This window comes from Dipodomys merriami, unplaced genomic scaffold, assembly GCF_024711535.1.
Source record: "Dipodomys merriami isolate MVZ:Mamm:240054 unplaced genomic scaffold, mDipMer1.0.p SCAF_10, whole genome shotgun sequence".
In the NCBI taxonomy this organism is placed as follows: Eukaryota; Metazoa; Chordata; class Mammalia; order Rodentia; family Heteromyidae; genus Dipodomys; species Dipodomys merriami.
The window spans coordinates 13788722-14071301 of NW_027202271.1; the positions used below are offsets into that span (position 1 = coordinate 13788722).

Here is a 282580-nt window from a genome sequence, read left to right on the forward strand (position 1 = left end):
TCCTGTTTTCCTCAGCCTTGTCCTGAGAGCTCAGCCATCACAGGTCCCATGTTCTGCCACTACTGCAGTGTCACTGTGGGGTTTGCAGTCTCAAAGAGCTGGGCTCAAGTCCCAATTTAGTTTTCCTACTGGCCATGTGACTTTGGCAAGGTCCTGAACCTCTCTGAGCTGAGAGCAGATCCCTGCCTTCCTAGATGGACTCTAGGACCATGGGTTATGGCAGTGAAACTGTATTGGAGACCAGGCATTGCTACCAGTGTGTCATTTGTAGCTACTACAATGTGGTTATATCCTACCACAGTGTCTCCTGCTGCTGTAGGAAAAGCGCTCAGGAGATCCAAACCTTTGTGAGCAAAGAAAAACCAACACTCCACACAGGTGAAGGAGTAAGGCTGGCCCCTTATTTCCTGCTACCCTGACATCTCCCAGCTCTATCCACCTGTCTGGGTGAGCAAGGAAATTTGTATTCCTCCTCCTCCACCCTTCTTCCTCCTCCTGTTTCTTTCTTCATCTGGTTGTAGTGGTGTAGGGATTTGTACTTATTAAGCAGGTGCTCTACTACTTGACCCATGCCCCCAGTCCTCCCTTTTGTCCAGATAAAGGCTCATGTGTTTGTCAAGCTGGCCTCTGACTTTGATCCTGCTATTTACCACCTCCCATGTAGCTGGGATGGCAGGCATTTGTCTCTACCTCAACTAATTCGTGTCCCATTTTGGAACCAAGTTCCCACATGTACATTGAAGCTTGGGTCTTCCCATCCAGATGCATCCTCAGTTACTGCATGCCCAAGCCCTTCCTCTATAAAATAGTCTGTGGCCCCCAGCAGTGGTACTCCAGCTGGACCTGGACCATGACAGGTGCAGTTGCCCTTTCTTTCAGAATTTGCATTCCCGCTGGGCACTGGTGGCTCACATCTGTAATCCTAGCTAGTCAGAAGGCTAAGATCTGAGGATCACGGTTCGAAGCCAGCCCAGGCAAGAAAGTCTGTGAGACTCTTATCTCTAATAAACTACTTGGAAAAACCTGGAAGTAGAGCTGTGGCTCAAATGGTAGAATACTGGCCTTAAACACAAAGAGTTCAGGGACATGCCCTGAGTTCAATCCCCAGAACAGGCAAATTAAAAAAATAAAATAAGATAAAGAATCGGCATTCTAGAGGTGTTTTTCTTCTCCAGCTGGATGGCTCCAGAATCACCTCTTCCAGGAAACCCACTCATCCCGAAGGCCAACTTAGATATCCTTGTTCTGTAGTTTCAAAAGGCCCTGTCACATGTCACTGGTGGAAATTATCTTTCTCCTCATTAGACCCTAATGATCCCATCTGTAGTAGGTTTTGTGTTGCAGGACTGATTACCATGCCAGGCATGTGAAAGCCTCCCAATAAATTGTAGTTATTAATATTTCCCATTCATGGCATTACACAGACCCTGACTTTATGTGGGTCTCAGCATGTTCCTGCTTCCCAGGCCCACCTGTTCCTTTTCCCTCATGCACTGCCTCCTGAGTAGCTACTATTGCAGGCATGAACCACCAGCTCCCAGCTGCCCTATCCGAATATTTGAGGACAACCCTGGAGAGTGAGGCCAAGGGAAGAGGGAGAGCAAGCTAGAGAAGCAGCTAGGGAAGGAGACCAAAGAAATTCCCCTCCTCATCTCCAACAGCTCCTCTAGGTGACAGAAACTACTCTCAAGGTATATTCAGGGCTTTCCCCAGGGAACAGGTGAGCCCCAGTCATTTCCTTTCTTCTCCTTTCATGCTCACACCGTGGCAGCCCATCCTACTCCTATTTCTGCTCAAGCTGTCAACTAGCTGTGTCTGGAGCCAGCGCCAGAGAGGAGAGGTGGACGAAGGTGCGGACAGAGTAGTCCACTTCTCACTTTACGAACGTGGAAGTCCAAAGCCAAGAGGTGAGTGATGAATGCAAAGTTCCCTGACATACTGGGGATCACACCAAGGTGAAGAGTACATTCCACCCAGCTCAGGGACACTCAGCCCAAGAGGGATTCAGGGACCTTGTATTTGGGGCAGCATGTCTGCAGTTCTAACTGTAGAACTATCCAGTCCTCCCTGCCTCCCATCCATATCACTCTGCTGAGTGTGGATGAAGACAGAGCCTGTGCCTTTAAAGCTGGCGATGGGGCAGCAGAGGGGAGGCCCAGCCCAATTTGCTCACAGCTGCAAGTTTCCCAGGCTAGGAAGTAGAGGAAGCAGAGCTGTCTCAAGTGGTAGGGAGCCAGCAAAAAGTCAAACACAAGGCTCTCAGTTCAAGCCCCAGTAACAGGCACCAAAACAAAACAATAACTTCTCTGAGCTTCAATTTTATCCATAAAATGGATAATCACTAATTCACTGATAGTAATGACCACCTCAAACAGAAACCCCTGCTGATGAAACTTCCTTCTTAATAGACTGTTCATGCCCTTGACAGAGTGACTGGGAGTGACAGGAAGGTAACCTGGGACAGGGCTATATGTCTCCAATATCAGTTTGCACTGGCTGAGAAACCTCCTAAACTCCTCCCCTCTCTGCTATAAGTCCTTTGTGCTTCCTCCTCAGCAACCCCAGCAATAAAGAACATTCCTGTGGTGCTGGTGAGACCCGCCTTGTAATCCTAACTACTCAGGAGACTGACTAGTCAGGAACCCTTAGATCAGGGTTCAAAGGCAGCCCAGCAGAAAAGTTTGTGAGACTCTTACCCCAGGTAACTACAAAAAAACAGAAGTGGAGTTGTGGCTCAAGTGCCAGAGTGCTAGTCTAGTCTTGATTTAAAAAGGTTAGGGAGAGGAAAAAACTGGGAGAGACTGAGGGAAGGGTTGACATTGTCCAAAAAGAAATGTATTCTTTGCTTGACTTAGATAACTGTAACCCCTCTGATGTACAGAGGGATTATAGTTTATAATAACAATTAAAAAATTAAAAATAAGACAAAAAAAGGGAAGGGAGGGTGTCTAAATCCTGAGTTTAAGCCCCAGTATCAGCACACAAGAAAGAAAGGAAGGGGCTGGGAATGTGGCTTAGTGGTATAGTGCTTATCTAGCATGCATGAAGCCCTCAGTACCACACAAACAGAAAAAGCCACAAGAGGTGCTGTGGCTCAAGTGGTAGAGTGTTAGCCTTGAGCAAGAGAAGCTTAGGGACAGTGCCCAGGCCCTGAGTTCAAGTCCCAAGACTGGTTAACAAAAAAAGAAAGAAAAAGAAGAAGAAAGGAAGGAAGGAAAGAAGGAAGATAAGGAGGGAAGGAAGGAAGGAGGGAAGGAGGACTCTAGTGCTGTTTAGCTATAGCTTGGTTGCATAGTTACGTTCTACTGGATGTCCTTTCCTGCCTCCCATCCCTCATCCCAAGACATACTATGCCTGGAAGTGGCGCTGTGGTTCAAGTGATAGAGCACTCTTCTGGAGCTGAAGAGCTCAGGGACATGGTCCAAGCCTGGAGTTCAAGCCCCACAACCAACTCCCCCCCAAAAAAAAAATTCTCCCCCAGGACATACTATGTCTGCCCAGATGAGTTCTCTAAAACATGGGAAACAAACCCTGGCCTTGGTAATCTGCAATAACCTGAACTTCCTCTTTGCCACTTCAGGGATTGATTGATGCATCCCCCCACTTTCTTTCTGTTCCCCAAACCTGTTTTTTTTTCCCCCCAGAGCTAGGTAGGGGGAGTGAGCCAGCCATTGCTGAGGCTGAGGCAGGTCTCACTGAGTCATGATCTTCAGGTTCCTTGTGTCTGGCCTTGTATAACATGTGCTGTACGACTTAGGCAGCACCCATTCATTCTTTCCTAAACCTAATCCCTTATTGAGTAGAATAAAGGAAAAAAGTCCGAGTTTTGTAGAAACTGATATCCTAGCTTAACCAATCACTGGCAAGAAGCCCTTAGAAGTTGTTTGGTCTCCTAGGTCTTCTTCTTCTTCTTCTTTTTTTAATGTTTTTTATTGTGAAAATAATGTACAGAGGGGTTACAGTTACATGAGCAAGGTAATGAGTACATTTCTTATCAAGCATTGTTGTCTTCTCCTTTGTTTTTCCCCTACCATCCCTTCTCTCCCATCTCCTCAACTACACTCCCCAACCCCCACCCTGTCTCCTGGGTCTTGATGTCTTGCCTTGCCCAGTTCCTGGTATGGTCACAGGTTCCATTACCATCACACATGCTGTTGTGTGCGTGAATTTCTGCTTGTCCACTAGAAAGAAACTCTTAAAGCCACAGGCTGTGCATCCCTATCTTCCAGTCCCCACCCTATCTACCCCTTCTACCTGGTGGAGTTCAGGGGTGAAGAATATGCCCTTTGGAATCAGTGTGGTTGTCACGTGGGTACAAATTCTGGTTTGCAGAATTTGCAAGTCAATGACCTGAGGCAAGTCATTAAACACCTCTGAGCTTCCATGTTTCTAATCTATAAAGTAGACCTTTATTAATCAGTTCACCTATCCAGTGATTATTTGTTGAGGGCCTGGTGCATGTCAATCAAGTGAGGTATAAATAGCTGTGACCACAGCTATCCCTGCGGGAAGTGATTGTGAGGGGACCTATACACAGGGCTCCACAGTGTCAGTAGGCCTGAAGATAGAGCTGATGTTGAAAACATCCAGTGAAGACCATTTATACACAGGCACCATGCTAGGTCCCAGGGAGGCAAGGATATGGAAAGCCCCATTCAACTTTCCAGGAGCTCCCAGTTGACCATATCTACTCTGCATTGAATAGGCACCATCTTCATCATGGCTCAGAAGCTTATAACCAGTACCTGCTTGCATGCTGGAATCAACTAGAAAATTCTAGAAGCCAAGTAGTCCCTTACTTCATTTCAGATAGAACTTTAGTGTGATCAATGATTATCTGAATTGTGCTTTTGGGAGATTCAGACAAAGGAGAGCTTGTAGCTGGTTGGGAGTTCAGAAAGGACTTGGTTTGTATCTTAAAAAAGAAAAGAGAGTAGCAGCAGCGCCGGGTCCCGTGCGGAGGTTCTCTCGGCGGCGGTGTTTCTCGAACAGCTGCAGTTCTCACTACAGCGCCAGGACGAGTCCGGTTCGTGTTCGTCCGCGGAGATCTCTCTCATCTCGCTCGGCTGCGGGAAATCGGGCTGAAGCGACTGAGTCTGCGATGGAGAGAGAAAAGGAACAGTTCCGTAAGCTGTTTATTGGTGGCTTAAGCTTTGAAACCACAGAAGAAAGTTTGAGAAACTACTATGAGCAATGGGGAAAACTCACAGACTGTGTGGTTATGAGGGATCCTGCAAGCAAAAGATCAAGAGGATTTGGTTTTGTGACTTTCTCCTCCATGGCTGAGGTTGATGCTGCCATGGCTGCCAGGCCTCATTCAATTGATGGGAGAGTGGTTGAGCCAAAACGTGCTGTAGCAAGAGAGGAGTCTGGAAAACCAGGGGCTCATGTGACTGTGAAGAAGCTGTTTGTTGGTGGAATCAAAGAAGATACTGAGGAACATCACCTTCGGGATTACTTTGAAGAATATGGAAAAATTGATACCATCGAGATAATTACTGATAGGCAGTCTGGAAAGAAAAGAGGCTTTGGCTTTGTTACTTTTGATGACCATGATCCTGTGGATAAAATTGTATTACAAAAGTACCACACTATCAATGGTCATAATGCAGAAGTAAGAAAGGCATTGTCTAGACAAGAAATGCAGGAGGTCCAAAGTTCTAGGAGTGGAAGAGGAGGGAACTTTGGTTTTGGGGATTCTCGTGGTGGAGGTGGAAATTTTGGACCTGGACCAGGAAGTAACTTTAGAGGTGGATCTGATGGATATGGAAGTGGACGCGGATTTGGGGATGGCTATAATGGGTATGGAGGAGGACCTGGAGGTGGCAATTTTGGAGGTAGCCCTGGTTATGGAGGAGGAAGAGGAGGATATGGTGGTGGAGGACCTGGATATGGCAACCAGGGTGGGGGCTACGGAGGTGGTTATGACAACTATGGAGGAGGAAATTATGGAAGTGGAAATTACAATGATTTTGGAAATTATAACCAGCAACCTTCTAACTATGGTCCAATGAAGAGTGGAAACTTTGGTGGTAGCAGGAACATGGGGGGACCATATGGTGGAGGAAATTATGGTCCAGGAGGCAGTGGTGGAAGTGGTGGTTATGGAGGGAGGAGCCGATACTGAGCTTCTTCCTATTTTCCATGGGCTTCACTGTATAAATAGGAGAGGATGAGAGCCCAGAGGTAACAGAACAGCTTCAGGTTATCGAAATAACAATGTTAAGGAAACTCTTATCTCAGTCATGCATAAATATGCAGTGATATGGCAGAAGACACCAGAGCAGATGCAGAGAGCCATTTTGTGAATGGATTGGATTATTTAATAACCTTACTGTGGAGGAAGGATTGTAAAAAAAAAAAAAATATGCCTTTGAGACAGTTTCTTAGCTTTTTAATTGTTGTTTCTTTCTAGTGGTCTTTGTAAGAGTGTAGAAGCATTCCTTCTTTGATAATGTTAAATTTGTAAGTTTCAGGTGACATATGAAACCTTTTTTAAGATTTTTCTCAAAAGTTTTGAAAAGCTATTAGCCAGGATCATGGTGTAATAAGACATAACGTTTTTCCTTTAAAAATTTAAGTGCGTGTGTAGAGTTAAGAAGCTGTTGTACATTTATGATTTAATAAAATAATTCTAAAGGAAAAAAAAAAAAGAAAAGAAAAAGCTGGGCGCTGGTGGCTCACGCCTGTAATCCTAGCTACTCAGGAGGCTGAGATCTGAGGATTGTGGTTCAAAGCCAGCCTGGGCAGGAGAGACCGTGAGACTCCTATCTCCAATAAACCACCAGAAAACCGGAAGTGGCGCTGTAGCTCAAGTGGTAGAGTGCTCGCCTTGAGTTGAAGAGCTGAGGGACAGTGCCCAGGCCCAGAGTTCAAGCCCCATGACCTACCAAAAAAAAAAGAAAAAAAGAAAAGAAAAGAAAAGAAAAAGGATGGGAGGGCCAGGCACTGGTAGCTCACACTTATAATCCTAGTTACTCAGGAGGCTGAGATCTGAGGATTGTAGTTTAAAGCCAGCCTCGGCAAGAAAATTTGTGAGACTCTTACCCCCTATGAACCACCAGAAAACTGGAAGTGGTGCTATGGTTCAAGTAGTAGAGTGCTAGCCTTGAGCAAAAGAGCTCAGGGACGGCACTTAGGCCCTGAGTTCAAGTCCTCACAACAGACCAAGAAAACAGCACATCATCATGCCTTCAAGGGAGAGATGTCCATGGCCTGGACCTAAGCTCAAGAGGGATAGGAGAGATGGGGAAAATTTGCAGATGCATAAATTATTGGGAAGAAAATGATCAGGATTTGTAAAGGACTACCTGGCAGTAGAAGGTGACAGAGGGGGAGAGGTAGACAGAGGAGGTGTCATGGTCTGCTGCTGGATCATGGAGTCCTCCATTCAAACCCCAGGCCCCTCTACTCTGCAGCAGTGGGGTAACAATAGCTGCTATTTATTGGGCTTTCCACATGGGCCAGGCCCTGTGCTGAGTGGGCAACAGGCAGGCCTCCTAGTAGTGGGACAACTCTTACCATCTCCCATTTGTGGTTTGTGTGTGTGTGTGTGTGTGTGTGTGTGTGTGTGTGTGTGTGTGTGTGTGTGTGTGTACATGTGTGTGCTGGTTTTGGGGGGCTTGAACTCATGACCTGGGTACTATCCCTGAACTTTGTCATTCAAATCCTGCACTTTGCTCTACTTCCTGAGCCACAGCTCCACTTTCAGCTGTTTCATGGTTCATTGGAGATTAAGAGTCTCATAGACTTTCTTGACCAGGTTGGCTTTGAGCTACGATCCTCAGATCTCTCAGCTCCCTGAGTAGCTAAGATGACAGGTGTGAGCCACTGGCTCCTAACTACCATCTTTCTTTTTGCAGACAGGAGACTGAGCCTTTAAAGAAGTTCAGAAACTTGACCCAGGCCACCCACAGCAGACAGGAGGGGAGAGAATCCACTTTTCAGACTTAGCTGAGCACCAGAGCCCAGCTCTCAGCCATGCACAGTCATGCTTCTGGGGTTCAGTGTCTACGTGGTTAAGTAGGGTTAATGACAGCTCCTACATTGAGCCAGGAGACTCCCTGAACCGTGTGACATGTCACAGGCACTGAGCAAGTACGCTGTCTCCTTCCTTTCTTCTGAACCGAGAGACCCAGGAGCCTCGTAAATATTTCAGTGGTGTTCTCTATAGTGGAGGACGAGAAGCTTGTTCTTCACAGCACTTGAACTGTGAAGACATCTCAGAGCCTGCTGCAAATGTTTGATCAGTGCATTTGAGAAAAAAAAAAAAAGGCTTGCTGCAGAACAGCTGACAGTTGCTCGTGTGAGACAGATTTGTAGACATTTTCTGGTGTGAGGCTAGGCATGAGTCCTCCTCCCAGGATCCCATTTCCCAAATGAAGCCACAGCCAATGTCTAACAGACTTCCAGGGGTTTCTTCACCTATACATGCACACACAACCTGTACTCTGTATCTAGCAACCTCTCATACTGTGGATCTCAAAAGTCTCTGGAATGCCCAGAAAAGAAAACTGAGTGCTGGGCATCAGTAGCTCACACATATAATCCTAGTTTACTCAGGAGGCTGAGATCTGAGGATCACAGTTCAAAGTCAGCCCTGGACTGGAAAGTCTCAGTTAAACACTTATCTCTACTAAACTACAAAAAAAAAAAAAAAAGTCAGAAATAGAGCTGTGGCTCAACTGGTAGCATGTTAAACCTTAAGCACAAAAGCTCAGGGATAGTGCCCAGGGCCTGAGTTCAAGTCCCAGGATTGGTGTGCACACATATGCATGCATACACATACACATACACACACACACACACACACACGCACACACAGGAAAATGAAAAAAAAAAAACAGTAGAAACAGGCTATGTACCAATCGAGGGCAAGTTGACCTGCTTTTCATGTCCAACCATCTTTGAACATTCTTTGGCCTCAGATTATATCCAAGTGAACACAACCTACCTAGAGCAGGGAGGGGCAAGACAGAAGGAGAGTGCTGGAGCCTGGACAGTGTGGGCTCTCCAGATAGCCTCGGGCTTGAGGGCTTTGTGATTTACAGGAGGTGGGCAACTTGACTGGGTCAGCATGGAGAGGGAACATTTGCTTGGTAATAAATAATTTAAGACTAAGCTGGGCACTGTTGGCTCACGCCTGTAATCTTAGCTAGTAAGGATGCTAAGATCTGAGGATCATGGTTCAAAACCAACCCAGGCAGAAAGTCCATGAGATGTTTATCTCCTATTAGCCAATGAACAGTTTATCTCCAGTTTACTTCTGGCTTTGTTGCCGGAAGTGGAGGTGTAGGCACAAGTGGGAGAAGGCCACTCTTGAGCAAAAAAAAGCCAAGCAAGAATGCAAGACCCTGAGCTCAAGCCCCAGTACTGACACCAAAATAATAATAATAATAATAATAATAATAATAATAATAATAATAATAATAATAGATTGAGAAGGAGGAGGAAAAACAGCAGAACTGGAGAGTCCTGAGAGCTTTTGGGCTATAGTTTGCCTCAGGCATGTGGACCACAAATGAGTCCCTATTGGGTGACGGACACTGTACTAGGCCCAAGAAGATGTTGAAATGCAGATACCACCTCTCCACATACTCCTAAGACACTGGAGAGGAGGTATAAAGGACCTGGTCAAACTCAGCCCTGAGCAGGCTGCAGTAAAGCCCAAAGCACTGCACAGCAATGCAAGCAAGAGCCCCCCCCCCCCACAGCCCTCCAGGGAGCTGGTAAATTAACTGATCTCTGAAGAACAGGTGGGATTTAAAATATATCTGCATCTCTAGTAATATGGATTACCTTTTCCAATTACAGAAGTGATGAAGTGCATTTATAATTTTAGGATGTTTAAAGAAGCTGGTGATGTAGCTCAGGAGTAGAACATTGGCATAGCATGTGAAAAACCCTGGGTTCAATCTATGGCACCCAGTAAAAAAAAAAATTAAAAGAACACAGAAAAGGAGAAAGAAAAGCTCAGCATGGTGGTACACACTTGTAATTCTAGCACTCAAAAGTCTGAGGCAGGAAGATTGTGAGTTTGGGGTATAGCCAGAGTTACCTAGTAAGTTACAGGATAGCCTGGGCTGCAGAGAGAAACGTTGCTTCAAGATGAGAATGAGAGAGAAAGAAAGGAAGGAAGGAAGGAAGAAAGAAAGAAAGAAAGAAAGAAAGAAAGAAAGAAAGAAAGAAAGAAAGAAAAAAAGAAAGAAAGAAAGAAAAGAAAGAAAGAAAGAAAGAGGGGCAGGGAGGGAAGAAGGAAGGGAGGGGAGGGAGGAAGGGAAGAAAGAGGGAAGGAGGGAAGATAGTTATTCAGTTCCAAGACCCAGGAAAAAGCATAGTTAAAACCCAGGAGAAAGCATAAAGTACAGGTGTGTTTTCTTCTGGTCTTTTGTTTATGTGGCGCTGCCTTCTTTGTTCACTGAGTTTTGTAGCAAAAACATTTTGCAAGGTAGCCCTTTGGCAGACTCAGTTGAAGGAGGGTGAAGAAAGGCACTCTAAATGAAGGTGACTGAAGAGCAAGGTGAAGGTCTCTGGGCTCTATGTGTGCCCACATCAGAGGTGGCTAAGCCTACAGGCAGAAGGGGACCCTTGAACTCCCTGGGCTTTCAGCCCTTCAACTCTGATTGGTCGGTGGTCCTCAGCTTTAAGTGTCAGTGAGCCTTTGACTGATTAATGGGCCATATACTTAATTGTGCATTATGTGGCTAGTCCAAAGAAAGCCTGGTCCTAGTGGTTCATGCCTGTAATTCTAGCTACTTCTGCAGCATGGGGAAGAAGAAAGCATTCAGCTTGACACCCTCTGCCCCTACTTCAAGCCTGGGCCCCACCCATGCTCAGTTCATGGGTCAGCAACTCTCAAGAACACCCCCCTCATACACACCTTGGTTCTTGAGGTGGGGTCCCCTGACAAGTTCTCACAGGCCCCACGTTCAACACCCTTCTTCTGGCCCAGTATCAGGGCAAGGCAGTGATGCAGCAAGATCAGGGAGGGCCCGTGAATACAGAAAGGATGCCAAAATGGCTCAGATGGGTGGATGGCCAGCTCTGCACACCAACAAGCAATATGGAAGTAATATGGAAATACCCAACAATATGGAAGACCAAATACCTGCATTCAAATCTCAGCTCTTGCCAGGCACTGATGGCACACAACTGTAATCCTAGTTATTGAGGAGGCTAAGCCAGCCTAGGCAGACAAATCCAAGAGATTCTTACCTCTCATTAACCTCCAAAACAAGCCAGAAGTTGCCAGGTATTATTGACTCATACCTGTAATTCTAGGTACTCAAGAGGCTGAGATTTGAGGAGCACAATTTGAAGCTAGCCCAGGCAAGAAACTCCATGAAACATTTATCTTCAATTAACCACCAAAAAGCCAGAAGTAGAGATGTGGCGCAAGTGGCAGAGCATTAGCCTTCAGCAAAAATGCTTAGGGACAGTGTGCAGGCCCTGAGTTCAGGCCCAGGACTGGTACACACATACGCACACAAAAAAGCCAGAACTAGAGTTGTAGCTCAAGTGATAGAGTGCTAGCCTTGAGTGAAAAAAGCTAAGAGACAGTTACCTGACCCTAAGTTCAAGCCCAAATACTGGCCCAAAAAGAAAAAGTAAAACCAAACACAAAAATTCAATAAATTAATCATGCCAAGTGCAATGGCTCAAGTTTGTAATTCTAGCAACTTAGAATGCCAGTATAAATGTTAGTGAGACTCCATCTTGACCAATGTCTGGATACAGTGGTGCTTACCTGTCATTCCATAACAAAAGTAGGCATAAATAGGAGGATTGAAGTCCAGGTCAACCAGGCATAAAATGAGACCCTAACTTGGAAATATCCAATGGATTGATAGGATGGTTCAAGTGGTAGAACACTTGCTTAGCAAACACAAGGCTCTGAGTTCAATCCCCAGTGACACCGAAAAATAAAGTTATACTTATCATTATTATACCCTCCAAATGAACAATTCTTTCTTAGTATCAAAATACCTAGTCACTGTCCCAATACTCACATTTTCTCATTTCTAAAATTATTTGTTTAAATTGGAGTCCAAATAAAGTCCATAGGTTGATAAGACTGATGTCTCTTAAGTCTTTAATTTTCCTTTTTGTGCCAGTTCTGGCACTTGAACTCAGGGCCTGGGCACTGTCCCTGAGCTTGTTTGCTCAAAGTTAGCATTCTACCACTTGAACCACAGCTCCACTTTGGGCTTTTTCATGAGATAAGAGTCTCATAGACTTTCCTGCCAGGGCTGGCTTTGAACCATGATCCTCAGAACTCAGTCTCCTAAATTTTTTTTTTTTTTTTTTTTTGGTCAGTCATGGGGCTTGAACTCTGGGCTTGGGCACCATCCCTAGGCTCCTCAGCTCAAGGCAAGCGCTCTACTGCTTGAACTACAGCACCACTTCCGGTTTTCTAGTGGTTTATTGGAGATAAGAGTCTTATGGAGTTTCTTGCCCGGGCTGGCTTGAACCATGATCCTCAGATCTCAGCCTCCTGAGTAGCTAGGATCATAGGCGTGAGCCACTGGTGCTTGGCTTAGTACTCAGTCTCCTGAGATATGAGCCACTAGCATCCAGCTTCTTTAAGTCTTTCTAACACAAGTTTCTATTTTTTTTCTCATTTCTTTGCCCCTTGTATTTAAAGAAAGCAGGTCATTTTTCCTGTAGTTTCCCTCAGCCTGGAGTCTAATTTGGTACCTGGATGCTGCCTTTGGGGTGAGCCCTCTACAGGGGAGTGGTGCTCTTCTGTCACAAAACATTTGTAAGCAGTGTTTGAGGCTGGATGAGGGTGTCCATCACTTCCTTAGATTCTACCACTCCCCTGAGTATGGTAATCAAGAGAAACTTCCTCTCTCACCAATTTCATTTGTGTGAATTAACATTCTAAAGTTATACAAGAAAAGGCCAAATCAACACTCCTCCTTTATTTAGTTTTCTGATTAATGAGTCATTTTGCTGGCTAATTGGAAATGGAATCTCAAGAGTTTTTCTGCCTAGGTTGGCTTCACACCTCAATCCTTCCATTCTTAGCCTCCTATCTGCCTGGCAGATAGAATGTTGTTTTGTTGTTGTTGTTGTTTAATGGCTCACGCCCATAACCCTAGCTACTCAGGAGGCTGAGATCTGCTGACAATCATGGTTTAAAGCTAGCCTGGGCAGGGAAGTCTGTAAAACCATTATCTCCAATTAACCACCAAAAAAGTTGGAAGTAGGGCTATGGTTCAGGTGGTAGAATGCTAGTTTTGAGCAAAAAAAGCTCAGGAACAGTGGCCAGGTCCCGAGTTTAAGCCCCAAGATTGGTGTGCCCCACAACCAATAGAAAGGACGAAAGAGAGAGAGAAAGAAAGGAAGGGAGGGAGGGAGGAAGGAAGGAAGGAAGCAAGCAAGCAAGAAAGGAAGGAAGGAAGAAAGAAGAGAGAGAGGGAGGGAGGGAGAGAGAGAGAAAGGGAGGGAGGGAGAGAGAGAGAAAGGGAGGGAGGGAGAGAGTGCACACGCGCGCGCACACACACACACACACATACACACCAATTTCTCTGGGTTTACATTTAGGGAACAAAGTAATAAAAATAAGGAGCACAGGCTGTGAATGTGGCTTAGTGGTAGAGTGCTTGCCTAGCATGTGTGAAGCTCTGGGTTCAGTTCCTCAGTACCACATAAACAGAAAAGGCCAGAAGTGGCCCTGTGGCTCAAGTGGTAGAGTGCTAGCCTTGAGCAAAAGAAGCTCAGGGACAGTTGCCAGGCTCTGAGTTGAAGCCCCAGGACTGGCAAAAATAAATAAATATATAATAAAAATAATAAATAAATCATAAATAATAAAAATAAAAAATAAGGAGCAGTAGCAAGAAGCTAGGAGAACTCTGACGTTGCATTGGTCTAGTCCAGGATGGAAACCCAACTGTCTCTACAAACTGGGTAACCTAGGTCAACTAACTTCTATTTCCTTCTATATCCTTATCTCTCAAGTACAGAAATAGTTTATAATAACTAATGTCTTAAAGATATGATGGCATTTAATCAGCTCAATGAAGAAGGCACTATTATTAATTTTTTTTTTCTGGTCATGGGGCTTGAACTCAGGGCCCGGGAGCTGTCCATGAGCTCTTCTGCTCAAGGCTGAATGCTCTGTCACTTTGAGTCACAGCTCCACTTCTGGTTTTCTGGTAGTTAACTGGAGATAAGAGTCTCCTGGGGACTTTTCTGCCTCCTGACTTCGAACCCTGATCCTCAGATGTGAGCCTCTTGAGTAATTAGGATTATAGGCCTTTTACATTTCTTATGAGTGCTGGAGCAGGGACTTGAACCCTCGGTGGTTTCATTCCAAGGCCCATGGTTCTCATGAGGTGACTGTGATTCAAGAGTCATGATGATCACTTGTCATGTGCCTGCTGGGTACTTTGCCAGGCCTATGGCCATATGCTTCACCAATACCAGATGAACACAGCATCAGCCCAAAGCTGGTGCACAATTAGTGCTCTCCCTGGTTGTAGAGGAAGTACTATGCAAGTGAGGGCTGGGACAAATGGACTGACTGAACGGATGACCAGAGCAGGGCCCAGAGCCTCTCAGGAATAGACTACGGTTAGACCAGGCTACTACAGTTAGACCCATGGCATGTATAAGTCTATAAAATGCAGCCTCCTGCCCTCCCCACACAACTCTTTCAACTGCTATGACCCTGTCTCACCTGTCATAGATACCTGTTTCTACAGAGATTTATGGCCATTTCCATTATTGTTCCATCCTAGTAGCCCTAGCCCAGTAGGGCAGGCTGATTAGAACAAAGTTCCTCTGCTTTCCTAGTTAGTTGGGGAGGGGTATTTGGCTGGTTTTACAAGGCAGAGATCCTGGTACACAGGGGGGTGGGGCGGGTATTGATAGGAATCCCTAGAGCAGCAGAGCAGCCATCATGTCTCCCAGCCCTTCCCCGGGTCCCCAGCAGCAAAGCCGTTCCTTCCTCCCTCCCTCTCTCCCTCCCTCTTTCTCTCTCTCTCTCCTTCCTTTCTTCCTTCCTTCCTTCCTTCCTTCCCTCCCTCCCTCCTTCCTTCCTTTCTTCCTTCCTTCCTTCCTTCCTTCCTTCCTTCCTTCCTTCCTTCCTTCCTTACTTCCTTCCTTTCTCTCTTTCTTTCGTCCTTTCTATTGGTTGTGGGGCTTGAACTCAGAGCCCGGGCACTATCTCTGAGCTCTTTTGCTCAAAGCTAGTGCTCTACCACTTTGAGCCACAGCCACATTTCCAGTTTTCTGGTAATTAATTGGAGATAAGAGTTTCACAGACTTTCCTGCCCAGGCTGGTTTTGAACCACAATCCTCAGATCTCAACCTCTTGAGTAGCTAGGATTACAGGTATGAGCTACCAGCATCTGGCTAGCCAGTTTTTTTTTTTAATCTGTCTTTATCCTCTCTACACTCCTAAGAAGTGAGCTTTATCATGTTAGTTCTTCCAGTTGCAGATGAGAAAACAGACTTAAGAGAGGTTGAGCAAATGTGCCTGATTCACTCAACCAGGAGGTGGCAGGCCGGGGTCTAAAGCAGCTGACCAATTTCATATCAAATACTGACAAGAGTAGAGTGGTGGTAGCTCACACCTGTAATCTTAGCTATTCAAGAGGTTGAGATATGAGAATTGAAGTTCAAAACCAGCCAGGGCAGGAAAGTTTGTGAGACTCATCTTTCAATTTGTTACCAAAAAAGCCAGAAGTGGAAGTGTGGCTCAAGTGATAGAGCACTAGCCCTAGCAAAAGAGCCCAGAGATAGTGCCCAGCCCCTGAGTTCAAGCTCTAGAACTGGTATGTGTGCCCACACACCAAGTACAGACAAGAAAGCAAGATCGTGGGCTGGGAAGGTGGCTCAGTGGTAGAGCACTTGCCTTGCATGCCTGAGGCCCTGGGTTCGATTCCCCAGCACCACATAAGCAAAAAGAAAAAAGCCAGAAGTGGCGCTGTGGCTTAAGTGGTAGAGCGCTAGCCTTGAGCTGAAGAGCTGAGGGACAGCGCTCAGGCCTAGAGTTCAGGCCCTACGATCAGACACCTCCCCCCCCCTCCAAAAAAAAGAAAGCAAGATCTGTGGATGTGGTAAGGCTGGGTTCTTCGGGCAGCAGGCAGGAGGATGATCTCTGGCCCCTGCAGAGGGAACGGTTTGTGCAAAGGTATAAGGTGTGGGTGGTGACTAACTGCAGCTGCAAGGAAGGGTGTGGGCAGAGGAGTGGCACCAGATTCAAAGAGTAGCTGGGGCCAAGGAGGAAGAACCTGGGGTTCCAGGACCAAGAACCAGAGCTTTGTCCTTGGGTAGAGGGTGCCACAGGAGGCATTAGGTAAGTGGTCAGCTGACAGTGATATGGTTTACAGAGAACATCCAGAGCTACACCACCCACCTGTCCACCCATTTCACAGGTTACCAAACAGATTCCCAGTGGTCATGAGACTTGTTTGGCTCACAAAGCAATATATAGGTTTAGCCACGGCGGGGCATTGCTTCAGAACTCAGGGCAGCATCTTTTAGTAATTTCTCCAACCCTGCTCAGGCCCAGCCTTAAGAAGGGGAGGGGAATTGACTCTAAAGAAAATTCTGGAAACACACTGATTAGAAACAACTAGATTACCTAGGTCCTTTTACATTGACTCCAACGAGTTCAATATACAATCAGCAAACAAACAAGAGGATTAATAAAGTTTCTATGGCTAGAGGTAGTATGGAAAAAGGAAAGTGGTATGGGATCAGGTGATTCTAAGTGCAGGGTAGGGACAGCTCCATATTCAGGTGGCTGGGCAGGGCCAGCCCCACTGAGAAGGGTAGTAGAAGGGAGGTGGACATGAGGGGAGAAATGTTCCAAGCAGTCAAGGACAGGGACAGAAAGGTCCTAACAGAGAAACATCCACGGTAAGTGGCCCAGAGTTGGGGTGGGTTAAGAGGAAGGGGCAGCCTGGAAATGCGAGCAACACACTTAAGTTTGAAACTCTTTTATTATTATTATTTTTAAATCTGAGACCGGGAGTCAACATGATATCTGATGCTGGCTTTTCTTCATTGGCTAGCATTCTAAGACCTGAGCCACTCCTCCAATCCCTGCCGTGAAAATCGCTGAATGTGACTCCTTTCCTGTGCTTACCCCTCTTCTGTCCCCTCCTCCATTCAGCTTTAATATTAAGGACCCACCCGTCCCTGTAAATGTCAGAACAGCCTATGTCAAAACAATGTTTGTAAAGGTATGTCTGTTACCTCCTTAATCCTTGGAGTCTTCTACCTGTCTTAGTCTTCTGACCCACCCAAGTATCTGCCCTGCCCTTCCTGGTTCCTTCAAAGGGGGGTGGGGGACAGGTACTTGTGACCTGGAGGAAGAGGAGCAAGCAGCCAGAGAACAGGTGGTTTGTATCCCTTGCTTTATCTCAGGATGGCAGTGCCTCATGGTGTAACATGGAGCAAAGTAGGGTTGCCTGTCCATAACTCTTCCTCTTGGTGCATCTCCCTGGAAATCCCAAGGTGAGTAAGACTGTCCTTGTTCCCTGGGGCTTCTGGCCGAAGATGAAGGTGGGAGGGTAGAACTAGGTAGGGAAGGAGGTAAACATACATCCAAAAATTCTAACATACATCCAATGTGTAGGACTCTTGAGTGTTGATTTGGTGGAGTATGTAACACACACACACACACACACACACACACACACACACACACACACACACACACACACACACACACACACACACACACACACACACACACACACACACACACACACACACACACACACACACACACACACACACACACACCCCTGCCTAGAGTTGTTGAAGAGTTCAGCTGGACCTCTCTACGTTTTGCTGGGCCTTATTGGGATCAGTGGACAGTAAGACCTTGAAATCACTGACTCAATACACATTTACTAAATGTGTATTGAATGGGTATTAAATGTGTATTAAATGATGCACTAAAGCATCTTTGCCTGTCAAACAGGAATCATGATCACGATAATGTCATATGCTGGTGGCTCATACTGTAATCCTGGCTACTCAAAAGGCTGAGCTCAGGCTGGGAAGGTTGCTCAGTGGTAGAGTACTTGCCTTCCATGCACGAGGCCGTGGGTTTGATTCCTCAGTACCACATAAGCAGAAAAAGCCAAAAGTGACACTGTGACTCTAGGTAGAGTGCTAGCCTTGAGCTGAAGAGCTGAGGGACAGTGCCCAGGCCCAGAGTACAGGCCCCACGACCAACAACAACAACAAAAAAGGCTGAGATCTGAGGATCACCAGCCCAGGCAGAAAAGTCCATGAGACTCTTGTCTCCAATTAACCAGCCAAAAAAAAAAAAAAAAAAGCTGGAAGTAGCTCAAATGGACCTAAGGGACAGATCCCAGGCCTTGAGTTCAAGCCTCAGTACTGGCACACATAAACACTCCCACAACACACACACACAAATAATAAAATAATGATAATGCTGAGTACGGGATCCTCAGAGTCTGCCCCATCCCTCCCATCCTCCGATGCCCCTCCAGCAATGCTCTCATGCATCCCATCCCCGCTTGCCATGGTGCCAAGTATGCTGCCAGGCCACACCTGTTGAAGAAGCTTCATGCCAGCTAGAGGATATGACCTTGCCTGAAAAGGACACACAGCTGATGTAATGACCAGTTAAGTGTTCCATAAATGTCCTCCCTTAATTTGTGATGGATAATCGATGGTTAGGGCTGCCAGCTTGAACAAATAAATACAAAGACTCGGTTACATTTGAATTTCAGACATACAGCAGATAACTTTTAGGGTGTGTTCTGTGCAATATTTGGGACATACTTTTGCTACCAAAGTACTCAGCGTATATCTGAAATTCAGATATAACTATGTCCTAGATTTCATCTAGCAACCTATTGATGAGATTGTATTGATTGGCTAGGGGATGACAGGGCTGAGCTGCCAGAAATGGCTCTACTAAGGCTAACTGTCTGGAACTGAATCGAATGTGAGGGTAAATCAGGGTCAAAACTCCACTGGGAGCCAAGCACTGGTGGCTTATACCTGTAATCCTAACTACACAGGAGGCTGAGATCTGAGGATCATGGTTCTTTGCCAGCCAAGGTAGAAAAACCCACCAGATGCCGGGCGCTGGTGGCTCACGTCTGTAATCCTAGCTACTCAGGAGGCTGAGATCTGAGGATCGCGGTTCAAAGCCAGCCCGGGCAGGAGAGACTGTGAGACTCTTATCTCCAATAAACCACCAGAAAACCGGAAGTGGCACTGTAGCTCAAGTGGTAGAGCACTCGCCTTGAGCTGAAGAGCTGAGGGACAGCACCCAGGCCCAGAGTTCAAGCCCCACGACCGACAAAAAAAAAAAGAAAAGAAAAGAAAAGAAAAACCCACCAGACTCTTATCTTCAATTAACCAGCAAAAAAAAAAAGACAACCCCCCAAAAAAACTAGAAGTGGAGGTGTGGCTCAAGAGCACCACCCTTAAGCAGAAAAGCTAACAGAGAGGACCCTAGCCCTGAGTTCAAGCCCCAGTACCAACATATAAAATTAACAAATCATCTACTAGGGCCATGGAATTGTTACTACTTATGCTAAGGTTTAATGTATGAACACTCACACTTGGATCTTTCTCCATCTAGTTCTGAACAGTTTCTCCATGCTGTCCATAGTGAGATCTCAGTCAAATCAAGAATGTACACAGGGGCGCTGGTGGCTCACGCCTGTCATCCTAGCTACTCAGGAGGCTGAGATCTGAGGATCACAGTTCAAAGCCAGCCCGGCAGGAAAGTCCGTGATATTCTTTTTTTTTTTTTTTTTTTTTTTTTTTGGTCATGGGGCCTGAACTCTGGGCCTGGGCACTGTCCCTTGGCTCTTCAGCTCAAGGTTAGTCACAGCTCCACTTCTGGCTTTTTCTGCTTATGTGGTGCTGAGGAATCGAACCCAGGGCCTCATGCATGCAAGGCAAGCACTCTACCACTGAGCCACCTTCCCAGCCCCAAGTCCGTGATATTCTTAACTCCAATAAACTACTAGAAAACTGGAAGTGGCGCTGTGGCTCAAGCAGTAGGGTGCTCACCTTGAGCTGAAGAGCTGAGGGATGCACCCAAGCCCAGAGTTCAAGCCCCACGACCAAAAAAAAAAAAAAAAAGAATGGGCTGGGAAGGTGGCTCAGCGGTAGAGTGCTTGCCTTGCATGCATAAGGCCCTGGGTTCGATTCCTCAGCACCACATAAGCAAAAAGAAAAAAGCCAGAAGTGGCACTATGGCTCAAGTGGTAGACTGCTAGCCTTGAGCTGAAGAGCTGAGGGACAGCGCCCAGGCCCAGAGTTCAGGCCCCACGACCGGACCCCCCCCCCCAAAAAAGAATGTACTGAGTGGTGACAGTCACACCATTACTTGTGTGTCCACCATTAGCACCAAAAGACTAATACAGGTGGGTGTGACCCCAAAGCCAAGATCTCTTTCCATCACTTAATTTCCACTGTTGCTCAGGCTAGAATGCACTTGACAGGTTTTACTCAGCCTCCCGAGTAGCTAGGATTACAGGCATGAGCCACCAGTGTCCAGCTGTACTACTTTTCAGATAGGATCTTGCTAATTTTTTTTTTCCAGACTGGCCAGGAACCATGAACCACAATCCTCCTGATCTCCACCACCCTACTATCTGGGATCATAGATGTGAGATATCAGACTGGTCTATTTGATAAGATATTTCAAAAGTGCTGTTTTGCCAGGTGCTGGTGGCTCATACCTGTAATCTTAGCTACTCAGGAAGCGTTGGTTCAAAGCCAGCTTGAATAGGAAATCTGTAAGAATTTTATTTCCAATTAACCACCGAAAAGACAGAAGTAGAGTTATGGCTCAAGTGGTAGAGTGCCTGTCTTGAATGAAAAAGCTCAGGGACAGCCTGCAGTGCCTGAGTTCAAGCCCTAGGCATCCCCCCCTCCAAAAAAAAAAAAAAGTGGTGTCTAGAACTCCATAGGGTGTCTACTTATCATGATTGCTTTTCTCTCCTGAAGACATGTTTAGCTTTTCCACATTATGATACTTATATATAGCATTCTGTTTTTCTTTTTTCCCTTGGCTGTCAGGAAGCTCACAACCATATTTGGTGGTCCTCTACAGTAACACATAACTAGAATAGATAGCATCTGATTTCTTAACCCAATATAACTTCATCTTCGCTCTCTGGTTGTTTTTTTCTCTTTTCTCTTCCCCTCCTCAGTATTTTCTTTCCTTCCATTTATTTATATGTTTGTTGTGCTGGTACTGGGATTGGAACTCAGATCCTGGGCACAGTCCCTTAGCTTTTTCTGCTCAAGACTGGGGTTCTACCACATGAGCCATTCCTCCACTTCTGGCTTTTTGATGGTTAATTAGAGATGAAATTCTCAAGAACTTTCCTGCCCAAGCTGGCTTCAAACCATGATCCTCAGCTATCAGCCTCCTGAATAGCTAGGGTTACAGTGTGAGCTACAAACGTACAGCTTCGACTAGCTTTGTAGCGTTCTAGTTCTTATCAAACAAAATTATTGGCAATGTGTGTTTTATGGAAACTCTTTCAAAAGAGTTTTGAAGCAGTGAAGGTAGAAGTCATATAGACAGTCAACTCCCCTTATTTTGAGAAAACTCAAGTCCTCTAGAAGTTAATAATTTACTCCCATCTGTTAATTAGTACTTAATCTGTGTGCACACGTCACTCTCAGACTCTCTTTTAAGCTACTTAGAGTCATATTTATCTCTGAGACTGGCAGTCAGCTCTGAGTGAGGTATGCAGTAGATGCTCAATAAAGGTACAGTAGTTGAAAACATTGTAAAAACTAGTGGGAGAGAGAAACTTTTGTGGGATGGGACAAGGTCAGCATGAGAATCAAATTAGCAGCTGGACCTGACTTCATTCAGCTTCTGGCCTCTTCCTACCACACCCTGGGCCTCCATCACTCAGAACTGACAGGGGCAGGCCCAGCCCAGCCACTCTGCCTTTGTCTCTGCCCTTCTACCCCAGCCTTCTTGCCTGGTCCAATGAGTTCCTAACTATTTTGGAATTTAATGCTGGGTAGGTCCAATGCTGAGATTCCTGGAGGTCAGGCAATGGCCTCACCTTTTGACTCCAGTACAGCACACAGTGAGGGCTGCTCTAGAGTGATGAAGATGAGGATGAGGATGAGGATGATGGGAATGATGGTAGGAAGAGGAGAAGCAGTAGTCTTGGCGTTCTCTATCCTGTGACTTTCTAGTGCAAGTTCCCATCAAGAAATGGATAGATGGCTCTTGTCTCCACTTTCCTGTCTGGCCTCCTAGGATGGGAGGAGAAAGAGGAAGACCTAGTCAGAGAGAGGTCAGGCTGGACACAGAGAAGGAGGTGGGGCTTCCTCTGTAAGCCTTTTCCTACCACGCCAGACATTAAAGTGCCTTTCTATTGGCTTCATCTTCCCTCTCCATCCTAGCTCTCCTCTTGTTCTTCTAGGCAGCTTCTAAAAGGAAAACTAAAGCCCAGGCAAAGCCTTCTGACCCAGATTTCCTCGGCTTTTGGGCAACCAGGGTTGGGAAATTGACTAGGCAAAGCAAGTGTGGTAGCCACACCTGCCAACCTCAGGCTCCAGATGTCTCCCGAGCTAGACATGGCCTGGAACATTAGCCTCTTGACTGGGATCAGCCACTTCCAAGATGATCCTGCCCAAGAGAGATGCTCTGCTGGTCTCTTGCATGCTGGACTTCAGGTTTACCTTTGCAACCTCAGGTGATGTGGTTGGATAAGAAGATGATCCTGGTGCTGGCAGGCTTCTGGGATAGACAAGATAAGGCTCATGCCTGTAACCTAGTTATTCAGGAGGCTGAGATTTGAGGGCCATGATTCAAAACCAGCATAGGAAGGAAAGTCCATGAGACTCTTATCTCCAATTAACTATCAAAAAGTTGGTAGTGGAGCTGTGGCTCAAGTGGTAGAGTACCAGTCTTGAGAGAAAAAGCTCTGACTGCCCAGTCCCTGAGTTCAAGCCCCAGTATTGGCACAAAAAAAGAAAGAATAAGAAAGAAATGATGATTGTGGCCACAGGTCTAGGCCCAGCCTTAATTCCTGTGGGATTCCAGGCAAGTCTCATACATGTGATTGAATATTGAAAGGTTATTGATCACCAAGGTTTATATATATATATCCTATGTAACTACCTTTGCTTGTGTCCTTGTTTGTTTGTCAGCAGAGTCTCACTAGGTATCCCGGGCTGATTTCAAACTCATAGCCTTCCTACCTCTACCTCATGAGTGCTCAGATTACCTAATGTACCACCATGCTCACTTCTATCTGCCTACTTTATCAATATATTATTATTGTTTTTCTTTAGTGGTACAAAGGGGTTCCAATTAAACAAATCAGTTTATAAGTACAATGCATTTTGATCATTGTCACCCCTTCCTTTGTTTCCCACCCCCTGTATTTCCCATTCCCAATAGTGTCCTCAAGTTTCTTGGCCCCATTTTCACATATGTACATTGAATATAATGACTATATTCACCCACCCTTTCTCTGTCCATTTGTCTGCCCTTCTTTTCTTCAATCTTGCCCCTACTCTGACAAAACATGTTTCAACTTCCTGGTATTCATTTTGTTAAACTGTTCCTTAGTTGTTCAGAGGAGTTACACAATAGGAATCCTCCCCTGAGTAAATCATCCTTTAGTCAATTTGTTTGTGCATATGTGTATATGACCATGTATATGTTTATAATTTAGATCTGACTTCCACATAATGAGAGAAAATATGCACTTTTGTCTCTTTGCACCTGACTTATTTTTTCTTAATATTTTTTCCAGGTTGATCCATTTTCCTGCAAAAGACATAATATTAATGGTTTTGTTGTATGTGTATGCCAGTCCTGAGGCTTGAGCTTGGGGCCTGGTCTCTGTCAATGAGCTTCTTTGCTCAAACTAGTGTTCTTCCACTTGAGCCAAGGCTCTACTTCTTGCTAATTTGGTAGTTAATTGGACATAAGAGTCTCATGGACTTTCTTGCCTAGATGACTTTGAACCACAATCCTCAGATCTCAGCCTCCTGAGTAGCTAGGATTACAGGGATGAGCCACCAGTACCTGGCCCCAGATGTTTTTGGTTACTGTTTTTTCTCTTTGGGAGTGCTGAGGGAATTGAATCCAGCCCTTGTTTTTTGTTTTGTTTTGTTTGTTTTTGAGACAAGGTCTCAGTGGTCTTGAACTCTCTGTCATCCTGGGAGGCAGAGGCCTCCCAAGTACATCATTATGACTGGCATCCACTATATATTCTTGAGAGAATCAGTATGAAAAGGGCAAAAGATGTCTTTGAAAATGGCTTTGACTTTCAGACCCCATGGAAGTGCTCAGGAGCCCCCAGGAATTCTCACACTATACTTAGAGCACCGCAGAGGACTGGCACAGTTCTCTTGTAATGTCCAGACTATAGACACACAAATATAAGAATGATAAGAATTCATCTTATGAAACATTCCCCAACTGCCACCACACAACTTTTGTGAATACTACACTACAATTCGTGAATACAGCCAGGAGCATGAATCTGAACAAGAGAAAAATATGGACATTTGGCATCTCTGAAAAATGGTATTTAACCAGGAAGAAGTCTATGGAATTCATGGCTGTGGGAGGAAGGCTTGGACCGATGTGGTAGTTCAAGGCCCTGGGTTCCAGCCACGGCAATGGAAACAATTAAACGACAATAAACTTGTGTTTCAAAGAACACCATCCAAACCAGGAAGAGCTAGTCTTATTGACTAACTAGGCTATCCCCAGAGCCCCAAACTCTTGGAGCTCAAGTAACTCTACTGCCTCAGCCTGAGAAGCTTATTTTCAATTTCTTTAAAAGAGCTCCCCTCAACTTCAAGAAGTGTCAGCACCCTTCTTACCTGGCCCTCTGTTATAGAGTCTGAGCAGTAGAGTCTCCTCTGCCCACATTCTGGAAGGAACATTGGACTTGGAGCCATAAAAACTGAGTTTGAAAACGATTATTTCTGTTTGTTTGGTTGGTTTGGTTGTTGTTGCTGTGGTTGTTGTTGTTGTTGTGTGTGTGTGTGTGTGTGTGTGTGTGCGCGCGCACAAGCGCACAAGCGCACATGCACACACACGCGTGCATGTGCCAGTGGTGGGGCTTGAACTCAAGGCCTCATGCTTTCCCTTGGCTTTTCTGGTCAAAGCTGGGGGTCTACCACTTGAGTCACACCTTTACTTGTGGCTTTCTTGTGTATGCCTGTGTGTGCTGGTCCTGAGACTTGAACTCAGGGCCTGGTTGCTGTCCCTGTTTTTTTTTGTTTTTTTTTTTGCTCAAGGCTAGTGTTCTGCCACTTGAGCCATAGTTCTACTTTTGGCTTTTGGGGGGTAGTTTCTTGGAAGTAAGAGCCTCATGGACTTCCTTCGTTGGCTTTGAACCATTATTCTCAAATTTCAGCCTCCTGAGTAGCTAGCTAGCTCCAGGCTTTGAGCTCCAATGTACTAAGCTAGTCATGCAATCTCAGACATCATAACAGCCGCTAGCATTGACCCACTTTCCCACAGATTAGGCACTGTTGTAGGCTCTGACATGCTTTATCCTGTAGAAAATTCAAGATTGCCTCTCGGCCAATTCAAGTTTTCTCTCTTGTGCAGCTAAGGGTGACATCCAGCTCCTCTTCCTACCTGGATTCTGTACCTGCTGGAGGGCAGGCCTGGCTTAGTCATCTGTGTCCAAAGCACCCAGCCCATTGCCTGGCCCACAGCTCCCCAAGTGTGGAGTAGGTAAGCGTGGGGCTGACGTGCACGTTGGAGGTCAGCAGTAATGCAAATGCCACCACTTCCAAATCCAGAAGCAATGGCACTCCCAGCATGGTTCTGAGGATTCAATAGGCTCATTTAAGTGAAGCAGCTAACACAAAGCACACAGAGAGTGTTTACTAGATGTTAACTATTACTCACAGTACTGGGCATGCAGCTTTGCTTATGGACAGATAGATTTATTACAAATCAAGTCCTGGCTTGGCCAGGGCAAGGACTGTGCCTTGCTTCCATCCTCCCCATAGTGGCCTTCATCTAAAGCCAGAGCTCATCACAGCCTTCTTGTCCTCTGTGTGGCCTCAGATGGCCTTTGGGCCCTTATAGGTCTGCTGTCATCCCCAAACTGGCAACCTGTACCCCATCCTTCCGCGGTCTATAATATCCTTCCACTGCTTTCTCATCTTGAGAAAGGCTTGAATTGAACTGAGGCTTGAATTCAAGGTCTGGGTGCTGTCCCTGAGCTTTTTCTGCCCAAGGCGGATGTTCTACCATTTAAGCCACGCCTCTAGGGAGAGAACTCCTCTAGGGAATTTCCCTGACTTTCCATTCAGGCTCTGCCTTTTCTCTGGACATCTGGTTAGTAGTTTGTTGTTGTTGCTGTTGTTTATAAGATGTTGTATTCAAGGGAGGCTGCTGGGATTGCCAGTCTCAGCAAAAGATAAACTCTGAGCTCTGGGATTACATCTTACTAGAAAGTATTTCCCATAGCCCAGGGCATGGAGCCTGGAGCTGTGACACAGTGGCGTATACACTGAATGAATGACTGAGTGGATAAATAAATGAATGCCATTGAGTCATTCATACAGTTCATATTCTGATCAGAACCTGGGCAGACGTCCTTAACAAAGAAAGACTTGGGAAACACACTCATTAAACTCATGGTTACACCTTTATTGACAAATACTAATCATAGGTTGTTTTGCCTTAGGTTTCTTTAGTTTATTGTCATCATTATGCTCATCAATATAGGAAAAAACTGTGTACAAATTACTTGAGGAATTATGTATGAATTGCAAGTCAGGCATTCTACGGGCAGGGCCTCACTTCAATCAATACTGTAACCCAATGACAGTACTCATCCAAGCATTGGATCTTGCTTAAGCTGAAAGATTACTTGCCTTCAATTTAGCACTCCAAACAGAACCCCCAATTAATCTGCTAATGATTTTCTTTGTTTTAAGGGCTAGTCACAATGCTAGCACATGTTCCCATAGCTAGATGCATACATTTGTCCCTTAAACAATTCTGAATAGAGGGCTGGGGAGACAACATGCATACTCTAGTAAGACAGAGCCCACATTTAACCACCCTTCAGAGTCATGGAGCTGAGTGCTTGCTTACATCTCCATTGTGGCCTAGGGGAAGAGGGGGATTTGCCTGACCTGGGGAGGGGGCAGGGAGGTGTCAGTTACATCATACCTTTAAAACTGAGTCTTCAAGTAGGTCCAGGATTTTGCCTAGAGTCTAGGACTGGAGACAGTGACAGAAGGAACACCCAGGTCAAGGGTGAGCTATGAGAACAAAATGATACCAACACACTCCACACACCCAGGAACTTCTGCCGAGAACTGGACCAGTCTGTCAAAAGAAAGATGTCAGTGTCCACCCCAGCAGCTCACAGGCCCATCAGCCCTGGGTTCCAGAGGTCTTTTTCTTAGAAGGAAAAGAGCCTGGACTCTCTCCCAGGTTCCAGCCCAGAAATTCCCCTTGGTGTCCTTCCACACTGCAGACTCACCTGGGCTCCAATCCCAGATGCCCCAAGTGAACTGAGCCAGAGCTTACTGGCCCTGATGAAGCCTGGCTCATGACACAGGCAGAATTTTCTGTCAGCTTTTGGCTGACAGGGCAAGCCCCAAGGAAACAGAGGTCCCACCCAGACCACTGACTGTGACACCACTGTGTGCAGTATTTAATTCTTTGCTTACCAACAGCCCCAAGGCCAGGTGCCAGTGGCTCACACCTGTAATCCTAGCTGCTCAGGAGGCTGAGATCTGAGGATCTCAGTTCAGTTCAAAGCCAGCCCAGGCAGGAGAGTCTATGAGACTCTTATCTCCAATGAATCACCAAAAATCCAGAAGTGAAGTTGTGACTCAATTGGTAGAGCACCAGTCTTGAGCGGAAAAAGCTCAGACTGCCCTGTCCCTAAGTTCAAGTCTCAGTATTGGCACAAAAAAAAAGAAAGGAAAAGAAAGGAAAGGGAAGAGAAGGGAAGGAAAGGGAAGGGAAGGGAAAGGGAAGAGAAAGAAAAAGGGAAAGAGAAAGGGAAAGGGAAAGAAAAAACCCTAAGGTACTTTCTTCCATCAATAATGTATTGACCACTTCAACTTAGAATTTAAACTTGGGTGTGTTTTTTCTTTGCAAGTACTGATTGCTAAGCAAATCTCTTATCATTTGACCCATGGCCCCAGTTTAGAAATATAAGGTTGTTTTTTGTTTTTGTTTTTGTTTTTTGGGGGGAGTTGAGAGGTTTTTTTTGGCAGTAATGGGGTTTGAATTATAGGATCTTGTGCTTTTTCAGTCAAGTTCTCTATGACTTGAGCCATATCCTAAGTCAGGAATTGTGTGTGTGTGTGTGTGTGTGAGAGAGAGAGAGAGAGAGAGAGAGAGAGAGAGACAGACAGACAGACAGACAGACAGACAGACAGACAGACAGACAGAGACAGAGAAGAGACACAGAGAGAGACAGAGACAGAGACACAGAGAGAGACAGAGAGAGAGTTGGTATTGGGGTTTGAACTCAGGGCCCTGGATGCTGTCCCTTAGCATTTTTTGCTCAAAGCTAGTGCTCTACTACTTGAGCCACAGCTCCACTTCCAGCTTTTTGGTGGTTAATTGGAGTTAAGAGTCTCATGGATCTTCCCGGCCAGGCTGGCTTCAAATCTCGATCCTCAGATCTCAACATCCCCAGTAGCTAGGATTACAGGTATGAGTCACTGGTATCCAACTAAGCATCTATATTGAACCGTGTCCACAGCAGGAAAGCAGGGGAGCAGAGATGAGCACAGTGCTGGTACAGCATTGTGATAAACAAGTAGAGAGCACATCAGGATATGATAGATTATATTAGGCATTCACACACAGTGAGACCAAGGGAGGATACTCTTAGGAGAGGAACACAGACACAATGCCTATGTGCATCTGATCATATAAAATAATATTTATCAAAATGAACTCCAGGAAATGGAAATGGAAATAAAAGATTTTTTCCTTTGTTGTTGTTTTTGTTTTCTTTCTTTCTGTGTTGTTTGTTTGTTCATCTATCTTTGGGAGGGAAATGGAGGCATAGAAATGGAGGGACAAAGGCTGAACAAATGTAGCAGTGGTGCTCACTAGATATTATGTTGAAAATGAACTATATGGGCTGGGAATGTGGCTTAGTGGTGGAGTGCTTGCCTTGCATGCATGAAGCCCTGGGTTCGATTCCTCAATACTACATAAGCAGAAAAAGCCAGAAGTGGCGCTGTGGCTCAAGTGTTAGAGTGCTAGCCTTGAGCACAGACAGGCTCAGGGACAATGCCCAGGCCCTGAGTTTAAGCTCCAGGACTGGAAAGAAAAGAAAAGGAAAAGAAACGAAAAGAAACTGTATAACTTATGTGTGGGGATGGAAGAGAAAAACTGGGAGAAAGGGAGGGAATAAGTAATGTTACCCAAAAATAAATGTACTCATTACTTGACCTAAGTAACTATAATCCCTGTGTCTATCACCTTGACAATAACAATAAAAAAATTACAAAACGAAAGAAAGAAGAAGAAGAAGAGGAAGAGGAAGAAGAGGAGGAGGAGGAGGAGGAAGAGGAGGAGAAGGAGGTGGAGAGCACTCTAGGAACACCCAGGAGGGACTAACTTGACTCAACAGGGGAGGCTTCCTGGAGGAAGAGTAGGTGAGGGCCAGGAGCTAGCCAGAGGGTGGAGCCAGCCTTTCAGGAAGGAGCAGTCACCCATGAGCAGCTTGGGTGCAGGAGATAGCAGGAACCCAAGGTGGGGAGTGAAAGAGGAGGCTGAGAGGAAGGACAAGAGCCTGGAGAATAGAGGTTGGCTTATTTGGGCACCTGTCATTCTAGGTGCTAAGGAGGTTGAGATGTGAGGCTTGTGGTTCAAAGCTAGCCCCAAGCAGGATAGTCCATGAGACTCTCATCTCCAATTAACTACCAAAAAGCCCCAAGTGGAGGTATGGCTTAAGTGATGGATTAGTCTTGATTGAAAAAGCTAAGGGACAGGGTCCAGGTCCTGAGTTCAAGCCCCACTACTGGCACAGAAACAAAACCAAAAAATACATAGTGAAGAAAAGAGAGACATCCCCTTGCATTTGGGTCTGTGGAGGAGATTGTTATGACAACCTTAGGTCCAGTTAACACCACTCAACTTGTGGGCCTGTGACCACCAGCTTTTCCTGTTCTGTTTCCTGTTAGAGAGGCCTGCGACCAGCCCTCCTTCTCCTCCTTGTCACAGAACTTCCTCTCCACTTCCTGGCTATGCATAAAACCTTGCTGTTCACCTGCTGGGGAGCTTCCAGAGTTTTCTCCATTCTAATGGCTGACTCTTGGCCACCCCAGTCAGGGCCTCCATGTTTTTTGTCCTGGAGCTCCTCTTGTCTAAAAAGCCTATACAAAACTCAAACTTTCTAGCCACGACCTTCTGCTTCCTCCTCCTGCCCACTGCCAGCCCGCCAGTCCCATTCTGTAACATCTGCAGGCCATGGCCACTTTCTCTTTGCCCCAAATCCCTTCTGCCCGCCCGCCCTTCGCGGCGGGCCACCCCTTGTCCAGCTGCCCATTCTTCACCAGTGGTTCTCTGAGCCCAAGGAGCCAGCTGCTTTCCCAGCTCACCCCTGCCCAGGCACAGCAAGATACTCTGCAGGTCCTGGCCGCTGACCCCCAGCAGATCCTTTCCACGGTCCCCCCCTCACTATGTCCCCATGCTTCTCGTTGTTTTCATCTGCAGCTTTCCCACCTTCCCTAGGAAGGCCTGTCCCAGCCTCGCTCTGACATGACAGCTGGTCGACCCTCTTCCTCATCCACAAAGAAAACAGAAGCCCAAATGTGGGAAGTTCCCTCTATGTCCTGCCACCCCACATTCTCATTTCACCATCACACATACACACACACCTGTTTTTCCTCGTTCCTCCCCAGACACAGGCCTCCCTCGTCTTGCCTAGGACAAGCCTGGGGTAAGGAGCTGTCAGTTCCTGTATCTTCCCTCTCTCCTCTTTACTGCTAGCATCCTTTTCCTGTTGCCCCTCCTCTGCCTCCTCTCTCTCTCTCTCTCTCTCTCTCTCTCTCTCTCTCTCTCTCTCTCTCTCTCTCTCTCTCTCTCTCTCTCTCTCTCTCTCTCTCTCTCTCTCTGGTGCCAGTACTAGGACTTGAACTCAGGTCCTGGGTGGTATCCCTGAGCTTTTTCACTCAAGGCTAGTGCTCTACCACTTGAGCCACAGCTCCACTTCTGGCTTTTTTTGGTAGTCAATTGGAGATAAGAGGCTCACGGACTTTCCTATCCAGGTTGGCATTGAACCATGATCCTCATATCTCAGCCTTCGGCGTAGCCAGGATTACAGGCATAAGCCACTAGAGCCTGGCTTAGAGTCTTCTCTTGCCCGTCCCAAAACCACACCAACATCAGACCATCTAGAATTTGTCTCCTTATTTCTCCTCTATGCCTCTCCCAGTATTTCCATCTCATCCAGTGTTCCTCACTCTCCCTTCAGCTCAGTCTAAATGCCCTGCAGGTTCCCCCTCTCCCCCTGGCATTCTTCTCTTTGTTGTCCCCAGAATCCATTGCTGTGCTTCTGGTGTGATCCAGGCCTTACCCCATGTCATGCTCGGTACTGATTCCTGTATTCACCCAGCAGGCATTCACTGGACAGCTGGCCTGGGTAGTGCTGACGTATGCACCATCACAGTTCTGGCTCACACCTTTGCTCTACTTGGTACTTGATGTCCTTCATTCTGATTCCCCTCGTTTGCCCTGGATTTCACCCTTCAACTCTGTGTCAACTCCTAAACCACTCCTCTTTGTTGCCATCTCTGATCTCTCAAGTGAGGTTTATGGTGAATTTGTGGTGTGTGTGTGTGTGTGTGTGTGTGTGTGTGTGTGTGTGTGTGTGTGTGTGTGTGTGTGTGTGTGTGTGTGTGATGTATGCCAATACTGGGGCTTGAACCCAAAGCCTGCTGTCCCTTAGCTTTTTTGCTCAAGTCTGGTACTCTACCACTTGAGCCACAGCTCTACTTCTAGCTTTTTGGTGGTTAATTGGCTGGCCTCAAACTGTGATCCTCAGATCTCAGCCTCTTGAGTAGCTAGGAGCTAGCATCTGGCTTGATGGCTTCACCATAATGAGGAGTCACAGTGAAGGATCCATGGCCACAGTGGTGGTGGGAGAAGCCATCTGGGAAGAGCCTAGGGATAAGAAGGAAGTCTATTAAAATTCCTTCAGAGACTGCAATTTGTAAGATCAGGAGGAGCTGTTTATTGAGCACCTACAATGTTACCAGATGCTGAGTTAGACCTCAGAGATACATTAGGGAGCAAAGCATGCACAGGTTTGTCCTTGAGCTTACAGTGTAGGGAGGGGACATGCATCACATAAATACCATAATCATGACCGTGTTCTGCTGGGTGCTACATGGTGCTCTGAGTATAAGACCAGAACGTGGTCCTCCCTGAGGAAGTGAAGGTCACGTTCAGGTCTGACTAAGAGATGAAATGAAGGACAAATGCCCCAGGGAGAGGCACCAGCATGTGCAAAGGCCCTTGGGAGAAGCAGAAGCAAATTCACAGGGCAGGAAATACAGTGTGGGCAGAGCCAACATTGCATACACTTAAAAAAACAATAATAATACTAGAGCTTGAACTCAGGGCCTCACACTTGCTAGACAAGTACTCTATCCTTACCTGACACCCCCAACCTTTATTGTTTTAGTTATTTTTCAGATAGGGTCTCCCATTTTGCCCAAGGCTGGTTTCAGACCATGATCCTCCTACCTCTAACTTCCTGCACAGCTGGGAAGAAAAGCAGATACCACAATATCCCACTTGTTGGTTGAGATGGGGGTCTCATTAAGTTTTTGCGTGGGCTGACCTCAACCTGCCATCCTCAAGGTTATGCCTCCTGAGTAGCTGTGATTACAGGCACAAGCCACTGTACAGCTTCTTCTTCATCATGACTGCCGTCCTCTTCCTCTTCCTCTTCTTCTATTTCTCTCTAAGGCTAACATAACACAATTTTCACCATGTCGACTACCTCAAAGTACACCACTTAATGAGATTCAATAAATTCACAATTTGTGCAATCATCCTCCCTAGTTAGATCAGTACTCCAAAAGGAAGTCTTGTGCCAGGTGCTGGTGGCTCACATATGTAATCCTAGCTACTCAGGAGGCTGAGATCTAAAGATAGAGGTTCAAAGCCAGCCTGGAGAGGAAAGTCTGTGAAATGCTTATCTTCAATTAACCACCAAAAAGCCAGAAGTAGAAGTGTGGCTCCAGTTGTAGAATACCAGCCTTGGGCAAAAAAGCCATGCAAAGGTGTGAGATCCTGAGTTCAAGCCCCCATGACCAGCACAAAAATAAAGAATAAAAAAGGCCTGTGAAACACTCACCACCATTCATCTATTTTATACTTCTGTGGATTTACCTATTCTGAACTCTTCATCATATAAATCTGGCTTCTTTCACCCAACATAATTTTTTAAGGTTCCTCCATGTTGCAGCCTGTATTAGTACTTCATTCTTTTTTTTTTAGCTGAATAATATTCTGTTGTGTGGAGCTAGCATGCATGTACCATGGGCATTTGGACATACCTACCTTTGATTGTTGTGAATAGTGTTGCTGTGACTGTGTGTGTATACAAGTTATTGTTTGAATACTTGATTTCAAATCTTTTCCATATCTACCTAGGAATGGAAATATGGACTTGCATATTAACTCTATGATTATCTTGTGTGTATGTGTGTGGGTGTGTGTGTGCACTACTCTTAGATCTTGAACTCAGGGCCTGGGCACTTCCTTTGAGCTTTTTTGCTCAAGGCTAATACTCTACCACTTGAGCCACAATTCTATTTCCAGCTTTATGGTGGTTAAGTAGAGCTAGGAGTCTCACAGACTTTCCTGGCCAGGCAGGCTCCAAACCTCAGTCTTCAGATCTCAACCTCCTGCTTAGCTAGGTTTACAGGCGTGAACCACTGGCACTCAGCTTTGTGATTAGCTTTTCAAAGTGCAACACCCTCTTTGAATTAGATTACTTGAATTCAAGCAGCAATTGTAAGGCAGGAGTGAAGGTTAGCAATGCCTGAGAATAAACACAGTTATTTTCCAATATTTCCAATTCTTTTCCATCTATTTTTCACTCTGGCTGTTCAAAGGGAAAAAGAAGAGGCCAGGAAGAGTCATTCGAACATCTGCTCCATACACTGAATACATACTTACTGTACCAACACACGGCCCAATACCCTGAATATGTACCTACTATAAAGTGCCACTAAGCCAGAGAGCTGTCAATTTTGTTCCCTGATGGATCTCAGCCTAGAATAGTTCTTGGCATATGACTGGTGTGCAGTAACTATTTGTCGCATGGGTAAATAAACACAATGAACTGTTTTATTGCCCTAAACCCCAGGAAAACAGGCATCCACTAACTAGAAACAGTGAGAATGAGCTAACACTACTACCCCAGGTTGGTGGTTAGATATGTTGAAGGACTTAGGAAAGCCTCAACTCAATTTTTTTGTTTTTTGTTGTTGTTGTTGTTTTCTTTCTTTGGTTATTGTTATTTGCTTTCCCCCCCCCCTTTTGTTTGTCTTTGAGACAGGATCTCTCAATGTAGCCCAGGATGGTTTAGAATTCTCAATCCTCTTGCCTCAGCCTCCAGAGTGCTAGATTATAGGTATGTACTGCCACACCCAGTTCAACTTGCATTTTTTAGCACCTGCCATGTGGGAACTTTGTCATCTATTTACACAGAAGCTGGCAGAGCCTGAGTGGCGTTGGGTCCCACAGCCAGGCAGTCTAGGACGTGGGACCAGAACTCACCCCAGGCTCAGGGATGGCCAGGCTTTGCCCTGATGGGGGAGGTCAGTGATCACTGCATCCTGAGGCCAGGACTCAACCCTGAGCAAGCCTGGGGGCTGAAGGTAGCCTGGAGAGATGCCTCACTGTTGCTATGGAAACACAAAGCTTCCCAGCCCCCAGTAAACAGGAAGAGCAGCAGCAGAGCGTGAAATTTGGAGGCTGATATTGAATTTCCGAAAAAGGTGCAAAGGATTACAGAGGCCCCACCTGGACATAATCTGAGAGAGCACCAAGGGCTGGGCTGGTTCTCCCTGGGGAGAGCTGGCGGGCCAGTACCCAGTGAAACCATGACTAGCCGAGTGAGGACAGGCAGGGTGAGGAGGGGGCTCACAAGTAGGGTTCACCATTAGTGTGTCTGAAGCTTTCCTTTCCCAGGTCTCCTCAGCCTCCTGCCCCATCATTGCAGAGTTGGCGGTAGTCAGAGCCAAGTAGTCAGAGCTCAGGGTTGTGAGGGGCGGGGAAGGGATGCTATATTAAGTCAAGAATGGCTTCCTGGAAGAGCGTGAAGGGATGAGGTTGGGCTTGGATCCAGGAAGATCTAAGTTTGAATTACAGCTACTTCCTAGCTATTTGACCCTGGGAAAACATGTCATCCATTCTTGAGGCATCAGGGTGTGGTGGCATACACCTGTAATCTCAGCACTAGAGAGACAGAGGCAGGAGTTCAAGTTCAATCAGGACTATGTAGTGAGATCCTATCTCAAAACAAAAGTATGTAACTGTAACCCCTCTGTACATAGCCTTTATAGTAATAATTTTTTAAAAAAAGAAAAACTGCTGGGTGCCATGGCTCATGCCTATAACCCAAATTACTTAGTAAAAGGAGAGATTCTGAGGCCATCTGGGGCAAAAGAAAAAAAAAAGCTTGAAAGACCTCCATCTTAACCATTTAAAAAGAGCTGGGTGCAGTGTTGTGTGCCTGTATACCTGTCATCCCAAGTCTGTGGGAAAGGTAAATAGGAGGATCACAGTCCAGGCCAATCCCAGCATAAACATGAGACTGGTTATATGAAAACTAACCAAAGCAAAAAAGTGGACATGGTTCAAGTGGTGCAGTACCTGTCTGGCAAGTGTATATATATTAGACAGTCCATTTCATGCTAGTCATGTGTGACATCTTAGGTGAATTTGATATGGCTCCTGTCCTTAGAGCTCAGAGCAGGAGGTTCTCACTATGGCAGAAGGTGGACAGGGTGTTGGGGTCAATGCAGTGGAGGAGCCAGTTTCCTCAGCCCCCCTTACCCTAATCCATAAAGTGGCATTTGTACTCACTTCATCCTAAATTGAGGGGATAGAGTGAGCAGAGCTCAGTGCCTTACTTAAGAAAGGGTGAATCAGGCCCAGGCAGGGTGAGGCTGTGGGGGCTGAGGCCAGGTGGGAAGGGAGGCTGGGGCTGTGGTCTGGGGCTGGAAGAGGAATCTGGAGTGGCACAATGGGTAGAGGGGCCCTGGTTGAGGCCCTTGAATCCACAGATGCTAGAGTGAGGCACTGGGGGGAGAGGGGACCCAGCCACAGCTGTCCTGAGGGTGACTTTTGTACACAAGGTCATTGTATATTGCTGGTTACCAACCCCTGTTTGGGCCATGGTGCAGCCTGGCTTTGAAATTCACAACTCCCTTCTTCCTCTATCTAGCCAATGCTGGTGAAGCCCCCCTTCTCACTCTCACCTGGAGAGGAGGAACCCCACCAGACACATGGAAGATTACAAACAGAGACTACCTCAGCCCATTGGGGTTCCCAGCCAGTCCAGTCTGCCCAGAGTCAAGATAGAAGGAAGTAAGGGACTAGGAAGACTTTCAACAGTCCAGGAAGGAAGAGGACTAGGAAACAGGCCCTCCTGTAGCTGCCTCCTTCCAGCGGGTCTCCCCTCCTGCTAGCGTTCACCATGGCTCCCAGCGGCCTTCCCGTAAAGAAGCTTGATTAGCCTGCGCGCTGAGATGCCTGTATATTGCTTGTCCAGCCCTCCTCTGAATTTGCTCAGCCTGTCTAGACTACTCCAAGCAAACAAGAAGTCACTACTTCACAAGGCAGGGGTATTTCCCCTCCCCCCCCAAAAGTCGCTCTGTCCCAGCCCCTTACTCATACCTAATCTTTGTCACCTGTGAGCAAACTTGTTCCTGGTCCTCCCCCACCCCACCAAAACACATGTGTGTGCGCGCATGTGCATGCATGCGCACACACGTACGTGCGCACGCATGCACACATGCTCTCTCTCTAGCTCAAGTGCTAAGAATCAACTTCCTCCTCTGAATGAGATCCCTGAGGACCGCCACAAGGTGTCTACATAGAGAGCATGGGTCTTGGTGGGAGGGAGTTGATGGAGGAAAAGACTGTTAGTTTGTTCATTCACTCGCTCACTCATTTATTCATTCCACCAGGCCCTGTGCTAGGCAGGGAGGAAGAGTGGTGAGCAAATGAGATATAGTCCCCACTGTCTAGGAAGACAGTGCAGAGGGGAAGCCAGAGGCTGGACAAATCTCTGAGATCACAGAGGGGCAGGATGGACTGACCACTGGGCAGGGGTATGTGTGGTGTGTGTGTGTGTGTGTGTGTGTGTGTGTGTGTGTGTGTGTGTGTGTGTGTGTGTGTGTGTGTGTGTGTGTGTGTGTGTGTGTGTGTGTGTGTGTGTGTGTGTGTGTGTGGTGTGTGATTGAGGCTACAGGTCATCCCACCTCCACCCCCAGGGAGAACGCGCTTTTTCAGCCAGGATGTTGAGCAACATTTTCAAGCTCTGAGTGACAACCCGTCAGTGGGTCATTAAATCAATTTAGTCATGACCTTTTCAGTGAAATAGAATTTAAAATAGGACACTTAGGAAATACTCTTTGGTGAAATGTTAGTTTAACATCTATCCACCTACCTACCTTGTCTGAGGATTGTGCTTATGGGTTAGGGTACTTAATGTATTTCTTATGACAGGTCTCAATCAAAATGGTATGAGCTAGGTGCTGGTGGCTCACACCTGTAGTCCTGGCTACATAAGAGGCTGAGATCAGAAGATCAAGGTTCAAAGCTAGCCCGAGTAGAATAGCCCATGAGATGCTTATATCCAATTAAGCAGCCAAAAGTTCAAGTGGTAGAGCACCAGTCTTGAGCAAAAAGGGCCAAGTGAGAGCATGAGGCCTTGAGTTCAAGTCCTAGTACTGAAACACACACACACACACACACACACACACACACACACACACACACACACACACACACACACACACACAATGTGAAAGTCCCTGTTGAGGAAGATTCTGCCATAAGAAGATGGTAAAGACACATGCTCTAGGCTTGAAGATGACGAGTCTCTCTTAAAAGGAGGTGGACACACTGGGTCTAAGGTCGAAGACTCACATGTTTAAAAAGGAAAAATCACTTGCTGGTTCAACAAAATGAATACCAAGAAGCTGGAACTTGAGTGGGAGCAGAGGAAGGTCAAGGGGAGGGGGAGGGGAGATGGATGGAGAGAGGGAGGGAGGACGAATATGGTCATAATATCCAGTGTACATATGTGAGCATAGAATCAGGTAACTGGAGGGGAGGAGTAGGGTTGGGGAAAATGGGGGAGAACAATGAAAGGGGTGGGTGATATTGATTAAGATAACACTGTACTCACTAACTGACATAGTGTATTAAGACCCCTCCGTATAATTACTTAAAATGGTATTATCATTCGTTGTTCACCTGAAATTCAAATGAACCTGGATGCCCTCCTGTATTTTATCTGGAAACCTGCCACAGACATCAAATGGATTATATCCTGTCCCAGAACTGCACAGGATCCCTCTGTCTACAATAGATCTGAAGCTTCCTGTAATCCTAGCTCTTCAGGACACTGCAATCCGGAGGATCTGGGGTTTGAGGCCAGGCTAGGCAGAAAAGTCTGAGGGACTCCCTGGCCAAAATAATCAGCAAAAAGCTAAGCTTGAGGGGCTGGGAAGTTGGCTCAGTGGTAGAGCGCTTGCTTTGCATGCCTGAGGCCCTGGGTTCGATTCCTCAGCATCACATAAGCAAAAAGAAAAAAGCCAGAAGTGGCGCTGTGGCCCAAGTGGTAGAGCGCTATTCTTGAGCTGAAGAGCTGAGAGACAGCGCCCAGGCCCAGAGTTCAGGCCCCACAACCGGACCCCCCCAAAAAAAAGCTAATCTTGAGGTATAACTCAAATGGTAGAGTGCCAGCTGAGAAAGCAAGCCCTGAAAGAAACCCTGCATTCAAATTCAGACACCAGAAAATAAAAAACAAACAAAAATTAGTGATATTACATCGATAATCCTAGAAAGAAAAGTATTGCAAATTTCAGGCCAGCTTGGGCTACATAGTGCAACTCTGTAGAAACAAAGAAACAAACAAGCCAGGCAGGCACTAGTGGCTCATGCCTGTAATCCTAGTTACTCAAGGGGTTGAGATCTGAAGATGAATGTTTGAAGCCAGCCTGGACAAAAAAGTCTGTGAGTCTTTTATCTACAATTAATCAGTAAGAAGCCAAAAGTAAAGGTATGGTTCAAGCAGTACAGTGCCAGCCTTGAACAAAATAGCTAAATAAGAGCACAAGGCTGTAAATTCAAGCCCCAATACCAGCTTAAACATAAATTCAATAAATACATAAAAATCTTAAACTGAGATGATAACTTCTGGTTTGTAGGAAGGCTATAGATCTTACCGGAATGTTTACAACAGTGTATGTTTAATATAGTACCTGCTGTACTCCATCATTCTTAAGGTGTATCTGTTTTCTTATTATAATGTCTCTTACAATTATGGCATCCTCTAACAGCTGGGAGTGGCTGCTATGGCCTGTGCAAACTTAAACTTGCTCAGGTGAGTTTCAAGTGCCTTCTCTTTCCTGTGTAGCTTCAGTTTAATTGCCATTTCAAGTGTCTTCAAGCTGGGTGTGGCAATGCATGCCTGTAATCCCTGCAGTAAGGAGGCTGAGGCAGAAAGATGGAGAGTTCAAGGCTAGCTTGGACCATAGATAGATAAATAGATAGATAGATAGATAGATAGATAGATAGATAGATAGATAGATAGATAGATAGATAGATAGATAGATAGATAGATGATAGATAGATAGCTGATAGAGATATAGTGAGACTCTTTCAAAAATGAAGTAAAACCAATGAAATATCTTCAAAAAGGTTACATTTGGCTTAGTATCTAAACAGAGATATTGTGTTTCCAGGAAGGTGGGAAACAGAGCAGAGAAGGAATTTGAGATTAGTGAAGCAAGACTTTGTCATTAAACGAAACTAACAATTCCATATCTTCTTGCAAAACAGCAGCCAAGTGTTTCTGGAAGTTATAAAAGGAGGAACCCACAGAGTGATGAAATGGATGTGCTGTGTTTTATTACGGGAAAAAAAAATGAACACTGATCACACATGATATGGGAAGATACCTGCAAAAAAACCTTACAGGAGGCCAGGCACTGGTGGCTCACGTCTATAATCCTAGCTACTCAGGAGGCTGAGATCTGAGGATCATGGTTCAAAGACAGCCTGGGCAGGAAAGTCTGTGAAACTTATCTCCAGTTAACTGCCAGAAAACCAGAACTGGCATTGTGGCTCAAGTGGTAGTGCACTCACCTTGAGCTGAAGAGCTGAGAGACAGCACCTAGGCCCAGAGTTCAAGCCCCACAACTGACCAAAAAACTTACAGGATCTGACACTGAGAAAGAATAGTGGGAAATACTTTAAAACTAGTACCTCAACAGGGCACTGGTGGCTCACACTCCTAGCTGAGATCTGAGGATCCAGGTCAAAGCCAGACAAATCAGAGAGACTTCTCTCCAACTAACAGGCAAAAATCTGGAACTAGATCTATGGTTCAAGTGGTAGAGTATTAGTGTGAGGGGAAAAAGCCAACTGAGGGCATGAGGCTTTGAGTTCAAGTCCCAGTACCAACACACACACACACACACACACACACACACACACACACACACACACACACACACACACACACACACACACACACACGTGGTGGGGGGGATGGCAGGGGATTTGGGTCTTGCACAAGATGGAGCCACCTCAAGAATTGCTCCCAGCCCTTCCAAAACTAAGTGCAAGTCTGAGGTATTTGCCGATACTGTGGAGGAATGTATCATCTATGAAGACTATGAAATACAGAAGAAGAATGCACCTTTTCTGTATGACCTGGTTATGACCTTCGCTCTTTAATTTTACCATTCAGTGGCTTCCTTAAGTGATGAATGGAAGGAGAGGACTGGGCCCTTCATTGGCCCTTCATGGTTGCTCCAGTTCAATTCCCAATTATGATGCACAGTTTGATGGTTTGTGGCAATGACATGGGTGGGTTCTGGTTCTGTAACAGAAAAGATTGAATGTGAAATTACAATGAATCATGAAGAATGAAGTCATGTCTGTTAAATGCTTTGGAATTCTTACATTATTGCTACAAAGCCACCATCTTCTGGTGTGTTTGGTTTGGAATACACAAAACATCTTGCTAAACCAGAATGGAATCTCAATCTTAGGTTAAGAGATCACCAAGAAGAAGGCTCTGGTCTTCCTGATTTTTCTCTTCGTACTCCTCTTCCTCCTCCTCCTCCTCTTCCTCTTCCTCCTCCTCCTCCTTTTCCTTCTCTTCCTCCTCCTCCTCTTCCTTTTCCTCCTCCTCCTTTTCCTCCTCTTCCTATGTCATTCCATCTGTCTTTTTTCTTTCTTTTTTTAATTGTTCCAAGACCAGGACTCAAACTTGGTACCTGATACTTTGTTCATTGGCTAGCATTTTACCAACTGAACCATGTGCCTTTAACCCCTTTTTTGTGCTGGTCCCAGGGTTTGAACTCAGGGCCTGGGTACTGTCCTTGAGCTTTTGTGCTCAAGGTTAGTACTCTACTACTTGAGCCACAGCTCAACTTCTAGCTTTGTGGTAGTTAACTGAAGATAGGAGTTTGACAGACTTTCCTGACAAGGTGAGGTTTAAACCCTGATCCTCAGATCTTAGCCTCCTGAGTAGCTAGAATTATAGGCATGAGCCACCAGTGCCCAGGCTGTGCTGAGAACTTTATAATCTTTGTTTCATTTGATCCTCCAGCAGCCTTCTACTATTTTCTTTTAACTATCAACCTCATTTAATAAGGAAATGGAGGTTCAGAGGAGTTAAGTTGCCCAACACACAAGTCATGAGTGGTGAAAGAAGATCTTGAACCAGGGCACCTGGCTTCCTTCTCTGATTTTAAACATATATATATGTTTTGTTTTTTTTTTTTTGGTTCGGACGTGGGGCCTGAACTCTGGGCCTGGGCGTTGTCCCTCAGCTCTTCAGCTCAAGGCTAGCGCTCTACCACTTGAGCCACAGCGCCACTTCCGGCTTTTTTCTTTTTGTTTATGTGGTGCTGAGGAATCAAACCCAGGGCCTCAGGCATGCAAGGCAAGCACTCTACCACTGAGCCATCTTCCCAGCCCCATATATATATATATATGTTTATTTTATTTTATTTTTTATCAGTCATGGAGCTTGAACTCAGAGCCTGGGTGCCATCTCAGAGGCTTTTCACTCAAGGCCATTTTGAGCCACGGAACTACTTCTGGTTCCTTAGTAGTTAATTGGAGAGAAGAGTCTCATGGACTTTCTTGCCCGGGTTGGATTTGAACCACAATCTTCAGATCTCAGCCTCCTGAGTAGCTAGGATTAAAAGAATGAGCCACCAGTGTCCAGTGAAATCTTATTTTACTTATAGTAAAATATACATCACATAAAACTTATTATCACAGCCATTTTTAAAAGCACAGTTGAGTGCTTTGCTGTTGGTATGAATCCATGTCCAATACAATGTTCTTTTTATTAGCAGTACTGGGGTTTGAACCCAAGATCTGGGGCTTGCTAGGCCATCTGCCACTTGAACCATGTCCCCAGCCTTTTTTGGCTCTGATCACTTTTTAGATAGTTTCTCACTTTTTTCTTGGGCCTGCCTAGATCACAATTTCCTATTTTCCTTTCCCACTGTAGCCAGAATGACAAGTGAACGCCACTCTACCCAATTTATCTATTAACGTGGAATTTCTTGAACTTTTTACTCAGGCTGTTCTGAAACCATGATCCTCCCAATTTTAGCCTTCCTCCTAGCTGGGATGACAGTTATAAATCACTGCGTCCGGCTCCCAGTAAAATATTTCTGTCATATTCTAATTAGCAGTACAGCATAGATAAGTAGTTGGCACCTTAGATTTCCTAAGACCTGAGCAGTAGTGGGTGTAGACAAAATGCAGCCATCCCTTCAGGGAAGGGCTGCTGCCCACCCAGACGCACAGCCGGTGCCCTGGAGACTGAGACAGGAACACCTTCTTCCTTCTTGGCACAAAGAGAACACCAAGTGGAAGGTCCAAGCATGAGTGGGATGCAGTCATGGTTGGCCTGCACCTCCTTTCCTGGCTCAGAGCAGGGCCAGAAATGACTTAAATGCCACTGTCAAGTGGTGTGACCCTGAAAATCATAGTCTTTGGATATCATTTCTTGTCTGTAAACTGGGACACACCACTGGATGATTTTAAGATCCCATCAGACCCTTCCCTTCCCTTTTTCTCTTCTCCTCTCCTCTCCTCTCCTTCCCTTCTCCCTTCCCCTCTCCTTCCCTCCCTTTCCCCTCCTCTCTTCTCTTCTCTCCTCTCCTTTCCTTTCTCCTCCTCCTCTCCTTTTCCTCCTCGTTCTCCTTCTCTTCCTTCTCTTCCTTCTCCTTCCTTCTCCTTAATCTTCTTCTATTTTTGGTGGATTTGGTATGGAATCCAGACCTTCATGTGTGTTAGGCAAATGCTCTGCCACTTAGTTATCCTACACACACACACACACACACACACACACACACACACACACACACACACACACACACACACACACACACACACACACACGCCTTGGTTTGGGGCTAGAAAGAAAAGCCATAACACCTCTTCTGAGTTTACTAGAATAGTTGACTGGTTGAGGAACAATTATACCCAGAATCAGAGGCCAGGGAGCCTTTGACTTTTCTCAAGATCACAAAACCGGAACCAAAGGGGCAATGACCATCCAAGAGCACACATCAACTCTGCAAGGGAGAAGGAACCATTGTCCCAGCTTCATTCATGGAAGGCCTGATGGGAATGTCCTCTAAGGATTTCTGAGGCTCAGGATAGAACTGGTATGTTGGTGTGGATAGCACAGGCAAAGCAGAGAGGTGACACATGGACCACTAATGGAGGGAGTGGGAAAAACATGTTCTCTGGGTGGGGGCAGAGACATAGCCTAACTGGACACTTTTGAGTCCTTGTTCCTTGCTTGGTTGGAACCCCAAATACTGGCACAAACCCACAGGAATCTCTGCTCTACTTTGTGTTGTTCATTTTTATGCCAGTCCTGGGACTTGACCTCACAGCCTAGGCACTGTCTGTGAGCATATTGCTCAAGGCTAGCTCTCTATCACTTGAACCACAGCTCCACGTCCAGCTTTTTGGTGATTAACTGGAGATAAGAGTCTCATAGACTTTCCTGCTTGGGCTGTCTTTGAACTATGATCTTCAAATTTCACCCTCCTGAGTAGCTAGTATTATAGATGTGAGCCACTAGTGCCTGGCTCTTCTTCTTCTTTTTTTTTTTTTTTTCTTCCTCTACATTCTCTTTTACAGCTAGAACTTAAGTCTGTGTGTATACATGTGCATGTGTATGTGTGATGCATTCTTAGTTGAACAATAGTTTCTCATCCATTATCCTACTGCATTGTGACAATAGTTTTGTGGAGAAGCCATTATTACTACTATTGTCCAGAATAGAGGCCATCAAAAACTCTACAGGGTTTACCTTAACTAAGTCACTCACCCTACATGGGTTTCTCTGTTTCCCCTTACAACACAAACATGTGGGAACTCTATTCCATAGTCTCCAACCCTTCTCAGAATTCCATTGTTGGGACTGTGACCTGCTTTAGGGTTGTACTAGCCAAAGCCCCTCCTTCCTTCTGACCCCTAATGAACCTCAGCAGCTACAGCAACACTGCAAGCAGGGGAGGGGGTGGCATTGCCTGGACATCGGCCAGTCTATGGCACGAAGGCTAGAGAATTACTTATCTGGCATCACAGCCTTTCCGAATCTACACAGCTCACTGCCCCACAGAAATGTGTTCCCCCTGTGGCGGGGTGGCTCCAAGCCCCAGGGGGGTGCCTTAAAGCCTGTTGAAGTTTCTAGAACCCTGATGTGTGTGTATTTGGAGAACTGTTCTCCTCAGAGCACAAGCAGTACTGTGCGTAGTGGCTGATGAAAGTGACCGCTTCCTGTGGGCCAGGGGCTGCTCTGAGGGCTTTAGGACACCATTTTATGTCATCCAAACCCCAAGCCTATGAGGTAAGTTCTGTTACCGCCGTTTACAGAGATGGACACAAAGGGTTACATCTCTGCGGTGGAACAGGAAAGGGGGATGCTAAATGGAAGAAGCCCTCAGTTTCCTCTTTGACCCCAGTGACTCCATCACCCAGTGCTATGAAAGCCACCCCTGGCTCTAATATATGGAAGCTGCTATCTGGCCAGGGTTCCAGAGAGGAGGGGAAACTTAATGACTTATGGGTGATTAACTGCAATAAAAACAAGCATGGAACACAAGATCTTTATGCCTTGGAAATTTGTTATAAGCCAACCAGTTGTTTTCCATTCCCCTTCAAGAAAGAACATGGCAGATCAGACCGCAGAAAGAACTTCCCAGTCACTGAAAAGAGACTCTGACATCTCCTCTCATGGTCAATTGTAGGTGAGGTGTTACCCCTTTATTCACCAGCAGTTTGAGTCAGAGAGAGAGAGGGGGGCTCTGGATGCTGTCCCCTTATTCACCATGGAGGTTGGGGGAGACCCTGGGGAGGCTGCCTGGGGCGGAGGGGGGGAGGGGAACTGGGGGAAAAAACACGTCAATCCTTATCTGGAGCTCATTAATGGGGAACATTAGTCAGCTGTGAACGCTAAGATGGGGTGATAGGCATGCAGGTGGGCAGGGAAGACAGGGAGGGGAGGAGAGGGAAGGCAAGGCCGCCATGGGGAGAAGAGGTATTGGTGGTATTGGTTAAAACTCCACCTCTAACCCACGTGCCTAAATCCATTTGGGACCCTATAAGTATCCATGACCCAACCTCCCCAGAGGTGCAGAAAAGAGGGAGAGAGAGAGAGAGAGAAAGAGAGCGACAGGAAGCCTCAGCCTCCTGGCCCTAGACGGCTGGGCCAGGGCACCAGGACTGCGCAGCATGTGGGAGCTCCGCTCTATAGCTTTCTCCAGGGCTGTGTTTGCAGAGTTCCTGGCCACTCTCCTCTTCGTCTTCTTCGGCCTGGGCTCAGCTCTCAACTGGACTCAGGCCCAGCCCTCTGTGCTACAGATTGCCATGGCCTTTGGCCTGGGCATCGGCACCTTGGTGCAAGCTCTGGGCCATGTCAGCGGGGCCCACATCAACCCTGCCGTGACGGTGGCTTGCCTGGTGGGCTGCCATGTCTCCTTCCTTCGAGCCATCTTTTACGTGGCTGCCCAGCTGCTGGGGGCTGTGGCCGGGGCCGCTTTGCTCCATGAGATCACCCCAGCAGAAATCCGAGGGGATCTGGCCGTCAATGCCGTAAGTAATCAGAGCGTCTCCCTTCTGTGGGAGTGGAGATCCCATGGAAGTCCTCCTCCTGGAGGATGAGATGGTTGGAGGACTGGACCTAGGTGAGAGTCTAGGCAGAGTCAGGGATAAAGATAAAGAGAGATTGGAGCCAGAAATATGGGAGAATCGGGGTAGAGGGGCCGTGATGCCAAAGGAGGAGCAAGACAAGAACAGAGCTGCCGCGTCTCCCAGCCTCACGAGAGAAGTAGAGTCAGATTTCTGTTGAACTCACTGCCAGTGTCACAGTGCTAGACCTCAGCAAGGGACAGCTCTTCAGGGCTGGGGGCCTCAGATCACAGTCACAAGAGTCTTTTGCAGGAAGAGAGACCAGACTCTGTGTGTGTGTGTGTGTGTGTGTGTGTGTGTGTGTGTGTGTGTGTGTGTGTGTGTGTGTGTGTGTGTGTGTGTGTGTGTGTGTGTGTATCAGAGACAGAGAATGTTGGTACTGGGGCTTGAATTCAGAGCCTGGGCACTGTCCTTGAGCTTTTTTGCTCAAAGCTGACACTCTACCACTTCAGCCACAGCTTTTTGTTTCTAGCTTTTTGCTGGTTAATTAGAGATAAGGGTCTCACAGACTTTCCTGCCTGAGCTGGTTTTGAACCTTGATCCTCAGATCTCAGATCTTCTAAGCAGATAGGATTTCAGGTATGTGACACCAGCATCATGGACACACATTTCTTCAGCATCTATTGTATGGGGACCCATGACAGTTGCTTCTCCCAAGCCCTGTGAGGGATGCGAGGGTGAGCCTGGCTCCTTTCTTCAGAATGTGAGAACTGAGGCTCCGAGAAGGAAGTGCCCAATCCTGAAACCCAGGCTTGACTATGAAACCCACCGACCTTCCTCTTGACCAAGGGTCCCTAGCCACCATTTAAGCTTTGTCTTATAAATCAAGAGCCGGGGGTGGGGAGTGGGGGCAGTGGGGGGCAGGGAGAGATGGTTAAAAAGTTCTACAGTTTGTTGACAGCAGAGAAAGGACCAGTACCTAGAAGGCTACAAGAGCAAGTCTCCAGACCTGAAGGTGTTCTCAGGGCAAATGCTAATTTCATAATATGATTGGCTAGCTGAACTCCTAGGCCACTTTGAGACTTGTGCTATCATGGCTCTTCCCCTCTCTAGATCGGTACAGACCTGGGGATGAAGAGGTATGAGTGGGGCATGTCTTCTCTAACATTTACATTCTGCTATTATTGTTATTATTATTATTTGGTGGTACTGAGTGTTTGAACTCAGTTGCAGGGCCTCACCACTTGCTCAGCTTGCTTGCTAAGCTAGCAATCTATCACTTGAGCCACACCTCCAGCCTACAATTTGCACTCTGTACTGCCAGATGATCATCTCTGGTCCTCCTACAGTCCTCCAGAGTCTGCCTCGTCATCCCCATTTTCCAGAAGGAAAAACTGAGATCAGAATAAACAGGGATCCCCAGCAAAACAGAGGCCTCCAAAGTGTCTGCCCACTGGAGACTGTAGCTAGGTAGCTGCAGCAAAGACTGATGCTCAAGCCTAGAAAGGCATGGGGATGCCAGCTGGCTGTGCAGGACCCAGGGCTGGGGGATTCGGGGCCTGGAGAAGTGTGGGAGTTGAGAGCTATCGCAGGTCCACCCAGCATAGCTCAGTCCCAGAGGGCAGGGTGTAAGGTACAGGATGACAAAACCTGGAGAGAAATCCAGTCCTAGGTGTGGCCCAGTTGTGAAACTGCTTCTTTGCTCAGCCTCAAGTTCTCTCCTTACCCAGGGCAGGTTCTAGAGGGTCTAAGGGCACCCCATAGGGGTATGGAGGAATTACGCTCCCATGCTCCTATGCCCTTACCCCAGACTTTACATAATATGCAGGTTGCAACCCACAGGGCAGAACAGAGGCTGGTAATGCAGAACAAGCAGGCAAAGGGGAAGACAGCTGCCACAGGCTGGCCGCCCAAGAGAGGAGCACTATAAGATCATCCTTAAACCCAAGTGTCTAGACTCCATCCCTGGGAGCCATTTACTAAAAGGAAAGACAGACACCCAACTTCTTGTTGTATCAGTAGCATGCGAACGAGAGAGAAAAGGGCCTTCTGGTCAACCAGCTCAAAGCCTCCTGGCTGCAGTTGGGACCTGTTTTCATAGGTGCTCCCAGGACCGAAATTCTGGACCTCAGCATCCCTATGTAACAAGCTATGGATTCCATTCCTATCTCTGGCTCAGGGCCATGGGCAGTCCTGAGGTCAGGCTCTGGGGCCAGGCTCAGAAAGAAAGTGGCAGTACTTTCAGCTAGGGTATCAGATGAGCCCAGGTGTTCTGGCTCCTGGCCCAGAGGTCTCCCTGAAGCCAACTGCAGGTGGGCAGAAAGGTGGAGCCAAAGAGGGGAGTGCAATCAATATTCCCCTTCACTCATTCTCTCCCTGTTTCTAGCTGCACAACAACGCAACGGCTGGCCAGGCGGTGACTGTGGAGCTCTTCCTGACCCTGCAGCTGGTCCTCTGTATCTTTGCCTCCACTGATGAGCGCCGTGGAGACTGCTTGGGTAGCCCTGCCCTCTCCATTGGCTTCTCTGTGACCCTGGGCCACCTTCTTGGGGTAGGTTATGTCTACAAGTTCTGCTCTCCTAGAGGAATCAACCAACACTTAGACTTTCCCCCAAAGAAACATATACACAGATCACTCTACCTCCTCAAAACATGATAGACACAAAACTCCATAGAGACAGATACACAGATATACAGCACCCAAGAGGGGGACACACAACCCAGAGACTTTGGCTCCCAGATACCCCAGAGGGAAAAACCCATCATGCCAGTCCCAAGAGAATACAAAACCCAGCAATGAAAGCACGAAGACATGCTTCCATTATATGAATCTCTTGAGGATGAGCATTGGAGGGGGGGGGGGACAAGGACTCCCTGTCCCTCCTTACCTCCTCTTTCCTTACTACTCCCCCCCCCATACCCTTCTTATGCAGATCTATTACACTGGCTGCTCCATGAATCCTGCCCGGTCCCTGGCTCCAGCTGTCGTCGTGGGCAAATTTGATGATCATTGGGTAATGGCTGAGCCACCCCCATCCATCCTTCTCCTTCTTCCCCTTCCCCAGAAACCACCTCAGAGGCAGAAAAGGGGCTAAAATAGACTCAGGTGGGGCCTAAACAGTGTTGCCCTAAACCATTCCAATTCTCTTCCCGAGGCCTGGGGTTCCACCCCTTTAGAGTTTGTATAAACGACTCCTTGTAAATAAAGCTAACAACAGTTCTTACCTTCTTGGGTTAGCTGTTTAAGACAAGTAATAGAATTCTGGCACTTAGAACTCAGTAAATGGCAATATTGATACCAACTAACACATATTTTTATTATTTAATGATGATATAGGGCTTGATATGTAAGGCTAGGATTACATTTTATTCTGACTGCTTCACAAATATTAATTCATTTAGTTTCCACAATAACCTGTTGAAGTAGGCATTTTTGTGTGTGTAATGTGTATGTGTGCTGGTCCTGGGGTTTGAACTCAAAGCCTGAATGCTGTCCTTGAGTTGTTTTTGTTTTTGTTTTTGTTTTTTGCTCAAGGCTTAATACTCTACCACTTGAACCACAGCTCCACTTCTGGCTCTTTTTTTTTTTTTTTGGTGGTGGTTAATTGTAGATAAGAGTCTCACAGACTTTACCTACTTGCTCTGGTTTTTGAACCATGATCCTCAGATCTCAGCCTCCTGTATAGTGAGGATTACAGATGTGAGCCACCACCTGGCTGTGATAGGCTTTGTGTGTGTGTGTGTGTGTGTGTGTGTGTGTGTGTGTGTGTGTGTGTGTGTGTGTGCTGGTCCAGGGGCTTGAACTCAGGGCCCAGGCACTGTCCCTGAGCTTTTTTGCTCAAGGTTAGCACTCTACCACATGAACCATAGCTCCATTTCCAGCTTTTGGTTAGTTAATCTGGAGATAAAAATCTTACAGACTTTCCTGCTTGGGCTGGCTTCAAACTGATCCTCAGATTTCAGCCTCCTGAGTAGTTAGGATTACAACTGTGAGTCATTTGGCACCCAGCTATGGGTAGGCATGTTTACAGTGAAAGGAAACCCAGGCCTAGAGAAGGTAAGCAACTTGTGTAAGTTCACACAGCCAGTGAATGGATTTGCAACCAGATGATCGATTTGCCCACCCCCACCCCCCACATACCCACTAACAAGTGATGCCTAATTGCATGCATTAGTGTGTGAGGTGCCAGCCAGCGTTCTCTCCCCTCACCCCCCAGGTCTTTTGGATCGGACCCCTGGTCGGCGCCATCCTGGGCTCCCTCATCTACAACTACGTGCTGTTCCCCTCGGCTAAGAGCCTGTCTGAGCGCCTGGCGGTGCTGAAGGGCCTGGAGCCCGACACCGACTGGGAGGAGCGTGAGGTGCGGCGGAGACAGTCGGTGGAGCTCCATTCCCCGCAGAGCCTGCCGCGGGGCAGCAAGGCCTGAGCGCCATAGCGCTCCTCCGTTGCACCACCAACCCCGTGGGACCCCCGCCCCAGCGGAAAGCCCACCTTGACCCTCCTTTCCCCAGGCCCCAAGTTGGCCCCCCCGTACAGAGTAGCTGCTTCAAGAACCAGCGCTGTGAGCGGCAGGATGGGGGTCACAAGAGGGTGGCCCCCCACCCCCACAATCCTGGTAGATATCCCCCCATCCGCCCCCCTCCCCCGTCCTGAGGTTGGGGACCCAGCAATCCACGACGCCCTGGTTCCTCGCAGGACACTGGCGACCCAGGGGGAGGGCAGGGCTGGTGGGCGGGAAGTGGAGAGAGCTCTGGAGAGCCTGCCCCAGGGTACGTGGGTAATGTACATGGGCATCCCCCCCCAATTTGGGCATGGTACACCCCGGTTCTGCTCCTATGCACCTGTGTATTCATCCCCAAGTGCAGGGGCTGCCCGTGTCTGCGACTAAGCAGGTTCATCTGGGGTGGTGTACCACTGGGGACTTCTCTCGCTTCCTCTTACACCTGCAATAAATCCACTTCTCTACAGCAGACGAGTCCACGGCAGCCAGCCCCAAGAGAAGGGGCACCCCTTCTCCACACACCCCCTACCTTGTCCTTCCTGGAAAATCTTCCCCCTAAACTGGCGCCACCAGGCCCCTAAGACTTGCCAGGACCCATTGCTGGAAGCAGAGAGGTGTCAGCCAGAGGACAGCTCCCTTAAAAATGCCCTCAGGGGGCGCTGGGAAGGTGGCTCAGTGGTAGAGCGCTTGCCTTGCATGCATGAGGCCCTGGGTTCCATTCCTCAGCACCACATAAGCAGAAAAAGCTGGAAGTGGTGCTATGGCTCAAGTGGTAGAGCTGAAGAGCTGAGGGACAGCGCCCAGGCCCAGAGTTCCTTTGTACCTTGAGAGAGGATCTTCAAAGGCGGTAGTAGGCATATGTAGGCACATGCGCATATATGTATGTGCACATGAACCTCCTTGGGGGGGCGGGGTAAGGGGGTGGCAGACCCAGAGATTAACCTTCTGCTTGAGAAAACAAAAACCCTTTATGGGCCCCCAGCTTTTGTTTTGGGAAAAGGGGGAGATTTGCAACTAGACACTTCTTGAAAGGAGACACTCAGTTTCGCAAGTGAGCCCTCTCACCCAAGCACACACCTATGGCTGGCTGGGCAAGGCACTCAGGCATGCAGTCATGGACACCAGGCAACACCCCTCCATCACCTGTCCCCCCCTCCTCCCCAGCGCATTCCTCCCCCTGGCTCTGCCCCGGTCAGCACCCACCCGCCAGAGTCATTGAGGACTTTGCAATCTGCTGCTTGTCAGGACCAGAAAAGGGAAATGGCTTGTCCAGGCAGAAGCAGATCCTAGTCGAGAACCCAGGCTCCGAAATTTCCAGCCTAGCGCAATGATTCTCAAGTGAGATTAACTCAAGTGAGTTGAAACCATGCATATAAAGATGCTGTCATTCTTAATGCCATTATCATGCATCACTAAGATTTTGTTTTTTCATTAATTCTGCTTCCTTGGGGCTTGGGAAAGGCAGCCTTTTCTACTTCCTGTAGTTGGTGGTCAAAGTAAAGGAGATTTCCCTGAGAGTCTCAAGGTCCAGGCAGTAGGAGATAGATTTTGAGGATGGCCCCATCCTGGTCTAGGTTCTAAACTTCTGACCCTAAATACAAACTGGAAATTCTATTTCCTTTTCCCCCACCACCCAGACCCATCCATTCCCTCCCTCCTCCAGCCTGCTGTATAACTAAGCTAGGGCTCATGAGCCCTCTTTTCCATGTTTTCTGATGTCATCTGGCTTTCAAGTCTTCTGTCTGTGTCTGTCCTCTACTATCCCAAGCTCCCAAGATATCAGGAACCAGGTCTCTAGCCTTTCCATCGGCCACTCCCCCACCATGCCCTATGGGCAGAATATCTTTGTTAGACTGCTCCTTTCTTTGTCCTCAATCAAAACTCTCTTTAGAAGCAGAATAAAGCTGTTGGTGCTGTGGAGAGAATTCTCCCCAAACCCAACAGCTGGTAACAGGTCTCACTGTTGAGGGAAAGATAGAGTCACCGACCCCAGTGAAGCTATCCTTTTCTGGTAGCTGAGTGCTTTTGCTCTAGAAATTCAAAAGCAGCAAGGCACTACATCCTCATTCCACTTTACCCCCAACACATGGCTCTTGGAAGGTGCCAATATTTCTGCTTGTGTCTGGGCCACTTCCTGGATTACATCTTCTCCAAAACCAAATGAGAGATTCTCATCACTTCTATCCTCTATTTCCCAGATTGGGGCCAGAGGTCGAAGCAAAAGAGATGGGGTAGAGGGAAGTGGACAGTTTCTGGACAACCCTGGATATCAGCCACTGAGCTGGTTGCCTTACATGCACTAGCTTATCTATTCCAAAAACTTCACAGACTCAGGAAAGAGATGGCTTCCAGTTGGGCAGTTTTACTATTTCCAAAGCACTCCCTTAGCATTCCTGTGACGGACCTCCCAATCTTTTTTTTTTTGGGTCCGGTCGTGGGGCCTGAACTCTGGGCCTGAGCGCTTGTCCCTCAGCTCTTCAGCTCAAAGCCAGCGCTCTACCACTTGAGTCACAGCGCCACTTCCAGCTTTTTTCTTTTTGCTTATATGGTGCTGAGGAATCGAACCCAGGGCCTCATGCATGCAAGGCAAGCGCTCTACCACTGAGCCAACTTCCCAGCCCTGACCTCCCAATCTTGTGACATAGAGCAAATATTAGTCTTCCCATCTTACAGATTCGGAAAGTGAGGCTGAGAGATGGCCTAAAGTCACATAGCTTATATACAGTGGAGCCAGCTCCTAAACTCAGGTCTTCTTATGTTAAATCCATGATCTTTCCACTGTGGCAGGATCTCAGCTCCTCCTTGAAGTCCCTGGTAGAAATAGGGACAGTCAGCTGGGCTTGTCCAGTCCAGTCCAGTGGTCACAGAACCTTGGAAAGGGTGGTGGCAGGGTAGGAAGGAAATGACAAAGAACTCGGGGCTGGTTTCTGCCCTTGAAGAGCACCCAGTCTGGAAGAAGGTGGAGATCAGACACACCCAGACCAGCATGGGGGCAAGGTGGGGCCACAGAAGGCTCTGAGCTGAGAGGAAGAGGTGACTGATCACCAAGATCCAGCAGCATCCACGTTCATATCCCTTTGTGTCAGGTGATTTCATATTTGCAAAAGTTGCTTGGATATTGTCATGTGTCTTTAAGCTGTGACTTATTGTATATACTCACAATGCCTCCTGGCTAAATTGTAAGCCCTTTGGGAATAGTGCTCTTTATAGTTCTTGGATGGTATCTCTTATCTTACCTTCCCTCACTAGTCTTAGCTAACACAATACTCTCCATATAGTAAGCACTCAATAAATGTTCATTTGTCAGTAAATGCTGTTTCTTCCATAACTTGAGATGGTCAATTCAGTCCAAGTGTCAGGGACAGGCCAGCCCCCCTGTATTTCTAGCCCAACTCTCAGCTTCCCTCAGAAAATCCAGAGGCCCTGAATCAAGAGAGAAGAAGCTCTCTTCCAAGAGAATCTGCCTGCCATAAGACCTATCTTCTAGCCCAAAACATCCCATGGATGTGAAGCTGGCAGGGTAGGATCTTGAATATGCAGGGAAATGATATTCCTGAATATCGTGTCTCTGGTAGTTCACTGTAACAACCTGGAGACAAAGTGATTCTGGTAGTTAAGAGAAATGGAAGTATTCCAGTCATGGGCTTGAGAAACAGAAGCAACTGTCCTTGTGAGTGTCCTTGACAGATAAGGCTTCCTTTGGTCTTATCCAACCCATTATCTGGATCTCATCTCTGGTCACTGGGTGATCCTGAACTGGTAACCTCTGAGTCTGTTTCCTCACAAGGTTACTTGGAATGAAATCAGACAGTGGAGGCTAATTGTAGTTGATAGTTTTATAGACTATATTCTGAACCCATAAAATGGCAAGCACAAGTTCTTGAACTGTAGTCCTTTGTTAGCTGGGAGGAACTAAACTCAAATCTACAAGCAGGAGCTTCCTCTGGTGGCTCAGCCTCCTGTGAGCACTTGAGTCCTGCTCTGTCCTCAAAGATGGAGTATGAGACCTATGGATTCATGAAGACTAAATCTAGGGAGGGACTAAATCTAGGGAAAGAAAGTAGAAGGGTACAGCATAAAGCAAGTACAGAGTGAAGGTGTCCGGCCTCGATGTCTCTAAGGTCATCAGGGTCATTGTCCAGTCAGTTCCAGGCCCTGCAGAAAATCCTGCCTATGGCTGCCATAGGAGAAAGAACTCTTGCTTTAAAGGAGTCAGGGGGAGGAGCTGCTCCAGCAGGAAATGCCAGAGCAGAGCAGGGAACAAAGGTGGGGTTTCTTTGGCCCCTGTTTTCTTTGGCCTCTTAGCTGCCAGGGAGCCCAGAGCCTGCCCCTTCAGATCTAAGATTTCCTGTGGGCTCCTCCTCTCAGTCCTTGCTGGACAGACTAGCTGGAGACACCTGTTCTCTCCCTCTGCTTATCACCCCGCCCCCCCCCCCATACACACACAGGTCTCCAATCCTCAGGGGGCATTAAGTTAATCACAGCATGAGGGGACTTAGCCCAACACTGTGCTTCTCAAGCGAATGTTTGATGGGGCTGGAGGGGAGGTGCAGGATCCTGAGGGTGGGGGTCTGCCCTCTACCCTCAAGCCCTAGAGAGAGCCATCCAGTTTCATTCCCCACATGCCAAAGTGGGGAGGGGGAAATGGAGGAGTGGGACCAGCAGCAGAGAGAGGCTGGGAGCTGGGAGGTAAAGAGACAAGGCAGGGTAGGAACTGGAAGAGAATATCACCCAGTTCAACTTTGAGCGGTGGGGGGAGGGGCAATGGGGACCCTGATGGCTCACACCTGTAATCCCAACGACTAAGGAGGCTGAGCTCTGAGGATTAGGGTTTGAAGCCATCCTGGGCAGAAAAGTCCTTGAGATTCTTTTTTTTTTCTTTCTTTCTTTCTTTCTTTTGTCGGTTGTGGGGCCTGAACTCTGGGCCTGGGCGCTGTCCCTCAGCTCTTCAGCTCAAGGCTGGCACTCTACCACTTGAGCCAAGTACCACTTCCGGCTTTTTCTGTTTATGGGGTGCTGAGGAATCGAACCCAGGGCCTCATGGATGCAAGGCAAGCGCTCTACCACTGAGCCACCTTCCCAGCCCCAGTCCTTGAGATTCTTATCTCCAATTAACTACCAAAAAGCCAGATATAAAGCTGTGGCTCAAGTGGTAGATTGCTAGCCTTGAGCATAAAAAAGCTCAGGGACAGTTCCCAGTCCCTGAGTACAAGCCCCAGGATCAACACCAAAAACAAACAGGCAAAGAAATGACCATACAGAAAGACAGAAACAGATCAGAAAGTAAGAGGCTGAGGAAAGGTGAAGTAGGAGAAACAGGTTAATATAAAGACAGACTAAGACTAAGGAAGAAGGGAATGTAAGGTAGATGGAGACATAGAAAGTGACTGGACTGATTTTTTGGGGGGGCGAGGGGGCTTGAACTCTGGGCCTGGGCGCTGTCCCTCAGCTCTTCAGCTCAAGGCTAGCGCTCTACCACTTGAGCCACAGCGCCACTTCCAGTTTTCTGGTGGTTCATTGGAATTAGGAGTCTCACGACTTTCCTGTGGAGGCTGGCTTTGAACTTCGATTCTCAGATCTCAGCTTCCTGAGTAGCTAGGATTATGGGCAAGAGGCACTGTCGCCCGTCTTGATTTTTTTTTTTTAAAGAACAATAAAGAGACTGCTGTAAGGAGAGGCTGAGATGACCAGTCCCACAAAGAGACATGAGGGTTGGTTGATGGAGTCTGGAAAAGGGATAAGAAGCAAACAGATGGCTACAGGGGGGAGAAACAAAGACAGAACAAGGGTTTAAGGGAAGAGACTTAGGAGGCTGGGGGGTGGGGGCGAGGGGGAGAGGGTATAAGGAGGGAAGGACGAGAAGGAGAAGGGAAAGGTTAAGATCTAACGTGGTGGACTTGTAGCCGAGAAGAAGCCAAGGCCTAGCATCGGGACCCCCAATCTCAAGACCTAGCAAACACGAATTGGGTATTCCTCCCAATACACAAGGGTAACTCCAACCACCACCACCACCACTCCCACCCCGCCGCCCTCCACTTCCTGCTGAGATTGGGGCTGCACCCTGGGACGGCTACCCTGGAAGGTACCCCCTACCCGGGGGGGGGGGGTGCCCAGTCTAACTGCCAGGTCTGGGTACATGGTATGAAGTCGAGGATGGCTAAAAGCCGGGCCTGGCTGGCACCGTGCCTCGGATCCCAAACGCCCCCGCTCCAGCTGGGGCTGGACTGGGAGAGGCCCAGGACGGGACCGCGCCCGTGCACCACCGGCGGCGGACGGGGAGGCTAAGAGGTGCGCTGTCCCCGAAGAAATCGCATCACTCGGGGCCCAGCCGCCGAGGGAGGCCGGGCCAGGATGCTCGGGTGGCGGGAAGAAAAGGAGGAGGAGGAGGAGCTGGAACGAAGATCGGAGGAGGAAAGCAGCCAAGAGCACCGACGGAGGTGAAGGCGCCGCGGTAGAGGTCGATCTAGCTCCCCGTCGGACTGGAGAACCCGGACCTCGCCACGTCTCGCCGGGAGACCGGGACGCACGGCGCCGCCTCCGCCTAGGCGAGCTCCGGAGCCGCCGCCGGGAGCGCACGATGCGCGGGGCTCCAGCTGCGGGCCCCGTCTACACCGCTGCCTCCTGGGTCACGTGGCCCGGGCGGGTCCGCCGGTGCGGGGCCCGCGGCGGCGGCGGCGGCGGCGGCGGCGGGGGAGCGGCCGCCAGGAGGGGGGCGCGCGCGGCCGGGGGCCGGGGCGAAGCGCCCGAGGCTACCAGATTCATTCCGTGTGCGCTGCCCTGGGCCCCGGGCTCGGGAGCCGCCCACTGCCCCCCCGCCATCGCCCCGCCGCGGGGCGCCCGCCCTCTATATAGCGCGCCCCTGCCCGGCCTGCGCCAGGCCGCCAGCCGCGGAGTGGGCGCTGGACAGCCGACGGCGCCCCGCCACCACTGCCCCGCCGCCCCCGACGACGACGCCGCCGCCCCCGACGCCCACACGGCCACCCCACGCCGCGGCCGCAGCCGCCGGGCCCCCAAGGCCACCATGAAGAAGGAGGTGTGCTCCGTGGCCTTCCTCAAGGCCGTTTTCGCTGAGTTCCTGGCCACCCTCATCTTCGTCTTCTTCGGCCTGGGTTCGGCTCTCAAGTGGCCATCGGCGCTGCCCTCCATCCTGCAGATCGCCATGGCCTTTGGCCTGGCTATAGGTACTCTGGCCCAGGCCCTCGGGCCTGTCAGTGGTGGTCACATCAACCCGGCCATCACCCTGGCCCTCCTCGTTGGCAACCAGATCTCGCTGCTCAGGGCTCTCTTCTACGTGGCAGCCCAGCTGGTGGGCGCCATTGCTGGGGCAGGCATCCTCTACGGGCTGGCACCACTCAATGCCCGGGGCAACCTGGCCGTCAACGCGGTGAGTGCCCACGCGGTGGAGGAGGGGTGGTCAGCGGCGCTGGGGGGTTCACTCGGGACCAGAACTGTCCTTTGTCACGTCTTGAGAGTGGGTGTAACCGAGTGCGCCAGGCACATCCCGGTGGTCATGAAGACCAGGACAACGAACTCTCCTAGCAACCTGTCTTCCTTCCTGCTGGCCACCCTTGTGCATTTCTTCTGCCTGTTCCCTACCAGCTGCTCCACTTGGCCCCTTCCTGGTGCTTACTGCCCCTTCTTCCTGCCTCTTCTGTCTCGCCTTTGAGTTCTTGTTCCCTTGGGCCCCTCACCTCTCTGGCTGTACCTCAGTGGAGCAGTTGGAATGGAAGCACTTGAGAAATGAGTTGGAACCCCTGTTTGGGATGACCCTGGCTTCTCCATACTTCTTTTTTTTTATTTATCCCCATCCATTACACCGAGATGGCCGTACCATCTGGAGATGGCCATGACACCCAGGTGCCGTGGGATTACATTTAGAAACCATTCTGTGACCCCTCTGGTGTAGTAGCCTCTGTGGAATATGGCGCCCCCCTCTCCTCACCCCTGCTCCTGCCCCCTGCTGCCTTCCTGCTTCTGCAGCCCCAGAATCATCCCCCTGTCCCATGCAAACTGGGTTCATTAATCAAACACAGAGGAGGATTTTCGTGGCCATTGTCAAGCTGTGAGTCAGCCACACTGGAGAGACGGGTTTGAGGTTGGCACCAGCCAGCGGGTCAGGCACGGGTAGGAGGCCGGGGGCAGTTTGCAATAAGCAAACTGGGCAGCTGCCCACAGGAGGGAGGGTAAATGCCAGCTCGTGGAGGCTGGGGGTTGGGCAGAGCCGTTGACAGGACAGTGTCCAGGAAAAAGCTCCTTTGACGTTCTGTTCTGCCCTTTGGCTTCAGGCCTGTGCTTCAAGTGTGTGTGTGTGTGTGTGTGTGTGTGTGTGTGTGTGTGCTCGTGGGCTTGTAAGCACAGTCTGTTCAGTAAATAATCTCACAGAGGTGGCTTGGCTGGCTTCGAGATTCACTGGAGTTCTAGGTGTCCCTGGAGAAGGAAAGCTCTGCCCCCCCCCACCCCCAGCTCCCAGCCCCAGCCATCAAGTCTAAAAGCAACAGGGTCCTGACTCACTTTCTCCTTGCAGCTCAACAACAACACATCAGCAGGCCAGGCCGTGGTGGTCGAGCTGATTCTGACCTTCCAGCTAGCCCTCTGCATCTTCTCCTCCACGGACTCGCGCCGCACCAGCCCTGTGGGCTCTCCAGCCCTGTCCATTGGCCTGTCTGTCACGCTGGGCCACCTCGTGGGGGTGAGTGGTGCTGTCATTTAGGTGGGACACTCTGTGGCGGAGCCACTCGAATAAATGGAGTCCCTGGAACAGTGTCCCTTCCAATCTGATGAGATCCACTATTGTTTGAAACTTGGTCTTGGGGTTGCTGATGTCTGGCTTTACTTAGCCCCCAGATTTGATCCCCTAACATTTTCAAAGGATGGGAGTAAGGGAAAGACGGGGTGAGGTCAGGGAATAAAGCCTGTGAAGAAGATGGAGAAGAGAGGAGGGCAGGGGTAGGGGCCCATGATTAAGTGGACAGCCAGCATCCAAGAAGGCAAAGGTCATCAGCCTCGGATTCAGGAGTCTTGAGTTGGCGAGCTGGCTGACCAATAGGCTACTGTATGTCCCTGGGAGTCTTGGTTCTATGGGCATCTACGGGGACATATTGCCCTCCTCACTGCTGTCCCTATCTGTCCAGATCTACTTCACCGGCTGCTCCATGAACCCAGCCCGCTCTTTCGGTCCCGCAGTGGTCATGAAGCGGTTCAGCCCCTCGCACTGGGTGAGTCTAGATCCTCCCCTGGCTTCCATGAGAGCCTGGAAACTTAGCAGTGGCAGAGAACAGAGACTAGACTTCCTGGATGATATGGGCCCAGAGTTGGTGAGCCTGGGATCTGGAGAAAGAAAGGAACACAGAAAGGAAATGCAGCCAGAAAAGGGGGAAGTTATATGGCCTGAGATCCTGGGGACAAGGAACCCCAGGGCAGAAGGCACTATCTACTACTCTAGGGAAGGGGATCTGGACTGTCTCTAGAAGTACGGAAGAGATCTTTGCTGAACTCCGCATTTTTTTCCTGTCCTTCTGTGCATCTGTGTGTCTGTCTTCTCCGTGATTTATCTATCTGTCCCTGTAGAGGGGTTGGAAGAATGTTCCTGTGAGTCTGTCCCTCTGGACAGCCCTCCTTTGAGAGGAGCTATCCTGAAGTGGAGGGGAGAGTTTGCTCCATCTCCATCTGTCCCCTTCTGAAAGTTCACTGCTTCTCTTTAGGTTGGTATTGGAGGGGCCTATCAGCCCTGGACTCTGCCTCCCTGAGAGGTCTGCATGTCAGGGATTCAGCAATGGCAGTGGGCCATCGGTGGTTCTATTAGAGAGTCTTTCCCTCTGAAGGCCTGGAAGTCTGTATGTCTGTCACCTCTTAGAATCCCATGAGTCTGTCGTCTGGTGGGGAAGGCTGTGGTGGGCCTGGGGCTCAGCCTTTGACCTCTTTGGTTCTGTTCCCTCAGGTCTTCTGGGTGGGGCCCATCGTGGGAGCCATCCTGGCTGCCATCCTTTACTTCTACCTGCTCTTCCCCACCTCCCTGAGCCTCAGCGAGCGTGTGGCCGTCATCAAGGGCACCTATGAACCTGAAGAGGACTGGGAGGAGCATCGGGAGGAGAGGAAAAAGACCATAGAGCTCACTGCCCACTGACCAGCATCCGACAGGGGCCGGCCCCTCAGCCCCTGAACCACAGGAGAAAGAGAAGAAAGCTGACAGCAACATGTCCTCCCCTCACCGTTGGTCTTCTTGGCTGGGGAAGGGGTGCTGGCTTCCCAGACTCCACAGCTGGAAATGGAAGCCCAACCACAATGGGACACTTGGGTGAGGGCCAGGGGCTGGGGGCTGGTGGGGACAGGGTCTCTCTGGGACAGGGCAGACTGTGCTGCCATATGGTCAGAGATTGTGAGCACCGGGCCAAGCTTGCAGGCCGCCCAGGGCCAGTTGGGAAAGAGATGGCTGCCGTCTTCTTCCCTGGCACCCAACCTGGCACCTTAAGATCTGGGCAGGCACAGGGGGACCCTCCTCCCTCTTCAATGGGAGACAGACTGGTTCATTGAATGCCACTTTATTTATTTCTGGTCAAGGATATGAGGGGTGGGGCTGCTAATATTTGGCTTGGGGAGCTTCCCAATAAACTGCTGCTCTTTATATTCTGCCTTCGCCTCTCTCTAGAAGCCTCTGGGGACACTCTGGCCTGATACTTCTCCCCTTTGGGATCCCATACTGATGCCCCGACACACAATGATCTTCTCCATAGGGTACAAAAGCCCTCCAAGAAGAGAGGGAGGCTGAGGCTAGAAGAGGCAACAGTGGGGAGAGAGAAGAGCAAATACAGAAAGAGGAGAGACCAGGAAGGAAGGGTCACCCAAGTCACTCCTCCCTCCTCAGCAATGTCAAGTCCCACCACTTGAGGAGGTGTGGCAGACAAGGTGTAGGAGAGGGGAACCAACTGCAACCCCTCGAGATGCCAAGGAGGTGACCAGGCAGGATCCACCACACACACTTGTGACAGGGGCACAGTCCTGAGCTCGCGTCTCTGCATCTCAGGATTTCACAAAGGTGACATTCGAGCCACGCACTAGCGGCTCACACCTGTAATCCCAGCAACTTGGGAGGCTGAGATCTGAGGATCATAGTTCGAAGCCAGCTTGGATTAGAAGGTCTGTGAGATTTTTTATGTCCAATTGACCAGCAGAAAGCTGGAGCTGTGGCTCACGTGGTAAAACACTAGCCTTGAGCAGCAAAAGCTTAAGGACAGTGCCTAGCGCACGAGCACGTGTGACACGTTGGGAGACTGTATCTTGAAGTTGCAGCTCCTGTCTTCCCACAAAAGCCACTTCTGGCACCATCCTGCTGCAAGTCTCCTCTCTCCTGACTCTGCCCTCAGTGTCCCTTGTCCCACCAGTCTCTCCTCTGCCCTTGCCTGCTCTTGGCTCGTTGTCACCAAAACTTCTCAGAAAGCCTCGTTAACCTCTCTGAGCCACTGTCTCTTCATGGGAATCAGATGAGGTAAGGAGTGAGGTACCTGGCACTTGCTGGCTCTTGATGGGGAAAAGTGCACAGGCCACCCAAATGAGCAGCTCAGGCCACAGCTAAGGGTCATTTACAGTCTGAAGGAGAGGCAGGTGATCCATGGCCAAATCTAGCTGACAAGGTTGGGTCACAAGCTCTTTGGGCTTTACTTACACCCTCTGTATAGCAGGAATACTTTTTACCTACCTCATGGGTTGCTGTGGGGAGAAAACGAGACCGTGGCAGGGGGCAAGAAGGGAGGGTACTTGTGATGTGCTCATTGCATGATGTTGAACGAAATCAGCAGAGCCCTGCGTTCAAACCCCAGGACCAGTTGGAGATGCAACTCAAGTGGCAGACCGACAGCTAAGCAAGCAAAATGAGCAAATGTGAGACCCTGAGTTCTAAGCTCAGTACTTCTGAGAGACAGAGACAGAGACAGAGAAACAGAGACAGAGAGACCAGCCTGGGCTTGTGGCCACAGCTGCTCAGGTACCTCTGTAATGCAAACCTCTCCTTTGCTCTTCAGTTTTGCTCCAACAGGGCAGAGAGATGTCCTGAGGAAGGACTTGAAAAAGTGCAGACATAGGCTAGCCAGTCCAGACCACCCTGTCCTCCAAACCGTAGTCTAGGGTCTGTGAGCAGAAGCTTCAACCTCCCTCCCCCCACCCCCCAGTCTGCCAGCCTGGGGCTTCCTATGAGTGCCAAAGGAGGGCCCCTTACCCTCTGTGATCTTACCTTCACCTCTAGATTTCCAGCAGCTGCTCCAGCCTGGGGAGCCTGGTTGCAAGCACCAGTTTTGGCCAGCAGGGGGAGGCCTACCCCACCAAATCCACAGCATGTGTTCTCTCTTCCTGAGTCCTGGGGCTGGGCTCTTGCCAAGTGGGGGTGGCGCTGGGTGCTGAGGGTCTTGAGGACCATAGTAGGGTTGCAGGTGCTGTCAAGTTTGGACTTGCCATAGTCTCTCAGACTTGGGTCCCCTGGGGCTACCAGGAAGCAATAGGTTCTTAGTCCAGCCTATCAGGGCAAACAGAAGGGAACCCTCGCCCCTCAAATCTTCAAAGGCTCAGGTTAAGGGCATAGTGGTGACTGGCCTCTGTCTTCTGCTCAGCAACGTATATTCCTATGACAGGTTTCAGGAAGGGAGACGTGATAGGGTGAACAGTTGGCCAATAAGAAATAAACCCTCCAGATGGGTGGGGCATCCAGGCACAAGGAGTTACCAGCCTTGAACTTCCTGCTGTTGACTTTGCCGCTGCCACTGGCTGAGTCCAAAGAGGACAAAGTCCTGGTCATTGGGGCTGTTTAGCCAGCAGGGGGCACTGTGCTTCCATGCCTGATCTTCCATGAGCCAACAAAGACCTGAGCACACGAGCACACTGCACACTAACTCTGTCTGCTTCATCTCTTGGGCTCCTGCTCCTAGCCACACACTGACCTTTAGTTATGCCCAAGGGGCTGCATCTTCCGGCTGTGTCCCTTCCCTTGGCATAATCATGGCAGGACCACAGGGAACCATACCTATAGACCTAGCTTCACATGTCCTCAGGCACACGCACGTGCAGTCATGCCCCAGCATGCACAAGCTAAGACCCTTCTCTGACTTTCTGAACTTCCTCAAGACAGAGTCCAAAAAGAGCCTAGATGCTCCCTTTGGAGGCATCTGACACCCTTCAATCCAAGGTGAATGAGGAAGACAGGAGAACTAGGGGGAGCCAGTTTCTATGAGGGACAAGTGGACCTGGTAACATGATACAGAGATGGAAGAGGAAAATAGACACAGGGTAGCTGTTTTGATGGACGGACAGGAGAAGAGATTGCTGGGAGAATTAAGTATCTCAGCTCTGGCTCCCTTCTCTGTTAAGTTCAACCTTTCTACTTTGTAGAGATCAGAGAGATCATGGATAGGAAGCCACCTCAAGCTCTTTCCCTTATCATATTTTGTTTGTTTTGGATTTTTTCTTTTTGGTCAGTCAAGGGGCTTGAACTCAGGGCTTGAGTGCTGTCCTTGAGACTTTTTTTTTTTGTCTTTTCTTTTTTGGTACTGGGGATCGAACCCAGAATGCTGTACTTGCTAGGCAAGCGCTTTGCCACTGAGCTACATCCCAGCCCTGTCCTTGAGCTTTTTAATTCAAGGCTAGTGTTCTACCACTTTGAGCCACAAAGCCACTTCCAGTTTTCTGGTGGCTAATGGAGGATTAGAATCTCATCGACTTTCCTTCTCCAGGCTGGCTTTGAACCATGATCCTCAGATCTCAGCTTCCTGAGTATCTAGGATTACAGGCATGAACCACAGATGCCTGGCTCTTGTCATTTATTATTTTCTCCTTCTTTCCCTCCCTCTAACTTCTCAAGCCCTGTGAGGGTCCTAGTCAGAGTTCACACTGACTGGCAGCCACCACAGGCAGCCGGGCATGGGGCCTTGGCTAAATGCCATGAGTAAGTTCATAGTTTGGCATTGGAATCCAGGAATGGCTGGGTCCAGAAAAGTGTTGGCTGAGACAAGCAAAACCAGGCTGGTGCAAGTCCTGATCAGTGCCCACCTGCCCTCAGGGGCTAAAGGACCTTGTCTCAGGCCAAATAGGGGTCATGTCTAGCTGGGGCAAAGAGCTATCCCTGAGCTTAATGCTCTGGGACTCTAGGGACAGTGCAGGGCTATAGTTACTGTGAGTCCTGGGCCTGCCTTAGCAACCAGGACCTTATCCTGCCGTCTCTCACAGCAGTCTCCTTAGAGGGAGAAGAGAGTTACAATCCAAATGGTGAACATTGTGCTCCTGGAAGCACTTTCCTGGCATGAGCACATTTACCACCATCGTGCAAACAGGTGGTAGTTGTCCCCATTTTATAAGCAAAGATACTGAAGTCACAGCCATTAAGCAAGTCAGGAGCACAATCTACATGGCCCTCTAGCCAGCATGGTCTTAGGGGCAGTGAAGATATATAGTGTAGGAAAACAGGAATGTTGTGTGATCTGAGAACCCAGTAGGAAAGTTAATGGACACAGTTATTCTGGGAGAAATGGTGAAGAACTGGACTGGGCCTGTGGCAAATTGGGACAGGAAGAGGTGTCAAATGTGAGAGATAATATCCAGGAACCTGGCCACATATTGGGAGGAGGTGGAAGGAAAGGGAAGCATGAGGATCGTCCCTTTAACAGCCACAGGAACAGTGAAGATACTGTATGGGGCTGGAGTCCTGGAAAGAGGCCCAGAGCCTGTGGAAGATATGGAGGCCACAGGCGCAGGTAGTTTCATGGCGAGTGAGCAGAGTAATGGGCCAGAAGCAGACAGAAGCTGAGCTTAAGGGTGAGCTAGTGGGAGACATCCTGAGTCTCGAGTCTGGGTGGAAAGAACCTCCAAATGGGTCATGCCTCATAAGTAGGCCAGGAGAAACTTCAAGAATCTAAAGACAGTCAGAAGCACACACGGAAGCCACAGTGGGCCAAGATCTTACCCATGATTACCCAGGCAAGGTCCTGGGAAGAAATTGGAGGGAGTGGGGGAGAGAGGGAGGGAGACAGAAAGAGCCAAGAACAGATTCCAGTCTCTCAACAGTCAAGGGAGGCAAGGCACAGGACCCCAGGAAAAAAATGCCTCTTCTTCAAAGATACGGGCAGCCTGGGAGGCCCAGGCAAGTTGTGTGGGGAGGAAAGGTAGGAGAAGCCTTACTGGTAACCTGGCTTCCTGGTAGGATGAGAGGCCTAGTTGGTGTGATACTGCAAGAAAGCCAGAGGTGCTGGATGCTGGTGGCTCATGCCTGTAATCCTAGCTACTCAGCCAGAGGAACAGGGTGCTAAAGGAAAGAGGGGAAAGCTTGAAGAACATCATGGGAAAGAGGTGACTGGAGACCGTGGAAGGATTGCTGAGCGGGGCTGCGGCCTCTGCTGAGGACAGAGACCTTACACTGAGGCGGCAGCCTGCATGGCTGGCCAGTTTCTCCAGCAGGGCCCAGCAGCGCAGATGGGGTCGAGAGGTGTGGAGGAGAATGTGAATGGAGTCATAATGAGAAGAGAGCCAGAAGCCAAGAACTGGTAACAATGTGTACTGGGTGAGATGCCAGGGGTCCTCTGGGGGAGGGCAGGGCAAAGCCAGGACAGCTGGAAGAATGGATGTGGGAAGGTAAGATGGTTTGGTTTGGGGGTTTTCTTTATATTGGGCATTTTGTTTTATCTTTGGGTGTGTATGCTGGTCCTGGGGCTTGAACTCAGGGCCTAAGCACTTGTTCCTGAAATTTTTTAGTCAAGGCCAGTGCTCTGTCACTGAGTCACTGCTTCACTTCTGGCTTCTTTTGGGGGGGGAGGTGGGAGAGGGGTACCAAATTGGAGATAAGGGTCTCATGCCTTTCCTGTCCAGGCTGGCTTTGAACCATGATCTTTAGCTCTCAGCCTCCTGAGTAACTAGGATTATAGATAGGAGCTCCTGGGACCCAGCTTGGGTTTGAGACAAAGTATTGCCTTGTAGTTCAGGCTGGTCTTGAACTCTTAATCCTCTTACCCCTGCCTCCTGAATGCTGGGATTAAAGGCATGAGCCAATGTGCTTGGCTAGGTGAGGGTAATTTTACTGGGACTTAAATGAGGGAAGAATTAAGTAGGAGTCATCCAAAGTAAATGGCAGATGCTCTTGAAGGAGAGGTGAAAGTCTGCTCCTGCTAGGTGGGCCAGAAGGCAAAGGACAAGACAAGGAAAAGGACCAAGGGTGGGAGGAGGAGCAGGATCACAGAGGACCTGGTTGAGCCAAGCGAGGAAGTTCCAGAGGGATGGGGGGACTGGCAGGGATTTTAGCAGGGAGCGGCAGGATTCGCTTTGTGTTTTGGAAAGATCACACCAGCTGCAGTGTGGAGAATTGATTGGAGCAGTGCATGGGGGTAAAGAGACTGCTAAGGGCATAGCCAAGACATGTGCAGGACTCAAAATCAGCAGGGTGGGGGAAGGAGGGAGGTAGGAAAGGAGCCATGGACCACCAACTGAGTGCAAGACAAGAGGGTGTCTACCTTAAGAGAGACCACAGTTGGGGAGCCTGAAGACAGCCCAGTGACACGGAGTAGGTACGGCTTGGGAGGAGGTCAGGGTCTTCCCCCCCCCCCCCTACCATGTGGACATGATTTTATTGGCTCTGAAGCTCTCCTCCTCCTTCTCCTCCTCCCCCTCCTCCTCCTTCCCCTCCTCCTCCTCCCCCTTCTCCCCCTCCTCCCCCTCCTCTTCCTCTTCCTCCCCCTCCTCCTCCTCCTCCCCCTCCTCTTCCTCTTCCTCCCCCTCCTCCTCCTCCTCCCCCTCCTTCTCCTTCTTCTTCTCTTCTTTCTTCTTCTATCTGATTTTTATTGTCTTTAAGTAGTTTTACAAAGGAGTTGTCATTCAACAAAGCAGTTTATGAATACAGTGTATCTTGGTTGCAGCTTCTGAAAGGGAACACCTTTGTGAAAATGCCTTCCTATACTGTTGGGAGTATAAGTGGAAAGCCTAGGCATAGATAACCTTAGGGCCAGCATAGCTACAAAAATGGATAACGGTGTGTATGTGCATGTGCACACTCGTGCACATGTGTGCATGTACTAGGGCTTAAACTCAGGGCCTGGGTGCCACCCCTGAGCTTTTATATTCAAGTCTAGTATTCTACCACTTGAGCCACAGCTCTCCTTTCTAGTTTTTTTTGTTGTTGTTTTTTGTTTTGGTGGTTAATTGGAGATGAGTCTCACAAGCCTTCCTGCTCAGGTTGGCTTTGAACTGTGACCCCTCCAGATTTTAGCCTCCTGAGTAGCTAGAATTATAGGCATGAGCCACAGGTGCCCACCTTAAAAATGGATAAGCTTTGAGGGAAGGCAGACAGAGGCAGAAGAGGTGAGGGAAAGGAATGGAAATTTCCACCAGGACACAGTAGAGTTACCCACTGCCACATTGGCAGCTGGCACAGTTTAAATTACTGTGGAATGAACCCCTCCTTTATTGTCCCTTTCTGTACTCGCTCCCCCCATGCAAATCCATGTCCTTAGTGAAGTTGGTTCTATTCACATCCACAATCAGCAAGTGGGGTTGTAAGGGGGAATAAGAGAGCGCTTAATTTCACATCTGGGTTTCAAGGATGCAGAATCTGCTCAGCTCACTGAGAGGCAAAACCTGGAGCATATGGGGGGAGGGGAAAGGAGGCTTTAGTTAAGTGAGCAGGAGTCCCTGTAGAGGCTCCAGCCTTGGACTTCGGGAACTGTATGAACTTGCTCTCCCTAAGCAGACAGGGACCAGTGACTAGTCTACAACCCACTGCCTGTCCCTCTCTTGCAGCTTGAGTTTGGTCCATCTTGGGAAGTTCCAGGTCAGTGCTCTGGCCCCGTCCTGTCAGGTGAGCTCAGGGTGGAGCAGACATGTGAGCACCCCTCCTCCTACCCCCACTTATTCATAACCCCATCCCATCCACAACCCCCTGCCAATCGGAGCAGGTGGGTGGAGGAGCTGCACGCAGGACCAGCAAAGTCTCCTCAGACAGTGACAGCCAGGAGTCTTGCAGAGACTCAGGAAAAACAGAGGATCAGAGCTGAGAGGCGCAGAGGCTAGGCCCCTCAAGAAACCAAGGTGACAGCCAAGGTACAAGGTGTGGGGACATGGAGCCACTGCGCAGCAGGATTTGCATGTTGGTGAGCAGGCTTTGGACTGTCATCAGCAAGGCTCTGTTTGCAGAGTTCCTGGCCACGGGGCTGTACGTGTTCTTTGGCGTGGGTTCAGTCCTGCGGTGGCCCTCAGCACTTCCCTCTGTGCTGCAAATTGCCATCACCTTCAACCTGGCCACTGCCACAGCCGTGCAGGTCTCTTGGAAGACAAGCGGGGCCCATGCCAACCCTGCTGTGACACTGGCCTTCCTCGTGGGCTCCTATATCTCTCTGCCCCGGGCTATGGCCTACGTAGCCGCCCAGCTCACAGGGGCTACAGTGGGGGCTGCTCTGCTCTATGGGCTCACACCCGGAAACGTCCGAGGGACCCTGGGGATCAATGTGGTAAGTACTGGAAGGATGTGTGCAGGCAAGTACACAGGGGCATGTGACATTGTCCACAGGAGGAAAAGCCACATGGGTGTTAAGACCCAGGCCAGAGAAGAGGGAATGAATGGAGAAGCCAACAATTCAGCCACATGCTCGATGCTCTAAGCTGAGCACTGGACCCCAGAGGAATCATACTTTAGCTCTCTTCTAGGCTGAATGGGAGAGAATTGTGGTGTAAGGAACAGATAGAGAAGGGAGAAGCCATGGGAAGGGGAAATCGAAGGACTAGTCATCTCAAAACAGGTGTGGCTGAAGGAGGGCTGGCACTGGGGGGGTCACAGAAGTGGCCTCTGCCTTCATTTGGTTTCCCCCTGCAGTTCTACCTCATAGCTCTGCTCCTCCATCTTCCCTGGCCTTGCTCCCTTTCTCCCTACTCACTTAATCGGGCCTGTCCTCTCCTAGTCTGAAGCTCCTACCTCCCCTCTGATGGGATGGAACAGATACTGCTCACTCCCTGTTCAGGAGCTACATGAATCTATTACACAGATCTCCCTAGGTCTTAGAGCTGGGCTCTGGGAGGTATTACATGATTGCTGTTGAGGAAACCAGGCTCGTGGGATTCACCACACTGTGGACAGAGCTCTTATCCACTCCAGTGTAACTTCCTCTGCCAAGGTCCATAACAGCACCTCCACTGGCCAGGCGGTGGCAGTAGAGCTGATTCTGACCCTGCAGCTAGTGCTCTGTGTCTTTGCTTCTACGGACAATCGTCATGCAAGAGGCTCTCCAGCCGCCATGATCGGGACCTCTGTGGCATTGGGCCACCTCATTGGGGTAAGGGGCTAAGGGACATGAATACATGGGAGGGTCCTGCTTGGGTGAACTAGTGGGCGCAGACACAGAAAGTGTCTCGTCCTGAGTCCCTCAATGCCTTGAGACCACAGCAGTGTCTGGATCTCCAGCTCCTGGATACAGTGAGGTAGGGAGGGGCCTCTGAGGCAGGGCAAGGGAACTGTCTTCTCCCAGGATGCCTCAAGTCTCTCCACATGCTGCTCCTGCACTTGCTCTCCAGATCTACTTCACTGGCTGCTCTATGAACCCAGCGCGCTCCTTTGGTCCTGCTGTCATCGTGGGAAAGTTCACAGTGCACTGGGTGAGACTCTCGGCCATGGGAAACGGGGAAGAAAGAGATTAACAGAAATAATAATAGTTAATGGAGATAAGAATGTCAGGGAAGCTGGGTTCTGGTTGTTCATACCTGTAATCCTAGCTACTCAGGAGGCTGAAATCTGAGGATCATAGTTCAAAGCTAACTCAGACAGAAAAGTCCATGCGACTCTTATCTCCAATTAATCACCCAAAAAAAGACCCCCAAAACAAAACAGAGATGGAACTATGGTTCAAGTGGTAGAGTACTAGTCTTGAATGCAAAAGCTCTGGGACAGTGCCCAGGGTCTGAATTCAAGCCTCAGGATGAAGGAAGGAAGGAAGGAAGGAAGGAAGAAAGGAAGGAAGGAAGGAAGGGAGGGAGGGAGGGAGGGAGGGAGGGAGGGAGGGAGGGATAGAGGGGCTGGGAATGTGGCTTAGTGGTAGAGTGCTTGCCTAGCATGCATGAAGCCCTGGATTCCATTCCTCAGTACCACATAAATAGAAAAAAATGCAAGTAGTGTTGTAGCTCAAGTGGTATAGAGTGCTAGCCTTGAGCAAAAGAAGCTCAGGGACAGAACCCATGCCTTGAGTTCAAGCCCTAGGACTGGCAAAACAGAAAAGAAAAAGGGAGGGAGGGAGGAAAGGAGAAAGGAGAGAGAAGTGGAGCTGTGTCTCAAAATGATAGAGCACTAACCTTGAACAAAAAGAGCTCAGGGACAGTGGCCAGGCCTTCACTTCAAGCCTCACAGCTGACCAAAACAAAAAAATTAAATTAAATTAAAAATGTGAAGGGAGTGAAAGAAGGAAGAGGAAAAAAGGAATTAGAGATGGCAGGTTTACCAGTAAGTGTCCAGAGACTTGGGAAGATAAACCCCTGGCTTGACCATTTAGACCTGGAAATGGAAGTTTCCTAATTGAGGAAGGCCAGAGTGAATATCCTGGTTTATATATTACATCCTTTCCAGCTCTGATCGCATGTGGCACCCAGTGGACTGACAAGAAATAGGACATGGCAGGAGCTGCAGCCTTGTCCCAGCCTTTATATTCTGTTTCCTTCTGCACTTTCTCCAGCTGGACCAATTTTCAAACTTGAATAAAGAAAGAGACGAACAGAAATAGACACACACACACACACACACACACACACACACACACACACACACACACACACACACACACACACACACACACACACACACACACACACACACACACACACACACACACACACACACACACCAGCAGCAGCAGAGATAGAAATGGCAAGAGCTAGAACTTGGCTGAAACAAGGGAGGGGAGAGGAAAGAAGCAGGCGTGAGTATGAGAGTAACCTCAGGTCTCCTAGTCCAGGCCATGCCTGAATAGCTGGGCCCCACTCCACAGAATTCAAGCCTCTCATATCGGGCCCCAGAATCAAGATTCATGGCTTTCAAATGTTCACCTTTAAAGCCAGGCCCCTATGGCTCGTGCCTGTAATCTTAGCTACTCAGGGGGCTGAGATCTGAGGAACACAGTTTGAAGTCAGCCCAGGCAGCAAAGTCTGTGATATTCTTATTGCCAATTAATCAACAAAATGCCAGAGATGGCGTTGTGGCTCAAGTGGTAGAGTGTGACCTTGAGCATACAAGTCTAGGGACAGCACCCAGACCCTGAATTCAAGTCCTAAGACTAGCACCGAAAATAACAAAACAAAACCCATCACCTTTGAGAGTTCCTGGGAGACTATGTCAACACTAGGAAAGTAGGCAGGCAGGATCCCCAAACCACTCGGATTTGGATAGCTCATGGGAGGGGTATCTACTTGTGTCTCCTCAGATCTTCTGGGTGGGACCCTTGACAGGGGCTGTTCTGGCTTCATTGATCTACAACTTCATCCTGTTCCCTGACACCAAGACCGTGGCCCAGCGACTGGCCATCCTCATGGGTACCACAGCAGAGGAGAAAGTTGTAGAGGTGCAGCCTGAGAAGAAAGACTCCCAGTGTAATTCAGAGGACATCGAAGTGAGCGTGTGACCCAGCATAGCCCTTGGCACCTCAGGCACCATTGTATCACCTGACTTGAGATTTTCCTAGTGGGCAAATTACAAGGAGGAATTACAAGGGGGAATACAGAAGCTTGGGACTCTTAGGGTGGGCAGTGGGAAAGAATGTGCCAGCTTCATTGCCTGGCATTACATCCCTGGCCCTCCCTTCCTCCCTCCCTTCCTTGTCTCCTTCCCTCCCTTCATTTTTTTTCTCTTCCTTCCTTGCTTATGTCCATTTTTTCCAGTCCTGGGGCTTAAACTCAGGGCCCAGCCACTGTCCCTGAGCTTCTTTTGCTCAAGGCTAGCACTCTACCACTTGAGCCACAGCACCATTTCCAGCTTTTTCTGTTTATGTGGTATTGAGGAATCGAACCCAAGGCTTCATGCATGCTAGGCACTCTACCAGTAAGCCACCTTCCCAGCCCCCCTCCATTTTGTTTCCTGAGATGGGCCTTGATGCATCCTCCAGACTGTGGGCTCCAGAATGGCTGGGACTACCGGCACACCACTATGCCCAGCTTCTACATTGGTATAGTGAGAGCATGTGGGATCAAATATACCCAGTTCACTCTCCCTAAGCCTTCCCTTTACTAGGGTTCAAAGCAAGAGAGCCAGAGGATGATGATGTCCCCCTTTTTCACGCTCAGCTAAACTCCAGTGGAACCCCTGGGCCTCCAAATCCTCATCTTGGGAGAAGATAAATTGGAACCTAGCCAGTCATTCTGTTCCCACTCTGACTAGGGACTCAAGGAATCCCACTTTACCCATCAAGGGAGACCTTGGGGAGCAGGACACAGTTATCTTAGAACTGGGCCCTGGGACATCCTCTGAGTTCCTCAGTTATGTCTGCCCAGGGGGATGGTTTTAGGGATGTGATTCTCCTGTCAGGCTAGGGGCTTTCTGAACCCTGAGACTGCCCCTCCCAAGAGATCTATGTCCCTCATTTTCCCCACCCCGTTGGGAAAAGCCGACCTAAGGAACCTTTTCTTGGGCTGGCAAAAGAAAGGAGCTTTGGACCAGATGGGCCTTGTCCCAGGTCTGGCTTTCCCTAAGAGTTCATCTGCTCAGACCCAGCGACAGAAACCATCCTGAGGGAGAAACCTCCATCTCCCTCTCTCAGTTCATCATAGGACCCGTAAAAGAATGGATAATTAAGTTCTGAGGATGGTAGGATCATGAGAATGACCCAAGAAACCAATATCAAGGGTTAAGTACCTCTGAAAGATTCCAGGCATTCAAACTGGTTTGTTATTAAAGGATGCTGGGGCTGGGAAGGTGGCTCAGTGGTAGAGCGCTTGCCTTGCACGCATGAGGCCCTGGGTTCGATTCCTCAGCATCACATAAGCAAAAAAGAAAAAAGCCAGAAAATGGCGCTGTGGCTCAAGTGGTAGAGCGCCACCCTTGAGCTGAAGTGCTGAGGGACAGCGCCCAGGCCCAGAGTTCAGGACCCATGACCGGACCCCCCCCCCAAAAAAAATTTAAAGGATGCTGTAAATCTATTCTACCTATGATTTGAAGTCCTGTCTGGATTTCCACTTTCCCAGCTGTAAAATGGGTGTAATCTTTCCCTCAGGGACAGCTATGAAAATAATGTGATTAAAAAGTACTTTAGGAAGTTAAAATGCTGGTAAAACCACCCGCAATAAATGATGATGATTGTTGCGGTTACCGTAATTATTGGGTTTGAGTACAATTACTGTTGGTAATGGGAGGGTGGAGGGAAGAAGGGAGAGAGGGAGGGAAGATTGCAGGTTTTCATCTACTCAGTAGGGACTCTCCCTTCTCTCTTGGGGCTGCTGACCTGGGAGCTTTGTGACTGTGGGGGTTTGGGGGAGGGACCCTGGAATGAAGAGACAAGCCAATAAAAGTCAGTTCTTCTCATCTCTATGGAGCTCATCACCATGGTACCCTGAGATGCAGCAACCAAATCCATTAAAAAAAAAAAAAAAAAAAAAAAGCTAGGTCCTTTTCCATGATGTTTCCCAAGGGGCTGGAGATGGGGGAAGGGCTGCCAAAATCTTCCAAGGACAGAACAGGCCTAGCCTGTGACCACTGCAGTAGCTGAGTCTCCAGTGTCTATGGCTCCAGCTGCTGTGCTAGGCATTCTGTACTATTGTCAGTGCTATTCGTCAGTGCTATTCACGTCTCTCCAAGCAGGGTTCCACTCATCCATTTTTGCAATCTTTCAGAGCCCAGGGCTTCCTGTGCCCTTTTATGAGCAGGGACAGCTGGGTATGTGTATGTACATTGTGTGTGCATAAGTGTGTGAAGAGGACATGATTGACGTGCTAAAGGTCACTCATCTCAGTTGCATAGACTCCCAAGGTCTCTAACTCCCAGCTTAGAATTTTCCAAAATAGAGCGGTAGGGGGGCTTATGCAAGCTTCAGCCTCAGGAAGGTAGGAGGCAGGAGCTAGAGAGTTGCAGGGGGTGGGGTTCTACCCTAGACTCTTGAGCTTCTTGACAAATTATCTCTGCATCTCCAGAGTCAAGCACACACCGGGTGCTCAATAAAAGTTTGATGAATGAATGACTGAGGCTGGGTGGCTGGGGAAGGAGAGGATGCAGTAATTGATCAAGAGGAGGAAATGCAGGAGTTACAGCTGCAAATGAGCCAAAATGACAGCAGCTGGGAAGCCTCTGCTTCCAGGCAGGGGCTGGAAGAGGACAGTAGCCAGACATTTGAGTGTCTACTTACCACCCCAGAGCAGCCAGGTCAACCTGGTCCCAGAATTTACAGGACTAAAGGGCAAGGGTAGTTGCCTGAGGGGAAAGTAGGGACTATGTTCACTGATGGTTCTTTAGCATTTGTCTTGTCAGGTCAGACTAGAGGAAGAAATTAGCTTCTTGAGAAGTAAGGAATTAGGTTAGAAGCTGAAGAGCATCGAAGGTTAGATGCAGAAGCAACCACGGGTTAGTTTCTCCTTCTCTCGAGCCCTTTAATAGGACAGCAGGCCATCTGTTAGGATGAGGGAAGAGCTGGCCTTTGGCGAGCTCAATCTCAGCGGCCCCAGCTGGGAAAGCAGGCTTCACTGCCAAGGACTCTGGGCCTGGTTGGGAGAGGGGGCCTGGAGAGAACAGAGACCCAACCAGAGGACCCTTGGTGTGCACTCCCTGCCTCCCATTTGTCAGGGGAAGTTTTTAATTAATGGTGTGTAATCTGATCTGGCCCTTCTCCCTGCTGAGCACTGCCTTCAATCAGTGGAGCCATCTGCAATTGCAATTCATAATTCTCCCGAAAGGGAGGGGGACCCGGGATGGGTGCCTTGGTGATTAATACAATTAGCCTTTTATGTTGATGATTGTCTTAGCAGGAGCAGATGATGGGAGCATGGAGCCTAGGTGGTAGCTTCCGATTGGCTGACAGGAAGCCCCTCACCACTGCCCATCCCCACTGCTGGTTTTTAACCCGCTACCAGCAGCCCTCATTGGGAACCAAAACGTGCAAGAGGGAAAGGTCCAAGAAGGGGCCAGGTTCTGGGACACAATTAGCCCCCCCAGGACTGACAGAAAAAAATCAGCAGCACCACTTCCCAAAGAAAACTCACCTGGACCAGGAAGGTTCTATGCAACAAGGTTGAAAGGAGTAGAGTAAGTGTAGGAATATAAACTGACAGTTTTAAGTAGGGGTGTGTGTGCTGATACTAGGGCTTGAACTTGGAGCCCTGAATGCTGTCCCTTAGCTTTTTTGCTCAAGGCTGAGCACTTGAGCCACAGTTCTACTTCTGGCATTTTTCTAGTTAATTGGAGATGTGTTTCCTGATTTGTCTGCTCAGGCTGGCTCTGAACCAAGATCCTCAGATCTCAACCTCTTGAGTAGCTAGGCTTACAGGCATGTGTCCAACAGTATTGACCATTTAAATACAGGTTCCAGCACTTACCAGCAGAGGAACTTAAGTTAAGGATCCTAAGCCTCAATTTCCTCTACTGGAAAATGAGGCAGTTAAAAAGAGCCAGCTGGGCACCTGTAGCTCATGCTTGTAATCCTAGCTACTCAGGAGGCTGAGCTCTGTGGATCGAGGTTCAAAGCCAGCTGGAGCAGGAAAGTCCATGAGACTCTTATCTCCAATAAACCACTCAGAAAACCGGAAGTGGTGCTGTGGTTCAGGAGGTAGAGCTCCTGCCTTGAGCTGAAGAGCTGAGGGACAATGTCCAGGCCCAGAGTTCAAGCCCCACAACCGACAAAGAAAGAAAGAAAGAAAGAAAGAAAGAAAGAAAGAAAGAAAGAAAGAAAGAAAGAAAGAAAGAAAGAAAGAAAGAAAGAAAGAAAGACATGAGCCATGTTTATTTAGCAAGCTCAGTCACTTAATCACTCCATCAATTACCATCATTACCACAGTGGATTCCATTTCAACCACCATGAGTATGGAAGGCCACTTCCCTTACAGTTTCTACACAGGCCAAGACTGTTACTAGGCATTGCATCCTTACCATACACCAGGCTTAGTAGATTCTCAGTGCACACAAGCAAATGTGTTCAACAAGAAGCAGGGATGGAATCTCAGGGACAAAGAAGAGTCAAAAGTCAAATCTAAGAAAAGAATTAAGAGCCTTCTCATAAAGAAGCAAAGTCCTGAGGTGATTGTAGATGGGAAAGGTAGTTTGGAGAGTTTAGGAAATAAGGGTAAGGAGGCTGAATGGGGTAGTAAGTAAATAAAAAGAAGCATGGCTTTGAGGATTTGCAGTTTCATAGGAAAGTAAATAAAAGTGAGCTAACATCAGAGCTGAGGTTTTAGGTGTAGCTTAGACCAAAGATCACTGTGATCTAAGAGGTCAGGAGATGTGGAAGCAGCTGTTTGGGGTTTTGATGGGAGATTCTTACCAGGTCAGGAGAGGGCCTCACCCCACATTGGCCCTACAACACTGCTCTCAATGACTTACAATAGCATGGGAGAATGCAGGGAACAAGTCCACAGAGAAAAGAGCTTGAGATGAAAAGAAAAACAGAGCTGGCCAACAGTGGCTCATATCTATAATCCTAGCTACTCAGGCTAACATCTGAAGATCACAGTTCAAAGCCAGCCCGGGCAGGAAAGTCCATGGCCCTTTTTTTTTTTTTTTGGAGGGTCCGGTCATGGGGCCCGAACTCTGGGCCTGGGCACTATCCCTCAGCTCTTCAACTCAAGGCTAGCGCTCTACCACTTGAGCCACAGCGCCGCTTCCGGCTTTTTTCTTTTTTGCTTATGTGGTGCTAAGGAATCGAACCCAGGGCCTCATGCATGCAAGGCAAGTGCTCTACCACTGAGCCACCTTCCCAGCCCCTCCATGGCCCTCATCTCCAAGAAGTCACCATCTGGGCTGGGAAGGTGGCTCAGTGGTACAGCGCTTGCCTTGCATGCATGAGGCCCTGGGTTCGATTCCTTAGCACCACATAAGCAAAAAGAAAAAAGCCGGAAGCGGCACTGTGGCTCAAGTGGTAGAGCGCTAGCCTTGAGTTGAAGAGCTGAGGGATAGCGCCCAGGCCCAGAGTTCGGGCCCCATGACCGGACCCAAAAAAAAAAAAAAAGAAGTCACCAAAAAGTTGGAACTAGAGCTGTGGCTCAAGTGGTAGAAAGCTAGCCTTAAGTACACATGCTCAAACTGGGTATTGGGGGCTCATGCCTGTAATCCTAGCTACTCATGAGGCTGAGATCTGAGGATCCTGATTCAAAGCCAGGCCGGACAGGAAAGTCCATGAGACTCTTATCTTCAATTAACCACCAGAAAACCAGAAGTGGCGTTGAGGCTCAAGTGGTAGAGTGCTCACTTGAGCTGAAGAGCACAAGGACAGGACCCAGGCCCAGAGTTCAAGCCCCATGACCAAAAGAAAAAAAGTACAAATGCTCGGGAACAACACCTAGCTGAGTTCAAGCCCCAGGACATTAAAAAAAAAAAAAAAAAAAAAAAAAGTAAGCAGGAAATACAGGGAACAGGCCTGTAAGACAAGAAAGAAAGAGCTTGATATTAGGAGAGCTTTAACCTATAGGTTAGTGCTAGGCCCCAGGAATGTCAGAGAGGAAAACAGGAAGGAAGAGCTAATCAAGATGAAGCATCTGACCAAGCTGTGGGCACTTGGGGAGCCGCTGTGGCAGGGGGTCAGCACAGCCAAGATCTGTAATCACTTCTCAGGGAGAGCCATACCAGGGCTCAGTCACATATTTAGCAAAGCTGAGGGGGCAGGACGTGGTTAGTAATGGAGGTTTACAGGAGTCCAAAGGCACTAATTAATAGGCTGCAGCTAATCGACAAAAAAAAAAAAAAGGGGAAATGAAAAGCAATGTTTCAGAGCTTTGATTAAGGCAGATAAAGGGGCAGTGATTGTCAGAGAAGAGGGAGAAGAGATCCGAGACAGGAGCAAGGACCAGGAACTCACACCCTAGCCCCATGAACACCTGAAAAGAAGGCTTAGCCTGTGATCAGAGAAGTCAGAATGATAGTCAATAGTCAAAGGTGTCTGAATCTGGAGCTACAGGTTGGATATGCTTCTTCCATCTGGGAAAATGTTCCTAGTCCCTTTCAACCTGCCATGTTTGCTCTGAATTCCAGCTTTGTGACATGATCTCTGAAACTCTAGGACTTCCCTTTACTCCTGAGCTCCTACATAAGCTGGGCCCACCTTTATCCACCTTCCTCCTTGGCCACTGAGCACCTGTCCAAACAAGACCTTCTTAAGCAAAATTAGTTTTAGCCTTTTACATGGCAACGGATTCCCATGAGATGGCTTCCTTTTCTCATTGGTTTCCTTAAATCACAGCCTTCCACTTTAAAGGGAAGAAAAGTTTTCTGCTGAATGCTCTGGATTTGGTGAACAAACTGAGCAAGATTACAATGAATACTCCCAACTCCCTACCCATATAGAACACTGGAATATCTCTCGTGTCTTTATTAAAACTTTCTGAACTCCAGCAGGATAAACAGTGATTCACAATAGCCTTTCCCCACTACTCCAATCCAGGGGCCACATGTAATAGTTCTGGGAGTCATGACTTGCAGATTTTGATCCTATCCTATATTTGCTTATCTCTTTTTTTTTTGTTGGTCGTGGGGCCTGAACTCTGGGTCTGGGCGCTGTCCCTCAGCTCTTCAGCTCAAGACTAGCCCTCTACCACTGGAGCCACAGCACCACTTCCCGTTTTTTCTGTTTTTGTGGTGCTGAGGAATCGAATCCAGGGCCTCATGCTTGCAAAGCAAGCACTCTACCGCTGAGCCACCTTCCCAGCCCCTCATTTCTTCTTTAAATCTTGGCTGTTTAAGTCAGTATTTTATAAAAGGGAAGAAAGGCCATAGTGAGCACTATACTGAGTGGCTTTATCTTCTTCCTTTCAAGAGGGATGGCTGTCCTCCCAACTCTACCCATCAGCTGCTGTACCAGCTTCTAGGTATCAGGGTATGCCTCATGGGTAAACACATCCTCTCCCTCAGCACCAAGGAATTCAATGAAGAGAACCCCACTTTTCCCATAGAGGCAAAACAAAATATAAACCATGTCAAGCTGGGATCACAATTTTGAGGAGATAATAGGCCGATACTCCAACCCCATTATCCAACCACTTCCCACCCCACCGGGCTATCTTCCCCAGAGCCTCCAGAGCAGTGTCAGAAGAAGATGCAGAGATTAGTCATTTCCTTCTAATCGGGCTAAGACAGCTCCCCTAAGCCGCCAACTGCAGGCGGTTCCCGTTAAAGCAAAGCAGCTGGAAAGGGCTTAGCCCTTTAATGCCAGCAGCTGTATCGCCACAGTGCGGCTGCTCTGTGACGGGCTGGACCTTGTCCAGAAGCACCAGGCGTTTAGCCCTAGTCAATGTATATTAACCCAGAAGGAGAGAGCAGCCAGCTCCCTGGGAGGAGAGAAGGTGGTTCATTTAAGCATCACCACCCCCAAGGCTTTGCTTTCCAATAAGAAAAACCCCAATCCTTTTGCAACTCTCCAACTACTAAAATCTGCACAGACTGAAATCACCTCACAGGCAGAAAAGAGCTTTCTCTGTGGTAGGAGCAACTCCATTTTCTAAGCTCACCTAAGGACAGAGCCATTTGTAAGTTTTGACAACAAGAAGACTTTGGGCCATTAACCACCCAGACTCAGTCTCCTTTAGGCTGATTTCTTTCCTCCCCGGGGCCCTCCGCCAAGCTCTCAAGTATTCTTCTGATCTCAGGTATGCATACACGTGGCCACAACAGATGACTACCTCTTTTTGTAGAGCACTGGGCCCCAGGGTTGATGAGGGAGAACGCTGAACAACCCTCAGAAAGCCCTGGCACAGAGCAAGCTGCTGAAGAGTGATCACTTGAAAACTTCTTACTCAAAGCCAGATGGTGAACATGAGCTGGGTGAGAGCTAATGCCACTAGGGGGGAAAGCCAATAAACTAATCCGCTGACACGTTCCTCAAAGTAGGCTGATGGCTTAGCTTGGCTCAGAGACTTGCCTGTTCTTGGCTTAGAGTTTCACAGCACACAAGCCATACATGGGAGGCCTGAGAACTGACTACCACCTTCAAGGGCTAACACCAGCTCATCATCCTCCTTGCACACAGAAAACAGCCTGAGGTCACTATGCTCAGGTTCTCCATTCTTCTAACCGCTGCAACTGTCCCAAATTCTCTCCTTAAGAGTCCAGACCTCCCTGGCAGTGCACAACTACATTCATATAGTCAATGGAAACTTGCCTCTAGGTTGGGTATGACTTACAAACAGAAGTTCTTATAGAGCCATGTGTAGTAATACAAGTCTATAAACCCAGCCCTCAGGAAGTTGAGGTAGAACTCTTGAGCTCAGGAATTCAAGATCAGCATGGGCAATACAATAAGATTCTGTCTCAAAATAAGAAAAAAAAAGTTCTAATAATGGGGAGAACTTCTGAAAGGTAAATAGTCACCTTCAGTTTTGCTCATTTTGCATTTGCTAATTTTGCATAACAAGACCCGTTCTTGCCTGGGATATAAATAATAAATTGGGCCTAAGTGAATGTCACAGGATTTAATACCTTATGATACATGATTAACAGATCCCACAAATGCTAAAAGTCGAAAGCACCATAGCTGACCTCCAGATTAAGAGGTGCCACCTCCAAGATCTAACCCCAGATCAAGTAGGCATTAGTTTGTGAGTTTGGCCCAAATCATTTCTGAATTTGCCACCTGGGACATCACCTGTCCTGCCTACCACATAGAGATGTGATGAGATCAAGTAGGTAATGATAGCATTCTGAGTATAAAACATTACATTTCCTAAGGGTTTTTAGAAAAATCAGGTTGTTTTTTTGTCGTGGGGCTTCAACTCAGGGCTTGGGTGCTATCCTTGAGCTCTTCTGCTCAAGGCTAGTGCTTTACCATTTTTTTTGGGGGGGGAGGGGGTCCGGTCGTGGGGCCTGGGCACTGTCCCTCAACCCTTCAGCTCAAGGCTAGCACTCTACCACTTGAGCCACAGTGCTACTTCCGGCTTTTTTTCTTTTTGCTTATGTGGTGCTGAGGAATCGAACCCAGGGCCTCATGCATGCAAGGCAATCGCTCTACCACTGAGGCTTTACCATTTTGGACACAGCAGCACTTCCAGAAAATCAGGTCTTAATATCATCTGCAGTGATGACCAAAGAAGACAGCAATGGACAAGTCCATTACTCACAAGTCTCACTACCCATTTATATGGGTCTGAGCCTAACACTGGGTTGGTGCCCAGATGTGAGATGAGGTGATTTTTGGATATAAAATAACAGTGAAGCTAACTGGACACTGGTGGCTCATGCCTATAAGCCTACTCACCCTGTAATTCTAGCTACTCGGGAGGCAAGATCTGAGGATCACAGCTGAAAGTCAACCTGGGTAAGAAAGCCAGTCATGGAGCTATGGTTCAAGTGGTAGAGCTCCAGCCTTGAGCATAAAAAAATCTCAGGGACAGAGGCTAGGAAGGTGCCTCAGTGTTCAGGTGCTTGCCTTGCATGCATGAGGCCTCGAGTTCGGTTCCTTAGTACCACCTGAGCAGAAAAAGTTGAAAGTGGCTCTGTAGCTCAAGTGGTAGAGCACTAGCCTTGAACTGAAGAGTTGAGGAACAGCACCCAGGCCAAGGGTTCAGGCCCCATGACCAACAAACAAAAAATCTCAGGGACAGAGCCCAGGCTCTGAGTTCAGGCCAGGACCATGGTGGGGAGGTGAGGAATAAAGCTTAATAAAACTTGGCAAGTTATGGGGGAGAAGGTAAGGAAAATGAAAAATTCCTATTTCCGACTGTGAGTCTACCAAATATGGTCTCCTTTCCCCTCCCACATACCTGCAGAGGACAAAGCTCTCACAAGGTTATTCCTGCTGAAGTTGAACTGACACAACTACATGAATAGAAACTATCAACAAACACAGCTCTGAGAACCAGTGTCTGATAAAGTATACAAGTTAGGCTGCTAGGGCCCAATGTTTATTTACAAAACATGCCAGCTACAGGAAGTATATTTTAAAAAACAAGTTCTTATGTTAAGTGACCATTCGCTAAACCCTGTTTATACTAAAAGCATAATGCTAAAGTCTCAATTCTGCAAGGATTTTCAAACCAGTGGTTGAACCCTAAAGTCATGATGATCATATCAAATATCAAAGCACATTGTTGAAAATCTACTACTATGAACTGTGCTGACTTGAACACTGAACTCTGTCAGCTTCACTTCTCAAATGTAGGCTTCTACAATACCTCTTCTTTGGTCATGGTGAGAACCCTAGAAAAAGTCATATGTATATAAGAAAACCACTTAGCATACCAGTGAATTCCTTAAGTGCTTTCCAATAGAAGTCAGACATGCAGTGTGTGTAGATATGGTTATACATGTGGATATGTATGTATGGGTACACTAGCGCCCCCCTCTGTGGTTTCAGTTACCTGCAGTCAACCATGAGTCAAAAACATCAAATGGAAAATTCCATAAATGGATGATTCATCAGTTTTGAATCATGAGTTCTTAGTAAGCATAATGACTTTCTTGTTCCATTCTTCTCTGTCCTCCCTGGGATGTATAATGCATGCCACCTGCCCACTAGCTATCAGACCATCTAGCAGGTTGTCACAGTGCTTGTAGCCAAGTAACCCTTATTTTACTTAATAATGGTCACAAAACACAAGTAATAGTGCTGGTGACGTGGATAGGCCAAAAAGAGCTTCCTTTAAGTAAAAAAAGTGATTTGAGCAATTGGTTGTCATACCTCTCAGACTACAAAAGGGTGTGATGAGTGTGTAGTTAAAATGTAGAAGACGGGGCTGGGAAGGTGGCTCAGTGGTAGAGTGCTTGGCTTGCATGCATGAGGCCCTGGGTTCGATTCCTCAGCACCACATTAGCAGTAAAAGCTGGAAATGGCATTCTGGCTCAAGTGGTAGAGTGCTAGCCTTGAGCTGAAGAGCTGAGGGACAGCACTCAGGCCCAGAGATCAGACTCCAAGACTGACTAAAAAAAAAAAAAAAAAAGATGTAGGACATTCAATTTATGGGTGGAAGCCGTGAACAGAAAATGTGTTTTAACTGACTGCAGTGGGTTGTACCAGGAAGCAAAGAGCTTGTACAAAGGCCTTAGTAAGGCTTTAGTAAAGAAACCGTGACACCAAGCTATTTACTGAACAAAAGGGATAGCCCCACAGATTGAGAAACAGGTTTGGACTGAAAAGTATATGTTACCAAGAGACTATCTGTTAATGAAGCTGTTCTCCAACAGAACTAAATTTGATGGAGAAAGGACATAATCCATGACTTCAGTTTCCATAAAACTTCCAGAAGATGACCAATGGAACCTACACGCTGTATCCTCAGCTCCATGGGAGGCAGAGATAGAATCATGGTGGAGACCAGCCACAAGCAAAACGTGTGAGACCTTATCTGAAAAATAACTACAGGAAAAGGAAGTGCAGACATGGCTCAAGCGTTAGGGGGCCTGCCTAGCAAGTGAGGCTTTGCATATAAAAATAAACCTATTCAGCAAAAATGTAAAATGTAAAGGACTCATCGGGCATAAATTGGGGAGACAGATTAACTCTGCAACTATGTGTTAATACTGCAGGCCACATGATAAAGCTCGTACTGTGCAGATTCCACACTTTCAAAAGCAAAAACTCTAATTCTGAGTTATCATATAACTTTCATTATAGTATATTCTATATCTAATTTATAAATTAAAATTTATTATATAATGTATATACTATATATAATACATATATGTAGTATATATAATATATACATCATATATACATATATATGTGTGTGTATATATGTGTGTGTGTGTGTGTATCTATGATTATGGTTTACAGGCAGCACTGGGGGATTTTGAAGCATATTCTCTGAAAGTCAAAGGGGCTACTGTACATGAATCTATCTGAGGTGGGCAGGCAGTGCCTATTATAACAAAAACAACAATCCTTTCTTTGCTCTCGGCTATCCAATGTTATTACCACAAGTTTAATTTGTGGCTAATTTTTTTTCTGGTAGTCAACTGCATCCTACTGTCTTCAAACTGAAACTAAGATGTCTTCTATGTTAACAAGCAACCAACTTGCTTGTGTGTGTGAGGGGGAGTGTTACTAGGGTTTGAACTCAGAACCTTGTGCCTACTAGGCAAGTGCTCTATCATTTCAGTCATGCTGCCCCAGCCTCCTAAGGAAAAAACACTACACATCCAGTAAAATGTACTAATAGTGATAGATCAGCTAGGCACCAGTGGCTCATGCATGTAATCCTAGCTACTCAGGAGGCTGAGATCTGAGGATCACAGTTCAAAGCCAGCCCAGGCAGGACCATTTGTGAGACTCTTATCTCTAATTAGCCACTCAGAAAACCAGAAGTGAACCTGTGGCTCAAGCAGTAGAGCACTAGCCTTGAGCTGAAGAGGTCAGGCACAGCACCTAGGCCCAGAGTTCAAGCCCACAACAGACCAAAATAATAATAATAATACTGGATTATCTAACCAGTTGAAAAGCATCAAACACACAGCCAGGCAAGGTAGGGCATTCCTCACTCCTAGCCCTCAGGAGGCTAAGGCAGGATGATCACAAGTTCTAGGTCAGCCTGGGCTACATAACAGGTTCCAGACACTTAGGCCTCATAGAAGACTTTGTCTCAGTAATTTAAAACAAACAAACAAACCCATCACACTTATTATTCTTTTTTTTTGTCCGTTGTGGGGCTTGGTGCTGAGCTCTTCAGCTCAAGGTGAGCGCTCTACCGCTTGAGCCACAGCACCACTTCCATTCTTCTGGTGGTTAATTGGAGATAAGAGTCTCACGGACTTTCCTGCCCGGGGTAGCTTTGAAATGTGATCTTCAGATTTCAGCCTACTGAGTAGCTAGGATTACGAGCATGAGCCATCAGCTCCTGGCTTCAGGATTCTTATACAATCTTGAGAATAGGAGTAAAACAATTTAGATTCCCATTATTAGCAAATGAAATAAAGTTAAATTGCATCAAAGGTGAAGAAAGAGGCAGCATAAGAAAGGGTGAGGACCAAGAGATGGGGGCGCCAGTCAAGTCAAAGCACAGATAATTTAATTAAGGAATCCCTCAATAGCAAAGCTGTTGCACATGAAGCACTGTTAAGCTGAAAGTGGGTATATTTTCCCCTTTGCTAATATCAGAATTATTTTCACAGCTAAGAGTTCTTGGCTTAGCCCAAAATCTGAGCAACTATGAGCTGCCAACATTTGACACACAGGACTATTTCCTTTTGCATTTATGGGCCATCAATTCCTGCATAGGGTAGTCTTGCCTTCACTAATGTTACACAATCCATTTACTTCCTCTACATTAGTGACTTCAAATGCACCTTGGGGAGATGCTACAAAACAGCAAATATGGAGCCAAGCCAACTTGAGGCTTGCAAAGACAAGAAAAGAGGTAGCATCTAGGACAAAGTTTAAAAAAACAAAACAAACAAACAAACAAAAAAATCACACTAAATCCTAGCAGTCATGTGTGCTAAGGGGGAGGGCTGGGGAGATGGGACCCATCCTCTGTCAATTTGCTGAGGCAGATGGGCCCTGCTGTGAGAGCTGCCCCCTCCTGGGAAAAAAGCCAGTAGGTTGCCTCCTCTCTCCACGGTTACATATTAAGCCTGCAACTGTTTACGTTCAATCTCAAATACATTCTGTTCACCAGCCTCAGAGTTCCAAGTGCAGGTGCCCTCAGTTAATCAGCCCAGCTCACTCCACAGTCACTTCCAGCAGTGAAGGATGTTCCAGGCAGCCCGCCAGCCAGCAGCAAATTTTCTTTTTCTTTTTTTAAAAATCTGTACCAGTCTGGTCCCTAGAGACTAGTTTAAAAGTTTTTTGTTGTTGTTGTTTAAAGTTCTTGCTTCAAATAAGAGGATAATAGTTATGATATCTAGACTTTTAGTTTGGACAAAGAAAGAGAATGAAAAAGAAATAAAGAAATCTCTGAAAGTGGTGAACTAGGGTGGCCATTGGGTACAGGGAACGAGAAATGGAGATGAACAAGAGACCCAAAATACTTTGAGGAAAGCTATTTAAAAAAGTGTTGGAAGTTACCATCCAAAACAAGAAAAGCACCCTCACATTGTGAAAAAGCTATTTACTTTTCTTCAAATATTATTCCAAATATGAGTCTTATTGACAAAGGTCAATGTGAGTCAGAAACATTCTACAGAAGAAAACCATTTTTACAGATATTGGGAATAATCTGACAGAAGAAAAGTCACGTTTACCTAGATGTGACTGTTTCATGGGAAAATTCAGCATCCAAAGTGCAAAAGCAAAAACGACTGTGGCTTTTATTGCCACATGAAATATTGACACTTTCTTTACAAGCTAATCTTAATTGTTACCTGGGATGCCAGACAGACATCAAACTGACCTTTAGAAAACAGGGCTTTTGCTGGACAAGGGGTAAGAGAGTCAGCCATCAGAATGAATTCAACTTTAGAAGAACAAACAAACGCTGATCCCAACCAAGTCCAAAGCCCAGCCAGTAGTCCATTAGAGATAAATACAAGTTGTAGTATTACAAGGTTGTGCCATTTTATACTAAGATCTAATCAATCCAAATTAAAGCTAAAGATTCTCCCACCACTAGTTCTGTTTGCAACCTATCCCATTTTTCTGCAGGCTCATGCTACAGCTTAATTCAAGAGAGAAAAGTGACTTCAGTGTTGAGAGGCAGCCATCCTGCATCCCCTGCCCAATCCTGTCTTTACCCTGCCCTCTCACTTCCTGCCCTGACATAAGTTGGTCTTACCAAAGATGTAGGGTTTCAGTCACTGTCTCATGAATATTAGTTCTACATAAAAACCAGAGAAGTCACTCTACGTAGCATCTGGTTTTGAGTCAAAGAGATGTCCTTGCCCCCAAAAGAATCACAATAAATTCCATATTATCCCTTCTACCTACCCCTGCAGAAAAGATCTCTCATCTAAAAGTTTCTAACAACAACTAGCACAAGGTGCTGATATTATGTTACTAGAGGAGAAAGAGAGGGAGATATATATAGTTTTAATAAAACCCTCATGCACAATTAAACTTGATTAAAAGCCTGGAGAATGCTAAAAGTAGTACGGAGGCTGCAAAGCAGAGTACAGGTGTGCCCTTTCTTGCAGTCAGTAAAAGCTGGCAAGTAGGAAGCAGGGTGAATTCACTTGAGGACTGGAGAAGCAAAAAAGTTGCCTTGTCGTCCTAGGTTGGTGGCAGACTTGCTTTTGCTCCCAAATCTACAAAAAATAGAAAAGAATGAATCAGAAAATATTCCATGAAAATACAAATGGTAAATAAACAACTGCAATGTTAGCAGATATAACTAAAAGTAGGAAACCTTGGACAATTCTGTGAAGTATTCTTGGTACTACTGAAATGAAAATAGTAAAGACCTTCAGCCCTTTCCTTTTGTGTGTTTGAGTGTGTGTGTGTGTGTGTGTGTGTGTGTGTGTGTGTGTGTGTGTGTGTGTGTGTGTGTGTGTGTGTGTGTGTGTGTGTGTGTGTGTGTGTGTGTGTGTGTGTGTGTGTGTACGCGCATGTGCACGTGGACCAGTCCTGGGACTTGAACTCAGGGCCTGGGTGCTGTCTCTGAGCTTTTTTGACCAAAGCTAGCACTCTACCATTTGAGCCACACCTCCACTTCAGGCTTTTTGGTGACTGATTGGAGTTAAAAGTCTCATGGACTTTCCTGCCAGGGATGGTTTTAAATGGTAATACCCAGATCTCAGCCTCTTGAGTAGCTAGAATTGCAGGTGTGAGCCACTGGTACCTGGCCTCAGATTCTTCTTCTATGTAGCCCAGGTGGACATGAAGCTCATACTCCTGCCTTAGACTGTAAGAGCTTGCATTAAAAGGCATGCACTACCACACCTAACCAGACCCTCTTAAAAATGAGTACCGGGGCTCCAACTTTTCCTTTTTTCTTTTTTCAAAGTACTGGGGTTTGAATTCAGGGATTCACACTTGCTAGGTAGGCAATTACTTGAGCTATGTCTCCAGACCTTTTTGCTCGTTATTTTTGAGACAGGATTTTGTTTTTTGCCCTAGCTATAGCCTGGACTGTAATCCTCCTATTCACATTTCCTGCCATAGCTGGGATAACAGAGGCATACTATCACACCTAGCTTTTGTTGCTGAGATGAATTCTCAAGACCTTTTTGGCCCAGGCTGGCTGGAACTCCCATCCTTTTGATCTTAGCCTTCTCCATAGTTGGGATGACAGGCTTGAATTAGAGCTTCCAGCTTTTTATTTTATTTTATTTTTTTTGCCAGTCATGGTGCCTGAACTCTGGGCCTGGGCGCTGTCCCTCAGCTCTTCAGCTCAAGGCTAGCGCTCTACCACTTGAGCCACAGCACCACTTCCGGCTTTTTTCTTTTTGTTTATGTGGTGCTGAGGAATCGAACCCAGGGCCTCATGCATGAAAGGCAAGCGCTCTACCACTGAGCCACCTTCCCAGCCCCTCCCAGCTTTTTATTAGTTGAGATAAAGGCTTGCCAACTTTTTTTGTCCAGGTTGGCTTCAAACCATGATCCTCCACTTCTTGAATAGGATTATAGATGTAAGCTACTAGCACTGGGTCGCTAAGTTTCCTTTTAAGGTTAGCTTCTAGCTTACGATATACTTTTATTTTTCGTCAGTAGGTTTCAATATGCTAGGGAAGAAGTCTAAGGAAACAGTCATTTTTTTATTCACAAGAAGGTAATACTGCACACCTGGGAGTGTTCTTGCTGAGGGTGGAGCGGACTCTCTGTGACAGGGAACTTGATGAAGGAGTCTTGAGAAGCTGGTGCTCAGGCGTGGTCACAGGCCCCAGTAAGCTCACTTCAAACAAAGATCAAGACATATTTTTAAGAGGAAGAAAAAAAAATAACACACCTTTGAAGATGGTCAGTTTAAAGCTGACTGCCTTCTAAAGTACTTACAAGCTAAGTTTAGACACCTAGCAACATCTCACAGATCATTTTTGTCATCATTTTGTAACATACTGATGTTATATTTTAAACTATGCAGGCAACTATTCAATGAATACTTGACATACACTTCCATTCTCAAACTCCAAACTTCACATATCTAACATTTGAACACTGATTTGTAGATGTACTGGAATAATGTGCTTCCTTAAAAAGAACTTCCATCATAATCACACAAAACTGTTGGTGGAAAAGCTTTTAAGAAGCCAACTTGGGCTGGACACTGGTGGCACATGCCTGGAATCTTAGCTACTCAGGAGACTGAGATTTAAGGATTGTGATTCCAGGCCAGGCTGACAGGAAAGTCTGTGGGACTCTTAACTCCAAAAAAACTACTCAGAAAAAGCTGAAAGTGGTGCTGTAGCTCAAGTGGTAGAGCACTAGCCTTGAGGAAAAAGAGCTCAGCGGCAGCGCCCAGGCTCTAAATTCAAAGCCCCACAACCGAACAAAAACAAAAACAAAAACAAAAACAAAACAAAAACAGGCCAAGTTGAGCCCGTAAACTCAGCTTACTCTCAAGAGGACCAGGGTCCGAGGCCAGCCTAAAAAAAACTGTGAAACTCCATCTCAAGAAATAAGATGGGTTGCAGCGTTGGCATGAGAGCAGAGTCCGAGTGGCGACTGTGAAGAGTCATGGCCGGACAAGCATTTAGGAAGTTCATTCCTCTGTTTGACTGAGTGTTGGTCAAAAAGAGTACAGCTGAAACTGTAACCAAAGGAGGCATTATGCTTCCAGAAAAGTCTCAAGGAAAAGTATTGCCAGCCACAGTAGTGGCTGTGGGATCAGGCTCTAAAGGAAAGGGTGGAGAGATTCAGCCAGTTAGTGTGAAAGTGGGTGATAAAGTTCTTCTCCCAGAATATGGAGGCACAAAAGTAGTTCTAGATGACAAGGATTATGTCTTATTTAGGGATGGTGACATTCTTGGGAAATATGTAGAGTGAATATATCACTAAAATGGCATCCTGTGAAGTTGCCCATTCCATGGAAGTTCTGAGATCTTTCATCATGTAAATAATTTCCATATCTCCCTTTTATAATAAACTGATGGTAACTAATGATACCCATTGTCTCTAAAATTTAATTTCACTATCCTAGTATAAACATTTCCAAATAAAACATGTAAATTAAAAAAAAAAGAAAGAAATAACATGGATACAGTAGCACATGCTTGTCATCCTAGCTATGAGAGAAGTTTAAACAGGAGGATCACAGTCCAGGCCAGTGTGAGCAAAAATGAGACCTCCTCTGACAAAGCACAAGGGCTAGTCACATACCTACAATTATAGAACTCTTGACTAGCAAATACAAGGCCCTAAGTTCAAATCTCAGTACCACCAACCAAAAAATAAAGTTTAGTACGGGAAGTGTGGCTCAAGTTGTATGGCTCAACTGTAGAAGGCCACAGGTGCAATCCCCAGTACCACAAAACAAAAATAAATAAAAAAGAAACAAACAAATCAAGTTGGTAAAATACATCAAGAAACATAAAAATGATCAAGTCCTTTAATTTCCATTCAGGAATTTATCATTAGGTAATATACATATAATGTTGGCTGTATCATTATTTGTAACCATGAAAAACCAAAAATGTCAATACTTAACAGAACATTTAAGTAAGATTGCAAATTAAGTTTATACAGCCACAACAAAAAAAACTGTCACAATATACTAAGTGAAATAAGAACAAGTTATATCCTATTATTGTCATATCACAATTTAAAAAATATACATCTACATGAGAAAGAAATATATGACAGGGACTGGGAAAGTGGCTCAGTGGTAGAGCGCTTGCCTTGCATGCCTGAGGCTGTGGGTTCGATTCTTTAACACCACATAAGCAAAAAGAAAAAAGCCGGAAGTGGCGCAGTGGCTCAAGTGGTAGAGCACTAGCCTTGAGCTGAAGAGCTAAGGGACAGCACCCAGGCCCAGAGTTCAGGCCCCACGACCGGACCCCAAAAAAAAAAAAGAAATATATGACTGGGCTTGGCTCAAGTGGTAGAGCAGTTGCTGTAGCAAGTGTAAGACTCTAAGTTTGACCCTACCAAAAAGAAAAAAAAAAGAGAGAGAGAGAAAAAAACTGAAAAAACATTAGGATGGTAGAAATGTACAATTTCTCCATTAATGTTAGAACTTTCATAATAAATTTAATTTTTATTGAAGAACATGAATATCAAACAGCTGTAGCTAACACAGAGAAAACTGAAGAAGTACAACTTAGCCCTGACCTTTGATATCTGGTGTCTGTGGTGTTGAAAAGGCATTTGAGTTTTCAATGACACGCAGGGGATCAATATTCTCTTGCTCCACCATCATGAACTGACTCCAGTATTCCAAGGGCAGTGAAAGCAGACGCTCTACCACCTAAAATGCACCAAATATGTTCACAAGCTTCCAAAGCTCAAGGTTCTCACTGTTCTCTCATGTTATTACACTGCAATCTCTCTCCTTCCCCATCTCCCCTCCCCCTCCCTTTCTTCTCCTTCCCTCTCTCTCTCCCACTCCCTCCTACCTTGGGTTGACGCTTGACATCCTGTAATATTGTCACTGGGTCTGGATTGGGCACAGCATGGGCAACTATCGTAGGGCCAAAGACTTTAGCCAGATTGGCAACATCCATTTTAGTGTTTGGACTCTGAGCCACTCTAAGCAGAGGAGAATTAAATTAGAAGACTTGCTTTTCCCCTTAAATGTAGACCAAAACATAAATTCTACAAGAAAGCAATTTACCCTTCACACTTCTAACATCCGACCCATATTATCTTCTCCTTGGAAAATTCCCTAACTCCCAGAAGAAGTTTCTGCTCTACTCACCTCTGCAAGTGAATCATGAGGAAGGCTAATGTGTCCCTGTTGGCCTGGGGCAGTTCACTGACAGCCTGGTACATGGCAGCTATGCTGTTGTCTTCATCTGTGATTTCTGTAAATGAGAGAAAGTGCCAAGAGGTCTAGACTTCCTTCCCTTGACAGCGGGCTTCCAAGTTATTGACCACAAAGTCTCATCTATACAGTAAGCTTCAGAAAGGTTCTGATTAGGTTCATGACTTCATCAGACTCCAGTTTCATTAACAAGCAGGATACTGGCCAGCAGTTCAATATTAGAAGTCAGAACCTCTCAAAAATCACCCTTTCAGTTTGGTAGGGAAAGCAGGAGGCAAACCATTTACTAGGAAGGCAGGCATACAACTTGCAGCAACAATTAGCATGAAGTGGTCACTCATAAGACATTTTAAAGGCATACTATGTACCAGATACTATTCTAAGTATTGTGGGTAACAATAAATAGAACATATATTCTATTAGGATTTAGTCTAAAAGCAAATATCTATCAGGCAATATATATAAAGAAAATACGGAACCAGGTGCTGGAAGCTCTTTCCTATAACCCTAACTACTCAGGAGGCAAAGATCCCGAGGATTGTGGTTTCAGGCCTGCCTGGGCAAAAAAAGTTCACTAGACTCCAAAATAACCAGCAAAAAGCCAAGACAGAAAGTATGGCTCAACTGGGAGAGCATGGGGCTCTGAGTTCAAACCTAAGTACTGCCAAAAAGAAAAAGAAGAGAAAATATGGTGGTGAAGCAGCTAGAAAGTAGAAAATACCTTTCCGGTGAAGACAAGTTAACCAAAGAGAAAACTGAAAGAAATAAAGGAATAAAACAAGTAACTAGATGAAAACATTTGAGGATGGGCCAATAGCAAATATTAAGGACTCGATGCAGGGAGTAAAATGGGTATGTTCTAAGAAATGAAAGAATTCCAGGGTAACAAGATTAAGAGCTGAGGGGCTGGGATGGTGGCTCAGTGGTAGAGCGCTTGCCTTGCATGCCTAGGCCCTAGATTCAATACCTCAGCACCACATAAGCAAAAAAGAAAAAAGCCGAAGTGGTGCTGTGGCTCAAGTGGTAGAGCGCTAGCCTTGAGCTGAAGAGCTGAGGGACAGCGCCCAGGCCCAGAGTTCAAGCCCCACGACCAGACCCCCCCCACCCCCCAAAAAAAAGATTAAGAGCAGAGAAGGCACTGAACAAAATGGCACTGGAGATGTAACCAGGAGCCAAATCACACAGGGTCTTTGAGCCATGTTAAAAACTGGATTTCAGGCCAGGCACTGGTGGCTCATGCCTACAATCCTAGCTATTCAGGAGGCTAAGATCCGAGGATCACAGTTCAAAGCCAGCCTGGGTAAGGAAAGTCTGTGAGACTCTTATCTCCAATTAACCACCAGAAAACCAGGAACGGTGCTGGGGCTCAAGTGGTAGAGCGCTGGCCCTGAGATGAAGAGCTCAGGGATACCTCCCAGGCTCAGAGTTCAAGCCCCGCGACCAACAAAAAAAAAAACTATTTCATTCTGAAAGTGATGGCAAGTCACTGCAGGATACTGAGGCCACAGGAACATCATCTTTTTTTTTTTTTTTTTTTGGTTGGTTGTGGGGCTTGACTATGGGCCTGGGTGCTGTCCCTGAGCTCTTGAGCTCAAGGCAAGCACTCAACCACTTGAGCTACAGCACCACTTCTGGTTTTTTGGTGGTTAATTGGAGATATGAGTCTCACGGACTTTATTACCTGAGATAGCTTTGAACTGTGATCCTCAGATCTCAGCCAGCCTCCTGAGTAGCTAGGATTATAGGCGAGAGCCACCAGCACCTGGCAGAACATTATGTCTTAAATTTGAAAAGGACCACTCTAATGAACACAACATTTGCTTGTACTTTCTATGACTAATAAACACATCTTGATCATTAAAAAAAAAGGGGGACCACTCTAGTTTCTGTATGAAGTTCATACTGCAGAAAGCATTGAGTAGAAACAGAACAATCTGTTAGCAGGTTCTTACCACATCCTAGAGAAAGAGTACATCATGAAAGGCAGTCATTCTTTAACTACCATTCTTGACAAATACCAACTTTAAGATATATTTTACAAAGCTGCTGACAAGATTTGGAGTGGAAAGAAAAGGAATCAAAGATAATTCTAACTTCAAAAGGACAACCTAAAACTTGACCAAAAAAACAAAAACAACAACAACAAAAACACTGAATAACCCAAACAGTTTAAAAAGTAAAAGAGCAGGCATGTATGCAGTGACTCATCCACCAAATTAATGGTTAAGGCACCTAACTTACTGTTTGAGGCTCTGTACTAAGCAACAGATAAAGCAGTGAAAAGTGTAAAAAAGTTCCAGGCCTGGCAGAACTCACATTGCAGTACTAAGATCTGCTCTTACCTGCTGCTTCCATAAAGGCTTTGTTTAGTCGAAAGGTCAGAAGGGGTTCTTTGAGGTTTCGAAGGAAGTCTTTTAGAAGGCTACAGATGGCATGGATATCATCCACTTTGCTGAGGAGAGGTACTGTTTTCACTCTGAGAAATTTCTCTTTCAGCTCTTTTACTGTTCGGTCACACCCTGAGATCCTATACAAGCCTGTCTATTATCAAGATGAAACTTTTAAGAAACTCTTAAATGTAAACAACACAAATAAGCAAATTTACTCTTCTCCAGGGTTGATTCTTACCTCAGTCAGCCCTCTCTGTTCAATCTCATTTACACAGTGGACAACAATGGAAGGAATCATTGGAGATGTCTGGGACACAAAATCAGCCAACATTCCCTGAAAAAGAGAGCTTTGAATTATTATTTACACTATTTAGAGCACCAGAAGACCATGTATATCTGTGAGCTAATACTAATACTTTTAAATGCCTATTTTTCAAAGCATCTATTAAAACTGAGATCTTAGGCTGGGAATGTGGCTTGGTAGAACGCTTACCTAGCATTCCCAAGCCTTGGTTTAATTATCAGTGCCTTGAAATGAAACAAAACAGATTCTTAGTTGCAAAATGTGATTTATGATTACATTTTGCAGGAACAAGGACAAAGACCACCAGCTACAGCAGAAAGCAAGCAGTAGAGATTACAGATATGGCCTTTAATATTAGCTAATTTACTACCCAAAAAATAAGATCTTTCCTGTGCACATGCCTTGGAATCCCAACACTCGGGGAGGCAGGAGCAAAAGGATCAGATGGAGATCAACCTAGGCTATCAGAGAAAGACTACCTCAATCACCAAAAATATTAAAAATGAATCCTTCTGTACTTTATTCTCAGCTAAAAACAAATTACTTAACACACCTCATTTGTGTGTATGTGTATGCATACATGCACACACGTGCTGGTCCTGGGGCTTGAACTCAGAGCCTGGATGCTGTCCCTGAGGTTCTTTTGCTAAAGGCTAGCACTCTACCACTTGAGCCACAATGCCACTTCTGGCTTTTTTTCTGAGTAGTTTATTGGAAATAAGAGTCTCATGTATGTTCCTGCCCGGGCTGGCTTCAAACTGCAATCCTTAGAGCTCAGCCTCCTGAGTAGCTAGGATTAAAGGTGTGAGCCACCAGAGCCCAACATCCATAGCTCTGCTAAAGAAACTAAAAGAGGGGCTGGGAAGGTGGCTCAGTGGTAGAGCACTTGCCTTGCATGCATGAGGCCCTGGGTTTGATTCCTCAGCACCACATAAGCAAAAAGAAAAAAGCCGGAAGTGGCACTGTGGCTCAAGTGGTAGAGCGCTAGCCTTGAGCTGAAGAGCTGAGGCCAGAGTTCAGGCCCCACGACCAGACCCCCCCCCCAAAAAAAAAAAAAAAAAGAAACTAAAAGAAAAAAAACTTGTATGCTTTGATAAAAATCGAGGACTAGGAGACTGGGGCTGAGGATGTGGCACAAATAGGGAGTACCTGACTAGTGCATGCAAGGTCCTAAGTTCATACTCAAAAACTGCTAAAATAATAACATTTGATTTGTTGAGGATAACAGCACAATCATTTTATTCTAATGCTTGTTAATGTTGCTTATATAATCAATATTTTCTAAGTAATTTTTTTTTGCCACTACCAGAATTGGAACTTAGGGCCTTGCACTTGGTTTGCTTGCTGGAATTCTACCCCATGAGCCATACTGAAGGCATGTTCTTAACTAGTTATTTTGGAGAGGGAATCTCAAAGACTTTTCTGCCTGAGCTGGCTTCAAACTGTAATCCTCCAGATTTTAGCATCTAGATATCTTGGATTATAGGCATAAGCCACTGGCACCCAGCAACCATCTTTTCTCTTTTTGTAATTAATTATGTGGTGCTAGGATATAAACTAGGGGCTTTTGAGTGCTAATCTGGTACCCTTATTACTTGAATTGCACCTCCAGCCCAGAACTTAAGCCTGGTATGAAATATCTTGTTATGAACTATCTCTAACATGAATATTCACAGATGAAAATGAATAACTCAAGAATTGGCCTGAGGGGCTGGGAAGGTGGCTCAGTTGTAAAGTGCTTGCTTTGCATGCATGAGGCCCTAGGTTCAATTCCTCAGCATCACATAAGCAGAAGTGGCACTGTGGCTCAAGTGGTGGAATGCTCACCTTGAGCTGAAGAACTCAGGGACAGTGCCCAGGACCACAGTTCAAACCCCATGCCCGACCGAAAAAAAACAAAACAAAAAAAAAACCCTCAAGGTTTCCAGGTACCAGTGGCTCATACCTATAATCCTAGCTACTTAGGGGGAGGCCAGTCCAGGCAACAAAATCCATGGGTTTCTTATCTCCAATTAACAACCAGCAAATCAGAAGTGGCACTGCGGCTCAAAGTGGTGGAGCACTAGCCTTAAGTGAAAGAGTTCAGGGATACCACCCAGATCCTGAGTTCAAGCCCCATGATCCTCAAAAAAAAAAAAAAAAAAAGAACTCAGTGTTAACTTCGCTCATGCCTGTAATCCTAGCTACTCAGGAGGCTGAGATCTGAGTGCCACAGTTCAAAGCCAGCCCGGGAAGTCCATGAGACTCTTATCTTCAAATAACCACCAGAAACCAGGAGTAGCACTGTGGCTCAAGTGGTAGAGCACTAGCCTTGAGCTGAAGAGGTGAGAGACAGCACCTAGGCCCAGAGTTCAAGCCCTACAACTAACAAAAAAAAAGAAAACAGAGGGAAGGGTTTGGTTTAGAAAGATCATTAAACAGACAAACCCCAACAAAATTGCTACAGGTTAACATTTTGCTATTCCTATTTTTCATGCATAGAAATATATCTGGCATCAATAATTTTATAATAAAAGCTGACATTAAGTCTCTAAAAGGTAAAAGAAGCCACACAACAATAGAGTCCACAAATCCCACCTCTCCGATCTTGACAGGTGTTCCTATAAGGGTAGGGATGCAGGGAAGAGGACAGCGATCTCGACATTCTGGATGAGAAACCACTCGACAATCTCGACACTTCAGAGACAGTTTGCCAAATTTTATCCGCTTTCCACATGGAACACAGGATTCAGGTTTAATAACCTGAAGATAAAACAGGACAGAAAGAACAGAGTAAATGAATTACAAAATTGCCAACATATATTGAGGACTTGGTATGTCTCAACTTTCTAAGACCTTTATATGCTTTTTAAAATATAACTCTCAAAAAAAAAAAAAAAAAAAAGGTATTCAGTAGACACTGAATGTGGAAAATGAACTATGTGACTTGTGGGCAGGGACCGGAGGGGGAGTTGTGGAAAGTAAAGGAAGAGGTAACACTGTCCAAAACAGAAATGTACTCATTACCTGATTTATGAAATAATCCTTCTATACAACACCTTAATAACAACAAAATTATGTATATACATTATATAATTTTTAAATGTAACTCTTAAAAAAACAAAAAGCCAAGCACTGGCAGCTCCAACCTGTAATCCTAACTATTCAGAAGGCTGAGATCTGAGACTCTTATCTCCAATTTAACTACCAAAAGCCAGAAGTGGAGCTATGGCTCAAATGGTAGAGAACTAGCCTTTAACAAAAAAGCTCAGGGGCAGAGCCCAGGCCCTGACTGATACAAAAGAAAAACGAAAAACAGAGAAGACATAATCTTACCCCAAATTCCATAAAGTAGACTGTTTTCTTTAATTAGTAAAGGCACAGGCTTATGATCTCAGTACCCAGTACTGAGGGAGTATGACAAAGTGTGAGGAACACTAGCCTACGCAACAAGATCTTGTCTCATAAATAAGTATCTGGGCACCCATGTCTCACACTTTTCATCCTAGCTACCTGGGTGGATAAGACTGGAATAATCATTGTTCGAGGTCATCCCAGGCAGAAAAGCCCATGAAACTCCATCTCAACAAAAGAGGCTGAGCATGGTGGCATATGTCTGTCATCATAGCTTCAAAAGGAAGTCTAAAATAGCACACACCTGAGCAGGAACTGAGACTATCTCAAAAATAACTAGTGCCTGCCGGGTGATGGTGGTTCACATCTAGCTGCTCAGGAGGCTGAGATATGCAGATCATACTTTGAGGTCAGACTGGGCAAGAAAGTCTGTGAGACTCTCTCCAAAAGCCAGACAATGGAGCTATGGCTCAAGTGGCAGAGCACTAACCTTGAGGGAAAAAAAGCTCAAAAGCTCAGTGCCCAGGCTCTGATTTCAACCTCAGGATGGGTAACACAAAAAGGTATCAAAAAGGGCTAGAAGACTCAGTAGAAAGCCTGCCTAGCTAGCCTGAAGCCATGAGTTTAAAAAAAAAAAAAGTGCTTGAAAGGAAATGAATCAATCGTGCATTTACCGTCTTAGAGACAAAGTCATGTAGGCGCATTCCTCCATTTGTTTGTGGCGTGCCCAAACCGTCTGTCTCAGTTCTTGGCTCCGGTGGCCTGCTGCTAAGGGTGGAATCACTGTTCCACGTTTGTAAAGTACCTAGAAAACAATCAAATATAAGCTTTCTCTTAAGTATTTTGTTCCTTTTAAATTTCAGCCTCATTATTTAAGTAACTGATAAAACAGTAATTTGTAACCATAACTCATAAATGAATACCAACAACTATTTGCGGGGGAGGGGGGGACACTTTTAAGAAAAACCAGTTATCCATGCTCTCAATCCAAAAAAGTAAAGCATGTACAATCAACTAGTCCTCTAGTCCTCTAGAAATTACCCATTTTAACTGTCCCTGACTTTCAAGAGGATTCTAAAAACACCCAACTCTACTAAATTTTTCAGTTGTTTTATACAGACTAGAAATTCACTCACACCTTTAGTCATGAATTCACTATTGTATTCATTCACTGTGAATGAGCTGTGTCTATGAGACCAAATGGACTCAAACTCACAATCTTCCTACCTCAGCCTCCCAGGTATGGGTATTACAGGACCTACACAAACTGTTTAGTCAGATTCAACAGACCTGTTTTCCTTCGACTCCTGGTCCAGTAAGGCACTGTCTCAATAGTGGACACAGCTTCAATGGGCCCACCATCATTGGGAACAGTTACTGTAGTTTTTGCAACTATGGATTCATTCCCCTGAAACAAAAGTAATTGTAAGGAACACAAAGAGCCTAACTTTCCCACTGCTATAAGGTAATTTGGGATTAGGTAAAAACTGCTGAGCCTTAATCCAGATTGTAGCACTAACACAAAATATTTTTAAGTTGAAATCTCTGACTTTAAAAAATACATGTATGAAAAAGTGGAATATATACAAACAAAAAAAGAATCAAATTTACAGCTGTTTACTTAACCACAGTAATTCCAATCATATGAATGATAACGACCATATTACACAGAAAAACTCCAATATTACATCTTCTCAAACTAACGCTATAATGTTGACACAGACATTTCACTGCTCTTATGTGTTCAAGATCCCAGTTCTCTTGACCTGACTCATTACCTGGTCTACTGTGGAGCCAATGGAACGAGTTTTCTTTATAGGCCCAGGGGGTCCATCAACAAACTGTCGGCTACTAGAGCGCTGGAGGGGGGAGGGGACAAGGACCAAAATCTTTAGTATCAAGTAGATCTGAAGCACAGAAGATAAAATTATTCTATCAGACAACTGGATGTAAGCCCTAAGGACCAGGGCTACAGTAAATAACAATGTGCTTTCTTTTATTGCCCATTTCCACATGAAAAATGAGTCATACGAACACAAAAATGTTCTCAGCGCTGTAGAAAAAGGAACAAGCTTTGGAGAAATTTAGATGACAGCACCAGAAAAGTGGAACTGTAATCCTATTCTAGGACATGAAGTCTTTGGAAACATATCAAATATCCTAAACAAATACACACAAACAAGTCTCTGTATCCCATTATTCACACATTTTTATCTGAACCTTGTATTAGAGCATAAAAATTTATATGACAATTCACAACAAACTTAAGCATATCCTTTTCTAGAGCATAAATAAATTAAGATGCAGCCAGGACCTTTATGAAATAGGACAGAATTCTGTCAAGTCACTATCTCAAGGAATATCAATATAGCTCTACAGTATGAATTTGTTTGTAATAAGAGTTTAACAATGGCTAGAGTAACATGTCAGGAGTAGTCTAGCTTGCCAAATTTTCTAAAGAAAACTCTGTAGGCTGCGGGCATGGCTCAAATGAGATAGAATGCTTGCCTCGCACAAGACTCCAGAGTTCAAATCCCAGGATCACTAAAAAGCAAAAAGGAAATTCTTTTTCTGCTTGAGTTTTGCTACAAAGGCCAGGCTGGTCCCAAACTCATGATCCTAAGAATCCTGATTGCATAGAAATAGGATTGCAGGTGTAGGACATCACACAAAGTAAACAAACTCCTGTTGTTTCTTTATACAAAAGCAAAACAAACCATACATACCCTCTTTTCTCTTTTCTTCAATTTAAAATTCCTCACCATGGAAGAATCCCAGTCCTGTTGACAATTACAGTATATTAATTTCTTTCTTTAGTTAGGTCTCCTGTCAATACTATGCAAACACAACTACAGTAAACTTGAAATCCTTTGGTAGCCAAGCTACAGAAACTATTTGAGGACAGGGATAATGAGAAAGCCTCCAATATTGTAGCTATAGAGAAATAGTAAAAGCTAACCGGTTTTCTTTTAAAAATTGAAGCTATTATAATAGAATCAGGAATCAATACCACAGAGACAAGAAAAGGTTAAAGAATCAACTTCTATCGTGATTATTTCTGGTGTCTGGTCCTTTATTTTTGATTATTTTTGTAATTAGTTTTAGAACCTACAGAATGTTAGGTACTACACTGGTCATGTCAAGTGTAATTCTTGCCCTTGAGGGATTGCTGCTGTCTACCAGATCTTCTGTACAACACTTCAAAAGTTTAAGTTTAGGTTTATGTCTTTTGATCATTCCTTTTCTTTGGATCCTAACAAAAAAGGTTAACTTCCAGAAAATATTTTGTCTTTTTATGGCTTAATTTCAATTCACTATCTGCATTCATTTTAGTATGTACCTGTGATAAATTCCTGACTGTCCCTGAACAGGAACATAGTATCTAGAAATAATTGCATATAGAAGATAGTAGCTTAACCAAATAATTTCCTTCAGCTAGTTTAGATATTAGTTGATTCAGTTTTAGAAAAGGTTATCATAGCATATGTCTACCTTAAAATCAGCTGATGATTTGTTTTTTTTTCTTCTAGTATTAGAGTTTGAACGCAGAGCCTTGACCTTCCTTGGCTGAAGCTCTACCATTTGGGCTATGCCTCAAGCCTGGTATTTTGGTTTTTGGAGATAGCATCTTATACACCTTTCTATCTGGACTGGCTTCCAATTATAATCTTTTGGATCTTAGCCTTCCTGTGTAGACTTGTTTAACCCAGACCTGCTCTGTATTTCTTATTTCCAAAAGGAGTTGACTAAAATGGCCATATTTCCCCCTCGTAAACATTAAATTTGGGGGTAAAAAAGTAATTGTTATTTGTTTCACTATGTCAGAAAAACAGCAACCACTAACTTCCTATAATTTATTATTTTATTTGCTAGGAGCAGCTAGCAACAGAAAACACAAATCAATAAATATGTCTCGCCGGGTGCTGTAATCCTAGCTACTCAGGAGGTTGAGATCTGAGGATCATGGTTCAAAGCCAACCCAGGCAGGAAAGTCCGTGAGACTCTTATCTCCAAATAACCACTAGGAAACCAAAAATGGCGCTGTGGCTCAAGTGGTAGAGTATTCTCCTATACTGAAGAGCTCGGGTACAGCACCCAGGCCCACAGTTCAAGCCCCACCACCAACAAAATGAATAAATAAATAAATACACAATAAATATCAGTCTCCTGATTCAAAGACTAAATTACCAGGATAACTTTATGAAGAAATACCATCATGAGATGAGAAGGTGCTACTCCAGAAAAGGTAACAAAGAGTTTGGCCATGTGAATTGTCATTAATCAAAGCATTATTCATAGCCTAAAAATTCTCATCACATTCTTCTGATTGAAATCCTGAACCCTTAGTTTCCTTGTAATTGTAAAGTATAGGTAAGATTTCCTCAAGATCCAAACTGATACAGAAGTAAGTAAGGCACAAGTCTATTCACCCCAAGAGCATCAAATAAGCTTTGCCTGCATATAGCCTTGCTAATTTTTTTATGGCTAGCTGCGGATTTAATAAGTCAATATATAAAATCAATTAGTACATGCAGCTCAGACATCCTTTCAGTAAACTTAACCTCATGCTAAATTCAGAATTCTTCATCCTCACATCCAGAAACAAAATAAATAGATAAGCCAGTATCTTACAGCTGTGTGGATTCACATTTTAAATTGCTAGCTGAGACTCTATAACATATCAACAAATAAAACAACAGTTTTATTTGTTGGGAGAGGAGAGAACAGGGCTAACAGATAAGTCTCAAAGACCAAATGTTTATTACCAGTGATTCATCAGTCTTGTCAAAGCTGATATCTGATAAAATGGAACCAGATTCATCAATGGTTGATAGTCTAAATGGACAAAATACAGCGTTAGACACAAAACTATGAAATATAAAAGCCACCAAAATTCCTCAACAATCCCACTGATCAGGTAACATGAGCAAGATCATAGCAATATCTTTTCTATGGTGACAACTTCAAGTTCAAAACTAACTATGGTGGGCTGCTTTTTATGAGAAGTATATTATAAGTACAGGTACAGCACAGTTCTTTTTCAACTAAGGGCTTGTAACAGCAACTCAAAGTTACTGCTAGGGCTATAGGTGTTAGTCCCTGCTGATTCTGTACTACAGGCTACTAAAAATTCACAAGGCAGAAGAGTGAGCTTTAATTTGATCCCAACTGTGGCTGCTTTCTGCAAGGGAGTATAACCCAGCTTTGGCAAGAAATTAAGGCTGTACATCTTCTTAGTTATAAAGATACCCCATAAAACAATCAGGCAACAAAACAAATAGCTGTAAGAGTGCTGACCTTTCCCTACTTATTGTACTGGGAGTATTAAAGTCAGAGCCTAGCTAAGACTATTTTAAATAGTGATAGTATGGAACCAAAATTATTGTCTAGTCTTGGCTCAGAACAGCCTTTCTAAACCAGAAAACTACAAGAGCTCTCTGGAGAGCAAGCATTGAAATTATTGCTGAACTGTCACTTTAGCCTTTAGGTTTCTTAGCAATGTACAGGATTAGTTACTGATGTGCAATTTAGCATCAACATGAAAATTTTACCCATGGTGAAACAACATTCTAAGGAGAGATTTATAAAAAATAAGGAAAGAATGCTGGGAGCCAGTGTCTCATGCCTGTAATCCTACTACTCAGGAGGCTGAAATCTGATAATCACTGAAGCCAGCCAGCCTGGGCAGGAAACACCTTGAGACTCTTATCTCCAATTAACTGCTTAAAAAAAAAAAAAAAAGCTGGTCGTAGAGCTGTGGCTCCAGTACTAGCCAATACTAGGGGAGGAAAAAAAGCAGCTCAGAGACTGAACTCAGGCCCTGGGCTTAAGGAAAGGCACAAATAAATAGATAAAATAATAATAATAAAAGAAAGAAGAAAAAAAAATAGGGAGGCCCCTGGCCTTAGCTCCTCAATACCCTTCCCCCAAAGTCTTTTTCTGCTTTCTTCAGCACACACTATAGAAGCAGTATATTGAAGAGTTCAGATAACAGGAACTTCTGACAGCTGTGTTGCTCACGATCAGATAACAACAGATGCAGTTCCCCCACCTTTTGTTGCCAGCATTGCCGCTGGATGGTTGGCCTTTATTGAGAAAAGCCAGAGCTGATTTTTGCTCCTCACTTAGTTGAATGCTGCCAGATGTGTCACACATGAGCATCTCTCGAATCAGCTGAATTTGTCGTTCCTTCAGACCAAAGCAGAGTAAAACATCATAACTAGCCAGGAGAGAAAACTTCACCTCAAATTTATGGGACAGGCAGAAGACATTAAAATACAGCATTATGCAAATGGGACTTCAGGAAAGCAGCTACACCAACAGCATATTAATTCACAGATTGTAGCTCTGATTTCTGACTGGTAAAATGAACTGTAGCTAGAATAGCAGGGTTCTGCTACAAGACTTTTAGATCAAACTGCTAATCCAAGAAGAGAGTAATGTAAAATTCAAGATCTAAAATAGATTTCACATAGCAAAAATACTTTATTATATTTTATCAAGTCAATTATTAGCTCCTTTCACAGATCAAAGCAGTCACCAACCTTTGTAAATAGTAGAACAAAACACATTAAAACAGATACAAAGCTGTAATACAAAAGAATCCAACAATTTGAACTTACTGAGGCATCTAACACTGAACTAAGATGGATTAGCACCTACTAGTAAAGGCTTTCTGGCCAGCACTGACACATCAAAATGATACTGCTACAAGTCAGTCACATTACTCGACTGGTTGAGTCTATCTAGCTCTTTACCCTGAAATAGATGATGACAGGACAGGTAGAACTGCCTTGTTTCTATCAATGTGTAGGAGCAGCTAGTTGTGTATAGATGAAGATACTTTGAGTAGCATTTTAATTTCTTTCTTTCTTTTTTTTTTTTTTTTGGTCAGTGGTGGTGCATGAATTCTGGGCTTGAGCACTTTCCCTGCACTCTTCAGTGCTCTACCATTTGAGTCATAGTGCCGTTTCTGGTTTTCTGGTGGTAATTGGAGATAGGAGTCTTATAGACTTTCCTGCCCAGGCTGGCGTTGAGCCTGGACCCTCAGATCTCAACCTCCTGAGTAGCTAGGATTACAGGTTTCAGCCCCAGTGCCTGGCAACATTTTAATTTCTAACTATGAAGGGGAGTCATAAGTGACAGTTTGAACTCTAATCATGGGCAGGATGTCAAAGGACAAGTTGTTCACAGTTCTTTAATGAGGAAGAAAAACTGGGTATATTTCACAAGAGGAAAAATTACCAGTTGTTTCTCTATTATTGTATATTATTAAATGTTTATGATTATATAACCATTGTTCTTACATATAAAAAATACACACCAGCTTCTCACAGTCGGCCTCAGCTCTTTGTCTCCGTTTGATCTCTAGCTCCACTTGATTACGTGCATGCTTCAGCTTAACGTCTAAAGCACTACGCTCAGATTCCACTTTCATCAAAAGATCCTTGTATTTCCCCAGCTCGTGGTCTGTTCTCTGCCACTTCTTACGGAAATCCTCAAAATCTTTTGCCAGCTGGATGAATTCTAAGGAAAGGTGAAAATTTTAATAATTCAAATATCAAACAGGGTATAAATCCTCAAATAAATGGCTCCAACACATAGTTAAGGGACCAGCTCAACTATGGGCAAGCCCAACTGAAAATAACCAGAAGCAGATACTGGATATATCTGTCACTCTAGACAACAGCTTTGTGGAGAGCCATTCCTGATTCAATAGGCCACATATTTCTAGCTTAGCCAGTGGCATCTGCTATGGAATATGTAACTCATTAGTCACCTGGCTCCAGATGTAACACTAACACTGAAAGCTTCTGAACAGAAGGCAATCAAAGGGGGATACCTTTGGGGCAGCTGTCACGCACCAGGACAGTTACAGCTATAAAACAAAAAACAGTCTCCTTTACAGTCACACATTGCTGCACCAGAGATGTTAAGCAGCAAATTCAAATGTAACTGCTGTAATATGCTCCAGTAGATGTAGATTAATATTACAGATGTCTAGACCTGCAGTTCCATTCAGCTATATAATTATACAAATATTGATTTGAAAGTAAAGAGCCAATTTGCTTTTGCTGTTTAACACTGCCCTGAAGGGTATGTAAACATTCCACTTGGAAAAGCAGGAAAGATCACAGGAGCTCTTGGAAAGTCACTGAGAGAAGAAAGTGGACTCTTCAAACGTCTGCAAGGATGGTGTCACTTCCAAGGCAGCACCTCAAAACATTGGTGGCATTCATTCTTATCACCTGCTATTGGGGAAGACTGTTCTATAATATACTTGCAAAAGTGCCTTACAATTTTCTAGTTAACCTCAGTCTACCTCTAAGCACCATTCATACTCTCTACCATAATGAAGGAACATTCCAATGTGCATATCTGATACTGGTCACATTAACCCAGTTTACAGCTGAAACTAGGTCATATTCACATAACACAGATTCTTAGGTAGTAAGGTAGTAAGGTACAAAGTGTAGCACAAACCTAATATGTCACAGATACACAACAGGCACTTGCTAAATAGTAATGCCTATTCCTAATTCATACATCAATATTTTAAAAAGTTCAGACAGCTTCTTACAAAAAAATAGAATATTAAAAATATAAACTGGGGAAAACTAACAAAATACTTAGCTATTAATTAAAGTAATTTTATTGCTTTGGGGTTTTTTTTTTTGTCGTTCATGGGGCTTGAACACTAGGCCTGAGCTCTGTCCCTCAACATTTCAGCTCAAGGTTAGCACTCTACCACTTGAGCTACAGTGCCACTTCTGGTTTTCTGGTGATTTTTATTGGAGATAAAAGTTTCAGTGAGTTTCCTGCCCTGGCTGGCTTTGAACCAGGATACTCAGATCTCAGTCTTCTGAGTAGCTAGGATTACAGGCGTGAGCCACCGGCGCCCGGCTAATTAAAGTAATTTTATTTAGCTACTTTCATTCTTTTTTTGTTTTGTTTTGTTTTGTTTTGTTTTTTTTGAGTCCGGTTGTGGGGCCTGAACTCTGGGCCTGGGTGCTGTCCCTCAGCTCTTCAGCTCAAGGCTAGTGCTCTACCACTTGAGCCACAGCGCCACTTCCAGCTTTTTTCTTTTTGCTTATGTGGTGCTGAGGAATCGAACCCAGGGCCTCGAGCATGCAAGGCAAGCGCTCTACCACTGAGCCACCTTCCCAGCCCCAGCTACTTTCATTCTTATCTTCCATTAACCTTAGACTTAAAAACTTAAAACTAAGCTGGACACTGGTGGCTCATGCCTGTAATCCTAGCTACTCAGGAGACCAAGATCTGAGAATCCCAGTTCAAAGCCAGCAAGGAAAGTCTGTGAGATTCTTATCTCCCATTAGCCACCAGAAAACTGGTGGAACAAAAATCTCTATTGCGGACTGGGAAGGTGGCTCAGTGGTAGAGTGCTTGCCTTGCATGATGAGGCCCTGGGTTCAATTCCTCAGCACCACATAAGCAAAAAGAAAAAGCTGGAAGTGGCACTGTGGCTCAAGTGGTAGAGTGCTAGCCTTGAGCTGAAGAGCTAAGGGACAGCACCCAGGCCCAGAGTTCAGGCCCCACGACCAGACCCTCCAAAAAAAATCTCTATCACAAAACAAAAATCAATAGGAAACTACATGTCTTATTTAGGGGGGAGGAGGGTGGGCTGGGAGGGACAGGGGTTATTGAAATGAAATCAATAGGAAATTAGATGTCTTACTATTTTTTCTTTTGAGGGGTTGTTATTTAGGGGTTTTGTTTTTGCAGCATTACTTCCCAAAGTATTTCCACAACTAGTACCCTCAATATATCCCCAAATCCTCACAGCAGTCACGCAAAAGAGAAAAATGCTTAAATTCCTTTTTCACAGATGGAGAAACAGAAACAAGTTAAAAGCCAGCACTACTTATTAGGATTCTAAACCTTGGATTCTTCCTTTGGGTTCCACACCCCTATCTTAAACTCCTAGAGGTCTTATCATTACAATCTCTTCTAACATTTGGCCCATGTTTCCAACTCACAAGCACCCATTCTACTGAGGAATGGGATTCCTCTTCTTTTTTCATAAGGTATGGCAACCACCTCCTTCCTGGTCAGAATCCTAGCCTCCAACTCTACTGCAACCTTCACCTCTGTAAGACAGTCTTTCCAAAGCAGAGTGCTAAACATCCCCTCCCCCTCACTGGCTCCCCTCTTCCCTCCACTCAAGCTGTTGCTTGACCTAAAATGCCCTCTTTCATCCCTGCCTATTAAGATCTGACCCTATATCTAAGATTCAACTCAAAGCTTATTTTCTTTCAAGAGGCCATTTAGTTGTCTCTTTCCCTCAAACTCAACATGTACTAGAAGCTTTGATAGGCCCTCACAAAATATTTGTTAAATGAACCTGTGTTTTAAGATTTTTTATTCCCTATCTTTCCCACTAGACTCCAAAGTAATCCATTTTCTGAGATGATGTGACCTCAAAGAGAAGCCTGATTAGTATGCCATTGTGGTTACTGAGCTAGTACCAGATGACAGGGTCATGCAGCAGCTATTAGAGAGAGAAAATAGAATATTGTTCTGAAAGGCCTGTAAGTGGATAAGAGCTATTAAAAGCATCAATCAATTTAAAGAAAATACTGAATGGTATAAGCAAGATGCCATACTAAATACTATGGAGGTAAAGAAAAGCTCAGGACATTACTTTTCAGAATCATTACTTTTATGCCAGTAAGGCTGATTTGAGAGCAACACATGCTAAATTGGTTATTACTGAAAATCTGAAATAGAAGAGAAATAGCAACACAAAGAGAAGCTGGCATAGAATAATTCACTTAGATCATATACATCAATGCTATCAGTCCCACTTTCCTTTCCAATTTATTTTCCAGATCGTTCCTTTTCCTCCCCAACCCTCCACCCTATCTCCTTTATTATTTACTCATGCATCTAATGTACAAAAGTTGGTGAAAGTTACATGCCTAGTCCTTTTTTGGAAAAAAAAAAAAAAAGACTATTTTTCCCTCTTCATTTGTTTTATAGAACACCAAAAAGTCTGGGATAAAGAATAAAGACAACTAGCTGGGTGCCAGTGGCTCATGCCTGTTTAATCCTAGCTACTCAGGAGGCTAAGATCTGAGGATCATGGTTTTAAGCCAGCCCAGGCAGGAAAGCCCAAGATATTTATCTCCAATTAACTACCAATTAACTCCAATTAACTCTAGAAATGGAGCTGTGGTTCAAGTAGTAAAACACTAGCTTTGAGCAAAGAAGCTCAGGGATAGCACCTAGGCCCTGATTTCAAGCCCCAGGACTAAACACAAACAAAACAATCAAAAATCTGGAAGTAGAGCTGTGGCTCAAGTGGTAAAACATCATCCTTGAGCAGGAAAAAGCCCTAATTTCAAGCTCCAGGTTCCAAAACAAAACACAGCAAAAAAAAAAAAAAAAAAAAAAGGAAGTAGAGCTATGACTCAAGTGGTAGAACACCAAAAAAAAAAAAAAAAAAAAAAAAAGAACTACTAAAAAGGAAAAAAAAATCCTTAGAAATTCGTATTTTACCTAGTTCATAGTACAAACAAGAAAATAGCAAGTAATGCCAACCACTAAGTGGAAAGATAATGTTAATAATGAAAAACATCTGAGTACAATCTATTTCAGAGCAACTACAGAAATAATTTTAGTGACTTAAGAATAATTTCCAGGTGCAAGGAAGGTGCCTCAGTGGTAGAGTGCTTGCCTTGCAGGCATGAGGCCCTGGGTCCGATTCCTCAGCACCACATAAGCAGAAAAAAACAGAAGTGGCGCTGTGGCTCAAGTGGTAGAGTACTAGCCTTAAGCTTAAGAGCTGAGGGACAGCATCCAGGCCCAGAGTTCAAGCCCCATGACCAACAACAACAAAAAAAGAATTCCCATTAATCTTTGATTATGGGTAAGAGACCATCAGATTCTTCTTAGGTAACACGAAAGAAAAGCAACTTTTTTTTTTTTTTGTCGGTCATGGGGCTTGAACTCTGAGCCTGGGCACTGTCCCTCAGCTCTTCAGCTCAAGGCGAGCGCTCTACCACTTGAGCTACAGTGCCACTTCCGGTTTTCTGGTGGTTTATTGGAGGGAGATAGGAGTCTCACGGTCTCTCCTGCCCGGGCTGGCTTTGAACCGCGATCCTCAGATCTCAGCCTCCTGAGTAGCTAGGATTACAGGCGTGAGCCACCAGCGCCCGGCAAGAAAAGCAACTTTAAGACTGAAATATTTCAGTTTTATAGAAAGCCCAAATGTGAAGTCTGCTTTTTCTTTTTGCACAAACCAGCTTAGAATGACTTACGAAGTTCATTTCCTTCACTGAGAATTTCCACCCGGCGCACAAGCTGCTCAAATAGATTCCGCAAATTCAGCATTGTAGTATCCATCTTTCTGCCAAGAAATCAAATACACATTAGGGGTCCTGCCTTCTCCCTCTGACAAAAGATGCAGTAGCAAACCCGTAGAGTCATCAGTGACCAACATCTGGACTCTTCCATTTGCAGCTACCATTAAGAATCTCAAGCCGGGCTGGGAAGGTGGCTCAGTGGTAGAGCGCTTGCCTTGCATGCTCAAGGCCCTGGGTTCGATTCCTCAGCACCACATAAGCAAAAAGAAAAAAGCCGGAAGTGGCGCGGTGGCTCAAGGGGTAGAGCACTAGCCTTGAGCTGAAGAGCTGAGGGACAGTGCCCAGGCCCAGAGTTCAGGCCCCACGACCGGACCCCAAAAAAAAAAAAAAAAAAAGAATCTCAAGCCAACAATTGATGTTTTGTGTGATCCTCAATATAAAAACCAAGTTGGAGGCTAGGGTGTTGGTCAGTGGCAAAGCATGTGCCTATCAAGTATAATGTCTTGGGTTCAATCCCCAGTTCCAAAAATGAAAAGACAAAAAATAAACAGTTAAAGCCAAAGTTGGATTGTTGAAGGCTCTCTTGAATACAAGAAGATAATACCTACACCTCCTGCTTATTTCTCTTCCTACCTCGACCCACAATCATCCTGGTGCTGACAAGAAGGCAATTAGGAATGAGCCTGTCAATCAGTTGATTACAAGGTGACTACAAAATGTGGTTCAAGTCAAACCTGATTAGTATAATACTTCTGCTATTTTAATTCTTGTGGACTTTGAAATCTACAATGTAACTTAAAGTGTCTATCTTTAATTTCATTTTTAGCAAATGTCCTGTTGAAACTGCCTTCTAAAAAGCAGGACATGGTCAGCACATTTCCTACCAATGACACAAATGACATCATATCACTGATTAAGTGGGGAAATTGCCAGCTCAGCAACACAAGAATTATTTCTGTAATGCAGGGTGCTGGACTGCTTGCAGACTATGTCTAATAAATTTATACCAAGTACAGGCAAAGGATTATGGTGTACCATATTCTGGCATCAGAGACAATACACCACCTTCACAGTTAGAAGGGCAAAGGAAAAATCATTTATTGGTATGTTCTGTATAGTGAATTTCAGGCTTTGTGCTTCCCCTCAAAGACCTACAGCTATTACATTAAAAATGCAGTTCTATTTCAAATAGACTTTAACTGCAAATATCTTGAGGAAATAAGATCTTCATTTAACAGTTAAAAAAGACATTCAGGGGATGTTATGAAAATTATCAAGGAAATGAAATAAACTCAAATTTCACTTGAAAATAAAATGTCTTTAGAAATATCATAAAAAGGATTGTTCCTCTATTTCTCAATCTACCGCTCAACATTCTACTCCTGGTGATTATTTTGTCTTTAAATAAAAATTTCAAAACTCTATTATGAATGGCTTGTGATTTTTGCAATGTTTTTAAGAGTGTACCATAACAGCAACAAAGAAAAAAACACAAAAGACAAAGGAATATATGAACACAAAGATATTTTCTATTAAATGCTACAAAAATATTCATTTGTACTTGTGACAATTGTAATAGCAAAAACCTTCAATTCCAGCTTGGATACAATATACACCTGATTCTGGGCCAGAAACTAAGATCCTCAAATGGCAATTTATCTGTTCCAAGCAACATAATCATAGCAAGCTGCTAAGCAACCAGACCAACAAAATTTATTACAAAAGTCTTTTTCTAAACTAAGAACAAAATCAAAAGAATAACATTAAAACTGACAGAAAAAGGGCTGGAAAAGTGGCATAGTGGTAGAGCGCTTGCCTTGCATGCATGAGGCCCTGGGTTTGATTCTTCTGCACCACATAAGCAGAAAAAGCTGGAAGTGACGCTGTGGCTCAAGGGGTAGAGTGCTACCCTTGAGCTGAAGAGCTGAGGGAGGGACAGCACCCAGGCCCAGAGTCCAGGCCCCACAACCAACCAAACAAAAAAACAAAAAACAAAACAAAGGGCTGGGAAGGTGGCTCAGTGGTAGAGCGCTTGCCTTGCATGCTCAAGGCCCTGGGTTCGATTCCTCAGCACCACATAAGCAAAAAGGAAAAAGCCGGAAGTGGCACTGTGGCTCAAGTGGTAGAGCGTTAGCCTTGAGCTGAAGAGCTGAGGGACAGCCCCCAGGCCCAGAGTTCAGGCCCCACAACCGGACCCAAAAAAAAAAAAAAACACTGACAGGAAGAGATCTGGAAGTCATGGAGAGATACTCATGGACTTCATAATAATAAGCATACTCAAGTACCACAGGACAGAAGCAGGGAAAGATATTCAATAGTTGATTCAGATGACCATAGCTTTTGACTCCTGATAAAAACATAAGGTCCTAATAAGTACTTTTAATCTCAGCATTGGTTTCTTTCAACTCATCTGTATATGTGAAATATTAGAACAGTAGAAAACTTCTGTTTAAGAGTATAGAAATGAGTCAGGTGGCCTGGGAATATGGCTTAGTAGTAGAGTGCTTGCCTAGCATGCATGAAGCCCTGGGTTCCATTCCTCGGTACCACATAAACAGAAAAGGCCAGAAGTGGCACTGTGGCTCAAAGTGGTAGAGTGCCAGCCTTGAGCAAAAAGAGCTCAGGGACAGTACCCAGGCCCTGAGTTCAAGTCCCAGAACGGGCAAAAAAAAAAAAAAAAAAAAAAGTCAGGTATCAGTGATTCATGTATGTAACCCTAGCTACTCAGAGTCCTGGAGGACCTGAGCTAGCCGGGGCAGAAAAATCTGTGTGATTCCCCATCAGAACCCAGCTCTTAATTTCCCCCCCAAAAGTTTTTGTCTTAAATAAGACCTGACGCGTGCGTGCGTGTGTGCGTGTGTGCGTACGTGCGTGCGTGTGTGTGTGTGTGTGTGTGTGTCTGTCTGTCTGTCTGTCTAGCTCTTAATTTTCCCTCTAAAAGTTGTTCTGTCTTAAATAAGACCTGACTGTGTCTGTGTATCTGTCTGTCACTGGGGTTTTAAACTACAGTCTTGAGTTTGCTAGGTAAGCACTCTTATCACTTCAGACATAACTCCATGAACTGACTCTTGATCTCGTGTATGATTTAAATGTTTGTGTCCCTGAAGATTCCTGTTAAAGCTACATTCCCAATGCAGTAGTACTATGAAGTGATTAGGCCAGGCACTGATGGCTCATGTCTATAACCCTAATTACTCACTCAGAGGCTGAAATATGAGGATTGAGGTTCCAAGCCAGTCTAGGCACAAAAGCCCATGAGACTTATTTCCAACTAACCACCAAAAATCTAGAAGTGAAAGTGTGGCTCAAGACATAGAGCACCAGCTGGAATGAAAAAGCCCTAAGGCCATGAGGCCCTAAGTTCAAGAGCCAGTATGGAAACAAAACAAAGCAAGCAAATAAACAAAAAAAGTGATCGGAACATGAAATGGAATTAATGCCCTTATAAAAGAGTTTGAAGGGACCTTTTGCCCTTATCTTAGAGGTAGAAAGCAGGCCCTTACCAGACAAAGACTGTGCTAGCACCTTTATCTTGGACTTCCCAGACCGTGAAAAATAAGTGTCTCAATTCTAAATTACCTAGGCTAAGATATTTTGTTTTAGCAGCAGGAACAGACTGAAACAGTCACATTTTCTCACATTCCTTCAGTCCATTATTCTTTTCTATGTATATTACTCATTGGAATAAGAGTTGGAGGGCAGCAGGCTCTTGAACACATCAATCTCACTGCTAAGCATGCAGACAACCTACATGGGGACATCTCACCACTACAACAAAGAGCAATCTGCATTGTTCTCCTCGGGTGATGCATAGTATCATAGCCAGAAGGTGCTTAGTTAAGAACCTCCACATTCTCTACTGTACACAAAGAGGCAGTCCTTAATTGTGACAGATCAGCATGGTCTCCATGTTATATCAATTTCTATTTTCTCAATTTCTATTTTCCCCTCATCACCTGATATTTGTGTTCCAGGCAGACTGTAAACTTGAGAGCAGAAATCTTATATTTGGCACTATGTTATACACACAAACATTGAGAATTTAAAACATAATACAAACAGCTGATAAATGTGAAAGAATAGACACACTGCCATTAATACTTCAAAAGGGTTGCTTTCTATCTCAACATTACATAATTTAGAGCAGAACGAAAAGAACAGTTAAAGAGGGGTAGGGCAATAGTCCTAAATTAAAGCTTTAATCTCTTATGTACTAGTAAAACTGTTGGTAATTACTTAAATTCTGAGGCTCATTTATAAAGTGCAAACAATAATACGCTATACTTCACAGAAAATTTTTAAGTTAACATAGAAAAAAACTTTACAATGCATAAATTGACCCTTACTATTAACATATAAGGTATTTATATATATTAAAAAACAAAAAACAAAAAACTATGCTCACACCTGTAATCCCAGCTACTCAGGAGGCTGAGATCTGGGGACTGTAGTTCAAAGCCAGCTAGGGCAGGAAAGTCCATGAGATTCTTATCTCCAATTAACCATCAAAAAGCCAGAAGTGGAGCTCATGTGGTAGAGCACTAGTCTTGAGCAAAAAAGCTCAGAAACAGTGACCAGGCCCTGAGTTCAAGTGCCAGAACTGGCCAAAAGAACACAATAAAACAAAACAAAAAAGAATGAATTTTTGTTTTATTTGTGTCTGATAGCTGTTAATCACATCCCAGAACAATGATCCCAAAATCTAGTATTCTTCCCAGTTTAGGCTCTTTGCACATAGTAGGCTCTTTGCACATAGAGATAACAATAAATTCAGAATTATAACTATTTTTTAAATAATGCTATATAATTACAAAGAAAATCGGTATTTACTAGGGCCTTTGAAGTGATTTGGACACTCAATTCAACATTTCACATTTTTTTTTAGTGAATTTGATTAACTTAACTTCTGTATTACAGACACCAACAACTAAGGCTCAGAGACCTTAAATGACTAATAAATGCTGAGCTCATGTAGTAGGTCATTTGTTACATACATTCTCGGATATCTCTCCCAAATCACATTACACAAAGAATGAGGCATATAAAAGTGGCCTATAAATAGAACCTAGACCAAAAACAATCAAAAAGATAACAAAATTTGACCAGGTAAAGAAACTTATGCAAGCTGTTCTAGATAAGGCTTAATGCTACTGAAGTAAACCTCTAATATAGGTTTACTTAGGGTAATCAAAGTGGCAGTAGCAAACTATAATCCTCTTCTCTTTATAGTCTGTGGAACAATATATTTTTATTAACATCCTACAGAAGTGACTCTAAGGAATTATTTATAGGTGACAAAAATATCTTTCTGCATCACTACCCTTGATATCTTAGCCAAATTGTAACTCAAAAAGCTAAAATCTACTCATCCTATTCAATGTCAACTGAGAATGGTTTTAATTTTCCTACTGGGTCACATTTTCACCCTTAAGTTTATTTCCTCTCCCTTTATTATTTAGCTGCATAGCTAGGAGATACACTAATGTGAAAGGAAACAAAAACAAAGTCATCTTGCAGTGCATTGCTTTGCAGCTGTAAAACAGCTGTCACTTTCCACAAAAGGGGCTGCTGCCTTTCGGGAAAGCTGAAACGACCCCTGTGTGTGGCAAGGAAATCAGTTTGTGAGCACTTTAAACAAAAAGGTGCGGAGAATCTCAGCTATTATTGATAGGAGGCCCCAGAAGTGGAGAAGTCACTACATACAGATTCCCAATCTGTGAGTATCCCTAAGGGAGCAATTTGGCAACACCAAGGTAGAGTCTCAGCTTGCCTTGATTGCTTTGAGCCCCCAATTTAATTTCAATCACCCAGTGAAGAAGACAGACAGTTCTTCAGAGTAACAGACTACTGCAGACTGCAGGGTATCCTGGGAGAAGTCTATATACTCTTCTACTTTCTCTTACAAGCAACATTATGATGAAACCTATATATCGGGTTTTTTAGATACGTAAAAGGTGTTAAATATTGTAAAACAAAGCAATAGAAAACGACTTGAGTTTTTTATTGAAGTGTTTTAATAAAAAAAAATACCACAAACATTGCTGATCTGGAGAATCCCAAGAAATTAACAATGTAGGTTTTCTGCTACCAAGGAAAACCTTTTATTCCCAAAAACAATCTCAATGCTAAGATTCTTTCATACAAGTAGGAAGCATTTCAGAACAATTCTTTTTCCCAAATGTCTGTATCAAATCCAAGTGGCAAGAAGAAAAAATAAGCCAGGAGCCAGAGGCTTACGCCTGTAATCCTAGCTATTCAGGAGTCTGAGATCTGAGGATCGAGGTTCAAAGCCAGCCCGGGCAGGAAAGTTCCTGAAACTCTTATCTCCAATAAACCGCTAGAAAACCAGAAGTGGTGCTGTGGCTCAAGTGGTAGCACGCTCGCCTTGAGCTGAAGAGCACAAGGACAGCGCCCAAGCCCAGAGTTCAAGCCCTGGAAGTGGCACTGTAGCTCAAGTGGTAGAGCGATCGCCTTGAGTTGAAGAGCTGAGGGACAACGCCCAGGCCCAGAGTTCAAGCCCCACGACCGACAGGAAAAAAAAAAAAAAAGAAGAAAAAATACTATCGGGCTGGGAAGGTGGCTCAGTGGTAGAGCGCCTGCCTTGCATGCCTGAGGCCCTGGGTTTGATTCCTCAGCACCACATAAGCAAAAAGAAAAAATACTATCATGAGATCAAATTTTTGGCTGTTTTTAGAGTGCTAGGGATTGAACTCAGAGCCTTGTAAATGGTAATCAAGTGTTCTACCACTGAGCCACATTCCAGGTTCCCACCCCCCTCACCCCCCTCAAAAAAAGCATTGTTCTTGTGAGCAAACTAATGCAGAATGAGTGAACAGAATATCTTCAAACCAACATGAAGAAATGAGAACTGAATAATGATTTTTTTTTATAAAATTATTACAAACTCAGCTTACTAATCTTTTTTTCTGTGAATTCTTCTGTCTTAACTGTTTTATTCAAGGTCTAAAATAAGTCTTACCAATTCAATGAAGCCTTCATTTCAATCCACAATGATCTCCCTTATTATCTAAAACACTCACTGAGCAGAAACACTGCCTCATAGAGCTAAATTTCTATGTTTAAAAAAAAATAAAGAAAAATCATCACTCTAACCAACTGTTATGTGCCTCTATATTTAACCTTTGTCCATGAGCACTCATTTATCAGAGTTGCAATCATAGATTATATATAATTTTGTGCTTTGCTTTTTACTATCATGTCTCCATTAAATTCAAAACAGCTGATGAGCAACTACTGTTTAATCATTCTCTTCTTTTGATATTTAGATTATTCCATTTTTCAGTTACCACCCTGCCTAGAATCTCCTGGATGGCCTCTTTCAAATCTTTATTCATGTCATTTTCTCAGTGAAGTCTTTCCTAACCATCCTTTTAAATTGCAGCCTTTCCTCTCGACACTTCTCAACTTAACTTTGCTCCCAAAAGCACTTATCATTCTGGTATACTTATTTAATTTATTGTCAATGGTGTAAATTCTCAGGAAGCAAAGATTTTTGTCTGTTCTGTTCACTGCTGAGCCTCTGGTGCCTTAACAATGAAGACATTTGTTAGTGATTAAGTACTCACTGAATGAATAACATCAAACAGTATTTTTCTTCAGGTGACCATGCTCCTTAGATAAATTCAATGTATTTCTTTTCTTCTTTTTTTTTGGTCTGAGACCAAGAACTGAACTTGGTACCTAATGCTTCCACTAATTGGCTAGCACTCTACCAACTGAGCCATGCCCCCACCCCATTCAATTAATACATATTAGGGTGTGGAAATTCTTAAGACTCTTCATTAAGATTGCCAAAAAAACTTTCTAAAAAAGCCATACTAACTGGGCTCAAGGACACTTGCCTGAAATCCCAGCTAGTCAGGAGTAAGGCAGACAGAAGGAAAGTTCAAGGCCAGCCTGGGGTAAATATCAGAGACCCTGTCTCACCACCGGCTCCTGCTACGAAAAAACACTATACTATATGGTGGACTCCAACATTTTATAGATTCAACACAGATATCTTCTTAAACTCTGCCACCCCAAACAAACTGCACATTCTTTTTAGGCTAAGTATGAGTGCCTTCTACTTAAGCTTTAATAATACCAGTTAGTACCAGTTAGTGTTGAGTAAGAATCCACTGAAATTGTTTAAGAAAAGGGGGACCCGTGACTGACTGAGGGAGTGAGTTTCCAAGTTTGGTGAGAATGCATTGGATGCACTTATGGAAATGTCCCAGTGAGTCACACACCCTTGGCTGATGTACGCTAATAAAAATCTTTCTTTTTAATCTAAAAATAATAGAGCACCAGTCTTGAGCAAAAAAAAAAAAAAAAAAAAAAAAAAAAAAAAAAAAAAAAACCAACTCAGTGACAGCGCCTAGGACTCTGAGTTCAAGCCCCAGGACCAACACACACACACAATATAAAAATAAAAGTACCTGTTGGATGATTAAACAATAGGACGGTGCCTTCTCAAAACAACTTCACTAATTTTTTTTAAAAAAGTGTTTATCTGACCTATTAAAAAGAATGTCTTTAAATTTTAAGGGCTTTTATCTTCCCACCCACTCCAATTTCCTATACACACCCTTGGCCTATCAAAGAGAGATACTTATGAACTGAAATGGGCGTGAAAGGGTAAAAAAAAAATTAAATATATAAAGGGTGACTGTTTACTGAGGCTCAGAAACAAGTTGGGAAGGGCAAGATGTCATTCGTTGCCTGGGCCGCCTACCTGAAGAGACCCAGCCCACCAGGAAGACGGGGCTCACCTTCAGGCCCCCCCCCGGCCCCCCAAACACCAAGGCTCCTCCCTTTACAAATACCCAGTGCTTCCAAAAACGGGGTGGGGAGGTCACCCCACCGACAGCGAGTTTAAGTACACACCACTTCTTTTGGGTCGGGGGGAATGGGGGGGGGGGGGGGTAATGGCTCGGGTCCTGTAAAAGAAGCCACACCTAAGTCACTTCTCACTTCCCACAAGACCCGATGCCAAATTAAAAACTCAAACAAGCAGACCTGGCCTTCCCAAGCCCCCCGGCCTGGAAAGCCACAGCCGCGGGACACAGGCGGCCGGCCTTCCCCTCCGACCCCCCCCCCCCGCGGTGGCCAAAAACTTACCACGGCGGCCGCACGCCCTCCAGCACGTCAACCCGGCGCCCGGCGCCCCTGGTCTCGCAGCCCCCCGCGCTCACTCCTCAGGGTGCCGCCAGGTCCCACCTGGGCGGCCAGACACTTCCCGACGCGTCTCACCCAACGGCAGAGCGGCACCGCGCTGCCCGCTCGGGTTTGAAATCCCGCACCGGCCAATCACAGAGAAGTTTATTCCACTCACACCGCCCACTATATAACGCATGCGTCAGACCAAAGGGCGGGGGACAGGAACAAAACTAAGCATGCGCGTTCCGCTGGCGTGAAGCTGAAGGAGGCCATTTTGACTAAGGTCAGTAGTTTTGAGTTTGGATGGATTTTTTTCCTTCTGGTGCCCTTTCCTGAAGCCAGTCTGGATGCCATGTTGACTAAGGGCAAATAATACCTTTTTTTGTTTTTTGTTTTGGCGGGGTGGGTGGGTGGGGGGTTCAGTTCTGTCACTTGAACTCAAGGCCTGGGCACTATCTCTGAGTTTTGTTTTGTTTTTTCCTTAAGGTTAGCGCTCTACCACTTGGGCCGCAGCTCCACGCCTGGGTTTTTTGTTTTTTTCTTTTGTTTTGTTTTTTGGTAGTTAATTGGAGATCAGAGTTTCACAGGGCTAGGAATGTTGCTTGGTGGTAGAGTGCTGGCCTAGCATGCATGAAGCCCTGGGTTCGATTCCTCAGTACCACATAAAACAGAAAAAGCCAGAAGTGGCTCTGTGGCTCAAGTGGTAGAGTGCTAGCCTTGAGCACAGAGAGGCTCAGGGACAGTGGCCAGGCCCTGAATTCAAGCCCCAGGAAGCGGGATGGGGGGGGGGGGGTGTGGGGGGGGGGATGTAAACACAGGTTCTCCTGTTGGGGCTGGCTTCAAACCTTAATCCTCAAATCTCAGCCGTTGAATAGCTAGGATTACAGGCAAGCTACAGGCTTGAGCCACGGGCACCCAGCCAAATGGTGCTTCTTGAGTGCATATTATTCTAGGCTTCTCTGTTTCCCTGGTAGGGAAATAGGGCTCATGGAAGCCATTGACTGAACGTTGTGCATTGCAAAACATGAAGAATTCCTGCAGGAGAAAGAACCGCAGTCATTTCAACCATATGTACTGACTATATAATCCATTCAGTCCTGCCTTCATTCAGCCTTTCAGCTGACACACAAGTATCACTATAAATGGGCCAGTTCATAACAAATACTCAGCTAGGAATCAGAAAAACAACAACAGCAACAGCAACAACTAAAAGGTTTCTTCTTTCCAGTAGCTACAAATGGAGGAGACAGTTCATCAGGGAAACAAAAATACTAAATGAGAAGTGTTGTAATTTCATTTAATAAAATGCTATTTGGAATTTTACATTGTGCTGGCACCAAGGCTTTTATACTTTTTTTTATATAAAAAGGGTTGGTTTATTGTAGTTCAAATACATAAACAGAACATTCAAACATTTTAAAATTAAACTTTAGAGGCTTTTATACTTTTTGTAAAAATCTGGACCCAACAGCTGGGAGAGAGTGAGGAAAAGGGTGACATTGTCCAAAAAGAAATGTACTCATTACTTGACTTATGTGACTGTAGCCCTTCTGTATGGCACCTATATTATAACAATAAAAAGACAAAAAATCTGGACCCATATATTTAATACATTTCATGACTGAAGCAATTATCAGAGGACTCTGGTCATCTTTACAATATGTAATATACCCTGAACATTTTGGAGTCCCTACTTCATTGAATATACAAGTCAACAATGAGTGACTACTTGTAGTTTGAAAAAATATTGCTTAGAGCATACAAGAAGCAGTAAGATTTAACGGAAAGATCACAGCTTGAAGAGATTATGTTCAAATATATAAAATTTTAGTTAGAGGAATATGTCTAAATTATTATAACGGGGTGACTATAATTAGTACAAGTGACTATAATTAGTACAAGCAAGTGCTAACAGTAGGTATTAAATATTCTCACCACAATGTGAAATAATGAATATATTAATTATCTTGATTCAGTCATTCCACAGTGTATGTATGAATGTATGCATATATGATGTTTCCTTATTTGTATATTTATACAGGTGTGTATATTATATAGAGAGAGACATATATCTATCTAGTGAAACATCATAATGCTATGTGGCAGATATGCCACTTAACCAGCTATATTATCTTGCTGTTGATACTAGGAATTGAACCCAGGGACTGCCAAAAGTCAAGAGCTCCACCACTAATCTATTACCCCTATATTAACCTTATTTCTCTTTTTTCCAGTACTAGGGGTTGAACTTGCTCAGCTTCACGCTGCCTACAGTCCCCCACCCCCAACTCATGGCTGGCTCTCTACCAGTTAAGCCAGGCCTCTACTTTCAGCTTTTTTCTGGTTAATTGGAAGTAAGAGTCTCAAGGATGTGTCTGCCCAGGTTGACTCCAAACTGAGATTGTTATATCTCAGCCACCTGAATAACCATTACCACTTTTTAACTGCTATGTACTTCACTTCCTTCAACTATACATAATAATAATAATACTATTCCTATGTTACAAGTTTATTCCCAGATCAATCCAGGTAGTATGTGGTATGATCTTAAAGTATTTGATTTCAAAATGTAATATATATTGTTAGTATTATTAGGAAAAGGATGAAGAAATATAAACCGTATGTATATTGTCACAGTTAATCTTCCCAGCCACCTTTCAGGGACAGGAGCATTTGTTGATTGCATTAGCCTGTGCTCTTTAGATATCCATAATACAATAAAATAAGTACTATTCTAGGATAGAGCTATGTGTAAAGTGCCTTAGAAGCACAGACAAAAAAGCAATTAATCCTATCAGGGGAGTAGGAGTGTTACAAAAGCCTAGAGACTGATATCTGAGCTGAGACTTGAAGTGTGAATAGAAATTTAGCAGAGAGAAGTGGATGGCAAATTCCTAGCAATGCAAAGACCATGTGACCTCTGAGGAATAGGGCAAGTATATTTTTTGTAAATATATAAGCAAATTGTTGATGGAAAAGACCTAGGACCATGGAGGACATTTATTGCAACTTGCAAGTGACATTGGGGACTCAGTAGATGTAATGCCTTTTGGGAGCATTGACCTGAGAAGGGGAGAATAAACTCACAAAAGAGACTGGGACCAGATCAGATAGAGATTAGCCTTTAATCCTGAAATAGAGTCTTTGTCAGAAGAGTGAGGCTTGGACTGACTTGACTGATTTAGAACATACACTAAGATAAGGTCAGGGTAGAATTCTACAACACATATCTAGCATTCAAGAGATCCAAGGAATGTATAGTCCCAATACTGGGAGAGGAAACAAATCCCCAGTGCTGAAAAAAAAAAAAAAAAAAAAAAGCTAGGATGGCACAGAAGATGGTATGAATGGTATGGAAAGGAACCCATCTGAAGGTAGAGAAACTTCTGAGCTAGGCCAGTAGCAGTGAGAATGGGGGTGGGGGGGGGGGTAGGGGGCACAGGTAGAAGATATTTATGAAGCCAGTGAGTAAAATGAAAGTTACCTATTAAATAACAACCTTGCCAGGCACCAATGGTTCATGCCTATAATCCTAGCTACTCAGGAGGCTGAGATCTGAGGATCACAGTTTGAAAACAGCCAGAGCAGAAAAGTTTATGGGACTCTTATCTCCAATAAACTACCCAAAAAGGCAGACATGGAGCTGTGACTCAAGTAGTAGAGTGCTAGCAAGACAAAAACAAAAAGCCTTGGGACAGCACCCCACCACCACCATGTGCTGGGTTCACTAAGATGTGCATAAAATAAATAAATTAAATAACTGGACCTTGGGATAAGGAACAGAAGGGCCTATCTTTTTTCTTCTTCACACCCCAATCACTTATCTAGTAACTACTGTTACCACCCTAGTCTGGTTCAGTGGTCCAAACACCAGTGAAATTGTGTGCTCCTCCCTTGTGTTCTTCACATGTTAAAAAAAATCAGTCCTAAGCCAGGTGCCAGTGACTCATACCTGTAATACTAGCTACTCAGGAGACTGAGATCTAAGGATCTCAGTCTAAAACTAATCCAGGTAGACAAACTCATGAGACTCTTCAATTAACCAGCAAAAAGCCAGAAGTGGAAGTGTGACTCAAGTATACAACACCAGCCTTGAGAGAAAAAAAAAAGTGAGTACTCAAGAGCCTGAGCTCAACTCCCAGCACACACACACACACACACACACACACACACACACACACACACACACACACACACACACACACACACACTTCTCATCCTACCTCTTCCTTCTCTAGCTTGCCTCCTTAAGTATTTTCCTTACATAACAAGTCTCTCCTTTCCTGCTCTTGCTCAGTCTCTCTACCTGCTCTTCCTGACTCTCAGCCAGGTTCTCAGTAGCACCAAACAATGGTTCCCACCCAGAGCTTTACCTTTGATGTTCAACTGACCCCACTCTTTCTGTTTCCCTGCTGCCTCTTCACCTGGCCAAGTTCTATTCACCCTTCTAGGCAGCTTGAATTTTCACTTCTTTCTTCAGGGAGGTCTCTGACACCTGACCTCATGCCTTTGCCATTACCCCTGCCTCAGTGCTCCATTTTCCCCCACCCCTCTTTTTTTTTCCTTTTTGTGCTAGTACTGGGGCTTGAATTTAGGGCCTAGCAATTGTCTCTTAGCTTTTTTGCTCAAGGCTGGCACTGTACCACTTGAGTTGTACACCTCCACTTTTGGCATTTTGGTGGTTAAAAGATTTGGAGATAACAATACCCTCTCCAGACTGGCTTCAAACTGTGATCTTCAGATCTCATCCTCCTGAGTAGCTAGGGTTACAGGGCATAATCCGCCAATGTATGTTACCTAATTTATTTTTTTGTTTTGTCTCGCTTTTCTAGTTACTATCATATGGTCTTCCACATGCCAACTACATTGCTTACTCATCTATAAATGGAAGTCACAATAATTCCTATTTCATTTGGGTTATTCAGAGGAATAAATAAAATACCTTTGTAAAATACTTAGCACAGTTCTGGGCATATAGTAAACACTCTGTAAATACCCTTACTTTCCTTACTAGACTATAAACTTCTGGGGAAGAGATATACTTCTTAAGCTAGGAATAGTTGGCTCATGCCTGTAATCCTAGCTACCTGGGAGGCTGAGATTATTGGGATCCTGGTTTGAGACCAGTCTGGGAAGAAAAAGGTTGCATGACTCCGTCTACCCTCCTCCTCCTCTACCATACACCCCCCCCCCAAATTAAGCCTGTCTGCTCATCAGAAAGTCTGTTCCCCTGAAACCCCAGTCCTACTTCCTCACTGATCATCAAAACCTTTCTCATTTACTTCCATAGGGAGACCCTTGGTTATGGCATTGGGGAGGAGTTGGCTTTCCCCCAGAGAACTTCACTTTCAGGAGAGCTTTCTAGAGACAAGGCCATTTCAAGTCTAGGATCACTACAGTTGCCCCATTGACAGCCCAGCCCCTGCGCCTCTCTCCCACCTACTTCCTCATTCCAGAAGCTCTCCAATGCCTCCCTCCCAGCCTTCGCCTTCAAGGCTGGGAGGGAGATCAGAATGGATCCTATCCTGGCAAAATGAGAAAAGATTAGAGCAATACATTTACTGTCAATGGCAATAAGCCTGCCTGAGCAGGGGAGAAAGAATATTTGATTTCGTGCTCTCTGGAGGGGTCTTGATGGAGGGGAACACTGGCAGCTGCAGCTGCCCCAGGCCTGATGGAATAGGGAGGGCTGGTCTCAGCCCTAGTCAACTGGGGACCCCGGTATCCCAGCCCGCCTATCTCTGTATCGACCCTATCCTCCACAGTCACCCACGGGGCTCCAGCTCCCTCCTCCTCACCCATCATCTCTCCCTCTCCTCTGCCAAACTTGTTTCCTGAAGCAGTTTTTCTACTTGGTGCAGGGTGATGGAGCAGAAAGAACACACTGCTCTAGGGGCTGGAGAGGAGGCCACGGTTCTAACTTCACAACTGCTTCTAAACCCTGTAAGTCACTGAGCCTCTCAAAGCCATGGGGTAGTGTGGGCAGAGGAGAGCACATGGCATTGGGCATCCTGAGAAGAGGGGGATCAGCTAAGTCACTCACACTTTAGTCATTTAACCTGTCACCTTCCACGTATTCATCAGCAGAATGGGGGCAAAACAAATAATATGAGTTATGTGCTCTGGTAGTAGTGAGTACTGAGAAAGGTGTGAATATTAAAGTTCTCAAAAGTACAAAGTAAAAATAAAAAGAAGCCAAGCACTGGTGAATCAGGCCTGTAATCCTAGCTGAAGGCTAGGATCTGAGGATTGAGGTTCAAAACCAGCCTGGGCACAAAAGTCCATGAAACCCTTATGTTCCATTAACCAGTAAAAAGCGAAAAGAAGTGTGGCTCAAGTGGTAGAACACTAGCCTTGAGCAGAGAAAAGTAAGCAAGAGCCCAAGGGCCTGAGTTTAAGCTCCAGTACCAGCACCCACATACACACAGACACACTAAACAAACAACGCAATCTGGGAATTTTCCCACCTTACAGTCCAGAGCTGAGAGGAATAAGGATCAACTTGCTTCCAACCAATTCTAAAAGACTTTCTGGAAGATAGATTTTAGAGGCAGCTTCCTGACTCATGCCCACATAGGAATAATGTCCCCTGGGATGATTATTCCTGGATATGGAGTAAGACAACTTCTGCCCAACCTCCATTGCAGACAAGGCACTGGGGAGGAGAAGGTGAAAGGGTCTGTGGAACAGAATGAACATTTATTACCAAGCTGCCATGTCCCAGGGACCATGCAGTGTTTCTGATGTGATATCTGCTCAGACTAGCTGGCCCACGGTTACCAGCTGGAAGGAATTGAAGCCGGTTGGCCAGATCCCATCAATCTACATGGCCTCCACTGGAGCAGAGGGGCCAGGCCTCGGTCTCTGACTGTTTACCAGGGATGAGCTGGAGAACTGGGAAGACTATGTTTCTCTTTTTGGTGATAGTAGGGATGGAGCCTTACCTAGCACACTTCCTGCATGCTAGGCAAGGGCTGTACTAGTAAGCCACACCCCACAACTTCCTGGCAGATCCTTCAGACCCACTCTAAAAGATGTTTTCTCCTCTATTAAAGAGGATGACTCTCCTGAACTAACAATGCAGGGGATTCTGTAGAAAGTACAATGCTTGGAAGATATACTAATTTATAATGCACTATACTTCCATGTGCTTCTGTTCTGGCTCCAACCTCATTTCTCAGAGCTCCCCTGCCTGGGCTTCTCTTCTGTGTAGATCTCCTCACTTCATTTTTTACCTGAAACATCAGGTCAATTCCGGTTCCCTCTCTTTTACAGATTTTACTGATCCTTTAAGGCGCCCTTGTCCATGAAGCCTTCCTTCCTGTCCTGACCCACAGAAGCAATAAGCTTAGATTTTTTTTGACCTACTCTTCAATATTGAGAGGGAGGGAGAGAGGAAGGTGGGTAGAGAGAGAGAATGCGAGCGCTGTTTCTGGAGTTTGAACTAAGGGTCTGAAACCTGTCCCTTAGCCCTTCAGCTCTACCACTGGAGCCATTGCTCTACTTCCAGCTTTTTGATGGTTAATAGGAGGTAAGAGTATCACAGAGCCAGGTCCCAGTGGCTCACACCTGTAATCCTAGCTACTCAGGAGGTTGAGCTCTGAGGATCTTGGTTCAGAGCCAGCCCCGGCAAGAAAGTCTGTGAGATTCTTATCTCCAATTAACCACCAGAAAACCAGAAGTGGCATTGTAGCTCAAATGGTAGAGCGCTAGCCTTGAGCTGAAGAGCACAGGAACAGCACCCAGGCCCAGAGTTCAAGACCAATGACCAACAGAAAAAAAAAAAGAGTCTCACAGATTTTCCTGCCCAGGATGGCTTCAACCCTCAATCCTCAGATCTCCGCCTCCTGAGTAGCTAGGATTACAGGTGTGAGCACCAGCATCATTCACTTTTTATGAATATGTCATATAGTCCCAATCTGATTATCTGAGGATACAAACTATATGTCCTATCTCTTTGGAGTCTTAGGGCTTGGATAGAGTCTGACGCATAATGAGTACTTATTGTGATGATGGTCAACTTGATTATATGAATTTGAAGCAGTGATGAGAATTGTGGTAATGCGACTGTATTTTATCTCTTGTTGCATAACAAATTACCCCCCAAACTTAGTGCCTCAAAACAACACATATTTATTCTCAGTTTCTGTGGGGTAGGCATTGAACATGGTTCTCTGGCTCAAGGTCTCTCCCAAGGCTACTACCAAGGTGATAGCAAGGGCTGTAGTCTCATCTGTTGTCTTCACTGGGGGACTGTCACATGATAGTCACACACACGATCATTGGCAGAATTCAGTTTTCTTTTAAACACTAGGACCTTGCTGAGTGCTGGCCTGAAGTCTCCCTTTGTTCTTTGCCATGTGATCTTCTTCATGGGCAGCTGTGAATATGTCAGCTGGCTTTCCCCAGTAGAAGTGACAAAGTACCCAAATGGAAAACACAACCTTTTTGTAATCTAAGCTTGAAGTTCCATCTCATTATTTCCACTGAATTCTGTCCCCTAGGTATGAGTGATTAAATACAACCCATATTGAAGGGATGGGATAATACAATGGCATAAGTGCTAGGAGACAGAGGTCAGTAGGAGCCACCTTGGAAGCTATATCCTGAATAGTGGTGACAGCTGAGCACTGGTGGCTCATAATCTGCAATACTCTCAGGAGGCTGAGATGTGAGGATCCCCGTTCAAAGTCATCCCAGGGAGAACAAAAACCACAAGACTCTTATTACCAATTAATCAGCAAAAAGCCAGAAGTGGAGGTATGGTTCAAGTAGGTGTGGCTCAAGTGGTAGAGCTCCAGCCTTGAGCAATAAAACTAAGGGAGAGCTGGGCACTGGTGACTCATGCCTGTAATCCTAGCTACTCAGGAGGTTGAGATCTGAGGATAACAGTTTAAAGCCAGCCCAGACAGGAAAGTCTATGAGACTCTTATCTCCAATAAATGACTCTGAAAACTGAAAGTGGCACTGTGGCACAAGTGGTAGAGTGCTAGCCTTGAGCTGAAGAGCACAGGGACAGTGCCCAGGTCCAGAGTTTAAGCCCCACCACCAACAAAAACTAAACTAAACCAACTAAGGGAGAACATGAGGTTTTGAGTTCAAGCCCCAGTACCAACACACACACACACACAAACACACACACACACACACAATGGTGGTGACAAAGACATTGAAGAAGAAAAATGGTGGTGGTGGTGGTGATTTGGTGTTTGGAAAAGGGATGGTAGGGTATTAGAGAATGAAAGTATTGGCGTCCATATTAGAACTGAACAATGGATCTGAGCAGAAGAATCCAGTGGGCTGAGCCAAATACACAAGACCCACTTTTTTTTTTTCGTCAGTCATGGGGGCTGAACTCTGGGCCTGGGCACTGTCCCTCAGCTCCTCAGCTCAAGGCTAGCACTCTACCACTTGAGCCATAGTGCCACTTCCAGTTTTCTGGTGGTTAATTGGAGATAAGAGTCTCATGGACTTTCCTGCCCGGGCTGGCTTTGAACCACGATCCTCAGATCTTAACCTCCTAAGTAGCTAGGATTACAGATGTGAGCCATCGGTGCCCAATGACCCACTCTTATGTACCAACTCCAGCCTGTGTCAGGCCTGTGCCAAGTCCATATTCATTCCCCCAAGTCGCCTCTATCCATTAATTACACTGCCAATCACCCCCACCCTAGACTGCTGCTCTCCTTTAGGCAATTAATGAGCTAAGTAATCACCAAATGGAGAGCAATTACTGCCAGCAGTCAAAGGAGGAGGGAAAGAATGGTCAAAGGCCTAGGGCAGACAGAAAGAGGCTGAATTTCCCTATCTGGGCTGTGACTCTCTCAAGTTAGATAAAATCACCTATTGTGTACTGAGTCCTCATATCTTAGGGCTTCCAGCTGCTACATCGCACCATTTCGTTTTCCCTCCACCAATTCTTCATATAGGCTTTGGCCAGAGCTTTACTGGACCCAGGAATGTCCATAATCTTGGACATCTTCTGCCTCTGTTGCCTGCCCCCAATCTTTTGCTACTTATGAACACTTCCTATTGTTTGAAGTTCCAACATCACCTCTGTTTGTGTGTGTGTGTGTGTAGTGTGTGTGTGTGTGTGTGTGTGTGTGTGTGTGAGTGTGAGTCCTGGGGCTTGAACTCTGGGCCTGGGCACTGTCCTTGAGCTCTTCAGCTCAAGGTGAGCGCTCTTCCACTTGAGCCACAGCACCACTTCTGGTTCTCTGGTGGTTAAGTGGAGATAAGAGTCACAGAGTTTTCTGCCCCTGCTGGCTTTGAACCTCAGTCCTCAGATCTCAGCTTCCTGAGTAGCTAGGATCACAGGCGTAAGCCACCAGTGCCCAGATACCTCTGTTGTTTTGATCAGCACAGAAAGGGTTCATCTTTCCTGAAATCTCACCTCCATAGTGATCACCAACCTCAAACCAACACCACAATACCAGCACTTTTAAGCCTGGCAAGCCCAATTATGTGGGAAAGGCTCTTCAGGCAACCTGGCACACCATCTTGAGTATCACTGGGCACAAGCCCTCCTGTGGTAAGATCACAAGGTTGAGTGATAGGGGTGAAAGATATTAGATTGGGAGTCATCATTCTAATTCCAGCTTTGTCACTCATGGTATGTTCTTGTTGTTCTCTGGCCTCAGTGTCCCTATCTGATAAGTGGTGACATTCAAGGATGGATTTGATTAGATGATCCCTAATAATCTTACCACTTCTTGTTACAGTGCTGATAATTCAACCCAATCCAACTAGCCAAGTACTCTACCACTATATCTCTAGTCCTTAATTTAATTTATTTATTTATTTATTTATTTTCGCTGGTCATGGGGCTTGAACTCTGGGCCTGGGCGCTGTCCCACAGCTCTTCAGCTCAAGGCTAGAGCTCTACCACTTGAGCCACAGCACCACTACCAGTTTCTGAGGGGTTTATTAGAGATAATAGACTTTACTGCCCCGCTGGCTTTGAACTGTGATCCTCAGATCTCAGCCTCCTGAGTAGCTAGGATTACAGGTGTGAACCACTGGTGCCCAGCTTATTTATTTTTTATTACCAGTCCTGGTGCCACTTCCAGCTTTTTCTGTTTATGTGTTATAGAACCCAGAGCTTTATACATGCTAGGTAAGCACTTAACCACTAAGCCACATCCCCAACCCCTTAATTTTTTTCCTATTTTTTTTTTATGCCAGTACTGGGGCTTGAATTCAGATTCCATGTTCTAACTTGGCTTTTCCACTCAAGGCTGGCCTTCTATCACTTGAGTCAGAGTTACACTCTTGGCTTTTTTTTTTTTTTTTTTTTTTGACAGTCCTTGTGTTGAACTCAGTGCCTGGGTCTTGTCCCTTAGTTTTTCTCCTGGAGGTGGAGCTCTACCATTTGAGCCACAGCTCCACTTCTGGCTTTTTCTAGTTACTTGGAGATAGAGTTTCTAGATTTGTCTGCCTAGATTGGCTTTAAGCCTTCATCCTCACTCAGCCTCCTGAGTAGCTAGGATAACAGGTATAAGCCATTGATTCCAGCTCTTGTGCTTTTTCTTTTCTTCTTGACTCACTCTGTCCTGCCTTGCCCCACTTGCCCCCCTCACTTTTCCTTCATCTTCTTTTTTTTTTTTGGTAGGGTCTTGCATTGTGCCAAAGACAACCTGAATCACAAGCTTCTTATTTACACTTTCTGTTTGCCTGGAATGATAGAGGTTTATGTACTACTGAATCCAGCTTTTTATTGGTTAAGATGGAAGTCTTGCAAACTTTTTTTTTTTTTTTTTTGCTAAGGGTTGATCCTCCCAATCTCTGCCTCCTCCATAGCTAGGATTACAGGTATGAGCCAGTTTGCCCCTGTTTCGGGGGATTTTTTTGTTCTTGTTGTTTAGTTTTGTTTTTATTTTTGCAGTCTTGGGGCTTGAACTCAAGGTCTGGGCACTGGCCTTGAGCTTCTATTTGCTCAAGGCTAGCACTCTACCACTTGAGCCACAGCGCCACTTCTGGCTTTTTCTGTTTTTATGTGGTACTGAGGAATCGAACCCAGGGCTTTGCGCACGCTAGGCAAGCACTCTACCACTAAGCTACATTCTTAGCCCTGCCCTTGTTGTTTGTGTGTGTATGCGGTTGTTGATGTTGGGGTTTTGTTATTGTTGTTGTTGTTGTTGTTGTTTTGTCAGTCATAGGGATTGAATTCAAAGCCTGGGTGCTGTCCCTGAGCGTTTTTGCTCAAAGCTAATGCTCTATCACTTGGAACCACAGCACCACTTCTGATTTTCTAGTGGTTAATTGGAGCTAAGAGTGTCATGGAAGTCTGGGAAGGTGGCTCAGTGGTAGAGTGCTTGACTTGAATGCATGAGGCCCTGGGTTCGATTCCTCAGTACCACATAAGCAGAAAAGGCCAGAAGTAGCACTGTGGCTCAAGTGGTAGAGCGCTAGCCTTGAGCTGAAGAGCTGAGGGACAGTGTCCAGACCCAAAGTCCAGGCACCATCATTGACAAAAAAAGAAAAAAAAGAGTGTCATGGACTTTCCTGCTTGGGCTGGCTTTGAACTGAGACCTTCAGATTTCAGCCTCTTGAGTAGCTAGGATTACAGGCACGACTCATCAATGTATGACTCTGCCCTTAGTTTTCTAAACATAGAGTCTTACTATAGAGCCTAGGCTGGCCTCTAACTGACAATCCTCCTGCCTCTGCCTTCCAAGTACTGCCATCATACCCAGCTAGAACTCTGCTAATTCTAAACTTCTATGACTCTGCTACTCATGAAAAATCTGGAGATTAAGTAGAAGATAATAGCTATCCTAAAAGGCCAAGGGCTATATTGCTGAGATAGTAGCAAACCTGGTCAAAGAGGGGAACCTTTGTTCTGTGCATTGTAGGAAACTAGAGTTCCTCCCTGCATCTTCCTTACCTACATTGCCTAGGCCCCAGATGTATGACCTTGGCATCGCCAACTCCCTCTGGTCCCTATCAGCATATTCAGTCAGTCACCAACTGCCAATCATCTTCATGAACACCCACACTGCCCCGCCTAGTTCACTCTGCCCTTCTCTCTTGGTCTCCATGACCCACACCTTACTGTTTCTTACTTCCACTCCTTTATATTTTTTTGGGTCTGTTGTGGGGCTTGAACTAGGGGTCTAGGCATTGTTTCTGAGCCTCTTTGTGCTCAAGACTAGGTAGGGCTCTACCACTTTGAGCCACAGCTCCACTTTCTACACCCTTGAATATGTAACATCTAACATAGTTTGCCTCTCCTCTCTGACCAATCTTCCTCAATTCCCTTTGTCCTTTCTTACCTACCTTCCCTCTTTTTACTCATCCCCTAAATTTGTATAACCACCCTAAAGTTTTGTCCCTGATCATTTCTAACATAATAACAAAATTAAGGGCTGGGGGACGTGGGTCAAATGGACAAGCACCTGCCTAGCAAATAGGAGACTATGGGTTCAAACCCCAATAACAGCCACAAACTATTGGCTCATGCTTGTAATCCTAGCTACTCAGGAGGCCAAGACCTGAGCATCTCAGTTCAAACCCAGCCCAGGCAGAAAAGTCCATGAGTTTCTTATCTCCAATTAATCAACAAAAAGCTGGAACTAGAGGTGTGGCTCAAGTGCTAGAATACCAGCTTTGATGACAAAAGCTGAACAAGAGTGTGAAATCCTGAGTCTAAGCCCCAGCGCTGGCTTAAAAAATAAATTTAAAAAACCCATACACACACAAACAGAAATTCCAAAAATAATAAACAAGGATTTAGCAGTGATTCTAAAGTACAAAGAGCTTAGAATGTATGTTTGTTTGATTCTATGAAAAAACTATTATCATCCAGTTAACAGAAGTCAATTTTCTCTTCATAGAGTTTCTAAAAACTGTCCTTCCCTTTTTATTTCCATAGCCACTGCCCTAATTTAAGCCCTTAATACCTCATCTTAGAAACTTGCTTCAGCGCCCTGGCTGACAATACTGTAGGTCTTAGTTGACGAAAGGGAAAGGATGGGGTTCCAGTTAACCAATTGACCAAGGGCTTTGAGCTTAACCAGACCAAGCCCCACTCAGAGCAATGGTTACACAGTAGGCTGTGCTGTAAAGATAAGGCCCTCAGAACCACAGTCATCTAGGGGGGGAAAGATTAGGGTCACACACACAAAAATCAGAACCTGTGATGAGGGTGACTGGAAAGAGAACAATGCCTGATGAAATAGGTGAAGGCCTGCATAATGAACTCCACAAGAATCTCTTTAGAAGCTCCACCCCCCTCCCCAGGATTTGTTCCCCCACCCCTAACTCTCTCTAGTCCATCAAATCTACAGCCTCAGCCTGTGGAAGAAGGTAAACCTCCACTCTCTAATTTAAGTCAGAAAAAAAAAATCTTAATTCCTGGGAAGACAAAGAAAGAATAAGAATAAAGAAAATAAAGTGTTAGAAGTACTGAAGGAAGAAATTGAAATTCATGACATTGCTTTGGTAATGGGTGGAGTTTTTGTTGCAATCATTGTAATCTTGTATGTTTTGTCTGCTTTTAATGATATTTGAAGCTTTTAAGAAAAACTGATGGGTTTATGAAGAGCTTGATTTCATTTGCAATCAGTATCTAAATATTTAGAGAAATGTAATTTATTTCAGGATTTTTTTTCATTTACTGGTTGTAAAGGTAGTGTAATAATGTTTATTCTCAAAATTGTTTATTCTGAAAATGTCTATTTTAAAAATTGAATAAAGATTAGTAAACTTCCAGGCACTGGTGGCTTATGCCTAACTACTCAGGAGGCTGAGATCTAAGGATTACAGTTTGAAGCCAGCCGAGACAGAAAAGTCCATGAGACTCTTATCTCTAATTAACCACAGAAAAAGCCAGAAGTAGCACTGTGGCTCTAGTGGTAGAGTGCTAGTCTTGAGCAAAAGGAGCTCAAGGACAGCGCTTAGGTCCAGAGTTGAAGCCCCAGGACCAGGAAAAAAAAAAAGCGCCCTGAAGGCCCTGAATTCAAGCTACAGGATCAGCAGGCAGGCAGCATGCATGCATTGTCATTCATACACACACAGATTAATAAATTGACATGAAAATATAAACAAATAATGAGTCTTTTTTCTACGCCTGATAGAATGACATGAAGTCATAATTTTTCTTCCTAAACTTCCCATGTATGAATTCTGTATCTTTCATTGATTTCTAATCTATTGCTTATACCTCTGTGACTCAATTTTGTCATCTCAAAATGGAATGACATTACAATCTAAGGATTTAATAAGGTAATTCCTTCCTTAGCACTTAGTACAATACCCAGCATGTTCAATAAATGTTGGCTATCTTTACCTTCCCCCAGGTACCACTTTGACCATGCTGCCTCCTGCTCAAAATCCTTCAATTGCTGTCCAGGGCTCACAGAACAAATCTAAGCTTGACCCATAATATTAGAATCTTTATGTCCTCACTTCCACCTACTTCCTGCCTTGATGGTCATACTTTCCCCTCACCCATCAAACATCATCCCTCCCCATCACCAAGCCATCCCTCCCCCTGAGATGCCTTACCTCTCTCTCTCATGCCATTATTGCCAATTCAAACTGAATACTGATCCTCAAGAACCATCTCAAAGGCTACATCCTCCAAGATGCTTCTGGCCAAGATGCTCCCTCCTCTAAGCACTTTATTAGTACTTCTTTCCTGGCAAACATCACATCTGTTTTGTATCAGAATCAGTTACATAGATGTCTGGAGTATAAATTCTGTGAAGGCAGGGCCCACTTCTTTCTTATTTTGTGCAGGTACTGGGGCTTGAACTCAGGACCTAGGTCCCTTAGCTTTTGTGCTTAAGGCTAATGCCCTACCACTTGAGCCACAGCCTCATTCCCAGCCTTTCCATAGGTAGTTAGAGATAAGAGTCTCACAGACTTTCCTGCCCTGACTTCTAATCTTGATTCTCATATTTCAGTCTCCTGAGTAGCTAGGATTACAGGCATGAGCCACTAGCACCCAGCAAGACTCATTTCTTTCCTCTCTCTCTCTCTCTTTCTCTCTTTCTTTCTCTTTCTTTTTTAGTGGGGCTTGAACTCAGGGCCTGGGTGCTATCCCTGAGCTTTTTTTTTTCCTCCACACTAGTGCTCTATCACTTTGAGCCACAGCCCCACTTCTGGTTTTCCCGTGGTTAATTGGAGATAAGAGATTCATGGGTTTCCCCCCCCCAAGCTGGCTTTGAACCTCCATCTCCAGATCCCAGCTTTCTGAGTAGCTCAGATTATAGCCATGAGCCAGCAGCATCTAGCTAAGACTCACTTTGGATTGATTGTGGCAAAGGCAAGGCTGCCTTGCCCAGAGCCTGGAATGTCATTGGTGCCCACCTAACAAGATGTTCAACTCATCCACCTCTGGGTTGTCATGATGTCACATAAGCAGAAGTAACAGAGACTCATAGTCTCACAGCAGAGTAGAGGAGACTGCAGGCCACCTTCACTCACCTCTGCACACCACGCACGAGAGGAGAGGGGACAGGAGACAGAAATGGAGGAAGCCAGCAGTCGACTGTCCCAGGGCCCACAGGGTAGATGGCAAGAAGATGGCAGATTCCAGGAGCATGTGGAGTTGTATCAGCTCAGCTCATTGACATTCCTCCAGACACTCAGCCTTTGTGTCAGTCAATGTGTGTGTGTGTGTGTGTGTGTGTGTGTGTGTGTGTGTGTGTGGACTATTTGGTGGCAGATGCTCTGTGAGGTGAGGCTGATGTCAGCTTCCAAAAGAGGTCTGCCCTTGTGGCCAGCGCTCCTGCGCCCTCGTGTGTCCCGCCCCACCCGGCCCTGAGTTCCAGTTCCCCGCCTGCCAGCCCGCCAGCCAGCCAGCCAGCCGTCTGTGCGCCGGGGCAGAGAGGACCCGCCTTCCACCCTGTTTCCAAACAGCTCCCCTCTCCGCGCCAGCGCCGCTGCCTCTCCCGTCTGTTTGCCCCTCGCCTCCTCCTCCTCCCTCTGTTGGGGCTGCCGCCGCCGCCGATGATGAAATTTGGCTTTGCAACACCCCCCTTTCCTCCCCTTCCTTGCAGGCCCGGGAGAGGATTAAGCCGCTGGAGTCTGAAATCGGAAAGATCCCAGCTTCTGCTCCCCAACACCTCCCTTCGCCCCCTCCTCCTCCCCGCCCATGCAAAACCCAGAAAATTAATCTCCCCTTCTGCCTGTGATATGGCGGGCTGCATTACAAGCTGGGCGTCGAGATAAAGCGGAGAGCCGAGGGACGGCGGCCCAGCGCCGGGGCCCCGGGTGGGGCCGGCCGGGGAGATAAGGGCCTCCCAGCTCCATGAATTATTCACCGGCGCTGCCTCCTCCGGCTCGGCGGCCGCCCTGGGCGCTGAGATTGCGCCTTGCACCCGGGCCGGGTAGGTGGGAGGGGGCTCCCGGGGAAGGGCGGCAGGCTGTCGAGAGAAGAGAGAGGAGGCTGGTGCTTAGCTGGGGGACAACTCCAGAGACCCCAGTCCCCTGCAGGATGGACTGCAAGGGAAGGAAGGGGTTCCCACACACACACACACCCGCTCCAAAAGAAAACAAATCTGGGGACTCCCAGACTCAGCCAGGACACCCCCCCACCACCACCACCACCAGGTGCTCTCCATTTATGCAACTAATTAAACGCGCTATTGAGCCGCGCCACGTGCCAGATCCTGGCAGCCTAGAGCCAGAAATCCAGGTTCATGCCTGAGGATGCCCTGGATACAAAGCCCTCTTCTAAATGCTGGGTGAGCCCAGCTGAGCCTGCTCACCCACAGGGCTCCCCCTCCCCCGCCATCCAAGTGAGCCTGCTCCCCCCCCCTCCATCCGCGCCAATGCTCCTCCCTCCCACCCCCAATAGAAACAACCCCGGCTCCGTCTGGGCACCCTGCCGGAAAGGGGGACAAGAGGAGGAAGGAGAGCAGACTTACTCCCAAGGCGTCTAGGGCCCCTAAAACAGAGAAAGCTGCCTGCACCAGCATCTGGGAGTCGGTGCTAGAGTAGAGGGTTAACCCTGGAAGTTACAGGGAGGAGATAAAGCCCTACAGTGCGTGTCCTGTTTTCCTCTGGCTCTCCCTCTCCCTCCGAGACCCAGAATTCCCAGGCAGGGAGAAGACCTTTAGCTATCTGGTGCCTCCACCTCTCCTTACTTATCCTTCTCTCTCCATCCCAGTCTGTCTCCTCCACATTTCCTCCCTCTCTGCTGCACTGTGTATCCATCTGCCCTTTTAATCTCTACCTTGCCCTGATTTCTCCACCTTGCTTTTACTCCCCCCCTTCTCTTTAATGATCCCTCCCTTCTGAAGCTGTGACTTCAGAAAATGACATGTTGACACATAAATCGGGATGCTCCATAGAAGATGGCTCTCTGTCAACCCTCTTCGTCCACACCCTCAGCTGTGGGGAAGGAAAAGAAGGGTCCTGCGCAGTCTTGGATGCACAGATTGGGGGGGGGAGTGGTATGGAGAGGGAGTCCCCCCAGAGATGCACTGACACAAAGAGATCTTGAGATGCCCAGAGAGCCAGGAATGAGGGGTACCTGAAGAGGGTGAAGGCCAGAGTCCTGGGCAAACACTGGGACAGGCAGCAACCTTGAACCTGCTGCTGCTGCTTCGGTTGGCAAATCAGCAAACAAAGCACATTTAATAAGACCCAAATTCAAGTTGGAGAAGTGCTAATGAGGGGAGAGGGAAAAGGAGGGTTTATCATGGGAGGAGGAAGGGTGAGCCCTTGAAGGATGAAGAAGGCAGTGACTTGGATGAGAAAGGGGGAAATGGGGTGATGGCAGAGAGAGATTTAAGAGAGAGGAAAGGGAAAGAAGAAAGGAGCAGAGAGAGGACAGTATATGGTGTGTGTGTGTGTGGGGGGGTGATCAGAGGAATATTTGATTCCAAAAAGAAAGAAAACAGAGAGGGAGAAGGTGAAGGTCATAGGAAGAGGCAACATGAAGCATGGAGTGAAGGAGGGGTGTGTGGATGGGTACCCAGTCCTCAGCCCCTTCCCAACTTACTGCTAATTAACTCCTTAATTGTCTCTGCATTTGCTGAGCTGGCAGATGAAGTGGATGCAGACAGATTGGGGCACGTGTGATTTCATGCGTGGGGGAGCGAGAAGCACTGCTTGGGAGTCCCAAGGGAACGTATCTCCTCACCCCCCTCCCCTCTCCACCCTCCTCTCCACCCATCTCTCAGAGGCTGGAGGGTGCTTCTGTACCTACAACAGATGGGGCCATCTGCAAGGGAAGCGTCCATGGAGAATTTGCCCCCGTCAGCCTTTTAGAGGCGACCATCCAGCTTACCAGTGTTAATGAAGTACCTACTATTTTACTAGGCCTGCATTGCTTTGTCAGCAGAGGCATCAGCTGCATCCTAGGGACATCTGGACAAGCTAAGTTCTCTACCTAGGACCAGCATGGGTGTGACAGAAATCAGATTTGAACCCAGATCTGCATGATGTTAAAACTCTGGAATGGTTACTGGTCAGAGGCTTCTCTCCAGTGGACTGAGGAGAGAGGCCTCCCCAGGCATGTTTTCCTCTTAAGTCCCAGGGAGAAAAAAAGGATCTGAGACCTATGAACTGCAGAGGTCAGAGACTGGATGAAGCTGGGAGGATACTAGAGGGGCCAGGATGTGTCAGGGTCTGGACAAGAGGTGGGTGGACCCAGAGAAGCAGAAAGAAGCAGTAGGACACTAATCATAGTCCTTAAATCCCTCAAGTGGCATCTTATAAAGGCCTTGGCAATGCCAACTTCCTCTTTTCTTCATCCCTGCCCCACAAACACCCGTCAGGATGTCCCTCCACTGCTACTCTGTTCTGGCCCACCCCTCTATTTCATTCTAGGCCTTTGTTCTAGAATCTCTTGTCCACATGTTTCTCTCTGTCTTGCTACTGGGAGGCTTTTGAGGGAAGGCATTCTGTTACTCTTCATCTTGTTCCCCAGGGCCCATCCTGGGATTCAATACAGGGAAAATGTTAATGGAGGTATTGTGCAATGGACATCTGAAATGAAGAGGAAATAACAGCATAAAGGATTTAGACTGAGTATACAAAAGAACTTCCTAAAATTGGCATCGGTGATACTATAAAGTCTTGATTCACACCCACACATCATAGAGAGCAAGTTTTCTCAAGATTGGCTGCATGTTAGAGGTCTTAGAAACCTGAAAGATTCCCAAATCAGGCACTGGTGGCTCACACCTGTAATTGTAGTTATGCAGGAGGCTAAGATCTGGAGTATGGTGATTTGAGGGCAGTTCAAGCAGAAAAGTCTACAGGACACCTTCTACAAAATAACTAGCAAAAAGCAGGGCTGGAGGCATGGCTCAAGTAGTAGAGTAAGCCAACCAGCCAAACAAGCAGAAAAGTTAGGAGATCTATATTCCACCCCTAGAGATTCTGAGTTAATTGATGTAAGGTGGCACCATTGCATCACTGTTTAGTCTGTCTTGCTGTGGTTGCACTGGTGGTTTTACAACTGCATCCTAATGCTAATGCTAATAATATTCATTATTTACTTATCGAGGATTAACCAAATACAAGCCAAGTACTGAGTATAAGCTTAGTACTAAAAGCTAAGCATTTTCATGCATTATCACATGTAATCCTCAAAAAAAAAAAAACCTTGTGAAATAAATATTGTTTACATCTTATAGATGAGGAAATGGGAGCTCAGAGAGGTCAAGGGACCTGCCCATACTAATAAATGGTAAGACCAGGTTTGGGAAGAACTGAGATCACTTGCTTCACGCCTTTTATCTTCCCCCAGACTCTTCCTGAGGCTGTTCATTGGCCTCAATCAGTCCTCGCCTACCTCCATCTCACCTCATCACCTTCCCTCCACCCCCGCTGCTCCCTCTGTCTCTCGGTAACATCCCAGGTGATTGAAGCAATTTGCAGCCATTAGAAGAGACTCCATGTGTCACTCAGCCTGTGAAGGTGGGAAGGTGGGGAAATCACAGAAGCTCTAAAGTAGTCTCTCCCCTCCCTGCCCCCCCCCCCCGCCCTGCTCCCGAGTACATTTGGTATTCAGGAATCAGACTAGGTCCAATGGCTCCTCTGGTCCCCTTTTTGAGACCCTCTCAGGTGAATTCCCACTGCCAAATGCCCCTTTGAGTATAGTCTAAGTATCTGGGAGAGTGCTGCCACCCAGTGGCTGCCCATAGATATGGCAGCCCACCGACCCCTCCTGATGCTGCTGGACAGCTCCCCTGACCAAGATCTGAATGGAAAACGGTTTTTTTCATGGCAGATGAGCGTACCCTGGGCCTTAGCGGATGGATCTACAGTCATACTCGCACTAGGGACCTCCAGTTTCCATCATGGGTTCCTCGTGTACCCTTACAACTTCCCATCCAACTTCTTTCCCACTTTGTCATCCCCTCCTCCTTACTTGGTTCTTCCAACTTAAAAAACAAACACAATATAAAACAAAACAAAAAAAGCACCATGTCCAGTAGGTTCCCTTCGCACCTTTCTTTCCCCAGAGCTGCACCGTCCTGTAAGTGGAACAAATGAGACACTAGAGAGAATTCTGGTCGCTGCACCCCCCTCCTTCTCATCTGACACCATCAGACCTCAACAGCCTCGGTGCTAAGAGCCCCTAATGAGCATCAGCAAATTAACAGCTTCTCCTTGATTGCTCCTTCTCTGTTAATTGGATAGGGAGGGCCCCCCAAGGCCACTCAGAAAGGAGAAGGAAGGGAGGGAAGGGGAGAGGTAAGAGCTACAAGGAAACAGCCCCCCAGGCCTGGATTCAACCCCCAGACTTCTGCTTCATTTCTGAATATTATCTCCCCTTTCTGTCCCTTCCTCTTCCTGAGCCCTTTATTTCCTTTCCCCTTTTCTTATTCTTAACCAAATCCCCTTGGCATCTGGCCTTTACTCCTTCCTCCTCTCTGTTCCTTTAGAGATTTGGCAATGAGGAACTTCAAACAAGCCCCACTACCACGAAGACAAGCTGAGTGATCGAAGATGGGGGTATAGATGTCAAGGCTGTGTGTTTGTTTATGTATGTGCGTGCGTGTGTGCTTGGTGTGCAGGAGGAATAAGAACAGGTGAAGACCTGTCTGGTCTTCCGGCGAGGGCTCGGTGTGTTGTTGTGGGCCAGGTCTCTGGGCTGGGAGGGCGTTTGTGGTGTGTATGTCTGTGAATGGCATGGTACGACTCCAATCTCTATGTGTCTGAATCTCCATACAGGCAAGTGCTTGAAATCAGTCAAGTGTGACTTGGAGCTTGTGTGTGCCCGTGTGTGTGTGTGCACGCGCGCGCGCGCGCGCGCGTGTGTGTGTGTGTGCACGCGCGCGCGCAAGTGTGCCACCAGAGGAAGCAGCAGCAAGAGGCAGGAGCATCGATCCGAAGGAGACAGCGCGGGGAGGGGGACGCTGGGGGCAGACACCCTCCTTCCTGCGCGCACCCCCGCGCGCGCGCACCCCCCCCCCACACACACACAGAGGCACACACGAGCACACATACAAGCCATTGGGCCACACAGGCAGTGGGGAGACGGGCTCCGGAACCCGAGCGAAGCAGCGCTGCCGAGAGCGGCTGGGAAGAGGGGGAGAGCCAGCGGGGAGGGGAGCCCTGGGTTCCGCTCCCGGGGCCGGGGACCCCGCGCGCACACAGGGCCCGGAGACACCCTCGCAGACACTCGTAGGCGCGCACGCGCACCCTCTCCTCTCCTCCTCCCCTCCCGCCGCCACCCGGCCGGACGATGGATCCCTGCAGATCCCGGGGCTGAAGGCACCCAGCACCGCGCACCGCGCACGGAGCCCCGGGCGGACGAGCCGAGCCGAGCCAGCGAGCGCGCGCAGGCGGGCGGGCGGGCGGCGGAGCGAGCCGAGGCGGGCCGGGCCGGGCCGGCCGCTCCCTGCAGGGCTCTGCGCGGCGTGTGCCGCGGCGGCCGCGGGCTCCGGCTTCGGGCCATGAGCCCCTCCGCGGCTCGGCGCTGAGCCCACGAACGGCCCCGCGCCCCACGACCTGCCACCGGCTGCCAGCTTCCCGAAGCCCCCCTCAGGTGGGTTTCTTCCGATCGCATCGCTTTTTTGCTCGCGGGGCTTCTCCGTGCCCCCCCCACCCCGAAGCCGGGGACTCTTCTTCGCTCCTTAGCTCTCTCCAGCTGCCGGGGAGGCTCGGTGGCGGGGGGGGGGGGGGGGGGTGTCGGGGGCCGAGCCGGGGATCGGACTGCGACGAGAAGCTGGACTGGAGGGGGTGGGGGGGCCTTGGGGCGGGGACAAGTGGCTGTCATATAGGGAACCGCGCCCCCCCCATACATCCACCTCAGGCAATCCTCCACCCCACCCCCAAACACACACACACACACACACACACACACACACACACACACACACACACACACACACAGCCTGCGCCTGTGCCTATGTAAGAACTCAGACACCGCAGGTGAGGACTCAGGCTAGTCCCCTCCCCAGCCGTACCCACCCCCCACACACACCCCCGAGGATTTTCTGGACCAGGTTTAACTCCTGGGGTGACAGTCTAGTCCTGAAGGAAGCAGAAGAGGAGCTTCTGACCCCAGGCTCAGCCCATCTCGGGGAGTTTTGGCTCCATGAATAGGGTAGACAGTCCTGTCCCAGAGTGACCCCACATCTGGAAGGAACTCCTATGCCCGCCTGTGGGAAAATGGGGAATTCCCTCTCTCCCTTCAGCAACTGTATCTGGGGTCTCCCCTGGTCTGGAAGCTTCCCTGGCAGAGCATTCTCTTGGCCTGAGCTGACCTCCCCCGAAGCCCAGCCTCTATATTAGGAGGAGCCCCGTCCGGGATGTGCCCCCCCCTTACCCTGACACCTCTGCACTTGCACAACAGAAGAGTCTAATACACCAAGAGCAAGACCTCTGGAGATAGGGATTCTGGAAGGATGGCATTAGAGCAGCCCATGTGTACTTTTATCCCAGGATGATGATAGACCTCTCTTCCTTCCTCCCTCCAGGATCCCCTCGGCAAGGATGGAACTGAAGGCCGAGGAGGAGGAAGTGGGTGGCGTGCAGCCCGTGAGCATCCAGGCCTTTGCCAGCAGCTCTACCCTGCACGGCCTGGCCCACATCTTCTCCTATGAGAGGCTGTCTCTGAAGCGGGCCCTGTGGGCCCTGTGCTTTCTGGGCTCGCTGGCCGTGCTGCTGTGTGTGTGTACCGAGCGTGTGCAATACTACTTCCACTACCATCATGTCACCAAGCTCGATGAGGTGGCTGCCTCCCAGCTCACCTTCCCTGCCGTCACGCTGTGCAACCTCAATGAGTTCCGCTTTAGCCAAGTCTCCAAGAATGACCTGTACCATGCTGGTGAGCTGCTGGCCCTGCTGAACAACAGGTGGGCAACTCTCACCTCCCCCCTTGGTCCAGCTTATTGGGGTGCCAGTCAGGTTGCTTACTTTCTTACCCTACCCAGAGCCAGCCAACTTTGCCCTCTTGCTACCACTTCCCCACCTTCCCCCCTTCCACAAACCATAAAGGAGCTGGGGTACTGCTAAAGCACCCAATTAAGGATACCCAATCTCTATTCCAATATAATCCAAAAGAGCTCTACCCCCACCTGCCCAGCCTGAGCTGTGAGTGAGATGTCAGCACCCAGTCTTAGTTAACTTTGCCCTCCCCCCTGCCTTGTCTTCCTCACTTAGAAATGGGAAAGACCACCTTCAACTGGCAGAGACTATATCACAAATGCTATAACTCCTGCTGCTTCCCTGCTTCATCTTACTTTGTTTTGTGTGCTTATTTGCTTTGTGCCTTTGTGCTGGTCCTGGTGCTTGAACTCAGGGTCTTGGAGCTGTCTCTTGGCTCTTATGCTTAAGGCTAGCACCCTACCACTTGAGCCAGAGCTCACTTGGCTTTGTGCTGGTTAATTAGAGACAAATGTCTCTTGAACTTTCCTGGCTTTGAACCACAATTTTCATATCCCAGCGTCCTGAGTAGCTAGGATTACAGGCGTGAGCCACTGGTGCCTGACAATGCATCTCAATCTTGTGCTAAAAGGCCCAGCTTTTGAGCAGCCACCGTAAGTCCTCTGACTCCGTGTGGTATATCCTCTGGACATGCACAGCTCTTCTTCCTTGCATGTCTGTGCCCAGATCTGCCCCCAACCCAGGACTGGATGTTGCCCCACCCCAAGTATAAGATGAGCTCTGGTGGTCATGTTCACCCATGTGGTATTTCCCACCCTATTCCTGGCTCCAGGTATGAGATACCCGACACACAGATGGCTGATGAAAAGCAGCTGGAGATATTGCAGGACAAGGCCAACTTCCGCAGCTTCAAACCCAAGCCTTTCAACATGCGTGAGTTCTATGACCGAGCTGGTCATGACATTCGTGACATGCTGCTCTCCTGCCATTTCCGAGGGGAAGTCTGCAGCGCTGAAGACTTCAAGGTGGTGAGTGATTCCCTAATGCAGGTGGGAGTGTCAGCCTGGCCCTCAGAGAAGGAAACCAGGTTTCTTGCAAGGCTTGCTGTTTGGGAAGAGGCAATTGTATGTCTTCAGCTTTGCTTTTGACAGGAGAGGACTGTGCTCAGCACTTGGTATATTTGCTCTGTGTGAGACCTGAGCCTCAGCCTTGCCTCCATGACGGTGCTCACCACAACACACACTTGCAGACACTCCCATACGCATACATTCATGTAGCCTGGTCTGCCCCCAGTGTTACTTTCTGGGTCACAGGTGTCACAATTAAGAGTGGTGGTTATTACTCAAAGTTAATTTAGGAACTGTCACCTGGGAGCTTGAAAGGAATGCAATCTTGACAGGAACCAGTGACTTATGCCTATAGGCCTAGCTACTCGAGAGGCTGAGATCTGAGGATTGAGGTTCAAAGCCAGCCGAGGCAGGAAAGTCCATGAGACTCTTATCTCCAATTAATCACCAAAAAGCTAGAAGTGAAGCTGTGACTCAAGTTGTAGAGTGCTGGCCTTAAGCAAAAAAAAGCTAGGGTCACGGGGCGCTGGTGGCTCACGCCTGTAATCCTAGCTACTCAGGAGGCTGAGATCTGAGGATCGCAGTTCAAAGCCAGCCCGGGCAGGAGAGACCGTGAGACTCCTATCTCCAATAAAACCACCAGAAAACCGGAAGTGGTACTGTAGCTCAAGTGGTAGAGCGCTTGCCTTGAGCTGAAGAGCTAAGGGACAGCGCCCAGGCCCAGAGTTCAAGCTCCACGACCGACAAAAAAAAAAAAAAAAAAGCTAGGGTCAGTTTCTAGGCCCTGAGTTCAAGCCCAGAACTAGCACCAAAAAGAGACAGACAGACAGACAGACAGATAGAGAGAAAGAGAAGGAAGGAAAGAAAGAAAAAGAGTGGAAGAAAGGAAGAGAGTGAGAGAAAGAAAGAAAGAAAAGAAGGAAGGAAGGAAGAAAGAAAGAAAGAAAGAAAGGCAGGCCTTTGTCCCCTACCTCATTTCCCAGACCTACTGAATCAGAATTTGCATTCTGACAAGATCCCTGTTCGAGAGCTGGAGAGCAACTCAAATAGTAGAGTACTTGTCTAGCAAATACACAGAGTTAAAACCTCATTATTGCTCCCTTCCCCATACACACCACACACACACACACACACACACACACACACACACACACACACACACACTTAAAAGTTTGAGAAGCACCACAAAACAGAGGGTAAGCAAACTTTTCTCTTAAATAGCCAGCCAAGTAGTTGGGCATATGGGCACATGCCTGTAATCCTGGCATTCAAGGGGCTGAGGCAGGAGGACTGTGAATTCCAGAACAGCCTAGGCTATAGGTGAAACCCTGTCATGCAACAGGCAAATAGGTTATTTTTCCTTCTGTGGTACCCTCCCTGCCTATGCATACTTGCAGGCACATGTGTACACACACACACACACACACACACACACACACGTTTGTTTAGGTTCTCCCCCTACCAGCAAGAGCCACAGAGGCAGGGTTGGAGGGGCTCAGAATGTACAGTCCTGGCTAAACGCTTATAAAAATGGAGATGTCCCTTTCCAACTGGCACTACACTCCATAGATGTGGTGGCCTCAGGCCAGCCTGAGGAACTGATTTCCACATCTGACCTGCTAGGTAGCCCTAGGCAAGTCACACAGATTATTCAAGGTTAAGAGACACACCAAGCTGGTTGTTGTAAAGCATGCCTATAATCCCAGCACTCAGGAGGCTGAGGCAGGATGGTGAGTTTAAGGCCAGTGTGAACTACATAGAAAGAACTTGTCAAACACCAACAAGAAAAAAAAAAAAAAAAACAACCAGAAAGAGACCAAAAGACCTACAGCCATATATGAATGGGTGAAAGATGCTTATTAATGCTTCCTAGTGTTTGCCAGGCTCTCTGTATCCCTTTGATAGATGCCATATTAGCTCTATTCTACAAATGCACAGACCAAGACACAAAGAGGTAGAATAATTTACTGCAGTCCACTGCCTGGTTAATGATAGAATCAGGATTAGAACTCATGCTTCCTTAAATCCCAGTGAAGTATACCCCTTAGAGTTCCTCTGTGCACTTCCACCTTTTTTTTTTTTTTTTTTTGGTAGTACCAGTACTGGGGCTTGAACTCAGGGCCTGAATGCTATCTTTTAGCTTTTTCACTCAAGACTGGCCCTCTACCACTTAAGCCACAGCTCCATTTTGGCTTTTTAGTGATTAATGATTAAAAAAAAAGTCTCAGATTTTCCTGCCCAGGTTGGCTTGAACCTCTGATCTCATCCTCTTGAGTAGCTAGGATTATAGGTATGAGCCACCAGTACCTAGCCACTTTTTCTTTCCAAAGCTTGGGTCCCCAAACACCCCTGGGGTGCTTACTACCAACTTCCCCATCTTTGAGCTTCCTTTTTCTCCCTGTCCATTTTCTTCCCCACTGGCTTGCTTCCTCCTAGCATGAACTACCATTGTTTGTATAGAAAGACTAAAGCCATGGTTATGTTACTGTTTACAGCTGAGGTTATACAAGACTTCCCCTATTTAAGCCCTGCTCCACAGACAGATTTCACAGGCCTTTGTCAATCCTGCTAGACAAAGTTTGTATGATCTGAATTATCAACAGCTTGCTGAGCTTGGCTGACAGAGAGCTTAAGACAGATGCAACAACCACTTCCTTCTCTTTTCTTTCTTCACTACAGGAAAGGCTTAGATTTCCCAGAGATTGAGACCAGGGAGTCGCCAAGCTCATAAACTATGTTCCTAAGAAAAATAAAATTGTAGGTGAAGGTAGGAAGCAAAAGCCAAACCCACAAGCAGAAGTAACCAACAGGAAGAAAAGAGAACATACTAACTTTTTTTTTTGGGGGGGGTCCGGTCATGGGGCCTGAAATCTGGGCCTAGACGCTGTCCCTTAGCTCTTCAGCTCAAGGCTAGTGCTCTACCACTTGAGCCACAGCTCCACTTGTGGCTTTTTTTTCCTGCTTATGTGGTGCTGAGGAATCGAACCCAGGGCTACCTTCCCAGCCCAGAACATACTAACTTTGATGGTTTGTGTTGCTAGATGAAAATAGGAAGTGCTTAGCTTAACCTGGAAAGTATAAAGTTGGGATATAATAAGCCCATTGAAAGTGTCCAGTTGAGGGCTGGGAAGGTGGCTCAGTGGTAGAACGCTTGCCTTGCATACATGAGGCCCTGGGTTCGATTCCTCAGCACCACATAAGCAAAAAGAAAAAAGGCTGGAAGTGGCACTGTGGCTCAAGTGGTAGAGCCCTAGCCTTGAGCTGAAGAGCTGAGGGACAGTGCCCAGGCCCAGAGTTCAGGCCCCACGACCGGACCCCAAAAAAAAAAAGAAAAGAAAGTGTTCAGTTGAATCTTTCCATCATTTCCAGAGACTTTAAATGGTGATGTTAAGACATGTTCAACTGGGTAACAGTGGCTCATGCCTGTAATCCTAGCTACTCAGGAGACTGAGATCTGAGGATCGCAGTTCAAAGCCAGCCCTGGCAGAAAAGACTCTGTGAGATTCTTTATCTCCAATTAACCACTCAAAAACCCAAAGTGGTGTTATTGCTCAAAATGGTAGAGCACTAGCCTTGAGCAAAAGAGCTCTAAGACAGCACCCAGGTCCTGAGTTCAAGCTGGCAAACAACAACAACAAAATGACATGTTCAAAGTTAGGCACTGGTGACTCATACCTATAATCCTCGCTACTCAAGACACAGATCTGAGGATCAAGGTTCAAAGTCAATCTGGGTAGGAAAGTCCATGAGATTCTTTACTCCAATTAACTACTAAGAAGCCAGAAATGGAGCTGTGGCTCAAGTGGTAGAGGAACGATCTAAAGCAAAATTGCTAAGGAAGAGCACAAGGCCCTGAGTTCAAGCCCTAGTACCAGCACAAAACCAAAAACATGTTTGGTTTAAAATATGACTGACCCATGTTATCTGAGTGGACAATTTCTAAGCTGTCATGTGAGGTGTGATTGGCTCATAGCATTCTGGAGCAATTTCAATGTGAGAACAGATACACAGGTTAACACTGTCCAGGCCCCGCTGTAACATTTCTCAGTGCTGGGTTTCCAGGAAAAGACCATAGCTTTCTATGTCTTCATGTCAAAGATTTGATCCTCATTATGGCTGCTGTGGGTGGGCTGACCTCCCTGCCAGTCCTAGGGCTTGAACTCAGGGCCTGGGCACTGTCCCTGAGCCTCTCTGTGCTAGCACTCTACCACTTGAGCCACAGTGCCACTTCCGGCTTTTTCTGTTTATATGGTACCAAGAAATCGAACCCAGGGCTTCATGCATGCTAGGCAAGCACTTTACCACTAAGCCACATTCCCAGCCTTTACCAGCCTCATTCTATGTTAAGAGCTTTACCACTTCTACCTGTGGGGTTGCCCCTGCACTGATGGGAGTCAAGTTGTGAGTCACTGTCTGTTACCTTCTTGGTGGAGAATGGCCTAGCAAGGCCCTAGAGGACTCATAGATACTTTGCCTGGTATTCTACCCTTTCATCTCTTCTTGGTCTCATAATGAACATCAATCTCTCCATCCTTCTTATTCTCTGCTAGGCCCAGAGGTGTATTGGGGATGTGGATCATTGAACAAATGTAGCACTAACAGAAAACAGCTGTCTACACAGTGAAGGCTTAGGCAAGATCAACTTGGCTTTTCTTTCTTCCTTTCTTTTCTTTTCCTTTTTTCTTCCTTTCTCTCTTTCATTTTTCTTTCCTTCCTTTCTTCTTCTTCCTCTTTCTTTTTCTTTTTTTTTTTTTTGGTTACTTGGGATTGAACTCTGGGCCTGGGCACTGTCCCTCAGCTCTTCAGCTCAAGGCTAGCACTCTACTACTTGAGCCATAGCTCCACTTCCAGTTTTCTGGTGGTTTATTGGAGATAAGAGTCTCATGGAGGGGCTAGGAAGGTAGCTCAGTGGTAGAGTGCTTGCCCTTGCATGCATGAGGCCCTGGGTTCGAGTCCTCAGCACCACATAAGCAGAAAAAGCTGGAAGTGGTGCTGTGGCTCAAGTGGTAGAGCGCTAGCCTTGAGCTGAAGAGCTGAGGGACAGTGCCCAGGCCCAGAGTTCAGGTACCATGACTGGCAAAAAAAAAAAAAAATTTTTAAAAAAAAAGAGTCTCATGGACTTTCTTGCCTGAGTTGGCTTTGAACTGTGAATCCTTGGATTTCAGCCTCTTTAGTAGATAGGATTATAGGCGTGAGCCACCAGGGCCTGGCTCCTCTTTATTTTTCTTTTCTCACTCTTTTTCTTCCTTCCCCCTTTCTTTCTTCCTTCCTTTCTCTCTCTCTTTCTTCCTTCCTTTCTCTCTTTCTTTTTCTCTTTCTCTCCCTTCCTTCCTTCCTTCCTTCCTTCCTTCCTTCCTTCCTTCCTTCCTTCTTTTCTTTTCTTTTGACATGGCTGTATATTCCAGCGTGGCTTCAAATTCATCCTCCACCTGCCTCTGCCTCCCAAACATTGAGATTACAGGCGTGCACATGTCACTATACCCAGCAAGAGAAGGAGGTCTTAACTAATGGCCCAAGTCCTTGCTCAAAGTGTTTACGAAACACAGTGTTCATGGGGCTATGTGGACTCTTTTGTGGATTTTCTAAGGGCAACCCTCATCTAAACAATAAGAACCCTGTTCCTACAGGATAGTTCCAGGAGGCATAGGAAGGTGGCTACTCTGGTTTCTAAAGGCCTCCAAAGACAAGGGTCTGCAGTAATAGACACCCTCCAGATGTGCTCCTGAATCCAGCTCTACCGTGGGGATTGGTGTTCAGAAAATGTTGGGCAGGATCCTTCCTCCTGTGAATGAGCTTGTGGAGGATGAAGGTGGATATCCTGCACTAAATCCAGGAGAAACTAGTTTGGAAGTCCTTCGGATTGAAGGGGCAGAGGGCAGGTGGGTAGGCCTCAGTAGCTGTCTCCTGAACCACCAAAAGAATAATGAATGCCAACCACAAAACTCCCTCTTTCCTGGCTGCCTCATTTGTTGCCAGGGTAACAGGGTGTGGGGCTCCTCTCTCCTGTCCCACCTTAAGGCTAATCAGGCTGAGCAGGGCAGGGGTTCTGTGGAGGGGGACTGGGGGCGCAGCTGTCCGCTGGTGTCTGGGCGGGGGCTGGGAGTGAACATAGTCGCAGCTGGTGCCGGCCTCCAGCTGCACCTTATCTGTCCCTGGCAGTGGGAGCAGAGATGTGGCTGGAATGCTGAGCAGCTCCAAGGGGAGGGGGCTGGCAGATGGCTGCCAAGTCTGCCCTATGCTCCCCTCTCTCCTGGGGGGAGAGAGAGAAGCAACAATTTATGTCTGGACCTGGAAGAGGAGGGTAGAAAAGTATGTGTGGTAGGAGCAATAATCCCTCTTGAGAAGGGTAGAATTGGGGGGGGGCATGAGTCAGTGGGGGAACCCACAGGATTCCCCAAGGAATTCCCAAATAAAGAGATGGAGTAAAGAGAGTATAGGCATAGAAATTCGCCCCCCCCCCAAAAAAAGGTTCTGGAATGAAAACATGGATAGGCGATCCTGCAGCCCAGATGAGGACAAAGAGGTCACTATAAAGCAATTAAGAAGCCCTTCGCCAGTGGCTCCAGCCTGTAATCCTAGCTACTCAGGAGACGGAGATCTGAGGAGTGCAGTTCAAAGCCAGGATGGGCAGGAAAGTCCTGGAGATTCTTCAGTGAAAAAGCTAAGGGAAAGCAGGAGGCCCTCAGTTCAAGTTCCAGAACCGGAGATAGATAGATGGATGGATAGATAGATAGATAGATAGATAGATAGATAGATAGATAGATAGATAGATAGATAGATAGATAGATAGATAGATAGATAGATAAACAATTAGAGCCCAGGAATAGCAGGGTCCAGGGTTCTGTCCCTCCACAGACAGCCCTTCCCCATCCCCTTCTCCAGAAGCTCAGAAGGAGAGTCTCACTGGAGCCCCCCACCCCCATCTCATTGCCTGGGTCTGTTTCCTCTAGCTAGGAAGGGAGCCTCAGAGAGGAAAGGAAGCAGTCCAGACCATGCAGACAGAGGGAGGAGAGTCTGGATGACAATTTCCACAGGGTGGGTAGGAATGGGAGCATGCACTATTTGCAGAGGGTTAAAAGAGATTCCTAGCCAGGTGTCTCACGCCTGTAAGTCTAGCTACTCAGTAGGATGAGATCTGAAGATCATGGATTTGAAGGCAGTCTGGGCAGGAAAGATTCATCTCCAACTGACCACCAAAAAGCTGGAAGTAGAACAGTGGTTCAAGGATAGAGCCCTAGCTTTGAGCACAACAGCTCATGGACAGTGCCTAGGCCCAGAGTTCAAGCCCCAGGACGGACACACACACACACACACACACACACACACACACACACACACACACACACAAAGAGGCTCTAGTTGAAAGCCGGCTCCACTTGTCTGAGGGGTTAATGGATAGCATGACTTCATTCTGTCCTTCCCCTCTCTCCCTCTTCCCCAGAAAGTACTAGAACTAAGTAGTAGCCAAGGTCTGGGGAGTCACTGATTAGAGCCAGTTGCAGGACTCCAGGTGGCTGGGCTGGGGGTCTCTTTCTCCTTTGCCCTTGCTCTACACACACACATATATACAAACATCTTTTGGGTAAACAAACGTCTTTGGAGTACTTTGGTTTCTTCCTTCACCTCCCTCCCCCGCCCTTCCCCCAACCAGTTCTCCCAGAAGGCTATCAGCTAAGAGGCTACTCGAAGCTAATTGATCTCCTAACTGTTGCCTAAAGTAATAGGGAATTGATGGAAGTAACTAAGTGCCTCTGGGGACAGAAGTGAAGTGCTTCCTCCATGCCCCGCTGGCAGCGCCCTGGACAGCTCAATTGAAGGTACACCCACCGCACCCCAAGGTGCAGTCCCAGAGGCAGAAGGAAGGCTTCCAGAGAGGGCTGCAGGAAGCTCTGCTGTAGGATAGAGATAGCTCCCTTTGTGTGTGTGTGTGTTTGTGTGTGTGCGTGCACGCACGCGCACGCGCATGCCAGTGTGCCAGTAATGGGACTTAAATTCAGGCCTGGTTGCTGTACCTTAGCTTTATTATTTTATTTTTTTCCTCAAGATTGGTGCTCTTAGGCTGGGAAGGTGGCTCAGTGGTAGAGCGCTTGCCTTGCATGCCTGAGGCCCTGGGTTCGATTCCTCAGCACCACATAAGCAAAAATGAAAAAAGCCGGAAGTGGCACTGTGGCTCAAGTGGTAGAGCACTAGCCTTGAGCTGAAGAGCTGAGGGACAGCGCCCAGGCCCAGGGTTCAGGCCCCACGACCGGACCAAAAAAAAAAAAAAAAAAAAAAAAAGATTGGTGCTCTTGAGAGCCACAGCTCCATTTCCAGCTTTTTGGTGGTTAATTGGAGATGAGAGTCTCATAGACCTTCCTGCCTGGGTTGGCTTTAAACTTTAATCCTCAGTTCTCTCCAGTCTCCTGAGTAGCTAGGATTATAGGCATGAGCCACTGTACCAAGCTGCAAGGTAGCTTTAAAGTGTGCCACAACTTCACACAAGACTTAAACAGGAAACAAACAAACAAACAAACAACTAAGGGCCAGTGCCCCAGGACTGGCACAAAAAATTAAGTGATGGCTAGCTGGAATGGAGGAGAGAGCTAGGTAAGGGCAGAGTTGCACCTGACTCCACCTCTCAGCTTCTGTGTCCAATTTCCTGCAAAGAGAGAGACTATATAAAGGTTCTTAGAAGGTTTTTTGTTAGCTGGGTGCTGGTGGCTCATGCCTATAATCCTACCTATTCAAGAGATCTGAAGGATCATGGTTCAAAGCCAGCCTGGGCAGGAAAGTCCTTGAGACTCTTATCTCCAATTAACTACCAAAAGAGCCAGAAGTAGAGTTCTGGCTCAAGTGGTAGAGAGCTAGCCTTGAGCAAAAAAGCTCAGGGATAGTGTCCCAAGTTCTTTGGCAAGAGCTATCCCCCTCCTAATCTTCTGGGAAACTAAACCCATGCTAGCCTAAATGCATAATGGATGTACCCAGACATGGGCATAAGACATCTTTCTCTCGTTTAAAATGAGCAGGAAGCTGCTGTATTTCCTTAAGAAACTGTAAGAGAATCTGCCATGCCAGGCTCTCCAAGGCCACACTAGCAGAAAAAGAAGGGCAAGTTGTGGTCTTTCCTGAGATCACATGAGTTCTCAGAAAGAAAAACCTTTCCCACCCCTCTCATCTGCTGTGGCTCACCGGCTGCCTCTCAACGTGTGGCTGCCCATCCTTGGGCCTGGAAGGTTGGGCTTTGATGTTTAGTGTTGTGTGTCTCTAATTGGTGTGTCGCATCAGCGTGCCTGGCTAAGAACGTCCCCGGGGAGAGACTGCCGCAGTGGCCTTGACCATAGGCAGTAGCAGCTAACTCCGGTTTCTGAGAGATTCCTCCTGGCCCACATGCCTCCAGGGAGGCAGCACACATGTACACCTCCCTGTGTATGCCGGGAAGAGGGGGGCTATGGATATAGACTAGGGTATAATGTGGACATATATGAATGTGCACGGGGGCACACGCAACTCCGCATGTGGCTGTGGAAGACAGTTTTTGTGAGGACAAAGCTCTAGTTGCATGCAGAGCACATACCAAGCCAAATTAATCATCTCTTTCAGTCTTGCTTTGAAATTTACAAATTCCCTTCACTTTCCATCATGTGGGCCTCCTAATGCTAGAAGGCAGGGAGATTTTATTTTATTTATTTTTTTTGGCGGGGAGGGGGGGGGGGTCTGGTCCTGGGGCCTGAACTCTGGGCCTGGGCACTATCCCTCAGCTCTTCAGCTCAAGGCTAGCGCTCTACCACTTGAGCAACAGCACCACTTCCGGCTTTTTTCTTTTTGTTTATGTGGTGCTGGGGAATCGAACCCAGGGCCTCAGGCATGCAAGGCAAGCGCTCTACCACTGAGCCACCTTCCTAGCCCGGCAGGGAGATTTTAATATCTTCATAGGAAAGATGAGGAAACTGAGGCTCAGAGGCAGTATGGGACTTGCCTGAAAAAGTTATAACAAGCCAGAGGATGACAGAATGGGGCCCTGACTTCAGAGTGAAGGCCAAGTTTTCTGTGCGTGGTGGACTAGGTTGCACTAGGGTCTCCAGCTGTTTGCTGTCCTATGGAGAGAAGGTTCTAGAAATCTCTTCTCCAGGTTAAATGTGCCAAGCTTCTAGATTCCCCTGTCTCTTTCTTTCTTTCTGTCTCTCTTTTTTTGGTGCCAGTGCTGGTGCTTGAACTCAGGGCCTAGGAGCTGTCTCTTAGTTGTTGTTTTTTTTCACTTAAGCTTGGTGCTCTACCACTTGAACCACAGCTCCACTTTGGACTTTTTACTGGTTAAATGGAGATTTAAAAATATCTCACAGAGGGCTGGGACGGTGGCTCAGTGGTAGAGCGCTTGCCTTGCATGCAAGAGGCCCTGGGTTCTATTCCTCAGCACCACATACGCAAAAAGAAAAAAGCCGGAAGTGGCTCAAGTGGTAGAGCACTAGCCTTGAGCTGAAGCTGAGCGACAGCGCCCAGGCCCAGAGTTCAGGCCCCATGACCGGACCCAAAAAAAATGTTAAAAAAAAATCTCAGACTTTCTTTTTTTGGGGGGGAGGGGGTCCGGTCGTGGGGCCTGAACTCTGGGCCTAGGCGCTGTCCCTCAGCTCTTCAGCTCAAGGCTAGCACTCTACCACTTGAGCCATAGCACCACTTCCAGCTTTTTTCTTTTTGCTTATGTGGTGCTGAGGAATCGAACCCAGGGCCTCACGCATGCAAGACAAGTGCTCTACCACTGAGCCAACTTCCCCGCCCCCTCACAGACTTTCTAGACTAGGCAGGCTCCTAATTATGATCTTTAGATCTCAGCCTCTTAAATAGCTAGAATTACAGACATGCGCCACTGTATTCAGCTCCTCTGCCTTTTTTTTTTTTTTTTTTTTTGGTCTGTTGTGGGGCTTGAACTCAGGCCTGAGTGTTGTCCCTGAACTCTTTTTGCTCAAAGACAGCTCTACCACTTTGAGCCACAATGCTACTTTCTGGTTTTTCTGGTGATAAATTCAAGGTAAGAGTCTCATAGCCTTTCCTGCCTGGGCTGGCTTTGAACCATGATCCTCAGATCTCAGCCTCCTGAGTAGCTAGGATTGTAGGCATAAGCCACCAGCACCCAGCTTCCTCTGCCTTTTTATTGTATCATCTGACCAAGTCCCAACCTTGAATGAACCCACTGTTGGCCTTCCCCAGGGAATCATTAGAGCAAGCAGGTACCACCAAAGGAAGTAGCATTACCCCAGAGTAGCATTGGATCATGTTGTATTCATGATCATCATCCTTTAGTGGGCCTGTGGTGCTGCCTAGCAACTCCGCTGTGCCTTCCTGGTCACCTTGCTCTGTCCCTCCCCACCCTCCCCCCCCCCCCCCCCGTGATTACTGAAAAGTCCTCTACTCACCTCCAGAAGCCACCTTGACTAGCTCCTCTCTGCAGACGACCTTGCCTCCCACTTCACTGAGAGCACAGATGCCTCAGACAAGCTCTCCTCCTTCCTCCAGGTACCAACACCCTGAAGGGAGCATCTAGCTTATCCACAATAAAATCTCAACCTACTCTCCATATCTGATTCCATGCTGCCAGTGTAGGAATTTTATCCTACTCATTCTGCCTCCCCTTCATCTACAGGCAGTCTCTCCTCAAGCTAAGAGGCCCCACTGACATCGAAACAACCTTAAGACACTCCCACTTAAGAAAATGTATGTGCACACACACGCACACTCATGCATGTACTCACCTACATAGTCCCAGCTAACTGAGATACTGAGGCAAGACAATCACATGAGCACAAGAGTTTCAAACTCACCTGGACAACACAGTGAGATCCCTTCTGGAAGGAAGGAAGGAAGGAAGGAAGGAAGGAAGGAAGGAAGGAAGGAAGGAAGGAAGGAAGGAAGGGATGATTAAATAAATGAATGGTCTCTAACAACAGCTACCATTTGTTATCAAGTAGGTTTAAAGTCCCCATTTTCTGTCTCCCACTCACTCTTCGATCCACTTAGGCTGCCTTTCCTCCCATGCCAGCACTCTGCCATTAGTGAGCTTCATGTTGCATGCATGGTTCATCCTTGGTCTGTAGCAGCATCCCAAACCAATGATACTCACCTCTTTCTTGAACTGCTCTTTTTCCTCACCACTAATTCTCCACTTGCCTCTGAAGTCAAGCCACTCCTCTCTCTGCCAGCTTGTTCTTTTCTACTTGGCCATTAAGTATTATATTGACTCAAGGCTCAGTCCCAAGTTTTGTCCTTCTTTTAAACCAGAAGGATACAGTCTAAGGGCATGGTGTGAAGAACTTTTACATTGAGCTATCCTATCATGTAATAGCTGCAAATTGCATTGGCATGTATTTATTTGATATGAAATATTCCCAGCATCCAAGAAAATTCCATCAGGCTTTTTCCTAGGCAATACATCCCATACAAGCCTGCCATTGTTCTATTGATATGTTTAAGTTTCAATATAGTTATCTTTTGAACTACCTAAATATATGTATCTTCTCTCCAATAACTGCTCTTTTTGTGTCTGTTTTCACTCATGATTATGACTGTGAGATTTAGTCTCATTACAGATAGCAGTAGTTGGTTCTTTTTCAGTGCTGTATAGTATTTCATTATACAAATATAATACAATTAATTCATCTATTCTATGAATGCCTGACATTTGAGTTGTTCCCGGCATTTGGCTGTTATCAATAAAGTTACTATGAACATTCTTGCTCACATTTTCAGGTTGACATATACACTCATTTCTTTTAGGAATACAGCTAAGAGCTATAGCTAAGTGCTGAGGTCAAATTCTGTTTAGCTTTAGTGGATATTGCCAGTTCAAGCCTCTTTTCTATCTTTTCTTCTTTATTTCATATTCTATTTTTGGGCAGTCTCATCTTCACTCATCACTTCAATTACTATTTACACACTGACAACTGCCAAATTGCTGTCTCAGGCCAGCTCTTCCCTTCTAACATCAGCCCCAATAGCCAATTTCCCACTTAACATCTCTACTTGGATGTCCTCAAGGCTTCTTCATAATCAGCATGGGCAAAACCAAACTCATCCCTCTCAGACATATCCTTTCCCCTCAAACAAACCCTTTCCCCTTGCCTTGATCTAGTGAGCCACCTACCACTCACCCAGACAGGCTAACCGGAAATCTGCCCAAATGCTGTGCCACCCTCACATACCTTAATAGGAGCTGCCAACTCCTGACAGGATCTGTCAGCTTTGCCTCCCAAAGTTCTCCCCTCCCCCTACCACTCCATGCCTCACCTCTGCCTCAACAGTGGCTTCCTGACAAGACTTCTACCAACCACTATGGATCCTCTACTTTGTAGCCAGAGCTGGTGTGTGTGTGTGTGTGTGTGTGTGTGTGTGTGTGTGTGTGTGTGTGAGCTGGTGTGTGTGTGTGTGTGTGTGTGTGTGTGTGTGTGTGTGTGTGTGCCAGAACTGATATTTGAAACCAGGACATTGTCCCTTAGATTTTTTGCTCAAGGCTGGCACTCTGCCACTTGAGCCACGATCTATTTTCGACCTTTTTTGTGGCTAATTGAAGAGTCTCACAGACTTTACCTCCCAGACTGGCTTTGAACATGGTTCTCAGATCTCAGCCTCCTGAGTAGCTAGGATTATATACAGGAGTCACCAGCACCCAGCCAAACCAAAGCTTTGCTTGATATCCTTCCACAAAGTGTCTTCCATGGCTGTTGGGCTAGAAACCTTACCTTCAAAGTCTGCATGATCGGTGTCTGCCTGCTTATATCTATCTTTCCAGACACACTTGCTTTCCTTTAGCTCTCCTTCTTCAGGACTTTTATACACATTCTGTTCTCTAGCTACAACCCCCACCTCAAAAGATGTTCTTTACATTTCATTCAAACATTACTCCCTCAGGAAACCTTCCTTGATTTCTGAATCAGGGGCCCCTGTCCTTTTCCCTCCCCCACCCATAGAACTATATTATGATTTTTACCAGCATGTTTCATAGTTTGGTGGTGCTGCAGCTTAAACTCAGAGTCTCATGCTCTCCCTTACCTTTTTCATTCAAGGCTAATGCTCTACCACTTGAGATACAGCTCTACTTCTAGCCTTTTTTTTCTAGTTAATTGGAGATAAGCATCTCATGGACTTTCCTGCCTGGGTTGGCTTTGATTCTCAGATCTCAGCCTTCTGAGCAGGTAGGATTATAGGCATGAGCCACTGGTACCTGGCATTGTGTGTGTGTGTGTGTGTGTGTGTGTGTGTGTGTGTGTGTGTGTGTGTGTGTTTAAATCATTGAAAAGTGAGTTCTATAAGATGAAAATACGGACCCTTATCTGTTAATCTTTGTGTCAATGAGTCAAGGAAGAAGGAAGGGATTTAAAGATAGATGACATAATTCTAATCGCAAACCTGTTACGAGCAGAACACAAGATTTAAATAGATTGTTGTAGCTGGCAATCATGGCTCATGCCTGAATTCCAAGCTACTCAGGAGGCTAAGATCTGAGAATCACAATTCAAAGCCAGCCCAGGAAGGAAAGGCCATGAGACTTTTACCTCTAATTAAATATCTAAAAAACCAGAAGTAAATCTGTGGGTCAAGTGGTAGGGCAGTAACTTTAAGCAAAAGAAGCTCAGGAACAGCAGCTAGGCCCTGAGTTCAAGCCCCATGATCAACAAAACAAAAAAAAAATAGGTTGTTGTACCTCAGTTTCCTCACTTGTCCAATGGTGGTGAAGTTCCCCACACCTCCCTCTTGGTCTGGGTTGTACAGAGATCCTACAAGGAACTAGGTGAAAACCACCAACCAACTACACCAATAATGATAGGTACAGAGACATAGAGGAAGTCAGAAAGCCCTGGGTTGTCCCATAGCTGAAGAAAAGCACTGATGGGAGGGATGAGGAAAGGCTGCATCTTTGGGTGGCAGATTCAGAAATGAGTGTGGCCTAATTTGGGAGGTTTGATACACTCAGTCACCTCCTGGGGCCTTCTATGTGAGCCTGCAGTCTATAAATGCACTCTGCTATAGTCCTTACTTCCACAGCATGGGGATATTTTGGATCTGTCTACTTGAGGGAGATGAAAGTAACTGGTAATGTTAGAAGAACCAAGAAATAGGGAAGGAGAGGGAATACAGGTGTGTGTGTGTGTGTGTGTGTGTGTGTGTGTGTGTGTGTGTGTGTGTGTGTGTTGATGTACGTGAGGTGAGGTGGGTCTTGGTGTTGGAGTTGGGGGAAAGCGCTATGGCTCTTCCAAATGGCTGTTTTTTGACACTGTTCTGGTCTGCACAGCCTTCCTTCTAGTGGAGTCCCCACACTGGAAGCCATCCCTGTGACTTAGTAATTGCCTTCCTCCAGGCATCCAATCTACAGCCACCTGCAGGATGGCTATTAGAAGGGGATAATGCCCTCTAGTGGGCACAAAACGCAAGGTCAGCCTTCCCTGCCTCAGCGTTGGCTAGCTTGTCCTTCCTCCTCCAACCCAAATTTGGCTCTCACCTCTGAAACACTTCCTGAAGAGGTGCAATGCAAGAGGACCCTGCCCTCTGACAGATGAAGTCCAGGAGGGGGGCAGAAGATGCCCATGGGACAGGAAACCCAAAAGCCAGCCCGGGATTCATATGGGAAAAGGCCAAGACATGAGCTTAAGATGGCAGGTCTCTCTCTTGACCTCTGGCAGTGACATCTTCTTGCCTTTTCTGGATGTTTGTTCCTCGTGGACACCAGATCCTGATCTTTTACTCCCAGAGTCTCTTCCCTTAGAGAGCTACTGGTCACTACTCATACCTGATGGGCCTTGAGCAGAGCTGCACATTCATTCTATTCCTTGGGTAGGCACTGTGTCCTGGGGGGTCAGAGATGGCTTCTTGGAGGACGTAATGTATGACTAGGATGCCAGATATGGTGGCTTCTTCTTGTCGTTCAGCCATTTGAGAGGCTGAGAATTATTTGAAACTAGGAGTTCGGGGTCAGGCTAGACAACATAGCAAGACCTTGTGTCTTAGAAAAGAAACGAAAAATGAACCGAACCTCTTTAAATAGAGCCAGAGGAAGTCAGGAACTCTGGATGAGCCTAGTTCCTCTGAGGAAGGCCCGAGTGGCTGAATGCTGGGGTAAAGCAGAAGGGTTCACCTTGGGGGATGAATTTTACCAGGAGGCCTGGGGCATTAGACAGGGTCTATAAGCAGCAGAATGGACAGTGGACTCAAGAACTTTCAGGGAGTTAGAGCATCAGCTTGGAGGCCATTGTTTAGATAAAAGAATTTGAGACTAGTTGCTCACACCTATAATTCTTACCTATTCAGGAGGCTGAGATCCGAAGATCATGGTTTGAAACCCACCCAGGCAGGGAGGTCCATGAGACTCCATTCCAATTAACCACCAGAAAACCAGAAGTGGAGCTGTGTTTCAAGGGCTAGCTAGCCTGGAGAAAAAAACAAAATAACAACGACACTTAGGGACAGAACCCAGAATTAGAGGCCTATCTGAGGATAGTGGTGTAAGGCTGGAAAGGGCTCAGACCTCAAAGTTTCCCCTTCTGTGCCAAAGTCAATTCCTCTAGAACCTGGAGCCTGCCTCCCATTCCATCACAATCTAGGGTCTATCCTGCAAATGGAGATGGGGAAATTGGAGGGCACGACCCAGGATGATGGAATGGCCAAGGAATTAAAAAACCAAGGTTGACTAGTCCAGCCCCTACTGCTCTTCCTCTGGCTCTGTAGGGGAAAGATGCATCTGTTATCTTCCTTCCTCACTCCCCCCCCCGTTTTCTCCCCACCTCCCCAGGTCACCTTCTTGGCCCTGGAGACTTGGCTGGTAGCTCAAGTTCCTCAACCATTGGACCTGGGTAATGAGAGCACACAGAGGGACCAGAGGCCTGAGAACAGGGAATAGTATAGAGGGTACCTTAAAGACTGAGGGATTGGGGTATCTGAGAGTTTAAGAGGCCCAAGTAGTTTCCCAATAGTTGATCCATGACCCTCTGTCTCTGCACTGATCAGTTTTTTCCACTCACTGGGGAAGAATTCCTCGAACTTCTCTTCTAAACTTTGGAGGAGGGGCATGCTGGGAGGGACAAGCAGGGGAGAAAGTGGTACTCTGCCAGCAAGCTTTTCAGCTACAAGAGACAAAGTCCCTCCTCCAGTGCCGGGAATTGGCCAGAAATGAGTCTGTGGTCAATGAGAGACCTTTGCTAATGGAACCTGGGCCATCCCACAAGCCACAAAAGCGGGGGAGGGGAGGGGAGGGCTCTAAGTGCAGTCAGCATTGGGGAATGGGTGCTGACATGAGGTAAAACTGGAGGTCAGAGAGGAAGGAGAAGGAAAGGGGGTGGGGGGAGTCTAAGCCAGGAGGCACTGGCAATTCACACCTGTAATCCTAGTTACTCAAGAGGCTGAGTTCTGAAGATGGCATTTCGAAGCCAGCCCAGGCAGGAAAGTCTGTAAGACTCTTACCTCTGGGCTGGAAATGTGGCTTAGTGGTAGAGTGCTTGCCTAGCATGCATGAAGTCCTGGGTTCAATTCCTCAGTACCACATACACAGGAAAAGCTAGCAGTGGTGCTGTGGCTCAAATGGTAGAATACTAGCCTTGAGCAAAAGAAGCTCAGGGACAGTGCCCAGGCCCTGAGTTCAAAATCCAGGACTGGCACATAAAAAAAAAAAAAAAAACCTCTTACCGCTAATTAACCCAGAAAACTGGAAGTGTAGCTGTGCTTGACAGACAGGGGCTGGGAATGTGATCTAGTGGTAGAGTGCGCTTGTACCATATAAAAAGAAAAGGCTGGAAGTGGCGCTGTGACTCATGTGGTAGAGTGCTAACCTTGAGCAAATGAAGCTCAGGGACAGTGCCCAGGCCCTGAGTTCTAGTCCTAGGACTGCCAAAACAACAACAACAACAAACAAACAAACAAAGTGATAGAGCACTAGCCTTGAGGGAAAGAACTCAGGGACAGTACCCAGGTCCTGAGTTTAAGCCCCACAACTGACAAAAAAGAGAGTTGGCCACTGGTGGCTCATGCCTGTAATCCTACCTACTTGGGAGGCTGAGATCTGATTATTGCAGTTCAAAGCCAGCCCAAGGGACTGGGAATGTAGCTTAGTGGTAAAGTGCTTACCTAGCATGCATGATGCCCTGGGTTTGATTCCTCAGTACCACATAAACAGAAAAAGCTGGAAGTGGCACTGTGGCTCAAGTGGCAGAGTACTAGCCTTGAGCAAAAAAAGTCGAGGGACAATGTCCACCCTGAGTTCAAGCCCCATGAAAGAAAGAGAGAAAGAAAGAAAATAAGAGGGGGGGGGAAGAGGAGGAGAAGGAGGAGGAGGAGGAGGAGGAGGAGGAGGAAGAGGTGGTAAGAAGGAAGGAAGGAGCGTCACAAGCTAGCTGCAGTGAACTTGGTGGTGGATAGGAAGGGGTTTCAGGGAAATTGGGGGCTCACAGAGTGAGTAAATTGGGGCTAGGACTATGCCTGGAAGGAAACTGAGAAGCAAAGGAATAAGTAGAGAGAGCAGGGAGTTTCAGCTTGGATTGGAAGAATTGAGGGCCAATGAAACATGTGGGGGGGGGGTCAAGGATTAGGTCAAGGAATTAGAAAGGCATGAGAAGTCTGGAGAGTGCCTGCATAGTGCATGAGACTAGGTTATCCCACAGAAACCAAGCAACCACGGCAAGAATAACAAAGAGGGCCAGAATTGAGGTGGGGAAACTGGGGGACACATTGAGGAACAGACTGGCAAGTGACAGAGCAGGCATGTGTGCCCTGGCGGGACTGTTGCCAGCTGAGGTCATCCTGGTACTGAGAGCCAAGGACTCTTAGTCTCACCTTGCCTGGGGAAGGGACAAAAGGAGTCCCAGTCTTAGGCTTTTCTGGGGTTTCAACCATGTCTTAAGTTCTCTATGTCCTGCTAGAATCAATGACAGGAAGGGGCTCCAGTTCCCCGCCCCCTCCATCAGCCTCTTTCCTAGTGCCATCAATTATTCATCAGCACAGATCCCCGCCCTCCTGGCAGGGTAGGCTGGTCCCTCCCTCCAGGCCCCGCCCCAACTCAGCCACACTGCCCATACAAGCTCTGCTGAGGAAGGACAGCCAGCCAGGCAAGGGCTCGGTGGCTGTCCCTGCTAGACCCTGCCTGAGATCACATCACCCAGCCCTCCGCATCTGCCTCCTGGCAATCTCCCAGGGCCAGGAAGCCCCCTGGAGAAGATGCCCATCCAGATCTTCTGCTCTCTGTCTTTCTCCTCCGGAGAGGAGACCCCTGGGTCCTTGGGAGATGTGTGGGGTCCCCAGCAGCAGCAGAGGCAGAAGCAGCGGGACAACTCAGAATCTGAAGAGGAGGAAGAAGAGAAGGAAAAGGAGGTGTCGGGGAAAGAGGCCAATGAGGGTGCTTTACCTTTGGACTTGGTGGCCTTTGCCAACAGCTGCACCCTCCATGGTGCCAACCACATCTTTGTGGAAGGGGGTCTAGGGCCAAGGCAGGCCCTGTGGGCAGTGGCCTTTGTCATAGCACTGGGTGCCTTCCTCTGCCAGGTAGGGGACCGCGTTGCTTATTACCTCAGCTACCCGCACGTGACGCTGCTAGATGAAGTGGCCTCTACCGAGCTGGCCTTTCCCGCGGTCACCCTCTGCAACACCAATGCCGTGCGGCTGTCCCAGCTCAGCTACCCCGACTTGCTCTACCTGGCCCCTATGTTGGGGCTGGATGAAAGTGATGATCCTGGGGTACCCCTTGCTCCACCTGGGCCAGAGGCTTTTTCTGGGGAGCCCTTTAACCTGCACCGTTTCTACAATCGCTCCTGCCACCGGCTGGAGGACATGCTTCTCTATTGTTCCTACTGCGGAGGGCCCTGTGGCCCTCACAACTTCTCTGTGGTGAGTGGGGCCCATACCTAGCACATTAACCCCCAAGACTGTCTTTCAGGATTCTCCCTGACCCTCACCTCCCGGAGCCCAGGACCTTGGTCTATGAGGTCAGCTTCTGATCTGTTGGTGAATGCCAATACTAGCCAGTTGTTAACTATTTTTGATTATCACCCCTTGGGTAGATGGTAAGGCAAGAGCCATTTGGTCTTTGGGGTGGCAGGGAAGTAGGGGGTTTGGTCCCATCCTTACTCCACCCCACTCCTGGTCAAAAACTTCTACAGCAGGGACTTGTGAAGTGTGTGTGTTGCTCGGTCATCTGTGTGTTTACCTGTCTCAGTGAATACAAGTTTCCTCTAAATCCAATGGCCTCTAGCTGTAAGCAGTAGGGACCTTTCTCCCAGAGTCATTTTTCCCCCTTGACCTTCCCACCCAGAGGTCTAGGGTTCTGTTAAGGGACCAACTGCCACCCTCTCTTCTCCCCAATTCAGCTTCCAGTTCTGTCTGGCCTGACTCCTCTCCAGCTCCTCCAGGGTGTTGACTTTTCTTCCCTACACCTCCCTCCCCCAATCACCTGATGCCAGCTTCGTCTCCAATGTAGGAACTGGTGGGTGTCACTTCAGTCCAACCTCAGTCTTTGGATGGATGTAGACATACAGGAAACTGGGAGTTTTTGGCCACTGTGCCTCAGAGAGGCCAGGAGATAAAAGGAAAGGGTTAACCTGTCTTCCTTGCAGTAGGAGGGTAGAACAGACAATTCTATCCTAGAACCACCAGGTGGCAGCAGCAATCCACTGCCCAACAGCCCCGCCCACAGAGCCAGGAAGCCTCAAAAACCTTGTCTCTCACCACCCCAAATGGAGAGTAGGCCTAGGTGTGTGTTCAGCCTGTGGCTGCATGCTCCAAACCTGACAGTGGCTCTGGTAGGCACTAGGGAACTCTTAGAGTTCTTCCTGTGTTTTATCTCTCTCGATTCACTCTAAAAATATGGGAATGTTCTCTGATTTTCAGTTCCGTACCGGAGGGGAACAAAGAAAGCTGTAGGTAGACAGAAGAGTCAAATGCTACTTCCCAGTTATACCCACTCACCTTACTTGTTCCTATGTCACCATCTAGCAGTAGTTCTTTTGTGGGAACATTGAGGAAGTTCATAGGAAAAGAATTAGTTCAGGGCTGGGAATGTGGCTTAGTGGTAGAGTACTTGCCTAGCATGCATGAAGCCCTGGGTTCAATTCCCCAGTACCATATAAAAAGCCTGAAGTGGCACTGTGGCTCAAGTGGTACAGAGCTAGCCTTGAGCAAAAGAAGCTCAAGGGCAGTGCCCAGGCCCTAAGTTCAAGCCCCAGGACTGGCAAAATAAAAAGAATTAGTTCAATCTTCCCTAGGCAGCTTTGAAATCGGGGCTGTGATAAGAGCTACTGTGGGGCACAGAAGGAAGAGAAGACAGAAACTCCATCTCATGGCTGGGATGTCCTCTGATACCTTCAAACTCTGCAAGAGCTTTACCAACATCCCATGTCTGGTTGTTTAGTTTGAGTGGTGGGGGCATGGATGAGGATGGTTCTTGGCATGGGAACTTGGACAGCTTCAGGTTCCATTGATAATGGGACAATGGTGGACAAAAAGGGCTGATGGCTGGAGGAAACCAGAAAGCTCAGCTTTTCTTTATTCTTTTGTGTGTGTGTGTGTGTGTGTGTGTGTGTGTGTGTGTGTGTGTGTGTGTGTGTGTGTGTGTGTGTGTGTGTGTGTGTGTACTGGGCCTTGAGCTCTCGCCTGGGCTTTTTCACTCAAGGCTGGCACTCTACCCCTTGGTCACACCTCCATTTTTAGCTTTTAATGGTTAATTGAAGCGTCTCAGGGACTTGTCCATTCAGGTTGGTTTTGAATTGCGATCTTCAGAACTCAGCCTCCTGAGTAGCTAAGATTATAGGCTTGAGCCAATAGCATTTGGCCCAAAAAGCTTAGTTTTGAAGGGCTTAGGTTTAGAGGCAAGGTCTTGGGGAGAACAGGAGTTCTAGTGGCTGGGGTGAAACACCGAAGAGAAGCACTATTTCAGAGGCCTCAGAGGTCAGGTCTAGACTCTTGGTGGTGGAGGTGTTCATATTCGGATATTGGCAAGAGGGGCTGGGAAAGTGGCTCAGTGGTAGAGCGCTTACCTTGCAGGCATGAGGCCCTGGGTTTGATTCCTCAGCACCACCTAAGCAGCAAAAGCCAGAAGTGGCGCTGTGGCTCAAGTGGTAGAGAGCTAGCCTTGAGCTAAAGAGGTGAGGGACAGTGCCCAGGCCCAGAGTTCAGGCCTCACAACCAACAACAACAACAAAAAAAACTATGCAAGAAAAAGAATGCCACTTTATCCAGGGACCAGTGGTTCATGTTTATAATCCTAGCTACTAAGAAGAGTGAGATCTGAGGAACATAGTTTGAAGCCAGCCTGGGCTGGCTTATCTCTTATCTCTAATGAATCACCAAAACACTTGAAATGGAGCCGTGGCTCAACTGGTAGAGTGCTAGCCTTGAACAAAAACAGCTCAAGGAGGGGCTGGGAAGGTGGCTCCGTGGTAGAGCGCTTGCCTTGCATGCCTGAGGCCCTGGATTCGATTCCTCAGCACCACATAAGCAAAAAGAAAAAAGCCAGAAGTGGTGCTGTGGTTCAAGTGGCAGAGCGCTAGCCTTGAGCTGAAGAGCTGAGGGACAGCGCCCCAGGCCCAGAGTTCAGGCCCCACAACCAGACCCCCCCCCCAAAAAAAAAAACAGCTCGAGAGTGCACATACGTGGGCATGCATGCACATGTACAGATTGGCACTTGATAGTCCAATTGAGAAGACTTTAATAAACTGTTTACAAAGCTGTAGACAGGATTAAGGAAGCCAGTGAGGGTGTGGCAGCTAGCAATAGTGGGAAATTGCTCTCACTCTACCATTCCTGCCCATATTTATAGCCACAACCAGCAAAACAAACAGTCAGGGGACAGGGAAGGATTAGTACCCCAGTCTCTTTCTCCTCCTGCCTTGATTCCTTACTTGTAGTTCCCATTGGCCAAACGCTCAGGCTATGTACCCCACGAAGGTTGGCTCTCCAGAGCACAAAAGGATGGAGAATAAGTGGGAGAGGGAAACAAATGGAGAATGAGCTGCCGATTCCTGAAGAGCAGTGTGATTCCATCATTGGAGGGAGCTGGGGAGAACCTCCAGGGGGCGGGGCAGGGGGTACTGGAAAAACTCAGGCTCTCCACTCTGTTCTTCATCAGGTCTTCACACGGTATGGAAAGTGCTACACATTCAACTCAGGCCGAGATGGGCGGCCTCGGCTGAAGACCATGAAGGGTGGGACTGGCAATGGGTTGGAGATCATGCTGGACATCCAGCAGGATGAGTACCTGCCCGTGTGGGGGGAGACTGGTATGTCACACTTCCCACCACCACCCCTGCCTTGTTGTTCCTGGCCCCCACTTCTACTAGGCTTCCAGTCTGGGACCTGATACAGGGATCCGTCTCCATCTCCATCTCTGAATCTACCTGACGTCCACACTCTCATTTCCCTGACTCCCCCCTCCCCTTCCTGTCTCAGTTACTCTCCAAGGTAACCAGCCATCCTCTTCTATCAGCCGCCGCCACTCACTCTATAAATAACTCCCTCTCTTCTTGGGCTGACTGCCTGTCTTGGTCTCAGGGGGCCTTGGGGGCAGGCGGGGAGGAGGAAGGAGAAAGGGAGGAGAATTGGAGCAAGTATCTGAGACTGTGATACTCTGGGAGAATTTGAAATCTTAAAACTTAGCAAACACCAGATAAGAAAAGAAATGTGTTGAATGCATGTCATTGAAGCCGCATGGAGTTGGTAACCCCAAGAGGCTGGGGAGTAGGCTCAGACCCCAAAGATAACCTCCCACTCAGTCCTAGTGCTTAACTTCTGGGGAAGGTCATAGGCCTTCCTTGTCCCCAGCTCTGAAGGAGATTAGGGCTCAGGAGCCCTCCCAACCCACATCCCCTTTGTTCCCATAGACGAGACGTCCTTCGAAGCGGGCATCAAAGTACAGATCCACAGTCAAGATGAACCTCCTTTTATCGACCAGCTGGGCTTTGGTGTGGCCCCAGGCTTTCAAACCTTTGTGTCCTGCCAGGAGCAGCGGGTGAGAGGGTGGAAGGCTGCTTCTAGGGTGGGGTTGTGAGGGGTTCAAGATAAAGTGGTTAGAAGTCAAGCACTAGTGGCCCCCCCCCTATAATCCTAGCTATTCAGAAGGCTGAGATCTGAAGATCATGGTTTAAAGCCAGCTCAGGAAGGAAAGTCTGTGAGACTTTCATCTTCAATTAAATACCAAATAAACCTGGAAGTTGAACTGCGACTCAAGTGGTAGAGGGCTAGCTTTGAGCAATGAAGTTCAGGGACAGCAACCAGGCCCAGAATTTAAGCCCCAGGTCTGACACACACACACAAAAAAAGGAAGAAAGATAGAGCGGTAGGTGGTTGATAACAGGAGGAACAGGTGAGCTACAGCAAGGATGATAAGCAGCATGAATGACCTACAAACTGAGATTTTCAGAGGCCATGGAGGGGAAGGGGGTAGGGCTCCCCAATTCTGCATCTTGTCAGAGAAGTCCATCAAGGTGACTTGGGGGGAAGAGGTCCCCACACTTCCCCAGCCCCCCGCTCTCCCAGCAGCTCATCTACCTACCCCCGCCCTGGGGCACCTGCAAAGCTGTTACCATGGACTCGGATTTCTTCGACTCCTACAGCATCACCGCCTGCCGCATCGACTGTGAGACTCGGTACCTGGTGGAGAACTGCAACTGCCGGATGGTGCACATGCCAGGTCAGGCCTCCAGGCTCCCAGCACTTATCCTGCCCCTCCACAACTCCTTCCCATCCGTCCTCCTCCCCACGCCCACTCCTTACCTCTCTCACCATCATCTGACCTTGGTCCCTGCCTGTGCCCACAGGGATGGGTGGCAAGAAGGGTAGACTCTGCCATCACAACCCCTTTAAACTCCATCCTGCAACCACTGTCTTCTCCTCCAGGGGACGCCCCATACTGCACTCCAGAGCAGTACAAAGAGTGTGCAGATCCTGCCCTGGGTGAGTCCTTCCCCCGCCCCACCCCTCACCCCTGACCTTGTTCTGGAGTAGTCAGAATACAGCCACATGCATAAGGGTCTCAGTCTAGACAGCTCTGATCCACTGCATCCACACACGTGAATGCTGAGAATAGCATTTTCACAGGTCCCTATGGAAAATGAGCAGGGTGGGGTCACCTGGGAAGGGCCTCCAGTCTCCTTCATAAGTAACTCAAAATGGCTGACCATCACAGATCCTCAGGGAATGGCACATAGGCAGAATACATAATTATGAGAGACAGGGTGGGCACGAGGCTGAGGGAAAAGGGCAGGTCAGGAAAACAGAAGGGGGCTCAGGGGCCCTTGGTGGGGGCAGGGCCAGAATCTTTCTGTTGAGAGTTGGTGGCAGAAGGATATCACTCAACCAGCGCCTGTCACCTGGCTGGGCACAGACTTCCTGGTGGAGAAGGACCAAGAATACTGCGTGTGTGAAATGCCTTGCAACCTGACCCGCTATAGCAAGGAGCTGTCCATGGTCAAGATCCCCAGCAAAGCCTCCGCCAAGTACCTGGCCAAGAAGTTCAACAAGTCTGAGCAGTACATAGGGTAAGAGCTCCACAGTGCTGGGCAAGGTCTGTGGACAGGGACAGTGGAGGGTATGAGTGGGCTTTGATGAGGGCTCAGCAGGCAAGAGAAAGTTGAGATAAACCCAGGGAAGACACACGTGGCAACCAAAGTGTGTGGGCTGGGAGGTGTACAGAGAGAAAACCAGGCCAGAACAAGCAATGGAAAGACTCTCTGTCCTCTCTCCTCACTTTACACTGTCTCCACCCTCATGCTGTATTTAGGATCTCCTCCCTCTGCCAGTATGTAAAGCATCTTTTCCTCTATGCCATTTCATCCAATCCTCACAACTCTAGAACTTGTCCATCTGCATCTCATTTTGTGTATATATGTGTGCCAGTCCTGGGGCTTGAACTCAGGGCCTGGGTGCTATCCCTGGGCTTTTGTGCTGGAGGCTATAGCTCTACCGCTTGAAGCACAGCTCTACTTCTGGCTTATTTTCATGATTAACTGGGGATAGTCTCATAGGGTTTCCTGCCCAGGCTGGCTTTTAACTCCCATCTTCAGATCTCAGCTTCCTGAGAAGCTAGGATTATAAGCATGAGCCACCAATGCCCAGCTTGGATCTTGTTTTGTGGGTACAGAAACAAGTTCAGAGAGGCTAACTTGCTATGGTCACCTGGCTAGCAAGGGGCAGAGATAGGACTTGAACCTAGGTCTTCTCCTCCCTACCCCTGTACAGGGAGAACATTCTGGTGCTGGATATTTTCTTTGAAGTCCTCAACTATGAGACCATTGAGCAGAAGAAAGCCTATGAGATTGCAGGGCTCCTGGGTGAGCTTCTGATGTCACTTGTCATGGGATCCCTACCACCCAAACCAGCGTGTTTATTCTGCCCCATCCCTGGGGGCCTTTCCCCCAACCCTGTGGTGTGGCATGCAATGGGGGAAGGGCATGGGCAAAGAGGAAAGCGTAGCTGCCCCTTGGACAGGGGCATAAGTGGAGACTAAGAGTTTGGGGATATTTTGTAAAGTCCTTTTCCCTTAATAACATCTTTTTCATCTCAAAAAAGTAGAAAAATGTTTTTTTTTAAAAAAGTATAGAGAAGCAAAGAGAAATGCTGTCAGGATCTGGTTTTGCAACACTTCCTAAGAAGGCTGTTAATCCCTTTGTGAATCTGGCTGGCCTGCCCTAGCCCCAAGGAGCCCTACTGTCCCCTGGGGTCCTGAGCCCCTTCACCTCCCTGCCATCCCCACCCCCACTTCCACAGGTGATATTGGGGGCCAGATGGGGCTATTCATCGGAGCCAGTATCCTCACTGTGCTGGAGCTCTTTGACTATGCCTATGAGGTAAAGGGGGAGAGGGGAAGGGGGAAGGGGCTATAGAGGAGCAGGGCTCCAGTCCACCCACCCCTCTCTGCCCTTCTTAGGTAATTAAGCACAAGCTGTGCAGAAGAGGCAAATGCCAGAAAGAGGCCAAGAGGAGCAGCGCAGACAAAGGCGTGGCCCTCAGCCTGGATGACGTCAAAAGACATGTGAGGGACCAGGGCAAGGGGCACCCTGCAGCCAGACCCTTCCTCCACCCCCCCCATGAACACCCCCTCTCCCAGAAACACCTTCTCCCTTGGCTCCCTAGGTCCTCATAACCAGTCCCCTTCTGTGTCTTTCCCCTAGAACCCCTGCGAGAGCCTCCGGGGCCATCCGGCCGGGATGACGTATGCTGCCAACATCCTACCTCACCATCCGGCCCGAGGCACATTTGAGGACTTTACCTGCTGAGTCCCGCAGGCCACTGTACCAAAGGCCTAGGTGGGGAGGGCGAGGAGAGCAAAGGGGCCCCAACTGCCCCCCCACATCTGCCCTGAGGACTCACCCATACTCCTGGGCAGCCCTTTTCCTCTTGCCTGGGTGAGGAAGGAGTCTTGACCTTAGAAGACCTCTCCCTGCCTCTATCTCATTCTTTTTATTTTAACAAAACTAAACTAATCTTCAAAAAGAAAAAAGAGAGAGAGAGAAAAAACCTCGGCAAAGGACCTCAGGCTGCCCCTCCCTGCTCCATGCTGCCGCCCCTAGCTCCCAGCCTGAGTTCTGTCTGTCATCTGAGTGTCCACCTACATCCTGCTGCCACCAGTCACCAAAGTCCCCTCCCAGTGAGGGGTAGGGGGGATCCCTGGGGTCTGGAATTCAGGCCCCAAAACAGAGAATGTACCTTAAGGGGGGGGAGGGCTAGTGAGGGGGCTTCCCCAGCTTTAGGAGACCCTCTCAGACCAGTGACTTCCCCCCTCCCCCGTCAACTCCCCCCCCAAGCTCATCTCCAGGCAGAAAAATAAATCTCCAGTCCCGCTCCCTCACACTATGTGAAGTTTCTGGGGGGAGGGGAGGGGTCAGGGATCCCCTGAAGAAGTGGAGAAGAGAACATGATGTGGCTCCGGTGCTGAAGGCCACATCCTAAATCCCTATGAGCTCTCCCCCACTCCAAAGCTTCTGGAGAGACTTCCTTCCCAGAGGCAGCCTTCCTCCACATCCTGTAAAAGACCTGGCTGGTTAGCTTCCAGCTCCGGGAGAGGGGCACGGGTGCCTGACCTCACTGGCCTCCCTCCCAGAGGCCCTTGCAAAGGGCCACATCCATAAATTTTCTTATGGAACACTCCCAAGTCTTCTTCTCCAGCTTCATTTGCTTCTTTCAACAACCTCATCTGCATTTTCTATTTCTATATGATACAGACTCTATATTGCTATATCTCTGTATATACTTTCCTCTAACCCTGTCTGTCTCCATCCTTTTGTCTCAGAGAACCATCTTCCCAGATATTCCCACCCTCCCCCTCCAAAAAGAAGTTCCTCCTTCTGTGTTTCTCCCCTGTTCCTGGTCTCTGAATGCCTTCGCCTGTATAAACAGTTGGACTCTCCCCTGGTGTCTGTACTGTGTACACACATCCCTCTGAGAAGCACAAGGAGACGACACACGCATTGTAACCTTCGCACTGTCTTGGTGGCGACATAAAGGAAGCTGTGAATCACAAGCTCTGCCTCTTTCTGGCCTCACCCTCTCCCCTCAATCCCAGGTACCCTCTGTCTTCCCTGCAGCCTTAACATTCCCTTCCCCTGCTCCTCCTATCCCAATGTCCTTTGCCTGGCTGACTGGGGTCTCCCCAAGAAAGGAGTGCTACAGAGGTAGCCCCACGTAGGGGGTAGAGAACTATGCTGGACACTAAGTCAAGAGACAGAAGGGAGCTGCGGATTGGTGACTCCCACAGCTAGGGCAGTGGGTGCCCACAGGAAGAAGCTGAGGTCTTCAGTCAGTGGCCTTTCCCTCCTTCTGGGTTCCCAGCCTCCCTTCCTCACCTGATGTCCAACCAAGCCTACCTGGTGAGTCAGGGTTTGGTCATGGGAGGAAAGAGGCAAGACCTAAAGGGGGAGTTGAAAGATTTGCTGTTCTGTCTCCCTACAAGTAAGGGGTTGGGCCTGTCCCAACCCCTCCACCAGGCAATCCTCACAAGCCAGAGCCCTAACCCTTTCCAGGCCTTCTCTGTCCAGCTATCTCTTGGTGTACACTCCCAGAACAGTGCCTGTGGGCAGTTCATCTGCATTGGTCTGGAGCTGGAGAGTGAGACTATATAGGATCTTTGGAAACTTCTTGATTTCTAAAAGTTCCTTAGAAAACAGCCTTTCCAAAGGGAAGAAAGAGCAAGGCCAAAAGTGTGCACTAGATGGGGGTCAGTAGGCAGGGCCCTGGGTGACGCATGACTCTGGTCTAATAAACTGGGTTTCAACCATCTCCTCTTCAGTGTTGTTCTTTTTATTTGAGGAGTTTTTAGGTATTCCCACTAAAGCTGAGATTAGCATGAGACCACACTATAAGGGGAGGAGTAAGAAAAGATCTGATCAGCAAGACACTGGAATCTGTCCTGACAGGGGATACGCTGATCACACACCAGGAATGGTTTGAAACACTAGGCAGGAAAAGAGGGAAGGGATTGAACACAATATATTTCCCAAAGGTAAGTCTCGGCACAGAAGGATTCTTTGGAGAGGTGGCAACGTCAAAATTCCAGATAAACTGGAACCTAAAATCTGGAAGCAGAATAGGTTACAAAGGTGAAAAAGGAAATGGGTCGCAGTTCCCACAAGAGGAAATCATTGCGGCAACTATTTATGGAATGGATCCTGGGCTGCCAAGCAGAAGATGAGTTGAGGACCACTCTACCACTTGCTACCTTGAAAGTTCATCATTTACCTCCTTCGAATCCAGCTTTTTTCATCTGTAAAACACAATAAACAGCCTGTGCAGATGACTCAGGCCTGTAACCCTAACTACTCAGGAGGATCTGAGGATCTTGGTTCAAAACCATCCCAGGCAAGAAAGTCCATGAGACTTTTATTTCCAACTAACCACCAAAAAGCTGAAAATGGAGGTCAGCCTTGAGCTAAAAAGCTAAGAGACAGTAGGACAGGAGTTCAAGCTCCAGGAGCGACACAAGCACACACACACACACACACTGCAATAAGTAGTACGCTTCCCTTTTCGGCCACCCTCACTGAAAGCAGCAAGGGAATGAAACGAAAAGCCATCAGAGAGCTGAAATGCACTGCAGCAAGGTGAGGCTGTCCCTCCCAGCCCCTCGCTCCATCAGAAAGCTAGCGTTAGGGGATTGGAGGGCTATGTTCCTCCGGACGGCCTGGGGGCGCCCGTTCACGCGGCCTCTCTATCCCCGCGCTCCTCTCTATGGTGCTCTCGCCCCGACCACGAAGGTGGGGATGGGAGGGGGGGGGGTCATCACACCCTTTTCGCTAGGTGCCTCCTCTAGCCCGTCGTCTCGTTGCTCCTGAGCCTCCCGTGCCTGCCCGCCCGCCGGGCACACAAACAGGCAGGCGCTCGGGGGGCGCGCGGGGGGGAGTTCCGGTTCCGGTTCTTTGTGCAGCTGCCTCGGCGGCTCCGGGAAGATGGCGGCCCGGGCGGGTTTCCAGTCTGTGGCACCGAGCGGCGGGGCCGGAGCCTCAGGAGGGGCGGGCGCGGCAGCTGCTCTGGGCCCGGGCGGAACTCCCGGGCCTCCGGTGAGAATGGGTCCGGCGCCGGGTCAGGGGCTGTACCGTTCCCCGATGCCCGGGGCGGCCTATCCGGTGAGTGGGGCAGGAGGAGGGGCGCGCGGGCCGGGGGCGGGGCCGAGCCGGGGCCTGGGAGTGACAGGGATGGGGGAGGAGCGGGAGGGACTCTCCTGAAAGGGGTTCTGGTCCTGGGTTGGGGGTGGGGAAGGCAGTTAGCATCCTCCCGCCCCCCGCCCCCCCACATACACCCTGCTCCCACAAGCATTGTTTCAGTAGGGAGTCAGTGTAGAGTCGGGGAGATGCAGTGGGGCTTGGGATGGCCATGAAGAGCAAAGAGACATGGGCTTGGAGGAACACCCAACTTGTAGTTGCAAATTGAGGTCAGCTTCAAGAGATTGAAGCCAACCGAGTGGGTGGAGGACTAGAGGAGTTGTCTGATGAGTCCGATTGAGGAGAAAATTTGAATGTAATATAGCTGTCTTAATAGTTCCTGGGTCCTAATTTCCATAGATTGGAACTGGGGCAGAGGATGGTCCAGTTACCTATATTTCAAAGAAGCAGAGGGCTCCCGCTCTCTTGTCATTATCCTCCAACCTACCCACCAGCTTTGTTCCATTCAAAGAATTCAGGCTCCTACCTCCCAGTTTTCCATTCTTGGTGGGGTTAGTTGGCAGGGGAAGCTATGACATCTCTGGGTCCTTTCCTCTCTGTAGAGACCAGGTATGCTGCCAGGCAGCCGAATGACACCTCAGGGACCTTCCATGGGACCTCCTGGCTATGGGGGGAACCCTTCAGTCCGACCTGGCCTGGCTCAGTCCGGGATGGACCAGTCCCGCAAGAGACCTGCACCTCAGCAGATCCAGCAGGTCCAGCAGCAGGCGGTCCAAAATCGAAACCACAAGTAAGATGACCTGGGTGGAGGAAGGGAGGGGCAAGGAGGCCTGTGAAGATACAGGTGGTGGGAGAATTGGTGAAACTGTATCAGCAGGTGATGCTGCAGGGACTCACCATTGAGAATGCCTGGTGGTGGTGGTGGTGGTGGTGGAGCTAATGATGGGAGGGCGGGGAGAAGGGGGGGGTTCTTCTATTTGAGAAAAAGCTTTGCAGGCCCTCACTTTACAATAAAGGGAGGTGTTGATGGCTAATTTTTCATGTTCTGACTCATTCTATCCCAACCTGATAACAGTATTTATTCTGAACAGTGCAAAGAAAAAGAAGATGGCTGACAAAATTCTACCTCAAAGGGTGAGTCCAATTTCTATGTCTTCTTGAAGGTGTGGTGAGTTTGAGAATAGAGATGGTCGTCAGCCTTACATCCCAATTGTATCTTTTCTATCTTGAAGATTCGTGAACTGGTACCAGAATCCCAGGCCTATATGGACCTCTTGGCTTTTGAAAGGAAACTGGACCAGACTATCATGAGGAAACGGCTAGATATCCAGGAGGCCTTGAAACGTCCTATCAAGGTAACGCAGGAAAGCACTAGGCAGATAGCCAAAGGAGAAAACCTTCATCAAGCTTAGGATGAAAAATCTTGGCATTTAAATTGTATTGCTTTGGCTGGGCACTGGTAGCTCAGACCTGTAATCATAGCTACTAAGGAGCCGAGATTTAATGATTATGGTTCAAAGCCAGCCCAAGCAGGAAAGTCCATGAGAGTCTCTCCAGTTAACCAGCTAAATTTGGAGCTGTGGCTCAAAGTTGCAAAGTAATAGGCTTGAGCAAAAAAGCTCAGAGACAGTGCCCAGGCCCTGAGTTCAAGCCCCATGACCAACAGAAAACAACAGTAAGATGGCACTGGTGGCCTACGCCTCTAATCCTAGCTACTCAGGAACCTGAGATCCGAGGATCATGATTCAAAGCCAGCCTGAGAAGGAAAGTGGGTAAGATGCTTATCTCCAATTAATCAACAGAAAACCAGAAGTAGAGCTGTGGCTCAAAGTGGTGGAGCACTATCACTGAGCACAAAAGCTCAGGGCCGGTGTGCTGACCCCCAAGTTCAAGCTCCATGACGGAAAAAAAAAAGGACAGAACAGCAAGATGGGGGTGGGGGTTGGTGTTTTTACTATGATGGCTCTGCTACATTGGGAACCTGGCACTATGCATGACTTTTTCCACCTGGCATCCTAGGGACAGTAAGCCAATCTATTAGGAGTAAGTTTGGTGTTTGGGGAGACTCTTGTCTTCAGCATCAAACCATTGAAGCCCCATTATCAATCCTGTTTCTGCTTTCTTCAGCAAAAACGGAAGCTTCGTATTTTCATTTCTAACACTTTCAATCCGGCCAAGTCAGATGCCGAAGATGGGGAAGGGACCGTGGCTTCCTGGGAGCTTCGGGTAGAAGGACGGCTCCTGGAGGATGTGAGTTCAAGATCTACAGTGGTCATGGTTTATGTGTAGGGTGGGAACTGCTGGGACTGAGCAGTGTTGTCCAAGCTGCAAGAAGCCTTACTGGTTTTTATAGCTCCTGCCGAGAGTATCGGACAGGGGGACACTCTGTTCTCTGCACAGAAAGACAATGGTCCTTTATATCTATTCCCATAGTTTGGTCATCACTGGTATCAAAAACCTTATTGTCTTGGGATTTGATTTGTTATTTGCCTTACTCCTGATTCTGCTGGCCATTCAATTTAGCAGTATTCATAGATTAGTTAGGTAGAGTTTGGGGGTGGGTTGGTTGTTTTGTGTTTTAGTTTTTATTTTAAGTTCTTAAATCCTTGATTTCTACTGTGGCATTTCCAGCTTTCGTTGGGGATGCCCCACAGTGTAAGTCGGGTAGATTTCTCTGACCAGGTCTTTATTACTTCATGGGGAACATTAACAGACAGGGGGTAGCCCTCAACTTCCCACCCTAGCAGCTCCTTAGGGAAGCTCACCTTTCTTTCCTTTCCTTACACTCTCTGGCTCTATTTTTAGCTGCTTGCAGGCAAGCTGATTTGAATGCATTTTGCAGAACTAGGACTCAATGTTAGAGCCTCCATCATCTCTATATAGGTCTAGTCCATCTGCTGATTATGTCATTCTGTCCAAATAAAGCTGTTTTTGTTCTGGCTGGTTACTGCCTGTGATTCATTTCCCCTCTACAGTCAGACTTTCTCTGTTCAGATGTGCTTTATGTACAACAGTTTGGCTTAGCTTGCCTCATATCCCTTAGGGAAATGAAGTAGATAAGTGACTTTGTCCTTATAAGCTCCTTCTTTGGGGTTCTACTGATATCATGATTAGGGTTTTTCTTTTTTCTTTTTTCTTTTTGTTTTTGTTTTGTTTTTTCTGGTACCAAGATTTTAACTTAAGGCCTTGAGCTCCTGCTTGGCTTTTTCACTCACAGCTGATGCTCTACCACTTGAGTCATGCCTCCAGACCAGCATTTTCTGGTTAGTTGGATATAGAGTCTCAGACTTTTCTGCTTGGGCTAGCTTTGAATCTCAATCCTCAGATCTCAGCCTCCTGAGTAGCTAGGATATACAAGTGTGAGCCACTAGTGCTAGGTAGAGGCCTACTTTTCCATTTCTTAAGAGACCGAAGACGTTCTTTATTCCCCTCATTGTTATTGTGGGTGGTTTTAATAGGGCTTTGTCTTGGCAAAGGTTTTTTGGCCTTTTCTAACATGACCTTTCCTATCTCTCTTCCAGTCAGCCTTGTCCAAATATGATGCCACCAAACAAAAGAGGAAGTTTTCTTCCTTTTTTAAGTCCTTGGTGATTGAATTAGACAAAGACCTGTATGGACCAGACAACCATCTGGTAGAAGTGAGTACTTATGCCTTGTAGGCTCTGATTCTGGTTGGAGGATGATGCACTTGAGAGCCGAACTAACACCTAAAGAGAGGGGGAGATAAAAAGAGTTATCCCAAGTGTACAGGTCCACCATTTCAGTTTGTACATCGACCTCCAGATGGCACTAGCTGTGTTTATTTGGACCTAGAACTCTTTTTTTTTTTGGGTCCAGTCTTGGGGCTTGAACTCTGGGCCTGGGCACTGTCTCTCAGCTCTTCAGCTCAAGGCTAGGGCTCTACCACTTGAGCCACAGCGCCACTTCTGGCTTTTTTCTTTTTTCTTATGTGGCGCTGAGGAATCGAACCCAGGGCTTCATGCATGCAAGGCAAGCACTCTACCACTGAGCCACCTTCCCAGCCCCTAGACTTAGAACTCTTGGAATCTGACTTGTCTTGCCTTTTATTATCCTTGCTATTGCCCCTACTTTCAAGGAATGTTCTAATGAAGGCCTCTTGTACATATCAAGCCATCTCTGAATTTGTTTATTAAGAATGATGAGTTCTGGTTACCCATGTGTCATTCATAGTGTTTTCTGATAGCAGTTGCTGTAATTAAAGGGGTTGATTAAGGGTGCTAGTACTTGCCTAGTTTACTTTAGGTCTTAGAGTCACTTTCAAATCATCATTAATCCTTTATTGTAATGCCTAATTGTGCAGTGTTTTAAAGACCAGTATTATTTGGGACATAGGCCCAGAATAACATCCAGTGCTGCATGTAAACTTAACTTGCTCCTTTCTTTGCCAATGTAGCCGCAGCCCCTTAACCTCAACCACTAAGAGACATGGGAAGGTCTTTACCATCTAATAAGGGAAGTAAGTCATAGACTCAATAGAAATTTGTAAATATATTTAACTTAGTTTTATAGTAGTGTAATAGCAATGAATGTGGACTGGAAAGTCAGACACACCAAAGCTCAAATTGCAGTTCCACTACTTATTGGTATTTGACCTAGGCAAGTCACTTCATTCTTCTAAGCACTAGTTTTTTTCATCTGTAAAATAGGTATTATCAGGCCTATCTTGAATGGGTGTTTGGGAATTAAGTGATAACCAGGTAAATGGCATAGCATACTCTTACAAAATAAGTATGCAGTAAATGGTAGCTACATTATGTTTCTGTTCCCATATGCATTCATTTTGTGGGCAAAAATTTCACTGGAAATTCAGGCTAATTTAAATATGATCCCCAATACTCAGAAATAAATAATATGCTTGTATACAGGCAATAATCCCAAAACTATATGCAAACCTTAGGTGTATCTTATGCTATTGCTTCTCTCCAGTAACCTCATTAATCAAAGTTGAATGTTCAGTCATTACAGAAGCTCTTCCCTCCCACCCCAGCTCTTCCTCTGGGAGAGCCCCCCTGACATCTTCCTCTCTGTAGTGGCACAGGACCGCCACTACCCAGGAGACTGATGGCTTCCAGGTGAAGCGGCCAGGAGATGTGAATGTGCGGTGTACTGTCCTACTGATGCTGGATTACCAGGTATTTTGTAGAGATGTGAGGGGGTCTAGCATTTACAGCCACATCTCAGTAGCAGTCCAACCTGTAAGGGTTTAGGTCTACTTGTGAATAACTTGCCACTTTAACACATGGATAATTCTTATCTTACTATTTTCCTGTACCTAAGAAAGCGTAATTTTAATGTTTGCTGACTAGATTGAATGTGCAATCATAGTAAGCACATCAGGATGCACACCGATCCAGCTCACTGGTTTCATTTCCTATATTCTTTGGTTCTGTGCAGCCTCCCCAGTTTAAATTAGACCCTCGCCTGGCTCGGCTCCTGGGCATCCATACACAAACTCGTCCAGTGATCATCCAAGCACTCTGGCAGTATATCAAGACACATAAGCTCCAGGACCCTCATGAACGAGAATTTGTCATCTGTGACAAGTACCTCCAACAGGTATATTAAGGACTTTTTCTTTTGTTGGGAACCATAAGGCCATTAATTATACTCAGAATGCCTATTTTTAGTTACTTCTTTTTCCCATAGATCTTTGAATCTCAGCGTATGAAGTTTTCAGAGATCCCTCAACGGCTTCATGCCTTGCTTATGCCACCAGAACCCATCATTATTAACCATGTCATCAGGTAAGCTTGAGTATGGGAGGCCTCTGTATACTGGAGCTGGCTTGTAATAGCTCACACAGTTGGTTGTTAACAGGGATTTTGTAAGCAGTTTGTGTAACATAGCAATTATTAAAATTAAATTACAGCCAGGTACCAATGGCTCACGCCTGTAATCCTAGCTAATCAGGATGCTGAGATCTGATGACCATGGTTCAAGGCCAGCCCAGTCAGGAAAAGCTGTGAACCTCTTATCTCCAGTAAACCACCAGAAAACCGAAAGTGGTGCAATGGCTCAAGGGGTAGAGTGCCAGCCTTGAGCTGAATTGCTGAGGACTGCACTCAAGCCCAGAGTTCAAGCTCCATGACTGACCAAAAAAAAAAAAAAAAACAACTGAAAAATGAGTAATAAAGCTGGGTGCTCATACCTGTAATCCTAGCTACTCAGGAAGCTGAGACCTGAGGATAGTAGTTTGAAGCCAGCGTGGCCAGAAAAGTCCATGAAACTCTTATTACCATTAAATTATTCAGGCCGGGAGCCAGTTGCTCATGCCTGTAATCCTAGCTACTCAAGAGACTGAGATCTGAGGATTGAGGTTCAAAGCCAGCCCGGGCAGGAAAGTCCATGAGACTCTTATCTCCAATAAACCACTAGAAAACCGGAAGTGGCTCTGTGGCTCAAGCGGTAGAGCGCTTGCCTTGAGCTGAAGAGTGCAAGGACAGCGCCCAAGCCCAGAGTTCAAGCCCCACGACTGACCCCCTCCCCCCCAAAAAAAAAGTTACTCAGAAAAAGCCAAAAGTGGTGCTATGGCTCAAGTGGTAGAGTACTAGCTTTGAGCGCAGAGAGGCTTAGACAGTGCCCAGGCCCTGAGTTCAAGCCCTAGGATCGGCAAAAAAAGAAAAGAAAAAGTAAAAGGTAATATATACTCAAAACTTATTTCCTAGTTCTTTTTGTTGTTGTTGTTCATGGGGCCTGAACTCTGGGCCTGGGTGCTATCCTTCAGCTCTACAGCTCAAGGCTAGCATTCTACCACTTGAGCCACAGCGCCCACATCTGGCTTTTTCTGCTTATGTAGTACTGAGGAATCGAACCCTGGACCTCATACATGCTAGGCAAGCACTACCGCTGAGCCACCTTCTCAGCCCATATTTCCTAGTTCTTTTTTTCTTTCTTTCTTTCTTTTTTTTTTTTTTTTTTAAATTAAACCACATTTACTCATATCTGCTCTCTCAAGGTTACTTCTGTCTGCATGGTAGAACTGCTGTGTAATGAGTTGCTGTTGGACAAGTCTTCCCAACTCTGTGCCCAATGACAATGTTGGTGGCTGGAAATCAGCAAACACTGAACATTAGGGCTCCACTGTCCCCTTGGAGAATCAGTTCAGGCTTTACCAGCTTATCAGTGTGGGAGGAGTCATCATCTGTCTTTTCCCTTGGCAGTACTGGCCTTTGTAGGCAGACACTCTTAGCACTGTGATCAACACCTCTAGTCCCTTATTGCTTCCATGATTTTTGAGATAGGGTCTGGATGTTTTGCTTGGCCTAACCTAGACCACAATCTCTTAACTGGGATGGCAGATATGGGCTACTATTCTAGCCTCTTCCATTGAGATGGAGTCTTGCAAGTTTTTTTTCCCTATTAGAACTAGAGTTCTTCCACCTCAACCTCCCACATAGGTAAGATGAACAGGCATGCACCAGTGTGTCCTGCTGTTGGTTGTGAGTCTCACAAAGTTTTCTCCAAGACTGACTTCAAACCATTATCCTCCCAATCTCAGCTTTCTGCATAGCTAAGATTGCAGGCATAAGCCACTGCATTCAGCTTTTGTGGCATATGTTGTGTGTATGTGCATGCATGACAGCTGGGGCTTGAACTGGCTTCAAACAAGATTCTCAGACATTGGTCCTTTTCTTTTTTGGTGCCAATTCTTGACATCATGTTAGAGCCTGGTCCCTGAGCTTTTTTTTTTTGTCGGTTGTGGGTCTTGAACTCTGGGCCTGGGAGCTATCCCGCAGCTCTTCAGCTGAAGGCTAGCACTCTATCACTTGATCCACAGCGTCACTTCCAGTTTTCTGGTGGTTAATTGGAGATAAGAGTCTCACGAACTTTACTGCCCAGGCTGGCTTTGAACCGCAATCCTCAGATCTCAGTCTCCTGAGTAGCTAGGATTACAGGCGTGAGCCACCAGAACCCTGTTGTCCCTGAACTTTTTTGCTCAAGGCTAGTGTTCTACTACTTGCCACAGCTCCATTTCTGCCTCTTCCCCCCCTCACCCCTTTTTTTTGGGGGGGGGGTTGGTCATAGGTTTGAACTGCCTTTTTTTTTTTTTTTTGCTAGTCCTGGGGCTTGAACTCAAGGCCTAGGCACTGTCTTTTGCTCAAGGCTAGCACTCTACCACTTGAGCTACAGAGCCATTTCTGGCTTTTTCTGTGTATGTGGTACTGAGAAATTGAATGAGGAATTGGCTTCATGCATGCTAGGCAAGCACTCTACGACTAAGCCACATTCCCAGTTCCTGTTTGGGCTTTTGTGCTCAAGGCTAGTGCTCTGTCACTTAGTGTCCCAGCACCACTTCTAGCTTTTTCTGAGTAATTTTTTTTTATTGAGGGGATGGGGGGGCGGTTGTGGGGCTTGAACTCTGGGCTTGGGCATTGTTCCTGAGCTCTTCAGCTCAAGGTGATCGACCTAACACTTGAGCCACAGCACTACTTCCAGTTTTCTGATGGTTTATTGAAGATGAGTCTCTTTCCTGCCCTGGCTGGCTTTGAACCACAATCCTCAGATCTCAGCCTCCTGAGTAGCTAGGATTACAGGCATGAGAGCCATTGGCACCTGGCTTTTCTGAGTAATTTATTGGAGATTAAGAGTCTCATGGATTTTTCTGCCCAGGCTGACTTCAAACTGCTATCCTCAGATCTCAGTCTCCTGAATAGCTAGGATAACAGGCATGAACCACCAGTGCCTGACTCATTTCTCCTTTGTTTGTTTGATGGTTAATTGTAGATACAAGTTTCATGGACTTTCCTGCCCCAAGCTATTTTTTTTGGGGGGGGGGGGTCCGGTCGTGGGGCCTGAACTCTGGGCCTGGGCGCTGTCCCTCAGCTCTTCAGCTCAAGGCTAGCACTCTACCACTTGAGCCACAGCGCCACTTCCGGCTTTTTTCTTTTTGCTTATGTGGTGCTGAGGAATCGAACCCAGGGCCTCAGGCATGCAAGGCAAGCGCTCTACCACTGAGCCACCTTCCCAGCCCCCCAAGCTAGTTTTGATCCATCATCTTCAGATATCATCAGCCTCTTGATTAGTTAAGATTATACATGTGAGCTTCCAGGCCTAGCTTCCTTTTTTTTTTTTTTTTTTTTTTGTGCCAGTAATGGAGCTTGAACTCAGGGCCTTGGTGCTGTCCCTGAGCTTTTGTTGCTCAAGGTTAGCATTCTACCACTTGGGCAGCAACTCTACTTCAGGCTTCTTTTTGTTGGTTAATTGGAGATAAAAGGCTCACCGACTTTTCTGCCAAGAATGAACCACAATCCTCAGAGCTCAGCCTCCTGAGTAGGATTACAGGCATGAGTTACTGGCACCTGGCTTCCATTGCTTTTTATTTATTTATTTATTTTTATTTTTATTTATTTATTTTTTTTTGTCGGTCGTGGGGCTTGAACTCTGGGCCTGGGCGCTGTCCCTTAGCTCTTCAGCTCAAGGCAAGCGCTCTACCACTTGAGCTACAGCGCCACTTCCGGTTTTCTGGTGGTTTATTGGAGATAGGAGTCTCACGGTCTCTCCTGCCCGGGCTGGCTTTGAACCACGATCCTCAGATCTCAGCCTCCTGAGTAGCTAGGATTACAGGCGTGAGCCACCAGCGCCCGGCTTTCCATTGCTTTTTAATTGGAAGATAGAGAGTGAGACATCACCAGGAGACAGATAGGTAGTAAAGAAAAGTACTCCCTCCTCAAAACAGAATGTCCCTGTAGTTGGCTATCATTTATTTGACTTTCTTCTATGGCTCCATGTTAAGTCCAGTGATGGTCTGTTTCCTTTGGCCCTGAGCCATCACACAGTCTGTAGTCACTTATTAAACCATCTTTGTGTGTGTGTGTGTGTGTGTGTGTGTGTGTGTGTGTGTGTCTGTCTGTCTGTCTGTCTGTCTGTCTGCTTGTCTGTCTGTCCGTCTGTCCATCTATCTGTCCATCTAAATTTAGTTTGCCTTCATTTTGAGATAATTCTAGTTTAAAGGTTCTGTGGTAAGCCGGGCGCTGGTGGCTCACGCCTGTAATCCTAGCTACTCAGGAGGCTGAGATCTGAGGATCTCGGTTCAAAGCCAGCCCGGGCAGGAAAGTGGGTGAAACTTTTTTTTTTTTTTTTTTGTCGGTCGTGGGGCTTGAACTCTGGGCTTGGGCGCTGTCCCTCAGCTCTTCAGCTCAAAGCGAGCGCTCTACCACTTGAGCTACAGCGCCACTTCCGGTTTTCTGGTGGTTTATTGAAGATAGGAGTCTCACGGTCTCTCCTGCCCGGGCTGGCTTTGAACCGAGATCCTCAGATCTCAGCCTCCTGAGTAGCTAGGATTACAGGCGTGAGCCCCCAGCGCCCGGCGTCGGTGAAACTCTTATCACCAATAAACCACCAGAAAACCGGAAGTGGCGCTGTAGCTCAAGTGGTAGAGTGCTCGCCTTGAGCTGAAGAGCTGAGGGACAGCGCCCAAGCCCAGAGTTCAAGCCCCACGACCGACCAAAAAAAAAAAAAAAAAAAGGTTCTGTGGTAGTAGTTTTCTCCTGGGCTTAAAAGATCTTTCTACTGAATACTTTCTTAAGCTATTTGAATTTTTGCTATTTATTGTTGAAAAAAAAAAACTTTACTGAGGTAGCATTTGTATGCAGTGAATTGCACCCACTCTGAGCACATTAAATTTTTGTTTGAAGATTTCTGGTGACTGTATATAGCACATAGCTTCTATTGCAGTGAAGGAACACAGTATTTGTGTTGCATCTGAGAGTGCTTGAACCCTTTTTCAGTCAGCCCCTTTCTCCTTTGTCACTAGGCCATCTTTTTTTTTTTTTTTTTTTTTTCCTGGTCCTGGAGTTTGAACTCAGGGCCTTGCTTAGTGCTGTCCCTGAGCTTCTTTTGCTTAAGACTAGCACCTTGAGGGGCTGGGAAGGTGCCTCAGTGGAAGAGAGCATGCCTTGCATGCATGAGGCCCTGGGTTCAATTCCTCAGCACATAAGCAGAAGAAAAAAAAAAAGCCAGAAGTGGCACTGTGGCTCAAGTGGTAGAGCGCTAGCCTTGAGTTGAAGAGCTGAGGGACAGCGCCCAGGCCCAGAGTTCAGGCCCACGACCGAACCCCCCACCCCCCAAAAAAAAAAAAAAAAAAAAACTAGCACTTTGAGCCATAGCTTCACTTCTGGCTTTTTTTTTTTTTTTTTTTTTTTTTTTTGTCGTTAATTGAAGATAAGAAAATCACAGACTTTCCTGCCTGGGCTGGCTTTGAAATGAGATCCTCAAATCTCAGCCATCCGAAGCTAGGATTACAAATGTGAGCCTCTAGCACCTGGATGGGTCATCTTTTGACTTGGTGATTAGATTTAGGCCAAGCTTATCATCTGATTCCTTTGCTCTCTCCCCCAGTGTTGACCCAAATGACCAGAAAAAGACAGCTTGTTATGATATTGATGTGGAAGTAGATGATACCTTGAAGACCCAGATGAATTCTTTTCTGCTGTCTACTGCCAGCCAACAGGAGATCGCTACTCTAGACAACAAGGTAGGGTTCTCTGGGTTTGAGGATCAATCCCCACCTCTCCATCACAGCTGGGCTTACCTTTTAATTTCTGGGTTTAATTCAAAGTATATTGTCACTCTATATATCAGGAAGTATACTTGAGTTGATGGGAACTAGAGTCGTGTGAGTTCTTATTTTGACTATATATTTTAATAGTATTGAATCTCAGCTTCTCATCTGTAAAATAGAAACATGATAACGACATTTATAAGGCTGGTCTGAGAATGATGCAAAACATTAAGGACACCAGACTGTGTCTGACACCTAACAGCCACTACTTAATTACTCCTGCTACTGTTATCACTACCATCATCATTACCCTTAACATTGTCAGGCACAGTTCTTTTAGACAAAGCCAGAATTGTTCTGCAAACACAAAGAAGGACAGGGAGACTAGATAACTAAATCAGGACCAACAAAATGAGAGCTAATAAAGGGGAGAAAGTAACTATTGTTAGGAATATGGAGACAAAGGACATTACAGAAAGATGGAACAGAGTATGTTAAAGTCCTGAGACAGCCTGGTGTGTTTGAGAAGTACAAGCCATTGGTGTGCTAGCTACAGCTCAAGGTTGCCAGGGATGCAATGTTTTGGGGAAGGGAGCTCTCTAAGGAACCTAATTCTACAGGTTTTGTTTTGTTTTTGCACATTTATTTATTTTGGTGAGTTATGGGGCTTGAATTCAGGGCCTGGGTACTGTCCTTGAGCTCTTTTACTCAAGGCTAGCACACTACCATTTTCAGCCACTTCCTAATCATCTAGTTTTGATGCCAGAACTGGTTCCCACTTCATCCTGTGGATTAAATTAGGGCATCTGATAGAGATCTTCACTAGTGGAGGCACTGATGCTGCTTGTATTGAGAATAATGGTTAGTGGGAAGGTGAACAGTGAGTTGTAAGTGGGACTGTTTTAGAGGCAAGAAGCCCAATTAGGAGGCTTTGCATAGTAATGCATGTGAGATATGTTGCAGACCTAAACTTAAGACATAGACAGAGAGGGTAAAAATGAACAGATTTGGAGAGGTATGAAAGTAGAAAAGAATTTCTTTGCCATTTGAATGGGGTTGAGGGAAAAAGAGGCATGATGGTGAGTGGCTATTACCACCTAAGATTGGAAAGAGGAGGAGAAGAAAGAAGAAACAGCATTAGGGCTGGATGTCAGTGGCTTAGGCCTGTAATCCTAGCTACTCAGGAGGTTGAGATCTGAGGATGTGGTTTGAAGCCAGCTAGCCAGGAAAGTCCATGAGAGTCTTACCTCCAATTAATTTCAGAATCACAGAAAAAGCCAAAAGTGGCGCTGTGGCTCACGTGGTAGAGTCTTAAGCAAAAGGAGCCCACAGAAAGCATCCAGACCCCGAGTTCCAGCCATATGACCAGCCAAAAAAAAAAAAAAAAAAAAAGCATTAGGGAAAAGGGACTGAATTTAGTTTCAGAGATGTAGAGTTTAAGGTGTTTTGAGATGGTAAGATACCATTTGGAATGGTTGGAATTTAGAAATAGATTGGGAACTTGCAACCCTGTCAGTAGTTGTGGATTAAATATTCACCTGTGGGGCTTGGAATGTGGTTTTGTGGTAGAGTATTTGCCTGATATGCACGAAGTCCTGCATTCAATTCCTTAATACCACATAAACAGAAAAGACCAGAAGTGGTCCTGTGGCTGAAGTGGTAGAGTGCTAGCCTTGAGCAAAAGAAGCTCAGGGACAATGCCTATACCCTGAGTTCAAGCCCCAGAACTGACATAAATAATAAATAAATAAATAAATATTCACTTGTGGATATTGAAGAGAGTAAAGGACAACGTTTTTTGTGGAGTGGACAGAGAGACGGAAGTGAATACCCTTTAGCTGCTGAAAGAACGCTGAGGGCAGAGCAGTAGGAGCCCTGCACAGCTGACCAGCTCTAGGCAGCAGCATCCCAGGCTAAGGTTATAAGAAGTACATAGAATCGCCGGCGCCAGTGGCTCGTGCCTGTAATCCTAGCTACTCAGGAGGCTGAGATCTGAGTATCGAGGTTCAAAGCCAGCCCGGGCAGGAAAGGCCGTGAAACTCTTTATCTCCAATAAACCACACAGAAAACCGGAAATGGTGCTGTAGCTCAAGTGGTAGAGCGCTAGCCTTGAGCTGAAGAGCTGAAGGACAGCAATCAACAACAACAAAAAAAAAGTACATAGAGTATGTCACCACTACTGCCAACCTTTTTTATTTTTGGTGCCAGTTCTGGGGCTTGAACTCAGGATCTGAGTGCTATCCCTGAGCTTTTATGCTCAAAGCTAACGCTCCACCACTTGAGCAACAGCCCCACTTCCAGATTTCTTGGAGGTTAATTGAAGATAACAGTCTCATGGACTTTATGCCTGGACTGGCTTCAAATTGTGATCCTCAGATCTAAGCCTCCTGAGTAGATAGGATTATAGGCATAAGCCACCAGCACCAGGCTTGTCTGCCATTTTTAACTTCATGTTTAGCTTCTTAATAGTATGCAATTCCTTGTTCCTTTTAGATCCATGAGACTATAGAAACTATCAACCAGCTGAAGACCCAACGGGAGTTCATGCTGAGCTTTGCCAGAGACCCTCAAGGTTTCATCAATGACTGGCTTCAGTCCCAGTGCCGGGACCTCAAGGTAAAGAACTACCTGGTCAAAGAGTTAGGGGAAGTGGGGGGCAAGGGACTCGATTTTTTTTTTTTTTTTTTTAGCGCATGTCAGGGTCTATTACAGTTAAGTATTGAAATAGAGGCAGAACCATCAAGCATGGAGTTAGTATTTGTCCAGGGCTGTCACTGTGCTCCATGTTGTCTTAGAATACAAAGAGGAAGACTTGATCTCTGCTTTCAAAGCAAAATGTATTCTGTTTGGAAACAAGTAGTAAAGTATGTAGACCTTATCAGAACTGACTGGAACAAACAAGATAATTCAGAGGAGGAGAAGGGAGATCAGTGAGGGTAAAATCACTGGGGAAGGCTTTATGGAAAGTTTGGGATTTGAAGATATTTCCCAGAAAGAAGAATCCTATAAGTTCAGGCAAAAGCACAGAGACCTGAAATGTGGCCTCAGTTCCTAGGAAAAAGGGTGCCAGAGAGGACCTTGAATAGGTAATGACTTAGGGCCAGCTAGCTAGGGGTGGCTTTGAGTGTGGTATTAGTTTGTTATAGCAAACTAACACTGGGTGGCTTAAACAACAGAAATAACTGTTTCATAGTTGTAGAGGCTAGAAGTCCAAAGTCAAGGTACCAGGAGGATTGGTTCCTTTTGAGAGCTTTGAGGGAGAATCAGTTCCATGCTACTCTGCTGGTAGCCTCAGACATTCCTTGGCTTATACTGGCATTCTCCATGTGTCTTCACATCGTGTTGCTTCTGTATGTGTCTATCTCTGTGTCCAAATTTCCCCTCTCTATAAGGATACCTGTCATATTGGATTAGGGCCTACCCCAATGACCTCATCTTAAGTTGATCATCTGCAGAGACTCTTATTTCCAAATAAGGTCACATTACAGGTACTGGGGGATTAGGATTTCAGCATCTTTTGTGGGGGGATATACAATTCAGCCACTAGCAGGTCTGAAGGCAAGAAACAAGTGTGTTCTCCGCCCTGCCCCCCCCCCCCCCACTCCCCTTAGACCATGACTGATGTGGTGGGTAACCCAGAGGAGGAGCGCCGTGCTGAGTTCTACTTCCAACCTTGGGCGCAGGAGGCTGTGTGCCGATACTTCTACTCCAAGGTAGGTACAGTGCTGGGATGCCCTGGGGATATTGGCAGAAGGCAAAGGGTCAGCATGCCTGACGGTGGTCCAGTGGTATGAGATGCCAACTTCTGTTCTTCTCATCTATTTTCTCCTCAGGTGCAGCAGAGACGACAAGAATTAGAGCAAGCCTTGGGAATCCGGAATACCTAGGGCTTCTTCAGCCCTGATTTGGCTGCACCAGTTATTTAGGCCCTGTGCTGCGTGCCTCATAGCACCTGCCTTGGTTTTGCTCGGGGCCTTCCCGGGGATGCTGTTGGTTCAAGGAAACACCAGAATGAAGAGGGTCTCACACTTCTGTCTCACAAGACACCTATTATCCTCTTCTCCCACCCCATCCCTTCCCATCCCCCCAGCTCCCCTTTGCCCCACGAAGTTTCCATGTGCCTCTACCCTCCCTGGTCTACATAGGACCTCTAGATAGTGATAGAGACCCCATAGTGGTAATCAGTGCTCTGGAATGGGGCTAAGGCCAGATGGTCTTCAAGAAGACCAGCTGCATGGATCCTGCCCTTCAGAGACCCAGGAGTTGGGAGCTGTAGCTCTTCCTCTGAGACTCAGGCCTGGGGGTGCTCTATAAGCTAGTTGATCTTGGCCCTCCTGATAACAATTGAGTTTCCTTCCTTCCCTCCACAGGTTTGGAGCAAACTCTCCCTTTATGTATTGCTCTCTAGCACTAAGGGAACCCTGGCTCTTGGGCTCCTCTGAGCCCCAGGTCAGTCCCCACCCTCTGGGCTGGCCTGCTGTCAGTGCTTTTGGCTCCTTTTAGCAGGAGTCCATGTCAGTATTGGAGTTTGTTCTGAACTGTTGCTCCCTCCTCCACACCTCTGTAGCTACCCTTTGTAGAATGTCCTCACATCTCCCCTAACCCACAGCGTTTGGGTGGGGATCTTGCCTTTCCCTGTCCAAGCCCCAGGACTCTTCCCTGGGCAACTGTCATTGCCAGCAGACGCTGTTCCTCCTGCTGTTGCTGTGAGGAGTGACTCCATTCACTCCACCCTGCCCACTCCCTAATGGAGACACAGGCCTAGAATCAAACGGGTAAAGCCCTTGGCCATCCCTGTCTTCCTGTCCCCTGTCTGCCCTGTTGATACCCTCTGGTGACTTCTAGGGCATTGAGGAGTGAAAGCGCCTAGGGCTAGAGAATAGCTGAGATGGGTTTGTGACTCTCCCCTTCCCTGCCTCACAGGTTTGTGACTCCCCGTCCCTGCCCTCAAAGCTTCAGACCCCTCAGGTAGCAAGACCTTGTGATCCTGGCCTCTTGGAACAAAGATGGCTTTGCATCTTTCCAGGAGAGCCTCAGAATCTTCCAGGTTGTATCACTGCGCCCCCCCCCACCCCCCCCCCCCCAGTTAGCATATCCCAGGCTCGCAGACAACATAGCAGGGTGGGAGACAGCTGGGCACAGAGGGGGATTCCGTTCAGCATGGGCTCTGAACCAGAACTGACAAAGCCCCTGCTTCCCCACCCCTCCTCAGGCTCCTGCGAGCACATCCCCCACCCCTTCATCCCTGCGTGGTCTACACTGCACACTTCCCCCTCCTGCCATATACCCACTCCTCCCTCAAAAGGTTCTCCCCCACAGTGACACTGGACAGCCCCGGGGCAGCCGAGCCCGGCCTGGCTCCTAGCTGGAACCACGAGGAGGAAGCTCAGCACTCCTACAGTGTCCCTGTTGATGATAACTGTTTTTATTAACTGAATTATTATGTTTTTTTCTCATGGACCAAAATTTTTTTTGTACTATCCTCTTATCGATGTCACCCAGTTTTAATAAAAGGATCTTCTGAAGGGTGAGTCCCCTGCCTCCTGTGGGAGGCCTCCTCCCGAGCTCCTTCAGCACTGTCAGCTCTGCCCACAGTGACAGTTCATTTGACCAGGATTCGCTGAGCACTTCCTATATGCCAGCCATGAGACCCGGTACTGGGGACTCCCAGGAAGTGAGCTTTCTCCCCTCAGGACTCTGGTCTCACTTCAGTGGTTGATAAGCTCAGGGCCCAGACAGTTGGTGCTGCTTGGGATTGTTGGGCCTCTCCCCTGGGTCTTAGGTTCTCAGCTCCCATCCATGGGGTGTGGACAAGTCAGTGGCACTGCTGTCTTCATGCTGGCTAGAGTGAGCTGTCCTTGTGCCTCTGTGGTCCCTTGGGCTTGATGAACCAGATAGTTCTCTAGGGCTCCACTTCTCTCTGAGGTGCCTGTCCAACTGGGACCAAAGCCGCAGTAATAGCTGGCATTGGTGTTTCAAGGGATTTTATGCTCTGAGATTCCACTCAAATTCTGAGTAAGATGTCACATTTCAGTGGGGTTTTTTGTTGTTTTGGGTTTGTTTTTTTTTTTGTCGGTCGTGGGGTTTGAACTCAGCCTGAGCGCTATCCTTCAACTCTTCAGCTCAAGGCTAGCGCTCTACCAGTTGAGCCACAGCGCCACTTCTGGTTTTCTGGTGGTTTATTGGAGATAGAGTTTCATGGCCTTTCCTCCCCAGGCTGGCTTTGAACCACCATTCTCAGATCTCAGCCTCCTGAGTAGCTAGGATTACAGGCTTGAGCCACTGGCACCCGGCTTTTTTGTTGTTGTTTTGTTTTTTAAAGCTTGCTAGGTAGTTCACTTGCTATTAACTTAGGCTAGCCTTGAACTGGAGATCCTCTCACCTCTGCCTCTTTTTTTTTTTTTTTTGGGTCCGGTCATGGGGCCTGAACTCTGGGCCTGGGCGCTATCCCTCAGCTCTTCAGCTCAAGGCTAGCGCTCTACCACTTGAGCGACAGTGCCACTTCCAGCTTTTTTCTTATTGCTTATGTGGTGCTGGGGAATCGAACCCAGGGCCTCAGGCATGCAAGGCAAGCGCTCTACCACTGAGCCACCTTCCCAGCCCCTGCCTCTTTTTTTTGCGGGGGGAGGGGGCGGATCTGGTCATGGGGCCTGAACTCTGTCCCTCAGCTCTTCACATCAAGGCTAGCGCTGTACCACTTGAGCCACAGTGCCACTTCCGGCTTTTTTCTTTTTGCTTATGTGGTGCTGAGGAATGGAATACAGGGCCTCATGCATGCAAGGCAAGTGCTCTACCACTGAGCCACCTTCCCAGCTCATTGTTAGGTTTTTATTTTTTTTTTATTTTTATTTTTTTGGGTCCGGTCGTGGGGCCTGAACTCTGGGCCTGGGCGCTGTCCCTCAGCTCTTCAGCTCAAGGCTAGCGCTCTACCACTATGAGCCACAGCGCCACTTCCGGCTTTTTTCTTTTTGCTTATGTGGTGCTGAGGAATCGAACCCAGGGCCTCGAGCATGCAAGGCAAGCGCTCTACCACTGAGCCACCTTCCCAGCCCTCATTGTTAGGTTTTTAAAAAGAGGTAACCGAGTAAGAACTGCACCAGCACTCACGTGGTATTCAGGTAAGGGGTAGGTTTATTCAGTAGACCTGCTGGGACCAGGCAAGGTTGGCACTCCACGTGGCTGGCAAAAGAGAGAAAAGAGCTAGAAAAGAGCAGAGAGAGCAAGAAAAGAAGAGAGAGCTAGAAACGAACAGAGAGCTAGAATAGAACAGAGAGAGCTAGAATAGAACAGAGAGAGCTAGAATAGAACAGAGAGAGAGCTAGAATAGAACAGAGAGCTAGAACAGAGAGAGCTAGAAAAGAAGAGCAAGAGAGGTAAGAACAGAGAGAGAGAGCTAGAATAGAACAGAGAGAGAGCAGAAAGAGAAATGAACAGAGAGAAAAGGGAGAGTCTGGGCCTGGGCTAGGCCTTATCTAGGGTATGGGTGGGGAAAGGTGTGGCCACATCAAATTCAGATGTGACCTCAGCGGATGCAGATGTGACCTCTTCCAGGTGTCCCAGTTGCCTAGGTAACGCAGGTACTGGGTGGAGACTTTGCTGCGAGGAGGGTGGAGTCTGCTCGCCATCCAGGAGCGGACCTTACACTCATCACCTCTGCCTCTTGAGTGCTTGACCACTCTTGGTTAGCTCTTAAGGCTGATGTGGGAGGACTGTGTTATTCTCATACATTCATAGAGACCCTTCTGGGTACCGAGTGCTCACACCTATAACCTAGCTACTCAGGCTGAGATCTAGAGGATTGAAGTTCAGTGCCAATTAAGGCAGAAAAGTCCTTGAGACTCCATCTCCAGAATAACAGTATAAAACTGGGAGACCTGGATCAAATAATAAAGCCCCAGCAGAGCAAGTGCAAGGCCCTGAGTTCCAACCTTGATAACAACAAAAGGACTCCCTTTAGCAGGTTGGAAGTCTGATTAAGAGTGGTTATTACCAAAAGCATGAAATTCTGCTGCATTTCTGCCTGTTGCCACCTGGTGGCTCACTACTTTGTGTTCTCCAGTGAGGGTATAGAGCAGAGTGAAGTACAGCCACATTCCAAAGTCCTTGTTAAAAGTTAACCCTTTTCCTGCATGGATGGAGCTCTCCAGCATTGCCTGCCACTCCTGCCTGCCCAGAATTTGGGTGTTTCTCAAGCTTGAGTTAGGGAAAGCACTGTATACGTGATATGTTAGGGAAAATATTCATTTCAAGGACACCAAACTGTCATCTGTTTTTCACCTGGGTTAGTTACATGTATTATTCATAGATGAATAATTTTTTCAGGCAGTCTGCAGCTTAATTTTGGGGAAAGGGCTCAAGTGATACCAAGAGAAACACCCTGCTTTTTATATAATGTGTAGTCTTCAGCTCCACACTACCTAACAGGATTGGAGGAACAAAAAGAAGGCCAGGTGCAGGTGGCTCACGCCTGTAATCCTAGCTACTCAGGAGGCTGAGATCTGAGGATCAAGGTTCAAAGCCAGCCAGGCAGGAAAGACATGAGACCCTTATCTCCAATAAACCACTCAGAAAACTGGAAGTGGTACTGTGGCTCAAGTGGTAGAGTGCTATCCTTGAGCTGAAGAGCTCAGGGACAGCACCCAGGCCCAGAGTTCAAGTCCCACAACTGACAAAAAAAGCAGTCAAAAACAAGGATCACTTCATGAAGAAATGTCCATTCTTTGGGATTCCTGTCATACGTGCCAGGGACAGGAACATCCTTTCTTTTCCACCCCCCCATAATCAGTTCCCAGCTGGCCTAGCACTGGTGCCTTCATCTTGGTTCCAGTGTAATAAGAGAATGAGCAGTCGGGGGGCAGCTAGCTGTGGAGTAGGCTTAGCTTTTAAGCAATAAAACCAACTGCTGATTTCCTAGTTTTGTTTCCCTCACCATGGAAAAGTTTGGTGGGCTTCTCCTGTTCTTTCCCTGGAACTTAAACAAACCATCCCTCCAGTTGTAACCTCCTGCCCACTTATTCTTACCCTCTGGTTGCATGCAGCCTCACCTCTAGCCCAGTACTGATTACGGTTTCAGGCTACTTGCAGCCCTAGAGGATATGGCAACACTCTCAGCAGTGCGTCAAGCCAGGAGGTCAGCACGTGAATACACAGTGTTGTCTGCCTTCTAGGCCAGGGTGCAGGCAAGCTGGAGAGTGATATGTCTCTGCTTCACTGCAGAGCAGCCTGGAAACCAGAGCTGCTCCTCTCTCAGTCAAACAGTTGGCTGTGGGGTATGGACAGCCTGAAATCTCTCCTTCCTACAAAGTCATACACCTGCTTCCTCTCAATTATGGTATCCGAGACACAACTCCGGACTTTTGGAAATTACTATTTCAGGTCCTACAGCTCTTTCCTCTGTCAGGGAGAGGAGGGGTTCCTAGTGAGAAATTGAAGCTCTGTGCCTCTCAAGAGCAGTGTTTATGCACTGGCTACTTTAGCTCTTCTGTCCACCAGGCCTAGCAGAACTGTGGGTCATGTGGTGTCAAAAGTTGTCTACCTATGACCTTTCCATCTTCCCTCTCTACAAGACATCCAGGTGAGGACTGTCTGAAGTGAAGAGGGCCATTGATGAGTCCTTGAGCTGACCATTATGGGTGACCAAGATAACCTTGTGCTTCCAGGGGTCTCAATCCTGACCTGGGCTGACTGCTCAAGCAGCCTCTTTCTTCATGTGTGGTCTTATCCTTAAGCAGCCATATCCACAGACTTCCCTCCTCTATAGCCTGTGGCAGAGCTTGCATGGAGCTGCTGGAAGACCAAACTATGGCAATATTGGGGGTCTTGGAAGGGTGTGTGCCGAGGGTGAGGGATGGAGAATTTCTACCATTGAAAAGAAAACATGAGAGCTGGGAAGGTGACTCAGTGGTAGAGCGCTTGCCTTGCATGCATGAGGCCCTGGGTTCGATTCCTCAGCACCACATAAGCAGAAAAAAAAAAAAGCCGGAAGTGGCGCTGTGGCTCAAGTGGTAGAGTGCTAGCCTTGAGAGACAGAGCTGAGGGACAGCGCCCAGGCCCAGAGTTCAGGCCCATGACCAGACCAAAAACAAAAAAGAAAACATGACTGGCTTCTAGGGTAAAGACAATTTATTCCAGTTCTGCATACACATAAGTGGGGAGAGGACCTGTCACTTATTCCTTACCTGGTCTATTTCTTGGCAGACCCCAAAATGAAACCATTGCAAGGTGGAAAACTGGGCTAAGGCCAAGCAAACAAGCTAGCCAGCACGGTCAGCTACAAACCCAAGGGAGAAGAGCTGACCCGGCCTTTGACCCATTCCTGTCCCCCACCTACTCCACTTTTCTCCCCTTTCTCTGGCTCTGCTGGACTCACTGGGCACCAGCCTCCAGGCCACCGGGCCACCCCTGGAGGCGGGGCTTGGCAGTACCCACGTGTGTCGGAGTTAAATGCTCAGAGCCGGCACCAGCGCTTGAGCAGAGAGAAGCAGCACTATGGCCGGCAAGAAAGTCTGCATTGTCGGCTCCGGTAACTGGTAAGGAGCTCTGGCAAGGTCCATGGGGGGTAAGGGCGGCTTCCCCCAAGTGCAGGGGGGCTCTGGAGGGACAGATACAGAGTAAACAGGAGGCTGAGTGGGTGTGAAATGTCCTTAGGTTCCTGCTGGGCCCTTACTGCTGTCTTTAGTACCTATGCCGCGGGCACAGGACAGTTGGTGCCCAGATCTTCCTGGCTGGTGGCTGCTTGCCTGGGCAGCTGCACCTGTTTGCCACAGGAAAGCAAACAGAGCACTTGCATTTGGGAGTGCGATCTGAAAGCTGGCCTCTCCTCCAGCAGCAAAACGTGAGGTAGACTGAGTTTCTACTGCCAGATCACTGGGGGCGGGAGGGGGAGGCGGGACGTGCTTGTTATAGGAGTAGGGGTGACAAGCAAGATGCGAAGTAAAATAATCTGCTGGGCTGTCTTACAACAGAGCACTGCTCAACCCCTGCGTGCCACCATGCTCTCCCTCACACCCCACCCCTCCACTTTCTTGTGCTCCCCTTTACAGGGGTTCAGCTATTGCCAAGATCGTGGGTGGCAATGCAGCCCAGCAGGCACGCTTCGACCCACGGGTGACCATGTGGGTGTTTGAGGAAGACGTCGGGGGCAGAAAACTGACTGAGATCATCAATACACAGCATGAGAACGTTAAATACCTACCAGGACACAAGCTGCCCCCCAATGTGGTAAGCCCCAACTCCCTGCAAGAAAGGGTGAGAGGCTGGACACTAATGAAAGTCAGCTAGACAACTTGTAGGTGGCTAGAGACAGGAGAGAGGGACTGGGTGAGAATGAGGGAACAGAAAACACTGTACAAAAGGAAATGTGCTCATTACCTGACTCATGGAACTCCTCTGGATATCACCTCTATAATAACAATAAAGTATATTAATAATAATAAAGGGTGAAAGCCAGGCACCAGTGGCTCACACCTGTAATCGTAGCTATTCAGGAGGCTGAGATCTGAGGATCGCAGTTCAAAGCCAGCCCGGACAGAAAAGGCCGAGAGACTTATCTCCAATTAACCACTAGAAAACTGGAAGTGGCACTGTGGCTTAAGAGGGAGAGCACTAGCCTTGAGCTGAAGAGCGCAGAGACAGTGTCCAGGCCCAGAGTTCAAGGCCCATGACCGACCAAAAATAAAAGGTCAGAGGAAAGCAAGGGAGGGGAGGACAGGAGACTCAGGGCTCAGATCTCACTTAGAGATGTCACCTGCAGTCAAAGGACCACTCCAGGTGCCAGTGGGGAATTATCTTGAGAGGGCTGCTCTTGGCACAGAGCACCCCCCCCCCCCCACACACACACACAGCCTCCCTTTCTGGGACTAAGGAAGACCTAAATGTACCTCCCCTGTTGGTTCCATGGTGGGGAAGGGAGGAGGAGGCCTACGTTTGTCTCCATGGCAACCCAAGTCTGGTCTGCAAGCTCCCAGACTTGGGGTCTGGTAGTACCCGCTCCAGGCTCTAATCTTGTTATTCATTCACTGGGTTATTAGCAGATTTGGAGGCTGTTCCTTGGACTTTTGGTCTTTGGTCAAATCCATGTGGCTCTCTCTCCACCTGGAAATAGAGAGCAGGATAGATAAGAGAAAAACTGGGGCCACCTTTGGCTTCCCAAGCTGTCCCACAGCCAGCAGAGTACAGAGAGGAAGATTCCAGGAGTCAAAGATCCAGGACAGCTGGGGCAGGGGTCAGTGCGGGGAAGAGGGGGCATGATGACTGGGAGCAGGGAGTAAGACGTCTTTTTTTTTTTTCCCCTGGTCCTTGGGATTGAACTCTGGGCCTGGGCGCTGTCCCTCAGCTCTTTAGCTCAAGGCTAGCGCTCTACCACTTGAGCCACAGCGCCACTTCTGGTTTTCTGGTGGTTAAGTGGAGACAAGAGTCTCACAGACTTTCCTACCCAGGCTGGCTTTGAACTGTAATCCTCAGATCTCAGCCTCCTGAGTAGCTAGGATTACAGGCATGAGCCACCAGCACCCAGCTAAGATGTCTTGATCCTCCAGGTTCTATCTCCCAGGCTGACTGGCAAATCACCTTACCACTCACCAAGCCTCATTCTTTGGCTCCTCAATCTCCCAAATGGGGTTCCCTAGGAACTAGGGGAGGTCAGCCAAGCCAATGAACACCTATCACCCTACAGGTGGCTGTACCAGATGTGGTCCAGGCTGCAGCTGATGCTGACATCCTGATCTTTGTGGTGCCCCATCAGTTCATCGGCAAGATCTGTGACCAGCTCAAGGGCCACCTAAAGGCCAACACCATTGGCATATCTCTAATTAAGGTGCCAGGAACAGCTTCATGTGCATGGGGGTGGGATACAGCTAACCACTGGGGGGGGGGGGGGAGAGGAGTAGTCAGGATGGTTTGGCAAACAGGGCAGAAAATGGGAGTGATAGGCAAAACATTCTAGAGAAAAGAGAGGGATTGACTTTGGAGAGGATGGAGAAAGCTGTCAGAGGCTGGGGATATGGCTCAGTGGTAAAGTGCTAGCTAGCATGCATCAGACCCTGGGTTTGATCCCTAGCACCACAAAGAAAAGCAATCAGTCATGTGATGCCAGGGGCACAGGGTGGGGGGAGCTGAGGGGAGGAGATATGAGCCTGCTTTAGAGGCAGATGTCTTAGGAGATTTTAGAAGGCATGAGAATTGGTTTGGCTTGGAAGTTTGCAAGGGGAGTTGATTAGGGTGTCAGAGGCTGTTGAGGGTCATGAGGGAATATGCTGCTTTGGAGAGGTAGGTTGGTTGCGAGTGCATGGAAGGAGAAATTACTGATGATGAACTGGTTTGTCAGTATTGTCTGCCATCCTCACAGCAAGCTAAGGATGGCTTGGAATAGGGCAGGATCTCTGGGGAGGGACAATATTGAGCAGTGGATAAGAAAGGGGTAGGATTTCTGGGTGGGAAGCCCTCAGCTGGGCATAAAGAGCAGCTGGCCTGAGCTCCATCCTGTACCCAGGGGGTAGACGAGGGCCCCAATGGGCTGAAGCTCATCTCTGAAGTGATTGGGGAGCGCCTTGGTATCCCCATGAGTGTGCTGATGGGGGCCAACATTGCCAGCGAGGTGGCTGATGAGAAGTTCTGTGAGACCACCATTGGTGAGAGCCCCCTCCCCATGCACCATGCAGCTGTTGCCTCCCCTCCCCCAAACTCTCCCCCTGTTCCATTCAGCCATCTCCTCCCACAAGGCAGGGAAAGGAAGCAAGGGAGGGTTGGGACACCCCCAGGGAAGAGGCTGAACACTCTATTTAGGTTGAATGTGAGAACTGTCAAATCCTCCCTCACTGGGTATAGGGCATGGCTCCTGTAGTCCCAGCTACCCTACAGGCTGAGAGATGAGGATCGCTCAAGCTCACAAATTCTGGACAAACCTGAGCAACACAGTAAGGCCCTGTCTCAAAAGAAAAAGCAAGAAAAAGAAAAGTGAGAGGGAGTCCACCCTCAAAGCTTCTCCTCTTCCCCACTTTAGGCTGCAAGGACCCAGCCCAAGGACAGCTTTTGAAAGAGCTGATGCAGACACCCAATTTTCGTATCACGGTGGTGCAAGAGGTGGACACAGTGGAGATCTGTGGGGCCTTAAAGGTGAGAGGGGGGTACAGAGACAAATAAGGGTGTATAGAAGGTCTCACAGGAGGGCCTGGCTCACTCTTCAGCAGTGGTTCCCTTTCCTTACCAAGTCTCCCACCCAGAGAAAGAACTGCAGAGGCCAGGCCAGGCCACTTAAGCCTGCTGACTGCTTACTATCAGGTGGTAGACCCTGCTTCCTCCACTGCTAGGGCCCCTTGTAGGACATGCTAGCTCTGGCTCTGAGCTCCATACTGGTCAAGAGGAGATGCTCAGGCTAACGAGAGATGAGACATCATGACAACTTCCAGAAAGATCAATGGCTGGAAAGCTGTAGACATGAAGACATGGGCTTACCATCTTCTGTACAGAAGAGTGGCTCTCAGAAAATGTCCCCAAGAAGCTGGGTACTGGTAGCTCACATCTGTAATCCTAGCTATTCAAGAGGCTGAGATCTGAGGACTGTGGTTCCAAGCCAGCCTGGGCAGGAAAGCCTGAGAGACTCCGGTTAACCACCAAAAGCCGGAAGTGGGTGGGGCTGTGTCTCAAATGGTAGAATATTAGCCTTGAACAAAAAAGCTCAGGGAGGGCTGTGAAGGTGGCTCAGTGGTAGAGCGCTTGCCTTGCATGCCTGAGGCCCTGGGTTCGATTCCTCAGCACCACATAAGCAAAAAGAAAAAAGCCGGAAGTGGCGCTGTGGCTCAAGTGGTAGAGCACTAGCCTTGAGCTGAAGAGCTGAGGGACAGCGCCCAGGCCCAGAGTTTAGGCCCCACGACCGGACCCCAAAAAAAAAAGCTCGGGAAGCTGGGTGCCGGTGGGGTGGCTCATGACTGTAATCCTAGCTACTCAGGAAGCTGAGATCTGAAGATCATGGTTCAAAGCCAGTGTGGGCAGGAAAGTCCGTGAGACTCTTATCTCCAATAAACCACTAGAAAACCGGAAGTGGCGCTGTGGCTCAAGCGGTAGAGTGCTCGCCTTGAGCTGAAGAGCGCAGGGACAGCGCCCAAGCCCAGAGTTCAAGCCCCATGACCAAAAAAAAAAAAAAAAAGACAGTGCACAGGCCTTGAGTTCAAGCCCCAGGACTGGCATAGAGAAGAAAAAAACGTCCTCAATGATTGAGTATAGGGTGAAGCTTAAAGAAGAGTATGCATTAGCTAAGATATGGAACCAACCCAGATGCCCCTCAGTAGATGATGAATAGATCAAGAAAATGTGGTATATATACACAATGGAATTCTATGCCTCCATCAGAAAGAATGACATTGCCCCATTTGTTAGGAAATGGAAAGACTTGGAAAAAAATTATATTGTGAAGTAAGCCAGGCCCAAAGAAACATAGGTCCCAGGGTTTCCCTTATTTGCAATAACTAGTATATGTCTGAGTGAAGCAGAAAAGGTCAGATAAGTTGATGTTAGGGAAATGAGCCCTAAGATATGTATTCAAATGTTTTTTTCTTTCATGCGATTGTTTCTAACACATTTATAAGATTATTTCTTTGTTGCTTTGCATGTCCCTCCCCCACGGTATAACCCCTGCTTTCACTCTATTTGATGTTGGTGTAATTTGTGGAGGGGAAGGGAAAAAACAAATTGTTTAAATAGGGATACAGGTGGACCCATTGCAACAATGAGATGTACAAGTCGTTATGTTGAAAACGAACTTTACAACTTTGGTGGTGGTGGGGGGAGGGTTGATTGGGGGGGCAGACGGGGTGGGGGAGGATGGGTTGGGAAGGGGAAACAAAGGAGGAGGCTACAATGCGTGATAAGAAATGTACTCACTATCTTGCCCATGTAATTGTAACCCCTCTGTATGGTATTTTCACACACACACACAAAAAAAGAGTATGCACAAAATAGGAAAACTAGGTGGTGGATATAATTTAGGAGTCCGTACGCCATATCACTTAATGGGTGTGTCATGGTTGCTGTGAGGAGCATGAGGCGGGTGCTGAGGCCTCTTAGTGGGGTCCCTGGAGGAGGAACGCCCTCACCCATGTCTCTACTCTTACACAGAATATAGTGGCTGTAGGAGCCGGTTTCTGCGATGGGCTGGGTTTTGGTGACAACACCAAGGCAGCGGTGATCCGGTTGGGCCTCATGGAGATGATTGCCTTCTCTAAGCTCTTCTGCAGTGGTCCTGTGTCCTCTGCCACCTTTCTGGAGAGTTGTGGTGTTGCAGACCTCATTACTACCTGCTATGGAGGGCGGAACCGCAAGGTGGCAGAGGCCTTTGTTCGGACTGGAAAGGTGAGTCCCATAGGGAGAACCAAAAGTAGGCCCTGCGGATATCCAGGTACAAGTGCTTAGGAAGAGTTTGTTTTTTTTTTTTTTTCTGTTCTTGGAAAGTAAATATTTATTTTGCCCAGGGGAGGGGCTCCGTCCTTCTCTGTGGCAGCGTCTTTGTTCATGCCAGCACTAATGTTGCTTAACCCTTTTTGTTTCCTCTTGGCAGGCTTGTGTATCCTTACCCTTTTTGTTTCTTTTTAGGTCAGTACCAGGGCTTGAACTCAGGGCCCGAATGCTATCCTGTAGCTTTTTTGCTCAAGGCTGTTACTCTACCATGTGAGCCCCAGATCTACTTTTGGCTTTTGGGTGATTTATTAGAGATAAGAGTCTCATGAACTTTTTTCCCCAGGTTGGCTTTGAACCTCAATCCTCAGATCTCATTCCTAGCTAGGATTACAGGTAGGAGCCACCAGCAACACATTTGTCCTTGAAGATCTTGAGTAACTCCACTGTGAGGTGCTTTTACAGGCAAGGTAGCATGAATTTAGCATGCTTGGTGAAGCACCCACTCTTGCTAAAGCCCACAGCCATGGGATAGTATAAGGCCATGTCTGCAACAGGAAATGGCTGTGGAGAGCACACATTAAGATAGCTGTGAACCAGCCTGCAATCCCAGCACTTGGAAGGCTAAGGCAGGAGGACTGCAAGTTTGAGTTTAACCTAAAATAGATAGTTAGACTCTGTCTCAAAAACAAAATAATCTGCTCATGCCTATAATCCTAGCTACTCAGGAGGTTGAGATCTAAGCATTGCAGAGTGAAGCCAGCCTGGGCAGGAGATTGTGTGACTCTTATCTCCTACTGGGGCTGAGTTCAAGTCAACCCCTGGTACCAGCACAAAGCAAGCAAACAATACCATAAGCAAACAAAAAAAATTGTTATAAATAGTGACTAATGGTGTAGTTCAGTAGTAGAGCACTTGCCTAACATGTAGGAGTCAATTCTTAGCACTGGAGGTCATTGTTACCAATATTTCCATCCCTTTCTGTCTCCTGAGCTCCAGCTTCCCAGTTCAGATGGGCCCCCTGCCACTCATTTCGACCCACATGTTCTGTTTCCTTCACAGTCCATTGAGCAACTGGAGAAAGAGATGCTGAATGGGCAGAAGCTGCAGGGGCCCCAGACAGCCCGGGAGCTGCACAGTATCCTCCAGCACAAGGGCCTGGTAGACAAGTGAGTCTGTGCAACCGCCCAGCGCTATCCCACTCACCATTTTCCTGAGTCCTGTAAAGTTGCAAGATAGGCAGAAGGAACTGTGTGTGACCTTTTGCTTACAGCATGGAGAGTCTGGAGTGCCCACTGTCCCCAGCCAGCTCATTGTCCCCAGCTCATTTTAGTCTAGTGTCTTTTACACCTATTTTGTAACTTCCCCTTCCTGTCCTCCTCTCTTTGTCCCCTGCTCTGGAAGTTAGAGCTCTGGGCCAGGATTATCCCTGGCTCACTGATTATGCTGTCTTTTTGTTGTTGGTGTTGATCATGGTGTTTGAACTCTGGGCCTGGGCGCTGTCCCTCAGCTCTTCAGCTCCAGGCTAGCGCTCTACCACTTGAGCCACTGCGCCACTTCCAATTTTCCACTTCCAATTTTCCAAGTGGTTTATTGGAGATAAGAGTCTCATGGACTTTTCCTGCCAGGGCTGGTTTTGAACTGCGATCCTCAGATCTCAGCCTCCAGACTAGCTAGGATTATAGGCGTGAGCCACCAGCACCGGGCTTATCCTGCCTTTTTGTTCATCCTTCTAAGACCAAGCCCGATCCTTCTGTCCCCGAATCCTAACCTGGATGCTGAGGAAGATGGGCTCTACTTCAAGGCACTCCTTTCCAGGAAGCACAGACAATGGGGTAACAGAGCAGTGCTCTAGTAGAAAATATGGAACAGGTTCAGAAGAACAGCTCATGGCTCTGGGTATAAGGAGCAGCTAGGCAAAGATGTCAAGAAAGAAACTCTTATTCATTGACAGCTTTACATAATGCATAATCATCGTATCTTATACAATCATATCTTTACTACTTTGTCATATTGGACCTTTTTCTGGTTTTGTTTTGGTGCTGGTCCTGTGGCTTGAATTCAGGCCCTGGGCACTGTGCCTGAGCATCTTTTGCTCAAGGCTGGCACTCTACCATTTAAGTCAGAGCTCTACTTCTGGCTGCCTTGAGTGTGTGTGTAATTGGAGATAGAAGTCTCATGGACTTTTCCTGCCCAGGCTAGCTTCGAACCAGGATTCTCAGATCTCAGCCTCCTGAGTAGCTAGAATTACAGGTGTGTGAACCCATTTTAACAGCCAATGACACTGAGGCTCAGAGATGAATAAATTGTTCAATTGGAAAAATATAAACAAAAACCTCTTGGAGCTAGGCAATCATGCCCCCAAATTTAGTATGAAAGGGAGCAGCAGGGGCACTTAACCTGACTCTAAAATCCAAGGCTAGGCAAATCCAGCTTCCCAGCAGGTGGCAATTGAAAGCCAGAGTCTGCCTGAGCTCCAAGGTGGGAAGAAAGGGGAGTGGAGAGCGAGGTGGTAAATGGGGCTAAAGGTATTGGTTGGAAGCTAAGCTTCCCTTCCCTTCCCACTCTAGGTTCCCTCTGTTCACGGCTGTGTACAAGGTGTGCTATGAGGGCCAGCCAGTGGGTGAATTCATTCGCTGCCTGCAGAATCATCCAGAACACATGTGAGTGGAGCCAGGATCCAGGGAGGCAGCGCCTCTGTCCAGCAGAGATGAGCAGGAAGTTTGTGACCTGGTCACCAGGACTATCTCCAGGACTCCCTGATAAGCAGTCTTTTTGTTGAAGGATGCTGCTGGGCGCGTGGCTGGGAGACTCTGCTGCACACCTGGGGCAATTAACTGTGGGGAAGCCTGTAGCTTCTTTAGAGATGGAGCTTCCTTATCTCTTACCAGATGTGAACCTCTCTTACTGTCCTCTGTGAAGCCTAGAATTAAGCCTCATTGCTGCCTGCTTATCTGGGGGTGGGTGGGTCGGAGGAAGGGAGGGTACCAGAGCCAGGGTGGCTCATGGCTGCCTTACAGAAACCAGGAATCTGTCCCCAAGCCCAACTAAGTGGCTACAGAAGTACCTTAGCTACAGGAAGGGTAAAGCACAAGCTCCCAGGAAAAGCTTTGGTCATTTTCAGCAGAAAATGGCCCCAGAGACCCCTTGGTTGACCTGTGCCAGGCCCCACACAGCATCAATGATCTGAGTGTTTGTTAACAAAATACAAAGATCTCAAACAACTCTCTTCTGGCTTCTCCTAGCAACAATTACGTCCTCAGAAACCTCTGGTCACCCTCTTTCCTCCTCCCTGCCAGGCTGCCCTGGCACAAGTGTTGCTTCGTACTGGCATCTCTGGCCTTAGGGCTTGCCATTCTCCCTAGGGACTTCCTGCCTCCCAGACCTTTGCCAGCTCCTCCCCACCCTTTGTGACCTTTCCAAGCTTTTCCTCACCCCGGCCGCCAGCATCCTCTATGGGGACAGGAACTGCTGACAGAGCTCTACCTTTTCATAGCAGGCTCAGATCACTGGGTTCCCTTTTGACCTTTGCATTTGCCCTGCCTCCCTAGTTGGGGGAGGTGCGGCTGGGCCCCTCCTGCTGTTTAATCTCTCCCGAGGATATCCCCTAACAGCTAAAAGAGCAAACCAGCATCTGACATCAGCATGGCTGGGGCTAGAGAGTGGCCCAAAGCTGAGCAGGATCCCATGTTGGTAGGTCCTGGTATTCCAAGGCTAGTTCTCCTTCATGGAACAGGCACCTCCACATGAGAGGCTGACCATATCAGCCCTTCAGGAGCTGGAAACACACAGAGGAAGAAAATAGAAGCTTCCCTGTCTCTAGGATGAGGAAAGAAGAGGAGGGAGAGAAGTGTGCTTTGCATGGGCTTTGCTCCAGGATTGGGTGGCGGCAGGGGAATGTCACAGGTCAGCAGCCTGGGCTCCTAGCTATAAATAGTCCCTGAGGGCTGAGAGGCTCCTGCATCCAGCAGGGGTCTCCTTTTCCTATGTGGCAGCATCTGGCACACCATGGCTCTGGACAGCATTATGTTAACCCTCCCTCAACAACTCTAACAAGCCAGAAAGTCAGGCTTCTCGTAGCTCCTAGCCCTTGAGAGTTCACTGCCTGATAAGGCAAAGAGAGAGGGGCACTGTCACCTCAGTGGCCTCTGTTTGGACAGCTCTCCAGGACGATGGGATGGATGGTGTATGCAGAGACAAGCTTCTAATACCTTTGTCCACTTCTGCTCCATCCACAGCCAACTATGAATCTGAGGCCTTGTGTAGGGCCAGTTATCACCCAATAAAGTGCTTCTTTGCAGATATTGAAAGATTTGGGGGGAGTTCAGTGCATGTCTGCACTGTCATGTATCACCACAGTGTGTATGTTTTCACTCTTAACCTAAGATCAACGGATCAGTTTCTCCCGGATAATCACAGCCAAGGTTTCCAGCAGCAGGACCCACTCAATCCTCTCTCCTGCTACCCCTGATGGGAATATGCAATCCCAAAAACGTGAAATTTCACTCCCATCCTCCCCTCGGATCACAACCTGAATTTCCCAAAGCAGGCTACCCCTGACTGAACCCGGACCTCCTCACTGGGTTTGCACAACAGGTTCCGGGAACCAGGCCTGCGTAAATTACCTCAGGCCAAAACCACAAACTTGCAAAGCCCCTCCTGACACTTTTGTACCTTCCAGCCACCTTCACCGAGAACCCTACTTAAGTCCCTTCACCACTGTTCCCACTTCGCCCCGAGTCTCCTGTTTCCTGAGGTCACCACGGCGTCCCTCTTCCATTAAAGTTGATCTGGACTGCTGAGGTCATCTTCTGCTCTTTATTCTGATAGCCTCAAGGCTAACAACCTCAAGGTTGTTTCTTAACATCTCCCACCGGTGCCACCTACGCCTTCCTTCCCGCAGGCTGTCACCCAATCTTCAGCACTTGGAAGCTTTATCCTGCCACCTGCAAACTGGAAGTCACGAATAAGTCAGAAACCTTAGTAATCTCTCGGGTGCACTCCGTGGACATGGCCTCGCAGGGTGGGTTCGGGCTATAAGGGGTGTGGGATCCACTGCCGGAAGGCTAGGAGAATCTACCTAGCTACTAAAGACGTCACCGCTACACAGGCTGTGGATTGGTTAACTCTGGCCGAGCTCTTAAAAGTTCCGGTTCCGAACCTGGAAGGGGTGACATCGATCAAAATAGATTGTATTTATAAACGGATTTGTTGAATTAAGATCCCCTTTACACAACTACTTGAGGATAATTTTTTTGTCAGTCATGGGGCTTGAACTCTGGGCCTGGGCGCTGTCCCTCAGCTCTTCAGCTCAAGGCGAGTGCTCTACCACTTGAGCCACAGCGCCACTTCTGGTTTTCTGATGGCTTATTGGAGATAAGAGTCTCACAGACTTTCCTGCCCGTGCTGGCTTTGAACCATGATCCTCAGATCTCAGCTTCCTGAGTAGCCAGGGTTACAGGCGTGAGCCACCGGCGCCCGGCGAGGATAATAATTTTTTAAAGAAGTTCCAGTGCTCAAAATTTGGGTTACCAAAGACGCTCACTCGATAAAGCGGGACTACAACCCCCAGAATCCAACAGGAGAGGAAAGTACTTCCGAGACAGTGTAGCATGCATAACAAACCCGGAAGCCGGAAGTTCAAAGCCAGCCACCAACCCGGGTAGTCGCCTACGCGATTTCCCGCCTCTAGTGGGCGGAGTTAGACTGGGTTTCAGTGCAGACACGCGCAGGTTCGCTCGCTCGTTCTCTGCAAGCACGAATCTTAGAGGTCGCTCCAGGTGGGTGGGCGGAAACGTGGGCGGCTTTCTGCTCTCGTAGCTGAGGCGGACTGGTTGTTCCGGAACCGCTAGTTGGCCGGTCTCGGTGTCGTGGGTGGCCTCAGCTGCACTAGGAAGTTGTAGGAACGCTAGCAGCCGGGAGCAGCCTCTGCAGGCCTCCGGTACGCGCCAGGGAGCTGCAGCATCCAGGTACGCTGTTGGCTTCGGCGGAGCAGGGGCCGCTGGGCCGCGGGGCGCGTGCCGCCCTACGTCGGCCCGTGTGCACCGCCCCCCCCCCCCCACCTCGTCCGTGGCCTTGCTGTCCTTGAGGAGGTCGCGCGCTCCGGCGCCCGCTGCTCCACTTGAGCCCGACCTCGGGGCAGTGATGGGGTCCGTTTTGCTGGCACGCCCAGGCCCCTGCCCGGCTCGAGGCTGGTCCCCACACGGCCCTTCCTCCCGTTACAATTCTCTGCGCTTGGTGACCTCGCTGCCCCCTCCCTCGGGTGTGAATCCGTCCCGCCCCTTCCGAAAAGCAGCCCCGCCCACTCCTCTCCGCGGGTCCGTCGGAGCACGCAGCCGTCTCTGAACTCCCGCACAGCCTCTGCTGCTCGCGCGCGGACTTCTACCTTGCAGCGACGTAGCTCACCGCGATCACTGTAACTCGTAGCTTAGTACCACGAGCTCTTTTAGGCAGAAGAGGTTTGTTGTTTGTTTTTAACCTGAGGCTTTCATAGGATAACGTGCGATGTGAGCGATGGATCAATGAATGAGTGAATGAATCTAAGGTTGAAATGAGCCATTGGAGAGGAGGAACTTGTGCCTGAGTTCCTCCCACAGACTTGCAAATTATATCACCGTGGCCGTGTGTGTGTGTGTGTGTGTGTGTGTGTGTGTGTGTGTGTGTGTGTGTGTGTGTGTGTGTGTGTGTGTGTGTGTGTGTGTGTGTGTGTGTGTGTGACCAGAATTCGAATTTGGCATCTGACGCTATAAGCTCATTGGCAAGAGCTCTGCCACCTGAGTCAAACCTCTAACTCTGCCATCGGCCTCCTCCACCCCTGTGGCTCCTCCCACCCCACCATGGTTTTCCTTATATTTTTCTGAATAGAAAAATCTAATCCCCACTTGTGCAGGAACAAAAAGGCTAATCAAAAAGGCGTTCTCTCCCTCCCTCCCTCCCTCCCTCCCTCCCTCCTTCCCTCTTTTTTCTCTTCTCTCCCCCCCCCTCTCTCTCTTCCTCTCCCTCTCTTCCACCCTCTCTCTCCCTCTCTCTTCTCGCCAGTCGTGAGGCTTGAACTGGGCACTGTCCCTGATCTCTTTTTGCTCAAGGCTAGTCCTCTACCACTTTGAGCCACAGCCCTCTAGTAGTCTTCCAACCGTGATCCGCAGTTCTCAGCCTCCTAAGTAGCTAGGATTACAGGTGTGAGCCATTGGCGCCTGGCTCACACTTTTTCATATCCAATTAGAGAATTAATCTGTTGAAATTATTTGAAGAAGAGAGAGTAGTGTTGTAAAGAGATTGAGAGGATGAGTTTGATTGAGATACATTGCATACATGTATGGAAATGTCACACTCCCCCTCGTACATCTAAACTATATTTTTCAAAAATTTATTTCATTTCCAAGATCAATCCTACCTAGATTTCAAATTTCATTTTTTTCTCTTCATTTTGCCTCCTTTTATCCTTAATTTAGCCACCACCTTCTTCCCCTTTAAGACATATTCAAATCTTCCTTATCAATAAGTGGAACAAAACTGGCATTCTCAGCCAGTGTGGTGGCACACATTTGTAATCCCAGAATGAGTTTCTACATACTAGTAGACCTTGTGTCACTCTTCTAGCACCACCATATCTAGCCCAAATTTTCTGATTTAAAGAAACCAATTTTTAGTGGGGTGCTGGTATTTCAAGTCTGTAATCCTAGCTCCTTGGGAAGCTGAGATAGGATCATGGGTTGAGGCTGGATACACACAGATCCTTTCCCAACCAGTATCTGGGCGTGGTAACAGGAGTCTGTCATCCCAGCGTGTGGGAAGTTAAGATTGGAAGGATGGTGGCTCTAGTCAGCCAAGACAGAAAGGTTTGTAAGACTCCATCACAGTGGAAAGAAGTTGTGTGTTATGGTGCTCACCTTCATCCCAGCCATGATGGGAAGCCTAAAACAGGCAAACTGCCATATAGGAACATACTTGGCAAGTAAGCAAGGCCTTGTGTCACATAACCAGTGGTAAAAAGAGCTGGAGTTGTGGTTTATTGGTAGATTGTTTGCCTAGCCATGTGAGGCCCCAGTACAGCTTTTTTTTTTTTTTTTCTTTCAGTGCTGGGGCTTGAACTCAGGGCCTGGGCACTGTCCCTGAGCTTCTTTTGCTTAAGGCTAGCACTCTACCACTTGAGCCACAATGCCATGTTCAGCTTTTTTTTGATTATGTGGTACTGAAGAATTGAACCCAGGGCTTCATACATACTAGGCAAGCACTCTACCACTGATCCACATTCCCACTCAATGGCTAATATTTTTTAAAGAAATTAATTTCAGGGCTGGGAAGGTAGCTCAGTGGTAGAGTGCTTGTCTTGCACACATGAGGCCCTGGGTTCGATTCCTCAGCACCACATAAGCAAAAAGAAAAAAGCCGGAAGTGGTGCTGTGGCTCAAGTGGTAGAGCGCTAGCCTTGAGCTGAATTGCTGAGGGACAGTGCCCAGGCCCAGAGTTCAGGCCCCATGACTGGAACCAAAAAAAAAAAAAAGAAAAGAAATTAATTTCAGTTCCTTCAACAGAAAGCAATATAAGAATACATTCATAGTCTCAAATTGAAAAACATTTTGGTCTTGTAAGATTTTTCCATGTGAAACTTTCTTTAGCTTCCTAGTTCAGAATAGTAGGAAACAGTTAAATAAGAAATAATCCTAGCATTTGGGAGGCTGGGGCAGAAAGATAAGAAGTTTGAAGCCAGGCACTGATGGCTCACGCCTGTAATCCTAGCTGTTCGGGAGGCTGAGATCTGAGGATGAAGGTTCGAAGCCACCCCTGGTAGAAAAGTCCCAGTGAGAACTCTTATCTCCTATTAACCACTCAAAAGTGGCACTGTGGAAGTGGCACTGTGGCTCAAAGTGGTAGCCTTGAGCATAAGAGCTCAGGGACAGTAGCCAGGCCCTGAGTTCAAGCCTCACAACCACCAAAAAAAAAAGGTGTTTGAGACCACCTTAGACTACAGAGAAAATTCCAGGCTGGCCTGGCTTTCTTAGCAAGCCCCTGTCTCAATAAAGCAAAGAAAGGGCTGGGAAGGTGGCTCAGTGGTAGAGCGCTTGCCTTGCATGCCTGAGGCCCTGGGTTCGATTCCTCAGCACCACATAAGCAAAAAGAAAAAAGCCGGAAGTGGCGCTGTGGCTCAAGTGGTAGAGCACTAGCCTTGAGCTGAAGAGCTGAGGGACAGTGCCCAGGCCCAGAGTTCAGGCCCCACGACCGGACTCCCCCCCCAAAAAAAAAAGCAAAGAAAATAATTTATGGAAATATGATGGCTTAAACTTGCCTTGAGCCGGGCACTGTTGGCTCATACCTGTAACTAACTACTAAGGAGGCTGAGGCCTGAGGATCATGGTTCAAAGCCAGCCTGGGTAAGAAAGTCTGTGAGACTCTTATCACCAATAAACCACCAGAAAAACCAGAAGTGTCTTAAGTGGTAGAGTGCTAGCCTTGAGCTGAAGAGCTGAGGGACAGGACCCAGGCCCAGAGTACAAGCCCCACAACCGACCAAAAAACAACAACCAAAAAAAACCCCTTTCTTTGAACTAACTTAGGAGTCAGAGTGGTGATGCAATCTGTAATCCTAGCACTTGGGAAGTCTGGGCTACCTAGTGAGGCCCTTGTTTAAAAAAGTAAAATAAGGGTTGGGAAGGTGGCTCAGTGGTAGAGCGCTTGCCTTGCATGCATGAGGCCCTGGGTTCAATTCCTCAGTACCACATAAGCAGAAAAAGCCAGAAGTGGTACAGTGGCTCAAGTGGTAGAGCACTAGCCTTGAACTGAAGAATTGAGGGACAGTGCCCAGGCCCAGAGTTCAGGCCCCACAACCGGCAAAAAAATAATAAAAATAAATAAATATAATAAAAAACCTGGCGCTTATGGCTCATGCTTAAAATCCCAGCTACTCAGGAGGCTGAGATCTGAGGAATGTGGGTTCAAAGCCAGCCCAGGAAGTTCAAACCCTAGGACCAGTGTGTGATAAGTGCGTGTGTGCACACATACACACACAGAAGGCCAATAGAGAAAGTGAATGAGGGTGAGTATGGTTGAAGTACTTTATATGCATGTATGAAACTAGAAAAATGAGACAATCCTAGCAACCTGGACTAAGATTTGAGGAATGATATTTGAAGTCAGCCTAGGCAGAAAAATGTCCAAGAGATTCTGTCTCTAATAAATCAGCAAGATGCCAGAATGGAGGTATGGCTCAAGGGTTACAGTGCCAGCTATGAACAAAAAAGCTGAGCAGGAGTCTAGACCCTGAGTTCAAGCCCTGGTACTAGCACAAAAGAAAAGAAAGAATAATAAAACAATATTGAACTTGCTTTAAGGAGTGGGAGGGGGCTTAAGAGGAGGAGAGGATGAGTTTGAATGAGGTACATTGTATGTATGTATATAAATGTCACAATGAAACTCCTCTTATACAACTTTTTTTGGGGGGAGGAAGGGGCATGCTGGTGCCAGAGCTGGGGCTTGGACTCATGGCCTAGACACTGTCCTTGAGCTTCTTTTGTTCAAGGCTAAGCCACAGGTCCACTACTGATTTTTTTGGTAGTTTAGTGGAGGTAAGCATCTCACAGGCTTTCTTACCCAGGCTGGCTTCCAACTGTGATCCTCAGATCTCAGCCTCCTGAGTAGCATGAGCCACTGGTACCTGTCAACTGAACTCTGGGCCTGGGCACTGTCCCTTGGCTCTTCAGCTCAAAGCTAGCACTCTACCACTAGAGTCACAGCTCCACTTCTGGCTTTTTCTGCTTATGTGGTGCTGAGGAATCGAACCCAGGGCCTCATGCATGCAAGGCAAGCACTCTACCACTGAGCCACCTTTTTTTTTTTTTTTAAACAAGAAACAAAAAGCCTAACTTGGGAACCTAACCACTGTGAATGAAATTGTTGTCTGTTTCTCAAATCCTCCTAGGAGAATAATTCACTGCCTGTGTTTAAACTTGGCTACATCCATTAGGTTCCCTATTAGCCAGAAAAACTGGTGCATGCATCAAAATGGTGTGCTAATTAGGAAAAATTGTTGGTGGGCCATTCACTCTTCCCACAAATGCAGAAGATCAAGTGTTAGCTGTAGTGGCATTCAGATGCCTCTGGTTCTGTCATTCTGTCTATATCTCAAATGCAGACTTCATTTGCCCTTTGAGATCATCCTAAATCATGTTATCCAGTAATCAGACCTTGCCGACATGGGGAAGCAGAAGTTATGGAATGGCCCTAAAATAGGGAGACAGATAGGGGAGTTGAGGCCTTATGCTGTGGTTTAAATACAGTCTGTCTTTGTAGGGGACAACATGCCATCTGCCAAGCAGCTAGCTGATATTGGCTACAAGACCTTCTCCACCTCCATGCTGCTTCTCACTGTGTATGGGGGCTACCTCTGCAGTGTCCGAGCCTACCACTATTTCCAGCGGCGCAGCACCCAGCGCCAGGCTGCAGAAGAACAGAAGACCTCGGGAACCCTGTAGAATTCGGTCATTTTCTCTTGAGCAGTGAGGCCTGAGGCATGCTGTGGGAAGACTTTCCCCTACAGTCCTTGCCAGGTTAAGAGGATTTATGACCCTGATGATTTTCAAATCCTGCCTGAAGAAAGAACCTGTGGTTTGTCTAATTCTTCTAGTTGGTGCCTGTTTGTGGAGTCTGTTGAATAAATAGGAATGTGAGGGTGAGGTATACCTTATAGACATTAAATATTTTTCCATGTCTGTGTTTTGGTGTTTGTGTTTAGCTAAATTATAGGGACCATAGTCTTCTAGTGTTCTAGTTGTATACTTAGATTACTGTATCTAGAGCTTTGAGCCCCTTGAGTTGGGGGGATTATAATTTTAACAGTAGTGGTGGTATCAAGCCTCATAATCTTGGTGAAAAAACTTATCTATTTTTTAATTAATTAATTGATTAATTTACTTTTGTGCCAGTCCTGGGGCTTGAACTCAGGGCCTAGGCATTGTCCCTTAGCTTTTTTGCCCAAGTCTAGCAACTCTTATCATTTGAGCCACAACTTCACTTCCAGCTTTTTGGGGGTTAATTTGAGATAAAGAGTCTGGACTTTTCTGCCCAGGCTGGTTTATATTCTCAGATTTCAGCCTTGTGAATAGCTAGAATTACAGGCCACCAGTGCCTGGCTTCTTTTTTAGAGAGTCTCATGCAATACTAAGCATGCATTCTACCACTACACTACACTTCTAATCCCTGTATTAACATTTATTCAAATCTCCTGTAAAAAGCTCTTTGGGCATTGTCCATTCTTAGACCAACTACTGTGTTTAGGAAATGAGGAACTCTAGCCAGAGTGGCTATGCTTGTACCTCTGTGTGAGGCAAGGAAAGCCCTTGTTTGACAGCCCTAGTACAAGATGTGAAAAAGGACTAGTCCCCAAAAGAAGAGCTGTTGGACAGGGTGCATAATAAAACAGTTCAGTTTCTTAAGTCCAGTATGTGTGGAATCAGCCCTGGAGTAGATTTTGATTATGCAATTGCACAAGGAATTTTTTTTTTTTTTTGGGTCCGGTTGTGGGGCTTGAACTCTGGGCCTGGGCACTGTCCCTCAGCTCTTCAGCTCAAGGCTAGTGCTCTACCACTTGAGCCACAGCGCCACTTCCGGCTTTTTTTCTTTTTGCTTATGTGGTGCTGGGGAATCGAACCCAGGGCCTCATGCATGCAAGGCAAGTACTCTACCACTGAGCCACCTTCCCAGCCCTTGCACAAGGAATTTGCCTGCAGGTTGTACAGATATGTGAAGACTTGAAAGCAGTACATCCAGTGCACAATGAAGAGAAATTCTTATCACCATTCCGTTTTAGAGTTTTTTTTTTTTTTTTTTTTTTTTTTCCCAGTCCTGGGGCTCGAACTCTGGGCCTGAACCCTGGGCTCTTTGTTCAAGGCTAGTTCTCTACCACTTTGAACCACAGTGCCACTTCCAGCCTTTTCTATGATTAAGTTTTACAGACTTTCTTGCCTGGGCTGGCTTTGAACTGTGATCCTCAGATCTCTACCTTCTGAGTAGCTAGGATTACAGTCATGAACCACCAGTACCCAGCTTTTAGAGCTTTTTTGGGAGGTAGAAATATGGGGAATTGAACTCAGGGTCTCACATATTTAGGCAATAACTCTACATCCCCAGCCTCCTTTTAAATTTTTACTTTCAGGAATTGGGAAGGTGGATCAGTGGTATAGTGCTTGCCTTACATGCATGAGCCCTGGGTTTGATTCCTCAGCACAACATAAGCAAAAAAAGCGGGAAGTGGTGCTGTGGCTCAAGTGGTAGAGCAGCCTTGAGCTGAAGAGCTGAGGGACAGTGCCCAGACCTAGAGTTCAGGCCCCACGACCAACAAAAAAATAAATACAATTTTACTTTCAGACAAATTCTCACTAAATTGCTCAGGCTGGCCTCAAACTTGCAGTCCTGCCTCAGTTTCCCAACTACTTGGGAACCACCCATTTAGAGTTATCACTTTTGTTGATTGTCTAAAATGGCAGCCCCTTTGGACATCTTTTTTTCTCCCATGCTATCATGTACTGGTCTCTTTTTTTTTTAACTTTTTTTTTGGAGGGGGTGGGGGGTCCGGTCGTGGGGCCTGAACTCTGGGCCTGGGGCGCTGTCCCTCAGCTCTTCAGCTCAAGGCCAGTGTTCTACCACTTGACCCACAGTGCCACTTCTGGCTTGGTCTGACTTTTCTATCGTCATAAACTCATTATTGAGAAAAACAGGTTTGGGGCAGGGTGTGTAGCTTAGTGGTAGAATGCTAGCATAGTATATGCAAGGCTCTGTAGTTGATACCTAGAACTGCCAATAAAAGAAATAGCTAGGCTGAGTGCTAGTGGTTTATGCCTGTAATCCTAGCTACTCAGGAAGCTGAGAGCCAGAGGATTGTGATTTGAAGCCAGCCCAATAAGAAAAGTCCAGGGACTGGGAAGGTGGCTCAGTGGTAGAGCACTTGCCTTGCATGAATGAGGCCCTGGGTTTGATTCCTCAGTACCACATAAGCAGAAAAACTGGGAAGTGGTGCTGTGGCTCAAGTGGTAGAGTGCCCAGGCCCAGAGTTCAGGCCCCACAACTGACCAAAAAAAAAAAGCCCAAAACTCCATCTTCAAAATAATCAGCCTGGCTAGAGGGGCCACTAAAATTATAAAATGCTATTTGAAGAAGCAAGAAAGCTAAGCAAGCTCATAGCCCTGAGTTCAAACCCTAAACCATAAAATTTAAAAAAAAAAAAAAAAAAAAGCTGGGTCCCAGTGGCTTACACCTGTAACCCTAGCTACTCAGGAGGCTGAGATTTGAGGGTCATGGTTCAAAGCCAGCCAGGGCAGGAAAGTTCATGAGACTCTTATCTCCAATAAACCACCAGAAAACTGGAAGTGGCGCTGTGGTTCAAGTAGTAGAGCAGTAGCCTTGAGCTGAAGAGCTGAAGGACAGCGCCTGGGCCCAGAGTTCAAGCCCCACGACCGACAAAAAAAACCCCCACCAAACTGGGAATAGTTGTGTATACTTATGATTCTGGCCCTTGGGAGGTTGAGGCAGGAAAATTGGGGGTTCAAGGCCAGCCTTAGCTACATAACAAGACACCCTTCTTCCAAAGGGGTAGAAAAAGCTGGGTTTGGGCTTTTCTTTGTTGGTAGACTATTATTGCCTCAAACTCTTTGCTTGTAATAAATCTGTTTAAGCACTGCAATAAATCTGTTATTTCCCATGGTGTTTATATACCGTATCTTCTGCAGGTTGGTGTACACATGTAATTTAAATGGTAGAGCTCTTGCTTAGCCTTGTTTGCGTTCAATCCCCAGTGCTGCAAACAAAACAAATGCCAGTTTTGCTGTGTTTTGAACCCCTTATTGCCTTCTGTTGGTGTGTTGACACAGAGGACTCTGCTATATCCACTCTTACTTGTTAAACAGTAAGTGTAATTATTTTCCTAGATCTGCACTGCCACATTCAAGTAGTAGCTTCTCTGCTCCAATGTAACAAGTCCTTTTTGATGAACCTACATTTTCATTTCTACTTTATTCTGTTGGTTGTGGGGCTTATACTCGGCCTGGGCACTGTCCCTGAGCCTCTTGGTGCTCTCAAGGCTATCTCTACCACTAGAGCTATAGCGCCACTTCTGGTTTTTGAGTGATTAATTGGAGGTTCATGGGGACTTCTGCCTGGGCTAGCTTGAACCATGACCTCCCATCTCAGTCTCCTGAGTGGCTAGGATTGCAGGCATGAGCCACCAGTGCTTGACTTCCCACTCTACTTTAGAATTTGAGGGTTTATAATCTGATTCCTTCTCTTAAAATCTATCAAATGTTTCCTTGTCCAGCCTGTGCCCATGTGCCCATAGCTTATTCTGAACAATTGTTGGAAATTGCTCTCTAGTTTTTCCTTACGTGTGTGTGTGTGTGTGTGTGTGTGTATGCGCGCGTGCGCGCGCTAACCCGTGTGTGTGTGTGTGTGTGTGTGTGTGTGTGTGCGCGCGCGCTAACCCTAACTTTTTTTGCTCAAGGCTAGTACTCTGCCACTTGAGCCCCCTACTCTACTTCTAGCTTTTTGGTGATTAATTGGAGATAAGAAATTCATGGGTTTTCCTAACTAGGCTAGCTTCAAATCAATTATCTTGGCCTACTGAGTAGCTAGGATGACAAGCATGAGCCACTGGTGCCTGGCTGGTTCTGTTTTGTTTAACTCATCCTCTTCCCAGTGTATTAACTTGCCTGAGGTCCTGTACTTCCACAAAAAGGAAGTGAAGGTTAGTGAAGTTTTATGTAATGTTGCCACTTCCAACTTGAGCAAATGGGGCTGGGAAGGTGGCTCAGTGGTAGAGCGCTTGCCTTGCATGCCTGAGGCCCTGGGTTTGATTCCTCAGCACCACATAAGCAAAAAGAAAAAAGCCGGAAGTGGCACTGTGGCTCAAGTGATAGAGCGCTAGCCTTGAGCTGAAGAGCTGAGGGACAGCGCCCAGGCCCAGAGTTCAGGCCCCACGACTGGACCCAAACAAACAAACAAACTTGAGCAAAGTTCCTCTCCTTCCACCCATTGAAATTCTGTTCCAGCAAGATCTCCATTGCCCCAAATCTGCTGCTGCTTTTTAGTCCTCTTGTTTCTGTGCTTTGGCTACCAGAAAGAAGGAAACATTACCTTTTTTCTTCTCTTTTGACTTTTCCTATTGATTTACTTTGGAACTTTCTCTGTCCTGTTTAAAGTTTTATTCTTGGCCCATTGGAATTCAGTAAGTTCTCCCTAGATTGTTAATGGCTTAAAAAAAGTTACCGTACATTAATTGTACCTGGGGGGGTTTCACTATGACACTTCCACACACATGTACAATGTATCCTGATCCACCTTACCACTTCCCCTCCTTACTAAAACAATTTCAGCAGGCTTGTTATTGTTTTCAAATAAAACACTTCAACCTCATTTGCCCTCTTGCCTTCCTCATTAGCCTTCCTGCCTCCTGATGGTAAAACATCCTATTTTACTTTCTTGATTGTTTTTGTTGTTGGTTTTTAGTATGTATTAGTTGCACCAAAGGATTTCACCACGCATATATATTAGGTTTTTCTCAGAATAACCCTCTTTCTCTCCCCCAGTTCTATTGATCAACATCTCTCATTGAGATTCCTTATGCTTTATATAGTTGCAGTTCAAAATTATACAGCCTATCTACCTTTATCCCTTCCCTTCCCTTCATGCATATAGTCCTATAGTTAGAATCACGTTGTGTGTGTATATAGATGTATATGTTGGTGTACATATCCATGAATATCTTTTCTAGTCTCTAAATATTAGTAAAAACATGTATTTGGCTTTTGAGCTTTACTATCCTGCTCAACATAATGTTATCCAGTGCTATCCATTTTCCTGTGAATGACATTTCATTTTTTCTTTATGCCCTTGTAACAATCCATAGTATACATGTGCCATGTCTTCTTTATCCATTCATCTATTATTGGGCATCTTCACTGATTCCACTATTTGGCTATTGTGAACACAATGGGGTTTTTTTTGTTTGTTTGTTTTGTCAGTCGTAGGGCTTGAACTCTGGGCCTGGGCACTGTCCCTCAGCTCTTCAACTCAAGGTAAGCACTCTTACCACTTGAGCCACAGTGCCACTTCCAGTTTTCTGGAGGTTAATTGGAGCTGACTTTGAACCATGATCCTCAGATCTGAGCCTCCTGAATAGCTAGGATTACAGGTGTGAGCCACCGGTGCCCAGCTGTGAACACAATGTTTTTATATTTACAGTTGAACATTTACTTCATCAGTTTTACGAATTTTTTTTTGTGGAAGTCTTTTTGTGATCTTAATTCCAATGCTGATTTCATCAAAATTATGTGCCATGTTTGGATCCAGAGATAATTTGAAACAGCTTTGAGTATGGCACTGTCTTGTTGACGATCCTCTCTGGGGGCTGGGAATGTGGCTTAGTGGTAGTGATTGCCTAGCATGCATCAAGCCAGAAAAGGCCAGAAATGGCGCTGTGGCTCAAGTGGTAAAGTGCTAACCTTGAGCAAAAGGGCCTTGAGTTCAAGCCCCAGGACTGAAAAAGAAAAAAGAAAAAAAGGTCCTGTCTGAATTTCATCAATGATGGATTAAAAATCCTTGCCCTGCACTGTCCCACTGGACTTACATAATAGGCCCATTGAAATCATTTGGTACCTGTTAAGACAGACACATACTTCTCATGTGCCTTCTCATCTGTTGCCCACAATTTTGACTATATTGATAATTTTGTGTGGCCCACAAATAATGTAAGTATTTAAATGGCCTTTGAAAACATCCCTGGTGGGGATAAGTTGAGGCTCCTTAGCATGATACATGCCCAAGAGCTGACCCACTTTTTTCCACCTCATCCTCACGTTTCAGTAGTAAGGAACTGCCTGTACAGTTGCCCCATACTTTTTAATTAAAAATATTTTGTGCCAGTACTGAGGCTTCTTGAACTCAAGGTTTGGGCACTGTCCCTTAGCTGTTTCGCTCAAGGCTGATGCTCTACTACTTGAGCCAAACCTTTGTTGCTTTTTTTTTTGTCAGTTGTGGGGCTTGAACTCTAGGTACTAGGCACTGTCCCTCAGCTCTTTAGCTCAAGGCTAGCGCTCTACCACTTGAGTCACAGCGCCACTTCCGGCCTTTTCTGTTTATGTGGTGCTGAGGGATTGAACCAGGACCTTATACGTGAGGGGCAAGCACTCTACTGCTGAGCCACCTTCCCAACCCCAGTTCCTGGCTTTTTGGTGGCTAATTGAAAATAAGTCTTATAGTCTTTCCTATTGAGGGTGGCTTCAAACTACAATCCTTAGATCTCAGCCTTCTGAGTAGCTAGGATTACAGGCATGAGCCACTGGTGCTTGGCTTTCCCCTCAGTTTGAACTGTTAATCAACATATTGCCAAGCTAATTCAGGGCCCGGGGGCTGTTCCTATGCTCTTCTGCTCAAATATAGCAATCTACCACTTTGAGTCACAGCTCTACTTCTGGTTTTCTGGGTGGTTAAGTGGATATGAGAGTCCCACAGACTTTACTGCCTGGGTTGGCTTTGAACTGTGATCCTTAGATCTCAGCCTCCTGAGTAGCTAGCATTACAGGTGTGAGCTGCTGGCACCCAGCCAAAAGTAGTAGTTTTCTTTTTCTCTGGAAACAGGGTCTTATTATGTATTCCAGGTGGAGCTATAACTCAGTGGAAGAGTGCTTGCCTGGCACTGCAAGTAGCCCAGGTTGGCATCAAACTCAGGATCTTCTTGCTTTTACTTCTCCAGTCCTGGGACTACAAATATGAACCACCATGTTTGGCTAGCTATAAATTTGATAAGAGCTCAATGCATGAATATGTTTTCAGTGTAATTTTTTTTTTTTTTTTTTTTTTTTTTTTGTCAGTCGTGGGGTTTGAACTCTGGGCCTGAGCTCTTCAGCTCAAGGTGAGTGCTCTACCACTTGAGCCACAGGACCACTTCCAGTTTTCTAGTGGTTTACTGGAGATGAGTCTCATGGTCTTTCCTGCCACGGCTGGCTTTGAACCGCAGTCCTCAGGTCTCAGCCTCCTGAATAGCTAGGATTACAGGCGTGAGCCACTGGCAGCTGGCTTGCGTGTAAAATATTTTAAAATATAGGTAATAGTAGCTGTTGTCACTTCCCCTTTCCTGATCTTCTACTCAGAAATAGCCAAAATTAACCAGTTTAGGGTATTCTTCAGTATCAGTGTGTTTCCATGCACACAAGTCATACATACTGGACAAATTCTCCTTTCTTTGGTTTTATCTACTAATCTGAGGCCAGAGACTCAGGAAAGAAGCACTAAAGGACAAGGTGAGAACACTATGGCTTTCCTATCCTGGGTATTCACTTCTAGCCTTGGTAACAGGTTATAGCTTGTACACGGAACCCTTAGGGAAAGTGAGGAAAACTAAGCTACATCAAGGAATTCAGATTATTACCTTCATACAGCAATGTTTTAGGAATGGCTTTCATGAAAGTCATCTGAGTAAAAGCAGATCCTATATCTTTCTTAAGGAAGGGTTTCTTAAACTCTTGGTGAGACATGCCATATGAGATCTTCCTGAAGCAAAAGGGGGAAATATGACATAAACAATCTTTATCTTCACTTTCATACCTCTGCAGGGACATAAGCTTGTTTATAAAGTCATTTCTTTTCCCCAAGGTCTCGTCACAAGTCCTAGGAGCAACTAGAAGACTCATCTTTCTTTCTTTGCTTTTTTTTTTTTTTTTTTTTTGTCAGTCATAGGGCTTCAACTCTGGGCTTGAGTGCTGTCCCTGACTTTTTTTGGGGGGGTGGGGGGTGGTGGTGTCTGGTCGTGGGGCCTAAACTCTGGCCTGGGCGCTGTCCCTCAGCTCTTCAGCTCAAGGCTAGCACTCTACCACTTGAGCCACAGCGCCACTTCCGGCTTTTTTCTTTTTGCATATGTGGTGCTGAGGAATTGAACCCAGGGCCTCATGCATGCAAGGCAAGTGCTCTACCACTGAGCCACCTTCCCAGCCCCTGTCCCTGACCTCTTTAGCTCAAGCTAGTGCCTTGAATAGCTAGGATTATAGGAATGAGCCCCTGGTGCCTGGCTTTTTACTTGTCTCCTGATTTGGACTCAGCCTATAACTTATAAGCTTCTTCCTGGTTCTGAGGCCTTTTGATTTGTACTAGAACTACAGCATGGCCCCCCAGGCCTCCAACTTTACAAATGCAGACTCTCAGATTTTCAGCTCCCAAAACTGCAGAACCCAATTTCTTTTGTGTGTATGCTTGTCCTGGGACTAGAACTCAGTGGGGATGGAGTGAAGGAGCTCACAGGGTGGGGCATGGGATTGCTGAGGCCAAGAGCTGTGCCACCTGAGGAAAGCTGCTGTTAACTGTGCTTGAGCTGCTCTAATTCATGGGAGTATGAGGGGAAGCAACTGGCAAATTTATAACAGGCTCACTCCTGTAATCCTAGCTGCTCAGGAGACTGAGATACCGAGGAATTGAACCCAGGGCTTCATACATGCTAGGCAAACACTCTACCAACAAACCACATTCCCAAACCTAAAATATTCTTTTCTTTTTTTCTTTTTGTTAGTCGTGGGGCCTGAACTCTGGGCCTGGGCACTGTCCCTCAGCTCTTCAGCTCAAGGAGAGCACTCTACCACTTGAGCCACAGTGCCATTTTCGGCTTTTTTTGCTTATGTGGTGCTGAGGAATCGAACCCAGGGCCTCATGCATGCAGGATAAGCACTCTACCATTGACCTACCTTCCCAGCCTAAAATATTCTTAATTAGGGATGATGTCTATAATCCCAGCACTCAGCGGCTGAGGTGGGATGACTGTAAAGTCAAGGCCAACCAGGAAGACAGAAGACCTACCTTGTCTCTAGAAAACAAAATACAACAAAAACTTTCATTATTTTATGACTTCAGGAAGTTAGTGGTAGAGTCACTATAAAGAGGCACAGATGGTATAGGAGGGTTGAAGCACTTTAATCACAGAAGAGTAAACAATAGTATAAAACCGTTAACAGCTCACCCAGTGGCTGTTGTACTCTGGCCCTCAGCTTATCCTTACATACCCCCTCCCTGTGTACCATTGAGTAAAGAACAGGGTATAAGTAGTTGTCCCTGTCACCATCATAGGTGGTAGAAAGAGTCTAGCTAGGGACCACAAGGATCCTGGCCACCCATCCAAGGTTCTGTTTTTAAACAGCTTGACAATGTGAAATATCCCTTCCTGTACCAAAAGAGGAACAGTATAGAAACTTAGAGCTGAACCTGTGTGCTTCATTCAGATGGTCCAGGAAATCAATCTCAAAAGCCACAGGCCACAAGGGAGGACTCTGGAATTTGGCTAGTGGATTCAAGAGACCAGGCATGGCCTAGTGGCCTCAGTCCACAGCTGTGTCACAACCTAGGCGATAACACCCATGCATATGCACAGAGCACATGCGTAAACGCATACACAAACACACACGAAGAGCAAATAACATTACTGAAAGGACTTGGAGGGCATTAAATACAAAATGACAGTTAAAAAAAGTATTTGTTTCTTTGGTGCCTCACTGTCCCTCTATTCACAGGAGGGCAGTTGCGGGGAGGCCCCAGCAGTAGGAGCAGCCCTACAAGTCCATGTGTGCTCAAGTTCCCATGCCCCTTACTCTTCAGCCCAGTAGCCATCTCCAAGGTGGCCATTCACACAATTGGCACCACTGCCAGAGTTGCTTCCAGAGAGGTCTTTTGTGTTCTTGGCCTCATCTTCTTCCTCTGAGCTGCTTTCCACATCACTGCGATCATCCTTAGACACCTGGGTAGGTTGGGAGCAAAGGCAGGAAAGTGAATACAGAACTTTTCTTTTTTTTTTTTTTGGGGGGGGGGGGGTCGGGTCGTGGGGCTTGAATTCTAGGCCTGGGCGCTGTCCCTCAGCTCTTCAGCTCAAGACTAGCACTCTACCACTTGAGCCACAGCACCACTTCCAGCTTTTTTCTTTTTTATGTGGTGTTGAGGAATCGAACCCAGGGCTTCATGCATGCAAGGCAAGCCCTCTACCACTGAGCCACCTTTCCAGCCCCCAGAACTTTTCTTGAAAGAATCATAGGGCAGACTAAACTCACAGAGCTCATATTTGTGCATTGTTTTCACTATAGTACACTTTCCAGTGACAACTGGAAAGCTGTCACTGGAACAACAGGGCTGTTGTTGTGAACATCCTTTGCTAGCTTTCTGTTTTTCTATCTCTGATTTCATTTTGTTTTTGTCAGTCGTGGGGCTTGAACTCTGGGCCTGGGCGATGTCCCTCCGCTCTTCAGCTCGAGGCTAGCACTCTACCGCTACAAAGCCACTTCTGGTTTTCTGGTAGTTTATTGGAGACAAGAGTCTCATGGTCTTTCCTGCCCAGGCTGGCTTTGAACCACGATCCTCAGATCTCAGCCTCCTGAGTAGCTAGGATTACAGGCATGAGCCACCAGCGCCTGGCCCATCTGATTTTATTTTTGTATCATTAGAATCTGCATTGGAGGATATGTGTGTTTTTCAGATCTAGCCTAAGAGAAGTTATACCATTCACTGAATCCTAGTTTAGGTTTAAAGAAAACTCCAGTTACTCTTTTCCTTCTCTACCTCAAAGAACAAAGAAGGCAAACACAAGCAACAAAGAGACTGTCGTTTTTAATTCTAACTTGTGGTGGTTGTGGATGCAACATTCATTTGTATTGGTTATCCTCAGTTTTGCTTTGTCCTCAAAGCTGATCCATAATGGGTCCTTTTCAGTAATATTACTATTCCCAGTATGACTATGACATTATTTCCTAAGCTCCTCTTCCAATAGATTACTTCTCTTTTTGAAACTTTAGCACACCCAAGACACATAGTATAGTAAAAACAATAATAAGATTGTCAGTAAGAATAGAATCCCAGCTGCACTCACTCTACCATCTGTGAATCATTAGCTTTTTTCTTTTTTGGTCAGTCATGGGGCTTGAACTCTGGGCTTGGGTGCTGTCCCTGAGCTCTTCAGCTCAAGATTAGTGCTCTACCACTTGAGCCATAGCACCACTTCTGGTTTTCTGGTGGTTAACTGGAGACAAGAGTCTCATGGACTTTGCCCAGGCTGGCTTTGAACTGCGATCCTCAGATCTCAGCCGCCTAAGTAACTAGAATTACAGGCGTGAGCCACCAGTGCCCAGCAGAGAACAATATTTTCTTTCTTTCTTTTTTTTGTTGGCCATGAGGCTTGAACTCTGGGCCTCGGTGCTGTTCCTGAGCTCTTCAGCTCAAGGTTAGCACTCTACCACTTGAGCCATGACACCACTTTCAGCTTTTTCTGTTTATGTGGTATGAAGAATCAAACCCAAGGCTTCATGCATGCTAAGCAAGCACTCTACCACCGAGCCACATTCCTAGCCTAAGAACAGTCCAAACTTTCCTGCATATTAAGCATATTAAATACCTCCAGAACCCAGATGAATTGATTACCTGAACTTTGGGAAAGTTCCACCAGAGGGCAGAATGTCTTTACATTTGAGGTTAGGAAGGCTCAAATGCAAAATTTTTTTTTTTTTTTGGTCGGTCGTGGGGCTTGGACTCTGGGCCTGGGCGCTGTCCCTCAGCTCTTCAGCTCAAGGCGAGCGCTCTACCACTTGAGCTACAGCGCCACTTCCGGTTTTCTTGTGGTTTATTGGAGATAGGAATCTCACGGTCTCTCCTGCCCGGGCTGGCTTTGAACCGAGATCCTCAGATCTCAGCCTCCTGAGTAGCTAGGATTACAGGCGTGAGCCACCAGCGCCCGGCTCAAATGCAAAATTTTTAAAAAAGATTTTACAATTAAAGCAGAGTTAACTCTTGCAACTTCAGCTCCCATCAATAGTCCCTCTGGATCAGGAAAAAGGGCTTGCTCTGAAACAAACAAGGGGAACAGAAAGGACAGCAGGAAGAAAGACAAACACTCGGGCAGACATGCTTCCAGGAACACTAGAAGTACAGATACACTTACATGCAAGAGATGAAACTGTCCAGCTCTCACCAGGCATAGAAAAAAGGAAGGAGGTGAGAAAAGAATGGAGAGTACAGAGTCTGGGCCTGATTCTTCCCGGGTAGGTCACCTGGTCAGGAAAGAAAAGCAGGGGAGAACAGGATGCACAGGCACACTGAGAAAGTTCTGAAACTAATGGTAGCCATAAAGAACAATGTTACAGAGATCATAAACATCTAGGTTATATTCCATCTGTTTGGTCTAGAAACACCTCCAGTAGAGCCCATCCCATCTGAAGGCTCTTCACAATCTGATTGCTTTAAAACTTGAAATTTTCAATTTTAAGCTTTATAATTAGCACCTTTCAGGTCTGGTAGGATGCCTAGTAGTAGAATGTTTGCATGTAAGCATCCCACCAAAAAGAGAAAGCACTTCCCTTCATGTTTTGGAGCTCTTGACCTAAGATCAACAGGTAGAAATGCTAATCACCCATTTACTTAAGACTCTTGCCTCATGTAACAGTGGGGTGAGGTAGGCACTTAACTTAGTTACTCATAGAAGCCATATTTTGAATATTGCAGTATGAAAACCTTGAAATAGCTTGTGAACTGCCATACACTTCCAGGCAATCCAACTATAATATGCTTTAAGTTTATACATTGGGACTCTACATATGATTGATTTCCTTTGGGGAAAAAGGCTCCATGTTAAAACTAAAAAGATGAGGTCCACTGAAGTAGACAGATAAGGGGTAGGAAATAGTTGAAGTTATTTCTTACTCTTAAACCTACTCATTTATTGATTGATTGCCAGTCCTGGGGCTTTAAACTCAGGGGCTGGGCACTGTCTCTGAGCTGCTTTTGCTCAAGGCTAGCATTCTACCACTTGAGCCACAGCACCACTTTTGGCTTTTTCAGTTCATGTGGTACTGAGGATTCAAACCCAGGGCTTCATGCATGCTAGGCAAGCACTCTACCACTAAGCCACATTCCCAGTCTTACTCTACTCATTTAATAGTCGCTCTTTTTTGTGGGTCAGTTGTGGGGATTGAACTCAGGGCCTGGGCACTGTTGCTGAGCCTCTTTGTGATTAAGGCTAGCATAGTACTACCTAAGCCACAGTGCTACTTCTGTTTTTTGACTGGCTAATTGAAGATAGGAGTCTCACGGGGACTTTTCTGCCCTGGCTGGCTTTGAACCTCAATCCTCAGATCTCAGCCTCCTTAGTAACTTGGATTACAGGCCTGAGCTACCAGCGTCTGGCTTAATAATCACACTTAAGGGATTAAAAGGTACTGGACTCCTTTTCCAACTAAGTCATATATATATTAAGAAGCTAAATATTCACAGTCAAGGTAAAAACTATTGAGCTCCAAGCTTACTTATGTAGTTGGGGCTCATCACACCAAAAAGTGAGGTGGGGAGGTAGGGGGAGAAGAAGAAAAGGGAGAGATAGAGGAAGGGCAAAGGAAGGAGGAGAGAGGGGGGCAAAGAGACAGGGAGGGAGGGGAGAAGAAAGAAAAAGAGGGAGGGAGGGGAAAGGAGGGAGGGAGAAGGAGAAAGAGAGGGAGCGGGAGAGGGAGGGAGGGAGAGAGAGAGAGAGAGAGAGAGAGAGAGAAAGACAGAGAGAGAGAGAGAGAGAGAGAGAGAGAGAGAGAGAGAGAGAGAGAGAGAGAGAGAGAGAGAGAGAACCCATCTGTCCACACAGACCAAAGAAACCTTTGTTCTTTCTCACCTTTCCCCGGATCAAGGCTTTGAGAGCAATTTGTGCAATCAGGTATGACCAGATGATATGCAGAACTTGTAGGACCAGGAGAAGGCCATTGAAGAACCACCAGGAAGGATAGGGCCCAATTATCTCCCAACTCTCAAACAGGGTTGTGTTCAGAATCCTAGAAGAGGGAAGCAAAAAAAGTTAAGATTCTAGAATCAAAACTAGGCAGAAAAGGATAAAGCTGAGTTCTCTGGGATGTAGAATCCTATGTGTTTCTTCTCCATACTTTGTTAGCTGAAATTCCAGGAAAATCATCCATACTGTAAAAAGAATAAAGGAAGGAGCCCATAGGATAGGAAGGAACCTTAGGGAGAAGGGGAAGAGATATGGGTCTTAGAAACTGATTTAATATTTCACAATATGAAACACTTCTACTATGTAGAGTATCATACAACTGGGACAGCCATTGCACTATAATCTTAGGAATGAGTAAGATCTTCAGGCACACAGAGGACAGTAGTAGGTGGTTGATTCCCTCAGGCTATACAAAATCTACAACTCACAGTCATTGACTTTTTTTTTTTAATTTTTTAATTTTTATTTTTTGGGTCCGGTCGTGGGGCCTGAACTCTGGGTCTGGGCGCTGTCCCTCAGCTCTTCAGCTCAAGGCTAGCGCTCTACCACTTGAGCCACAGTGCCACTTCCGGCTTTTTTCTTTTTGCTTATGTGGTGCTGAGGAATCGAATCCAGGGCCTCAGGCATGCAAGGCAAGTGCTCTACCACTGAGCCACCTTCCCAGCCCCTCACAGTCATTGACTTTATACCATAAGATACCACAGAAGTGAAATGGATTCATACACTGGTGGCTCATGCCTATAATCCTAGCTGCTCAGGAGGCTGAGATCTGAGGACTGCAGTTTGAGGCTAGCCTAGGTAGGAAAGGGTATGAGACTCTTCTCTTCAATTAACCACCAGAAAACTGGAAGTGGGGCTGTAGCTCAAAGTGGTAGAAGAATGCTAGCATTGAGCAAAAGAACTCAGGGACAGCACCCAAGCCCAGAGTTCAAGCCCCATAACTGACAAGAAAAAAAAAAGAATTTCTGAGGAACAAAATGAAGAGTGTAAACAGAGATGAATAAGGAAACTCAGTGCCATATAACATATACTCTGACTGTGGGGAACATTCCACTAGAAATATTCCATAAGGCAGCTGAGCTTCCATGAAGAGTCCATAAATGGTCAGCTTAGGCCGAGGAAAAAGCAAGAGCAAAATAAAAACTGAGTTGGGGAAAAAAAAAGCATCATTAGCTACATAATGACTACAGTTCCACAGCCCTAGAACTTACCAGAATGGAAAGAGTCCTAGACGGGTAATCATAAAAACTGCACTGAAGATCACAAAAAGGGTGTCACAGAGCCGCTGATACTTAGCGTAATTGGCCAGCTTGGCAGCCTGGACAAAGGAAGATAGAAATTGAGTTGGGGAGAAAGCACTTCTTAGAAAAGAATGATGAGGAAAGCAGCATTGGGTTCTTACTTCCAGCCAGCAATCTGAGAAGTCGTGTAGACACAGAACCAGTGTTCCCACCCGAACCATGTTGTTTATGTAGGAGAAGGTGATAAGCCCAATGGTGGCCAAATGATGCACAAACATAATTAGGAAATCCTAGAAAAAAATAGATATAGAAATTCAGGAAAAGGCAAGGCTGTAGAAATGTTAGCCCACCCAATGCTTCGAATCACTCTCTGAGGATCTGTATCCCTTATATGTTCCATTTTGCTTTAGATTCTCCCTTGGAGTGCTGCCTAGCATTTTAACCCAACAGTCTCTGCATCAATGACTGACTGCAGTCTTGGTTAATATAGCCCAAAGCACAAAAAGAGCATGGATGTTGAACTGACATGTGGGAGTAACTTCACAGGTGACAGGGGGGCATAAAAACTAGACACTCCTGCTAGGTGCTGGTAGCTCATATCTATTATCTTAGCTTCTGAGGAAGCTGAGATCTGAGAGTCATAGGTGAAAGCCAGACTGGGCAGTAAAGTCCACGAGACTCTTATTTCCAATTAACTAACAAAAAAGCCAGAAGTGGCTCAAGTGGTATAGTGCTAACCCTGAGTAAAAAAAGTTCAGGGACAGCATCCAGGCCCTGAGTTCAAGCACCAAGATTAGCACAAAAGGCAAAATAACATCCCCCCTCCAACAAAAACCCTAGATATTTTTTGGGGGGAAGTGTAGTCCTGGGACTTGAACTCAGGACCTGAACACGGTCCCTAAGCTTCTCTTGCTCAAGGCTAGGGCTCTACCACCTGAGCCACAGTGCCACTTCTGGCTTTTTTTTGCATAGTTTATTGGAGATAAGTCTCATGGCGGGCTGGGAAGGTAGCTCTGTGGTAAAGTGCATGCCTTGCATGCATGAGGCCCTAGGTTCAATTCCTCAGCACTACATAAGCAGACAAAGCCAGAAGTGGGGCTGAGGCTCAAGTGGTAGAGCACTAGTCTAGTCTACAGCTGAAGAGCTGAGGGACAGCACCCAGGCCAAGAGTTCAGGGACCACGACTAGACCTCAAAAAAACAAAAACAAATAAAACATTCCTGTATTTCAAGCCTTTTTTTTTTTTGGTTGGTCATGGAGCTGGAACTCTGGGCCAGGGTACTGTCCCTGAGCTCTTCAGTTCAAGGTTAGTGCTCTACCACTTGAACCACAGTGCCACTTCTGGTGATTAACTGAAGATAAAAGAGTCTTGTGGATGGGCTGGGAGGTTGGCTCAGTGGTAGAGTAATTGCCTCGCATGCATGAGCCCTGGGTTCAATTCCTCAGTGCCTCGCATGTATGAGTCCTGGGTTCAATTCCTCAGCATCACATAGGCAGAAAAAAGCCCGAAGTGGCACTGTGACTCAAGTGGTGGGGTGCTAGAGCCTTAATATGAAGAACTGAGGGACAGTGCCCAGGCCTAGAGTTCAGCCCCCATGACCAACAAAAAATGTTTAATGGACTTTCCTGCCCGGGCTGGCTTTGAACTGCAATCCTCAGATCTCAGCCTCTTGAGTAGCTAGGATTACAGGCGTGAGCCACTGGCAACCGGCTTCAAACTTTTTATATATCACATATTAAAAAATTTCTTGCAGGGCGCTGGTGGCTCACGCCTGTAATCCTAGCTACTCAGGAGGCTGAGATCTGAGGATCGCGGTTCAAAGCCAGCCCGGGCAGGAGAGACCGTGAGACTCCTATCTCCAATAAACCACCAGAAAACCGGAAGTGGCGCTGTAGCTCAAGTGGTAGAGTGCTCCCTTGAGCTGAAGAGCTGAGGGACAGTGCCCAGGCCCAGAGTTCAAGCCCCACGACCGACAAAAAAAAAAAAAAAAAAAAAAAAAAAAAAAAAAAAATTTCTTTATCTAGGGGATTGGAAGGTGGCTCAGTGGTAAAGTGCTTGCCTTGTATGCATGAGGCCCTGGGTTCAATTCCTCAGCACCACATAAGCAGAAAAATCCAGAAGTGGTGCTATAACTCAAATGGTAGAGCGCTAGCCTTGAGCTGAAGAGCTGAGGGACAGTGCCCAGGCCCAGAGTACAGGCCCCATGACTGACAAAAAATAAATAAATAAATAAAAATAAATACATTTATTTATCTAAAGATCTAAGGATTGTGGTTCAAAGCTAGCCCAGACAGAAAAGTCCCTGTGAAACTCTTATCTCCATTTAACCACTCAAAAACCCATAGTAGAACTGTGGCTCTAAGTGGTAGAGCACTAGCCTTGAGCAAAAGAACATAGGGACAGGAAGTGGCACTGTGGCTCAAGTGGTAGAGTGCTCCCCTTGAGCTGAAGAACACAGGGACAGCGCCCAAGCCCAGAGTTCAAGCCCCATGACCGCCAAAAAAAGTAAAGGAACACAGGGACAGTGCTCAGGACCTGAGTTTAAGCCCCACCATTGACCAAAACAAACAAACAAAAGACAATGAAAACATTCAGAATTGAGTATTAAATTTTTACACTGGTCAATACTAACAACTGACATTAGATTCAATCCAGACCCATAAATTTTAATTCTGGTTTTCCTCATCAAACACAATGAGTGACAAATTAGGGTTAGAGTTATATTATGTCAGCTAAACACCAATAAAAAGGAAATATTTTGCATATCTTTATGTCTGGTTACATAAAATTTTCCCTCCTCAACTCTATTACTATACTGGAATGTCAACTTCACTTTTATGAATCTTTGGTTCTTAAACAGTAACAGGAGAATATAAAATAAATCATATAAAACTCCTTCCAGTTCAGGGCTGGGAAGGTGGCTCAGTGGTAGAGCGCTTGCCTTGCATGCATGAGGCCCTGGGTTCAATTCCTCAGCACCACATAAGCAAAAAGAAAAAAGCCGGAAGTGGTGCTGTGGCTCAAGTGGTAGAGCTCTACCCTTGAGCTGAAGAGCTGAGGGACAGCACCCAGGCCCAGAGTTCAGGCCCCACGACCGGACCCCCCCCCAAAAAAAAAACAAAAAAAACTCCTTCCAGTTCATTCTTTCACCAAGTACTGTAACCAAAAAGCAAAGACTAGAAAGCAAGCAAACATCTCTGCTGTCATTCAAACTAGAGACTTTCCTGGAATCAAGTCCTTTTTGGAATCAGGCCCTGATACCCTGACATTCTGACTAATTTCCTGAACTTTACACATGTAAGAATATGAAAAAAAGTCAGGTGGCAGTGGTTCACCCCTGTAATCCTAGCTACTCAGGAGGCTGAGAACTGAGGATCACCTTTCAAAGCCAGCCCAGGCAGGGACAGGAGACTCTTGTCTCCAGTTAACCACCAGAAAACCAGAAGTGGCACTGTGGCTCAAGTGGTAGAGTGCTAGCCTTGAGCTTAAGAGCTTAGGGACAAAGCCTGTGTGCCCAGGCCCAGAATATGAAAGAATAAGAAAAAGACTAACAGCTGATTAATTGTTCTCATCCTGGGTGGAGTTCTGAACATCTTAAATGTATTTTATTTTTTGGTTCTGGTCGTGGGGCCTGAACTCTGGGCCTGGGCACTGTCCCTCAGCTCTTCAGCTCAAGGCTAGCACCCTACCACTTGAGCCACAGTGCCACTTCTGGCTTTTTTCTTATGTGGTGCTGAGGAATTGAACCCAGGGCCTCAATGCATGCAAGGCAAGCGCTCTACCACTGAGCCACCTTCCCAGCCCCTCTTAAATGTATTTTATCATTAATGAAATTTCATTTCTGGGAACATTACAAATTGATTGCTAATAATCCCATCACACCTACTTTCCCTGTTTTTTGTTTCTTAGTTAGGGAAGAGAATGCATCATCGTAATGGCAGTAATAGTGGGGGCTAGAAAGGAGTTGAAGTTGCTGATATCCTTACCTTTCTTTTAATGTCTATAAATTGAGAAAACATAAGAGACCAATAGAAAGCCAATTCCATGATATAATAGTAAAAAAGACCTCTTGAGAGGGGCTGGAAGAGAAAAAATAGTAGTTAGAAAATCAGTTCATCATAGATGTACTTTACCTAGGCAAGTTTCCTGGTATCGGAGGATGAATACCCTTAATTATTTGATCTCTTTTATCTCCACTGTTTTCTGAGAACTACTATAAGAAGGCTTTGAAATGATATAGAGACATAAAGCTCATCCCTCTGCCCTACCACTTAACTCTTAACTCTTTTTTTTTTTGGGGGGGGTCAAGTTGTGGGGCCTGGGCGCTGTCCCTCAGCTCTTCAGCTCAAGGCTAGCGCTCTACCACTTGAGCCACAACGCCACTTCTGGCTTTTTTCTTTTTGCTTATGTGGTGCTGAGGAATCGAACCCTGGGCCTCAGGCATGCAATGCAAGCGCTCTACCACTGAGCCACCTTCCCAGCCCAACTCTTTTTTTTTTTTTTTTGTCGGTCGTGGGGCTTGAACTCTGGGCCTGGGCGCTGTCCTTCAGCTCTTCAGCTCAAGGCGAGCGCTCTACCACTTGAGCTACAGCGCCACTTCCGGTTTTCTGGTGGTTTATTGGAGATAGGAGTCTCACGGTCTCTCCTGCCCGGGCTGGCTTTGAACCGCGATCCTCAGATCTCAGCCTCCTGAGTAGCTAGGATTACAGGCGTGAGCCACCAGCGCCCGGCTCCCAGCCCAACTCTTAACTCTTAACTAAACACTTAACTTAGTTCTCATCTTTTAATAATGAGATAAAGTTAACACGTTTTATTGTTTGTTTTACTAGTCCTGAGGCTTGAACTCAGGGCCTGGGCACTGTCCCTGAGCCTCTTTTGCTCGACTAGCACTCTACCACTTAAGCCACAATGCCACTTCCAGCTGTTTCTTTGTGTGTGGTAGTCAGGAATTGAACCCAGAGCTTCATGTATGCGAGGTAAGCACTCTTACTAAGCCACATTCCTAGCCAAAGTTAACACATTTTAAAACACAAATCAGTGGGCCTATAATTCTGGACAGTTAAAATATACTCAGGCCTTCCCTTCTTCTACTCCTTTAGCATTTCTCTGATATTTTTCATCCTTTTTTTTTTTGGTGCCAGTAATGGGGCTTGAGATCAAAGTCTTGTGTTTTCGCTTGGCTGTTCCCTCAAGGCTAGCATTCTACCACTTAAGCTATACCTCGCTTCTTGCTTTGTTTTTATTTTTTGTGCCAGTCCTGGGGCTTGAACTCTGGGCCTGGGCACTGTCCCTGAGCTTCTTTGCTCAAGACGAACACTCTATTACTTTGAGCTACATTCCCATTTCTAGCCTTTTGGTGGTTAATTGGAGATAAAGAGACTCACAGATCTCCCCTGGGTTGACTCTGAGCCGCAATCCTCACGTCTCAGCCTCCTGAGTAGCTAGGATTGCAGGCATGAGCCATGGGGCCGGGTGGGCATTATTCTAGTACACGCTCTTCAGGAGATTCCAAGTAGCCCTTGACACAAGGGAACATAGCCAGGAAGTACTTTGTAAGTGCCAGCAAACTGCTCATCTCTCTAGCACAATTAGGGTACATATAATGGGGAACTAGGAATAAAAAGCTCAAGAACATTAAAGGAACGTGTCTCAACCACCCTGCCATATACACATACAACCCCATTATTAAATAATTCAACTCCTACCTGATATGGATAGCTATGCCAGCACTGTCGGGTATCCCAGAACCAAGGTGACTAAAAAAACAAATAATCCAGGTTAGTTTTTAATCATTTAATCTGCTTCAATATCTAAACTGTATAATCTCTAGGTTAGGGGCAAAAGAATTCTCCTTGATAAATTTTATATAATCAGTTAGTGGTTAAGATTTTTTTCTTCCGCAAGTGTGTTGAGTTGGGCATAATAGTACAAACCTACAATCCCAGTAGTTGAGAGGCTGCATTAAGTGCTTGCTTGCTCGCTCCCTTGACCCCCTCCCATCTTATGCTGGTACCAGAGCTTAACTCAAGACCTGGGTGCTGTCCCTTAGCTTTTTCACTCAAGGCTGGGTGCTCTACCACTTGAGACACAGCTCCACTTCTGACTTTTTGGTGACTTATTGAAGATAAGAGTCTCATAGAGCTGGGCGCTGGTGGCTCAAGCCTATAATCCTAGCTACTTAAGAGGCCGAGATCTGAGGGTTGCAGTTCAAAGCCAGCCCAGGCAAGAAGGTCCATGAGACTCTTATCTCTAATTAACGACCAGAAAATTGGAAGTGGTGCTGTGGCTCAAGTGGTAGAGTGCTAGCCTTGAGCTGAAGAGTTCAAGGAACAGTAGCCAAGCCCAGAGTACAAGCCGCATGACCAACAAAAAAAAAAGTCTCATGGACTTTCCTGCCTGGGCTGGCTTCAAACTACAATCCTCAGCCTACAGAATAGCTAAGGTTATAGATGTGAGCTACTGCACCCAGAAACAATATCTTCTTAAAACAAGAACATGAAAAACATTATTATAAATAGAAAAAAAGCCTAAGCCTGGAGTAAGCAACAGTAAGAACTTTAGTTACAGGAAACAACACTACCTGGGATATAGGAATTACACAGAGAGACAATGATTCTATTTGAGAACCAAGGGAGAAATGTCCCTTCTATGTTCAAAATTCAAAAGTAATCATCTCTGAAGGTATTATAATTATGTTCCTTAAGGAATTTGTCTATTTTTTCTGTTTAATTTCACTGTAAAATTGTCCATAAAACTGTCCTTTTTCGTGCTGTTATTGGGTCTTGAATTAAGGGCCTGGATGCTGTCCCTTAGCTTTTTCACTCAAGGTTTCACTCTACCACTTAAGCCAGTTTCACTTACAAGTTTTTGCTGGCTGAGAATAAAAAGTCTCATGGACAGGGCTGGTTTTGAACCATGATCCTCAAATTACTGCCTCTGAAGTAGCTAGGATTACAGGCTTGAGCTGGTATCCAGCATAGCACTGTCTTGTTCTCCTTTCAATAATACCAATAGGCTCCTGAATGATAACCCCATCCTCATACTGATCATACTGATTATTCATAACCCCCCGCTTCCCCAGAATGGCAGAATGGTGGGCCTTTGTGTTTGTGTGCGTGCGTGTGAGCATGCGCTGATCCTGGCGCTCAAACTCAGTGTCTAGGCACTGTCACGGAGCTTTTTAAATTTTTTTTCTTTTGAGTAGTTTATTGGAAAGTAAGAGTCTCCTGGACTTTCCTACCCAGGCTGGCTTCAAATAGCAATCCTCAAATCTAGGCCTCCTGAGTAGCTAGGATTACAGGCATAAGCCACTGCTTCAGGTGCCCAGCAGAGGGTTGTCATTGTTGTATTGGTTTTAATGCCAGTTCTGGGGTTTGAAATGACAGCTCTAGGCTGGAAATTTGGTCTAGTGGTGAAATGCCTTCCTAGTATGCATAAAGCCCTGGTTCAATTCCTCAGCACCACATAAGTACCACTGGAAGTGGTGTAGTGGCTCAAGTGGTAGAGTGCTAGCCATGAGCAAAAGCAGCTCAGGAACAGCGCCCAGGCCTGGCAAAAAACAAAACAAAACAAAAACAAAACACAAAAACATGAAATGACAGACAGCTGTACTTCTAAGTGGTTAATTGGAGATAAGAGTCTCAGGGACTTTTTTTTATCCAGGCTAAGTACCCAGACTTAGTGACTTTTCTGTCTAGTCATTTAGTCAATTACTGAAAGAGTATTAAGACCTCTAAGTATAGCCAGGTACCTGTGCCTCATGTCTGTGATCCTAACTACTAAGGATGGTGAGATCTAGAAAAAGTAGTTTGAGGCTAGCTTGTGCAGAAAAGTCCATGAACCACCATTCCAAAATAATCAGCAGGCTGGGAAGATGGCTCAGTGGTAGAGCGCTTGCCTTGAATGCATGAGGCCCTGGGTTCGATTCCCCAGTACCACATAAGCAAAAAGAAAAAAAGCCGGAAGTGGCGCTGTGGCTCAAGTGGTAGAGCGCTAGCCTTGAGCTGAAGAGCTGAGGGACAGTGCCCAGGCCCAGAGTTCAGGCCCCACAACCAGACCCCCCCCAAAAAAACAAAAAACAAAATTATCAGCATAAAGCTGAGCTACAGGTATTGCTCAAGCTGTAGAATGCCAGAAAGCCTGAGGCTATGAGTTCAAACCCCAGTATGCAAAAAAAAAAGGAAAAAGAAGAAACAATTGTGACTGTGTATCTATTACTTCCCTTTAGTTCTTCCAATTTTTGCAGCTTTTTTTTTTCTTATGTGGTGCTGAGGAATTGAACTCAGTGCCTCATACATGCAAGGCAAGCACTCTACCACTGAGCCACATTCCCAGCCCCTGTTCTTCCCATTTTTGCTTCATCTATTTTGAAGACTTAATTACATAATTCAGAGAAAAACAACATGGGAAAGGAAGGGAAAACATGTAATCAAGAATCAAAATAGCCGGGTGCTGGTTGCTTATGCCTGTAATCCTAGCTACTCAGGAGGTTGAGATCCAGGCAGTTCAAAAACCAGCCCGGACAAGAAAGTCCGTGAGACTCTTATCTCCAATAAACCACCAAAAAACTGGAAGTGGTGCTATAGCTCAAGTGATAGAATGTTATGCTAGCCTTGAGCTGAAGAGCTGAGGGATGCCCAGAGCCAGAGTTCAAGCCCCACAACCAAAAAAAAAAAAAAAAAAGGCTCAAGATTCTTTGATTCTGGAAAACTTATTGGAAAAAAGGAATAATATCTTTTGTTATTGTTGTTTGTGGGACTTGAACTCAAGAGCCTGGGCACTGTTGCTGAGCAATTTTGCTCAAGGCTAGCCAGCTCTCTATTTTGAGCCACAGTGCCACTTCTACTTCCAGTTTTCTGGTGGTTAATTGAAAATAAGTGTCTCATGGACTTTCCTACTGCAGCTGGCTTTGAACTATTGAACTGAAATACTCAGATCTCAGCCTCCTGATTAGCTAGGATTATAGGCATGAGCCACAAATATCTGGCCAGGAATAATATCCATTTCACTCACTTAAAGGGTTGATTCTGTTTCTCCTTGAAGGAGCCCAATTTTTGTCAAGTGATCTGTAAGTCATTTAAATACTATTCTGACTTAATTGGTATTCTTTTTATAATCACTTATGTGAAAAATAATACAATTATAAAACTCGTGAAGTCAAGTCCCAACACAAGACAATCTACCAGCACATAAACTGGGTAAATGAATACCACATGAGCAAAACTTAAGGAGAAATAAAGATCTAGATTGGGCATATTGGCGTACAACTGTAATCCCAGCACTCAGGAAGGTAAGGCAGGGGGATTAAAGCCATTTTTTTAAAATTTTATTTTATTTGTGAACATACTGTACAGAGGGGTTACAATTACATGGGCAAGATAATGCATACATTTCTTACCAAGCATTGCAGCCTCCTCCTTTGTTTACCCTTCACCTCCCTTCCCAGCCTCCTCCCTCCCTCCCCAATCCTCTCCCCCTCCCCCGCTCCCCCCCACCGACATTGTAAAGCTCCTTTTTGACATGACAAAGCCATTTTATGCAATTTATAAAGAGCTTTTTCAAAGATAGATAGATAGATAGGTAGATATACAGCCCAATCAGAGGACCAGAAAAAGTTTAAACTCACCAGCCAGAGAAATATAATTCCGTAGCAGAACATACATAAATAAAAAGTGAATCTCCACCTAGGTGGGCAAAAAGTAGAGGTTAGACAAATATGCATGTAAAAGAAAGTCTTTGAGGCTAGGTAAATTGAGATCTGAGCACCAGTGGCTCATGCCTATAATCTTAGCTACTCAGGAGACTGAGATGTGAGGATTGCAGTTCAAAGCCAGCCTGGGCAGGAAAGTCCAAGGGACTCTTATCTTCAATAAAACTGGAAAACTGGAAGCGGTGCTGTGGCTCAAGTGGTAGAGTGCTCACCCTGAGCTGAAGATCTCAGGGACAGTGCCCAGGCCCAGAGTTCAAGGCCCCTGCCACCCCAGCCTCCCAAAAAAGATTCCTTCATATGGAAGTGCTGCTGTGGCTCCAAGTGGTGGAGAGCTAGCCTTAAGTGAAAAAGCACAGGGACGGTGCCCAGGCCCTGAATTGTTAAAGCCACATAAGTGACAAAATAAAAATAGATGCCTTCATAATAATGCTTAATGTTTTTATTGCATGACAGTAACGAATAAAATATTGTTTCTGGACTGGGAAGGTGGCTCAGTGGTAGAGTGCTTGCTTTGCATGCATGAGGCCCTGGGTTCAATTCCTCAGCACCACATAAACAGAAAAAGCTGCAAGTAGCAGCTCTATGGCTCAAGTGGTAGCGAGTTAGCCTTAAGCTGAAGAGCTGAGGGACAGTGCCCAGGCCCAGAGGTAGTTCAGGACCCACAACTGACCCCCAAAAAAAGCTTCTACAGGGTAATTAGCAAAAAACTTTAGTGGGTTGAAGTATTGTCCAGAAAAGGTGTATGTCACATAAAAATGTGAGTTTAGAGCAAGCTCTATCAAGGTGTACAGGGGTATACATACCTAGTTACATTAAGTGCAGTTATGGGAATTCACTTTCAGTGTATTTGGAAAAGAACAAAATGGAACCACACTTGGCATAGTTGTAAGTATGTCACCAAGAAGCAAAAGGTGACCAGTTTTCTAGTTCTCTTCTTTCCTACTTAGAACAGTTACTAGCCTTCCACATTCATCAACAGTTATTCTAATAGTGGAAATCATTTCCAAAAAGAAAACCTCATTGTAGTTGTATTCTCACCCTCTCCCTCCTTCCCTACTTCCCTCTGAACACCTACATGCTTTCGCAGAATTTAGTGAGCGTTGGGGGCTTGTCCTGATTCCTCCGATGGCGAAACCAGCATTGGATTTTTCGGACATCCCAGTCCAGTTGCTTTGACAGGGCCTCCAGCCTTTTCTTATCAGGATTCTGTAGATATATGACCAGAGTTAGAATGACCTTTCTCTCTTCAAACCCTTTATAAATCCCTTTGACTAGTTGAGTGGGAAAGGGAGGAAAACCACAGTGGTTCACTTGAACCATCCTCAAATCACTCTTCGAGGTGACATTCCAAAATCACTTACAGGCATATTTTTGTGGGTGGAGATGTCTATATGCTGGACCTGGGACTTGAACTCAAGGCCTGGGCATTGTTCCTGCGCTTTTTTTGCTCAAGGCTAGCTTTCTACCATCTGAGCCACAGCTCCACTTCTGCCTTTTTGGTAATTAACTTCAACAGAAAAAGTATCATGGGGAAAGTGGCATTGTGGTTCAAGTGGTAGAGCACTAGCCTTGAACACAGAGAAGCTCAGGGACAGAAGAAAAAAAGAAAGTTTCATGGGGGCATGGATTTAGATCAGTGGCAAAGCACTTGCTCAGCAAATACAATGTCCTAGGTTCGAACCTAGAACCAAAAAAAAAAGATTCATGATTTTCCTGCCCAGGCTGGCTTTGAATCATGAACCTCAGATCTCAGCCTCCTGAATATCTAGGATTACAGGTATGAGCCACCAGTACCTGGCCAAAATAACTTTCAGCAAAAATAAATAATAAATATCCTTTCTCATTTATCAAGGACCTTCACTGCTCACCTCTATATACCCTTGTTTGGTCTTCTTCCTCTAGCTTAAGCTGAGTTTAAAAAAAAAAAAGGATACTAAAAACAAACAGCTGGTAGCTGAGCTATTCAGGAGACTGAGTTTTTTCTTTCTTTCTTTTTCCTTTTTTATTTTCCTTTTTTTTTTTGGATTTGTGGGGCTTGAACTTAGGGCCTGGATGCTGTCCCTGATCTCTTTTGTTCAAGGATAGTGCTCTACCATTTTGAGCTGCAGTGCCACTTCTGTTTTTCTGGTGGTTAATTGGAGACAAGAGTCTCATGGACTTTCCTACCAGAGCTGGGTTCCAACCTCAAGCCTCAGATCTCAGCCTCCAGATTAGCTAGGATTACAGGCATGAGCCACCAGCACCTGGCTAAGGAGGCTGAATTTTTTTTTTTTTTTCTGGTTGTGGGGCCTGAACTCTGGGCCTGGGCGCTGTCCTTTAGCTCTTCAGCTGAAGGCGAGCACTCTACCACTTGAGCCACAGCGCCACTTCTGGCTTTTTCTGCTTAGGTGGTGTTGAGGAACTGAACCCAGGGCCTAATGCATACAAGGCAAGCACTCTACCACTGAGCCATCTTCCCAGCCCAAGGAGGCTGAATTCTGAGAATCATAGTTCAAATGCAGGCAAGCAGAAAAGTTTGTGAAATTCTCTTCTCCAATTAACCACAAAAAAGCTGGAAATAGAGTTTGGCCCAAGTGGTAGAGTATGAGCCTTGAGCACAAAAGTTCAGAGACAGTGAAGAGTACCCAGGCTTTGAGTTGGAGCAATAGGACTGGCGTGTAAGCACGTGTGCACGCACACACACACACACAGCCTGTAATTCCAACTACTCAGGAGGCTGAGATCTGAGGATGATTGGAAGCAGAACAGGCAGAAAAGTCTGTAAGACTCTTTTTTTTTTTTTCTTTTTCATTGTGAAAATACCATACAGAGGGGTTACAATGACATGGGCAAGAGGTAAGACTCTTTTATCTCCAGTTAATTATCAAATAGTCAGAAGTGTAGCAGTGAGCTCAAGCTGAACAGCACCAGCCTTAAGCCAAAAAAGTGAAAAAGCTAAAAGACAACACTCAGGCTCTTTTGCAATCACTGTAAACATAACATCCATACAAACAACAACAAAATAACAACAACAGCAACAAAAACCCACAAGTCACAAAGGCTGCCACCATTGCCCTGATAATTGAATTATACAATTGGCAATGCCAGAAACTAGAGCACAGAAAAAGAAAAAAGACATGGTGTCTTGGGTGAGAGGGGTAGAGATGGCTGCTAGAACTTAAACTCAAAGGTATGTAAACAACTTGTTGGGTAAATGTGCATGAATCCTGACCCAAAGCCATTTCCTTGAGGGACTAAAGTTCTCCCTATAGGTATACAGACCATCAGAATGTGAAAGACCAGTGATTACTAATATGCCATCCTAATATGTAATCCTAGCTACTGAAGAGGCTGAGGTCTGAGGATCATGTTTGAAGCCAGCTCTGGCAGGAAAATCTGAAGAATTCTATTTTTTTTGGGGGGGGGGTGGGGGGATGGAGGGAAAGTCATAAGACTTGAACTCAGGGCCTGAGCCCTGTCCCTGAGCTTTTTCTGCTCAAGGCTAGCACTCTACCACTTTGACCCACAAGGTCACTTCCAGTTTTCTGGTGGTTATTTGGAGATAAGAGTCTCAAGGATTTGACCTTCAGATCTCAGCATCCTGAGTTGCCAGAAGTACAGGCGTGAGCCACCAGCACCTAGCTATCTATAAGAGTCTTATTTACAATTAATCACAAAAAAGCCGTAGGTGGAGCTGTGGCTCAAATGGTAGAGCTCTAGCTTTGAGCACTAAAGCTCCAGGACAGTGCACAGGCACTGAGTTCAAGCCTAGGACCAGTGGGAGTGCGTGTGTGCACACCTGTGCATGTGCATGCACACACACACACACACAAATTTAATGACTTTCATTTTCTCCTTCCCTTCTCTTACATGTCCTCTATCCTTCCCCACTTTATAAAGCAACACTTCACATTAATTTTCCTTTCAATTTCTTTGTTCACTTACCTTAGTAATAGATAGAAACACCTTTTCAAGGATGGCATTGGGTTTGACATCAGACCTCCTACTGTTCTCAATGCCTAGTCGGAGTGCACAAGGTTTGGCAATAAACCTGTAATAAAGAAAACCCAAAGGTCATTCATTTCTCAATAAGCATTAAGGAACTTTCTTGATTAGTGGATTAAATGATTAAAAAGGAAGCCTGGTGCTCTTGGCTCATGCCTATAATCCTAACTACTCAGGAAGCTGAGATTTGAGCATTGCAGTGTTCAACCATGCCAAGGTAGACAAATTCAGGAGTCTCTAATTTCTAATTTTAAAAAGCCAGAAGTAGAGGTGTGGCTCAAGAGGTAGAATGCCAGCAAAAATCAGGGAGTACCAGTCTACAGCCAGGAATTCAAGCTCCATTACTGGCGCGCACACAAACACACACACAGGCACACATGTGTGCCTGTGTGTGTGCCTGTGTGTGTGTGTGTGTGTGTGTGTGTATGCACGTGCGTGCACACACACTGCTTAAATAATGTCTTTCATTTCAATCTGGCTTCTCTTTAGCATATCTTGAGATTTATTTGTTCGTTTTTTTTTTTTTTTTTGGGTCCAGTCATGGGGCCTGAACTCTGGCCTGGGCGCTGTCCCTCAGCTCTTCAGCTCAAGGCTAGCGCTCTACCACTTGAGTCACAGCACCACTTCCGGCTTTTTTCTTTTTGCTTATTTGGTGCTGAGGAATCGAACCCAGGGCCTCTAGCATGCAAGGCAAGCGCTCTACCACTGAGCCACCTTCCCAGCCCCTATCTTGAGATTTATAGTCAGACATACCTAGACCAAATCACTGTTCTACTACTTACTGCATATATGAACTTGGGCAAATTATTTAATCTCTATGAGCCTGTTTTGTCCTTGTTTTTGTTTTTCAGCAATACCTATAAGATAAAGACAACATAGATGGTCTTCTTACTGAGCACATGTTACATAGATCAGGGACAGTGCCCAGGACCTGAATTCAAGCCCCAAAACTGACAAAAAGAAAAAAAAAAAAAAAAGCTAGGTATAGCTTTGAAGTCATCAGTAGAGTAGGTATAGCTTAATGGTAGAGTATGTATGTGCTTACCATGGGCAAGCCCTGGGTTCAATGGGGGGGAGAAAGGAAGAGTGTCTTTTTTTTTTTTTTTTGGGTCCGGTCATGGGGCCTGAACTCTGGGCCTGGAGACTGTCCCTCAGCTCTTCAGCTCAAGGTTAGTGCTCTACCACTTGAGCCACAGCACCACTTCTGGCTTTTTTCTTTTTGCTTATGTGGTGCTGAGGAATTGAACCCAGGGCCTCAGGCATGCAAGGCATGCGCTCTACCACTGAGCCACCTTCCCAGCCCAAGGAAGAGTGTCTTAATGGTCACCTTGGGTGGTCTTTTTATGATCATGAGAATTGAATCAGGGCCTTAAACATGTTAAGCATGCTATACCCTAGCTATTGGAGGGGGAAAAGAGAACTGATGCTAAGCGCTTCCTTAATATAGCTATCCTAGGCATGGCCATCTGCCTAGCCAAAATATTACAGACACAACTTTCAGGAGTCCTGAAGAAAAAAATCAGGAATCTAGGGCTGGGAAGGTGGCTCAGTGGTAGAGTGCTTGCTTTGTATGCATGAGGCCCTGGGTTGGATTCCTTAGCACCACATAAGCGGAAAAAGCCAGAAGTGGTGCTGTGGATCAAGTGGTAGGGTGCTAGCCTTGACCTGAAGAGCTGAGGGACAGTGCCCAGGCCCAGAGTTCAGGCCCCACAACCAACAACAACAACAACAACAACAACAACAAAAATCAGGAATCTAGGAAGGGTAAGAGGGAATTACCTATTTAGCATTCTAGTCCTAGAGTTTTTGAAAGTAATATAAATTTAGTTAAATCTTTTAATCCCTTGGGTTTCAATTATATAATGTGAACTACTTTTCTATATATAAAATTCTATGATGCTACCATTAAATTTTAGAATTGGGATCCTTGAAAGAGGTATTCCTTTAAAAAAAAATTAAGTTTCTACTTATGTATCAGTGTAGTGCTTTGTCAACAGAATAACATCTATGTACCAGAACATGAGTATATCAACAGTAAAAAACTGTTCTGCCAACTGATTTTTGGTTCTTCAAGAAAGATCATGGCTGGAGGCCATAGCTATCACTTAAGCCAGCTTTTTGCATGGTTAATTGTAGATAAGAAAGACTCAGACTTTCGTGCCTGGTCTGGCTTTGAACCAGCTTCCAATCTCAGCCTCTAGAGTAACTGGGATTATAGGTATGAGCACCAGCATCTGGCTTGAATTTTTTTCCCCACTTTTTTTTTTCTTCTTTTTCTCTTGGCACCGGAGAAATTCTCAGAGAGACCTTCTACTCTTGACCTAATCTGCTCATGGTTGGCACTTTACCACTTCAGTGAAGCCTCAATTTGTGACTTTTTTTTTAATGGCTAATTGTAGATAAATCTCTGTTGGTTACTCAGGCACTGGTGGCTCATGCCTAAAATCCAAGCTACTCAGGAGGCTGAGATCTGAAGATCGAGGGTCAATAAAACTACTCACAAAAAGCTAGAAGAGGCACTGTGGCCCAAATGGTAGAGCGCTAACCTTGAAAAAAAGAATCTCAGGCAAAGGGCCAAAGCTTGCACCCATCTTAACTACTCAGGAGCTGAGATCTGAGGATTGCAGTTTGAAGCCAGCTATAGCAGAAAAGTTCCTTTGAGACTTTTATCTCCAATTAACCCACCCATTCAAAAACCAGAAGTGGAGATGTATCTCAAAGTGGCAGAGCCCTAGCCGTGAGCAAAAGAGCTCAGGGACAGCACCTATGCACTAGGCACACATAACCACCCCTTCTCTCAACACACAGAAACTCTACAGGTTTTGTCTGCCTCAGCTGGCTCCCAAGTATAATTCTCAGACTCCAGACTCCTTAGTAGGATTATAACCCTGAGCCACCAGCTTTTTATTTGTTTTTGTTTTCATTTTAACAAACAAAAAACCGGGTAGCTCATGCCTGTAATCCTAGCTTCTCAGGAGGCTGAGATCTGAGAATCATGGTTCAAAGCCAGCCCGGGCAGGAAAGTCCATGAGACTCTTAACCAGAAGTGGTGCTGTGGCTCAAATGGTAAAATGCTGAAGAGCTAAGGGACAGCACCCTGGCCCAGAGTTCAAGCCCCACTAACGACCAAAAAGAAAAAGAAAAAGAACAGGGATAGTCTTCCTAAGGAGTGCTTGGATTATAGGTGTGTACCACCAGGCCTGGGGTTTCTATGTACCTTGATGTACATAAGAGCATCTAGAAACATTTTTTATAATGCAAATATTCACTATTCTAGGAGATGAATGTACTTATAGTAACGTACATTCTTTAGACCTGAAATAGAGAAAATCCTAGATTTTGAAAACTGCTTCCTTCTCCATGGGTTAAAAGACAAAATAGAAATAAACAAGAAACACCTGCTCAGATTCATTCATTACAACTTGCAAATGTTAACTAGCAGTCTTGCAAATTACATTTTCTTAAAACATAAAACCCTACAATGTAAACACCTTGGTTCACTCTGCCCAGCATGCAAGAAAGGGAAAATCTGGTATCAAGTCCTTTTGATTAAAAGAGAGAGGGAGAGAAACAGAAAGACAGACAGACTAAAAAGCCACAAGGTGTTGGTGGCTCACACCTGTAATCTCAGGAGGCTGACATCTGAGGATGGCAGTTCGAATCCAGCCAAGGGAAGGAAAGTCTGTCAGACTCTTATTTACAATAAACTACTCAGAAAAAAAAACTGGAAATGGTGCTGTAGCTCAAAGTGGTAGAGCACAAGGAGGCTCAGGGATATCACTTAGGCTGAGTTTAAGCCCCACGACCAGCCAAAGGAGAGAGAGAGAGAGCGAGAGCGAACGCTAAAATATTCTTTTCTTTTCTTTTTTTTTTTGGGGGGGGTCCGGTCGTGGGGCCTGAACACCGGGCCTGGGTGCTGTCCCTCAGCTCTTCAGCTCAAGGCTAGCACTCTACCACTTGAGCTACAGCGCCACTTCCGGTTCTTTTCTTTTTGCTTACGTGATGCTGAGGAATCGAACCCAGGGCCTCATGCATGCAAGGCAAGCGCTCTACCACTGAGCCACCTTCCCAGCCCAAATATTCTTTTCTTTTTACTTATTTAGTCGTATTGGGGTTTGAACACAGGACCTTCTTCATTCTTGCTAGGCAGGTACTCTACTGCTAAACAATGAGTCCAGCTCTTTTTAGTACTGGTTATCTTTCTTTTTTTGCTGGTCCTGGAGCTTGAACTCAGGGCCTGGGCACTGTCCTTGAGCATCTTTTTCTCAAGCTGGTGCCCTACGACTTCTGCTTTTTTTTTTTTTTTTTTTTTGCCAATCATGGTGCCTGAACTCTGGGCCTGGGCACTGTCCCTCAGCTCTTCAGCTCAAGGCTAGTGCTCTACCACTTGAGCCACAGCACCCCTTCCAGTTTTTTCTGCTTATGTGGTGCTGAGGAATCGAACCCAGGGCCTCATGCGTGCAAGGCAAGCACTCTACCACTGAGCCACCTTCCTAGCCCCTCCTCCCCTTTTTTTAAAAGTTTATTGGAGATAAGAGTTTCACAGACTTTTTCTGCCCAGGTCCTCAGCTCTCAGCCTCCTGAGTAGCTAGGTTTACAGGCATGAGTCACGGGTGGCCGGCTTTTTTTTCTTTCTTTCTTTCTTTTGTGATGATACTCTGGATATGCAGGCCTGGGTGCTGTCCCTTAGCTTGCTCCGCTCAAGACTGATGCTTTGACTAGCTTTATCCAGGCTGGCTTCAAACCTTGATCCTCAGATCTCAGCTTCCTAAGCAGGCAGGATTACAGGTGTGAACCATTGGCATCTGGCTAGTACTCAAGTTTTTGTTTGTTTGTTTGTTTTGCTTTTTTGTCATTTTTTGTTTTTTGCAAGTCCTGGGGCTTAAACTCCAGGCCAGGGTGCTGTCCCTTGAAGAACTGACTCCTACCCTATGGTCCCTGAGCTGCTTTTGCTCAAGGCTAGCACTCTACCACTTGAGTCACAGCTCTATTTCCTGATTTTTCTGTGATTAATTGGGGATATAGAATCTCACAGATTTTCTGGTCCAGGATGGCTTTTTTTGGCATCTTAAGTAGCTAGATCACAGACATGAGCCACTGACACCCAGGTGGTTCCTTAGCTCTGTGAAAGAGCTCTTTGGTTGTTAATTGAAGATAGGCGGCTCCCCTCAACAAGGAGTCTCACAGACTTTCTGACCCTGTCTGGCTATGAACCTTGATCCTTAGATCTTAGCTTCCTGAGTAGCTAGGTTTATAGGTATGAGCCACCAGTGCCTGGCCAGGACTGATTAGAGACAGGGTCTCATTTTCTTCCTGGTAACAACCCTGGACCACCATAATCCTATTTTTCACTTCCTATAGTAGCCAGTGGTGCCGGGCTCCACGCTTTGTTTTGTTTTTAATTAGCTGTACAAAGAGATTTTACTATGACATGTCCATATATAATCAAGGACTTCTATGAATCAGCTTTAGGAAAACTTTATATAGTAACTTTTAGTGTATGTAAAAACAACTGAATAAATGGAAAATTATGGATGTAATGTTAAAACCAAAACCCACTTTTAACCCTCTTAGCATTCTTGAAAATACAACTGGGAAGTGTTAAAATGGAATGGCACTGATCTGTTTTCCAGGAATGCATTTGAATAAAAATATATTATCTCTAAGGGAGATAATAAGCTCCCATTAATTATCTTTCTCTAAGAATGCCTTTTTTTCTTATCACCAAAGTTCCAGAGCCTGAGATAAAAAATCTGTAACACAAAATTAGCTCTATCTGTAACTGACATTTTACAAAGCTGACAAAAACTTTCCATTCAAAGGCTAATGCTACTAAGCCAGGTGACCAAGGCTTCTGCCTGTAATCCTTGCTACTCGGGAGGCTGAGATCTGAGGTTCAAAACTAGCCCAGGAAGATAAATCCATTAACTCTTATCTCCATTAAACTCAGAAAAAGACAGAATTAATGCGATAGCTCCGGTGCTAGCCTTGAGCACAAAGAGGCTCAGGGGCAACACCCAGACACCAAGACCAGCAAAAGAAAACAAAAATAGGCTAATGGTTCTACATAGTTTTCACTCTCTGGGCTATTACTTGATGTACCAATAATATTTCTTTTGTGTACCAATAGTATTTTAACCTTCAACTTACTTTTCAACTCCTTGTAAACACAGCTAATAAACTGCTTTTGCACTTACCATAGTTCTATGCTCCATAACTGTCCGTTGACAGAGTAGTCATCAAGTGACAAGCCTAGAAAAACCCATTTTATTGCTTTATTGGAGCTCAATCTGGATCAAGATTAGTCGGCACTTTGAAGAGTAAGGCAGTATTTTGTTGTTGAGTTAGTGTCTTATCAAAGATTAAAAAAATCACAACATTGTATCACCTGTTTCCTCCCATGAATATAATTCTATGAAGCGCTAGAAACAGTGATGGCTTTCCAGTTCCTTCTCTAAGCCTCTTACCCAAGTTCATTCCTCAACCAGAGGTAAGTCAAAGTGATTAAAGCTCAGGACTGGGAGTTAAACAGATATTACCAACTAGTGACCTTGTGGACGTCTTACAATTGCTTTAAAAACACAATAAAATAAATATACAGATTTAGTTATATAATGAAGTAAACACTAGTGAACAAGTGAGATTTGAAATCAGAACTTTTTTTTCCTTGAAATCAGAATTTACTCCCTATTTCCAGTGGCACTTTATTTAACATGAGGGGAATGGTTACAAGTGGGGCAGAGATGGCAATGTTACCACCACTACTGGCACACAATAACAAGTAAATAAGGAGAAGTGGGCATGGGGGAAAGGTGGCACAGCAAACACTGACTAAATGGCGCAGTGTTCCCATTGCCATTCATGAATATGAACTATGCACATAGTAAGTTTGAAAGCCTAGATCAACTTTCTTAACTGGTGTAACATGACAAGTAACACAAGTGAACTATTATACCCAGACATTTATCTTGGCTCTCAGTGTGGTCCATAGGCCTGGGGTTGTAACTGGCGTTTTTAGGCTTCAGGATAAAATTGCTGGTCTCAGTTTAGGTCTGTCATTCACCTCAGTGCTCCCAATAAAAAGACAAGAAATGGTGGAGGTCAAAGATGGATTTGTTTTGGTAGTACTACAGGTGTTTGAACTCAATCTCCTGTTTGCTATATAGGTGCTCTACCACTTGAGCCACACTCCTAGCCCTTTTGGCCTAAAAGAAAAAAGAAAAAATTTCTGAATTGGGACTGACTTTTATTGCTTGGACCAGGATCCTCCTATTTATGCTTCCCATATATCTGAGATGACTGACTTAAACCACTGTGCCCAGCATTTTATTAGAGGAGATGTTGTCTTGTGAACTTTTTTGCCTAGGCAGGCCTCAAACCTTGATCATCCTGGAACTGTCTCTAGAGTAGCTAGGATTACAAGTGTGAACTACTTACTATGCCAGGTGAAAAAGGAGATTTAATTGATATGACATAAAATACATTGTAAGAAGAAGCAAGATGCATCTCAACCCATCTTTCACTTTTCATGTCTGTAAAATGAAGGTAAAGATACAATTAAGCTTAAAAGTTACTATGAAGATTCAAAGTTTCACCCATACAATGGTACCAGGACAAAGTAAACACATTAAATGCTAACTACTGATATTATCAAAACCCCTATGGGGTTTATTTTTTTCCTATCTTTTTCTAAATCATTGTATTTCCTCAAGGTTCCGTATATGTTCTTTTCTTATTCTATATACTCACTGTAGGTGGTCTCATTCAGTTACAGCACAGCACTGGAGATATGGCTCAAGTTGTAGAGTGCTTGCCTAGCAAGCATGAGGTTCTGAGTTCAAAGCATTTCTTGTTACAGAGGGTTGCATATGGTTGTCTTAAGAAAAGGGACTCATGTGACCACTTTGTGAGCTAAACTAAGTTCCTTTTTTCCTACAAAGTTGTTTTCATTAAATTTTGAGGTGATAGGTTTATTATGAAACAAATGCCTGTTTTCTTAATTTTTTTTTTTTTTGGTTGGTTGTGGGGCTTGAACTCAGGGCCTGGGCATTGTCCCTGAGCTTTTTCACTCAAAGCTATTGCTCAACTTTGAGCTAGGTCACCACTTCCTGTTTTCTGGTGGTTAACTGGAGATAAGAGTCTCAGGGACTTTACTGTCTGCTCTGGCTTTGAACCATGATCCTCAGATCTTAGCATCCTAAGTTTTTTGCCAGTCCCAGGGCTTGAACTCAGGGCCTGGGCATTGTCCCTGAGCTTCTTTTGCTTAAGGCTAGCACTCTAGTACTTGAGCCACAGTGCCACTTCTGGATTTTTCTGTTTATGTGGTGGTGAGGAATTGAACCTAGGGCTTCACGCATGCTAGGCAAGCACTCTACCACCAACCCACATTCTCAGCCCCTTACACTGTATTTTAATCAACAATTTCTTTCTTTTACTCTAAAGGTGGTAACCATGATTGCCACCTCATAGAAAAGAAACCAGTTTAGGACAAAACTTTACATTTTACAAATTCTTTCTTATCCCAAAGGCAATTCCTCTTTTCCTTAACAAGAACCAAGCCATCAGGCCACAAACAGGAATTCTCAAGATACTATCTTGCCTCTTCTTACAATGTATTTTATGCTACATCAATTAAATCTCATTTTATTTGCCTAAAAATACATCTGGAGAGGAAGTCAAAAGAGGTATATTTTTCCCTTCCCACTCTACAAGGAAGGTACAGATTTCACTTATGCTCTCCTTCATTAATCTCTTCCTTACTAATCTAAAAGATTCTAGTTTTCAGAATCAGAAAGTGACTTCAACAAGAAGTTTCTTTTTCAATGACGAATACACACTGTCTCCAAGGATAACTCCAACATGACAGTACTGACTTGTCTGCAAAACATCAACACCCATTGTGCAGAAAAAGTGGGAGAAAGAAGTTTTTCTAGAGAGTGAGAAGACAGACACAAAAGGTTTTTTGTTTTTGTTTGATTTTGGTGGTCATGGGTCTTGAACTCTGGACCTGGGTGCTGTCCCTCAGCTCTTCAGCTCAAGGCTAGCGTTCTACCACTTGAGCCACAGCACCACTTCTGGTTTTCTGAGTGGTTTACAGGTGATAAAGAGTCTCACAGCCTTTCCTGTCCGGGCTGGCTTTGAACCGTGATCCTCAGATCTCAGCCTCCGGAGTAGCTAGGATTACAGGTGTGAGCCACCCGCACCCAGCTTTTGTTTTGTTTTTGCCAGCCCTGAAGCTTGAACTCAGGGCCTAGACACTGGACCTGAGTTTCTTTTGCTCAAGGATAGTACTCTACCACTTGAGCCACAGTGCTACTTCCAGCTTTTTTTGTTTGGTACTGAGGAATGGAACAGGGCTTCATGCATGCAAGGCAAGCCACATTCCCAGCCCCACAAAAGGCTTTTGACCATCTGGAACTTATTAAGGGGTGAGCTTTTAGATAAGGGCAGAGCTATGTGGCCATTTTTCTAATCTTGCTCTGATGGATCTGCAAACTTCATTTAACTCTGTGATTTGCAATTAAAATCACTCAGCAGAATACCCTTAAGGACACAGTGGAATGAAATAAATCCCTTATGATCTACTCTGTAGCAATGACAATTTTTCCCAAAGTCTTTCTCTATCTGTAGGACTTAGTAATATTTGGGCCACAATGCTGTGACAGCCAGCACAGATTTGGGAGGACAGATGTAGGTATGTCAGGAGAAAGAAAAAAAGCTTTCTTTACTTAAACAGCAGAAGTGGAGAGGACAGGGAACAAAAGGCAGTATGCAAGTATAAGTGGCAAGGCTTTCAAGAGAGGAAGATGAAATTGGTGGTTTAGTAACATGCACAAACAAGGAGTGGGAGTGTGGCTCAAAGTGGTAAGAGGTCCTGAGAGCAAACTCAGCATCACCAAATAAAAACAACAAAAATATGCACAAGAGTTACTGCTCTTATTGTCAGCTATAAGCACTGTTTAGTCCAGGTGACTGAAAATGGTATTGAGGCCAGGCGCTGGTGGCTCATGCCTGTTAATATTAGCTACTCATGAGAAAAAGTCAGAAGTAGCACTGTGGCTTAAGCGGTAGTGTTAGACTTAAGCAAAAGGAGCTCAGGGACAGTGCCCAGGCCCAGTGTTCAGTGTTTAAGCTTAGGACAGGCAAAAAAAAAAAAAAAAAAAAGAAAAGAAAAAAAGAAAAGAATATTGAGAGGACTTCAAACACTCCTATGAGGTTGTCTTGAACTGATGAAAGATAACAGGAATAATGACTAAGCAGAGTAGAAACTGCATACTCACTTCATTCATGCATAATATATATTATATATATTGCATGTGTGTGCATGCTAAGGTACTTGAAATCAGGGCCTAGGTGTGGTTCCTAAGCTTTTTTTGTTTGAGGTACAGCTCTACATGTGGCTTTTGTGTGTGTGTGTGTATACTGAACCTGGAAATTGAACTGAAGGCCTGGACTCTGTCCCTGAGCTTTTGAGCTCAAGACTGGCTTAAGGTTATTGCTCTACCACTTGAGCCACAGCTCCACTAGCAGCGTTTTTCTTTTTCTTTTTGGTAGTTAACTGGAGATAAGAGTCTCAGGGGAGGGATGAGTAGGGGAGGGATGGGAAAGAATATTGAAAGGAATGATACTGATCAAGATTTATTGTACTCATAAACTGTTTTGTTAAATGGCAACTCTTTTTGTATAACTACCTAAAGATAATTAAAAACAAAAAACAAGCCTGGTGCTTGTAGCTCAAGCCTGTAATCCTAGCTACTCCAGAGGCTGAGATCTGAGGATCACCGTTCAAAGCCAGCCCAGGCAGGAAAGTCCAGGAGACTCTTTTTTTTTTTTTTTTTTTTGGGGGGGGAGTCCGGTCATGGGCCCTGAACTCTGGGCCTGCGTGCTGTCCCTCAGCTCTTCAGCTCAAGGCTAGCGCTCTACCACTTGAGCCACAGTGCCACTTCCGGCTTTTTTCTTTTTGCTTATGTGGTGCTGAGGAATTGAACCCAGGGCCTCATGCATGCAAGGCACCTTCCCAACCCTTCCCTCCCCAGGAGACTCTTATCTCCAGTTAACCTCCAGAAAACTGCAAGTGGCTCAAGTGGTTGAGTGTTTGCCTTGAGCTGAAGAGCTTAGAGACAGCACCCAGGCTGAGTTCAAGCCCCATGACTGACAAAAAAAAAAATTTTTTTTTCTTTTGACAACATGAAGTTCCTGTTATATTAGGATATTTGAAATAATATATAGCTCTCGTGGTGTCAAGCTCTTCACTTGATCCCAAGGACAAGTGCTCAAGGAACTGGGCATTGAGTTACAATTTTATTTTTTATTATTTCTTTATGTTGTCGGTAGTAGGATTTGGAATTTGGACTCATATTTGCTAGGCAGATGCTTTATTATTTGAGCCATACCCTCAAACCTAATAAGTTTATTTTGTACTGGTCCTTGCTTGAACTGGGCACTGTCCCTTAGTTTTTTTGCCCAAGACTAGCACTCTACTACTTGAGCCATGGCTCCACTTCTGGGTTCTTAGTTAACTGGAGACTCTTGTGAGTCTCATGAACTTTCCTGCCCAAGCTGGCTTTTGAACTGTGATCCTCAGATCTCAGCCTCCAGACTAGTTAGAATTACAGGTGAGAGGGGCTTCAATCATTCCTTATTTACTGAGTACATGCTATGCTTGAGATTCAGTACATATACAGGCCACCACAATATAACTGGCAACAGAGGCCACAAAGAAAAGTCTCAATTCTTTGGTAGGTAATAACTGACTCTTGGCGGGGAGGGGGTTTGGTGGTTTTTTTTTTTTTTTTTTTTTTTTGGTCAGTGGTGGGGCTTGAACTCTGGGCTTGGGTGTGGCCTCTGCGCTCTGCTCTTCAGCTCAAGGCCAGCGCTCTACCGCTATAGCTACAGCACCACTTCCGGTTTTCTAGTGGTTTACTAGAGATAAGAATCTCACGGACTTTGCTGCCCGTGCTGGCTTTGAACCGCAATCCTCAGGTGTTTTTTGTTTTTGCTGGGAATTGAACTAACAACTTTACTCATTCTAGGCAAGCACTCCGCCACTGAGCTACAACCCTAAGTTCATTCTAGGGTTCTTCAGCAGAATACATAATTACTTAGATACAAATACTTCATTTATGGTCAGATGGTTTCAAGTCATCTCTATTAGATGAGGCTGCAGTTTTCTAGGGAACATGAGAGCAAAAAATAAATGATCAGAGTAGTTAGTTTATGAGAAGGAAGAGAAAGAACTAATTGGAAGACTCCTACAATGATATAAACATATACCATTTATCAAGGGAGATAGTGTTACACTCATTAAAATGTTGTAACAAATTGAGACCCCACCCAAACAAATATAATCAAGAATAGCATGAGCATGGATTTTTTTTCTCCAAACCCTAAAATACTATGAACAAGAGGTTAAATGCTTTTTTACTTTTTTTTTTCTAGTCGTGGGCACTGGGCTCTGGGCGCTGTCCCTCAGCTCTTTAGCTCAAAGCTAGTGCTCTACCACTTGAGCCACAGTGCCACTTCTGGCTTTTTCTGCTTATGTGGTGCTGAGGAATTGAACCCAAGGCCTTGTGACTTTGTTTCCTTTATGGAAGACTCGCATATTAGAGAAGAACTGGCAATTTAGCAGTCAATTCAAATTATTTACAGAAGTAGAAGATCTTAAGGCATAACAAAATAGGAAGACTTTCTAGCATTAAACTTTCCTAAGAGCAAACATGAAACAAAGTACCTGTCCTTACTAGCCAAGAAATATCATACTAGAATGCTCTCAGCTCAGTATTCCCATCTACCCATATTCCCCTGACACTGGAGCACCATAGAAACACTCAGATAGAATTCCCGCAGGTAAAGTATCCTTCCAAGTGCTCTGCCAGATAATGTCTTCATCTGGGGGAACCTTTTGGAATCTGAAGAGATACATGTTTATATATAATGAGTGTATATAAGTAACAAGTAATTTGACCACTAACATGTGGTCAATTACAAAAATTGGTATATATCTATATTAAAGGATGAAAACCTTTCATATATGACAATTTGCTTCCTCCTCCACTTGAATTGTGCATATTCCTTTATAGTTGTATTTTCTTTCTCTTTTCAGTTCTAATATACCCTACAAAGAAGGAGAATATCTGATTTAGTATAATCCTAAGAGAGACAAGTGGTTTGTGCCTCCACCCCAGGATTACCTAACACAATGAACATACTTTTAAAAACTGCAATGTTAGGGCTGGGAAGGTGGCTCAGTGTAGAGCGCTTGCCTTGCATGCATGAGGCCCTGGGTTTGATTCCCCAGCACCACATAAGCAAAAAGAAAAGAAGCCGGAAGTGGTGCTGTGGCTCAAGAGGTAGAGCACTAGCCTTGAGCTGAGGGACAGCGCCCAGGCCCAGAGTTCAGGCCCCAGGACCGGACCCAAAAAAAAACAAAAAAAAAAAACAAAACTGCAATGTTAAGTTTCTGAGGACCCAAAAAGGTATGTAGATCTTTGGGTTTCATTTACTTCAGTTAAAAATGCAGTTTTAGGGCTGGGAAGCTGGCTCAGTGGTAGAGTGCTTGCTTTGCATGCATGAGGCTCTGGGTTCAATTCCTCAGCACCACGTAAAGCAGAAAAAGCCGGAAGTGGCGCTGTAGCTCAAGTGGTAGAGCACTAGCTTTGAGCTGAAGATCTGAGGGACAGAGCCCAGGCCCAGAGTTCAGACCCACGACCGACAAAAAAATATAAAAATTTAAAAATGCAGTTTCATTTTTGCACTTGAACGTCTGGTACAGCACTTTCATAGTAATAGAAAAGCATTATGAACAGATATCTAGATACATAAAGTTTTAATAAGATTTTTTGTGTCAGAATGAGGCAGATCAAATCAGTAATCCAAAACAGACATTAATCTTCAGCAGAGTAACAGATTATTTTGTATGAAACACATTTCATTCCAGGAAAGACATTCCTGCATTACAGTCACTTCTGCTGCAGATAAAAAGTAAAATGGACTAATGTCGAAGTGCTTCCCTTTTGCTAAAGTCTGAGTAAAATGGATCAAAACGACTCATATCTATAAACCCATATTATAAAATTTCCACACCAAATCCTTTTTTTTGGGGGGGGGGTGGGGGAAGGGTACCAATCCTGGTGCTTGAACTCAAGAAGTAGGCGCTGTCCTTGAACATTTTTGGGGGGAGAGGGGAGGGTCCGGTCGTGGGGCCTGAACTCTGGGCCTGGGCGCTGTCCCTAAGCTCTTCAGCTCAAGGCTAGCGCTCTACCACTTGAGCCACAGCGCCATTTCCGGCTTTTTTCTTTTTGCTTATGTGGTGCTGAGGAATCGAACCCAGGGCCTCATGCATGCAAGGCAAGCGCTCTACTACTTAGCCACCTTCCCAGCCCTCCCTGAACAGTTTTGCTTGAGGCTAGCACTCTATCACTAGAACCACAGCTTCACTGACCCCAAATCCCCTTTATTTAACATAGCAGTTATGACCTGCCATTCAAAGAACGGTGAAATCACCTTTAACCAGAGCACATGGTGGGACGAAGTATGTGGCTATTCTAATCTCCCTTGGAAGCTGGCTTCAACAAGTAATCCTCTAAGTAACCCTGGGATTTCAATCTTTTCCGTGGGCTATTCCTACCACCACTAGACTTTAAGGCCCGTTCGCCAGCTAAACAGACACCAACCCGAACGTTGGAAGCCTCAGGCTCCACCACGCCCTATTCCCCCCTCCCCCGCCACACACAATTTCTTCAGTCTCACCAACAAACGTCCAGGAGCTGACAAATCAGGGCTTGAGGTCTAACTAATCCCCAACTCTCAGCAGCTAAAGGGCCTTTACAAATCTTAGGATTCTTAGGGACTTATAACCCCCTTTGCTTGGAGGGTCCAGCGCTTTGCATGGACCCCTGCAGCCTCCAGAACTCCAAGGAGCTCAGGCTTTTCAGGACCCTTTGCGTTCCTCTGCCCGATTTCACGCTCAATCTGTTTCCACCTCGGTAGGGTGGCGGCCTCTGACACTCCCAAGAAACTCTAGGAACTCAACTCGAGGGGGCCGGCACTCCCGTCGAGGCTCACTCTTCTCACTAGTTCACGCCACTCAACTTCCCGTTCCACCCCGCTCCCGAGCATCCCCGCCACGGCACGCGCTCCCCCAGCCCCAGCTTCCGGGCTTTGCCCTCAGTTCTGCTTCCGGCCCTCGGTCTCCGATCCCAAGCGGCTCCCGGGCCCGCGTCCTCCCCGGCCAACCCCGGCCCTCAGCTCCGGCTCCGACGGCTCTCACCGTTCGAAGAGCAGCCTCACGGAGAAGATGCCCGCCGCCAGTGGGTACACCGACAGGAGGTGCCGAGCGCGCGGGTAGTCGTCGCCCTGGCCCTCCAGGTCCGCCCAGCTCACGTTCTGAGGCAGCCAGAAGCGCTCGCTCCACAGCCAGCCCCATAGCAGGCCCAGGGATCCCACCACGGCTGTAGCCATCTTACGCCCGCCTCGCGGCCACCGCTGCCATAGCTTCGGCGGCCGCCACGGCCAACGGAACCCGCTGGGAAACAGCCCCGGGGCGGAGCCGGACCCGCAGCCACCCCCTTCCGGCCCCTTCTCCTCTCCCGCACCGCCCAGCCCGCCTTCCCCACAGGCCCAGCCCCTTCACCGCCCATCTTGCCTCCGCGCCCCACTGCCAGACCCTCAAGCCATGACCACGCCCCCATCATAGCCACACCCTCTCGACCCCTCAAGGCACGACCTCGCCCCTCCGGTCGTGGCCACGCCCCCGTCCAGACCACATCACTCCCGCCTCACCTCCCGCAGCCCGCCCCCTACCCATTACACCCTCCTTTAACTTTGGCTCCGCCCTATTTTCTACAGGTCGAGGCTTTGCCTCCCTCCTTCCCTTCCTTCTCTCCATCTCCCGCCCCCTTCTTCCCTAGCTTCTCTCCTCTTTCCTTCTCTCTCCTCCCCCTTCTCTCTCTCTCACGTAGCCACCACCACATCCTTGTTTCAGGCCTAGTTCCTTTACCGGGATATTCCTCTTTCTCAGCACGGCGAATTTAAATCCATGTCTTCATTTGTAGCTTCTGTCCTGCTAGTCTAGCTTGCCATCCATCTCAGCGGTCTGTTTACTATTCCCTACCACAAATGTTTTTGTTACTCTCAATCTCCTCTTCCTTTCGTACTCTTCCATATAGCCAACCCCTTTCCCTGCTTTATCAGTCAAAAGTTCCTGTCAAGCCAGGCTCAAGCCTGTAACCTAACTGCTCTGGAGACTGACTTCTGGGGGAATAAGCTTCAAAGCCAGCCTTTGCAAGAAAGTCTTTGAGACTCTTATCTCCAAGAAACTACTTAGAAAAAGCCAGAAATGGCACTGTGCCTCAGGTGGTTGAGCACTAGCCCTGAACAAAATAAGCTCAGGGACAGAACCCAGGCCCTGAATTCAAATCCCAGGACTGGCCAAAAAAAAAAAAAAAGTTACTGTCACTTTTCCTTAGAATAAAAAAAAAAATGAATGCGGGCTGGGAAGGTGGCTCGTGGTAGAGCGCTTGCCTTGCATGCATGAGGCCCTGGGTTCTATTCCTCAGCACCATATAAGCCAAAAAGAAAAAAAAGCCGGAAGTGGCGCTGTGGCTCAAGTGGCAGAGCTCTAGCCTTGAGCTGAAGAGCTGAGGGACAGCGCCCAGGCCCAGAGTTCAGGCCCCACGACTGGATCCCCTCCCCCCCCCCAAAAAATGGATGTATGATGCACAACTGAGATCCTCACATTACTTATGGGGGACGATGGGAGGGCCTGAGGTAGCAGGATTTGTGATTTCAAGGTCCACCTTGGCTCCAATTCTTTACTTCTTTTTCTTTTATTAACAGTTATGGGGCTTGAACTCAGGGACTAGGTGTTGTCCCCGAGCCACTTTGTGTTCAAGACTAGCAGTCTACCACTTGAGCCACTGCACCACTTCCAGGGGTTTTTTTTGTTGTTGTTTTTTTTTCAGTCGTGGGGCTTGAACTCTGGGCCTGGGTGCCGTCCCTGTGCTCTTCAGCTCAAGGCTAGCACTCTACCACTTGAGCCACAGCGCCACTTCTGGTTTTCTAGTGGTTTATTGGAGATAAGAGTCTCACGGACTTTCCTGCCCAAGGTGGCTTTGAACTTAGCCTCCTGAGTAGCTAGGATTACAGGAGTGAGCCACGGGTACCCGCCTTCCACTTCCGTTTTTTGAGTGATTAATTGGAGATAAGATTTATCAAGCCTCACGAATATGAGAATTAGAGTTGTACAACATCAAGCTGACTTCCTTTTTCCTTCTCATGTAAAAAATGAAATGGAAGACAAGCAACATGAAAAGCGAGACACTAATAGGAATATATAAAGGCAAGTGAAAAATGAGTGATGGCCAGTGTTTACTGAGGTTATGTGCCAGATAATGCCCAGAACATTTTCACTTCTTCCTGCTATGAACTTGATACTGTTATTCACACTATTTAATGGAGGAGTAAACTAAAGTCCAGAAAGGCTGAACAGCTTGTACAAGGTTATACTGATAAGAAATAGTAGCCAGACTGGACTTGAGAACTCTGAGCATATTCCACAAACTACCTTAATTCTGTTTTAAAATTGAACATTGAACTTTCTGTGTGAGCCCATATAAATAACGAAGGGAGCCATTCATGAGGTACTTTCCCCAAATTGCCTGAGAACTCTGAACCCTGTCTGTTAAAAACTACAAGATTAATTGCTAGAGGTTAACTAGAATGGCCTGAAAGAAACATTAAGGAACTCTACCTATGATCTAAGACAGATAAAGTAACTATAACTAAGGTGTATTTGCACCAGAATTGAAAGTTTGAGGGAGGCAGGGGGTTCAACCATTCCAGTACACTAAAAGGTTCGGTCTGAGCTTTTCAAACTTTGGCTTTCATTAGTTAGACATTAGCATCTCAGGAGGAGAGGAGGGAGGTTGTTACAAGTTTTCTGAGCTTCAGCAGAGAAATTAGGATTACAGGAGATCAGGAGTAGGACTGATGAAGTTGAATATTTCCTTTTCTTTCTTTTTTCTTACGCTGGCCTCTGTTGCTAAGACTAAGTTATGACTGAGGCTACATTTGTGTATGTGTGTGTGTGTGTTTTTTTGTTTTTTGTTTTTTTTTTTGTCAGTCTTTGGGGCCTGAACTCTGGGCCTGGGTACTGTCCCTCAGCTCTTCAGCTCAAGGCTAACACCCTACCACTTGAGCCACAGCACCACTTCTGGCTTTTTTCTGTTTACATAGTGCCAACTAATCAAATCCAGGGCCTCATGCATGCAAGGCAAGCACTCTACCACTGAGCCAACTTCCCAGCCCCCTATTCTCAACCTTTTGAAATATGTGTTTAAAGTAAGACAGGGCCTGGCACCCGTGGTTCATGCCTGTAATCCTAGCTAGTGAGGAGACTGAGATCTGTGGATCACAGTTTAAAGCTAGCCTGGGCAGGAAGACTCTTGTCTCCAATTAGCCACCAGAAAACTGGAAGTGGCACTGTGGCTCAAAGTGATAAAGCTCTAACATTGAGCAAAAGAGCTCTAGGACATTGCCCAGGCCCTGATTTAAAGCCCCAATGGAAAAAGATTAAAAAAAAAAAGAAAAAAGAAAAAAGAAAAAAGTAAGACAGACAAAAATATTTAAGTCTCCCTAAGGAGATTTGGCTAGGAGTTAAACAGCTAAATTGTATTAAGTACATTAATGTCAGGCTCCTCATGCCTGTATTGCTTGTAACTCGGGAGGCTAAAATCTGAGGATCACTGTACAGTCAGCCTGGACAATGAGACTCTTTTTTTTTTTTTTTTTTTTTTTTGGGTCCAGTAGTGGGGCCTGAACTCTGGGCCTGGGAGCTGTCCCTCAGCTCGTCAGCTCAAGGCTAGCACCACTTGAGCCACAGTGCCACTTTCAGCTTTTTTCTTTTTGCTTATGTGGTGCTGAGGAATCGAACCCAAGGCCTGAGGCATGCAAGGCAAGTGCTCTACCACTGAGCCACCTTCCCAGCCCCACAGTGAGACTCTTATTTCAAATTGAACACACACACACACACACAAGCTGGGTGCTGGTGGCTCACGCCTATAGCCCTAGATACTCAGAAAGCTGAGATCTGAGGATCACAATTTGAAGCCAGATTGGGTAGAAGCCTTTTTTTTTTTTTTTTTTTTCCCCCAGTCCTGGGGCTTGAACTCAGGGCCTGGCCACTGTCCCTGAGCTTTTTGCTCAAGGCTAGCCTTGAGCCCCAATGCTACTTCTGGCTTTTTCTGTTTATGTGGTACTGAGGAATTGAACCCAGGGTTTCATGCATGCTAGGCAAGCACTCTACCACTAAGCCACATTCCCAGCCTGGGTAGGAGACTCTTATCTCCAATTAACCAGCAAGATGCCAAAAGTGGAGCTGTGGCTCAAGTAGTAGAGGGCTAGGCTGTATCAGAAAAACTCACAATGTCCAGACTTTGAGTTCAAGCTCCAGGACCAGCCAAACAAAGGAATGTTAATTATGTTTTTATTGTAAGCACCCTTAAATGTTTACTTTTCCTTCAAATCAAGCTATTGTCCCACCTCTCTGACCTTCTATTGACAGTGTGTTTAGCTGCTTCGTGATGGGAGCTGGCACCCAGTAAGAGTCATCATGGGTATCTCAGTTGCTTTAAACATTTTCTCGGATAGCTTAATTTTTTTTTTTGGGGGGGGTCCAGTCATGGGGCCTGAACTCTGGGCCTGGGCACTGTCCCTCAGCTCTTCAGCTCAAGGCTAGCACTCTACCACTTGAGCCACAGCGCCACTTCCGGCTTTTTTTTTCTGCTTATGTGGTGCTGAGGAATCGAACCCAGGGCCTCATGCATGCAAGGCAAGCGCTCTATCACTGAACCACCTTCCCAGCCCCTCCATGAAATTTTTTTTTTTTTTGGTCCGGTCGTGGGGCCTGAACTCTGGGCCTGGGCGCTGTCCCTCAGCTCTTCAGCTCAAGGCTAGCGCTCTACCACTTGAGCCACAGCACCACTTCTGGCTTTTTTTTCTTTTTGCTTATGTGGTGCTGAGGAATCGAACCCAGGGCCTCAGGCATGCAAGGCAAGCGCTCTACCACTGAGCCAACTTCCCAGCTCCTGAAATTCTTATCTCTAATAAACTACCAAAAAACTGGAAGTGGTGCTTTGGTTCAAGTGGTAGACCGCTAGCCTTGAGCTGAAGAGCTGAGAGACAGTGCCCAGGCCCAGTGTTCAAGCCCCATGGCCGACAAAATAAAATAATAAAAAGTCTTCTCCAGAATTTGTCTTTTCCCTACTAGTGTTCTTTACTGTAGCTAAAGTAGTCTGAGCTGCTTGTACAAAAAAAAAAAAAAAAACCAAAAAACCAAGAAATTCACACCCCTCTACCTCCCAACAACAAAAGCTTCTGGAACATCCAGCAGCAACAGCAAAAGAAGGCTGTTGAAGAACTTCAGAATCATCAAAAGCTAAACCCTGTACCCAAAGCTCTGAGCTGTTATACTAGGAAGCAGCTGCTGTTTGGTTTGGTAGCATTGAGTCTCCATAAAACTGAGTCCCAAGAAGGCCCCTTTTCCTGCTTCCCCACCAGAAAAACCTGTCACCACTGACCTATAAATGTCAAACAAGATTGCCTTCATTGAGAGAACTGAAAGGAAATGATTACTTTTTTTTTTTTTTTGTCTAGCTTTGAAAACTAGTCTCTAAGGATTTGTGCCACTTGGTCTTCTCTCTTTCTCTCTCTTTTTTGGAGGGGTGGTCCAGTCGTGGGCCTGAACTCTGGGCCTGGGTGCTGTCCCTCAGCTCTTCAGCTCAAGGCTAGCGCTCTACCACTTGAGCCACAGTGCCACTTCCGGCTTTTTTCTTTTTGCTTATGTGGTGCTGAGGAATCGAACCCAGGGCCTCATGCATGCAAGGCAAGCGCTCTACCACTGAGCCACCTTCCCAGAACTTTGGTCTTCTCTTGTACGAGGACGTCCTATTACATATTGAACCTAGAGCTACTCTTTACCTTTGCAATAATGAACAATCTAGCTCATCACTTGAAAAGTATAGGAAAGGATTCTAAAGGTAATCTTATCCCTAAGAAACTGATAAGTAGTAACATACTCAACTGATATCCAGAGGTACTCAGATTTTTTTTAAAATTTAAGTCAGGATGTATAGTGTTTACCACATGGACAAGTTAGAATAATAAGCAGTCACACACTAAGGGTAGTTAAACTCAAGACAAGATTGGATATTTTGTGTCACTAGGGGCTCCTGGACTAATTGTTCAGTGAACAGGACTTTTTTTTTTTTTTTTTTTTTTAATGACTCAGATAAGGATAGAGGCAAGAGCAGAAGAGGTATTCTGATGTTAATTTAGAAGATCAGAGGAAACCATGGAACAGAAAATGACCCTGGGAATATAACAGATGCCTCCAAGAAAATTCACATTTCCACTCCAGTACTGAAACAAACAAGCTTCTTCAATTGTAGCAGTTGCTCCTATAGAAGAAATTAAACCAAAAATTTCTCCACTCAGAATAAAAAACACATCTTCAGCAGAAATTTGCATACTTATAGTGAATTAATAAGTATTGGATACAATAAACAGTAAAAAAAAAACCCAAAAACCAAAAAACAGATTTTGAATTGATAAAACAAACAGCTCTTTCTGAAAGCACACATCAATTTTCTAGCCAAATTGCAGTTTTCCAGACAAATTTTCTAGAGAAGAAAATTCAAGATCAGCCCAATACCACCACTCAGTGGTGAAATGTATTCATAGCAATCACTTCTTCCACAACAATCACATTCGCCTCTTCACCAACTGCAAAAAAGTAGATCTTCAGATTGTAATGACGTAAAAGTAATAATAAGCATGGAAAATTTTAACTGTAAATTACAAGCTTTATTGAATAAAAATGTTTCAGACTAAGGAGAATATAAGAAAGCAGAATACTTTACATCTCTAAAAAATATTACAGCGAAATCCCTACAAATGCAGAAAAGCCTCTTCCTTAGAATACCTCTCCCTCTGATACATACAATTTGGAATATTAATTATGTACAGCAAATGTACTCAAGTTAATCATTCTTCAAAGCCTTAATATTAGAGAAAACTATCGCCCCCACAAAAAAGCCTAATTTCACTCTGGCATAATTTCAACCTGTGTATACTACTTGCTATAAAAATCAATATGCCTCAGAGCTATACAGACTTAAAAATTAGTGTCTCAAAAAAGGGACATTGTTAGTAAAATACACATTTGGGGGTCTGAGCTCAAATGGTTTAAGGCAGTTGTTATTCCTCCTTTGAACTCTTTTTTTTTTTTGTCAGTCCTGGAGCTTGAACTCAGGTCCTGGGCACTGTTCTTAAGCCTCTTTGTGCTTAAGCCTAGAGATCTATCACTTGAGCCACAGCACCACTTCTGGCTTTTTCTGAGTAGTTTTTTGGAGCTAAGAGGCTCATGGTCTTTTCCTGCCAGAGCTGGCTTCAAACCACAATCCTCAGATCTCAGCCTCCTGAGTAGCTAGGATTACAGCTGCAAGCCACTGGTGCCCAGCCTTTGAACTCATTTTGCCCTAACATGGAGCATGGTGATCTAAAAGGCCTAAATTTTTTTTTGGGGGGGTCTGGTCATAGGCCTGAACTCTGGGCCTGGTGCTGTCCCTCAGCTCTTCAGCTCAAGGCTAGTGCTCTACCACTTGAGCCACAGCGCCACTTCAGGCTTTTTTCTTTTTGCTTATGTGGTGCTGAGGAATCGAACTCAGGGCCTCATGCATGCAAGGCAAACACTCTACCACTGAGCCACCTTCCCAGCCCAAGGACTAAATTTTTTAAAGTTGTTCTGTAAACTGTGAGAAGCATAGACATTACCATGGCTGATAACATAGCTAACTGGGTAACAATCTCTTCAAGCACCAAAGCATTCAGGTTGTCTTTTAATTATCTCAAAAGGTACTCTATAAAGGTAATATATTATACTTCAATAATTCAAGATGTAGAGAGCAGGATGCAAGGCAATAAATTCACCCTATATATCAGAGTAAGAAAATTAACTAAAAAATTTAAAAGACTAAATATCTGATCTCAATATTGAATACTAGAAGAAAAGTGGTATTGATTTTAAAGTATAAAAACTATGCCCTTTATAGTAAAGTGCATTCAGTCATAACTTTCAGACTTCTATATCCCTTCTTTTGTTTTCTAATTCCACAATAGTATTTGTAGTGTAAAAATGTACTACTAATTATCTCTCCACTTTAATATTACCTTTAGGGAATATAGTGGAATCTGGGCTGTATTGGTTGGAATATTTCCCTGCTTATAAGTTCTTTTACATATATTCATTGCATGGAGGGTCTTAAGTAATATTATCTCCAGCATTTAGAATTGGCTCACTTAAGCTGCTGTATTGTGTTTTTTTAAGTAAAAATTTGTTCCAAGGTTGTTTCCACATAAATGACAGTTCATGCTAAGATAGCTCATTTTGTGCATCACTTTGATAAAGGGCAGGTTGCTAACTAACACTAACATGAATCTAAGCCTCAGCACTATTGTAAGTTATCATTCTTCATCCTCATCTTCATCATAGTATCGGTTTCTCTTTATCTGTTCCTCTACAGATAGCTCTTTGACCACTTCTCCATCCCAGAACCCTACCTCCTGGGATTTCTGGTTCTTTATAGTGAATTCTTTAGTGGAAGTGTTGTCTACAACACTGGACCAATTTGGAGACTTGGGCTCTAGTGGAGACTGCTGTTTGAAGAGGTGACTATCATCTTCATCTACATCTAAATCTGCACCATTTTCTATGAAATTCTCACTCCCCATCTCAAAATTATGAATTTCCTTACTTCTCCTTCTTGTTTCCTCTCCTGTAAATTCTGTGTCTTTCCAGGTTGCTTTCCCCACACTTCCATTTTTCTCAGAGACCCTGGCATTTTCCACCTGTTTCCTCTCTGTTACTATTCCTCCTGTGAACTCATCACTCTGCTCTGATATGCTCCAACCCTTCCTACTGGGTGGGGACAATGTTTTTGGGCTCTTGACAGAAGAGGTTCGAAATGAAGCTGCTACAGTGAATGGACGACTTCTTTCCTTCAGTGAAGAAGACCGTCTTAGCTTCTTGAGATCTAGATCTACATCCTCAGGAACCTCTGGCTTGCTGATTTCATCCTCAGGAGGCCATTTAGGCTTGAGTACTTTGATTCCTTCCTCCAAGACACTTCCAGAGCTGCTAAGTTCAGTTGGGGGTGGCCAGGCAATCTTTAACTTCTTGGTTTCAGCAGGCTTGTCTTCCTTCTCTCTCTGAGAGGAGGCCTTGGCTTCCATACTTGCAGCCAGCACACCTACCTTAGCAATGGGGGCATCTTCTACCCCTGGGCTCTGAAGAGTTTCCCCTGCATTTGGAAGTTGGGCCGGTCTCTCTAAAGTCTCTCCATTTTCACTTTTGCCTGCCCATAGATCTTTGTGTGGTTTGTGCCCAAAGCCTTCATCATAGTTGCCTTTAGATTTAAAGAGTTGATTGAAGTGAGGCTTACAATAGATTCTCCCATGCAAAGATGCATATGTTCCTAGACTGTCATAAAAAATAACATAAAGTTAGCAAAATTCTACACTCTCATTTACTTATTCAAGCTAAAATCTGGCATTTTCAGTATTTTGAGAAGATGCTAAGTGGGAAAAGTGTGTGTGTGTGTGTGTGTGTGTGTGTGTGTGTGTGTGTGTGTGTGTGCGCGCGTGTGTGTGCTTGCCAATCATGGGGCCTGAACTCTGGGCCTCGGTGCTGTCCCTCAGCTCTTCAGCTCAAGGAGAGTACTCTACCACTGGAGCTAGAGTGACACTCTGGCTTTTTCTGCTTATGTGGGCTTCATGCATACAAGGCAAGCACTCTACCACTGAGCCACCTTCCCAGCCCTGAAAAATATCTTTAAAAGCACATCATTCCCTATCAGTTTTTAAGTATACATAATTACTTTTTAATCTTTACATAAAAAAGGTTTACTTCTAAGATAAAGCTTCACAAATCATTTTTCTATCTGAATGTGCTCTCCATTTGCAAATGATTTTACTTACCTTTGTTAAAGTTTTAAAATGTTAACTTTTTTTTTTTAGAATGTCTTTCCTAGGTAATCCTACCCGACTAGCTCTGGTCATATACTTCCTTAGTATTTATAACCTGTACCTACTTAGAATGGTATTACTTTGTAAAAATCTAAGTCTTTTTCCTTCTCATTTCCCATTTGTGCTGTAATTTAAATGCTACAAGAATGGATATAATGCTTTGCAAGTAGTTGACATGCAACAGTTACTACTGCTATGTTTAATATAACAGTGAATGTTCAGCAAAGGGAATATCTTACCCAACCTCAGTGCTGGACAAGTCTTTAGATTTTCCCTTACATGGTAACTTACTTCAAAGATTTGTAAAATGACAGCATTTTCCCTCAAAAAATGTGTTTGGAGTAAAAAATTCAGTGTGCAGAAAAAGAGCTAAAAAATAGAAGACACAGAGGCAGATTTTGGCTCAAATTAAAGCAAAGTTATCTAGCTGGAGTTACCCAACACTGCATCTAGCAGTGGTATGGTATCTATCCTTAAGTGACCAGCAGATGCCAGGACATCTTTCAAGAGTGTTTTAGAAGGGCTGTTTGGTCTGGAAGGAAAGTAGCATCTTAGGTTACTTCCTCCTTTAAGACTGTACAACTGAGCTAAGTGCTGGTGATTCATGCCTGTAATCCTAGCTACTCAGGAGGCTCAAATCTAAGGATTGAGGTTCAAAGCCAGCCTAGGCAGGAAACTCTTGAGTCTCTTATCTCCAATTAACTACAAGAAAATCCGAAGTTGTGCTTTGGCCCATGTGGTAGAGTGCTTGCTTTGAGCTGAAGAGCTGAGGGATAGCACCTAGGCCCAAAGTTCAAGCCCCACGACACCCACCCCCCCAAAAAAAAAGACTGCACAACTGAATTTAGTTAAAAGAAATATTTCAAGCTGGGCATCAGTGGCTTATGCTTATAATCCTAGTTACTAAGGAGGCTGAGATCTGAGGATCATGGTTTGAAGCCAGACCAGGCAGGAAACTCCATGAGACTCTTATCTCCAATAAACAAATCAAAAAAGCTGGAAGTGGTGCTGTGGCTCAAGTGGTAGAGTGCTTGCCTTGAGCAAAAGAAGTTCAGGGACTGTTCAAGCCCCAGGACCAGCAAACAACAACAACAACAAAATGAATATTTCCCTTATGTATCACAGAACATCTTTATTTTTAGCAACTTAGAAAAAAAAAAGATACATAATGATTATTTCCTCTGAAACAAATAACAATTAAGCAACCTAAAGAAAAATACATGCCGGGCGCTGGTGGCTCACGCCTGTAATCCTAGCTACTCAGGAGGCTGAGATCTGAGGATCGCGGTTCAAAGCCAGCCCGGGCAAGAAAGACTCCTATCTCCAATAAACCACCAGAAAACTGGAAGTGGCGCTGTAGCTCAAGTGGTAGAGCGCTCGCCTTGAGCTGAAGAGCTGAGGGACAATGCCCAGGCCCAGAGTTCAAGCCCCACGACCGACAAAAAAAAAAAAAAAAAAAAGAAAAATACATGCTTTCCAGGGGCTAAAATGATTGTCTTTATTACAAATTACACAGTGTTTAGGACACTTTGGAGCAAGGGCTCAGAGAAATAACCTTTGGGCTTTCTTAACTTTATGATTCCATGATACCAAAGGAAACATTCTACTGAAGTAGGTCATAAAAGGCTTTTCTTGCAATTCATATAATTTAAGCTTCAGTTTAACATGTAAATAAACATATGAATGCATTCAGAAGTCTAAAACACCACTGTCATTGGTTATAAAAGATTTGTCACTAAACAGTACTTTTTACTTTATTTGGGACCGCCCATACAATATCATTAGTATAAGCAGGTGGCTCCTGCCTATAATTCTTATTACTCAGGAAGCTGAGATCTGAGGATCATGATTTGAAGCCAGCCCACACAGGAAAGTCTGTGACTCTTCTCTCCAATAAATTACCCAAGAAGCCAGAAATGAAGCTGTGGTCAAGAGGTAGGATGTTAGTCGTGAGGAAAAGAAACTAAGGGACAGGGACAGTACCCAGGCCGTGAGTGCAAGCCCCAGGGCCAGAAAAAAAAGAAAGAAAGAAAGGAAAGAAAGGAAAAGAAAAGATCATTAGCAACTTTTAGTGCCAATACCCTAAAAGTCAAAGCTCAGACTATACAGAGAGACTGCCTGTTTTGGTCTGGCTTACCTAAGCTTGTTATTGCAATAGGAGCAACGGAAGCAGCTGATATGAAACACCTGCTGGTTGGCCAAGAGACGTTCCATGGGGTAGACTGTCTTCTGACATTCCACACAGGTCTCTCGTGCAGGTGCCTGAAACTTCTAGGAAAAGTAAAAAGACAACTTTAGCACAGGGAGTGATGACTTAGTTGTCTGTTAAGATGGGCCTAAGCTTTACTTTATGTCTAAGGGCCGATTCCATTTGCTGGCTCTTTAAAGTCAAGAACCTGTCCTGAATTCCCTTTGCAAATTGTCTGGCTGCTCAGTAGCAGCCCCTGAGGACATGTATGCTTGGGTTAGATTGTAAAGAAAGACATAAACAAGCCATCACATACACACAAAAAAGTGCATACAAAATGTTAAGGTCAGGGAACAAGTAGAAAGGGCAGTGGACAGGGCAGAAATTAGGAGAAAATGGTATCCTGACATAGAATATAGCAGTTTGATTCAAGTACAAAAAACAGGACAAAGCAAAAAACAAAACAGGACAGACTTATACTGATATATTCTCAGGAGTATATAACTTTCAAGGGAAAGATGAGCACTTGACTATGGGAATTAGGTAAAGGTATTTTAATCTCAGGAAAGCATCTTTTACTTATTCTGCTTATAATATTGATTTGTTCAATCAGCTAAGCATGGTATTTTTTTGGGGGGAAGGGGGTCCGGTCGTGGGGCCTGAACTCTGGGCCTGGGCGCTGTCCCTCAGCTCTTCAGCTCAAGGATAGCACTCTACCACTTGAGCCATAGTGCCACTTCCGGCTTTTTTTTTTTTCTGCTTATGTGGTGCTGAGGAATCAAACCCAGGGCCTCATGCATGCAAGGCATGCACTCTACCACTGAGCCACCTTTCCAGCCCGAAGCATGGCATTTTTAAACAAATCAAAACTGACACACAAATGCAACAATTTATAAGAGACACAAACTATTTTATTAGCACTTATAGAGTCCTATAAGGCCCATGTTCTATAATATTCTAAAATAAGGGAGACAGAAGTGGAGCTGTGGCTCAAGTGGTGGAGTGCTAGCCATGAGCCAAAAAGCTCAGGGACAGTTCCCAGGCCCTGAGTTCAAGCCCTCATACTGGCAAAAAAGGAAGCAAAACAGGGGCTGGAAATGTGGCTCAGTGGTAGAGCACTTGCCTTGAATGCATGAGGCCCTGGGTTCGATTCCTCAGCACCACATAAGCAAAAAGAAAAAAGCCGGAAGTGGCACTGTGGCTCAAGTGATAGAGCACTAGCCTTGAGCTGAAGAGCTGAGGGACAGAGCCCAGGTTCAGGACCCATGACCAGACCCCCCCCCAAAAAAAGAAAAGGAAGCAAAATAAAACAAAATTGAACAAAGGGGCTAGTCACACTGTTCATTAATAGTAATACTCTCTTATTCTAGGGGCATAGTACTTAGAAGAAAAATTTAAACAATGAACATAGTCTACAACCTAGTTTACCAAGCATCGAAAGGTATTTAAATATGACCCAATAGTATTGCAGCAAATTGCCTTCTTTGGAACACAGAATTATGTGTTTTTTTTTCTTTTATTTTAATTAGGTTTTTTCTACAACCATTTGGTCCTTGACTAGCAAGCAGAACACAGATTAAAATGCAAAATACAATTTGGATACAATAACACCATTGAAGCCATTGGAGAGAGTCTGTCCAAATCATGATTTTCATCATGTAAAGTAATAAGACAGATGTGTATTTCAGTTTGAAAATCTTTTTTTTCCATTGTGGAGAAGTGATTCTGTATTTTTACACTTGAAATAGACTAAGTACTTATTTTCATTCTGGAAAGACAAGAGACAGAAACTTCACATGTATAAGAGGATATTAACAGAGAGATACAGAACACACTTTCTTACACACGCACACACATACACCAAGGGGAGGAACACATGGTAGGAGAAGGATGCAGCCCAGTGAACAGAAGGAAGAACCTGAGAGAAAGTGAAGGTTGAGCTCACATTAGGAGGAAAGTAGAAGGCAGGAGCAGAAATTAGGTACCAGGAGCAGGTAGCAGAAGCTGGAAGAGACAAATAGGAACCTTCAATGAATACATAGCATTTGATGTGACTTGGAGCGTTTGATTGCATCCGAACTAAAACTCAAGTGAGTCAGATTCAACAATATTGTTTTTCTTTTTCAATTAATACTGCTAATCTTGGTAAATTAACCTCACTTATATCTACCTGAGGCTGGAAACCATCCCAGTTTAGGAGGGAGCTTTTATGAGCCTTTGCCTACTTAAGGAGTATCTAAATAATTAGTGTCTTATTACCTCCTACACCTGACCCACAATGGCTCTCTCTTTTTATGGAGCCTCACTCAGAAATAAAATGTCATTTTCCTCTTTACCAACTAATGAACAGGCTGCTAGTTCAAACAATTTACCAAACACAAGCTTCTAACTAACCAGACTTACTAGGATTCTAATACTCTTATTCATTTCTTTGTTATCCCCTTTTGATACTATTTAAGGTGAATGGAGCAGCTGCTCATTGGACTTCAGTGTCATAATGACAAGAGGATCCCAGCATGGTAACATGCCAAGTCACAGTGGCTGTGGCTTTGCCTTCCTTTTTTCTCTGTCCTGGGCTCTCAGCCACTTTTCTCTCATTGCCCCCATGTCTATTCAGACAACAGGAAGCAGAGTCAGAGCCCAAAACCCTCTCCCATTATCATAGGTCTGGCATACATCCTGCCCATGCCTTCATGGCATGCTCAGACTTGGCACAGCCATGTTTCAAACACTGCCAACATGAGTGTGAGACATTTAATATTTTTACAACATATATATTTTTTCATTTAGGAAGAGAAGATTTTATTTTCATCCTTCTCCCCTCACCATCTTTCACACGTAGATACTAAAGCATCAGGATGTCAGGAGCCTTATCAAAATTTCAAACACAGACAAGAATAGAATTTGAATTAAAACCCAGAATTCCTGAATGGAGCCAACAGAGCATTTCCTCAATTGTCCTGGATTGTTAGATTTCCATAACTAAAGCAAATTGGAGAAGAAAACAGATGCTCACCCAAATGAAAATAATCTTGCTATTACACTATGAACACCCTATAGTCTTCACTTTGTTTCAAATTAAAATGTGTAGATAATATCATAAAATATTCTGTAATGAATAAGGCTCTATATAAATAGTCAATGTTCATAAACAGTCTTCCCATATTAGGGATCTTATACACTTTCTGTTGATGAGCATCTACATAAAGCTATTTTTTTCCCAATAAATTTGTATGGTTTCATCTACACTTTCACCCTCTTGCCTTGCATGTATTATTCAGTCTAATGAAGGCTCCAGTGCATGTAGGGGATTATTTAGTGGGGGAGAATAGCATTGGCAACAGTCAGTGAAAGTAATTACTCTTTAGACAGTGAAATAAGAAGGAAATTCTGTAATTGATATCAGAGTTCCATACTTCAGATCAGTAAAATTGCCTTTCATTTCCCTTTCTTACTTTGGGCAAAATATCTAGGTAATAAAACTGAAACAATTCTCTTCTGCCTCACTTCCCTCCCTCTGCCCCCCCTTCCCCCCCCCCCCCCGCCTTCTAGCGCTTAGGACCTCAAATTTTCACTTTTTCCCTTACTGCTGACGTTATAACACTTGAGTCATACTACAGTCCAGATTTTTTTTTTTTTTTTGTCAGTTGAGGGGCTTGAACTCTGGGCCTGGGTGCAATCCCTGGGCTCCTTCTTTTGACTCAAGGCTAGCACTCCACCATTGAGCCATTGTGCCACTTCTAGCTTTTCTGAGATTTATTGGAGATAAGAGTCTCACAGACTTTCCTGCCTGCCCCAGAGACTGGCTTTGAACCATGATTCTCAGATCTCAGCCTCTTGAGTAGCTGGGATTACAGGTGTGAGCCACTGGCACCTGGATCAGTCCTGGGGCTTGAACTCAGGGTACTGTCCCTGAGCTTCTTTTGCTCAAGGCTTCCACTCTATCACTTGAGCCACAGTGCCATTTCTACCCTTTCTGTTTATGTGGTACTGAGGAATCGAACCCAGGGTTTCATGCATGCTAGGCAAGCACTCTATCTCTAAGCCACATTCCCAGCCCTAGTCTAGATTTTTGTTTTTTCTTGGGGGGGGGGGTCCGGTTGTGGGGCCTGAACTCTGGGCCTGGGCGCTGTTCCTCAGCTCTTCAGCTCAAGGCTAGCACTCTACCACTTGAGCCACAGTGCCACTTCCGTTTTTTTTTTTTTTTCTTTTTTGCTTATGTGGTACTGAGGAATCAACTCCAGGGCCTCACGCATGCAAGGCAAGCGCTCTACCACTGAGCCACCTTCCCAGCCCCATAGATTTTATTTTTTTTTTGGTGGTTAGTTGGAGATAAGTCTCATGGACTATTCTATAAGGGCTTTGAATTTCAATCCTCAGATCTCCTGAGTAGCCAGAATTAGATGTGTGAGCCACAGTAGTGCCCAGCTTCTTTTTGTTACTTTTCAAGCTAAAGTTTTAAATAAACAGAGTCTTTACCTTAGATGTCCTATTTTCAAGAACAGACAGGCACTAAGAACAGTTCTTTTTTCCCCCAAGATGTGTGGGACCTAACAATCTATTCTGAGTGAACAAGTATATTCTTAGCTGCGTGTAATTTTCCAAAGTGGAGAAACAACTTCTGTTGCCATCTATAGCCATGATACTAGTTATGTGAGCCTATCTTCCTATACACATTTACTAAAGTATCTTGCTGGGCTGTAGACTGTAAAAGGGACCTTTGAACAAGAGAAAATGAATTGACCTTAAATAAAAGTGGAAATGTAATCAGGCCCCACCCCAGGTTTGAATACATGACTTTTTGAGCTTTGGACTACAGGCAAACAAAGGGAACTGGGCCAGTTTATTCCAGTTTTCACAGTGTTTAAATACTGAGGTGTGTATTTGTGAAGGCAGTCCTGTGTGCATCTACTCTTGAGTGACCAGGGTCAAAGGAGCAGGCTAGGTCTGAGATAAGTGTAAAGAGTTGAACCTCTGCCTCTCCCTGGCATGCCCAAGAAGACCAATATGAGATGTGTCCCTTCATGCAGCAAGTTATCAGCTCAGAACTTATAGTGGGAATGAGGAGGAATATCAGCTTAGTATAGGTCAGCTTAACTAGCATGAAGATGTCTGCCCTGGAAGGTGAAGGAGGGAAATAAGGCTGTGTTGAGAAATTAGTATTCTTGAGAATTCAGAGAATCCATGACTAAGTCACCTCTCCTCTCCTCTCCCACCTCCCCACTTCTCTCTTCCCTCCTTCCCCTCCCACCTCCTCTCTCTTTCTTCCCTCTCTCTCTCATATATCTATATCTATATTTTTTGATGCCAGTCCTTGGGCTTGAACTCAGGGTCTGGGCACTGTCCCTGACTTTCTTTTGTTCAAGGCGAGCACTCTACTGCTTGAGCCACAGCTCCACTTCTGGCTTTTTTGGTAGTTAATTGGAGATGAGTCTCAGACTTTTCTGCTCACACTTGCTTTGAACCACAATCCTACCCCTCAGCCTTCTGAGTAGTTAGGATTAAGGCATGAGCCACCGTTGCCCAGCCTGTCCATATTTTTTTTGTTGGTTAATTGGAGATGGAGTCTCAGTGACCTGTCTCTCTGAGACAGTCACTCTGAGCTGGCTTTGAACTGTGATTCTCCTGGTTTCAGTAGCGAAGGTTACAGATATGAGCAGCTCAGGTACAAGCCGGGCATCAGTGGCTCATGCCTGTAATCCTAGCTACTCAGGAGGCTGAGATCTGAGGATTGTGGTTCAAAGCCAGCCTGAGCAGAAAAGTCCGTGAGACTCTTATCTCCAATAAAACCACTAGAAAACTGGAAGTGGCACTATGGCTCAAGTGGTAGAGCGCTTGCCTTGAGCTGAAGAGCACAGGGACGGCACCAAGCCCAGAGTTCAAGCCCCATGACCAACCAAAAAAAAAAAAAAGGAGGATGACTTCAGTGTTAGCTACATGAGAGATATTCATAAGAGAGGCTTAGAAATTAAGTAACCAAGTCTCCTTTTATTCAGTAGTAGAACTGGGCCATATAAAGCTCCAGTAATTCACCCCAAATAACTAGCTAGTTTTTGTTAGAGGTACAGTTGTTAACTCTCAGTTCAGAGTCCTTTAGTCAGACCAGGTGGCTTAAGGTGGGCAAAGGTTCTTGCAGTTGAGCAGTGACTCACTTGGCCCAAGGTATCTGCTTCCTCCAGGTATTACTTAAGTTGAGGTTAATAGCTGCACCAGGAAATCAATTGTAATAAATTCATTTACAGGCTCACCTGACCAAGGGAATCACCACAATCAGCTGTCCCCAAAGCTATGAATGGTAAAAGCATGTCTTCATAAAGCCCTGACTTGCTCTTCCCTTTCTTTTTTCCTCCCCCACCTCTCCTGCCATGATTACTTAAGCAAGCAATACAGATGTCTCAACACACAGACTTCAAAATGAGAACATAGTCTACAAACATACTTTCACACTTATTATTAAGAGAGAGTGTAATTCTTAAGGAATTGACTGTAGAGTTATACAGTTTTTCCACCATCAACTCTTTTCAACTTCAATGTTAGAAGGTAAAAAGGAACAATGAATTTAAAGAAAAAATAACATCCGCAATTTCATGGTGTAACTACCCTTTTCCCTAAATCTTAGCTATATGCTATATGCTATGATACTAGATACTAAGAGGTTGAAGTAGAAGGATGAAAATTCAAGACAATCTGAGCAATTTGGCAAAACATTGTCTCAAAATTAAAAAAAAAAAAGCTAGTACACTTGCTCAGCATGAGCAAGACAAGATGCTGGTTTCAAGTTTTAGTATCATGGAGGGGTGAGGATCAAAAACCAGACAAACAGGGCTGGGAAGGTGGCTCAGTGGTAGAGCACTTGCCTTGCATGCTTGAGGCCCTGGGTTCGATTCCTCAGCACCACATAAGCAAAAATAAAAAAGCCGGAAGTGGCGCTGTGGCTCAGGTGGTAGAGCGCTAGCCTTGAGCTGAAGAGCTGAAGGACAGCACCCAGGCCCAGAGTTCAGGCCCACTACCGGAACAACAACAACAAAAAAAACCAGACAAACATAAACTTTCAAGATACAAAAGGAATTTTAAATAAAAGCTATATGAAATATGATACAGTCCCCATTTTTTGTTTTTGTTTTTTAGAATACAACTTACATTTATTTTAAGTTTACTTTTTCGTGTGCAAAATTCACATAGTTGAAATATTTTTGTTCTTTCTTTCTTTCTTTCTTTCTTTCTTTCTTTCTTTCTTTCTTTCTTTCTTTCTTTCTTTCTTTCTTTCTTTCTGTTTGTCTTTCTGTCAGGGTTTGCTATCCAGGATGATTTTGAACTCACCATCCTCAACCTTTCCAATCTTTATTTGGTTGCATTGGGTTTTGACTCAGTGCCTCCTGCTTGCTAGGCAGGCACTTTTTACTATTTGAACCACAGATTCAAGCCTTTTAGCTTCAGATTTCCAAAGAATTTTACATTTACATAAGAGTTACAAAGATAAGTTCTTGCACATCTTTATTCTAGCTTTATTTCACATTACCAAAGTACAATTATCAAAAGCAAGAAATTAACATTAGTATACCACTAATTATGAACTTTATTTAAATTCATCAGATCTTATATTTAGTTGTCAAGTCTTCTGCAATCTATGTATGGTAATTCTTTTTGAAAAACTATTGTGAGCTGGGCACCAGTGGCTCACACTTGTAATCCTAGCTACTCAGGAGGCTGAGATCGGAGGATCCAGGTTCAAAGCCAGCCTGAGTAGGAAACTCCGTGAGACTCTTGGTTTTTTTTGGGTCCGGTAGTGGGCCTGAACTCGGCCTGGGCGCTGTCCCTCAGCTCTTCAGCTCAAGGCTAGCGCTCTACCACCCCTGAGCCACAGCGCCACTTCCGGCTTTTTTTCTTTTTGCTTATGTGGTGCTGGGGAATCGAACCCAGGGCCTCAAGCATGCAAGGCAAGCGCTCTACCACTGAGCCACCTTCCCAACCCCTCCGTGAGACTCTTATCTCCAATAAACCACGCAAAACCAGAAGTGGTGCTGTGGCTCAAGTGGTAGAGTGTTCATCTTGAGCTGAAGAGCTGAGGGATAGTGCCCAGGCCCAGAGTTCAAGTCCCAAGACCAACAAGAAAAAAAAATATGAATGTCATGGACTTTCTTGCCCAGGTTGGCTGGGATTACAGGCGTGAGCCATCGGTGCCCAGTGGCAGTTATTTCTTCTTTACTTATTTTAGTGCCAGGAATGGAATCCAGTGCCTCAAAACTGCTAAGCATACACAGAACCACTGAGCTGCTTCCCCAGCCTCTCAATTTGTTCTTCTTTTCTTTCTTTCACTGCTTTCTTCAGCTTTTATTCCTTTTCAATATACATTACTATCCTTATAAGTCTGTCTCCTTTAAATTTTTCTTGCACCTTTATATTTACCCATTAAGGGGCTGGGTTGTTATGTTACTTGGGAGGCTGAGCTGAACTGAGGATCAAAGTTCAAAACCAGTTTGGGAAGGAAAGTCTGGAGGGCACTTGTTTCCAATTAACCACCAAAAAGCCATAAGTAGAGGTGTGGTTCAAGAGGTAGAACATTAGCCTTGAGTGAAAAAGCTAAGGAACAGCACCCAGGCACTGAGTTTAAGCCCCAGTATTGGTACAAAACAAAAAGAAGGAAAAGTGGCAAATTTACCCTTTAAGTCCTAAGTCTTCTGTTCTCCCATTTCTTTAATTTCTTCATTGTGTTATAAACCCTCACCTATGCATCCTCATCCATGTCTTCTTTTTGTGCACTGAAATTTTCATCTAAGTAGTTATTATATACCCAGTGAAGAGGCATAGCATAGCAGATATATGCATGAAGCTGGGTCAACATGCTCACACATAAATTTATGAAGCTTACACTAAACTTACGAACTTAGCTTAAACACCTGGGAAGAAGAAAGATTTCCAAGGAAAAATGATTCATAAAGGTACCTTTCTTTTGGTATTATCAAACCCAGGAAAGCAAAACCAGTTTTTAAAACTATAACAAGGAGGGAAGTGAGGGAAAGTAAAGAAAGGGGTGACATTATCTAAGAAGATAGAAAGAAAGAAAGAAAGAAAGAAAGAAAGAAAGAAAGAAAGAAAGAAAGAAAGAAAGAAAGAAAGAAAGAGAGAGAGAGAGAGAGAGAGAGAAAGAAAGAAAGAAAGAAAGAAAGAGAAAGAAAGAAAGAAAGAAAAGAAAGAAAGAAAGAAAAAGGGAGGAAGGAAGGAAGGAAGGAAGGAAGGAAGGAAGGAAGGAAGGAAGGAAGGAAGGAAATGTACTCATTACCTGACTTCTGAAGTGGTAGCTCCTCTGTACAACATGTTAATAGTAACAATAATCCATCATACCTTCAATGCTTTGGGAGGAGAACTTTCAGGAAGGCTGGAGGCTCTGGCAACTGGACTCAGAGGCACTGGGGACACAGGCTGCTGGGCCTCACTCTTAACCTGGGAATTACCTGCTTGAGTTACAGAAGGATGTCATTTTATAGCATCTCACGGGAAGTCTCAGAAAAGCTTTTTCAAAAAAAAAAAAAAAAAACCACCAAAATTTTAGGCACTTTCCACTAAGAACAGGTCCTTTCAACACTAGAACAAACATTGTTGTTCTGTTGATGAATGTCCTAAACCAAAAGCTGTGTTTTAAGTTCTTTCTACAAGTAGAGTTGTCAGGAGGTTTTCTCACCTGGTACCACAAAGAGAATCTAAACTATCAAGATAAAGAACTCTTTGCCCTATTGCATTTGCTGTTTCTTAAAGCTGTTTGTAGATTATGGTGTCTTTATGGCACCTGGTTCTTCCAATGACTTATGCAATGCTTCAGTTGAAGTTGGGAAAAATGAAGGAAAATAAGGGAAGAAATCTCATGCTACATGTGCATACATGTTTGTTATGTGTATAATCTTACACTGTCTTTTTGGTGAGTTTTATAGTAGATACCCCCCAGATGAAGGTTGTGGGAAATCATTTTATAAGGTTATTTTTTCTTCCATTGAATGTGCCAACTGCATGCATTCATTTCCTGCCAGTTTAGTCATCTCATGACACAGAAAAGCTATTTGCACACCTACTAAAAATATTCATTGGGCCAGGAATGTGGCTTAGTGGTAGAGGGCTTGCCTAGCATGAACGAGGCCCTGGATTTGATTCCTTGCTACCACATAAACACAAAAAATAAATAAAATAAAAATCTAGAGTTGAGCTAACAAAGTACTAAAAAATAGGCACATTTCTTTTTTCTTTTTCTTTTTTGTCAGTCATGGGAGCTGAACTCTGGGCCTGGGCACTGTCTTTCAGCTCTTCAGCTCAAGGCTAGTAGTACTCTACCACTTGAGCCACAGCACCACTCCTGGCTTTTTATGTGTATGTGGTGCTGAGGAATAGAACCTGAGGATGCATGCAAGGCAAGCACTCTACCACTGAGCCACCTTCCAAGCCAAAGAATATTTCTTT

General features: G+C 46.1%; 11 protein-coding genes and 1 pseudogene across 20 annotated transcripts in view; 9 read left to right on the top strand and 3 right to left on the bottom strand.

Annotated features, from left to right (window-relative positions):
* Positions 1-4932: 4932 nt before the first annotated feature.
* On the top strand, positions 4933-6155 carry LOC138840447 (heterogeneous nuclear ribonucleoproteins A2/B1). Of its 2 annotated transcripts, XM_070040762.1 has the most exons (2): positions 4933-5822; positions 5943-6155. In XM_070040762.1, the coding sequence occupies exons 1-2, from the start codon at positions 5102-5104 to the stop codon at positions 6125-6127; spliced, it is 906 nt and encodes a 301-aa protein (XP_069896863.1). In that variant the 5' UTR covers positions 4933-5101; the 3' UTR covers positions 6128-6155. The 2 variants fall into 2 exon arrangements, with proteins under 2 accessions (XP_069896863.1, XP_069896852.1); XM_070040751.1 differs by having other exon boundaries at positions 4963-6155.
* A 39727-nt stretch (positions 6156-45882) lies between these two features.
* Positions 45883-51367, top strand: Aqp2 (aquaporin 2). Its single transcript, XM_070040798.1, has 4 exons — positions 45883-46363; positions 48786-48950; positions 49333-49413; positions 50617-51367. Exons 1-4 carry the CDS (start codon positions 46004-46006, stop codon positions 50824-50826), a joined length of 816 nt encoding a protein of 271 aa, XP_069896899.1. The 5' UTR covers positions 45883-46003; the 3' UTR covers positions 50827-51367.
* A 6268-nt stretch (positions 51368-57635) lies between these two features.
* Aqp5 (aquaporin 5) lies at positions 57636-61522 on the top strand. Its single transcript, XM_070040812.1, has 4 exons — positions 57636-58285; positions 59426-59590; positions 60033-60116; positions 60839-61522. The coding sequence occupies exons 1-4, from the start codon at positions 57923-57925 to the stop codon at positions 61022-61024; spliced, it is 798 nt and encodes a 265-aa protein (XP_069896913.1). The 5' UTR covers positions 57636-57922; the 3' UTR covers positions 61025-61522.
* A 7175-nt stretch (positions 61523-68697) lies between these two features.
* Positions 68698-74197, top strand: Aqp6 (aquaporin 6). Its single transcript, XM_070040825.1, has 5 exons — positions 68698-68716; positions 68814-69365; positions 70026-70184; positions 70423-70503; positions 72315-74197. Exons 2-5 carry the CDS (start codon positions 68976-68978, stop codon positions 72510-72512), a joined length of 828 nt encoding a protein of 275 aa, XP_069896926.1. The 5' UTR covers positions 68698-68716; positions 68814-68975; the 3' UTR covers positions 72513-74197.
* A 13752-nt stretch (positions 74198-87949) lies between these two features.
* Positions 87950-120402, bottom strand: Racgap1 (Rac GTPase activating protein 1). 3 transcript variants are annotated; one of them, XM_070040847.1, is made up of 17 exons: positions 120267-120402; positions 111102-111186; positions 106145-106347; positions 104873-105009; positions 103587-103656; positions 101547-101600; positions 100599-100679; positions 100111-100228; positions 99495-99625; positions 98065-98229; positions 95422-95517; positions 95136-95334; positions 92728-92833; positions 92426-92558; positions 92142-92277; positions 89658-89766; positions 87950-88180 (listed from the first exon to the last, which is right to left on the bottom strand). In XM_070040847.1, the coding sequence occupies exons 2-17, from the start codon at positions 111184-111186 to the stop codon at positions 88105-88107; spliced, it is 1899 nt and encodes a 632-aa protein (XP_069896948.1). In that variant the 5' UTR covers positions 120267-120402; the 3' UTR covers positions 87950-88104. The 3 variants fall into 3 exon arrangements, with proteins under 3 accessions (XP_069896948.1, XP_069896939.1, XP_069896957.1); XM_070040838.1 differs by having other exon boundaries at positions 111102-111190; XM_070040856.1 differs by lacking the exon at positions 100599-100679 and having other exon boundaries at positions 111102-111190.
* Positions 90549-90965, top strand: LOC138836505 (10 kDa heat shock protein, mitochondrial pseudogene; annotated as a pseudogene).
* Positions 120403-142576: 22174 nt separating the features above from the next.
* Asic1 (acid sensing ion channel subunit 1) lies at positions 142577-174862 on the top strand. 4 transcript variants are annotated; one of them, XM_070040870.1, is made up of 12 exons: positions 142577-143262; positions 144197-144574; positions 145438-145633; positions 168738-168888; positions 169489-169616; positions 170144-170297; positions 170504-170560; positions 170967-171144; positions 171845-171936; positions 172373-172452; positions 172533-172637; positions 172777-174862. In XM_070040870.1, the coding sequence occupies exons 2-12, from the start codon at positions 144213-144215 to the stop codon at positions 172879-172881; spliced, it is 1608 nt and encodes a 535-aa protein (XP_069896971.1). In that variant the 5' UTR covers positions 142577-143262; positions 144197-144212; the 3' UTR covers positions 172882-174862. The 4 variants fall into 4 exon arrangements, with proteins under 4 accessions (XP_069896971.1, XP_069896981.1, XP_069896991.1 ...); XM_070040880.1 differs by having other exon boundaries at positions 170991-171144; XM_070040890.1 differs by having other exon boundaries at positions 170147-170297; positions 170991-171144.
* Positions 174863-176000: 1138 nt separating this feature from the next.
* On the top strand, positions 176001-193311 carry Smarcd1 (SWI/SNF related BAF chromatin remodeling complex subunit D1). The gene is made up of 13 exons (XM_070040906.1): positions 176001-176223; positions 176862-177049; positions 177351-177393; positions 177492-177614; positions 178387-178509; positions 179781-179897; positions 181311-181412; positions 181675-181836; positions 181927-182024; positions 187618-187753; positions 190274-190396; positions 191392-191493; positions 191614-193311. Exons 1-13 carry the CDS (start codon positions 176047-176049, stop codon positions 191665-191667), a joined length of 1548 nt encoding a protein of 515 aa, XP_069897007.1. The 5' UTR covers positions 176001-176046; the 3' UTR covers positions 191668-193311.
* Positions 193312-198176: 4865 nt separating this feature from the next.
* Gpd1 (glycerol-3-phosphate dehydrogenase 1) lies at positions 198177-208966 on the top strand. Its single transcript, XM_070040913.1, has 8 exons — positions 198177-198309; positions 198823-199000; positions 200454-200594; positions 201270-201408; positions 201780-201892; positions 203891-204124; positions 205229-205335; positions 206737-208966. Exons 1-8 carry the CDS (start codon positions 198269-198271, stop codon positions 206831-206833), a joined length of 1050 nt encoding a protein of 349 aa, XP_069897014.1. The 5' UTR covers positions 198177-198268; the 3' UTR covers positions 206834-208966.
* A 906-nt stretch (positions 208967-209872) lies between these two features.
* Positions 209873-215871, top strand: Cox14 (cytochrome c oxidase assembly factor COX14). 3 transcript variants are annotated; one of them, XM_070040915.1, is made up of 2 exons: positions 209873-209946; positions 215453-215871. In XM_070040915.1, exon 2 carries the CDS (start codon positions 215461-215463, stop codon positions 215632-215634), a length of 174 nt encoding a protein of 57 aa, XP_069897016.1. In that variant the 5' UTR covers positions 209873-209946; positions 215453-215460; the 3' UTR covers positions 215635-215871. The 3 variants fall into 3 exon arrangements, with proteins under 3 accessions (XP_069897016.1, XP_069897015.1, XP_069897017.1); XM_070040914.1 differs by lacking the exon at positions 209873-209946 and adding an exon at positions 209959-210135; XM_070040916.1 differs by lacking the exon at positions 209873-209946 and adding an exon at positions 210524-210624.
* Positions 215872-225084: 9213 nt separating this feature from the next.
* Positions 225085-260403, bottom strand: Cers5 (ceramide synthase 5). Its single transcript, XM_070040917.1, is given in 12 exon segments — positions 225085-225920; positions 228105-228191; positions 228193-228213; positions 229818-229974; positions 231143-231249; positions 231334-231462; positions 235160-235252; positions 236879-236929; positions 240799-240856; positions 241958-242088; positions 244807-244912; positions 260135-260403. Coding segments are annotated over 12 exon segments (1281 nt in total). The 5' UTR covers positions 260326-260403; the 3' UTR covers positions 225085-225770.
* Positions 260404-266705: 6302 nt separating this feature from the next.
* Lima1 (LIM domain and actin binding 1) overlaps positions 266706-282580 on the bottom strand; it is a 134626-nt gene continuing 118751 nt past the window's right edge. The window contains exons 9-11 of one of the 2 annotated variants that reach the window (XM_070040919.1): positions 281477-281586; positions 272084-272217; positions 266706-269401 (exon numbers count right to left, since the gene is read on the bottom strand). In XM_070040919.1, the coding sequence (XP_069897020.1) occupies positions 268387-269401; positions 272084-272217; positions 281477-281586 (1259 nt within the window). In that variant the 3' untranslated portion in view covers positions 266706-268386. Of the gene's footprint in view, positions 269402-272083; positions 272218-281476; positions 281590-282580 lie in introns of both variants that reach the window. The other variant, XM_070040918.1, reaches the window with a different exon arrangement.

Coding starts and splice junctions, on each gene's coding strand:
- LOC138840447 (XM_070040751.1), top strand. CDS start 5,102: ATGGAGAGAGAAAAGGAACAGTTCCGTAAGCTGTTTATTGGTGGCTTA.
- Smarcd1 (XM_070040906.1), top strand. CDS start 176,047: ATGGCGGCCCGGGCGGGTTTCCAGTCTGTGGCACCGAGCGGCGGGGCC. Junction 179,898..181,310: donor CAGACAACCATCTGGTAGAA/GTGAGTACTTAT, acceptor TCCTCTCTGTAG/TGGCACAGGACCGCCACTAC. Junction 190,397..191,391: donor CCCAGTGCCGGGACCTCAAG/GTAAAGAACTAC, acceptor CACTCCCCTTAG/ACCATGACTGATGTGGTGGG.
- Asic1 (XM_070040864.1), top strand. CDS start 164,837: ATGCCCATCCAGATCTTCTGCTCTCTGTCTTTCTCCTCCGGAGAGGAG. Junction 169,617..170,146: donor TGTCCTGCCAGGAGCAGCGG/GTGAGAGGGTGG, acceptor CTCTCCCAGCAG/CTCATCTACCTACCCCCGCC. Junction 171,937..172,372: donor TGAGATTGCAGGGCTCCTGG/GTGAGCTTCTGA, acceptor CCACTTCCACAG/GTGATATTGGGGGCCAGATG.
- Racgap1 (XM_070040847.1), bottom strand. CDS start 111,186: ATGGATACTACAATGCTGAATTTGCGGAATCTATTTGAGCAGCTTGTG. Junction 100,680..101,546: donor TGAAGAAAAGAGAAAAGAGG/GTATGTATGGTT, acceptor TCCCCCCTCCAG/CGCTCTAGTAGCCGACAGTT. Junction 95,335..95,421: donor AACAGAGAGGGCTGACTGAG/GTAAGAATCAAC, acceptor TCTTGATAATAG/ACAGGCTTGTATAGGATCTC.
- Aqp5 (XM_070040812.1), top strand. CDS start 57,923: ATGAAGAAGGAGGTGTGCTCCGTGGCCTTCCTCAAGGCCGTTTTCGCT. Junction 58,286..59,425: donor GCAACCTGGCCGTCAACGCG/GTGAGTGCCCAC, acceptor TTCTCCTTGCAG/CTCAACAACAACACATCAGC. Junction 60,117..60,838: donor GGTTCAGCCCCTCGCACTGG/GTGAGTCTAGAT, acceptor CTGTTCCCTCAG/GTCTTCTGGGTGGGGCCCAT.
- Cox14 (XM_070040915.1), top strand. CDS start 215,461: ATGCCATCTGCCAAGCAGCTAGCTGATATTGGCTACAAGACCTTCTCC.
- Gpd1 (XM_070040913.1), top strand. CDS start 198,269: ATGGCCGGCAAGAAAGTCTGCATTGTCGGCTCCGGTAACTG. Junction 198,310..198,822: donor ATTGTCGGCTCCGGTAACTG/GTAAGGAGCTCT, acceptor TCCCCTTTACAG/GGGTTCAGCTATTGCCAAGA. Junction 200,595..201,269: donor TTGGCATATCTCTAATTAAG/GTGCCAGGAACA, acceptor TCCTGTACCCAG/GGGGTAGACGAGGGCCCCAA.
- Aqp6 (XM_070040825.1), top strand. CDS start 68,976: ATGGAGCCACTGCGCAGCAGGATTTGCATGTTGGTGAGCAGGCTTTGG. Junction 70,185..70,422: donor CATTGGGCCACCTCATTGGG/GTAAGGGGCTAA, acceptor CTTGCTCTCCAG/ATCTACTTCACTGGCTGCTC. Junction 70,504..72,314: donor GAAAGTTCACAGTGCACTGG/GTGAGACTCTCG, acceptor GTGTCTCCTCAG/ATCTTCTGGGTGGGACCCTT.
- Aqp2 (XM_070040798.1), top strand. CDS start 46,004: ATGTGGGAGCTCCGCTCTATAGCTTTCTCCAGGGCTGTGTTTGCAGAG. Junction 46,364..48,785: donor GGGATCTGGCCGTCAATGCC/GTAAGTAATCAG, acceptor CCCTGTTTCTAG/CTGCACAACAACGCAACGGC. Junction 48,951..49,332: donor CCCTGGGCCACCTTCTTGGG/GTAGGTTATGTC, acceptor CTTCTTATGCAG/ATCTATTACACTGGCTGCTC.